The following is a 281,391-nucleotide window of genomic DNA, read 5'->3' as shown; positions in this document are numbered from 1 at the left end:
GGTGAACTCCAGTCACAGATGTTTCTCTGCTCCCTCAGAGCCCACGGCGTCCTTCAGATTCAGAAATCCAACCTCACAGTCTGTCCTTCTGCAGAGTCCAACTCCCCTAGTTGTTGGAGCAGGTTTGGGGGGAACACACACTCACACTGCTCCAATCTCTGACCCCAGACACCTGGTCTTTGATGACAACCACTCCGTCGTGGCAGTAGCAACAGAGGATACATGCAGCCACCGGAGCAAAGCAGAGCAGAGGTGCTTCAGGTCACACTGAATGTGTAAGTCGAGCAGCAGCAGATATCAAACCTGCAGTGTGGCTTCGGGTATCTCCTACTATCTCGACACAGAAAAACTGTATAGTACCAGCCTCCCCTCTCTGACCTTCCTCTATCATGACCCTGCTGGCTCCCAGAAGTAGGACGACGTTCCTGAGAGAGCATTTCACTTTCCAATGCATCTTACTGTCTCCTCTTGTGTGAATTTTGAGGATTTTCACATTTCTCTTGTGAGTCAAAAGCAGATGTGCCGCTGACCACTAGGTGGTGCTGCTGTTGCATATGAGAATGAGGGTTTGTGAAGGAGCTGAGGGACAGAGGAGTTTGGCTAATATTAGCAACTATGTTAAAGGGTCTGGGACAAATGTGAACATTTAGTGGAGCTGTGTTTTGTCTGGTAACTAACAGGAAAACGCTGCAATGTGATAAAAGAATATCTCACTGTCTTCAAACGTGTATTTCAGGAAGAAAAGCAAGATCCAATTTATTCTTGTTAAGGAAATATGGATATTGTTGAGTGTTTAATATGGCTAATCTCATGCCATGTGCGTTTAAGAGATAAACATTCCTATTTGGACAAATGTTAAGCAGAGATAAACATTCTCCTGGCAAGGCTGTAACTTAGAGCAGCCACAAAACACTATTCTCTTGAAAGGCTTTAAATTAGTAGGCCATAAATAATATCTTCCCCTGCCGAGAGGTCGAAGGTTGGGGGTTTCCCAGGGGCTCTGAGCTGCATCTGGAGTTGATCACAGATTTCGAATCTTGGAAACATCTATGTTTAATTTCGGATACACCTTTTAAATATTGTTTGTGATAAGGCAAAGATTCAAATCTTTGGAGAAGCTGACTGCAGAGGAGCAAGATAGGTTTTGTGAAATTAACTTATAACTTTAACAACTAAAATGACTCTTGACTGTTGTCATTAAAACTTAGGGGAAGGTTGACGTTTTTCCAAGGTGGCTCTCTGATTGGTTGAACAACGGAACGCCTTCGTTGCATAAATTAAAATACGGAAACACCTCTTTGAATAAGATGACGTGTAAAAAGAAAGAGAGAGAGTTTTTTCCATCTTTTCTCCACGTGGGCGCCTTTGTCTGTCTGTGTGTTTCGTGTTTGTCTTTGTCTGTTGTTATTTTGTGATAAAATGCATATCTCTGTATCTCTGCAGCGTTGTTAACTGATTCATGTGTGGTTTTGTATGAATTAAACTCTGTGATCTGTGACGTCAACACGCCTTGTTTAGTTTCGTTTTACAGCTGGCCGCTGCTCGCCGAGAAGAACCCGGCTGTGTTAAGGAAGAGACGAGCCAAACGTTTTGTTCAAAGTTTTAATAAATAATTCTTCCTTAATATTCTCTAAAACAATATGATCCTCAAACATAAAGGATAAAAAGGTCAAACAACAGCATCATACCTCTAACATGCAGACAAGAAACCCAGTTTTTGGTTTAGTATTTCTGCAAAACTGAGTTGAAGTAGGGTGACCAGACGTCCTCTTTTTCCCGGACATGTCCTACTTTTCAGACCTAAAAAGATGTCCGGGGGGAATTTAAAAATCGTCCGGGATTTTGGTCAACTGCCTCAAAACACATTACATAGCTTACAGTTCATTGTAGGGCACTGCGCACGGCGCTGTGTGTCACGTAATCCCTGAGCCGCGTCAGTGCGGGCAGCCCTGTTCTTAATCAGAAGATGGCTGTCAGTACGCCAACAACGTGCGAAAGCGCAAATGTATGTAGTTTTCCCGCTTTTAGACTTTCTGTTCAGCACCCCCCGCTCCAAGGCGCTCTGGTTTCCTCAATTCCCCCCCCCCCTGCAGGTTGTCCGGGTTTTCCCACAGTAAAATATGGTCACCCTAGTTGAAGACCATCTTGATTGAATTCCAACATCTACAGAAATTACAAAAAAATCATTAAACCTAACAAGCTAACAGATAACTTACACTTAATTCACTTAGACTGAGAAAATTAAACATAGCTTGCTCAGCTTACCTAGTGGTTTTAAAACCTGTGACTTCAATGCTTTTAAACCCTGGTTCTCTAACTTCTTACACTATATAATACACTTCACACAAGCTTTTGATGGATTTTTTTTCTCAAACTATTGAAATCTTAGTTTACACACACTTCTACTGATTTTGCAGAGGTTTCAGATGTAACCATATGTGTAGACACAGAGTTACTGCTGCAGAACAAAAAGGACTATGATATTTCTAAATGTTAGCTAATGAATTAAACACACAACATGCTTCACTGCACAGGTCACATGATTGCTAACCAGCTCACCATGTGTTCCTCTCCATGATTCATACAATGATTCAGTCTCTTTTTTCCAATATTCTCAATTGTATCATGTTGTCCCCTGCAGACATCCAGGAAAGAAGAGCAGCCAGAGATCTTATTATTTTACTAATCAAAACATCTGCAGTAGTAAAACAATTCCAGCAACAACCCCCCCCCCCCCCCCCCCAAAAAACATAATATAGTAGTAGCTGGAGTTTTACTTTGAACATTCACAAGTTAAACAAAAATGCAAATAAATAATTGATTTATTGTGTCACTCTGTCAAATTTAAATTCTGAAAAAAATTACATTATTTCGCAATTTCACTTAATTTGATTTTACTTGCTAGTGAGTTTTTCATTCATGCAGCTGGCTGTACAAGTTCAGATTTCTTGTTGCGGAAATTCTGAAATTGATTTGTAAAGACGCTCAAATCCCATCTTCAAGTTAATTTATTCTAAAAGGGAAAGTTGGAAATTGTCCACCAACCTTGACATCAGTATCCATATTGCTACTTGCACAACCAATGCAGTGGAGGTTGCTGATGTTACTGATAAGCTCTTTTGCCGCCTTGTTATGGAGTCAAATTCAGGCCCAAACTCTCCTCTCCTGGTCAAAATTATGAACTGTGAAATTGTGGCTAGCCTTAATTTAATCTTTACAATACTTTTAAACAAAACCAAATATCAAACTCCTGCCATTTGCTGTTTATAGTTTTCTCCACCAGAGGGCAACAAAGCGTCTCGCGTGACGTAATTGTCATGAGCCGGAAGAGGGGAATTTAAAAAAAAATAATTAAACTTTATTTTAAATTAAACTTTAAGCTCAAACAACTAAGGTAATTACAACAGGTTTTATTATTATTATTATTATTATTATTATTATTATTATTATTAATGAACAAACAGTATACAAAGACTTGTTGAGGTACAAAGAACATTGCAACATAAGTAGTAAAGGAAACAGAATATGGGGCTAAGACTAAAGACAAAGACATAAACATTAAGGGAAATTAATAGAAATAGAGCAAGATTTAAAACAAAAGAAAAGTAGAGATACTGACAGTTACCTTTTTTTTTTTTGCATAAATGGATTTCAAATGTTTCATTGAGGTGTATTACAGTTTAAATTGGTTAAGAAAAAAATCAAAACAAGGAGTAGAACCTCTCCATTCACAGCAGTATATATGATATTTAACAAGCAAGAAAACAATATTTACCATGTCAGATATTTGACTATCAAGGTCACCAACATAGTATAATATGTGGGTGATGGTTGTCTCTGGGGTGTCTTTAATTTTAAGGGACAACCAATTTTTATTGTCTCTCCATAGTTTAAAAGAAAAAGGACATTAAAAAAAGAGATGATTAAGGGATTCCTCTGGACATTCACAAAAGGCACAACATGTTGAATCAAATTTAAATCTTTTGTGCAAAAATTCAACCACTGGGTAAATATTGTGAGAGATTTTGAAGTGAGTCTCTTTAACTTTAGGTGAAACCAGCCATTTCACATACTTGGAAAACGCCTTTTCAATTATAGACAAATTTGTTGTTACCAAGATATTATTGTTGTAATCATTAAATAATTTAGATGTGAAGGCAGTCACAAGCATACCATTATTGCACTTTCTATCAGTCACATTATATTCTTTTCTTTTTAATAAGAAAAGAAAACAACCTCTTATGTTCTTTATTTTAAATCCTAAACAATAGAAATAAAACACAGCTTTAAAAAAGTAAAATAAAATTCTAAAGTAGATATTTTGTCTAAAATATTGTCTTATTTTTTCAAAAACATATGTTGAAACATACATGAATGACCATGGTGGTGGTGCCCAGGATGCTCAGCAGGCAGCCCAGCTTCCCATGCAGGTTTAACCGCTCAGTCATTAAATATGATGACAGCACGGCACTGCAGCACAACAACAACAACAAAAAAAGAACACCTGTGATGGAAAGTTTAAACCCAGGATTGCACATGCTTGGAAACAAACCAACAAGATTCCTCACTGCATGTTACTTCAGGTCATTTACTCAAGAATGTACTGAAAAACAAGAGAGGGCTGTTTCAAGACAGCGTTTTATCAAAAACGATGTTTTGATAAAACGTTTCGGTGTGGAGTGCACGTGATGAGGCGTCTGTACCTGACGAGCACGCTGAGGGCTCCCAGGGGCGTTTGCAGGGGCAAAAGCATATGCTACAAAGTTGGCTGCTTCCCCAGCGCCACTGAAATTAAAAAAACCAAAAAACAAAACATTAGCATACAGTTAGAACATGTCACAATAGAGCCAGACATGGGGAAACAATGCAATACTGTCTGCAATAAAACAGTACAAACACACTGACCCATGTCACTGAAGCAAATCAGCTGAAAGGTCGTCCGTCCGTCCGTCCGTCCGTCCATCCATCTATCTATCTATCTATCTATCTATCTATCTATCTATCTATCTATCTATCTATATATATATATATATATATATACTGTATATATAGTTACAGATTTGGAAATGCGATAAAAAACATTACAATAACACAAAGCTCATACGGAGCCTTGTGCCAGAAGCCCATTAAAAGGCTGTTTACATCGTTTTAAACTGTGTGATTGTGAGCGTGAGTGGGAATAAAGATAGCAATAGGTATTTAGTTCCATATAACACAGTAGGAGTGTAACAGGTAAACCTTTTATGGATGCAAACTCGACTAAAAACCCACCTGTTTAGGATTGTATTTGAAATGGAACCTGACTTAATGTCGTGTTTTGAGTGTTGATTCTATGTTGCATTGTGTTTCTGTGTTTGATATGATGTAAAGCACTTTGAAATGCCTTGTTGCTGAAATGTGCTATACAAATAAAATTTGATTGATTTATTGATTGATTAAAATAAGGTGTAGAAATACTCTTCCAAATAAAAGCCTTAATATTTCATTCCATCATTGTTGCAAAAGTTCCATAAAACTAGAGTGACCAAACCTGTAATTAAGAAGATTATGTTTGGACCCTAAGTTCTTCAGAAACCTAAAAACAAACAAAATAATAAAGTGATTTTTCACATCTACCACCAAGCAGGGAAGATGCTCTCCAAAGGAGCAGCTCTGGCAACCTGAAGGAGGAAAGAAGGAGGTGGGAGGTTGAGAGAGCCCAACAACAACACAGATTCCTCAGACTTCACGTTCATCCCTTACAGCAGGAACCTACCGGCGACACAGGACACGTTACACAGCGGGAAACCAGAACCTGACGGGTTGAAGAAATCCATTTAGGGCGCAGCGCCTTTAAGAACATATAGTCCCTCTGCTGCCTTATCCCAAACAAAGACATGAGAGGCTGAGCTTATCCAACCGGTTGTCTGAGTGTTGCGCTGCCCTGGACACAAAGCCTTGTGACCAGAACCAGAACCAGGGCTGGAACCAGAACCAGACCCAGAACCAGGGCTGGAACCAGACCCAGAACCAGGGCTGGAACCATGGCTGGGACCAGACCCAGAACCATGGCTGGGTCCATGTCTGGAACCAGAACCAGACCCAGGGCTGGAACCAGACCCAGAACCAGGGCTGGTCCATGTCTGGAACCAGACCCAGAACCAAGGCTGGAACCAGACCCAGAACCAAGGCTGGAACCAGACCCAGAACCAGGGCTGGGTCCATGTCTGGAACCAGACCCAGAACCAGGGCTGGGACCAACCAGTACCAAGCCCCATTGACCAACCTCAGGGTACAGAGGTACCTGATCTCGGCCGTGGGGCTCCAGGTGACGGCTCCCAGGGTTGGGCCCTGTACCAGGGAATCCCCTGGAAACGCCCAGCCCGGTGCCAGACGCCTGGCTCCCTTGCAACTGGCCAAGCCCCAGTGACCTTCGTTCTGGGTACACAGTTCCCAGATCGCGGATCTCGTCCAGGGACCACCGACTTACCTTCTGCCACCTAACCCTTACCCTAAACCTGCCAGGTTTAGTGCACCCTAAGCCCACATGGAGCTTGGCTGGACCCCCTGGTTCTGGAGAACCAACATCCATACCACTGGTTCCACTGATAGCTAGGAAACAAGAACTGTCAAACTCTGGTGGGTGGCCAACCACCAGGCCTTAACACCTGGGTCAGATATAGTGCAGGATAATGCACTTCAGCTGGTGGCTCCATTAAGGTCCATTAAGCATAAGTTTGCCATAGATGTGCTGCCCCCACAACCATCAGACCTAACCCTATGCCTTTTGCAAAGTCTGTTGCAATATGTTTTAAGACCTTTATCGCCTTTTGTTTCTTTGTCTGCGGTTCCTTAATCTTCTTAAATTTCATTGTATTCTTTTGTAAATCTCCCAGTTTGCTGGATACTCGATTAAATCTTTCCAATGTCTCCCTTGATCTTCCAAGTCTTGGTGCTATACTGTTGACTCTAAAATTGGCATCTCTAATTTGAATCTCAAATATTTCAAGTTGTCTAACTAAATTGTCATCGGACAATGTGATCGGTTTTCTCAAAATGAATAATATTTCATCCATCATTTCAATTACGTAATCCAACTGTCTCTCTGACTCCGTCGGCGACTCAGTGTTTTGATCCATTTTTGTAGTACTCCGTACGTTTTTAACAGTAGTCTGAATTGCTGAACTCTTCTTCACTGACTGAACATGTCTTGTGGTCAACTAAAATTCCAGATTGCAGTTTTGTGATGTAATACAGAAAAGCGTGATGTCACAAATTGATGTCACGGCGTCAGGAGAACAAATGGCAAACTCATCAATTTGAATGAAAACAATTTGTGTGTGCTTTTTTTTTTTTTACTTTATTTCAAACAAATAACATGAGCATACATACAGATGTTAACTCAAAGTCAAATATTAAAATATAATAAAAACAAATAAATAATAATTACAGATATTGAGGGTGTTGATGTTAAAGTCTAGAAAGACAAAAGTTAAATCAACATATAAACATTGGTAAAATAAAATGATGTGTACTTTTTCAGTTAGGTTTTCATAACAAAATGTCTAAAATATATTCAAATACATATGAAGATTGTATATTATAGCAAAAAGAACAATAAAGTCCAACAGATGGTCACCATGTTTTTTCTTGGTACCACGTTTCCATCAGCAAAGGTTATTTTAGGGGGAGATTTTAATGTGGTCTTTTCCACTCAACTGGATAGACATCCTCTAGATTTACAAATGAACAGAACCATCTGTTGGACTTCTATAACCGGCTAAATTTATTAGATATTTGGAGACATCGTCATCCTACTGACATACAATTCACCTGGAGTAACAAAAGCTTTTCAACTCAATCTAGAATTGACTTCTCATAGTGTTTCTTTTTCTTTTTTTGCCTTTATTGTTCTTTTTGCTATAATATACAATCTTCATATGTATTTGAATATATTTTAGACATTTTGTTATGAAAACCTAACTGAAAAAGTACACATCATTTTATTTTACCAATGTTTATATGTTGATTTAACTTTTGTCTTTCTAGACTTTAACATCAACACCCTCAATATCTGTAATTATTATTTATTTGTTTTTATTATATTTTAATATTTGACTTTGAGTTAACATCTGTATGTATGCTCATGTTATTTGTTTGAAATAAAGTAAAAAAAAAAAAAGCACACACAAATTGTTTTCATTCAAATTGATGAGTTTGCCATTTGTTCTGCTGACGCCGTGACATCAATTTGTGACATCACGCTTTTCTGTATTACATCACAAAACTGCAATCTGGAATTTTAGTTGACCACAAGACATGTTCAGTCAGTGAAGAAGAGTTCAGCAATTCAGACTACTGTTAAAAACGTACGGAGTACTACAAAGATGGATCAAAACACTGAGTCATTTCCAGAGCTGGTGAGTTGCTCACATGAAAGTATGGATAAATTAAGATTAGTTTCTCAAGAAATTGATCCAAAACTAAAACAGGGCAGGAAACCCCATGGCAATTTAATTAAAAAAATTGGAGTACTTAAGAAACAACTTGATTCTGCCAATGTAAGTATAAAATCAAGACTTAGTGTAGTAATGGACACAGTGCAAGAACTGGAACAGCTGGACAACAAGATGGAAGATTTAAAAACGGATTTGATGGTACTTAAGGAAGAGGCAGAAATGGAGGAACCACAGACTGAGAAACCAAAGGAAAGAAATTTCTTAAAATATATTGCAACATACTTTGCAACAGACTTTGCAAAAGGCGTAGGGTTAGGTCTGATGGTTGTGGGGGCAGCACATCTATGGCAAACTTATGCTTAATGGACCTTAATGGAGCCACCAGGTGAAGTGCATTATCCTGCACTATATCTGACCCAGAGAAAAGGCATTTTAAACCCTGCCTTAACACCAACCAGGTGAGTTTGACTGTTCTTGTTTCCTAGCTATTAGTGGAACCAGTGGTATGGATGTTGGTTCTCCAGAACCAGGGGGTCCAGCCAAGCTCCATGTGGGCTTTGAGTACACTAAACCTGGCAGGTTTAGGGTAAGGGTTAGGTGGCAGAAGGTAAGTCGGTGGTCCCTGGACGAGATCCGTGATCTGGGAACTGTGTACCCAAAACGAAGGTCACTGGGGCTTGGCCAGCTGCAAGGGAGCCAGGCGTCTGGCACCGGGCTGGGCGTTTCCAGGGGATTCCCTGGTACGGGGCCCAACCATGGGAGCCGTCACCTGGAGCCCCACGGCCGAGATCAGGTACCTCTGTACCCTGAGGTTGGTCAATGGGGCTCGGTACTGGTTGGTCCCAGCCCTGGTTCTGGGTCTGGTTCCAGCCCTGGGTCTGGTTCTGGTTCCAGACATAGACCCAGCCCTGGTTCTAAGTCTGGTTCCAGCCATGGGCCCAGACCTGGTTCTGGGTCTGGTTCCAGACACGGACCCAGCCTTGGTTCTGGGTCTGGTTCCAGAGATGGACCAGCCCTGGTTCTGGGTCTGGTCCCAGTCCTGGTACCAGCTCTGGTTCTGGGTCTGGTTCCAGCCATGGTTCTGGGTCTGGTTCCAGAGATGGACCCAGCCCTGGTTCTGGGTCTGGTTCCAGCCATGGTTCTGGGTCTGGTTCCAGAGATGGACCCAGTCCTGGTTCCAGCCCTGGTTCTGGTTCTGGTTCTGGTTCCAGCCCTGGTTCTGGTTCTGGTCACAAGGCTTTGTGTCCAGGGCAGCGCAACACTCAGACAACCGGTTGGATAAGCTCAGCCTCTCATGTCTTTGTTTGGGATAAGGCAGCAGAGGGACTATATGTTCTTAAAGGCGCTGCGCCCTAAATGGATTTCTTCAACCCGTCAGGTTCTGGTTTCCCGCTGTGTAACGTGTCCTGTGTCGCCGGTAGGTTCCTGCTGTAAGGGATGAACGTGAAGTCTGAGGAATCTGTGTTGTTGTTGGGCTCTCTCAACCTCCCACCTCCTTCTTTCCTCCTTCAGGTTGCCAGAGCTGCTCCTTTGGAGAGCATCTTCCCTGCTTGGTGGTAGATGTGAAAAATCACTTTATTATTTTGTTTGTTTTTAGGTTTCTGAAGAACTTAGGGTCCAAACATAATCTTCTTAATTACAGGTTTGGTCACTCTAGTTTTATGGAACTTTTGCAACAATGATGGAATGAAATATTAAGGCTTTTATTTGGAAGAGTATTTCTCTGTCTTATTTTAAGAGAATTTGGACGATCTAATGCAGACATCCGCAGCATGGAGCTCTGGAGCCACAAGTGTCTCTTTAGTCTTTCCAAGGTTCAATAATAACAATAATTGTGACTAAAAATGTTAAAGAACGAAATGATTTTAAAAAAATGAATATGTAATAAATCCAGGTTTGAGAGGTTGATGTATATGTATGGAAATAATTGCTTTGTATTTTTACAATAGAATAACATTGAAATTGTTTTTTTTTTCAGATATTCCCCAAATATCAAAATCCCATGAAAGAAAAATGGATCAATCCTCATGTTTTTCAAAGTTTTTATGTATTTTAAAACCCAAATATAAATAAAACTGGGGTTCTTTATTATTATTATTATTTAAATAGTTCATGTAAGATTTGCGTCTCTGAAGTTTTATTCAGATGGAGTGAGGGCTGAAATGGCTCTATGGATGGTAAAGGTTGCCAACTCCTGATATGACTTGTAAGACCCTGTCCCCTTTTTTAATTATGGTATCTGTAAGCTTTATTTTGAAAGGCCAGATTGGTCCAGTGTGAATCACTAATTTAGCCGCAGCAGCAAATTGAAAGCCATTCTAGTAATAATCTAATATGTGATCAAAGTCTCCTATTTTGGGAACCTTACACAAATCACACAAAGTGCAAAGGGTCAAGCAAAATGGCCGCTGTTTAAATAGGTGGATTTGGAAAAAAAAAACTTCTCAAAGAGGAACAATAAAATAATTATTTTGTCTGTTTTTCAGGGCAGGGCAGCCATGCATATCTTAAAGAATGGTTGTGGTTTACTATCAAGTAAGTGGTGAGCTTTGTGTTTTTGTAATGTTATTGATCTATATATACAGTATATATATATATATATACATATACATATATATATATATATATATATATAGTATATACAGTATATATTACAGTATATATTATATATATATATATATATATATATATATATATATATATATAGTTACAGATTTGGAAATGCAATCAAAAACATTACAATAACACAAAGCTCATCACTTACTTGATAGTAAACCAGCCCACCACAACTAAATATATAGATATACTGTATATATCTATGTCAATATATATAGACATAGATATACGGGACGGATGCTCTGTGAGGCTTCTGCAGAGTCCAACTCCCCTAGTTGTTGGAGCAGGTTTGGGGGGAACACACACTCACACTGCTCCAATCTCTGACCCCAGACACCTGGTCTTTGATGACAACCACTCCGTCGTGGCAGTAGCAACAGAGGATACATGCAGCCACCGGAGCAAAGCAGAGCAGAGGTGCTTCAGGTCACACTGAATGTGTAAGTCGAGCAGCAGCAGATATCAAACCTGCAGTGTGGCTTCGGGTATCTCCTACTATCTCGACACAGAAAAACTGTATAGTACCAGCCTCCCCTCTCTGACCTTCCTCTATCATGACCCTGCTGGCTCCCAGAAGTAGGACGACGTTCCTGAGAGAGCATTTCACTTTCCAATGCATCTTACTGTCTCCTCTTGTGTGAATTTTGAGGATTTTCACATTTCTCTTGTGAGTCAAAAGCAGATGTGCCGCTGACCACTAGGTGGTGCTGCTGTTGCATATGAGAATGAGGGTTTGTGAAGGAGCTGAGGGACAGAGGAGTTTGGCTAATATTAGCAACTATGTTAAAGGGTCTGGGACAAATGTGAACATTTAGTGGAGCTGTGTTTTGTCTGGTAACTAACAGGAAAACGCTGCAATGTGATAAAAGAATATCTCACTGTCTTCAAACGTGTATTTCAGGAAGAAAAGCAAGATCCAATTTATTCTCTAAAACAATATGATCCTCAAACACAAAGGATAAAAAGGTCAAACAACAGCATCATACCTCTAACATGCAGACAAGAAACCCAGTTTTTGGTTTAGTATTTCTGCAAAACTGAGTTGAAGACCATCTTGATTGAATTCCAACATCTACAAAAATTACAAAAAAATCATTAAACCTAACAAGCTAACAATTAACTTACACTTAATTCACTTATTAGACTGAGAAAATTAAACATAGCTTGCTCAGCTTACCTAGTGGTTTTAAAACCTGTGACTTCAAGGATTTTAAACCCTCAATTGTATCATGTTGTCCCTTGCAGACATCCAGGAAAGAAGAGCAGCCAGAGATCTTATTATTTTGCTAATCAAAACATCTGCAGTAGTAAAACAATTCCAGCAACAAATTAAATAAAATAAAAACATAATATAGTAGTTGTTGTAGTTTTACTTTGAACATTCACAAGTTAAACAAAAATGCAAATAAATAATTGATTAATTATGTAAATCTGTCAAATTTAAATTCTGAAAAAAATTACATTATTTCGCAATTTCACTTAATTTGATTTTACTTGCTAGTGAGTTTTTCATTCATGCAGCTGGCTGTACAAGTTCAGATTTCTTGTTGCGGAAATTCTGAAATTGATTTGTAAAGACGCTCAAATCCCATCTTCAAGTTAATTTATTCTAAAAGGGAAAGTTGGAAATTGTCCACCAACCTTGACATCAGTATCCATATTGCTACTTGCACAACCAATGCAGTGGAGGTTGCTGATGTTACTGATAAGCTCTTTTGCCGCCTTGTTATGGAGTCAAATTCAGGCCCAAACTCTCCTCTCCTGGTCAAAATTATGAACTGTGAAATTGTGGCTAGCCTTAATTTAATCTTAATACAAATATAATACATAATTATATATAATATAATAATTTATACTTAATATAATATAAATATAATACACAAAACCAAATATCAAAATCTTGTCATTTGCTGTTCTCCACCAGAGGGCGACAAAGCGTCTCGAGTGACGTAATTTTCATGAGCCGGAAGAGGGGAAATTGTAGTCGGTCAGAAACCCTGACATGACAAATCAAATCGCACGGTGATTCAACATCTCATTCGCTTACAAAGCAAGCAGGTGAGTGTTTTAGTCGGATTAATACCGCGCTGTTCGTGGTGCGGTGTTGGAACTATATTCTCCTCCGCTCCGTTCCGCCAAAACGTGCTGTTTTCATTGAACAGTGAAGGAGCCCTGCCCCGTGGCGTTCACTGACATCTGGGCGCATTTACAACACAGGTCCAGTCTGCTCTGCACGTCTACAAATCTAACCAATCATACTGAAACTTTATAGCATGCCTGCTCGTTACTTCCTTGTTAGCTCGTCATACTCTCTGTTCTTCTTCTTTTGCTCATTGCTCAGGCCTTATCCTGTTTCTCTCTTCATATGTAAACAGATTTCTGGACGAGTTTCTTCCTACGTATCAGCAGCAGCAGCCATGGTAGGAAACGTTTTCGCTCTTTGTTTATTTCAAACTCTATAAATGCACACATTTGAGTGCATCAACTAATTTGAGATCTTTAGTTTTTTACTGTATCAGAAGATCTGACTAGATATTTTGAGTCTGTTATCATTCTGTCCTCTTGGCTAAATGCCATCCATCTATTTCTGCTGTCATGTAACCGAGAAGTTGGTAAATGCGTTGTAATCCTGCGTACAAGTTGCATTGAAACAGATTTGAATGTCATGTTATGAAAATGTGAATAACAAGTGGTTGAATTGAGCCTCTCACAATAAACAATAAATAAATGAATCACACGATAAATTAAAAGAAACTGAATATTTTTCATCTTCTTGATTGATCGTTTGTCTCTTTTCTTTCTCCTTTTACCAAAAACTGAATGATTAAAGTCATCACTTTGGCGCTTTGGTCTCAACTATCCCTGTTTTTGAGAGATAATTTTGTTTACAGAGACTTCATAATTAATTTTATTTGTTGTTTCTGTTGTTTTCTTTCTTTATTTTGGACATTTAAAATGTCTTTCAGGTCCAGTGCTTAAATGTTATTATAACTTAAAGATTATTGATCCTTGAGAATGTGTTCTTTCATTATTATGCCATTATTACTATTATATTACTTGAAAATGGTCTCAAAACAACAATATTATCGCAGTAGGTTCTGGGACAATTTATCGTCCAGCAAAATTTGTTATCGTGACAGGCCCAGTCTGAATTATTGCAAATAAAGTGAAATAAATTCAGCTACCCAATGCAATTTTACCATCAACAATGTGGAATGGTTGGTCCTCAAACTTAAACATCCTGGAAAAACAGGATATTCTTAGATTAAGGTCAATTTATTCATAAAGCAGAATTTGCAACAAATTCCGTCCTAAAGCACTTTAACAGATAAACCTTATGTGATTATAGAGAACCAGAATAGCTGGAGTTAAGCAACGCCATCAGCCGGTTCTCGTTCTAGATGATCTGCTTACATCCAGATGTAGATATATTTCAACCGTATGGATGTTATAAATTAATAGGGTCACTTTTGCACTTAAACCACTGAGAAAAGTCATTGAAAGTAATGTATATGAAGAGTTCAGCGATGATTTACCCACTTTGGTGGTTTATGTTTTGTTATTGCAGGAATCTAAGCATTTAATGAGCTGAGCACAGGTGTACTTTGAGGTGCTTCTGAACAGGTTCTAGCTACGAAAGCAGCCCGGTCTTGTAAGGTAAATTTCATCGACTGTGTCTCGTCCTGCTTCAGCACGGCCGTGTGAAGGTCAAAACCACAGCCCAGCAGGAGGAGGAGAAAAAGAAAGAGCGGGAGAAGAAGCTGAAGGTCTACGTGGCTGCTCGGGACGCCTGCTTTTCCAAGGTGATGTCAGCAACACTGTTTTAAAACTCTTTTTTTTTTTTTTAATTATGCGTTTTTGCAACTTCATAACTCCGTAATAACTTAATTTGAAAAATTGGTGCTGTACTAACTGGAGAGAGATGGAGGTTTTCTCACTTTAGCCATCTCCGTTGAGGCAACGTTTGGCTAAAACAGAACTTATTGGATGTGGGATCTTACCCTGGTTTGCAAACGTATTTAAGGTTCTTGAAATTTTTCTGCAGTGCACCTTTTGTAAGTGACAGGGGGATGCACAGTCTGATTTTTTTTTTCATAATCAAAAATCTGAAAAGTGTGCAACCAGTTGCTCTCTGAAGTCTTCTAGGTTTTAATCAACCAGTGGTTGTATTCATTTCTGTGCAGCTAAAGCTTTTATGTGAAGGCCACAAATGTTTGTCAGAGAACATTAGTCAACAAACTGCACTAGCAGCGAGCAATATGGGTTTTTATCGCAATATTCCAACATTACTTCTCTTTTAGGTAACTGTACAGGATCTAGTGCCACAAGACACAAATATCCTTCTTGAAAATCGTTCCCACATTTTTCAACGCCTGGATTGAATCTGTGGATGATTAACGGCCTTCTGCAGTTCTTGATGGCTGCAGAAGAGATCGTGAGCCTCTCTCGAATAGAGGCACATCTAAGCATATCAGTAAGCACATCATAATAAAAAAATGAAAAACAAGTGATTTAAAATTATTCAAAGCCCACCGGCAGCAGTCAGCCTTACACTTCCGTGTGCGCCACATGCTCTCCCGGACCAAACAATCGGTCCCGCCCTATTTTTAAAAACTCAAATCCCACAACAAAGTCGCAGGATATCATACTTAGGCCTAGAGTGGTGGGCAGGATAAAAAAAATATATATATACAAAAGGAGACATGGCCTCAATTATTAAAAAGATCTAGTTTGCCCTAAAATAACCAAGATCACTATAGGCACAAAACAATGCAGTTATTTTTCAATAAACACATTTGAGATCAGAGTAATATTGCCAAACTTACCATAAAAGTGCTCAGAGTAGAATTGCTGTTTGGTTTCTCCCAACCAAACAGCCACTTTGCTGTTTGGTTGGGAGAAACCACTAGTGTAAAAAGGGGGAGGCGGACCATTCCACTCCTTGTAGTGACTTGTAGATGTTTTTGTGTCAAAATATTATGCACAGTCAGTAAAACTAGCCTACTAAGCTAACCTGCATGTTTTCAATTCAGCAAAACCCTGTCAATCGGCCATCAATTAAAATCATGTGTGATGAATTAGGAAATTATCTAAAACTTGCAGGGCCGTGTGCTTGGAGGACCAGTGTTGGGATAAACACTGGATTATACATTACATCAATATACATCAATAGAGTTCGACCAGAAAACAACATTGATTCAGTGACATATTTTCAACATTAATTAATTGGCTAGAATTGGACGATTGTTTGAAGGTTTATCCACCATCAGTCATCAACCTTCGCCATAAATTCAACTTTTGGGATCATAATTCAACGTTGAATTACCATTGTGTGCTATCTGGGAAGTTTGTAGTTCTGTAGAAAGCAGTCGCTTTGGATAAACTATGTAAGTGCAGTGTCGAAATAAGCAGCAGAATCCTGGTGCTGTGTGTGTTTTTGTTTGGAAATTGTTTTTTTTATTTTCGTTTTGGCATAAATTTATTTACAATGTAATAAATCCATGTTTGTACTCTTGTTTCTCCTCCTTCCCCGTCTCCACTGTGTCAGAGGAAGGATGGCGTTTTGGACGATGAAGCCCTGCAGCTGACTCAGCAGCTCCTCTCTGCGAACCCTGACTTTGCAACCCTCTGGAACTACCGACGAGAGATCCTGACGCACCTGGAAACCGTCAAGTTAGCAATTTTGTTTCTTTCTTTTTTTTTCTTCCTGTTGTTGTTGTTGTGTCTGAAGGGGTAAACAAGCCAGCAGGAGAGACGCTGGAGCTAGAATGATGACTCTGTTTCTCTGTGTCCGCCTCAGAGACGAGGATGAAGCGCAGAAGATTTACGAGGCTGAGTTGTCATTTCTGGAATCTTGCCTGAAAGTGAATCCAAAGTCCTACGGCAGCTGGCACCACAGAGGGTGGGTCTCGGCCCGTCTGCCTCGACCCGACTGGGCCAGAGAGCTGAGCCTGTGTGATCGCTGCTTAAGCCTCGACGACCGCAACTGTGAGTCACGAGTGAAAGTTGATTGTTTTTCTGATTTTCACATTATTTTTTTTTTCTTTTTCAAATGGAAAATTGTAAAATTAGGGCAGTATTTAGGGCTGAAGCAATTAATTGGATTAAAACGATTAATCGGATTAAAACAATTATTCAGATTAAAGCGATTAATCAGAAAATGATTAATCGGTTTTAAATGATTAAAACTCAGATTAATCATTATAAACCGATTATTGAAATAATCGTCAACTAATTTAGCAATCGATTAATTGTTAACTGGACTATGCAAACAAAAAAAAAGAAGACATTTTCTGAAAGAACCTCACCCTCATAGCAGCAGTTAAGCCAAAAATATATATACATGTTACATTCAAGTAAAAAAAAATAAATATTTTTTTCCTGTTAAACACCTTTTAAAATAAGTTTATTGATCTGATAATCCAAAAATAATCACCAGATCATCTCTACATAGTAGAAAGGCCTGAGCTTTTCACATGTTGTTGATAGAAGTGTCTTTGTAGCTGCAGATGCATCATTTGCTGTAAATGATCAAGCGTACCCTTAAAGGAAAGCTGTGTTGTTGCACTTTATTCAATAAAATGTTTATTTTCTTATTGTGAAAATAAATTGAGTTATTTGTTTATTTGCATCTTTGTATATATTTCAAATACTGCGTAAAAAAAAATCTTCAGTGAAAAATCTGCCAATTTTTTTTATCCGATTAATCGTCAGATAGATTAATCGATAACTAAAATAATCATTAGTTGCAGACCTAAACGTAGCTCTCGTCTACATTACATCGGCGCTGCACCGTTCCTGTTTCCCTGACTTCATTTTCTCCCATCTCTCCCAGTCCACTGCTGGGATTACCGCCGGATGGTGGTGAAAATGTCCGGCGTGCCGGTGAAGCAGGAGCTGGAGTTCACCGACCGCCTCATAGGCTCCAACTTCTCCAACTACTCCAGCTGGCACTACCGCAGCACCCTGCTGCCGCTGCTCCACCCGGGCTCCCCGGAGCCGCCGCCCTCGCGCTGCGGCGGTGACCCTCCTACCTCCTGCTCGCCGCCCTCCCCTCAGGCCCACTTCCACCGAGTGTGTGAAGAGCAGCTGCTCAAAGGTAAGACCGCAGCCGGCGATGCAGCGTGGCGGCAGACAGGGGGCAGCCTCGTCCTGATTGAAACGGCTCTTTACGTTTCAGAGTATGAGCTGGTTCAGAACGCTTTCTTCACCGACCCAAACGACCAGAGTGCTTGGTTCTATTACCGCTGGCTGCTAGGCAGAGGTATGAGTCTGTACCTTTAGATCTTTTTTTTTTTTTTTTTAAATAAAGGTGTTGGTGTTCCTCACTGTTAGTGCTGCTGGTGAGGCGAAGATTTAACTGATGTAACAAATATGAAACTTTTTTTTTTTTTAAGTTTAGAGACTTTCTTTTACAAAATAAAAAAGAGGTTTCTGTATTTTCTGCATGTGCAAAATACACATTTCAGTTTATTTTGTCAGGATTTTACGCTCTAAACCAAGAGAAATTTAGAGCATAATTATGACGTGGAAAGAAAAGAATGCATGGTTAAAAAAATTGTTTCATCAATAACAGTAAAATAGTTTTATACGTGCATAAAGTCCTTTGGAAGCTGTTTCCTTCTTACAGTTTTCTTCTGTTTTTCAAAACATTATTGTTGGTCCTTCAATAGTAGAAGAACACTTCAAAGTCATATACACAAAAATATAAGTACACATCACTATGTAGAAGACAGTTTTTTATTGTCTTGACCTAAAAATCGATGCATTTCTTAGAAAACGTTTTTTTGTCCTGCCGATTTTGAACCAGCCCTGTTCTTCTTGTTTTATTTCTGCCTTTTAACATGATCAAAGGCTGAAAAACGGCTAAATATTTAACCGCGCAGCTTTTGAAACTTTGCTTGTCTCGTTTGGCTCAGGGCAGAATTCAGTCCTGATGAAAACTTTAAGACATGACGAGTCTTCACGTTTTGTGACGGTGGATCATAACCAGGTTGCAAGTAGAATTTTGAAATAAATAAAAAATAAAAGTTCCTCCAAAGGCCACGTCTCCTTCCCACTGAGAGGTTTGCACTAAAAAGCAGACTAATGTTTTCTTCAGTCATTTGTTGATTTCAATTTTTTGTTGGCTGATGAGTTTTACCAACTAATTAACGGCTTATTTGAGTTTGAATGCAGTTTTCAATAATTTGCCCACTCTGCATGGTTCTCTTGCCTTTGTTTCTTTGTTTTGTATTTTGGAGCTCATCTTAAAGGGGTAATTTTATGTAAAATCAACTTTTTTGAGATTTACATGATGTTATGATGTTAATCCCTCATCAAAAACACACCTGGAGTGTTGCTTTGATTCTTTCATGCATGTTTGATAAAGCCGTTAGTCTCCCGTGGCAACCGTTCAGCTGTGCACAACGCGTGGGTAGAGCTAGCTCCTCCTTCGGCTGCAGTTTCCAAGCCTCTGGACTTCAGCCTCACAGAGCATCCCTCCTCCTCTGCTACTCCCCCACTCAGCTCCTTCAGACTAGCCAGCAGCAATTAGCAAACATCTGCCAGAACTGCAATAGCAATAACAAAACTAAATGCAATCAAAAACAACCATTATTCATCATGAATGATGTATGTGAGAATGTGGCTGTTCTTATTTATTAGTTGTTTTTTTGTTTGTTTGTTTTTTCCAGATATTTGTTATTTCTTACATTGTGTGTGACTTGTGAGACAGTTATTTTTTGTTTTTAAGCATATGCACTGACTGATGGCACTTTTTAAATTTTGTTGTTCTTGTGACAATGACAATAAAGATTTATCTCTCTGACATCTGCAGAGCTCATAATACGAGCTACTTCTCGGCGAAACGCTGGTAAAAACGTTGCTAAAGGGTTAATATAGGAGCCATGTTGTGACGACTTCCTGAAGGCGGAGTTTCAAACAGAGCAGGAGTTTCTTAAAGAGACAGAGGCCCAATTTCAAAGTCAAATTTATTTTTAAGTCATATTTGATATATGTATAGTACTTTTATAACAACTGAAGTTAACATAGTTACTTGATTGTGCTACAAAATGGAAAAACACATAATGCTGCCCCTTTAATATGGCGGCCGGATTTAGGAATACTCGGAACTGTTTTTGTGATCTTCAGATTTTGATCAGGAGTGGATGGACTTTTGACTCCGACTTGCATGCCAGTGTACATTCCAGTTCGTCTGAACACGCAAGCAACGCTCGTTGCCATTTAGCGAGTTTGACTCATGTGTTTATTTATTATCATTTCTTTTGTATTCCCCCCAGCGGAGCGTGAGGAGGTGATAAGCTGTGCGTACGTCAGTCGGGAGCAGGAGAGAGTCGCCGTCGCCTTCTCCAGGCCTGTCAATGTCGGTAGATTTCTCCTTCACAGTTTCTGTGTTTTTTTTCAGTCGTTGTCTGCATTTGTTCTGCACGTCTCTGCTCTCACACAAGTCTTGCTTATTTCGTCACAATCCTTAGTTTGAAGATTTAGATTTTTTTTTTTTTTTCAGAATCTGGGGATGATATGTCCTCGTTAAAAAAATACCTCACATTTGTTTGGAATCGGCTGTCTTGAGGTTTTTGAGAGCCTGCTGTGAGATTTTATGAGTAGCAGCTACGTTTTAGGTGCCTGTTTTATAACGATAAATACAGTCTGAAGTGAAATAAGACCAAATATCTCTCGGTTTTAGGTGGGTTAGAATTACCAAAATGATGTCTGTGCCTCAATAAGGAGAAATTACTCCAGTTATGCCAGAGATTTATTTATTAATGTCTTCAAAATCAGAAGTCTAAACACTTTTCCTCAGTGTTTGGTAGGGTTGCCTTTGAACTGGGTCAAACCTTTTGGAATTGGTTCCTCCTGATAGAACCGGTAGAACAGAGTCATGTTCGTAGCTCACTTTGTTCACAAGAGAACTCTGTGATGATCACACTTTGTGTTGTTCTTTGTCCACTTTATAAAAACTTTGGCTGCATTCTTAAGGTAATTGTTCCTTTAAAAACCCGTTTGAGCTCGAGCTTTTACTTCCTGGCTCATTTCTTTAGATGTTGCTTCATTAATTCCAGTATGTTGGTTCCTCATGATGCCATCTATTGTTTAAAGTGTGCCAGTTTCTCCTGAAGCAAAACCGCCCCGCAACATGATGCTGCCACCACCATGTGTGACAGTTGGGAGGCTGTTTCCCCCTTTTTTTTCTCCAAACGTAACAATGATCGTTATGGGGAAACGGTTCCACTTTAGTTTCATCAGGCCACGTGACTCGTCTACAGAAATGAAAATCTTTTCTTTGCATTTGAAAACTGCAGTCTGGCTTTTTAATGTTTCTTTTGAAGTAAAGGCTTCTTCTTTGCCAAGTGGCCTTTCAGCTCATGTCTGTACCGGAAATGTTTCACAGTGAATAATGACACTGCCTTACCTTTTTCAGCATCTTTGCAAAGTTTTTATCTTTTATTCCGGGTCTGATTTACACATTTTGGACCCAAACACGTTCATCTCTGGGACACAGAGCCCGTTTCCTTCCTTCCTGAGCGGTTTGATGGTCGGACATTCCCATCATGTCTGTACCTGCATATAATTGTTTGAACAGATGAACGCAGCATCTTCAAGCTTCGGTAAATTGTTCCCGAGGATCAACCGGACTTGTGTCTCTCTCTCTATCTCTCTTCCTGATTGGCTGATTTCTTTTGACCTTCTCGTCGTGTCAAACAATACAGCGGTGTGTTCCAGGTTGTGGCTGTAACACACACCCGCACAGACATGCTAAAATGAACTTGAACGTGACCGAAGACCTGTCATTAGTCTCCAAAGCTGTGACATCATCACCATCATCCAGGCTTCGTCTCATTATTTAAAGAGACGGTAAACGTTCCGTGTGTAAACTTCTGAGACAAGAAAGAAATGATTATGTGAGGATTATTTTTCTTTTTTTAAATCTGGTGAATGTGAGCCTCAGGTTTCAGCTGTATGTTTACTACGCCTTCATTTTGCCCCCGGTGTTTATTGGCCTTCTCCTCCCCACGCAGGCGCAGTCCGGCGGTCTGCTGCTGGTCCTCGACGGTCAACCTCAGAGAGCGGAGTGGCGGAGCGTCCACCCACACTTCAAACACAGTCCAGTCTGGGTATCCTTTAACTTACAAACACTTCACTTTAGACGCTGCTTTAAAGTAAAATAAATATAATAAACAAACACTTTTCACATTCCTCTTCATCTATGGCACAATATTCAGTTGCTGCACGTCTGTCGAGAAGAAGGGAAATGTTTAACATTTGTTGGCTGTCTTAACTCTAAACTACAAACACTCACTGCTTGTTTTATCCATTTACAATTCTTTACTGGAACGAAGCAGAAAATGGTTTTATGGTGACTTATTTAAATCAGGAAGTTAAAAAAAAAAAAAATCAAAATGACTTTTGTTCTTTGGCCGACCTGCACCTGCCGCCGAAATGAGACTTTTAAATCTTGAAAAAAAAATGGAGCTGAGAACAAACCTCACTGGACATTTAAAAAAAAAAAAAATTCTCAATTTATTCATGGGAAACTGTGCCGGCTCCGAGGTTAAATATGCAGCCCGGCCTCTCCGGATCCCCTTTTCAATACTCTCAATAGTGATTTTTTTTTTTTTACAATTTTCCTCAGGCTACAATAAGACTCTCCCATTTCCACTCATTCATCGCAGGGATCATTTCTGTTGCGTCGCAGTGCTCCATCTCTGTCCGCTTCAGCAGATTCCAAATCCTGAAGCTGAATTCGGTTGATCACAGGTCGGCACGTCCCGTCTCATCTCATCGATCGTCGCTGGAACTCGTACGCCTGTGAAGTTTGCATAGCTTGAAGGGGGTTTTAGAAGCACCTTAAGGAGCTGCGTGAGAATGAATACTAATGCGCGAATTGGATTTAATGTCTTATTGAATATGGTAACCGGGCCATTATTTGTGTGTAAAGAATCCCCCTGAGCCGTGCATTTCATTGGCACCGATGGGGGGGAAAACATCCGAAATAACATTTTCAACAAATTTATATTTTGTTGCTTTTTCACACTGGAGGGGAAAAAAAAGTAGAAAAGTCCAAACCTTAATTTTGAATAGTTATGGGGGGGTCACAGCGGGAACAAAGTTTATAACAAAATCTCCTGTAGAACAATTATTCATAACAATCTTTTTAAAGCAAATGTATAACTAAGGTGTGTTTTTTTTCTTTCTTTTAAATGTTTTCAGGAACTCCTAATTCGTAATCTAACTTTTTGTTTTATTGGGGTGTAAATTCGCTGTAACTCTTGAGCCCATTTTCTTCAGACTTTTGGCCAAAAGTCTGGGTGAAGACTCAGATTCATCTCGCCGCCACACGCAGAGAGGAGAACGGTGAAGGAGGCAATAAAAAACAAAAATAAAATCGCTAAAGCTCACTGTTGGAGACCAGCAGCGAAAAGCCATATCTTTGTGGGGTTGCCACGTCTCCATGACAACCTTGAAGACGCCAGGATTGCCAATCGATTGTTTAAGGGTGATGCAACAAAAAAAAAAAAAAAAAGGACTTTTCTGTCCAGCTCCTCTTATCTTCACAACTGGACTTTGTGTGTTTTGCTCATAAAAGAACAAAGATGGAGCTTTCACTACAGCAACATGCTACGGGGGCATAAAACTGAAGAGGAACACGTGAAAAGATCTGTGATGCTGCGGGCCTTTTTGTTTTCCAAAAGCCGTGTTGGAGTTCATGGCTTCGTGAACGATCTGAACTAACAGGATCCTTAAAATAAACAAAATAAACAATGGTAGGATTTGCCAGGAAACTGAAAAAGTAGCAGATTATTGATCTAAATTATCACAGAAATCTAGAAGCTCCTAACTCCTGTAGAAAAAAGGTGGAATGAGATGAAGAGGAGAAAGCAGAGCCTTCTCTCTCTCTATGACCCGAACAATGTGAAATGTTACGGAAAACTAAACATTGTTCCATTGGCAAAACGTGGTTATACGAGGTTTTGACAGCGGGGGGCGCCACTAAATGTTGCACCAGGGAATCGGATGGAATAGCTTCTTAGAATTCAGTTAAATTAAAAAATGTGTTATTGTTCCCAAAGGGAATTTTAAATGTAGCTCATATTAATTCAAGGTTCTTCAAGAGTTTCTGTAGAGGCTGGTGGCCGTGGGCAGGACGGGTCTCCTGCAGCAGTGTGTGTTACAGCGAGTTGGAAGAAGCCTCTGGGTTTCCATTACAAATGTGCGTGAAACTTTGCTGATATTTGTCAGAAAAAACTCAATTTTGTAATTGCGGTGTTTCCATTACATAAGAAAGTGCAATTAAAATAACTTGTGAAGAAGTCACGCAGTAAATCATTGGAAAACATGCAAGCGCCATCCTCCTCCTACCACTTCCTGTCGTCGCCTTCGTCTTTTGCACCAGTACCAGTAGTAACATCCTGTTGTTGATCACAAATGGAAAAAAGCGTTTCTGTGGCAGTTTTGCAAAACATCATAGTTTCGATTCAGCTGAAAAATCCCATCATTCTAGTGCAAAAATGTTTTTTTTTTAAAATAAAAAAACATAAAAAGCTAATTTATTGTTGTAATTCCAGCTCCAGTCTCATAAAGAGTTGTCCATAGTTTTCTTGATTTTTTTTTTTTTTTTTGTGAAATCCTTCTTTGCAGCATCAACTCCAGAGGATCCACAGTCGATCCCAGAACAGGACCAGCCTTCTTTATTGGGTTGTTTAGTGTCTTTAATGCTCAAAATCCAATTATTTTCCCCACAGTTTTCCAGTCATCACAAACATCATACTACTGCCACAACAAATGGATTACTTTGAGGCTTTTAGCAAGTCAAGAGTACCACTAGCTACAGCCAGCTGCAGTTTGTTTCTTTCACCGGGCCCTGCTCCTCTCCTGTTCACCTCTGAAAACGCGCCATCATTTGATTATGCTCTCTCACATCTTGATTCTAGACAGTTCAGAAATGACACATTTTCATCCAAATCAAATCTTTTATTTTTTTCTTTGTGTTCCCTTTGTGAGTTGAATAATTCATGCTTTGACCTTACGTGACCTTAGCCCCTGCTCAGATCTGCGACCTCCCTCCAGGAACGATAAGCGACGTCGCCAACGAACACAACCTGACCGTCCACTGGACTGAAAAACACACCCACCGGGACTGCGCCCTCTACACAGGTGACGCATAACCTACAGTCTGGACTTTTTCCACATTGTACGTTTATGTACATTTCCCGTCAAGCTTTTTTTTTTTTACCTCCAAAGGCCGGAGCGAGAGCTGGTGTCGGGACACCGCTACAGACCTCGAGCTGTTCAGGTACGGCTTTTGCATATTTGCAGCAAGTTTCAGACGCGTTTTTTTGCAAGATGGAAGAACAGATGGCGGTGTCTTGCTCTGTAGGAGTGAACTCTCGGTGGAGAAGACTTCGGTGTTGCAGTCGGAGCTGCAGTCCGTCAACCAGCTACAAGAACTGGAGCCTCTGAATAAATGTAGGTGGAGACGGTAAATTTATACCGCAGAGAGCCGCAACCAACTTGAAAATCAAGTTTATTTTGGGCTTTTGGTGATGCTTTTAAAGTTTTTTCTCCCTGGGTTTAGCTGCGATGCAACGTGCAACTTTAATTATTTTTTAAATGAATTAGCTGCATGATTTTAAATTTTTCTGAGATTTTCTGTTAGCAGTGATGCTTTTCTTCAAGGTGTCAAAAGGTACAAAAAGTAGTGATATATACGTATATGTATATATATATATATATATATATATATATATATATATATATATATATACAGTAGTGCTTATAACTTTATTAACATATGGGCAAACACCTTTCAGTTTATCCCCACAGAAAACCAACCAGTTCAAAACAACAAATTGTTTGTCGTCTTTTCAACATGCTAAAAGAGATTCATGTACATTTTAGAGATGGTATTTGAGCCAGTGTGTATATTTTTAAGTAGGTGTGTTTTTCATTTCAAACTTGTCTAACCTGAAAAAAAAAAAGAACATTTCCAGTGCATCACTTAAAGTCCTACAGACTGCAGCGTTCCTCCCAGTAACAAACTCTGACTGAGCTGTTAAAAGTTTTCTGCTGCTGGCTTAGCGACCATCCTAGTAACCAGCTGACTAACCTTTCTGTCTCTGAAGGGTGCTTGCTGACCATTATCCTCCTGATGAGGGCACTAGACCCTCTTGGGTATGAGAAGGAGACCCTCGCTCACTTTCAGACCCTCAAAGTGAGTACCACACACACACACGCACACCGTATGCTCACTAAGACTGACTGAGCGTGCTCCCCCGTCTCTCCTCCAGGAAGTGGACTCCATGCGCTCCGCATATTACAGCGACCTGTGCAGCAAGTTCATGATTGAAAACACCATCCTGAAAATGGAGTACGCCGAAGTGCGAGTCTTCAGTATCTCTGACAGGGTCGGTCCTGAATTCCTGATGAGCAACATAAGGGAAAAAAAAAAAAGGAAAAAAACAAACACTTTCTGCCGAAAAGAGACGCTGAAAAGCAATTTGTGTGTCTTCCAGAACCTGACCACATTATGCCACCTGGACCAGCTGTTATTAGTGACTCACATCAATCTGTCGTCCAATCAGCTGCGGCGGCTGCCTCCTCAGTTTGCGATGTTGCAGTGCTTGGAGGTGAGAACGCCGCCAATTCCACTCTTAATTGCCTCCTCCTGCAGTGTCACTGTTTTGTTTTGTTTTTTTCCCCGGTGAGGGAGGGGACGGTAGGGGGAATCGCAATGTCGGCTTGCCCGTTTACTGCAATTAAACCACTTGGTCTCAACTTGCAGGTTGTGGAGGCCGATAACAACTCTATAGAGAACCTGGAGGGAGTTTATCACCTTCCCAAACTGGAGGAAGTCTCCTTGAAGAACAACAGTATCCTTAAACCTGTGGATTAACATTCGGCGCCGCGCTCGCCGGAGACACGATCCGGCCGCCCATCTTTGTCTGCAGCCGAGCCGCGGGGATCGGATTTGTCCGCGCGTACGCCTCGTCTTCCTCCCATCCGAGCGGTTGTGGTGGCTCGAGAGGCGGGCGTGAATCAGCTCTGAGTGGCCTCAGCGCTACAAAGAAAAAAAAAAAGTAAAATCTGGTCGGAGAGCGCGAGCTGCTGATGCGGGGTGACGCAGACGGAGAAGGAGTTCTGCTCGCAGCGGCCGGTGTTGACGGTGTTTGCCTAAAATAAAATAAAAACGCACTCGTGATTATTCTCCTCAGCTCGGCGCATGCATAATTTATGTCACGTGAAACTCCAAGTAATTAAATGCTGCGGGGTGTGTGTGTGTGTGTGTGTGTGTGTGAGGTGTGGTGAAAGGGGGGCAGACTGCTTCACATTAGGAAGAGAAGAGACACTTAGCGACACGTTACAGCCACAAGGCCCATCCTCTCTCCGCGCTTCGCTTCCTTTTACACACAAGAGAGGAATTAATGAGGTTTGCAGGTCATGACACCCAAGCCGTTTAAAAAATTTTTTTTTAATTATTATTATTCTTTGCAGTGACAGCTCAGCTGTAGAGGGGAAAAGTTTATCCAACACCACAGCGTTGCATTTGACATGCAGATCTTGCTTTAACACCATTGTTGTCGCATCTCTTCTCACTCACCATTCCTCACCAGCACAGGGCGAGCGGCGCTCCCTTTTAATTTTTTTTTCTGTGTGTGTTTTTTTTATTTTTCATTAACCCAAAACTCACAGAGATCTCCACGCTGGCAGACCTTCAGCCTCTGGCCTCCTGCCCCAAGCTGAGGCGCCTCGATCTCCGCGGCAACCCCGTCACTCAGACGGCCAACGTGGAGTCGGAGTTGGCCGAGCTGCTGCCCTCCGTCGCTGACCTCCTGCTCTGATCGCCGCGTCCCGTCGTTCACTCGTCTCTCCGTCTTCAGCTGTGTTTCGGTAGCAGGCAACCCGTGTCTCGTCTCTCTCTCTCCCGTCTCTGATTATTTTGTTTTGAAGTGTGTCGTGCCTCTTGTTTGTAGACGGACTGCCAGTCACAGCCAACCCTGAAGCTCTGACAGCCTGATGGTTCAGAGCGTACATCACCCACCTGTCCACCACTTGAACACAAAGTCTGCATTTACATGTGTGGGGGCGTGTGTGTGTGTGTGTGTGTAGAGGGGTGAATGCACAATAAAACACGTCGCATTTCTTTGTTTGTGTGGATGGATGTCCGGTCCCCCTAATGCATGCAGAAACCTGGAAGAAGGAAACAAAAAAGGTGTAAAGTGGATATGGATTGGCGTGCAGCAATGCTGGTTTATTGCTTCTCTGAGCTTTGTGCTCAAACAGGTTGATTGCAGCATCTTGTAGTAATCATTATTTTTAAAAAGGTTATCTTAAGACATTAAATGACAATATACTGTTGCACAGTAGATTCAATAAAAACAGCACACATTGTGTCACTGCCTTCCAGCAAGCCTTTGTTTGTGTCCTTTTATATTTGAATTATTTCTTCTTTTTTTTTCTGGCCCAAAGATTAACAATATTTCTCAGAGACAGAATGTCTTGGGTAAATATTTACACTCCTTGACCTTTTTTATGGTATTTCACACTAAAAACAAAAATGTGATTGTGTTTTGCTGGGATTTTGCATGATTGACGAAGACAAGTAGGCGTGTAGTTGTGAAGTGGAGGACATTAGAGGTGTGTGATGCCTCGTATTTTGGTATCTGTCCGATACTAAGTAAATACCGGGCTGGTATGATTGATACCAATACTTTTTATTTACGTTTGCTGTATCAACAAACCTCCTGTGACTCAGGTGTTTTTGAACTTTTTCCTTAGTTCAGACTTAGGACAACATTTGGATAAGGTCTATTTGTTGATACTTTAATAACACATTTGCATTTCCTGAATAAATAAAGTGCCAAAACGTTACCATTTGAGAGGAAATTGAGTTAAGATACAATGCAAAAAGAAAACAATATTTCAAGACGTAATCTGAAACTTTAGCCCAGCTGACGGATCAAACGATGCTCGGGGAGATGCTTCAAGTTCTGCTGTTTGTTCAGTAATGTTCCCTAAAAACCCTGAGTTTTTAAAGGAACAGTCAAAAAAAATAAAAATGTCAACCCTATACGCTCCTTCCACACTGCCGAAGTGTTTCCAGTTTACTCCTAAGATGATTTTGGAATAATTTCAAGCAGACGGTGTAATATTGGTAAAAGGAACTTCAATGCATTCGCCATCAGATAAAACAGGCGCGCCTCAAGAGGGGTGTTTAGCGGTGTGTCATATAAGCCACCAATAACGCCAGAAATCTGTCATTGTTCCTTTATTTACCTTTTCACTGGCAGGGATTCAACATTGCGACACATCAAATCTCTTCTCTTTTTTTTTTTTTTTTTACGGTCATGTCATAGCATTTTTTGGCAGTGGAGCTTTAGAGGAAAAACTCCTGTTTGGGAGCGTCCCATTCAAAACAACACGGCACACCTGTTGACTCAACGTAAAAGTACATCGTTTTCTGACTGCAGACGGTGGAACAGGTTGAAAAATATTGCATCAACTTCAGGTTAAACGAGGATCATTCGTTTTTTATGTTGCTACTCATCTTTCGGATACTTTGATATGATTTCTAGGGATTGGGTTGGGTCTGTTCTCCTGTGATACGGTTTTCCGCGAAAACGGGAATGTCTTCTTATGAGATCAAATCATCCCACAAATCACAGACTAACCCTATTTCTAAGGATTTGGGACGCAAACAAACTGCAGCGAGAGCCGCAGAAACCTCGGAGCCGTTACCAATGGCTGACCTAACGTGATTGCTCCAAGGCGGCTTCAACGGGTCGTCCAGTAAGTCACAAAAAAGATACAAAAAGGCTTTAGTAAAATATTCTGTGGACTGACGAGACAAAGTTGGGACTAATTGGTAAAAACCTGTTGTTAAACTTAACAGCAGATTTCTTCCAGATAATCACGCTGCCAGTCAAGCATGGCGGTGGTGTGATCTTTGCTTCTTCAGCACCACGACGACTTGCATGAATTCTGCTGCCAACTATAAAGTTTTGTTGGAGAACGTCTGGCCATCATTTTCAGGCTGTGCAGAAAGACGGTGATACAAAGCACAACAGCAACAAAAACAAAAAAAACACATTTTAAAGACTCATCACCAGTGAACTGCTTGATGGGAGTCGTCACCAAGGCTTAGGTAAAACCAGAAATAATCCATAAGGGTGGCAATTTTTGTTCAGGCTTTTGTGATTGATGCCTCAGAACCTCTACAGAGATGAGAAATCCTAGGCAATTGGCCAAAAGCTATTTATCATCCATAGCTTTTTGATATTTACTTTTCTGCTTCTTTTTTAATTTCCAACTTGTTTAGCACCACTCAATTGTCTTTTAATTTGTTGTAGAGTGATAAAAAAAAAAACTCCTGGAAATCTTTCAAGTGTCTCCTGAGGCTAAGCAGCGACATTGGGCGAAACTCCAAACATTGAATGTTTGTAATAAACCAAACCCTACAGAGCCTTTGATGGTGTGCTTGTTTTAATCTAGATCATGTAGGGCTGTGGTGATATGTATTCAGTAGAAATGTGAATAACCTCAACTCTTCACTACAGCACCAGGTTTACAATCCAGATTGATAAATTCAGACATAAACTCAGACTGACCTCTTATCTCCAGAGTTTCTTCTGAACATCTTGACTTGCCTTTCTTCCAGAGTTAGCTAGGTAAGCATGTTGTGTTTTCCCTAGAGAAATAGATAAACTCATAGGTTTTAATATGACCAATACATTTCTCTTTATTTAACTCACAGTTTTAAATTACAGACATATTAGCAGCAGTTTGCATACGATGACTTTTAGGTCAAGGCTAACTCCGCTAAGCTAGCATGCTGTCATTGAAGCTCCGAGCTAATAAATTGTTGTTTCTTCAAACAGAAACAACAATAAATCTTTTAGTAATATGTAAGTGTGAGGTTTTTTTTCAACAAAAAAATAACACACTGAAAGCATGCTGTGTCTCTGTGTTATTAGAAAGACAATACAGATTTCTAATTATGGCTTCTCAATTAGTTTGTTTTCAAATGATGTGACAGAATTAGTCTCTTAATTGCATTGTGAGTGTTAAAAATTAATCTGCTAAGCCGTGAAGAAAAATGTACTCAGTCAGTCACTGAGACATCATCCGGGTATTTCTTATCAAACTGAGAGGAAGACCGCTCCCTTCAGAATTTGTCGGAAATTCTTGCGAACCCAGTTGGTTGTGTGTGACTAATGCGTGGGCTTTCTGCCACAGGTCTGAGTTTGGGTGTCACAGTAGGAGGGCGGTGATGAGAACAATTACCTTCGCAATGATTTCATTCCATTCAGCAGCTTCATCACTGTCAACTTTAATGTTACCTTAGCCCAGCAAAGGCCTGTGTATTAAATCCTTTTTTTTTTTTTTTAAATAAAAGAACATGCTATTTCCCTCGTGAATGTATTAATAAATGAAAAATTACATCACGTACAATTACAGACGTTTGATTATAATCGTTTACAGAATCTGCCGTAGCTACGGGTCGGCGCACAGAAGCGAGGAGATTGCTTTGTGTTTTCATTGACTCAGTAGGAGAAATGACAGCTGCTAGCAGACGTCTTCAGACACTTAACAAAAAAATGTAACTACTTTGGGTTTTTATTGGAGTCATTACACGAGGTGCGGCTTAAGGTCACTTTGAAAACAGGAAATGGGTCAACGTGTTTTATTTATTTACACCTTCCGATGACAGGTGAATAAATATATGTCAGCTTGATGCGTAAGTCCAGGACAGATATCGGACCATTCAGCCTGGCAGGATTGGTGGAGTTAATTTAGTTAGTTAGTTAGTTAATGTGGTCACTTTCACTTGTCTAAACATATTTGTGATTGTGACCTGAAACCTAAACCTTTGACTCATTTCTCTTGAGTAAATTTTTCTCGTCACACTTCACGGAGCAGGGTCTTCCTTCCTGATCGTCACATTCTCAGTCCTATCTTCACGGTGGACAAGTGAAGAAACTGTTCCTACGGATCACAGTTTACAGAAAGCCTGAGTTTTGTTAGTTCTCAGGTTGCTTTTGAGCATCTTGACTAATGTTCTGACAGCATTTCCAGGGGAAATGTGTTCAAAACTTCAATATTCTGCTAATGTTGGAAAAAAACAAATTCACAATTGTGGCGTTTCAATTAAGAAACACAATTACAATCACACACGAGTAAGTTTGCTCACTCGATAAGTCACTAATAAAACATCCTCCTCCAACTACTTCCTGTCGTCTTTTTTGTGGTTTTCATCAGTGGGAGCATTTGGTTGTTGATCATATGGCATTTTTTGATGGGACAAAAGCGTTTTCCATTGCAGTTTCACAAAATAAACTGCAATGCACATGGCCAATTTTTTTTTTAAGTGGCGGGTTTTCCATTTAGCAAATTTATTCTTGAAATGTCAAAATGTGCAATTATATGGTCAATGGAAATGCAGCTATAGTTCAGGCTTGGACAGGGTTGTGTGTTCGCATAGAACAATGATCCCAAACACACATCCAGACTGTCTTTGCTGACCTCAGTCTTATAGAAAACGTTTGGACTGTGTGAGAAACCCAATGAATCTATTTGACAGCTGGCAAACATGTGACTGAGGTGGTATCATCTGATAAAGTATTCAGACCAAGTATTAGTTTAGTGCTGTGTTTAGACCTGTCCAGGGTGTTCACCTGCTAGACTGGCCTTTGATTAGGACAACATGAAGGAACCACATTCCTTGGTTTAAACCAGAAGAAGAAAAACTCGTTCAGAAAGAGCGTGACTGTGGCTGCAATGATAATACACAGTCATGACAGAGAACAGACATTTAACGTGGATACATTCAAAGTGAAAATATACACACATATATATATATATGTTTTTCAATATAGATATTGAAAAGCATAACTTTATGGTGATAATTCAACATAAGTCGCAGAAAAACCTCAAACACTACGCTCCATTCTTTAAAACAAGACGTTTAAAGGAAACTTGACCTCTTCACAAATCTGCACAAGTGAACCAATGTTTTCTGCAAGTTAACACAGAATCGCGCTGATGTTCTTCTTTTACTGAAGATACCGACTGGCCTCCAGCTCTGTCATCAAAGAAAACCCGGAAACAAACAGGTTTCCTAAAAACAACAGCACTGTGTTTCTGTTCATGTGAACTGTGTAAGTGGCTCCTTGCAGCCGGTCCTGAGTGAAGGAGGGTGTGTATATATGGGTGTGTCCTCGCAGTGCAGCCAAGTATTTAAAGGAGTGAAAGGTTGGCTCGCTGCAAACAGCTTGTTTCTCCCTCCAGTCTGCATTGTTGCGTTTCTGCTCCGAATGAACTGAGTGAGTTTCTCCGTCTTTGTTCAGCCTCGCTGCTGAACTTTTAACACGCATTGTATTTGATCAGATATGTAATCTAGAGTTGGCTCAGACTTACTTACAGGCACTTATGTGCTGGAAAGTGAATTTCATGGCCAACATGACTTTATTATTGCCTTTTCTTTTTAATGTAATGATGTATTGCTATAACTATGCATTACTTTGTTTGTACGCTGGTGTTTGCGCTTTTACGTCGCCGTTTGTGTTTGATTTGATGTGATTTTCTGGAATGAATTCCCATCCTTTATTCACGTTTGTGCAAAGCGGCCACAGAGGGTATTTAAAGTGAACTTTGCTTCACAGAGAAAGAAGTCTCAGCAGGCCCTGTCTAAATGCTCTTTATTCAGCAGGGGTCAATACGTGGTTGGCATCAATGCTCCTCAAGGCAAACGGGTCACGAGTGCACAATGTCTGTGGGCAAATAACCTGACTTTTGTTAACAGCAGCACATCTGCTGATGGTGGTGAGAGAACAAAAAAAAAAAAAATCTTTTTTTTAATTTTTTATCTCAGGATCAGTTCAAGATCACTTCATTTACTTCATTTATTTACAGTTTGAAGTTTTTTTGAAAGAAAAGGAACAGAAGGACAGAAAAAATGAAATGCGATCTAACCCTTCACTTAAAAAGTCAATTTACTAAAACATAAGCAACTAGACGTCAATTAGCCAAACATGGAGACGTCTATAAACAATTTAGTGACTTGTTAAGAGTCCCACTAACATCAGGAAGCTGCTGTTATGTGTTTTATTGTGAGGGTGATGGGATCAGGGGGACACGCGGGGCTCAGATGGGTTTATGAACATCTTGCTGCTTGTTCATAAAATCAAAAAAGTTATTTTTGGATTGTCAGCCTCTCAGTTTTGGTGGACAGCCTAAGCGTTCAAGCTGCCAAGTTTGAGGCTATATTGGTCTTCCTATTCTAACGAAGAGGTGTGAAAAGTTTGACAGGAGTATTGATGCTTTATAAACTAACTCCTGCTTTAAGCTTCTGCACCGCTTCCTCTCTGACCTGTGTGCTGTGTTGGTCTCAAGCAAACCTCCGATGCCTTCACAGAAACATTATTTGGAAAAAAAAAGAAGAAATGAAAAAAGCAAATATAAAAACATTCTTTTGACTTTTATGTTCTGTTTTGTGTGGGTCTGTCAAATAAAATCTCTCAATGGGTTAAAGCTTGTGATGTGACCAAATGCGAATGCTTACAAAAAAAGAGTGGGTGAATGATTTTGCAAGGCAACGCTACATTTATTTACACAGTGGTGTCTGCGTAGCCTGGTAAAATCAAATAGTTTTTTCTACGCTGTCTTTCGGACAGATGGTCTGGACCTTTGCTATTCAGATACGTGAAATCTGCTTAAAGTTTTAAATTTTACCTGATCGAGGCTGCCAACGCTGACTGAACGACTTAATCCTCTTCTCCCGCTGCCATCGCTGAAACTACCAGCAGGATACAAACCTAAAACAGAGCAAAAGCTCAACGTTGTCCTCCTGTTCCTGTTGAAATTCAGCTTGAGAAATCGATTTCAATGGGAGAAATCAGATGGAGCACTGAACGGAGATGAGAATCCAGCTGAAAAGGAAGGCAGTGTTTGAATTCCTTTTTTTATCTTCTAATAGGATCCTTCAGAAACAATGTCAACACGAAACGTGGCGTTCATGGAGATCAGCGTTTTTCCCTGCACCTTCCCCTGCAGCTGGGTCATTTATGTTATTTTGGACTTTCCATCAATCTGTCTTTTTAGAAAGTTTAGTGAATGCAGCTTGATTAGACTGAGAGCAGGTGACTCATTCGCTGCAGAAAGGTACATTTTCTTTTCTTTCTTTCTTTATTATCCTTATTATTATTTTAGCTTTAAAAACGGTGCCGCTGTCCTTGTGCTGCAAGGTCCGGTCACTGGCTGCCTTTGACTAGATTTCAAAGCATATCATCACCTCTTACATCGAGCATTCAGCCAGCTGCTCCAGTACGCCGTCAAACCATCAGCGGACAGACCGGGGTGGGGTTATTCTGAGCTGCCGTCAAGCTGGCCTTCATATGGTCTTGATTAAGGTTTTTTTCCCTTTAGCTTACGGTCCAGCTTGTATTTTCTGTCCAACACTAGCTGTCCTTATGCAAATCTAATGCCTCTTCATGATTGTGATTTTTTACACACAGATCCACAACCTCCACTCCGACAGATGCACGAATGATTCGTATGACAATTCCTGCAAAAACAATTTAAAAAATCTGTTCTCTATAAAGGAAGGAGGAGTGAGTGAGAATATGCTCAGGCAACTCATACGCACAATCTTTAATCGATTTAAGCTTGGTGTGGTTCAGTAGAAGCAGGGAGGGGGGAAAAGTTGGAAAGTGTAACTTTTCTTGATTACGTATCTGTTAAATAATTTCTGGATGCTACAAATATCTGTACCAGTAGGGTGTAGGAATAGAAGCTCGGGGGGCTTTTGGAGCACCTTGAAAGGGAGTTTATTAAGGGAACAAGTGTTTGGAGATTATTTTGTTTTTCTGGCACCAGATGATAGTTGTCTCTTGCGTCACTCTGAGCACAGAAAGCCCTCCTCAGACCGATGTATCACGCTCTGTCGATACATCTGTCTGTCTCTGTTGATCGTCTCCACGCGAGGCATTAGGACCTAATAGACAGGCTGCGTGCTGCAGATAAGGCAGAGGATGCTGTTATTTGTTGCTCACCCCGATGTCTCCTCTTTGCCTTGCAATACAAGTTAAGCAAATTTTAAAATCCACACGGCGACACAAACAACTGATTGCATCCGGTGCAGTTTTCATTCATGCCTCAGTCGTCAATAGGCACAAAAGGTAAGGATGGATAGGCAATCAGGAATGTCTCGCTAATGCCAGGTTGAACACCATTTTTCCTTCACAGCCGCTTTTGAGAACATGGATTCAACAAGGTTTAACTAGGTTTTTGGGCCATAATACCAAATGGAATCATCTATTGCGCCGTATCCCAAATGTCCGCTATCGGTTTGACTGTGGAGGACATTGGAGTTGAGTAACATCGTTTCCATGTCCAAGAACCAATCTGAGATCATTTAAACTGGAAGCAGCCATCAGAGGACGGGTCCATCCAACCTCCACACTGAACAGGATGAATCTACGTTTTCATGTTGGTCACACCAGACTCTGAGCAGCAGCATCTTAGTGTTGAAGCTGAACTAAGTGCTTTTCTGATCTGTTTTTGTCAATTCTAATGAGTCTTTAAGAAGCGTAACCCGTTTCAAGCTCTTGAATAACAACGGTACCACCGGTTCCTCTGCTGCTGCAGCCCGTCTGCTCACAGTTTTACTTTACTGCGCTCAGAGTATCTATGACAACCTCACAGCTGTCATCATGTGTTCATAGCTCTATATCAGAGGAGTAGAGATGATTTTCCACTGGATGACATCATCAGTCATCTTACAAGGACTGCTGATCAACCTCTTTTGCTTTTGCCACTGCGCTTTAAATTTCTGTCTGGCTGTAATTTTAGAAAAACACTGACGTCGGGAATGTGATGGAGTTTCAAAGCAGCCTTTTGCATCGAAAGTCTCAACTTTGCATTAAAGTGTCCTTATTTACAAAGTAACACAAAGTTGGCACTTTTAATTGACTTTTAAGTCAAATTTTGCATTAAAAGTGTCATTATTTACCAAATGACACTTCATAACAACAGTAATAAACATTCATAAAGACTCCTTCATGTTCATGACAGGTGTTATGTCATGTCTATGACAGTGACATGTCAGTCTTATGCACGCCCGTCAAATAAAGAATTACCAAAAAAACAAAAATGCACCTTGTTGCCACGGTTCTGTATCGTTACAACTGTTAGAAAGTAAAAAGTGAGCAGAAACTCTTCCAGCTGCATAACATCCCAAACCGGAGGGATTGATAATATTGTCTGTAAGTCCAAAGACAGTTGTGCAAAAGAGATCAGTAGATATATTTAGACCAGCCCTGTCTGGTACCAGCAGCCACGCCAAGTTCAAAGTGTCTTCAATCTTGTTACTTCCACATTGTGATGCTCAATGCGAACGTCAGTAAGTCGTCCTCAGCACGCCTGGACGCACCGAGTTGCAGCCATGTGGCCGTCTGGTTCGCTGTTTACGTTAACAACCAGTTGAACAGATGTACCTGATAACAGAGCGACTGGAACATACTGTATATATGGGATGAATAGTGATGAGCAGTGTTGGCGAACAAACAAAACCAAGAGGGAATGAATATTCTGAAAGGAACGGTAGCATAAAGTTTAACAAGGGAACTTTCAAAGTGTCTAGTGTTTTATTTAAAAATGTTCACGCTTCAGAAACTAAGTTAAAATGATCCCCTGAATGAAGTGATTCAACACTTGTATTTCAGTGTGTATTAATGTGAAGTTGTTTTGGGATTTTCTTTTTTCTACATTTTACAGCCACTGGGTTCCTGTGACATGTTATCTTAGAGTAAAACATATTCTGTATTACAGCTCTTAAGTGGTGCAGTAGTTTTACCAACACGGCAGGCCGCAGGGTTATTTTGACATGCAATTTGCATTTAAAGCAGAACAAGGTCGAAGTTGTTTTGTTTTTTAATTATGTTTTCTTTCAGTGTAAGACAGGTGAAAGGTGTGAGATTAGGTGAAATGAACCCACCTTGTTGTCAATGAAACAGAGCTGAATGGATTTGAGGAGCCGTGGATGTTTAAAGCTCGAGACTCATGAACACAAAACTCCAGGTTATCTCAGGGAGTGTTGTGTCCACAAATGTTTCTACTTCACTTAAAGACCAAAGGTACCAAAGCAGATACATTTAAATTCCTCTCATTCATTGTGGAGCATCTTAATTTCACATTCAGTAAAAATGTGCCTCTTCTTTCCTATTGTCAGTGAAGGTGCACAACATCATTGTCATACGGACCGTGTATGTTCCAGTAAAATGGTGTTTAAATAGAAAAGCCCCACCAATTCACTGTTAAAAATGCCACTGGATTTCAGGCTTATTTAATGCTGGTATGAAGATGTTCATGATAACACATTGAGCTCGAGGCTTAATCTGACCAAAATCTGGAAATGTGAGCTTGGTTTGTGAAGTTAGAGGCGTGAAGCTGTGCAGGATCTGCCTGCTTAACTAATGAAGAAGCGACAAACCAATTCGCCTCGCACATGTCAGTGAAGGGTATCTTATAAAACTATCAATCTATTGTTTTCCACTTGACATCGTATTCCCATCAAACAATTCAGCCTAACTGTTCCAACCACTTCAGCTGTGTAAAAACCAGTGCAGAACTCAACGTGAGCCCAAAGCACAAACAGAATCTTGTTTAACCCTTTACTGAATATGCCATGATGTAGATTTTTTTTTTTTTTACCAATACATTTGGCATGGCAAGCAGCTGCTCAGTGATACAGACACAGGCTTGTGTGCCGCATTCCCCTGGGAGCCATAGAAACGGTGCCCTACTTAGTTGGCCTGTAAACACAGCAGATGACAGACTCTCATCTCCAGTCACACACACCGTATCGGGCAAACAGTCCAGCATTCACCGGTCAGATTATTCGAGGTACAGTTGAGGAGTTTTGTTTTTGTTTTAGATATAAGGTGCCCAGTGAGCAGACTAATCGCAGCCTGTGGATACAGCTTCATTCCACGCTGAATTTCTCATCAAACTCACACGCCTGGCACCGAGGCGAGTGCTGCGCAGAGGATCCACCCCGCCGACTTCATTTAACTCTAAAGGCCAGGCGATGTTTAGTCAAACAATTTTCAGCATGGACAGCTCTCCGTACGGCAAACACGGTCAACTGATAAGTAAAAATGTTCTAACAAATGCTGCACAGATGGAGGAAAGAAATCATAGGAATAAGTCAGCTGTTATCTTTAAAAGCTGTGCCTCAGATCACAGAGGCGGAAAAACAAAAAGAGCTCTCATTTTATACTTGACTGTTTTGGTATGCTTTCAGAGTCCAACGGGAAGAGATAAACATTCAATAGGGGATTAATCTTTGCCCCGACGACTGAACGTCTTCTCTCAAAAAGCCGCCTTTCTTGTAGAACAAGCTCTCAGGACGAGCGCACGGCTAAAATAAATCCTTCGTCAGGTCGAGAGAAGCCGTAATTGATCATTTTGATAAAAGGAAAAGGGAGATTCCTTACGGTTAATAACGTGTCATCCATAAACCTCCACATCAGTGCCGCGGGAATCAGGCAGAGAAGCTATCAGAGAAATACTAATCACACTTGAAGATAAATGGTTTAGAGCCAGAAAATGAGCCAGATCACAGAATCAAAGAGCCGTCAGACAGGTGCGGCGTGAGATCCGACCATCAAACAGTGTCTGGATCCAGAACCGGTAAACAGCAGCTTTAAGAAATCCCTCGTGAAAAAAAAAACAAACAAAAACAAGACATGTTTCATCAGGATTATAAAGCTAAAAAAAATATCTGGCAAATTGTAGAGCAAAAATAGAGTAAATACTACCAACAGTATTAGTAAAACCTAGCTGATGGGAAAATCCTGGAGTAGGTCCAAGATACGTTTCTAGCAAATTTCTTGAGTTTTGTATGAATACATGAATATAATTTATGTAATAAACATATTTTGTCACATTATGTGATTACAATTATATTGATATTTAACAAAAAAACAGGTCATTCGATTCAGAAATGTTAAAATATGTCAACAATTAGGTGCATATTTAAATACATATAAACATTGTACAGTTATCTCTGCATGTAATTAACTATTTATCTCTGTGTTTTGTGCACTAAAACAACTTAAACTAATTGCACATCTGCATTAAAAACAATACCCTGACACCTGATGGGCTAACTTGGCCCGACAAGCCAACAAAAGAACAATTATACTGACTAAATAGACTAAGTGTTAACTGTATTTAGTTTTCAAACTGTGGCTGTTTTTTAAAATCCCCATTAAAAAATAAAACAATCTAGCAAACCGACAAAAATGACGACAGAGACTCCAGCACCAAAGAATTAGAAAATGTAAACCCAGTTTTTGTTCAGCCACCAGTCACAGATCATCACACCTGGTCTGTGTTTCCAACATCACTCAGGTAGAAACAACCCCATCTAGGTTAATTGGACATTTCAACTTAAAACTTTTATCTGAATTAGGCTTTAGGAAGCCGATCTGTTGGATAACAGTGCTGTGAATCGTATTTAAATCCATTTTCCCGTCTGGATCAATTCACTCTCCACACATGCGCTCACACGACCGATGCAGAGTATCGGTGCCCCGCTTTCTCCAATGTTATCTGAACATTTCATAGAACCTTTTGCAGATCAATAAATAATCACTGCACTCTTCCATTCAACTAATCCCACGGCTTTTGGGATTTTTAAGTCAGGCCACTGAGACTGTCTTTGAAGGAGGGCTGATGTTTTGATCAGTGAACCCAGACAAGCTTCTATATCCATCTTTTTCTGTCACAGTTTTAGCTGTTTTAAAGGCTATTATGTATTTTCCAGGCACAGAGTTCCATTTTATAGCACAATCAAGCATCTATGTTACTTTCAGTTGTTATAAAAATGCTGTATTAAACGTTACCTAAAGGAAATTTGAAGTCCTAATTCGACGCCCTGAAATTGGGCATCTGTCTCTTTAAGAAGCTCCTGCTCTTTCAGACACCCCGCCTTTAACACCGACGTGTTGCGTTGCTTAGAACCGTTCTTAGGAACATTGGACTGACAAAAAGTTCATATAATGAGCCCAGCAGATGCGCAGCTCGGCCAGGTGTTTGCTGACTCCTGCTGCCGCTAGTCTGGAGGAGCTGAGTGGAGGAGGCACATAGGGAGGCCTGCTCTGTGGAGTGGAAATCAGCTTGGAGACCGCAGCTCCAAGGAGGAGCTTTGGGTAAATGGGCGGAGCTTTGTGGGAGCAAGCGTTTAGTCATGCCTGAATGGAGATTCAAGGGTTCCTGAAACATTTGTGAAAATGTAAGCGTATTTTTGTTCAGGGAATAACATTAGAACACCCCTTTAAACCTTTGATTATTGCACTTACTATATTGTTGTTTTTGTTAGGAGTTATATTTCATTGCAGCAATTTCCTGACTTATTTCAATATGTTCTCTTGTCTTGGCTAAATTAGCCTCTACTTAAAAAAAATAGATATGCACCTTATTTCTAGTCTTGTGACAGATAGAGTGAAACCTGTGAGCAACTACCAATCCTACATGTTTACATGCAAACAGCGTCTGACCAACACATGCAAGTGGCCTCAGTTTTTGCATCTTAAAAACTGTTTCCAACCCGAAACTAGCCACTCCGGTGCCGCTGCTGGAAGTCGATGACGTCCTGCAGTACAAGCAGGAATAAGGTGGATAGTGTGAGACGAGTGTGACTGCAGTGAAACGAAAAAAAATCATTTAGAGCTTTTTACACACCTTCACCAGGGGTGTCAACATATCTGCAGGGCATTGTGAGTAAACCAAGCAGTGCACTAAATCAAATTCAATAGAGCTACTGTTCACGGCAGCTAAAACCAGCTTTAGGATGTTGGGGACAAGATTCTCCTTTTAAACATTTTGCTGCCTCTTCACTGACTTGGCTGTGTCAAAACCAAACAGGAACTAAGAGCTTTAACTGGCGACTGGGTACCAGATGAGCAAATTGGAGTCTATTTTACATTTTCAGCGTATAGGATTACTTTTAATTTATGACTCCTGAAGGAGAAACAACACTTTAATCAACAGTGTCAGTCCTGTTCGCTCTCGTCTGCTTCATAAGCCGCCTGACGTTGTCGGGTTGGAAGATCGCTGTTTTGTCAGGTTCGTTCTCGGCTCTTCTGTCAGCAGAACGCCACAATCCTGAGCTGGGAGGGAGGACTTCCTCCTCCTCCCAGCTGCACGCCCGCTGATCCTCCCGCCTGCCACGGATTTGTTGGTATGTGAATAAGCCGTGGACTCACCGTCACTTCGTCTCAACCTGGTTGGTTGTCACATTCCCCGAGATGAACGTTCTCCCCGCGTGCGGGAAACGCTTTCGGTCGGTTCGAGGCTCGGTCAAGACACGGGAAGACAAAATGCTTTGGTGCTCATGTAAAGGCAGCTTGTGTTTAACTTCCCCTCTGTACGGGTCAGTCCCCAGAAAGAAGCCAAGTCTTTAAGAAAAGAAAAAAAAAGCAAAGTAATTGACATGTAAAAAGCAAGAAATGCTTCTTGTGACGTAATGTCTGCAGTGAATCTGCTGCACCTGCCACAACCACACCGTCTCTAGAAAACCAAACAGCTGCTTGTTGTACGAGTTGTACGCGATTTCCGTTTTGTCTTTCTCCTTTCTGGGACACAGCAGGCGCTGCGTAATGAATGACAACTATCTGTGACATGCTGATTGACGGCGCCGTGCGGTTCGCACAGTTCCCCTTTCTTCCAACATGTCCGACTGAAGTCACGTTGAATAAAGTGAAATATGCGTTCCAACGAGGCTTGCGGATTAAAATCACCTTCATACAAGAACCTTGAAGCAGATAAGTGAAATACTTCTCTGTGTTGAAATCTTTGGTGCCACTTTCCAACAGGGCTTTATAGACGGCTAATAAATAGTTTATGAATATGTCATCTATAAACGTTTTTGTAAATCATTAATAACAGTTTATTATGCATTAAGTAAGGGTGAGAAGGAGAATATATGGTAAAATTTTAAAAGCTGTGCTCCTTGATGTTTGAGAAAATCCATTGGAGGTTTTCACGCAGAGGAAAAGTCTCGACCCCAATAGGCGCGTGATCTGATCCTCGTTTTGATTCTTTTTGGACCCAGTGGTCGCCATGGCGATCTGTGTACAGATGGTGGTGCCTTCATCTCAACAATGACCCAAAGTTTCACGAAACCGTTTTGACATTACGCAACAGCGAGAGGAGCTTTGGTGCCATTTAGTCAGACTGAACGTTCTTCTTCTCCGTCTCTCCGCTGCAAACCCGCCTCGACTTTAAATGGCAAACAGCGCAGCTGGAAATAGTCAAAATCTCTGCGCATGTGAAAAAAAATGCGGTGTTAATATTTCAGTGTTAACCTAATTTAATCTAAATAGAGTATTTATAACTATATGGAGTGTAAATCGGCTCTGACATCGGAGTTAAAAGTCAGAGTAAAACGCTACATTCACGCAGTGAAACTTTTGACTGTCAAGTGTCAATAAGGCGCCAGTAAAGATTTTTGGCAAGAGGAGGAAGAAAGAAGCACCAGTTTTCTGAAGTTCGTGAGGCTGTTTCTATTTTGGATTCTGAACGGAGTTGTGCTACAGAAAAGGTAAGTAACTTTTAACAACCCGGTGTTGGTAACTTATTTTAATATTAATTGTGATGAAGAATTATGTTATATCTTCTGTTGTTATCTGTTAAATATGTTCGCAACTATTATGCGTGAGTACTAGCGTAGCAAATGGTTTTGGCACCATAGTTTAGTTTGTTAGTGGTGAAAAAAAAACCTTCATGTCTCCTCATTTTTATATCCGTTTTATTCCGTTATTATTCAGGGCAGCGGGAGAAAGTTGTATTGTGTAGGACGAGGGCCGAGGGTTAGCCCTATGCTAGACAAGATGTCCACCTCACAATATTTGCTGGTTTTTTCTGAAGGCTGTCAAGGTAAGAATACGTAACTGTTATAAATTGTGATAGTATTAAACACTGTGTCTTATGCCATAGGCCCAGATTCCGTGGGTACTTCGGGGTCGTAGCATCCACCGAGTCACGTTAGCATGGTTAGCACCATGGATGTAGCGGCTAACAGGCGCCATATTGCTTATGTTCAAGTGTATCGGGAATATAAACTCAGTTTTCAAATGGCATTACCTTTGAAGCACATTTATTAACTATTAAAATATGTCTGTCGTGGTTGTTTATTTTCGTTCTTTTTTTTTTAACAGACCATGCTACTGCGTGTTTTGTTTGGTGGGAAACAGAAATACCTGAAACCTTCCATTACCATCATTCAATGGTCAATGATGAAAAGAAAGCAGCAAATGTCTTCTCTGTCTTTCCACGGTTTCTGGACACATCAGGACTGGTAAGACAGCTTCATCTCTTACACTACTAAAACATTCAGTGGCAACAGTCATAGGAGTTTGTCCTGTAACCTGTGTATTACCAGTTTGAACCCCAACTCTTTCTAAATTGTTATGTCCTTGGGAAAGACACTTCATCTGTCTTGCCTGCTGGTGGTGTTCAGAAGGCCTGGTGGCACAAGCACAGGGCAGCATTGCTTATATCAGTCTTTGTGCAACTGTGGCTACAATGTAGCTCACCACCATCAGCGTGTGAATGACTAAATGTGGTGTAAATCACTTTGGGGTCCTCTGGACTTGTACAAGTACAGGCCATTTACTGTCTTATCACTGTGTGAAATGCTTTTATTTGTGCATTTCAGATAGAACAAGATTTCAGACTCCTGCTTGGCAAAGGCACTGGCAACAAATCTTTGGAGAAGTGGCCCACCAGTCTCAAATCCAAGGTTATAAAGGAAAGCCATGGCCTGTTACCCACCACTGAGCTCTTGGATTTATTGCGGAATGCAGAGTTGGCTGCTGAAGCTGAGAATGGTATGTTGGTCCTCTAGGTAATTGTGACAAATTCATATGTTAGTGGGATGATGGTAATTGAAGCTGTTGGTCTGTAGGTTGGGATAGTGACATGTCTGCTATTTTGCTTCAGCTGCATCTGCTACCACCATCTGCACAAGGACGAAAGAGGCCGGGTAAGATGTCTGCATCTCAAGCAGTGGATCACCTCATCAGACTTCTAAAGGTACTGCTAAACAGTTGTTTAAAGATGAAAAAAGCATAATTCAGTCTCTTTATTTTTACATTTGACAATTTTATTCTGTCTGATCTTCATTCAGAAATTTGTCACTAAATACTTTTGTCATGTTTTGTTTTTTTTAATGTACAGTACAGACCAAAGGTTTGGACACACCTTTTAATTCAATGGGTTTCCTTTATTTTCATGACTATTGACATTGTAGATTCACACTGAAGGCATCAAAACTATGAATAACACATGTGGAAATATGCACTAAACAAAAAAGTGTAAAACAACTGAAAATAGCCCTTATATTCTAGTTTCTTCAAAGTATCAACCTTTTGCTGTGATTACTGCTTTGCACACACTCTGCATTTTCTTGATGAGCTTCAAGAGGTCGTCACCTGAAATGGTTTTCACTTCATAGGTCAACCTGCCCTGTCAGGTTAATAAGTGGGATTTTTTGCCTTATAAATAGCCATGAAAATAAAGAAAACCCATTGAATTAGAAGGTGTGTCCAAACTTTTGGTCTGTACTGTAGGTTGGAATCAGGGTACAGCAGCATCTTGACAAAATCATGCAACATACCCAGCCCTACCTTCTTGCCCAGGGATCCATCCAAAGCAGTATTCACGCATTCTTCATTGTGATTGACAACTATGCTATTCCATGTAAGGCAACATGTTCAGTTGGAGCTCTTTTTTGAGCTCTTCAAGGCCCATTGTGTGTTTTGGTACGTCATACAGTGCTCCCTTGACCAAGTTCTTCACTTTTCTCCAAACAACTGTTGTGTTATATTTTTTCACACAACTGAAAACGTCTCAGTTGATGTGATGCAGGACATTTTTGAAGGTATTGGCCAGTACGAGTTGAAGGTTTTGTTTGAGTATTTTAAATTACATTGGAGGAACTGAATTTGAGAATACAAACTTTTGACTATGGATTCATGGAGAAGAATAACAGGCCAGTGGCTGTGAATTTATGTGCAGTATCGAATGATCTGGGACTAAATGCAGTTCAATCATGGTGCTTTCTGAAGAATGTTCCTCTCATGTTTGGAGATCTGGAAACATTTGATAATCCACACTGGGGCCTCCTTCTTTTACTACTACAAATTGTAAATATTGTTCTTTCTCCAATGTTAACCAAAGGTCTGTGTGTATATTTAAAACATTTGATTGTGGATCATCACAAACTGTTTAAAAAGTTGTATCCACAGAAAAAACTTTTACCAAAGCACCATTTTCTCATCCATTATCCTAGGTGCATTCAGAAAATTGGCCCTGTACTTCATAGTTGGTGCATACGCTATGAAGGTAAACACAATTTTTTTAAGAAACATTAAAAGTAAAAACATTACCAAAACACTCGCTAAAAAACATAAAAATTATATGGCACATGTTTGGGAAGCTTCATCAACTTTTAATCGATTGGACATTGGACCAGGGAAAATTGTATCTTTAAACATGGTAAAAGGAAGTTCTGACATTTCTGAGGCAGTGCAAGTGTCTCTTGCGGTTCAAGTTATGAAAGTGAACTGGGCAAAACACAGTGGGTTTATTTACCATCCTCATCTGGCTATTTGTGGCAAAGTTGAATCTGAAATGCCTGTCTTTTACCAGGAATAGTCTGTGTTTATAGTTAAAGACAAATTGTTGCTGCTTACATTGCCTTTATGTACAGTATCTTTTCATGAACATTTTCATGCTTATGAAGTTACTAAAATGCTGCATGGTTTTGTTGTGTTTAATGTCAACCATCTATGTTATCCGAAGCCCTTTGACATACAAATGTCATATGGAGTAAATGACACTGCTCTGTTTGTTGTCCCATATTGCTATCTTTGGTGAACAATGTTTTGGAGATGGTTAAACTGACACTGTTACAGTAATTATGTCACTGGATCATAAAGTTGAATAAATGTTGTCACTGTGAACTTAAAACTTTGTGATTATTGTGATTGGTAGATTTTATAAAAGCCATATATTGCTAAAATTTAGCATTATATGGTGTATGTGTAAAAGAAAACTGGAGAAAGGAAAAAAACACAATAACATGTACATTTTTAAGTAAATTTAGTGTAAAATTAACTCCATAAAAATAGCATTATTACTCTGAAGAGTGTAAACAAACAATAGTGTTATATAATTTGACTCATTGACTTGTTGATTTTGACACTAAAATGAGTAAAATTAACTCTGAAAATTGGACACTAGCTATAGAGTACATTTTACACTATTTTCGAGTGGGACCAAATATTATCTGAAACAGAGTTAAATTCAACTCTACAGGTGTTAAAATGACACTTCGTTTTTTACTGCACACTCTTCCACCTCCAGCTACGTTTGGATGCCACAGATGCTTTCGCAGCCCGACGTGTTGAACAAGTTTGTGACGCTTCAACTTCATGCGCCGGCTGCGATTTTATCGCTTTTCCTCTACAGACGGGACAAAAGTCATGTATTTATTTAATCACATATTTGTCAAAGAATGTTTTACTTCCCCTCTGAAGAGGAAGATATTAAAGAACAAATGACTGAGTAAAAAATATGAAATAATATAATTATTATTGGCAAACTCATGTAAAAACAGGGCAACGCCCCCCCTGGACCACAGCTGCTCATTCAGCTCCACTGCCTTCTTTCTGTTGCAGTGAAATTGGTTCATGAGTGTCTCACTGAAGCTTACCCACGATGCATACGCAACATTCTCAGTAAAATAAATTGTGTTTTTATGCATCATATCTAAATATCTCTGAAGATAATGACAATTATTAACACTTCTACGTGTTTATTCTTTTCAATTTATTCTCTAAAGTTATTTATTCAGACCCTGTTGGTAATCACACAAACTTGCATAGGAACTTAAAAATTGTGGATTTGCGTGAGCATGGAAACCATTTCATTCGCATCTCCAAATAGCACACTTTGGAAAAACAAATGATTGAAGATGTTTTAAAGGTTTGACCCCCACAATTCATAAGGTTTGCAAGGTGGAATCATTGAGAAGTAAATTACATGCAAAGTTTTAGTACAGCCCCGGATTTACACGCTGGTGTAATAAATTAGCCTTTATAGTATATAGTATAGCCTTCAGAATCGAGCCCAATTAATTCAATGTTATTTTGCATTTCTTTTTGATATCCAAGCATTTAGAGGCATTTATCTACACCAAACCAAATACTTAAAATGTTCAGCTCCTTGATATTTTAAATAGTTAAAGATTTTTATCCAATCGACTGTGCAGTGATTACATTTGTATTCTGTGGAATAGGATTTTATTTAGTTCAATTTAACACTACACTGGCTTTCAGTCTCATGAAATTGCAGTAGGTAAGTTTTATAAATATATGTACGCTACATATATTTATTTCTTAAAACTTTCTCTGTGTCCTGACAGTATAATATGAGACAGATGATCTCTGAAAATAAAATCAAACTCCTTTTTCTCCTCGCCGTGGTCCTACTGCCATCTGCAGAAAAACGCCGCTCGGTCGGAAACAATCGGTCAGAACCGGGAAGATGGTCTCACCAATGTCACAAGCCGCATTTCCATTACAAATGTGTGCAAGACTGTTTTCGATATTACCGTAATGTCAGAAAAACACAATTTCGCAACTGCGGTGTCTCCACTAAATAAGAAATGAAAATAAAATCACTCTTGAAAGCGTCTGTGTGGGTAAAAAGTCATTAAAAATGATGGCGGCGACGGATTTAAACACACATATTTATATTTCAGACGTGGCGCTAGCGCTCGTCGTCAGCCACTGGAGGAAAAGTTGCCGTCTTATTCCGACATAGAAGTAACTAGCTTCGAGCCTTTCTGCCTCATTTACGGGCAGGTCTACATGATTTCTGCATGCGCTAACAGAAATGCTGAGCATGGTAAAAAAGCAAAGGTAGGGCACTATAACAAAACCCTTTCTCTCACTACATGCTAAACTGGTGCTCCATCTGCACTGATGAAGATTAACTCGCCTTAGCGTGCTAATTTCCCAAAGTGGGCCCAACAAGAGGGCAGACTGATCTGTTTTCTGCTTTACACGGCTCATATATATATATATATATATATATATATATATATATATATATATAATTATTTTTACCACTTAAATTAGAGCTAAGACTCTTCATAAACTTTAGTCCCAGAAAATGTAGGTGAGAATTTGGACAAGTGTGTCTCAGTGGGTAGAACAATCATCCTGCAGAGGGAAAAAAGCTGTTTGTTTTTACACTCTGCACCCCGAATCACACACAACATTCAGGACAGGCACAGATCAGAACCGAGGCTCCAGAGATGCGGCAGGAGTCGATCTCCCACAATTCTCCACTTTCGGACTTCAGCATTTTTAGACACGCCAACGTGTGGCAAGGTAAACGAAAACGAAACAAAAGGAAACCGTGTGACAGCAGCTCAGGAAAGAGGCGAAAGTGGACCACATCGTTCGTCCACACAGAGGACGAAAACAAGCTCTGGACAAACAGAGGACAAGAAGTCGATAGGAGAATCTGAGGCTTTCTGTGAAAAAGCGATTGGAGAGACGGTCAGGGCTTGTTTTCAGAGCCTACGACGTCCCCTTCCCCACTTTCAAATAAACTGATGCTTCACATGGATAAAAAAAAAAAAAAAGACTGGCCAAGGCACACAAAGCATAACCAGGCAGAATTTAAATAAGAAGTGGCTATTTTGTTTATTCATGTTTCACTTTTAGTTTATGTATAGCTACAGGTGACAGAGATTAAACAAACAAAAAAAAAACACAATTGCATCTAATCACAATTTCTTCCGTTCAGAGAAAACATTTTGCGTGGGAGTCTTCTGTAATGAAGCTGTCAGTCCACATCAGAGGATAATGTGTCGATTCAAAGAACTAAAAATGAAGCGAAGGAAAGCCAATTTCCTCTCTGCAGAAATTAATTGGGCAACAAATTAGAATAGTTAGCTGCTGTAGTTTAATTAGATGTGATGATTTTTTATTTTATTTTATTTGAGCATCAGCTGTGGCTGGAACCACAAGGAGAATTATGCTGTGCAGTATCCATTCAGAAAAATCTAACTGTTCAGAGTTTTTCTTCTTCTTCTTCTTCTCAGGATGCCACCAGTGATTCACTCAGTCAGAGACAGCTCTGCCGTCGGTCGGTTCCCAACTGTCACTTTGCCGTTTGTGGAGGACGTGGAGGCGGACAAAGAGGAACCGGCAGAGAATGACGTTAACGAGGAGAGCGCCTGCCGACGGTGGCTGCGCAAGGCGTGTCCGTGCTGTTATAAACGGCCAGGCGGCGACGACGACGACGCCGCGGAGACCGTGGTCACCGGGGTGGATGATCCAGATAAAGAGGAGGGGGCAAATGGAGAGAAGCCAACCGCTGAGGAAGGCAATCTAAATGGTAATGCGAGAACGCACGTCTCAAGTTAAAATAAAAAAACATTATATATATATTCATATATATATATATATATATACAGCTACAAGTTTAACTTTCAAAGTTTTTTTTTGTTGTGCTTTTCACAGAACTTCTTCTGAACGTCCGATCGATAGATCTGATGAAAAGCAAAACGGGAGAGAACCTGGTGGAGCATCACACCAACCTCTACCAGAGCGACAAGTTCGTCATCCGCAGAGGGCAGAGCTTCCAGATGTGGATAACCTTATCTCGACCTTTTGACCCCCACACAGACAAGCTTCATCTGGAGCTGAAAACAGGTGAGTGAAGTAAATCCAAACCCTAAATTCAAAACCACGTCACAGATCCCGAAGGGAACGTGGAATTTTGCAGCGACTCGTCTAAAGTATACTGCTCAAAAAAATAAAGGGAACACTTAAACAACACAATATAATTCCAAGTACATCAAACTTCTGTGAAATCAAACTGTCCACTTAGGAAGCAACACTGATTGACAATCAATTTCACCTGCTGTTGTGCAAATGGAACTTTGTACAGAACAAAGTATTCAATGAGAATATTTCTTTCATTCAGATCTAGGATGTGTTATTTGAGTGTTCCCTTTATTTTTTTGAGCAGTGTATTTACGTCACTCTGGGCTTTTTCTAAAAGATTTTTTTTCTTTGCACTATTGGCCCTTATTAAACAATAAAGTGACAAGAAAGAGGGCAGGGAGGAGGGGAAAGACGTGCAGCAAATGGCTTGAGACCGGGAGTCAAACCAAGGACAACCGTGTCCGACTCTCTGCACCTGGTGCCTGCGCTCCACCAACTGAGCCACTTGGACTTTTTTTTATTTGTTTACGACATTGTAGCAGCAAATCTGTAGCAGACTGAATTTTATGTGCTAATGTTCAACCCTTCTTTACTCTGACTCTCCGAAGTGAAATCTAATACAACCAATTGCTTCACCTATTTAGTAAGTAATGCATGATTGCATGATGGAAGAAAAAAGAAAATATGGTTTTGAATTTTCCACCAATAAAAATCTGAGAAGTGTGTCGGTCATATCCTGAGACAGAACTTTCCAAAGCTCTATTTTCGTGTCTCCAAAAACTATAGAATGAAATTATTTCTGGGTTTTTTTTTGACAAAATAATTTGGTGCAACTGGAAGTTGCACCGTTTTGCTAGTCTATGTTCAACCGTATATATGTGTTTTTATTTATTTTTTTTATTATTATGTAGATTTTTACTGTCTAGATAGACTCCGTTCTCCAGTTTGGTAACTTCTGTGAAGGATTTGATTGGACAAGATGGGTTCTCTAAAAGGAGTTGCTTAAAAAAAAACAAAAAAAACAATGCACCACACACTTTTCATATATCAATTTGTAAGGAAAACATCTAAACCCATACATCCTAATATCCTCCACTTCCACTTATTTGTTAGTCTTTCTGCTTGTCAATCACATGAAAGACATTTGAAGAGAAATAACTCAAGGTTCATAAATACTCTCCATATGTGATCATACCAGCAAAACGATTTCGCAAAAGGAAAACTGTCTACAAAATGGCATCCCGGTTAGAAACACCCCCCGCTCGCTAATTAGCCACGTTCTCCACCCTTAAACTTGACTCCTCAAAAGCCATATGTGAAACTTGGCTGGAGCCGCACAGCAACACACAACTGCTGAGGTTTCTGCTGACAGCAGGCAGGGGAAGGTCAGATCAGAAAGAAGCTCAAGTATCATTTGCAAAAAAAAAAAAAAAGAAAAAAAGTCAGTCTTTTAAAGCGGAGATATTTACATAAATGGAAGAATCTCATGACTGCTTAATAACCTGGGTGGCGTTAAAGCAGGCCGCAGCACGTAAAAGTGTTTTCACTGTTCGAATAAAGAGGATTCTGTGAAACTTTTCATGTGGACGGGTCCTCCGGGTTGGATGCTACTTCTCAACGCGACGACTGCTGGAACAAGCTGAGCCTGCATCAGGTTTTATCAGAGGACAAAGTAAAGTATGGATCAAAAGCGATTTCTATATTAGTAAAATTAAATGTTGACAAGATTAGGTGATTGTGTAAGAAATGCCATCTCTCCAACGTGAATCGGAAAAATGTTCTTGTCATCCCAATAAAAAGCATGAAAGATGTTTGCCTGATCGCTCTCTCAGCGGCAGGAAGTGAATTAATTTGCAGGGGAAGCGCAAATGAACTTGGGCGCTTTGTGTTTTATCCGAGACAAAGAGAAACATGAAACATTAACAGAATTTTTTTTTTTTTTTTTTACAAAGACAGGCTAATAATTGGATGGATGTATCTGTCTTTACATTCCAGCCACGTTTCAGACTTAAGTGCCTAACGTTAATTAGTATCACAGGTACCGTCGAGCTTTCCACCAGTCATTCAGGACATTTAAAAGGAACAAGCGTCCTGCTGGGTCATCTGGCATCGTGGCGCGCGTCGCACTGAACACGAACCAGAGCAAAGGCAGACGAGAGCTGCTTAAGGAGCTCAGAAGGGAGATTACGGATCGTTATCTCAAACAGATAAATGCGGAACGGTTGGTTACAAAGGGTTCATTTCAACCCCGGGTTAATTAAACAAACCCCATCCTTTGGAGGAGAAGAAGGAAACAATCCAAATCCTTTAACGCCGAGCGCCACGTTTAAGGGACGCCGGTAATGATCCGATCATCGGCCTCATTTTGAGCCGTGTAGGTTGCAGGGATGAAAAAACACAAACGCCTTCAGAGGGCCGGCTACCGTTCACCCAAACGGATGTCGACAAGTCCAAAAGCTTCTGGGAAAATCCGAGACGAGATCTTAATCTGACAGCACGACGTCGAAAAGCGTGTAATACCGCCGCAGCCTGACCTGCGTGATCAGGCAGATTTAGATACTTCAGAGATTTATGGCAGGATATGGCTCCCATATAAAGTAAAATAAACGTTTTGTTTCTGACGAGGTCATAAATAAACCATCAAAGGAAAAGTTTGATTTGTGTTAAATATGGAATAAGGAACAACTTTAAAAAATGGCGGCAAATAAGTATTATTTTATTTGCAGTTATATTTATCGATAACGACTAATTGGTAAATCTGCATATTTGTCATTAATCCATTTCTTTACACAATTTTAGGAATGCATTAAAAGAGGTAAATAAACAAATAATTCCACTCCTTTTAAGGAAAAAACTAAACTATTGCCTAAAACACCAGAGCAGCATCCTTTAGCTTGGTCGTTTACAGCAGAGCATGAATCTGCAGCTAAAAACAAAACATCAACATGTGAAAAGTTCAGCACTTTCTGCTCGACTTAGCATCAATACAGTCCAATACAATCCAAAAAATGTTGACTATTTTTTGGATTAATGTATTTATGATTGGATACCAGAAAATAGATTTTTTTTTTTTACTGTAATTTGAACCAGATGAAGCTCAGACTGCCACCTGACGAGTTCTGGTTGTAACATATTTATAGACAAAGGGATTTTTTTTTTTTTAAATCTTAAATGCAAAATTTATATATTTTGTACAGTTTTGGCTCAATTACAAATCAGTCATGTTGTTTTTGGCCTTTTTTGAGCCTCTGTATACTCCTGTTAACGATTAGTCTATTCCTATATCAGCAGACGATCATGTCAATAATCGATCCACGACAATTAATCGTCCCAAACCACAAAGTTTTAATCAACTTGCTTGCAGTTGTGACGTTACCAACAAACATGGCTGCGTAACACACGCCGCATCACGACTTACAAGGCTTTTCCCAGACCGGCGCGAGAATTAAACGCTTGTCGCCGCGATTCCTGCGGCACATCGAACGTTTTCAGCACAAAGGGAGACAGACCTACACTCTGCCACATACAGTAGATGTACATAAAAGGGGAAGAGGCAGAGGAAGGAAGGGGGACTTTTGGTTACCATTGGTAACGGCTCTGTTGCTATGCTCCTGCGTTTTAAAGATACAGTTGTTCGGTGTGCTGCAGACCCAAGAGTCCCCCTTTTCCCAGCATGTGTGCTGGAAATGCTCCCAGTAGCAGGTGTTGCGGACTGAGCTGCTCGTGTTTTTTTTTTTTTTTTTACCCCCTCTCTGCCTTATGTTGACAGCTGGAGGAGGCAGACAGATATAGAGCCCTCAATTACAGCCAGGACGCTGGACGGGAGTAATTACACCATGTCTTCTACCGTAAGGAAGGATCGGTCCAAAGACTGCAACATTCTCTGCTTTGTTTAGTTTTTCATTTAAAAAAAAAGAAGAAATGTATTGAAATGATTCAGTTAAATTTTTATTTTGCCCTTTTATACATAAATGATGACAATGTCACTCAGAAAGTGTCTTCTGTCCTGGTCAGGCAGAAAGAAGAAAAAAAAAAAAGTACCTTTATGTTTAGATTTGTAAACATCATTTTGGCAAACTAATGTAAAGACTAATAATAACTAAATAAATAACGCAGCCACAAATTTTCCTGTTTGCCACTTTTGCTTTGCATACAAAAATAAAAACAAAAAGTCCTTGTTGGTGAGTTCCCAGTCTCGCCCGTCCCTCATTCAGCTCTGCGTTGCTCATTCCTCGGATGCCTCCTGCTTCCCCCGTTGAATTCTTTATTTATAGGAAATGACATTTTTGTTTGTGGATTTACACTGGAGGAAAAAATATCAATGAATCCGCGGATAAACAAACCTCTGGTAAAAACTGCTGATAAAGCTATTTTTTGTGCATTACTTTGAAAAACGAATCCCCCCCCCCAAAAGCACCTCACACAATTAGCTGATCTGTACAGACAGTCAGATTCAATTTAGTGAAGTTGTTTCTTCCTGCATGTTGTCTATCTAGTCTTCTGCCTTTCACTTCTTTTTCCCGTCTTCCTCTCTCTCTCTCATCTTCCCCTCCCTCAGATTCCATCTATTTTTGTTCCAATCCGGTGAACTCACCTACGACCAATTTTATGGCGCTTATGCTTTTTTTTTTTTACCTGTATAATGCGTTTTAAAAATTAAGCTCCTACGTATTTGGGAAGCCGGGTTTAACCAGTTGACTCATGTGAGTGTGTGTGGTCATCACTTGCTTTGAAAAGGCTAAAATAAAACATTATCCTAATTTCTGCGTCTGGAGCCGACATGCCTGTTCTGCTAATCTCTGTGGATTGAGTTTTAACAAACAAGCGACGCTGGTTTTGTTCTCACTCCGGACCGGCGTTCGGGTATTCGTGGAAAACTTCTTTCTTGGTGTGTAAGCATAACTATGAGACAAAGAAAACATGAGTAAATACAAAGAGATGTTTTTAAATGATGGATTATCAAGAAGAAGAAGTGAAATAAGCTAAATAAAGTTGTCCAAACCCAACAGAGTGTCATAAGGTACTGCAGAGTTCTGGTAACGAGCCATTCGTCCCTTCTGGTGTGCATGACTGTAAGTAATTACAAAGTTTATCATAGTAAACTAAAAGTCTCGCTTGTCAAGTTTTAAAGTATCTGAAAATATTAAAAAAGTATTTGAGAGTGACAACTTTTAACCAGGAGTCAGACATACTTTACTCATCAAGCCCACATTTCTGTTTTTAGAAATTGGTTTGATGTAATATTCTAATTTAAAATGTAACGTTTTTATTAGCTGTATGCAGAAAATCATCATAATTAACAGGAACAAAAGCCTTCAAACATTCATCAGCGTGTAATCAATCTACATAATGTGATAAACTTCCTGACTTTCCCATAACATTTTAATTCATTGAATGGGTTTGTGTTTATTACTGCAGAATTTAGTGGACAGATCACGCAACGCATTTTCCCCTCCGACATGATTACGCAATTATTTTAGCCCTTAGTTCTTATTTACCATCACCAATGTTTCTTTAAACAATGGGTTGCTATTTTTATTAAAGCATCATACTGTATGATGATGCTTCATATGAAGTGTGCATATGACACACTTCATCTCGTGAAGTGTGTCATATGCAAGCAAACATCATCAACAAACATACATGTGAGATAACAGAAAAAAGCTAAACACTAAGGTTTAAAAAATATATATACTAAGTCTATCTGAAAATGGTTCCTACAGTACAACTTTAGAAAACTATTGGATATACTGTAGATATATATAGATATATATACAGTATATATATATATATATATATATATATATATATATGGGTGTGCGTGTGCGGTAGATTTTTTAAAGTGTGCGTTGGAAATATATTTTTAAAAAGCTATTCCTTCAACCAGATTTTTGTTTAACCAGAACTCTGCTTCCTGCTGTAACCCGCTGCTCTGGACCGGATTCACTCCAAGCACTTTCTGCTCTGAAAAACAAGCCGCCCTGCAGGAAAGCAGACCACAGGCCGAGTCGAAAACAAACAGTGATTTGTAAAAACCCAGGTGAAAGCCACTGACAGCTCAATGTTCTGCCTGGTTCTGTGCTGCTTTCAGAGGCCCGAAAGCGCCCCACTAACAGCTCAGAGTGGCTCTAAATTTCACTTAATATCTGACGTGGTTTAAGCGAGAGACAGAGAGAGAGAGAGAGAGAGAGAGAGTGCTGCGATTGCACCCTTACAGAGTCTTAAACAAATTGCCATGGACAAAATGGGCCAGCCAGCCCTGGGGAAGAAAAACGCAGCTCTGAATCTTTCGATGGTGGCGTCAGTGGATTATGAGACGGGAAGTGAAGATATGAGGTATAGCTGTATGCAAAGCTGGCATTTGGGCTTTAGAGATGTGTGTGTGTGTGTGTGTGTGTGTGTGTGTGTGTGTGTGTGTGTGTGTGTGTGTGTGTGTGTGTGTGTGTGTGTGTGTGTGTGTGTGTGTGAAGAAAGCTTACTGGCTGTAGTTTATTTACAGTTTGGCTAGGTAAATGGGATAAGTAATCGTCTGCAGCCTTCAGCTGCCATCGGGGAAGCACTGCTGAATGTCAGGAGGAATGGTCCGATTCCACATCTCCCGTCAACACTTTGAGGATTTAACATGCAGCACCCGGTTTACAGAGAAGCCACTGTGGTATTTTAACCTTCTGTTTTTAAATTTGAACAATTAAAACCTGTACAAATATATATAAACACATTGGAGAAAAAAACATTGTGACAAAAAAACATAGTGACAAAAATTTCCAGCAACATATTTTGTAAAACAAAACCAAAGGCGATCGAAGAGGCTTCTCAACTACAAATTCAACACATACATAACAACACATAAATGCACATCTACATATACATATAGCTATGTAAACGTACATCAATGTACCAACAGATCTGCTGCATCATCTACAGATCAGAGCTTAACGTTGCAGTAACTTTTATGAAAATATTTCTTTACATTTTTGTCGAAACTCTCACTATGTTGTGACAGTATAATGTGAGACAGATAAGTTGTTAAAAATGTGAACACCTCTGCCTTCTCTCAGTGCCAGCTAGAAACAACCAATCAGGGCCAAGAGGAGGGTCTTAGCGCTGTCAATCAACACCCACCCTGCCTCCCTCTCATTCATTTTTACACACATTTGTATACTTGTTATATTTTTTCTTTAAATGGGCAATATTCTTACTTTCCATTCATTTCGTCATCTAAACCATTCCACAAAGTCACTCCACAAACTGATGTGCACAGACTTTAAATCCCATTTTCCTCTCACCTTTGAAGAATTTTGATTTTTTTTTTTTACATGCACATTTTTTCTGGCCTTAAACAACACCTTGTACAATTAAAACCGTCTTGACATTTTTATTTTTTTGCAAATAAAATCGAATCAACCCATGATAACATAAAAATAAATAAATAAAGATAACACGTGTTCGTCAATCACTTATCATAACACATTATTATTGTGAAGCAGAAGAAAATAGCTTTCTTTCTACTTTTTTTTTTTGTGTGTGTGTTTTTTTTTTTTTTTTTTTTACCAAGAAAAATGTTAATTCAAATACAGATAGGGAAATATTTTGTGCGGTTCAGATGTCATGCAAAAGTTTAAGGGGTGTGCAATTTTTTTTTTCTTTACTGGGGCCCTGAATGCATTTGGATTTCAGAGCCCTGTTCAGATGCTGCAGGGAAACTCTGACCTTTTCCCCCCGTGCGTACTCAGACCACGCTGACTGAGCTGTCGCATCGACCTGCTTGCTTCTCTACAGTATCCGCCGTCCCGTTTTAAAGATTTTCCCACCAGAAAGCCCATCTGTGCACAGCCAGCTGCCGCTTCGATGCGAGTCGGCAGCTCGATGTGTTTTCAGACACAGTGGATGCTCCCTTTGTTTTTTTTTTATTCGTGTTACTGCGAGCAATTTCCCGATTTCTTAAGTCCGACGTCTCACGACCGGAGCCGAGGAGACGCAGCGTTTCCTGACCGGACCGGCAAACCGGCTCGGTTTTGGCATTTGAGAACAGCAAATTAAGACAAGACCACACTGCTTGGAGGGGAAACAGGAGGGAAATCACAGAAAGCTGCAGCTTTTTCACACCCTGCAGCAGCAACCTGTGAGGGGGTTTGTTAGGGAAAAGGTAGAAACGCTACGTTTCTATCAGCTGTCAATGCAGCGTTACAGAATTTAATGTCAGAGAAGGAGAAGAGGAATAAGCTTTAACAGATCAATAATATCCAATGACACTAACGTGGAGAAAACTAATGTCTTCTGTGCAGACACTTTAGCAGAGCAGTTCTGAGGTAAAACTTTCTTATTAGGTGTGTGTGTGGGTGTGTGTGTGTATCTATTCCAGATTGTGCATTCAGTTTCCTGCCTGTTTGGTTTCTGTTTATTCAAACCCAGCAGGTATTCAGGTGTGGCTGCAAAAGCAAAAGCAGCCTTCCTGAGCCAAACGAAAGCTCAAATTCTGTTCCAACATGTCACTCGGCCCCTCATGCCTGTTCACATACGTGTGCATGCGTTTTCCGCTCAGGTCCCCTCCCTGCGTTGTCGAACGGAACCCATGTCATCGTCCCTGTGGTGGAGGACCTGGAGGACGGTCGCTGGGAGGCCGCGGTCGTCAAGCGGGACGACAGGAGGTTAAAGCTGTCTGTGAATTCGCCTCCCACGGCTGTCATAGGCAGGTACCAGCTCACCGTGGAAACAAGCTGCGCCAACGGCCAGGCCACCTCCAGACACGACCCTGCCGATGACATCTACATGCTGTTCAACCCCTGGTGTGAAGGTAATCTAAGACAGACAGGCTCGGTGGATGAAGCGACCCCAAGCCTCCATGTTCAGTCCATGCACCACTGATTTCTGTAGACTCTTTGTAATAAACCAACAATATCAGCTTTCAGAACATTTTACAAACATATTTTGAAAACTCTTTTGTAATCATTCTCCTTAACTGTGACCGTTGTAAATGAAATCTAGTGGATCTGACTGCTTTAGGGAGTTGCCTAGAAGTCGTGGTGTCAGCATGGCAGCATCATGCTTACTTTAGTTCAGCATAAACAAGGACATCAATGGATTAAAACATTTAATCTGACTAATCACACTCCAGGGCTGTGGATTAATCACAATTAATCGCTGTGCAGTAACCTTTTAAGCTTTTTGCTTAAAATGTAAACATGCACATTTTCAAAAAATGGTCAAGAAAACATTCCATAGTCAAGACTTTCATATTAAAGAAGTTTTTAAAAGAAGTCATTTTGTTTTAAACGTCAATTTTTAAATGTCGGCCATAAACTGTGCTTTCTTTCAGGATAATTCATAATTGCAATGCGAGGCTACATGCTACCTGGGTTTTATGCAAATTTCCACCACTGTGTTTTTTTAAAGTGAAATTTGCTGCTCGGCTCACCAGTTTGACTCTCATCCGTTCACTCGTGTTTTTGACCGCAGCACAAGGCCGTGACTGTGACCTAGGCAACCCTCAGCAGGAGATAGGCTTTTAGCTCAAGATATGTAATGCGATTAATCTGCGAAATGTCACATTAATGCGTTAAATGCGTTGTTGAAAAAGCAGCTGTTCTTTGACTTATCCGGTAGTTAGTCACTGTTCAGCATTATGCCAAAAACTACTGTAGAGAAAAAATCAGGACTGTGGCTTAACATGAACACAATATGAAACATGGTGGTGGCAGCATCAGGCAGCCGGGAGGCTTTTCTTCCTACGAAAATAGTCAACTTCAACGTAGATGAAAACAGAAAAAATTGAGTTAAATGCATGCTGACATTTGAGAGAACATTTTAGCTCACCTTCCAGCTGGACGAAAAACCTTTAACATTTAGCCAGAGGTAAAATCAAATGGATAAGATTAATACACATCTGTGTGTTTTGAGTGGCCCAGTCAAAGTCTAGACCTAAATCCACTTGAGAACCATGAATCCTCTTCCTTCCCCTTTACAAGTTCAAAGTACTTATTGTTGGTCTACTACATAAAATCCCAATAAAACTCATTTGTTGGTCAGAAATTTACAACATTTCTCAGTAAATAAAAAAACGTAGGCAAGAATAACATCCGTTTTGTGCCTGGCGTCTCAAAAGCTTTTCGTGTCGTCTCAGTCACAGCTCCACATCCTGAACAAACATGTAGGAGGCGATGTTGTTTTATTTTTTTAATGTATGTATGATTAGGACATCTGCTCGGCAATAATGCAAACAAAAGCTCCCAGCCGAACTGGAGCGTAAAATGCGGCGCAATTCAGATTGAACACGAAAAACCTTTTAATCTGCCCGGACGCAAGGCAACGTGGTTGAAAGGCGTTATTGCCATATTTCCTACTTCCTGGCCAAAGAAAACCTAAAATGGCTTCTTGGTCATTTTTGTTTAATGTCGTCTCTTTTTGAACGACTGTCCTCACTTGCTCCTCCCAGGCGACTCTGTTTTCCTGGACTCCGAGGAGAAGCGGCAGGAGTTCGTCCTCAATGATGTTGGTCGGATCTACTACGGCACACAGCTTCAGATCGGAGACAGGACGTGGGACTACGGCCAGGTGAGGAAGAGGATGCAGCGTCCGTGTTTAAGATAAGATAAGATAAATCTTTATTGTCATTGTCACAAGGACAACGAAATTTAAAAGGTGCCATCAGTCAGTGCATATTCTTAAAAACAAAAAATAACTGTCTCACAATTCACACACAACGTAAGAATTAACAAATAACTGGTAAAAAAAACAAACAAAAAAAAAACAACAACTAATAAATAAGAACAGCCACATTCTCACATTCTCAGGATCCATCAACACTAACGTCTACTTTGTGCTTCTCCCAGTTTAACAATGGGATCCTCGCCGCTTGCCTCTTCGTGTTGGATCGGAGTCAAACCCCAAACTCCGGTTGGGGCGACCCAGTCAATGTGACGCGGATCATCTCAGCCATGGTGAGGAAGGAGCTAATCACCTGCACCCTCCTTTATCTTCCAACCAAACCAACAACTATTACTGTTTTATGCAAAAATAAATCTGCCGCTTTAAAGTGGAAGATTCTTTCTAAATATGCATTTACTGCTTTGGTTCATTGTGTCAAGACCCAAACTGAAGAATTGGGTGAAGAATTACAAAATCTTCCCTTTACTGCACAGAGACGAGGCCGTTCAACATCAGAACGTCTTCCGACATGAATCAAAAACCATATAGAAACAGTGTATATGTGAGGGGTGTTGTGTTTTGAGCCAGTTTTTGTTCTTTGCAGGGCAGAGATTTAACATGCGGTAGAAAATAACAGTGAGATCTACTCCCCCGGGTTTCTAGAAGCATTTCTGAGCCTGAGGAGTGATTTCCACTTCAGAATCCTGTCTCCTTTTAAAGCGACGTTGCCCGAGGGCTAGAAGATCCAAGCCTGGAATAGTTTTTTTTTTTTTTCTTCTTGCAGCCTTGTCTCCCGTGTACAGACGTTTCTCCCGATGATCTGAATACTTTAATGTTAAATGTGCTATTTTACACTTCTCTGCAATTTAGCTTTTGACTATAGGACGATAAAAGTCTCTCTTCAGCCCCTCCACAAGGGACTGTGGAGGGACTGACTGCTCAGTTTCTGTGCATTTTCTTAATTTGCTATGCTTCAGATTTACGTTTCAGGGTTTAAAATAGCGTTGTTGTTCCAGTTTGAACTAAGTTTTACACCAAGTCCACGTTTCAACTTCTTTAAAACACATTTTCATGTGAAAACTCTTACTTTTATGACATACATATTAATTTTCAGAATGCTTACTTCGATCAACAAGCTCAGCCTGTTAGTGTGCAACATCATATTCATGTAAAAAGTGTAGACAGGTGCCAAATGTCCTCCTGTTAGCTTGTGAACAAGTTTGCACATCAAAGCGCCGCTTCCAGCAGTTCATAATGATTAAGCAGGCGACGGCAAACAATCATGTAATTCTGGTAAATAAGCTTTTACCCTTCATATGCATCATAGTTATTTTAATAATGAATTACAACATTGCCTTTTGGGTGTTTCTGAATCTCAAATAATTTATTTATTTTTTTTTTTTGACGGTAAACAATGTTGCTACTGTTCTTCATGCTAACAATCAAAACATTTTTTTTCTTCATTCACTCTGACAGCAAAACATGACATTAGTTACAGTAATTGTGTCGCTGCGCTGCTTTGTTTAGATATCAACACTTACATTGTATGCAGTTGAGTTTTCTTCATTTTGTTCTTCTTTAACATTTCTGGAAAATGTCACCATAGTCTCCCTACGTCCACTTTTTGCGCCAACTCTGCGTTTGTGCTGGTCAGCAGACTTAAATTGCAGACAACATCTGAGCCGTTATTTTAGTTGCTAACCTAATGTTTCGTTCAGACTGCAGAGTAGTCTGAACGAAACATTAGAAGTGAACAAGTGCATTTAGTTGCAGCTTTATCAATCTGCCTCTTTGTTGGGGTAGAAAAATCACCTAAAAACAACAAAAGACTCCATTTAATCTTTTGGCTTTGAGTACCTGAAACTGGGATTTTAGATAATATTACATTTAAAGCAAATTACATATCACAGTCATGTTTACAGATATTATCAATAATGGATCCCCACAAAGACTTCCTGTGTGTACGTAAAAGTGAAACAGCAGTCAGCCAGTTCTCACCTTTATTTTTTTTCCATGAAATAATATCAAAAGTTTACTGCTGAAAAAAAAACCCTTGTTTTTCTTTCACTCCCAAAATGGAGCGCTTTCAAAGACAACAATAGGGAGCTGCACTCACTTCAGGTTTCTCCTGTAAAGAAAAGCGGCACCGTTTAGATAAAGTTCTCAAAGGAGCATTCATGATCGTTTGTGCGCAACCCGCAGCGCATCATAATAAATTGTAATTATGTCTTGATTTCTAGATAAACTCTCCCGACGACCTCGGTGTTTTGGAAGGAAACTGGTCAGGAGACTATTCACGGGGAACTTCCCCCACCGTGTGGAGTGGAAGTGTGGAAATCCTGCAGCAATACTATGAAAGCAGGGGAACGCCCGTTAGGTACGGCCAGTGCTGGGTCTTTGCTGGCGTCTTCACTACAGGTCAGCTGATGCGTCTTTGGTTTGACGTACCAACAAGACCGTCTTGAATACATGCTAACCACTGGTGATGCGCTGTTCCAGTGTTACGTTGTCTAGGCATTCCTGCTCGAACGGTGACCAACTTTAGCTCGGCGCACGATACCGACGTTTCCTTGACGACTGACATCTATCTGGACGAGGAAATGGAGCCGATAGAATACCTTAATGCAGACTCTATCTGGTGCGTCACGGTACCAGAGTTCATGACATACACGGGTTCCGCAAAACAACAACAAAAACCTCTAAGTTTTAACCATTTCTTTGTTTTTCTTTTTCGGTAGGAACTTCCACGTGTGGACCGACTGCTGGATGTCTCGTCCAGACTTGCCTTCTGGCAACGGAGGCTGGCAAACCGTCGACGCCACGCCGCAGGAAACCAGTCAGGGCATGTTTCGCTGCGGCCCGGCTTCCCTCAGCGCGATCCGCAATGGTCAGGTCTACCTCAAACACGACTGCGCCTTTGTGTTTGCCGAGGTTTGTCGGATTCTCAGTCAGCAGAGGAGTTTTGTCTCGTAATATTTTAGGAATGACTGAAAGACGTTTATCAAAAACTGACCTGGTCCCACGCCTCTTCCAGGTGAATAGTGATAAAATATACTGGCAGAAGAACAAAGATGGCACCTTCAGTCAATTCTGCAGTGAGAAGAACACTGTGGGTCTCTCCATCAGCACCAAGGCCGTGGGCTCAGACGAACGGGAGGATATCACACACCTTTACAAACACCCAGAAGGCAAAACCAAAAAATTATGACACAATCTTATGCAATAACTCAAGCAACTTCCGAATGCGTCATGGCATATAATCAGTTTATTTTGAATTTGCTCAAAATGGTGGTGTTTTATTTTTTCATCAGGCTCAGAGGAGGAACGTATTGCCGTGGAAACTGCCTGTAGCTACGGCTCCAAAGCGGCCGCCTACTCGTCTCCAACGGCGGAAGACGTCTCTTTGGAAGTGATCATGGAGGGCGACGGTCCCAGAATGGGGGAGGATGCAGAGCTGACCATCAGGCTGAGGAACGTCAGCTCGGAGCCGCGCACCGTTACGTTGCACAGCCAGTTAGCCGTCATGTACTACACCGGAGTCCACAAAGACACGGTGAAAAAGGACAAAGTAGACGAGGAAATTCTGCCCAACGAGGGTGAGCAGCTGGGGCCTCCTCACAAACGGCCTTACAAAAGTATTCTTTGAACTTTTCCATATTTTTGCTCATTGCAACCAAAAATTTTAATTTATTTAATTTCATTTGTTTATATATATACATATATAATATCCCAACACAAGTAGAAATGGAAGAAAGGCCAAAATATGTTATGTCGTAAAATAAGAATCTGAAAAGTGTAATCAGCATTTGTATTCGGCATCCTGATATCCTCTAAAGAGAATTCAAAGTAAAAAATTGTCTTCATAAATCTACCATTGCAATTTAATCAAAGTACACAACCGAGTGTAAAAAACATAATTTTTCATTTAAAAAAAATATTCTACAGCTCTAAGACAAACGTGGACTTGAAGCAAAAGCGTTTCTGCATAGTATGAGTCAAAGAGGCTGAATATGCACTCCACACTTTCCCGATTATTTTTTGTAAAATATATGTAAAAAAAACAAGAACTCTAGTTAGTGTTGGTTTACAATGAGACGTGATGCAAAAAAAAGTTTAAGATGTTTGAATATCTCTGCAAGGTAGCGAAAAGTTTAAACCGCTGTCTGTCGTCTCGCTTGCTCTGCACAAACAGGTTTGATATAATAAATCGTTGAAACTTCCTCGTCCAACAACAACGTATGCCACCATCTTGAGACGCCTAAGCCTGCCAACCTAAACATTCTCTAATATCTGCCCTATTTTTTATTTTTATTTTTTTGCTTACAGTGAACGATTTGACTTGGGAATTGAAGTACGACATGTACAAGAACCAGCTGATAGATCATTCTGCCCTGATGCTAACGCTTTCCGCCAGGGTCAGAGAAACACAGCAAGTCCTGGCGACCCAGTTCAGCTTCCGACTCAGGACGCCAGACCTCGTTATAAAGGTAAAAAACAGCAACAACAAAAACACAGAAAGCCAGGAAATCGTAACAAAGCAGTGGGAGATCGAGTCCCAGCTCTGATTTTGTCGCCTTTCCTGTTTTACCGTCACACAGCCGGTTGGGAGGGCTGTGGTGGGGCAGAAGATGAAAGTGGAGATTTCTTTCACAAACCCTCTACCGCTGGTGCTGAAAGCAGTGATATTTCACCTGGAAGGAACAGGCCTCCTACCTGGGAAAAAGATTCACTATGGGTGAGTCAGGAGAAACATAAACTTAATATCGGTCCTGAGGTTTATTTTTCTCTTTTTTTTAATGACCTGGCGTCTCTTCCCCCTTTTGTGACTGCTACTGTCATTTCCTGTTCTCCCTGCAGAGATATCGGCGGACATGCCTCCGTCTCCTTCGTGGAGGACTTCGTCCCCACCCTTCCCGGACCGAGGAAATTACTGGCTTCTCTGGACTGCAGGCAGCTCACACAGGTCCACGGCGTGAGCGACATCGCCGTGGAGGACAAAAGCAGCGTGGCTTCGTAGGGACCCGCCACGTTTTGACAGTCAATTATCCGGCGTACCGTGGGCTGATTCTTATCGCGGACCCGTGAACTCCTTTCTCCGTCTTATTTATATACGAAGCCAGTATTCAGATCTCGCAATGTATCCCACTTCGGCGCTGATTAAATTTGCACAAGAATTGCAAACCGGTGGCAAATTTAAGGATTTCTGGCGGAAATCTGATACGTGTCCACAAAGAGCGGACGCTTTTAATATCAGACGAAGCCCACCGTGTAACTTGCACCACTCCTTATATGGGCGACGCAACAGTGTGCAGAACCATAATAAATGCAGATCAAGTGAGCAGCGGAGGTTGGACCGGTTAAGTAACTTTAATGAAGGAAATGTGCTTTAGCTAAAACAGGATTTGTATTTATGTCTTGCTTTATGATTCATTTATGCAATCTATTTATTTAGTTCATTTACCATTCCTTAAAAACAACATCTACAGCACTCCCTGTTTCAGATTTGTTTGTATCAATAAAAGAGCAACAGCTTACAGACTTGCTTTTGGAGCTTTAACTATAGATTTCCGTGTCTTCGAAGGCAACTATGAGCAAAAACATTCTGTATCTTCATCCACGAAGGGACTTGGGTCACAAGATGTCCTACATGCAAAGACTTGTTTATCTCAAAGACTAGAATGCCCGCCCCCCATGGAGTTGTCAGTGTTACCCCCTTTTACTGAAATAACTTCAGTGAGAAGCTACTTGTAGCCATCTGTCGGCCTCTGACAGCCGTCTGAAGAAAGCTCGCCCCACTCTGGGGGGATTTACAGCCTGTTTCAAGTCACCCGTTAGCATCTCAGTGGCACCAGGACCTGAAGCTCATTTCTTTGATTGCATTTGCTTAGAGAACCAGATCCAGGCAGTTGTTCTGAACGTTTTCCACCTGTAGAGAATCTTCCATACATCTGATATACACATTTGGGCCTCAGCATGGTGTCGACTCTCTTCAACAGTCAGGAGCATCAGATTAAATGTCTCAGGTTGAAAGGCAGCAATCACGTCACTTCCTGGACGTCTGCACTCCATTTGTTGTTGTTTTTCTGAATAGTTTCTACTGTATTAAAATGATTTAACACAGTAAATGTGTAAAGGATCACAAATATTGTGTTAAATAATATTAATACAAAAACTAATGAACATTTAGCACAGGAAATTCCTGCCCTCCTTACATGGACACCTTATTGCTGGGTTTCAGATGACGTAGCACCGACGTCACCCAATGCAGATGGAAGGCAAGATGTAAATCCAGCTTAAAAAAAAAGAAGTAAATCCAGCTTCAAAATGCCTAAGGTCTGTGTCCTGTACTGTTGTTCCAACCATTATAAAAGAGAGAAAGTTAAACGTTATTTTGGGGCATTAGCTACTCGTCGTGCTCCATTTTGCTCTGTTCTTGAAAATCCACTTCCGGACCCCCATCTGAATTTCGCGCCACATTCAGCAATTGTGTTGGTTTTTGACACAACTGTTGATATCAACGAATGTTTTAAGACTGTACAGTACAAGTGATTATTTCTGTAAAAAAAAACCACATTGTAAACATTCAAAATCAAAAGGGTTTAAAGAAAAAAAAAAGCACTCATTATGTCACGTCTCTATAAATACTAACTGGAATGCTCAAAATGTGAGGGGAGGCTAGTTTTATGTAGGTTAAAAACGATTTCACCTCGCAGCTGATGCAATATCCCAACCTTCAATAAAACCCTTTGCTCCTACATAAAGCACGTGACACTTTCTCTTCCTGTGTGATTTCTTTATGACAGCCCACGGCTTCCGCCTTCGCCTCATTGACAGAAAGAGGCCAAGTCTTCAGCAAAAGCTTCGTGTTGCCTTGTCTTTCAAATGTCGACTCAGACGCTCTGGCACAACCGCGAAGCGATGGATCGTTATTTCAAAGCATTGGATGTTGGTTTAAGACTTCCTGATCTGTAAAACCTGATACCCCCTTGTCGGTGGCGGCTGATGGTGATATTTGGGCTATTTTAGCTATCTATTGATCGATCGATATAGATAGGTATAGATGTTTGAGGATGTTGCAAACAAGATGCTCATCTATTCTCATATTAAAGCACAAGTTAAGCTCCTTGTCACGTCGATTTAATGACATGAAAAGTTGTCTCCTGCGAGAGACAACATGTTTTAATAGACTTACACCCTGATGGGACTTTTTTAATGTCAAAAATTCATTACTGATGAACGGAGGTACGTCTGACAAAGTTACTCTTGTGGCCAATAGCGTGAGCGGCGACGCCTGTAAAAACAAGCCGTTGACAGAAATGCCAGAAATGCCAAACTCCAGTAAGTGAGCAGTGCGTGACACCGGTGACCTCTGCTGCAGCGTTCATGGTCTTCGGTAAAAAAAAAAAAAAACGCCGCTCGACACAACAGGCCACGCAAGCCTCAACATCATCATGAGTTTCTCAGGGAATAGTGTCAAGGTTCAGACTGTGGCGCTCCATCTCCATTGGAATTTTGCAGTGCTTTGCAAAAGGATTAACTTTTTTTTTTTTTTTTTTTACATTATATCACCCTACAGTCACAAGATATAAGGGATTTTATTTATCAGATTGACCATCTAAACGTGTGTGTAGTTAGTGCACAGTGACGTTAACAAAATCCACGGTTTTTATCATTTAAGATTTTAAAAGAAAAGTGCATTTCTATTTAGCCCTATTTTCTATATATAACAAATTGCCTTCACATGTCATCTAATTGATACAGTTTAATCTGCGTCTAATTTAATCTGAGTACAAAAACAGCTGTTTCTTAAAGGTTGCAGAAGATTTTTGGAGGTGTTTAATTTGACTGAGAAAAAAAAAAAAAAATTTGGAAAAATTCATAATATTTAGATACGTAAAGCCGACGGAGACCCCAAAACTTCCAGCTGTCATTTCCGCAAACTGCGGTTTTTACAAAGCGTAGCCCCGCAGCCACTGAGTACAAATCCACGACGTATTTCAGAATTTCATTCGTGAGATTAAAAAGAAAATGGTGATGGTTTATAACATTAAATACATACATTGAAATTTGCGGTTCTGACATGACAAAAAAAAAAGCGAAAGTGGGATTGTGTCTGGAATTTAAATTCATTCTCCTCCTATTGGCACAGAGGATGCTCCTCTAGAACCATGATCTGCTTGTCAGACAGCCTCTATTCAGGTCTCGACAAAGGTGACTGCTTCTCTACTCTAACCATAGTTGCAGGAATGGTACACAAAGTCAGAGGTTCAGTCAAATTGATGTTGTCCTGCATTCCTTTCCTTATATTAGAAGAACTTGTGCAGCAGCAGCAGCACCGGAGCCGAGCAGAGTGAAGGTAGGATTGGTCCATCAGTTGAAAACAACACGTTTTGTGACTCTTTTTGAGACGATTCTTTCCAAAATGGCAAATTAAACAGTCAAGAGGAGGGATGAGTTGAACCAGACAGCAAGATACTTAAATATGTATACAATTGAGCAACCGGAGGAAATCCACATACACAAATAAAGCTCTTTTAGCAATCTGAGTATGGTGTTGTCTGTGGTAATAACTCCTTTTAGTGTCAACCGTGGGCTTTGTAATCCTGCGGGATATTTGTATGCACTGTGGGCATAATACACCCAGATGGAAACAGAAACGTCTGCCAAAAGTCATTTCGCACTGGTCCTCACTTGTATGCATAAAAAGGCTTGTATTTTTTATTTTTTTTTCCCCCCCCCCATCATCGAAGTCTGCTACTACAACTCAACATGTGGGTGTGTTTGTTGCTCTACCTGCTAAAAGTGATGGGCAGAAAAAAATAACAGGTTCAAGCCTCTGTTAAGCTTCCATCTGCCTCTGACATTTTTTTATGTTTCTTTTCTTTTCTTTTTTTTGCCCTGCCTCCTCTCCTTCACAGAGGGAGGAGGTCGTTGCAAAAACTCTGGCAGCAAATGGGTAAATATTTTCGTGACGTGAAGACATATTTACCCCAAATCGGAATCCGGTTGAAATTTTCTTTAAAAAAAAAAACCTGTTCATGCTCTGAAACTCTGCGCTGTGGCTGAAATAAGGCGTCTCTGCACAGATTCTTCCACAGAGATGTAAAAAGACTCGTCGTCAGTTCTCACAAATCCGTAATTGCGGCTGTTTGAAGGGTGACAGAAGCAGCTATTAGGTTTAGAGGGAAATTACCTCGACACACAGGGCAGGGTTGGTTAGAGCAGCTTGTTTCCCCTAAGAACTGAGATCATTTTAAAGCCGCTTACTATGTTTTCTTACGTTATGTCTTTCTGGTGTAAAAATGTGTGTGATGATGTTCGTTATGTTTTTACGTCTCCCTCCTTCAGAACTGCTCTCATCTCTCTTGACACCATGTTTTGCATGCTGGGAGAAATGAGGCTGATGGCAGGTGTGGTCCGTTTTAAAAGACAAAACAGAAAACTGGGAAGGATAGATGTCGGCTTGGAAGAGAAGCACAACGAAACGACCTCCATGACGACGTCCTTGAGTTTTTAGCGGTGCAGAAAGTCGGCTGCTGCAAGAACAGAAGCCGATGTACAATTTGTGTACTGCTCAAGCAGCGCTGCGTTGGCTCGCGTTGCGTCACACGCCTGCTTCTTTGCGATATAAAATGAAGGACACGCTACAAAGTCCAATTCCTAGTGGGAAGCATGGCGTCACCTTCCAGCCAGGATGTTCCTTCAACTTGTCCCAACACAAAGAAAGTACAACAGAAATGAGGAAAGCATTTGTCTCATTTACCTTTCATCTCCTCTCTCCTTGCGGTTTCTTATGGGTGAATTTTACAGCTAAATAACAGAGCAGATCAATTTTGCAAGAATGATAGTCTTGCCATGGAGGGTCACTCCATGTTTTCTTTTCATTTCTAGCAGAACATTTCGGGACCACCAACTGTCTGTGACACTGTCATGAAGCGGTGTGTTGAGGTGGTGAGGCAGACGCAGATGGAACCAGGTTAGATGAATATGATGATTTAATGATAAAGCACAGTCAAACAACGAGTAGCAGGCACATGGAAACACTGAGGACGACTAGACTGGACATTGACGACCAAGAAGCTACCATTGACGAGGACCCGACGAGGAACAAGGAACACAGGTGGAGTTAAATACATGGGAGGGTAATCACAGAGACGAGACACACCTGGGAACAATCAAGGGGAGGACAGGACAACGAAGAGACTTAAGGACACAGAAAACTCTAAATAAACACAGATCCTGACAGTACCCCCCCCTCAAGGGCGGCTACCAGACGCCCACAAAACAAAAACACAATAAGGGTGGGCGGAGGGGCGCTGGACGGGGGGGCAGAGTCCAGAAAAAACAAAAAACAACCCACCATCGTGGGCGGAAACACAGGAAGGGCCAAGAGTCCAAAATAACAAAAAACAACCCACCATTGTGGGCAGAAACACGGGAAGGGCCAAGAGTCCAAAAAGAAACAAAAAACTACCCACAGGGTGGGCGGAGGCAAAGGAGGCGGGAACCACGGAGGTGGTCCGGCGGTCGTCCGCGGCGCTGGAGGCGGGAACCACAGAGGCGGGAACCACGGAGGCGGTCCGGCGGCCGTCCGCGGCGCTGGAGGTGGGAACCCCGGAGGCGGGAACCACGGAGGCGGTCCGGCGGCCGCCTGTGGCGCTGGAGGTGGCGACGAGGAGTTCCGGGGGCTGCCCACAGATGGCGACGACGAGCCCCCCGAGGTAGGGTCTCTGGTGGAGCACAGGGGTCTCGGTCGGAGCACAAGGGGTCTGAGTCTCGGGTGGAACACTGGGGGTCTCGGTCTCGGGTGGAACGCAGGGGGTCTCGGTAGGAACGCAGGGAGTCTCGGTCGGAACACTGGGGGTCTCGGGAGTCGGGGTCTCGGAGGGAACGTAGAGGGTCTCGGTCGGAACACTGGGGGTCTCGGGAGTCGGGGTCTCGGAGGGAACGTAGAGGGTCTCGGGAGTCGGGGTCTCAGGAGGAACGCAGGGAGTCTCTGGAGGAACACAGGGAGTCGGGGTCTCAGGAGTCGGGGTCTCAGGAGGAACACAGAGGGTCAGGGTCTCAGGAGGAACGCAGAGGGTCTCGGGAGTCGGGGTCTCGGAAGGAACGTAGAGGGTCTCGGTTGGAACACAGGGGGTCTCGGTCGGAACACTGGGGGTCTCGGGAGTCGGGGTCTCGGAGGGAACGTAGAGGGTCTCGGGAGTCGGGGTCTCGGCTGGAACGCCGGCTGATTCGGCCTCCGGTGCGCCGGCTGGAACGCCGGCTGATTCGGCCTCGAGTGCGCCGGCTGGAGGTGAGCCGGAGCGGAACCTCGGGGCCGGCTGCGGGGGCGAGCCGCAGCGAAGCCTTGGAAGCGGCTGCGGGGGCGAGCCGCAGCGAAGCCTTGGAAGCGGCTGCGGCTCCGGAAAGCGATGAGGGGCTGGGTGCACCGGCGGCTCACGTCGCTGTCTCCGAGCTGGCAGCGGAGGTGGCGGCTCCGGAAAGCGACGAGGGGCCGGGTCTGCCGGCGGCTCACGTCGCCGTCTCCGGGCTGAATGCGGAGGTGACGGATCCGGAAGGCGACGAGGGGCCGGGTTCACCGGCGGCTCACGTCGCTGTCTCCGGGCAGACAGCGGAGGTGGTGTTTCCGGAAAGCGACGAGGGGCCGGCTCCACCGGCGGCTCACGTCGCTGACTACCCGGACGTAGGAACCGACGGGGGCCGAATCCGGGGGGCGCCAACACCAGTCTTGTCCCCCGGAAAAGCTCCCGCTGCAGCTCGGCGAGAGCTTCAGCCAGCGCCCTGTCCTCCCTGCCGGACCTCCGCCTCGGGCCGCTCTGCCCTGTTGGAGGGAACCTCCTTAATGCAGCTGGGTCCATCATGAAGCGAGCCTCACCGTTCAGTCTGGTCGGGTCCTTCTGTCAGGAAGTGCGGGTGTGAGGTGGTGAGGCAGAGGCAGCGGACCCAGGTAAGATGAAAATGATGATTTTAATGGTAAATAAGTCCAGCAACAAGTAGCAGGCACAAGGAAACACTGAGGACGACTAGACTGGACATTGACGACCAAGAAGCTACCATTGACGAGGACCCGACGAGGAACAAGGAACACAGGTGGAGTTAAATACATGGGAGGGTAATCACAGAGACGAGACACACCTGGGAACAATCAAGGGGAGGACAGGACAACGAAGAGACTTAAGGACACAGAAAACTCTAAATAAACACAGATCCTGACAGACACTGAGCTTGTGGGCCTAACCTGAAGAAAGGCTTTGATGCTGTTTGATCTGAGGCAAGACACATTCGTACAGAAAAAAATAGCAATCTTCACAACAAAAAAAAAGAAACGTTGTTTTCATTGATTGGAGGAAAAGAGTGTCAAAAAATTTGAATGTGTATTTACTGTGGGAGGCATGACTGTTAGCCCATTATTGGCATGATTTATTGTCCGATCTGAATTTTGACATTGGGGAATAGAAAGGAATAGTCATTATCTGATTTGTTATTACCCATTTATATAGAATATAAGATGAATGTACAGGCTTGGAAAGGTGGTGACTTTAAAGTGCTCAGATGTACAGTCTGCAGGAGGTTGCAGTCTCCTCTACTGGTTTATATTGACAACAGAAAGTTTGCCACGTGTCTCTGTAGGTTATGCAATAAGTAACACATTGCTTACCATGTAAAAAAAGAAATGTAACATGTTCTAACAACAGAACATTTTTACCATAGATGCTTGCATATTGTACATAGTCCTGGTGTAGATGTCTGACTGATGTAAGAGTTGGCTGACAATCAGGAAATGAAATGTCAGTACTCAAAGACTTCTCCCAAATAACATCAAAAATGTTAGACAAATTAAAGTGATAGTAGATCAGATTCAGCCATTCCGCATGTTCAAGTGAGCGAATCTTCATTAGTGCAGACAGAGAATCTGCATAGCATGGAATGAGGTCACGCAATGCTAGGCTTGGGTCAGACCTGCAACATTTAAATCTCAGGGCTGATAAAAAATACAGTTGCCACTGAATTATTTTCAGGGAAGAAAATTTGTGAAACTATGTCAAATTCAAAGGAAGGCAATGGTGTATTTTTATTTTTAAATTTTTCTTAAGGTTCAACTTCTTCCTCCTCCATTGAAACAACAGGTAAATAATACAATTACACAATGAGGGTATTACGATATACTGGACACACAGCACCTCATGCCTTGGGAAAAGGTTTAGGGTCACTGAAAAAACCCAATAAAGAATCCTGACTTTTGATCTCAGAAGATTAAAGTAAAAACTAAAAGATTCCTGAAGAAATTTAACCGGGGCCTGCCAAAGTGTGCCTGTCGGTTTGGACCCAGCGTTCTGATGCTAGAAATTAGCATCAATGCTAAGCTTAGCTCAAAAATTACAAAGTAGCATGTGGGACATCACTAGCCCCCTTGTCTTACATTCACTTCCTCCATTCAGTATACTAAACATAGCTAATATATAAGAAATGGCTGAAATGCTTATTTTAGGGAAAAGGCTATTGCCTATGGCGGTGCACTAACCTGAGAGGAATATTGAGGCTTTTATTTTGAAATTTTCAGTAAGCTTCATTTTAAATGTCAAACTAATCCAATGTGTTACAGTGGTTGGGTTAAATCAATAATATAAGGCCCCAATTTGAGGAAAAAAAAGTCAAAATTCTGAGAAGAAAGTCCGAATTCGTTGTTTGTTTTTCAGTGGTCTAATTAGCCCTAATCCTCTTCCGTACAGGCTTTACTTGAAGTGCAGCTTAGATAAAACCACAACAGTTCCTCTAACATCAGTCAGATTCCTGAATGTTTCACTCATTCTCATTTGAATCCTTTGTCTGGTCGTAGGTAATCTCACTGAATTCACGTTATTCTTTTTCAGGCATGAAAGGTCACAGAGCTACATTGTTATAAAGGACATATATTTGTGTCACAGTTTTCTGAATGAACATCCTCTAGAAGTTTTAAAAGCCCGTTGTGTTATCGTCTACATAAAATGGAGGCAACAGCCCGGACGATGTGCATACACACTTATTAATCTTGACAGCAGCGGTGTTGTACGAACGAGATGGAGAGAGTTGAAGGCCTGGCTGTCAAGATGTATATCATCAGTAAGTAAAAAACAAACCTCTCTTTAAATCGCACTTAAACAGTGTCTGAAATCAAACTGGATTTATTAATGTAGGTCAGGAATATGCTGGCGCTGACAGCCAGACGGTCTGTGGGCAACGCAACCTTACAAGCGCTTCAAAGAGAAAAGCAATCTGCATATCATCAGGCTAAAAGCATGGCTGCCGTCTGGAGGCTGCCGAGATTTAAAAGTGAGATGTTTTAGAACATACATGAACGTAGAACAACTGCGTAAGAGCTATTAAGAACCAACAGTGCTGTGCCACCCGCTGATCGGATGAATAAACATTGCAGGATTACTCAGAAAATAATCTGTCTGAATGAGTCTTAATTAATGTGGCGGCGGCTGAATGCGTCCGTATTGTTTGCCGTGTAATCGAGCTATAATTTGGACGTTGCAGAAATGAGAAACCATTTTAGTGAGTTCAGATGTAAATCAAATTTGGTTTAAAAAAAAAAAGAAGGAGTGTGCTGTGGTGGCACAGGGGTTAAGCTCAACCCAGATATGGAGGCCTTAGTCCTTGATGCGGCTGTTGCAGGTTCGATTCCCGGCCTGGCGACCTTTGCCGCATGTCTTTCCCTTCTCTCATTACCCACTGTCCTGTCAATTAACTATCAAATAAAGGCCACTAGAGCCAACAAAACCTAAAAAAAAAAAAGAAGAAAAGTTAACTCCCAGTGAAATGTGCTTTAAGATAACACATGGGGGCGCTATCAACGCCACAGTCTGTGAGCTTTGACTCTGGCCTTTTCTCTAATCGTCCTGAAGTGTCAGTGAAGTCTGAGGAGGAGCTCTTGAGTCGGGCCTTTCATCCTGAGCTCTCCGGCCTGACATACAAACAGCCGTCCCACGTGTCTGTGCTGATGGGCCCTGCGCTGATTATTTGTGAGTGGCTTCTCCTGCGGTGATGTGCGATCCAGTTTGGCGTTTAACATAATGAAGCACGATTTTTAGAACTTTGCTACTGACATTTAATGCAGCCTACATTTTGGCCTGCTGACAAGAGTCGTCTCATTTTGTTGCTCTCGTAATTAGGCTTCATGTTGCGTTTCACATCAAATCCCCGGCTTTCTTCAAAAGCAGCAAGGCGCACGTGAAATAAAAATACTTAAAAATTAACACAACTTTTAAAAGCTGTTTTTTTTTTACTGTCTTTGGGGCTTTGTGTTCATAATTGTGTCTTGGTTTGTAGTTGATGAGCATTATACCTACATCCATGCCAAACTAATAAAAAAAAAGTAAAAAAAAAATAATCAAAGTTTGCATTAGGGCAGATGGGAATGCAAAGTTTGCAAAAGAGTGAAACGATAAACTTGGACATCAGTGCATAACGCAATGATCAAGACAAGAATGGTGATAGCAAAGTCCACAGGTTGAATGTGAGCACAAGAGAGTTGGACAAATGTGATACGGGAAGCTATAAATTGGAGACCTTTCTATCTGGCACTGGATTCAGGAATTTTAAAGCTCGCTCTGATAAAACTGACTTGCCTTTAAATCATAATTCATTCTGTGATGCACACAACCATCAACAATCCACGTAAAGTTTCTGGTTAATGAAGGTGAATGGAAGCAGCTGAAAATCTCTTTAGTCCAAGATTTACTTGTGTTTGGTGTTGGAACGGGATTTAGAGGAAATGTTTTTCCATCTGTTCTCTTATGTGTTATTTTTGCCCCAGAGAGTCATTTTGATCTAATAGGAAGTCAATAAGTGGATATGATGATATCTAATCTGCTTTTTGATTGGCCTCTGATACAAGTAGTTGATGGAGCTAATTATCATGGGTTTCTGTATGGGGGAAATATTTGGAGAGCGTGCCTGGAGTCCGGTGTGTAGAGCAGTTGTCTCGCAAACACAAAGTAAAAAAAAATTTGATTCCAGCTGATTTAGGTGAAATCTGTCCACTTTACGTTCACAAATCTTATCTATTTTTCTTCCACTCATCTTCTGAAACATTAAATGTAGTCACTGTGATCTTTTCTGTGCTGCCATTAAGAAGCTACTCTTGAAAATCTCATTGTTTTCTGTTTATAGAAAAAAGGTCGTAACCCTCTGCTATTTATCCACCCATAGTGGGGCCTTTTAGAGACGTGTGGCTTTAGGGGCTCCTTTAGTGTCAGAAAAGTGCTTTAAAGTTGGTTGTCCGCTTCGTAAAACAACGGAAAGGCGGATGTTGAGTTTTAAATTCTCGAGCTCATGATGATATTTCTACAATTTTACATGTTTTTAGATGATAAATAATTCGCATAACGAATTCCTCGATGTGTTTCGGGTGCAGAGGTTCACGAAGACGACTCCGGTTCCGTCGTTGCGTCACAAGGCAAATAAACCACCTTTTTTTTTTTTTTCTTCCAAGTGTTGCTGGATCTTAATTGCTCCTGCACTCCTTTCAGGCAGTAATCTTCCAGGACAAGTTGTCAAAAGTAAGAGCTAATAAGGGTAAGAATAATGTCACAACACTGACGGTGAGTCAAGCTGGGATAAATTGATTCTGCCACTCCCCTCGTAGGGAAACGTTCCCTGATTCTGTGTTTGCTCAGCAGGGTGTCACGACTGTTTTAAGTCGACTTTGTGCGTTACAAATCGTCGCCTGCGATAACAGGAGCGCTCGTCCGCTGTGAAAATGATCTGAGCCTTTTCCTCCCAAGGTTTTTGTTTTTGTAATATCTCACTGTGTCCAGATGAGCATACGCTGGAAGAATCCCTCACGACACACAGGCATGATTTGGACCTTTGCTTGGTCTTGGCTGCAGCCTGTTGATGTATTAATCTGTTTGTGTGCTGAAAGCTTGCGTGTTGATCTGATGGGAGAGGTTGTCGACTGCAGACTGCAGCCAGATATGAAGAGAGAGATGATTGCACTTTGATCAAGGTTTTTACTTATATAATTTTACACAACAAAGCAAATCTTTATGTCTGACGTTTCTCTGCTGTAATAAACCAATTACATTTTGACATACTTGTTTGTTTTTCTGGAACAGAGTCACTTTTGCACATCTACTTTATCATGATTTGGGTTTTCATATTGGCACTGACAGTCCTGACCTTTTTTATTATTATTATTATCTGTGTTGCTTACCAAACCAGTTGTAGATAAAAGATTGTCTTGGAGCTTTTGCAGAACCAGTGGGGTGCTGTTAATGAGCTGCCGGCTGGTTCTCTCTCTCTGTGGCTACACATGCAGCCTCCCCGGAAAGGTCAGCTTGTTTGTATTTTTGTGATTTAAACCGAGCCATGCTATTTCAGAGTTAGTCGTTCAACTTTTCCTGCACAGACAGATGGTGTATTTGGTTCTTGGTGCTTATTGGAAATGGCTAAAATGTTTGGACGTGTTACACGGCGACATCAACTCGTGGAAGAACATTTAAGCCAAAGGGGGAAAAAACGGCTGCAGTTTTGGAATAAAATCTCAGTAATGTATAAGTTTATCCTTGTTTAACTTCTCTCAAAGTCACTACCAATGCTCTACATGTGGATTTATGCCGGGTTTTCCACAGCTTTTATTCCTGTAACCTGCTTACTACCTGATTCACAAAGCAAATAGCAAAAATCTCACTGTGGTGTACAACCACGCAGCTGTGCTTCTCTCATTTTGCATTTGGCTAAGATCCAGAATCAGAGCATCTAAACAGGAAGTTCAGAATCTAAACAGGAAGTTCAGAATTTAACCCTTTATGTCCTAAATTTAAAATCTCCGCCTGGATATTATTGCTTATTTTAATTGTACGCAGTTCTTTAAATGTCCTGTGAGTAAATATATTTGCCCATTTATTTATAACAACTGGAACTTTCAATATCTAGCAAGTTATTTTCGCAATTTACAGCCTATTAAAAGAGTGGCCTCTCAGATTAATTTCACTTCCTGCTACTGCGGGATAATAACCCGATATTGGCTGGAAAGAGCAGCCTTTCAGAAACCGCTGGAATCTTTCAGACGGCGCAAAGTGTGGCGGAATTACGGTACAGCAAATTTGGCTGGATCGCCGACGCTAAGAAAGTCAAACGGGATTGAGCCGTCAACCTGGCAGCTGCAGATTTTTACCGTTCAGAATCTAAACAGGAACATTTGCCACAAATGGTAGAGAAAGAGATACATGTAGATCATCTTCCCTTTCACTTTTACGCAGATGATCTTCAGATCTACCTGTCTCAAACACCTGCTAATAGTAACATTGAACACTTCCTTTCTGTATCTGTATGGTGGAACAGTACAGATGCAACCAATTTGTCTTGTATCTGATTAAACAAAAGACTTGGCACATCTTGTTTGGTGAGGATGCCACCATCGACATCAGTTCTCAAATCAAGCTGTTGTTACATTTGTCTTTCAGGTAAGGTTAAACCTTTTTTACGATACACACACTTTCACCAGCTGTAGAACTGATTACTGCATCGCTCTCTATGTTGGTGGTAGTTTTATCCTCCCTCCACTGGCTGCCAAGACTGAGAACTGAACTGAAGTTCTGCTAATCTTGTCTGGATAAATAATTTTCGACATGTTCCAAATAATCACGGGGCGTATTAAATGGGGGGCTTAAACCGCTCTACTGCTGTCCATCCCCTGCACTTCTCAGATGATTTCAGTCCATCTTTGGTTCTTTGAAAGAAGAGTCTTTGCTTTCCTTCCTATTTTAAGTCGATGTCCAAAAGTTTGTCTCATTAGGAATGCGGATGGAGCCACAAAACAACCTTTCGGTTCTGCAATAGATCTCTCAGGAGTACACAGTTGTAACTCGTGAATTCATCTGGGAGCCAGATACGCTGCCACCGGGCCTCACTGGGAAGGTTTTACATCGCAGGAAGCTGTTCGTTCAGGTGCAATGTTCTTAGCAGCAATTCTCTGCCATGTGAGGCTATTCTGATGCAAATCAGTGATGGCAGAACACTATTATTCTTCTGAAAGCAATCGCTGCTGACATAAGACACCGATTTGAGGCGAAACCTCCGTTCATCTAGCATCCATAGCCTGCTAATTAGATTTATAGCTTTTATGGTCTGCCAATTAGGCTAACAGTCTGATTTCAATTGAACTCTGTCAGGCATTTACAGATGCTGATGATATAAATATCCCGAGGTGAAGATTGCGTACAACTCAGTGTCGGGGCGAAAAGACGGTGGATCTATTTTTTCAAAGAAAAAGAAACATAAAAAAATTAAGCAAGCATAAATGTTTTCGCAATTAGTTGGTAAACATCTAATCACGCCGCATATTAATGTGACGACGACTGAAAATGTCAAAACTGAAGATTAAGCCACAATATTTCTGTCTGTGCCAAAACGTTTTGGTCATGACTTTGGTAATCACTTCCCTTCAGTTTCTCTGAAGCGCCGGCGGAGGATTCAGCCGTCAGCCTGGCAGCTGCGGATTCTTCCAGATTGCTACGTTCAATGAAATTGCTGTCGAATCTAGTTAAATTAAAAAGCCACAACTGTGAACAATGTAACGGTAGCAATTACCAAAGCCGTCATTAGTTATTCCAGCAGGTTGTTCACTCCTCCACGTCCTCGACTCGGATCAAGCAGCCGCCTCGTTTTACAGAGGGAGGCCCGCCTGCTGGCACAAACAAACCTGAAGTAGAAGAAAAGCTACGAGTTTGAAAAATACATTCAAGTGGTCCAGGAGGAACGTTTTCTTTGAGCTAGCCTTCTTTCTTTTTATAGGCTTTTTCTTTTTTTTTTTTTACAAACATTTTATTTATGCTACTCTTTTTTTCAGCTCAGAATGATAAAGATCTCTGGGTATATAACTTACAGTGTTCTGCAAGGGGATGCCTCTGGCTAATGCATGCTGCTTTTAAAGCTTTATTTGGCCGCTTGGCAGACTGAAAAGGGGGCAGAAAAAGAAATGGGTGATATGCACTAATGGCCCAGGCAGAGAGTCAAATCCAGGTGAGCTGCATTGAGAAATATCACTCTGTGTTCATCGGAGGGACTGCCGTACCCACAATGCACCCTGAAATCTGAAACAGAACAGCAAATGTAAATGTTAATGGAAGAAAATCAAGTCCAAATGTAGAAACTTTACCACTTCGTCTAGTCACGTATATTGGCATAAGACATTTCAGCAACGAGGCAGTCCAATGTGCTCTATACCATAAAAAACATTATACAGCAATAAACATCACATTTTGTCAAATGTCATCAGCAAAATCATCAACCAAATTTACAGATCAATGTTTCAGTTGCTAGAAATCAAAAGCAACTCCAAACAGATGGGATTTTATTCTTAGCTTAAAGGAACTCAGTGTTTCGGCGGTTTTGGGGTTTTCTGGAAGTTTCCCTGGAGGGTTGCCATGTGGGCTGGGCGTCATGTCAGTGCCCAGCTTATATCCTGAAAACCCTGCAATTAAAACCTTCTCACAAAAAGGTTTTTAGAAGTAAAACTAACAAAAAAGGTCACAAAACAAAACAGACGTCTGATTTGCAGATTGTGGTTCTGTCGATTTTTACAGACAATAAACATCCATCCTGTGCTGTATTGATATCATGTTTTCACAGCCGAACAGCATCATTCGTGTTTCAACAAGTTCAACAATCGATACAGAGATGCTAGCTCTCCTCTCCACAGCTCTATGAATGCTCGCTTTCTATTCACCTTTCCTTTTCTCCCCCTCAGGATTACCTGTATCATGAGCTCCACTCTCTACCTCGAGACGGATGTTTTTAATCGACAAAAAAAAGCTCCACATCTTTCAGCCGATTGCCTCGTCTCGGGGAAACATCCTCTTCGAACGCAATGTGCTTGCTCCATCAGTTCACGACAAGAAACAAAAGGTGACTCGACGGGAGGGTTTGTATTCAAGATGCCGCACACCTTCCCGACCCCCAGGCGGTTTTCCTGCAGAGGTTCTCCTGCAAGCACACAGGGATTTGTTTGATCAGCTCAGCGAACACAGTTGGAGCAGAGAGCAGCCAAGAGCCACTTGTTGTGGTGCCTTACTGAATTCTTATCAGACAGGAGGCCCACAGTTGACGTCGTCTTCGGTGTGTTCAGACTTGTGGGGAAGCGCAGGAGGAGCTGGAATGTCGAACAAGATGGCGGGCAGCCTGAGTGGGGAAGGAGTGGAGTAAGTAGAGGAACGACTTGCTTGAGAAAGTAAGGTCAGGAGGAGAGTCGGTGATGTCCTTTAAATTCGTTCTTAAGTTATATGCTGATTGAAGACTGAGCGGCCAGCTGCTCCTCTGTCTGTCTGTCTGTCTGTGCGGCACTTTTATCCACTTGCCCTACTTTCCACGAGTAGAAAAGTCGTTCCAGATATCGACTAGACTTTTAAAAGCCTCAAAGCGGCAGAGAGGACGCCTTTTTAGTTCCAACTCGTTTCCGAAAGAAGCGGAGGAACTTTATAGAGGAATTGCAAATATGGGTCAGCTTAACCTGTCTTTGCTGCATAGCTAAGAATAATGAGAGAATCACGAATCACTTTGAAAATAAGAACTTAGAGGGGAGTATTATGTATAAAGTGCCTTTTTACAGCTTCATATTCCAGAATCAAATGCTTTGATTCCTTCCTCCAAGTTTGACAAATCATAATTAACCTGTTGGGAACTGTTATGATGACTTGCTAAAGGTGGAGTGTTGGAAAGAGTAGGAGCTTCTTAAAGAGACAGAGGCCAATTTCATGGAGTGTAATTGGGAAATCATATTTCTTTCAAGTCATGTTTGATATATACAGCAACTTAAGGCAGCATAGTTACATGATTGTGTTATAAAATGGCCCCATGTGCCTGGAAAATTCATAATGCCGTCACTTTAAATGTTAAAACTGACGAAAAAGTTAAATTGCCACCATAAAACAGCATTCATACTGAAAACAGAGCTATTTTCTTGCAGAACTCCTTCCCATTCTTCATTATTATCTGGTTGTGTGAGATCGAGCCAAAGATCAGCTGCAGGAGTGAAACCCCCCACTGTTCTGGGGTCTGGTAGAAAAACCCCCTGAAAGGCAGAGATCCAGAAACATCTCAGCTTGTTCCTTTCAACAGTGAGACTGAAGCATCCACACGCACACACACACATACCCCCACCCCCGCCACACAAGCACACACACCAAACTCTGGGTTAGATGAGATCTAGCAATCAGACAGGAAACAGTCAGGAGAGAGTATAGGGGAAGACATGGAGCAAAAGGTCCCAAGGTTAGGAATCAGACTGCGGATGGTTGCAGCGGGAACCAGCAGCCTCTGCACACAGGGTAGCAGCGCCATGTGAGGCCCCCTGTTGAAGTTATGACAAAAACAAAAGAAAAAGTCACTGTTTTATTTAAAGTTGTTTTTAAAAGGAAATGAAGCTTCTCTGAGAAGATAATAAAACACGTCAAATTGAGAATTTAGTATGAAAAGACCGAATTATTTGTTTCTATTTCCATAGCGTGTTGCACATCCCAATATCCAATTTAAAAACTGTTTGCATGGCAGCCATCAAACCCGTCCAGTAACTGCAGAGCAGAAAGTTTTGCCATGTTTTCTCCCATTTTTACAGGTTTTTTTTTGGTCATATTTCCATCCCTCTGAGGCTGGAAGGACTCCTTACCATCACCCTAATCTTTTGCTCCTTTCACAGATTGACATGTTGAAGTTGGAAATTTCACTTCTAATACCACTTTTGCTCTGATGAAACATGTTGGCGGAAATAAAAGATAACTTTAAACCTAGATCTTCCAGTCAGCACTAGTGTGCCGTTTTTTTGGTTTATTTATGAGTCTGAAATGCATTTTGTTTATCTCTTGTTCCCACTTTTGGACGGATCAAACGTGATTGTGCACCGAGCAACAATTTGTCAAAACAGAGTTTGGGATTTAAGAAACCCTCATGCTTTCTGTTTATATTAGATAAGCATAAATATCAGAGTCTATATGGACTTGTCAGACCTGAACTCAAACTGTAGAGATGAGAGAAACTGGATTTATTCAAACCTCACTCTCTTTGTGAAAACAAAAACTGTGGACTTTTATTTGTCTTTTCTCTATCAGGTACTGAATTTTTCTGTTAAATTTTTTTAAAAAACTCACACAGTAGTAGGGTGCCCTTCAAAACACTTCTAAGGAGACATTAAAACGTTTCACGGCCCAGATGAGTTGGGAATCCGTCATTGTTACTTGTAAGACGGTCTGTATCTTTCCATTTTCAGTAAGGACCCTCAGCCTGACCCCGGCAGTGTTTGTGGAAAGATTGTGTTTATTAGTGGCAGACGCTCGTCACACAGCAGTCAATAAGACCAAAGCCCAGTTTCTCAGCTCGTAATGATTCAGAAGCCTTCAGACAGGAAGCCTCAGTTGGCTGTAGGATGTATCATACAACACGTTCGCGATGTGAATATGCTGACTCCCTCCTCCTTCAGTCCTTCCAGTTTTTACAGGGCTTTGGCTCCCAAATTTGATTGATTGGTTCACTCACTGCTCGCTACACTGTAGCCTTCCTGAATACCCCCCTCCACCCGCTCACCCTGATCGATTTGCACATGAACTAACATCCACCTCTTCTTCAGCTGAAGGAAAGTTATCGGTTTATTCTCGCCACAAAGGCTCGGCGGGACCGAGACGAGCTGTGGGAAGGCGAGCTGTCAGAGGAATCAATCGCTCTAACAGCAGCAACTGAGGCCATCATTGTTGATATCAGATAGAAATCAATTTTATTTTTTCCAGATTTTGAATTTTTTTTTCAAATGGACCATTTAAAACCAGTGCAACACGACTGTCGCTGTTTGAAATCGGCTAACTTTGGTTGACAGCAGCAGTCGTGTTTTGGGTATTGTGCGACGCTTGCTGCTTTGAGAAACGTTAAAGCCAGAACAGTTGCTTCACAACATCAGCACACAGACACACTGAAACTGCACATTTGGTAGAAAAGAGTCAGAATAGATGATGAGGATACATATAGAAAAGCAGACGCAATATAGAATAGAAGTCATTTTTTAAACTGTTTACGTTGTTTGACAGCAGTCTATTATTTATCCTTCTGGCTTCATGGCGATTTATGAGCTGAACATTCACACTGTCTGCCTGGGTCACTAGTGAACGTAAAGCTGGGTGAGCGATCAAGAATAGCAGGCGGCTAATTGGTCACACATATTACAAAAGAAAATTACAGGTTGTCAACCCACTGTGACATACTGCAGGAATAAAAAAAAAAAAAACCCTGAAAATTGATCACATGGAGATTGTTTTGAGGTTTGAATGAAGAAATATACATAAGGGGGAAAATTTGATCTCACACAATATTCTTGTATTCATATCCCAGTGGTTCTGAGACGCTTCAAAGCGTCACGTCTGAGCATTGGCTTCACCGGCTCTCGTTTCAAATTACCTGAAATTGTCTGGTGGCTGAGAAAAATCTATTCCAGCAAAGTGAAAAATTCTCGTTGCTGCAACCCGGAGGAAAACGGTGCGGGTGGGAAAGGTTGATTTCATTGGACACGAGCGGTAATAAAACACTAAATGTTAGAATCTGATGACTTGAGGTGGAATGTATTACAGTGTAGGGCCTTTTATTGCCCTACACTTCTTTGTTTTACTATGTCCTTCATTGCTCTGATTGTATTCTGCTTCAGGTTCTATTAGAGTCCCTAAGGTGATCTTTTCTGGTCACATTCTTCGGCTTTTCAATGCCACTCACCATTCACTGAAAGCATGAAGTTCAATAGCACATCTAATAAAGTGACTTTTAACTCTGTGTGAAACCATCCATCCATCTGTTGGTCTGGTCTGGCTAGTAGCTATACATTTAGTTCAGGACTAAAAAAAAAAAAACTAGTCATTTAGATCAACATTACCAATCATAAAAACAAACAACAAAAGATTAAAACAACAGAAGATGTAGGTATAACTCCAACGCTGGCGTTCTTTGAACTACAAGACACTGCACACGTATGGGATAAACACAGGCAACTTCTTTCTAAAATACAAGAGTTTAACTTTAAAAAACAATCATACTTTATTCAATAAACTCACTCAGCCATAAAAGGTCATCATGGATGAAGCGGACTGTTCACAGAGTTCTTTATCCACGCATATCGACACAAAATTGAGTGGAAGGAAGAAAGAAGTGTGGTAGGACAAGGTTCACCAGCAACAAGGAGAATCTGCAGCCTTGACAGGATTGTCAATCCCAGAAGAACACAGATGAATACTAAGTGTCGCATTTGTGAACCGGAGACACAATGCGCGATGGTCCAGAGTCGTGTTTTCAGGCTCTGACGTTTGACATCTGTGTCCACGAGAGTCGCTAACTGAAAGACACGTTCTGTCTGAGCGTCTACACAAAGAATAAAGAGTCAGGATTTATGGGACTATTTTCTAACAAAGTGGCTAAGCTTCAGCGCACTGATAAACTGATTGTAGGTCGCCATCTTTGTTGTAGCCAGCTGAGCGTAACGCTGACCAACCAGTAGATAGAAGTTGGTATACTTCTATCTAGACGCCACCCCTCCTCATTTGCAAAATAGCCGGAAATGCATATGGTGAAGTAAAAAGAGTAGATAAGAAAATGGAAAAACAACAATGCAATTATAAGGAAAAGGAAAAACAAAATACATACACTTCTTGATGACAACGCATGTAGAACGAAAACAAAAAGTATACATTTTTGGATGAAAGCGCATGAATAAGAAAAAGGAAAAACAAAATATACATATTTCTGCTTTTATTTCTAATTATGTCAGTTTTGAACCTCCATAGAAAACACAAACGAACAATCCAGAGTCCTGACATAGTGTAGAGTTACTCCCTCATTCACAAAAGGCATTACTGTTGTTGGACAAGCATTGATTTGGTTTAGAGGTTTCAATTTAATTAACATAAGTTCTTTATTCTAGTCTTTTTGACCTTGTAATTGTTTTTTTTTCCAACTTTTTCCTCACTATTTCAAACCGCTTTTCTCTTTCCGAAACCTGAAAACAAGAAGTTTATGATTTCTCTCATCGACACCGTATTTTTCTTAGAAAACAAATGCCATGACGCAAGACGTTGCAAATATTTGAAAGTAATGACTTATTCCCTTAGAATCAGCCATGTGCATCGGCTCCCGTTAAAAAAAGAAAAGAAAAAAAATACAACCATCATTTTGAGCAACGCAGATGTTGTTCTGGATACCCAACACAGAAAAAGGAGCGACACCTTTAAAATAAAAAGTGCCAAGTAAACACAACCTTTCACCGTATTGCGTCGTTTGACGTATGTAATGTGCTTAAGCGACATGCTGTTAGCATCCTTTTCTGACAGACTGATAGGTGAATAAAGTGCACGAACACTAAAAGCACATCCATCTGACTGTGTAATCTAAATGTCATGGCGTGCTTTTTAGCTATTGCTGTCTCTTTTGGAGAGCTGAGCTGTGGAAATTCTTGAGAAATGCATCTCTGATGGTGGGCGGAGGGCGCAGGAGGTTTTGTCAAAGTGGTGTGGAGAGGCACCGTCGAACACAGCTGCAGCTTCCTCCGTAGATACACGACGCACAGATGTGCTTTTGTGATACTCATTGTTTCGTGATGATGGTATACTTTGGTAGGAAGTTGCTGATTTGTGGTAATGAGCTGGTATATTTATTGGAAAAAAAAAAAAAAACAACAACCTGGAAATGCAACAAAACGTTTACTTTGCCTTTCAAAAGTATTCACATCCCGTTTTTCCACAATTCATCAAATTTTAGCCAGAATCTTTAATGGATTTCCTATTAATTTTACAGCATAAACGTACTTGCACAATTTTAAAAGGGAAGGAAAATTATCTGTATCGATGCTCATAAATGAAACCCAATGAGAACAACTGCCTAATTGGTGGAGTCCATCTGTGTGTAATTGAATAAATGCAGCTGTCCTGTGAAGGGTTTCGAGGTTTCTTAGAGAACGTTAATGAACAGATTTTCTACCGGGCCAATCAGCAAGCAGAAGGAGAAGTTGTGAAGGATGATGTGGATTTTCTGCAGAAAGTTTGGAACCGAAAAAAAAAATTTAATCTGAAAAGTGGCTAAAACATATTTTTTACAGTTTCAAATCTTCCTTCTCAGTTTTTTTTGTTTCAAATCCTTTCTTTTTTCCAATTTATTTTTTATTTCTCTTGAACAAAGTTTATGGGCCCAGTTTAGCTGCATATTAATCCTGCACTCCACAAATCTGGTCTTCATAAACAAGAAGCCATTTTTTAAAAGAAAGTAAAAAGAAGTACTATCTCAGTTTGCCATAAGCAATGTAGCAGCAGACATAACGATGAAGTCGCTTTTCTTAGTGAAACATAATAGTGCAATATCATTTTTTGAGAATGGCAGCATCTTAACGTGGATTTGTGTTAGAAACTGCTAAAGACTGGACAACAACCCTAAACACATAGGAAAATCCAGAATGGCGCGGTTCAGATCAAAGTATTCTGAAGTGTTGGAATGGTCCAGTCAAAGTCCAGAGATTAATCCAACTGAAAATCTATGACAGAGCTGGAAAACCAACGGTCACAGATGCTCTCCATCCAATCTGACTGGATTTGAGCGAACGCAAAGAAAAACAAAAGAAAAGAAAATACACAAATTTCAGTTTCTACATCTACAAAACATAAAGACACAACCCACTGTAGAGCTTGAACTCTAATTGCAGCAAAGCAGACTGCTACTAAAACATATTTTCTCAAAGGGACTGGATCCAGTGCTTTTAGCATGAAAAAAGTCCGGAAGTTCAAAAGGTTTTAATATTTATGAAATGCAGCTTTTCAGACAGAACAGTTGTATTCATTTTCGGTTTTTTAATTCACCAAAACAGATGGTGGTGTTGTTTCGATGCATGTGTGCAAAAAAGAAGCTGCATTTCAAGTCAACTGTTGTTCTTAAAATAATTTCAAAACTTTTCTTTTTTTTACACCGGGCATAAGACAATCCACCCAGTCTATTGTGACTTAGCAACTTTTGCCCTGTAATTATTTAGGAGGAGATAATGATCCGGATTTCTCTCTTATCTAAAATTCTGTTTTGCTCCGCTGCATGCACCAGCTCGGTATGAATAAAACTGAACCGAAGTGAATATATTAAGGCAAGGTAGATAAAAAATAAATCAAGCCCCAGGTTTGGGTTTTTTTATAATATTTGACTGCAGCAAAGCCAAGAGGAAGGTGAGAGAGGGTCACTCGAAGCCCATCATCTGACTCGCAGCTCGATCGCTGGCAATAGACCTTCCAGAGCGCCAAACAGAAACACCAGGCTTAAGAGCTGCAGGAGCACAAAATGTCACTGTGAGCCATTAGTGACTGAGGATAATCATGCTGCATTCCATAATTAATTTGACAAAAAGAAGAAAAAAAAAGCAAAGAAAAGATAATAGACGAGCAGCAGTAATGGCAGGGCAGTCGGTTCAGGGATGAACTGTGATGTAATCTGCTGCAGACGGAGAGCAAAATGTGAGACAGCCCGAGGAAATTTGTTCATGCGTCTCGTATTTAAAGAATAAACATTGATTTTGACCTTGGCGGCTTATCGCTGGTATTCGGAGATTTCATTCAAAAGTCCTGATAGGGACGGCAGAGTGGGAGGGGGGGCTGAGTTGGTAGAGCAGGGGGCACCGTGTGTTGAGGCTGCAGTCCTCAATGAGGTTGTCCTGGTTGGTCCTCTTCCCCGTCTTTACTGTCAATAAGGGCCACCAGGACAGGAACTGTTGAAAATAATCCAGTACAGCTGGGGGGTCTCATCTAGTTCCCACAGGTCTATCCATCAAGACTCTGGGTTTTGTGTTCTTCTGTGTTTTGCCAGTTCCCCTTTTTGTTTATCAGCTGTTTTTAGTTCACTTTTTGTTTTAATCTTCTTGATTATTTGTTGTTGCTGGATTTTTGTCAGATCTTTTTCATTCTTGTGTTTCTAGTTGTCTTTTCTATTTTTTTTTTACTCCTGGTTTATTTATTCTTTTATGTCTGAATCTACATCTGTTCTTGTGATTCTAGTAATGTTTATCGTTTCTAGTTATTTTCTGTTCTAGTTCATCATGTTTCTTTCTTCAGGTTCTTAGTATTATTTCTGTATTCTCTCCTGTGTCACTTTCTCTTCCCTCCTCATCAGCCTGGCTCCAGCTCCAACTACTCACACATGAAATTAGTTAGCTCATTAGCCCAGGTTCATTGTTTCCATGCTCTCCCAGTATTTAAGCTCCTCTTTCTCACACCTTGTCAGTTTGTCTTCTTACTCTTGCCACTTCTCCTCGTTACGTTCCTCGTCTCTACCCACTTTCCTTATGATCTCCCCGTGTCTCCAGTTTGACTTTGTTTTGGGGATTTCCCTCTTCCCCTGGACTTTCACATTTTGTAAGTTTTTGTTCTTCATTTTTAGCATAAAATTTTCAACACCACCTGGCGTCCTAACCCTGCTGCATGTGGATCCACCATCCAACCACACAGCGTGACACTATCTGCATTTCTTTCCTGCCTTGACAACTGGCTGAGAATGGAGTTGAGCTCAAAAGTGGTTAAAAAAAAATTCTAATTTATATTTTGTATTTCTAAACTTTCTCTTTCTGACTTCTTTTTCTTTTTTTGACTATTTGTGCTGCAGTTTGATCTGTAATTCAAATTCATGTAGAAAAAAGAAAACATTCATTGTTTTGTTTCCACCGACTATGTAATTGTGCAAATTGGAACTATGAAAATAAATTTGCTGAATAGCGAAACATCAATTTTGGGGGAAAAAAACCCTCAAGTCTTTTGTTAACTTTTTGCGCTAGCATGAGGTGGTTTTCCGGCTGTCTCAAGATTAGTGTATTTTGGAAAACTGCTATGGAAACACGTTTTTTGCATCAAGCAAGTCACATGATCAACTACTGGATGTTACTACTTTAGGAAACGACAAAGAAAACAGGAAGTGGAGGGAGGATGATGACGCGGCATGCTTTTTAATGACATACAGCGTAGACAAACTTCTTTACGTGTGATTTTATTTGCGTTTCCTATTTTATGGAAATTGCAAAATTTTGTTTTTTCAACATTAGCGGAACATTGAAAAATGAATTGCCTCAACCAGCTTCTGAGGCATTGTGACGGAAGCTGGTTGGAGGTTGGAAAAGAGTTCACAGATGAATTTGCTCAATTTTAAAAGAACACACACACAAAGAAAATCAGCCTCTATACAGTATGTGAACCTGGCATGACTGACCTGCAACCCCAAAAGACTTGGAGCTGATTGCAGCAAAAGGTGGTTTTAAATCAATGACTCAGCAGGTGCAAATACGATTGCAAGCCGCCCTTCGGCCCGCGTTTCGGTGTGTCGCATGAAATCCCAGTAAAATACGTTGCGGTGTGTCGGTGCATCACTGCAAATATATTGATTTAAAAAAGAGTAATGGACGTGAATACTTTTGAAACATAGAGGTTCTAATGAGAACTGACTGGGTAAACTGTGGGACGTCGACACAAGTCAGACCTTTTTCCCAGTGTAATCTGGCAGATTTTGACAACACAGGAACTTAACTGGTTCTGGTTCTGGTTCGGTACGAGAACCGGATGAAACCACGTCATGAACAAGAAACTGTGGCTTTAAAATCTTACCAGCTCTGGAAAAAAAAAAAAATTCACTGAAGAACCACGTGACGTCTCTAACTGTTGATTCGTGTGGCGTTGCAAAGGGGGGGTTTCAGAAAGTATCGCCTTTCCACTGGGAGGAAGCCGGAGCACCCAGAGAAACAAGTAGGATCAATTGAAGTTATATAAGACTGAATCAAAGTTATTTTTTAGGAAAGCGCATTGAGACGACATTTGTTGTGAAGTGACTTAACTGAATTGAATTGAATAGAGAATAGAGAACCCATGTAAGCTCCATGGAGACTCACCGTGACCAGTCCTACCAGTTGGGTTAAGTTGCAACCCAACTTCACAACCAGAGCCCAGGGGTTCATAAGGTCAGAGGGCATTTTCTAGCATATTGTGCTTTACTTTGCTTTTGATCCTGGCAGGTTGCATGTGCATCATTTTGTGCCACTCCAGTGTTCTCTATTTTCATTTCTGTTCTTTCAACAGATCTCTTCTGTGGGATGGAAGGGTTTTGTTTTGTTTTATGTACAAATAAATAATAAACCAACATTGATTAGGGAGCCAATTTTCATATAATGCAACCACAAAGGCTACTGACAACTAAATATAGGAACATAAAAGTTTGATTTATCCTGAAAACATCAGAGCAGGAAATAAAATCAATTAGTCCACAAAAAAGTCGACTCTTATTTATTTATTTTTTTGCCATTAACTGGCTCTGACTCGATCTGAAAGCAACATTGATACAAGTAATAAAAACACATAGCTGAAACTATGCAAAAATGATAACTTTATTTGCAACAGCGGATTGGTTGAAGGTTTAGAAAATGGTTTAATAACGGGTTGTTGATGTGGAAATAAGTCAAATATGATTGGCCTCTTACGGTGAGGGTACGCTGGAGTTTCTATTTTTTTCCCCTCCAACTAAATTAACTCGAGCACAGCGTGAGAGTTAATTTAGGGTCTTCGTCAGGATGATCAGGTTGGGTCTTTTTTTTTCTACAACGAGTCGGAGCTCTCGCTTTTATCTCCACCCACACCGCATTAATAGTTATCCCGAATGAGTCCCGGAGAGGTTCACAGCGTTCATCAGCAGCCGCAGCTTTAAATGGAAAACTCTCTTCCTTACAGACCTATTATTCAATCAGTCTCCTGTCCATTCACGGAATATGTACTCCCAGTCTAGGTCTCCAGAATAGGAGCTCGTATTGTCCACAGAGGAACAGTGGTTGGGACATAATGCTTCAAAAATGAAACATGTCCTCTCCCTTAGTATTCTCCAAATGACTTGCTTGTACATGCAGCTCATCGTCTTGGAAACACGTGCGGTTCTGTCAGCTACAGTTTGGGCTCCCTGAGTGAACATCCCTCTCATGCAATCATGTTCTCAAAAAATGTAAAAATGAAAGAGAAAAAGCAGCCAGAGGTCTCTGTGTTCACTTTGCAGCCTTCAAGGCTGTTAATGTTCTGGGTCTGCTGCTGGATCTTTTGTTTTATTAACAAATCTAAATCACAGAACTATCAAAAGTACCAGGCGCAAGGATCCCGAACTGTTTTCTAATTTTCCTGTTTTGTTTTTTGAAAGCCTGTGAATATTGGGTCCCACTGCTCGCGGGAACAATGTCAACACTTTTTGCTGAGCAATTTGTTTTCTATTTGCAAGTCCACCTGCGTCTCTGCGCGGGCCGCCGGCGCCTCGTCCTCCGCTGACCTTTGACGGAAATGTCCTAACCGACTTTGTCACTGGTGTTTCTGTCTGGCTCGGCTCGGGCTCCAGGCTCCTCTCCTGGTCGATTTCCTCCCCGCCACGTTGATAAATTTTCCAAAGAAAACGCCAACGGCCCCGTCTCCAGTGTCCACCGGCTTTTTTGGGAGGCTTTGAGTCGAGAAAGCATTTTTCACTTTTCAGCTGAGGATTTTTTTTTTTTCACGAGCCCAGAATGTGAATCCAGGCACTGCGAGCCTCTGCATTCAAATTACTGTTATTAAATGGGGTCAGCGGGAGAACAGCACCGCCACTATCTACTTATCCTCGAGAGCTGTTGTCACAGAGGACAGCTAGAACTGTTTTTTAAAAACCTCTGCATCCTGGTGTGTATAAAGGAAAAAAACTAAACAGAATTCAACAAAACAGCATTTTGGGCTTTTTTAATCATTAATTAATTTAAAGATGAGAGTTTGAAGATGGAATCTATTCCATAGGTAAACACAGGCAGCGATTTTCAACTTGACAAATAACACTCAGTTATAGTACACACTTGCAATCTAAACAGTTTACCCATACTGCATTTCTCGCTGTATATACAGGAGCTGTGAAGAGTTTTTCTGCCTTACAGATTTCATCGGTGTCTTGCTCTCTTCAGGCAAATGTCAGTTTCAGAAAACAAAGATCCCCACTAACTTCTTGAATTGTCTAACCTGATTGCTGTGGAGGAATCTTTGCTCAAGGAAATGGACAAAGATTTGTAACATTTGTAATGGAAACACAACTGCGTTTGTGTTGATTTAGACATTTTTAAATCAACACGACATGAATAAAAAGGATCCCATTCAACATGCAAACGTCATGGTGGGACGGCCTGTAATGGAGTAAGTCATTCCTAAAGTAAACTAATTAAATCTTTTTTTCTCTAAAATCTTGATGGATAATGTCCTGCCATCAGATCATCACTTTATTCTCAAACCAGGACAACGACTCACTTCTGAATGGCTGGGAGAAAAAAAAACAAAAATAAAAACTAAGTCAAATGTGGCATGACCTTGAAAAGCCATTCATGATCACAAACCCACCAGCGTGGCTGAATCAGGATAATAATGGAAGAGAGAGAGGGTCAAAATCTCGTCGCTGCTTGAACGCATTCGTTTCCTCAAAAGGTGGCACAGTCAGGGTTTTCACATAGGGCCAGACAGTTTCGGATATCTGTGATTCCCTTACTTCATAAAATTACCATTTGAACACTACCTTTACTGTTTACCAAGTTTTTGATAGTAAAATTTGTTTGATGATATAAAACATTCAGATGTGGCATAAAGCAGAGAGAAGGGATCCGGAAGGAGGAGAAATACCAACCCACACCACTCGCACTACAGCTGACGTTCAAAACATTATGTTGAACTTATGTTGGACAGGAAAAAAACATCAGGCAGCAACAAAATCTTTCTTTGCCCCCGCCCCCAACGCCGTGTGCTGTACCTGTCCCAGGGCTCAACAATCCCTCAAGTTTTTTTCCTCGCCAGGGAAATATCCCACTTACTTCCCACAGGGACGATGACACCTGATCCCCCCCCCCAGTGATTTCAAGTCTTCGTTAGCTATCTCGATTCTGCCACTCTGTGCTGGAAATCTGTAATAAAGGTCAAAGCCCCAAGAGTTCTGCCGCGTCGGAGATCTCTCGGTAGTGATATCAGATGAAGGTTTCACAGCATGCTTCAGAACAAAAAAATAAAACTTCTCTGAGTTGGGGCTTCTGAGGATGTGCTTTCTCTGGAACATTTTTGTTGTTGCTTTTTATGAAATTTCTTTTTGAGGCGAAGGCCTGCCTGCTGGATAGGTTTTTGTTTTCTATTGTTGCAGGAACAGGACGGTCTGTAAACCTGTGAGCAGAGGGATTAGGGGATGTGTTTTCTCTTGCTCAGAATGAAATGAAAGGACGGCTGAAAATGTGCTTTTAATTACCGAGCCGCCAGTTGAATTAGTTCGACATTGTGAGAAACAATGAGTGAAGCAGGCGAGCTGTTCATTATAAAAAGTATGTTAGCAAGACACACACTCATTTCATGCATCCATTTACTACAAGTCGGAAAAATATTGTTTACAACAGAACCTGATTTTTCCTTTAAATGTGAAATAATAAAGTACTCCTCTTGTAAAATAATCAAACTTTATTTATATAGCATTTTACAAGAGTGGCCGCTGAACCATGTTTTTCATTAGAGCAGCGATAAAAATAGAGAATAGAATGAAAAGTAAGCAAGCAAAGTGGCAACATTGGTAGAAACATAAAAGTGTCGCAGTGCTACAATGTGCTAAAGGCAGTTAGCTTAGCTGTAAACAAAACTATGGACCGGCCAGAGCAAATGAACGAACACGCCGGCTGTTTGGAGAGAATCCTACAAATCTGATAAATCATGAACTGAAGTGAAGTGTCAGTCAATAAAGATGCTTTAAAGGCAAAAACAAAAAAAAAATCATCCAGTTTTACCAGTTTTATGTGGATTTTTGTGTCTTACACAGACGCATGTGCAGGTTGGCGTGATCGTGTCTTTCCTACCTCCTTTGATTGCCGACAGGTGTGTCCTCCAACTGGAGCTCATCAAGGCCAATCAGGAAGAGCTTGAGGTTTGCTGACTCTCACCTCCGCCGTTTCTCCTCCACACAAACTTCCACTATTGTTCCCGTCAATAACTCACTTGTCCTTCCCCACTCCGACCTGGAAATAGGGCTGAGAGACAATCACCAACTCCTGACAATCTTCACTAATGTGCTTTTTTTTTTTCCCCATCTAATTCCAAAATCAATCTGAATCATCTCAGATCTCAGACGCCTTTTACCTCTCCCTCCTAATGCTGTCCTGCGCTGCAGCCGTCAACCTGTAAGAATCATCTCACTGTACACATTTACCAGTTAACCTGTCAAGCTGTCTCTTGGTGTCCATGATTGTTGCCTGTGCTGGAGTCTCACTGGGTCGCAATCATGACAGCCTGAAGATTTGAGTCTCCATGTTTGATCTAATGTGGTTTCACTTTCTTCAAAAGGGAGGGGAAGCATTATGTAGAGTTTTACATATCATGTTCTGATGTTGTTCCCTCGTCAAAAGCCTGAAGAGTCGGTTTGATGCTTTCACGCACGTCTAAGGAATCCTTGAGTCTCCATTCAGCTGCAGAAAACGCTTGCTCCCACTGAGCGCCACCCATTTCCACGGAGCTCCTCCTTGGAGCGTCCGCCTCACAGAGCTCCCCTCTCCCACCGCTCCCACATTCAGCTCCTCCAGACTAGCGGCAGCCGCAATTAGCAAACACCTGGAGGAACTGCGTGTCTGCTGAGCTACTCGCATAAACTACTTGTCAGTCCAACGCTCCTACAAATGGTTGTTGACAGCTTAATGAGAAGAACTGTTGTGATGGCGTGATAAAGGTGGAGCCTCGGAAAGTGTAGGAGCTTCTTAAAGAGACAGAAGCCAAATTCAAAGAGTCAAATTTCCCTTAAATTATTTTTGATATACACACAATTTATAACAACGTAAGGTAACATAGTTACTTGATTGTGCTATTAAATGACACTATGAGCCTGGATAATAACACCCCTTTAATCTGCGGACCCAAACAAACTAACTAAAGACAGATATGAAGTAAGGTTTAGATACGCTGTAAAGCAGGGGTGCCCAAAGTCGGTCCTCGAGGCCGGCATCCTGCATGTTTTAGTTCTCTCCCTGCTGGTAGTAACAACCTTCTCATCATGTCAATGTTCTTCTTGGGCCTCTAATAAGCCATCATTTGATCCAGGTGCTTTAACCAGGGAGAGAACTAAAACATGCAGGATGTCGGCCCTCGAGGACCGACTTTGGGCACCCCTGCTGTAAAGTCTTTACATTTTTCTTTCTCGGCATGTTTCGGCAGCAGTGAAGATGCAACACAAATATTTGCCTTTCACCGATTTGTCTTTGAGTAAGATAAGGCGAGCAAATCTGCGTCTTATCTAATCTTTCTATTTTTTTTTATTTATTTTCGTCTACATGAACAAATTATATTCACCCTCTTTTTGTTTGTCCTTTTCAAGTAACCGAGCTCTCTCTGTTGTTTTGTAGAGAAAGTAACCAAGGCAGCATGAATATTCATGCTTCGTGACAACCCATGCTGAGTTTTCTGGCGTTTTAAGTGCCCTCCTGACATCGTTATATCCGATTTTGTAATCTGTCTCAATATTTCAAGAGCATTTCAAAATACTTCCTTCACCACATGCTGGGCTCCAAATCTAGCCAGTATCAGTGCAAATGTTTTTTTTTTTTCCAGCCTATCTCTACAGATGCAACTCCTAAATCCAAATTCAGATCAGTATTTTTTTGGTGCTACAAACACGGAGAAACTTGGATGCCTTTCTGGCCACTCACATAATATTTAGTGGCTCTCCCATAAACAGTCGAGACTCGTTAAGGTATGGACAGAAAACATGCGGGGCGTCCTGGAGTGTCTGGCACTGCAACATGAACGTTATTTCCTCTGGTCTCTGGGAGTTTTAGGTCAGGGATTTTTTTTTTTGTTGTTTTGGGAACTGGGCCTTCATCACACGAGTGGCATCTGACCCCATCGAGATCCTATCTGTGGGGTTTAGGTGCCGAATGTTCCTTCAGCCACTTCTCACCAATTTGTGTGATTTTTCACTGCTGTCCTGCTGGGTGGTTGTGAGTCGCCGCTGTCACGTCGCCGCTGTCACGTCGCCGTGTGGGGATGTGCTTGCCCCTCAAATATTTTTAGGAAATAAATGTGAAAGCGAAAAATGTGTTGCTTTTTTTAAATGCCATGGAAAACATTGAGCTCTATGAAGATCAGCAGCATGACGTTTTGACTGGTTTGGTGTGTGACAGATGTGGATGTGTGTATCTCTGCCAAATGTGGGTAGAAATTTCTTTCTTAAAGTGACAGGCTGTCAAAGAAATGCATTTCAAAAATAGGAAATCAGAATGAGAAAATAAAATGGACGTCATATTGCATGAGAGACGACTTTATTCGCTGGAACTCGTTTGATTTGTTTATCTTCTTGTAAGAGAACCAAATTTACTTCTGAACTTGAGCATCATACCTAAACGAAATTAAAATTAAAATTCAGCTTTAAAGATCCAGCGTAGCTTTTGAACAAAAATATAAAACATGTGGCTTCAAATCTTTCCTGTAAACTGGTTATTTTAACATTTCGGCTTAACTGAGTTGGTATGGATATGAAGAATGTCAACCCTGACGTTGTTGCATAATAAATAAAAAGTCCAGAGAAGAGAAGCAACTCAATCGGGAGGTCCGATAAAGGCTGAAGACAGACAGTACGTTTTAAATACGAGTTATCTAAAATATGAAGCCTTTTGAACAAATGGTGGTGCATCAAATTTGAGCCAGATGGTCTTTAGTGAATTGGATATTCAGGGTCAAAATTCTCCATTCACTCCTCTATAATATGAATGTTTCACATTAATTTTGCTCTCTCAAGGATGCATAAAGCATTTTCATTTCCAGAATGAAATGATTCCCCACCAAACAACTTCAATGATATTTATAAACAGGAACAGACATGGCACATGGTGAAGACTAAAATCTCTACGCTGTCATAAACTGAGAAAGACTGTATAAATGCAGGTTTAATTATTTAACTTAAGCACAAAAGGTGAGGGAATTTTAATTTGGTTGATTATTTCTCTATTGAAACAACACAGATTTGGGAATAGAGCTTGAAAATCGGAAATGGTGTTACAGATTTGTAAGAGAATGCCTTTTTATGTTGAGCAGCAGAGTCGATTGTGTCCAAATCCTCTCTTCCGAAGCCAAACAGCTGCTGGTGGAGGCAGCGGTGCGACGGTGTGGGTGAAAAACAAGGTTTGTTATCACTGGAGGAAATCGCAGTGCAAAACCGCATCGAGATGAGACTCAGGAACTATTGGCAGACATCGTCTTACCAACGGAGCAAACGCTGTCTTCTAAAATAGGGTTAGTAACAGAATAATCTGTTTGGCATAAGCAGACAGGATTGGATTGTTCTTTCACTCAGCCCACAAATGCATTTTCATTGAAGCGTGGCACCATCCAAATAATAATAAAAAAAATACTTTCTAACAGGATAGCATTTGTTCCCAATAGGTATTACCACAGCAAAGAACAATCAATAAATTGCATATTTTCTTAAATTTCTTGCCAAATTTAGCATGGAAATAATCTGGATTAGTAGTTCATTTCAACAAGTTGTTTTTTCAATAGAGTACGTGATATTAAAAAGGCCCATTCAAAAGCTAAATGTCAGCCCACTTTAACTGTTGTAAAACCCGATTGTTTGTTTGGGATTATTGGTATGTTGGAAGACCTAAATGTGATCAGGTTTTAACAAATATTGTACAAAATGTCACTGTCAGATAAAATAAATGGTAAAAAAAATAAAATAATAAAATAAATTATCCAGAAAATGTGGAGCACCACAAAAGCTCAAGTTTGTCATAATCTGCAAACAGAGGAAAGGCAGCAGAAGTGAAACAACCTTTATGTTGCCATGGAGTGAGAGAATATGCTGACCAGAAAATAAACCCCTGCTCCAAAGAGAGTTGATAGAACTGAGCTTCTAGAGAAAAGTTTTATGACCAGACAAAGACTGAGAATGAGCTACTAGGCCTCCAGGGAGAGGGGGAAAGTGAATGTCTGCAAAACTCAATGCGATTCTTTCAAATTGAAGAATACGGTACCGTCATGCACAATGCCGGCCTCATGCTGTGGGACTATTTTGCCCACAGTGGTTACAGAAAGTGGCTGGACTAAGGAGAAAGACAAAAACATTTTTCATCTTTATCTTTAAATCCTGTTTGACATCAATAGAATAGAATAGAATTACTTTATTCATCCCAGCAGGGAAATTATTTCGCAGTTATCAAGACGAGACCGTAGAAACGTTGACTCAGTCTGGTTGTTTCAGTAGGACAATGATCCCAAACCTACGTCAAAATGAGTTTAGGAATGGCTAAAACAGGAAACATCAAGCCCTGACCTCAGCTTTGTTAGAAATCTGAAGGAAATAAAAGCCAGGCATGGCAAAACTTGTAAAAACTCTATTAATACCGCTGGAAACGGCACTCAAATATCCAGCTAGAGCCATAAACAGTTTGTTGATGGAAACCAAAAGGCATGTGGATGCTAAGGGATATTTGATCAAATAGTACCAAGAGTGAATGTGAATACCCTTGGACATGCTGGATAAAAAAAATAAATATATATTTTTCATTCAAGATGTCTGTGATGGGGAATGACAGACATTTCTAAAAACACAAAACGATAGAAAATCCAATTTTATTGCGTAATTTAAAAATGTGATGTGAAAATTTTAGTTGACAGCTGCCGGGCAGCTTTACGGATGTTTCTGTTGGTAATTTGACCATTTATCTTTGGTGATGAGCTCCAAGTCTCTGAGGTTGAAAGACCTCCTTGCCATCACCCTAATCTGTAGCGTCGTCTACAGATTCTCTAGTTGATTCGAGTTGGGACTCTGCCCATACATTGACATGAAGGAGTGCCCTAATGGCCTGCAGGATGCTTCAAAACGTTGGTACTGCTTCAAAGGAAACATGTTGGCATTTTTATAAAGATTACCTAGACCCTCAATCTGGCTGGAGTCAAAACAAACACAGACTCATCTGTGTGGATTAAATACCACTTGTTCTCAAGAAATGTTTGAAGTTGTGTCTTCATTCCAACCTTAAAGCAAAAACTGTTCATATCAATCACTAAAAGCTCAAAACGAAGATGATATTTACAACCATGATGATTGTCTGTTAACTTCTGACCAGATTTAGAGAAAAACCAACAGATCGCACACAAAGGATTCCTTATTACTCAGCAAAACAGACAAAACTTCAAGATGAGTCACCGTCTATTGGGTCCAGAGAGCCACACGCTCTATATCAGAGCAAAACATCCCGCAGTCCCCAGACACGAGTCTCCACGATATTAGCAGTATCTGACATTTAGGTCTCACTCTATGCGACGAGGCAAAGGTTTGTCTTGAACAGGTCTGAGTGAACAAAGGGTTTAATCTTGTTTTTCCATTTCATTGTGACATTGTTGACATCAACAACAGCTTCATTTAAATATAAACGTAGTGTAGGCAATGTAAGACGAGCGATAGAAAAGACAGCCAGCAGTCGGTTCCTCTTGTGCTTTGATGTTTGAGGACTTGAGCATTAGTAATTCTATTGCTGCACGATGAAAAGCTTGAATTGGCTTTTTGAAGGCATATGCTAGAGATTTCTCGTCTATGGATTCGAGAAGGTAAAGGAAAAAGGACGGCGTGTGCAGCCAGAGTTGTAAATCATTAAAAAACCCTTATGTCCTTATTTCTTATTAGCCTGACACAAATGACAGGTTTTCCGTCTTAAAAGAAAAAAAAAGACGACGTCTAAGCCTTTCTGGTTGCTTCTATTCAGACAGACACCAATTTATCATTTTTATGTGCTGTACAGGAGGCCTAATGTAATAACCTGGACTAAATGATGGTAATCACCGACTACCTGGCTACATAAATCATCACCTCACAGCTTTTTAGCACATTACGTTCCCGAAGCCCAAACCACATTAATCCATCTCGATCTGGTTACACTGAAGGTTTACATACATTTTGAAACCAACGTTTTGCAGCGCTTAAATAAAAGATGTGACACTGGCTCTTGAGGGCACTCTCATCAAGAGAAATTATACCTACTGATGCAGATTCAGTGGGACCCCACTCCACTACTCCGGCGTTATAAACATGTTCCAGACTGTTCTGCATCGTCGTATTGCTGTCAAATGTGTCTTGGCAATTCTCGCTTAAAGGGATAGCTTGGGTGCCTTGAAATGCAGCGAGGTTGTTGTTCACAGCAGTTTCTTTCCCTATTGAACAAAGATTTATCATAAAAAATTTGAGGCAGTTCGGGAAGGAAAGACAAAAATAATAGCAATAAAGCAGTCGCGCTTTACTAACTAATAACCTTCCTTTGCGATGAAGAATCCAGTTCTCGACAAAGTTGTTGCAATTTGACATTTTTCTATCACAGGAAAGGAAACTGTTACAAGTAACAACACAGCTCAGTTGGTTCTGGATGAGTTAAAAGAGCTCAAACTAAAATCAACTCTTGTCCGTGGGATACAACACGGTACTAGCCGATATCAACCTTAGGTTCGGTGCTGTTTTCCTAGCTATAGGCAATGTCGTTGTTACTCCGGACACTTACATAAAGTTGAGACTGTTGTGATATACAGTAGTTGCACAAAACAGCCAGACAGATAATCCAAAACGTTACTTTCCCCTCGGCAGAGAAAAAAGCAAACGGACAGGGAAACAGCCAGCAGTTTATGCTAATGTAGCTTTAGTGTAATTACATAGAACATGTTCAGCTAATTAAACAGCAACCAACGGTCTCCTGAAAAAATATACACGTGCAATATCAACTAATCTCGTGCTGTATCCTGTAGAAATGTTATTTTTGGTTTGAGTTGTTTTAAATTGGTAACTACAGCTGAAATAGCAAGCGGGTCAGATTAGCTGTTAGCCGTTCATTACTTTTAGGATTTCTTCACAATATGACAAGAGGTGTGCATTTAGCGCATCGTTTGTCTTTCACCATGATAAATTATTTATAAGCATTTTGATTTGTCGTCATGACAAATTCCAATTAATGATGCTTAAGTAAAAAACCCAAGCTGTCTCTATTGTCAGATTGTTAATTTCACTATTTTCTATACTGTTTGTCTGATGAGAGAGTGTCAACAAATGTCAATAAATGTGAAAAAATTAAGCAGTTGTGTGAAGTTTAGTGACTGGTATCCTAAAGAAGCGCATTAAAAATGGTTTTTCAAAAGCAGCGTTTGCATTGTGGAAATACAATTGATGTGTCTTGCAGTCACAGCTACGCAGTGCCCTGTAATACCTTGCATCATTATCGCAATAGTATCACAAAATATCGTGATAAAAGTTTAAGTCCATGTCACCCACCAACAGATACGACACCTGCCTATTTAAGGGTAAGAACCAAACTATCCCTTTAAATGCAAACACGCCTTCTTGGTTTGAAACCTTTTTTTTGTGGAAGAACATTGTATGAGTGTTTACAGCATATGACCATCAAACACTAACTGCATTCTTCAAATATGGCTGTGCAGCTGAGTTCATCTAGCAAGACTGAACCTCGATTTGAGGCTGCACCGACTGCCTCTTAGGACACAGTATCTTTGAGAAAGCTCTTCGGAAGCTGCTGTGGCACAAAGGGTACAGGAACGGATTGATGGCCGAGTTCAGCCACAGGAGCCAGAACGTGATCTCATACCAGTAGTGCGCCACACATTCGCCGCCACAGGCAGCGCGGATGATCATGAGCAGAGTGTACGGAGCCCAGCATATCCCAAAAATACAGACGATGATAGCCAGCGACTTGGCGATCTTTTTGTCTCGGGAAAGGCGGGATCCGGGAGCTCTCCGGCCCGGCGCCATGCAGGAAGCCGTGTGCTGAAACAGCCTGGAGTTTTTCCGGTGAGGAGAGAACTTCTCCCTCTGCACAAAAATCTGACTGGTGTCAGGGCAGCCGCTGGAGGAGGGCGACAGAATGTCATCGTCCTCTATGACCGCCGAGATAGCAGCAGGCTCGCTGGAGGTCACCTTCCGGGTCTTGACGAAAAACACGGACCAGGCCCCCGCGCCGTCTCTGTGCTTCTTGCACTTCCTCTGCGGCTTCACCTCGTCCTCGGCACCGCCGTTCCCGCTCTTGTTCCTCCGGTGGATGTTAAGGTAGATGCTGAGGTTGAAGAAGGCCACCGACACGAACGGTGTGAAGAACTCGAAGGTCGAAGCGCTGAGCAGGAAGTACCAAGTGAAATAAAACTCTGCGTAGCACTCGTGGGCCGGGACTACGCTCTGGCCCACGATGGCCTCCCAGAAGATGATCGCGGGGCCGTAAAGGAGGAACGCCAGCAGCCAGACCGCCACCATCTTCAGCACCGCCTGGCGGGTGATGTTCCTCTGCGCTCTGTATTTAACCTGCAAGGAGAGGAGAGGCACAGTGTGTGATTTACCAGTGATGCCCTCACAACACAAACTCTGCTCCATAATACATGTGTTTCTGTGACTAACAATCAGGCACAGCTGCTTCGGCGGCAACAGCGACAAAACAACAAAAAACTCTGTTTTTTTCTTCAGGATGAAGCCCTTAATGTTGCTCCGGTAGCGCAAAGGAGAGATGCTGTAAATAAAACCCACTCATGACGCACTTACTCCACGGTGTGTCACTGAAGCCAAACAGAGCAGGGGAATGTTGGGCTGAGAGCCACATTCATTGATGCAACATGGCTGTGAAAGAGACATCTGGTTTCCCCTCGCTCTTCCTCTCTCATTTAGCTTCACCTCCTCACCATCATTCAGAAGGGTTCCTCTATTCACTATTCTTCAAGTCTTTTTGTTCTCCTGTTCTTTCTTTATTATTTGTTTCAAATCAGACTGCTTCAGTACATTGCAACAGCTGGGGATGTTGCTGCTGCTGTTGACGTGGCTAAAGACCAAGTTGAGGAGAAAAGAAAAACTGATAACGACATGGCGCCTCTTCGAGATTGGCCCCTAATTGGAGCTGGCCTGGATCTTGAGCTGTTCACTACAAAAGCAGAGACACTTCAGCGGTAAATGAAGAGAGACAACGCTCCACGCAGATTCGAAGTGAACACTGAAGAGATGAGATTTCATCACGGCCTTTTGAGAGCCGCCAGTCAACACGAGATCGAAACGGCTAACTCGAGACGCTGCGTTGCGAAATTAAATGATTTGTCTGCGAGCACAGTGGATAGTTTGGTCGAACGGAAAAGAAAAGATTGTGAGAGAGTAAATTTATTATAGTAGCTCCAAATACATGGGAAAAAAAATCAAAAAGACCGCTCTGTTCATTGATAGCAATTCAACTGACCTTACCAAGACTCAGGGGGTTTTTTTAGAGGAAATTGCTAAGAATTGCTAAGCAGGAAGAACAAGCCCTCAATGTGGGTTTTAATGGTTTTATTCCCAGATGAATCGTGTTTCCACCATCCATGAAACTGACTTCCACAAGCCCTCCCTGCTGCTTCCTCTCCAACCTGATTCTACACCCACTGTACGATCACCGAAATACTTCCTGACTCCTTCATTACATAACTGTGACATCACCTCAGTAACCAAACTCTGCCTGTGATCCACCAGCAGCGAACCAGCGGCTCTGAAATCACAGCGACGTCTCAGAAACGTGAGCCGTGTCGTTTCATAGTCAGCAGGTTTCAATACATCGACAGCTGCCTGAGTTTAACCCCAGAGTCGAGGCTCCAGGAAAGGGAATTTAGCTTTCTGTGGTTTTTGTTTTTCACTTTGCCTCTTTGATCAGTTACTAGAGCTTTAAAAAATTATTTACCACTTAAAGGGGCTGATTTAAGAGATTTATACATATATATATATATATATATATATATATATATATATATATATATATATATATATATAGGCTGTCTGTTAAATTATTGAGGAGCATTTAATAATCCCACCCTGGATGAATAACTCTCTTGGTGTCTTATAATGTGAATTGTCTTTAAACAACTCTAATATATATATACATATATATAGAAATCAGAGTGGTTTAAGCAAACTTGATTTAGATGAGCCCTTAAGCCCCTATCATCTTTGCATTGGCTGATTATTTAAAGGGAAATTGATGATAGTTTACACATGCAGCAGAGGCTGGAGGCGGTGTGTCACTAATGACCTTCCTGGTTAAACTCGTACTGAGAGCAGAAGGTTCCTGGTTTTATTAGATTAAAAAATGAACAGCAGAGCAAAAAGCTACAAATATTAAGTCTTTTAAACCAGCAGATCTTTGTGGAATCTTACATGCTTTAGTTTCTATTCAGGAGTTATTCTGACCGGAAACAACATTTTCCATTTGCAGGATGTGTTTCCCACAGGAAGATCATTAATGGCCCACATTATCCTATTATAATTTATAACTTTGGGCTTCGCTGAGCTGCAGTCGATACAAATGTGATGATGGTTTAATTGCCAAAATCCATGTGGTCATGCTTGTTTTCTATTCAAAAAGACATTGAATCTAGTAACTGGAATCATGGGAAATATTGCAGTTTTGAAACTACAGTACAACCATCTTCACTGCAGGCAGAAATGACTTTGTTGCTAAAACTCAACTGGAAGCCAAATGATTTGCTGGAGTAATCATTGATCGGAATAATCAAAAGACAGATACATTTTTTAATTACAGAGTCAACGTGTGAAGAAACATGTGGAGACATGAACTCATATAGGAAATAAAAAATATAAAAAACGTTGAAGGAAACTGGGGAAATCAGTGACATCTTGCACCAAAATCTCCCTTTGGGAGGGAAATGACACCTTCTTTGAACTGAATGTGACTCTGAGGTGCGTGAGTGTGTCGTAATGAGCATCTTCACGGCTGTACTTACTGCCCTGGTGACTGACAGGAAGCGGTCATAACTAATGAGGACAATGTTGAAGACAGAGGCGGAGCAGAGCAGGTAGTCCATGACCAGCCAGACTTTGCAGAGCCCCTTCCCCAGCATCCACCTGCCAGTCAGGTTGTAGGGGATGTACACTGGGATGCAGAAAGCACCTGGAAAACACACACACACACACACACACACATACAAAAGATATACCGCATGATGATTCAACGCCTCCAAATCATTAACATTCCCACCTCTGCACAGTCTGGATGCCAGCCGTTTTTACATGTGGCAGTTTAAAAAGATTAGGTGTAGATTTCGGACAGTTTCTCCCCAGCAAATTTGTTAATGACCCTCAGCTGAAGTAGTGACCTACAGAAAGGAACGTGAGCGACCAACTACTGTAATAAAAAAAAAAATACAATTATGCTCCTCGGTGCGTAAAAATGCCCGTGAACAATGACAAAGGACACATTTAGAAGAGAAAACATTCCAATTTATGTGTAAGAATACGTGTCGGATCGTGCGTAATAAGCACTCGCGAGGAGAAAATATGAGCACATTAGAAAATAGAGACAGGCTCCCAAGAGTGCCAACTTACCCACGAGAAAATCGGAGATGGCGAGGTTCAGAAAGAAGTAGTTGCTCTGATTCCTCAGGGTTTTATCCACGATAAAAGCCATGATGACCAGCGCGTTCCCGGCCACCACCACGATCACCAGAGTCACCATGAGGACCGAGAAGATCACCACCAGGTAGCCCGGCAGCACGATCCCAGCCTCGGACACCGCGGGCGTCAGGTTGGCGCTGGAGTTGGACTCCAGGATGTGCGCGCCCATAGTTAGAGCCGCGCTGCTCTCATTGTGGGGTTGATGCTTCGCGGAGCGCGCCGAGGCGCAGCAGAGGTCCGGCAGCGCGTCCGAGAGTTCCGCTCCACTTTAATGTGGAGATGACTGGAGACCGGAGACTGGATGAATTCCCCAAATGTCCCATTTTTCCCCCCTCTGTGGAATACAAAACTCCCCCTTTCCCTGGAAGATTTTCTTCTTTTTCCTTTTCCAGTTGCGTTATGATTATAACGCCTTGGTGTTCTCTCTCCCTCGTCGACTCCCAGTTATCAACGGGATGTGCTGCTGGATGTGCGGGTACCACGGCGCGCACAGCTGATTTTGTCACGAGTGTCAAGTCCATCGTCTAGTGAAAGCAGTATCCGCTCATAGCGTCTGAATAAAGCTCCCACTGTACTACCAGTGTTAAACAGACGTCCAAAGATACCATAATCAAGTGGAAAGCTTTTTAATTTCCCTCACACAGGACTATTGTTTTATTTTATTGATTAAAAAAAAGAAAAAAAAAGACCGAGATACTTTCATTTGGATAGAAATGGTGTGAGAAATGTTGCGCTTTTATTTTGAAGGCGAAGCAATTTCCGGTGTTTTTCACCTTACCTTAATGAACAGCTCTCCAAGCAATTAAAGTACACTTGTTCTTTCAGGTTTCCCTGAACCACATCAAATAAACATTCAAGCATTTTGATACAATTGGTAATTCATAGACAAATAAACTGTATGGTTTTTAAAGATAACCAATTTTAAACTTTTTAACTGCAGAATCCTTTATTAAAATCTTAACTCACTGTAGATAAGTCAGCCTTTAATATCTCTGTATTTAGTTACTGAACTGAAAAATCCTTAACAAAACTATTTAGTAGCTCAAATTTATATCACTCTTTTTAGAAATCAAAGGGAGTTCAGCTCGGGGTGAAGGTTTATTCTCCCAGAGGTAAAACAACATGAAGCATAAAGCCAGAGATGCAGTCGAATGGATCAGATCAAGGCACATGCATGTGTCAGAATGGCCTAGCTAAAGTCCAGGTCTTAATCTCAGAATCTATGGAAAGTCTTGAACGTCAGTGTCTTCTGGTTCTTTTAATCAGCCCCGACTGGTTCCTGCTAACGTTAGTCGAGACGTACCAGTGCGGTTCTGCACAGCACTGGCGTCAAAAGCACGCCGCACTTTTCAGATTCTGATTACAACGTTTCACCAAACAAACGCGACATCGTCACGGTTGTGCGCAGCTTTGTTTTTATTGTCGCATAAAACCAGCTCAAGGGTCACGGACACTTACGCGAAACAGGAAGTACATCTGTAGACGTGGATCACAAAATACAAAACCTGGATATGTAATCTATGTGATGAAACGAAACACCCACAGGAGGTTCGCAAACTTTATGGAGCTGCAGCAACCGTCAACTTTGGATTGAATTCTCTCTAAAAAGGCGCGAAACATTTATTTAGCTAAAGGCATTCGAAGAAAAATAATTATTAAAAGGCCGTCCACACGCAACCAGAGGAATGTTTTATGTGCTCTCAAACGCCACAGGTGGATCCAGGCATCCCACGTTATCTGAACTCTGTGTTACATTGTGCAGAAAGCAATCTGTGAATGAAGAAAATCACAAATTTACCAATTACTCACAAGGAGGCAAAGACGACAAAAAGAGAAGAAAAAAACCAACCACCTCCCCTCAGAATGTCAGACAGCAGAAGCATTGTGGCTCAGCGATGACAAAGTGGCTGTGTCTGACGCAAAGTGCTCGACAGGCAGGTGGCAACTGTCACAGCACATGACAAAGTGAAATGAAAGGGAGCGAGAAGATCCTCCAGAGGAAAACACTCCAAATGGTCAAACGTTGACAGAAAGTTTGTTTTTCGTAAACTGTGTTAGACTTATTTATTTATCTTTCTTCTGTGGTTACTGGAGCTCAGTAATATATGTTTTAGAAATAATAATAATAATAATAAAAAAAATCCCCTATTTACAAAGTGACATCGAGTTCGTGTGAAGCATTAATATTCACATGTTGGACTTTTGTAGTTAGCCTTGGTACATCATGTTGATATCAGCTTCTGGGCCAAATTCTGACGGATGGAGATTGTTGAGTCAACGCTTTGATGAAATCACGATGATTGGATTGTTAATCTGACAGCTTTCTTTTCAAAGGGGCAGTATCGTGTTTTCCATGCACAATCAAGTAACTATGTTACCTTCAGATGTTACAAAAATGCTACATGTTATCAAATATGACTTACAATAAATTTTACTTTATAATTTAATGCCTCTCTATAAAAACTCCTGCTCTTTCTCAAACTCCGCCTTCAGGAAGTCACCACAGCATGGCTCCTATATAAACCTTCTACCAATGTTTTTACCAGCGTTGCACTGAGAAGCAGCTCATGTAATGAGCTCAGCAGCTCCATCAGGCGCTTCCTAATTGCTGCTGCCGCTAGTCTGAAGGAGTTGAGTAAAGGAACTCGCAGGGGAAGAGCTGCTCTGTGAGGCGAAAGCACAGAAGCTCGGAAAGTCGAAGGCGGGGCTAGGCCCACCCAGGCGTTTTGCACAGCTGGAAGGTTGCCATGGGAGATTTAAGGATTTCTCTAATATCCAAGTATGTTTTTGATGAGGGAATAACATTATAATGCGATGCAAACATCAAAACAGTCAATTTTCCTTAATGCTGCCCCACCGGTTCTCAGTAGAATCAGGTTGTGGGGAGTTCACCAGGAATGTTAGTGTTGTAATCCTTACTGGCTCGCTTTGTGTCCCATCATGTTCATCTCTAAACGACTCCTCAATCAACAGACAAAGTTGCTGAGGATTTACAATTACAAGGTTTTTACAGCGTTTTTAGGCAGCAACCCAAAGCAAACCCACACGAATGGTCTCTGAATTCTTCTCCGTTGCCATAACAGTGGAATCAGCGTAGCATCCGGTCTGGTTTTGTTTTGTTTTTTTCTGGACTAATCCCTGTTCTTCCTGCCAAATGGCAGTCTATCCATTTATGCTTTTCTTGGAAATTTGTGGCTTGTTTGCCACTCCTTCACATCAGGTGGAGGTCCGAAAGGTTTCAAGTCTAAGCAAACTTTGTTCTGGTGTCTGGACCTGCAATCAAACGTCTATCAGGTGGAAATCTTTGAACTTTCTAGTGTTTCTTTCTTTCTTTCTTTTTCTTGATTGCATCATCCTCACCTGTCAAACCCAATTAGAGTAAAGAAGTGATGACCGCAGGCGTTTTCTCTTCTGATTCAAACGGAAGAACAGAGTGAAATCCGCTGCCCTGTCATCTGTAACGCTCTGACCTAATCATAAGATCATTGAACTAATGCGGCATGTTCATTTTCATACTGATTGAGTACAAACCTCTACGTCCTGAGCCACCATGGCCCAGGCTGTATATATTTATATGCCACCAAAATCACGACACGTCGTCTCAAGACACTCTACAAGAAAAAGTCAACTCAGCCCAGTCATGAAGACAATCCTATCCTAGTGAAGCAATGCAGAAAAACTGTAACGGGAAGAAAGGAGGGTCAGTACATCACATGACCTTCTTCCATCGCTCCAGATGGATTAAAAATGTCTATTCTTTATACCCTTCATATTCCACATCCACATTCATGTGGAAATACTCTCACTTTCTCTATTAAAACACAGCCACTGTTGTTTAACTTCGATTTTACTTCACGACATGTTTCAAGTCGTCGCCGGCCAAGACCAATCGCGATTTTGCTCTGATCGAGTTTCCTCCCTTGCAGATGGTGATATTCTCCTCTTTCTTTGTAGTTTTTAATGAGTCGGTCAGTTCTTAGCTCAGTTTTAGTACTTTCTCCTTAGACGTTTCCCCTGCCTGATGGGAGCCGATGATTTGACCCTTCGTTAAAAACCAAATCATTAAAACCATTCATTTTGCTTAGTTGAATCCAGGTGGTGACTTTGTTGTTTTTTGGGTTTTTTTGTGGACCAGGCAGTGCATTTATTGGTTTTTACAACACTTTTGTAAACATTGGGTGCTTTGAGCTTCCATACTTGTGATTTTTTTAACTGGAAACATGCTTGTATTGTACATATCTACAGTACATACACATTAGAGCACAAAAAAAAAAAAATCTCCAATCTGTCTTCCAAGATGTCACAGTTCTTCCAATAAGCATCACCTCAATCAGCAGCAGGAAGTGTACGGGTGAAATGTGTAACCCTCAGACAGTTAATTATTCTCCCCAATCTTCAATATGAATATGAGATCACTACAAGTTCCCCCCCCAAAAAAGAAAAAAATGATTATGGGTTGAGATGATTGGGTTCAGCGTGATGACAGCTTGTCAGAGATATAGAAATCTCCGCTAAGTGAATTAGTTGTGATTACTCCTAATCGCTGAAATGTGCAGAAATCCAGCATGTCTCGTGTGTGTCTGTGTGTTATCATTTAAATGAAATGTCAGTCTGCAACGCGTGCCTCTTTTATCTCCCCGGGTTTCAGAACTTATATCATACAACGGCGAATGTTTCCGTGGCGACAGCTGACGGAGAGCCTATCCGCCAAACTCCTGAGGTGACTTAGGGAGAAGTCGCCTTAACATGCAAGGCGGTGACCTGGAGTGTCACCAACATGGAGACCTGAGGAGGCTGAGGAGAAACCCCCAGAGGAGTCGGAGCGAAGTAAACGCTCCGAGAGGACGGGGAGCTGGGAAAAGTTGAATATTTAACAGGCTTCATGCGGATGTCAGATGCGGATGGGGAAATTGGGCATATGAATAATGTGAGTGTGGGTGTGTGTGTGTGTGTGAGAGTGAGAGAGGGATAGGGCATCTGTGGGGGTGATGCTTCATTTTGTTGAGCACTGATGTGTATCGGCACATTTCTGTGAAACTCTGGACAAACTGCGCGTGAAATTTTAGTTCGGCTTCCGATTTAGATGGAAGACGAACTCTGAAGTTGAACTTTTGGAGAAAAAGTCTTTCTTCTTTTTTTTTTCCTCTCAACAAAAACCCCGCAGTCTGTTGACGTCACGGTTTCTTTTTAATTAAATAAGCCCAGCTGTAAACACCTCATCGAAGACTTCTTATGGGTCAACAAACACATATTTCAGACTCAGAGGATTCAGCAACGTAGAGAAGTGGGATTTGTTTTTGTTACATGTTGAAACCAGAAACTTCAGGGTTCTCTTTTTTTTTGTAGGGGTATTGAAAAAACCAAAATGAAGTAGTGCATAACTGCCATGTGTGGGGTTGAAAATCTGAAAAGTGTGGAGTGAGTTTGTATTAATCATCTTTTACCCCGAAGCCCTTAAATAATGTGTAAAATTACCGAATTTAGCCTCAGCAAAAATCAGAACCATATAAAGAACCAACATAAGCTTGTTCTTGATAGAATATGTTTCCTTTGAGGCTTCCAAAAAATATCAGTGTAAATACATACAGTACAGTAAGGCAGAACTTAAGAAGAGTCTCCTCTGGTGAAAATATAAAAGAACCTTTTATTGCCCGATATGCACTGGCCTGACTTGGTACAGGACAAAGCAAAATCAAGAAGGTGGCAGAAAATACCCTACATCCCTCTTAACAACCGGTGAAACACGGTGTTGGCAGTATCATGCTGTTTGGATGCTTTTCTGCTGAAAGCAGACGAGAGGCGCTAAGGGGACCATGCACCACATTGTGTCGGACTGAAATATAAATCTCCAGTCAAAATCACTGAAGTTTGTGGTTTTAATGGGAACAACTCGGACGTATTTAAAGTGTAACTTTTCCCCGCCGTGAAAGCACAACCGTGGCAAGTTATGACAAATTCCACAAAAGTGGGTGGAGCCAATAGAAACGGCCAGATCTGGAGAAGGAGGAGGAAGTAAGTGGACAAAGAAACAAGAAGATGGAACCCTAAATTGCAAATTTAGACACTTCTTCAGCAAAAATAAAAGTTAATCTGGAGGTTGGTTATGCTTTAAATATTTTTCGCTAGGCACTTTTAGTAAATTATTTAGAAAGAAGAAATGACAATTAAAGAGATAAGTAACCGAATTCAACTTCCTGACGAAGTCACCTAAACGGGAGGCTTCTCGTTTATTTAAGAAGCAAACCGAATCTGTTTCCTCTGAATTTCACTTCGTCTTCTTGCTTTTCGGCCTCTTGGTCTTTGCTCCCGACTTGCAGGCCTCATCCTGTGAAACAAAGAGGACGGAATTAGAGAACGAGCCGAGTAATGATTATTTTTGCCTTGGTGCTCCATTTAACTGTGCCAGAGCTTTTTCCTCTCGCAAAATATTTGAGTGCCGCTTTGTGGCTCGTGACAGTCTCTCTAGCCCAAACTCCCGCTGCGTGTGCAAATGTGCAAATTACAATGAGGTGATTGACGTGCACCACACTGCTCTAATGTATTCTAATAATTGCATCAAACTAAACATTGCATTCCTAAGTACTCTTATCAAACATCCCCCGCCTTGCCCGCGACGCCTCCCGGGTTGTAGGCCGCCACGGCTCCGTCGCATACGGCAGGGAGACGAATGTTTCCCAAAAAATGTCCAATTCCTGAACAGTCATGCATACAAAGGTGATTTGGCGATTTAACGCAGGTTTTCCTCTGAGTTTTGGCTAACCGTTTATAAAGTGACTCATATCCTGCAACATAACTGGCAGAAATCTTTTGCTCTTCAGGTGTAAAAATGGCCGTCCGGCTTGTTTTCTCTAAGGATTTTTTTTTTTTTTTTTTACTTCCTAGTTCCCAGTTCAAGTGCCAGGAGATTTCATCCAATTTCGGCATCAACTTTGGCAGAGCTCTTCGACAAGAGGGGGAGTAAGAAAAGATGCTGTTAATAAGATTTCAATCAGTAGCATCGCCTTGGAAATGAAAACGGCTGCAGCGTCAGGGTTAATTATGTGTTCTGTTTCTTTTCTTGAATAAATTCATTGCCAAGATTCTTGGCTAGCCAATTTCTTAAATAATTTTTATCAGTCTCACCCTGTTCCTAATTGGATCTCTGCGACAACGCTGGCCCACAGTGAAAAATCCCCTCACTCTGGGGACGTCGGGCTCGCCACTGGGTCAAAAACAAACAAAAAGAAAACAACACATGTTTGTATTCTGACAGGAGCATTAGCTGCCTTGTGTTTCGCTATTTCACGTCTCCTCTTTGTGTGGGCAAGCCGTTTGAATCGCAAGCGTATCAAAAATGTCCGCAGACTAAAAATAACACGAATTATCCCCAGAGAAGTGGCTTTGCCGTCGCAATCCGCGCAGCCATTAGGAAGGGGGGCCGCGGCTCTCCACACCGACCGAAAACACTGGAATGAAACTCGTTCGAGACAATCACATTTCCCTCATGATAATTTGCGACCTCTTAAATAATCGAGGGAACATTTCCCCCCTTTTTGCCACCATCGAATTGTGATGTGTCGTTAATTAATGACCAGGCGCGCGAAAAGGAGCAAAATACATCCAAACGGACCTCAAGCTGGATACCACGATGTTCCGCCTTTGTCATTATAGTGAGATTCATCATCTCGGCAATACAAATATCACATTTTCCCCCATTTTTGTCAACGTACAGCCACATGAAGCAGCTCAGAATGTAGTGGAATTAAAACACTTCATCGTTTATAAAAAATGTTTTGCAAATAAAACCTTGAAAGGTGTTTTGTGCTTGGTATCCCTCGCAACAATTGTTTCCAGAATATACGTAATCAGCTATTATTTAACTGTGTGTAATTTAGTCTCTGCATAAATCCAGCTGCTTTACAAAGGCCTCAGAGGTTTGTTACAGAACAAACGGCCTTATAAAGCCGAGGAACATATTTTTGATTACTAGTTAGTCGGCCATTTTATGAATGAAAACATTCACCAGAAAAGATCTACTCAGCGAAGCGTCAGGCGGGGAAGTTGTAACTAGTGCTGTAGCTATTATTAATCTGTTGTAGCTCGCATTGTGTTCTGAAATGTTAACAGCGAAAAGGGAGAAAAAAGAGAAAAAAGTCTCCGTCTCATTGGGCCCTCATTAACTCTGCCATTGTTACACAGCTGAAGCTGTCTTTTGTCGAGATATGCACCAGGATAGTTGAGCTGCCCCTCTGACATCCTCAAAAAGCTTCAGACTTTTGATGAGCCGGTAGGAGTTTCACTTAGGAAGAACAATTAGTATAAATCTCCTGTGAGTTTAAATCTCCCTGCAGAGCCAGCCAGCGTGAATCGGTTGTCACAAAGTCTGGGTCCGAAGTCCGACGGGGACGAAACGTTTGGCTGAAACCAAGCACTCGTTTGTAAAAGGAGCTAATGAGGTTCTCGAGAAAGAGGATTTCAGAGCAGCTGTGTGGAACTTGCTATGGTCCGACTCGCAGCTGCCGCTCAACCCTGTAATGTTGAGGTAAAATGGCGTAAGAAGCAGAGAGAAAACTCAACACTGCTTTTGAACAAATTGACATGATTTGATAGCATCTGACTAGTTGCCCTCTACTGTTCACACCAGCCCAGTTTGGTGCTGTTCGTTTGGGGAGCTGTGAACGCGCAATCAAACTCTGATGCGGAACAAAAAAAGCAAACTCTGGTCCACTTCAGTTCAACTGAAGTGGACTTAAAATCTAGAATCCTAAAATTTGAAGATCTGGTGGAATTAAAAATTGCTCAAGTTATGTTTAAGACACCAAATAAACTGTTACCTGAGCTCATACAGAGCATGTTTTTAGAGAAGGAGGAGGATATAATATGGGTGAGAGTTAGCACTAATGTGTAATGTAAATCGAGTCTAATACATATGAGTGTGGGTATGGATGTATGATTGTATAGATCTAGACATATATAAATTAATTAAACTATGTTTATTGTTATTATGATTATGATTATTTGATTTAATAACGAGGGTCCATCTGAAAATATTATATTAGTTTATGGGGTTGGAGTTCATAAGTTTCTCACTTCTTCCTACTCTTTTTTCAGTATGTTAGGATTCTTGTGGTACAAAAAATGTGTATTTTGAAATTCCTTGTTCATTTGTGTGTTATTTTATACTTCTATCATTCAAAATTCAAAATAAAAAAATAAATAAGTAAACTCTGGTGCGGTTCGAATGCAGAGAACGCTCCAACAGCAGGAAGTGAACTAAAGCGCAGGGCATTGTGGGTAAATACAACCAAAACAAACATGTGAGTCTCAGACCAGAGGGAGAAATGGCTTTTGGTCTTTAACCAAAGACAAAAGAGAAATCCTACAACCACTAAAATGTGTTCACATTGCAATTCTTTTGAAAATGTGTAATAATTAGTGTATGTATTTTATTCAAAAGGGGAAGAGTAACCTAGTAACTATTAGCCACTTCCTGACTTATGAAGATCACCAAACTTCTTCCCTTTGTTGAAGGGCTTTTTCTCATTTGTTTAAGGCCATTCTATATGCTGTGGAAATGGAAAGTGTAAAAAATATATTTACCTATTTATGAAAATAAGAATCCCTTATAAAGCTATATAAAGTACAAATTACTCAATAAGTTCTTAGATGTGGCAATAAATTATATATATATATATATATATATATATATATGAAGATATATTTATGAAGATTTAAATCAAATATTCAATGTGTCATGATGGGTAACACTTTATTTGAAGCGGTGTGTATAACACTGACGTGACACTGTCAAAGCATGACCTAACACCTGTTATGAACATGAAAGAGTATTTATGAATGTTTATGACTGATGTCATGAAGTGTTATTCGGTAAATAATGACACTTTCATTTCAAAGCTGTACAAAAACTTGCATTAAAAGCCCATTAAAATGGCCAACTTTGAATTTTTCGGTAAATAACGACACTTTCAATGCAACGCTGCACTAAAATGTTCTTTTAAAGTTCACTAAAAGTGTCAACTTTGCATTAAAAGTGTCATTATTTACCAAATAACACTTCACAACAACAATCGTCAACATTCATGAAGACTCCTGCATGTTCATTACGGTTGTTGTAGTTAAATTAAATCCAACAAAATTAGCAATAAAGACGCTGACAAAAATCCCCCTCCAGTGTCTCACCGCGGAGGCGACATATCCCTCGTCCATCAGGATGTTTCTGGCGCAGTTGTTGATGTGCTTGAAGCGGTCGGGCCCTAACAGGATGCCTCCGTACCACCGAGACACGACCACCATGACATCCCGCACGTCCAGAATCTGCAGCGAGACAAACACAAGAGGCGAAGTGACTGCAAATTCCAGATAAACCGTCATGTCACCTCTCCCTGGCAGCTGAATATTTCACACCAGATGTGTTATGGTGGATAGATTGGAATGAAATGTTTCAGTCGCAGCTGCCAATCTAAAGCTGGGGGTCTGACAGTCAGGACTGACGGGATTGAAAATGTTAAATATTGTCATGATTCTGAGTTCTGCTTAAGGTCCGAGGAGAACTGTTCACCGAGTCAGAACCAAAAATGTTACCAACCTCACCGGGGGGCATCAAAATGGTTGGGAGTCAGAACTCAAGTTGGTGTCTGGCTTATGTAATTATTAATAATTTTAGCCAATAATTATCAACTAAATTATTAATACAACGGTTGGAAAAACTGAGGAAAGTACCCGTCTCCTCGAGTAATGAAGAGACAGGAAGTCTCTGTAGACGCATCAGGAGACTTCTCAAATCTCTATGGGAACGCAGAAACGCAAACCGCTTTTCTAGACGTTCTCCAGTGAACACTTTGACGGTTTTGAAATAAATCTTCTTCCTGTCCAGCAGGTTAAAAGGAAATTGCTCAGAGCAGGAGCAATTTCTGCTCAGAGCAGAAATTCGCCTTTCGTCGTTGGACTTTATAACTGTGGGATTCGGGTCTTGCTCTGGTAGTGGAGAGCAGTTCTTTTCTCATCAGCTCTGAGCTTAATTGTGGCACAAGGAACGTCTGGCGATGCAGTTCGGATAATCCTTGAGCAAAAATTAAATACAACAATAGCTGGTTTGAAACGAAAAGCTCACAGTTTTCATTGTATTCTTCCTATTGCTCTTGTAGTTGATCTGATCCACCGTTATCTTCAGCAACCAATTGACTCAGAACATCTTGTTTTTTAATCAGTACCACGTTTTATACCACTGTAAGACGATGCCGCCATCAGGAAACACTGCGGACAAAATGGTTCGCAACCATTTCTCTTCTCAGGGACAAAAAGGTAAATTTTCCACAAAAAAAAAAGAAGAAAAATGGGGGGAACATTTCTCTCTGAGGTGCAACGCTAACAAAAAGTACAATCTGCGACTCGAGGGGGATCCATTCACATCTGGCTGGAAGCACGCCCGCCTGAATCAGATCCGTCTTTATTCATCGCCGAACACGTCCACATTCACTTGGCACGAATCTAAAGGAGGAAACGGGCGGCGGCGCTCGAAAGGGAGCGATGAGGTTGGAGAAAACAAGCCCGAAAGAAGAGAGCTCTTCCAGTAAATGCCTCAGCACCTCGAGAGTGCCACAAGTAGAACATTACCCAGCGTGTCGTGAAAGACGGGCTGGAAGACCTGATACTATCAGGCTGTTACAGCAGAAAGGTCAGACGCTGATATGGATGAGATAAGTCCCTGTTATTTCCTGGTTTTATTTGTGCTAGTGTTAGGGGGAAAAAAGCTGTGGAGTGTAAAGAAATGATACAAAAAAAAGAAAAAAGAAGAGCAGATATGTCAGGCACTGATTTGGAAGTGGCTGTTTTATAATGAATTAATTCCCCTAGCGGTAGCTTTTCTACCTTTTATTCACCAAGGAACCAGAAACGACCATATTTGGGCAAAAGAGCCAATCTTTGTAATGTTGCAACAATAACTGCGCATTGAGCGCAAAAGTGATCAGGATATTAATCACTGAGACTCTAAAGACAAATGAGGAGAATGAAATGAATTTGCATTTTAATGACAGAAAAGATGCTGGTTGAACGCACGTCTATTTTGTTGATAGTTAAAGTATGCTTCTGAATATTTACATTTCTCTCTTAAAGGGGCGGTATTATATATTTTCCATTTTAGCGCAATCAGTGGTTATAAAGAACACTATATATCAAATGAGACTTGGTCAGAAATTTGACTTTGCAATTTGACGCCTTGAAATTGGGCTTCTGTCTCTTTAAGAAGCTCCTGCTCTATCAGACACTTTGTCTCTCGTATGTTATCACATCGATGTTCGCCCAATAAGCCGTTCCCAACGATTCTCAGATGTGTTGGACTGGGAAGTGGTTCAGAAAATGAGCTCAGCCGACGCGTAGCTCCACCATGAAGGCGTTTGCTAATTGCTGCCGCTAGTCTGGAGGAACTGAGTGGAGGAGTCTCTCATTTAAGCCATTAGAGACTGAGCTTCTACACTTTGTATAGTTATGTATTCATTTAGACCGGAAGACCTGAGAGGTCTTCCGGTTCTGGTCTGCTCTGCATCCCCAGAACCAGAACCAAACGAGGAGAAGCAGCTTTCAGCATCTATGCACCACAAATTTGGAACAAACTTCCAGAAAACTGTAAAACAGCTGAAACACTGACTTCTTTTAAATCTCAACTGAAAACCCACCTGTTTAGAATTGTATTTGAAATGTAATCAATTGCAAATTTATGGATGTAACTTGACTTAATGATTGATTCTATCTTGCATTGTGATTCTGTGTTTGTAATGATGTAAAGCACTTTGAAATGCCTTGCTGCTGAAATGTGCTATACAAATAAAATTTGATTGATTGATTGATTAATTTTTAGCTGATTTATATGCATGTCTCTTTTTGGGTGTATCACTTTGGAAATATCACAACAGAATAATAAAACTTCCCATACCCCGATATGACTTCAGGTTTTGTTTCTCAACCCAATATGTGTCAGTGGCCACCACCAGGCCACCGCTTTAAAACTTTATGAAGACAGATTTTGCGATTCTGAAAAAGCAAAACATGAAGTCTAACATGAAGCGTACACCATGAACTCCCTCCCAAACATCCGCATTTCCTCTCTGGCCTAATTCCTTCATTTTGCTTGGCCTCCTCTCCCTGCCGACCTCTAATCTCTGCTCTTTAGCAGCGAAAACGCTCCACCGTGTTTATCGCCTAACCGCTAACTCTACCTGTCGTTTATTGAGTTTTTGGCAGGAGACGGAGTACAGCTGGTTTTCAGAGCTCATGTATGATAATGAGGCACATGAGAGAGCAGCGAACGTGAGCTGAAACGCCGCACAAACAAAAAAACGGCCGCGCTGCTGCTCCTCCGCCAACCTGCAGACGTTGATCATTCATTTCCTGCGTTTTCCAGGATTACATACGAGCTGCGGAGGAAAACAATGAGAACGGATCGTGCAAACAAGAGTGACATCACGTTCAGTTCATCCTTTCATGACAGTTCTCCGAGCTCACTTCAGAGTGCTGGATCTGCTCTAAAACATGTCTCGGCGTTTGGGAGGCGAACAGCTTGACTCATCTGAATTCAGTGCAGCAAATCGCAGACTTTGCAATGAGACACCGACCCATTCATTCACAGGGATTTCTATCTGCAGCAGGATGCAGCCCCCCCCCTCTACCTCCACCCAGACGGCAGCCGTCACCTCCCGAATGAGTCTGAACTCTGACGAGAGTCACGGGCCTCATCTGGAAGAGCTCTGACACCACGCAGCACCTGCTGGTAATGAGAATGACAGAACCCATTCCGAGTCACGGCTGAGCCTCCATTACGGCGAAAACTTCTTTCTTTTTTTTTTTGTTTTGTCACAAACCTCACACTGGCTTTCATTCAGCTTTACAGGGAAACAAAAAGTGTGAGGACAATTGGACGTTTTTAGTGCGATGTGGGAGTGCGTGTTTGTGTGCGTGTGTGAATCACGGTACCATCTGACAGCACAGCCAAGGGACAAACGCCGGTTTGATATCAGAAATAAAGAGATTAATAACGGAGACCAAACTGGAGCGAACAAAGTTCCTAGCCAGAGAAACTTTGCGTAATGCCTCTGCGTTGGTGTTTGAATTTGCATTCATTCAATTTCTCTGGAAGGATTAGCACAAAAGCTGACCTGAGGGCAAAATCACTTGTAATTTGCAACAAACAAAAAAAAAGTCTGCGACTATCCCTTGCTAATAGGAAAGACGTTTAATGTTACATTTATGAGATATTATAAAAACATGAGTGTTTGACTTTATTGGGCTTCACTTGACTTCTGAATGTAGAAGCAGGGCTGATATTCTCACACATCTCCTGAATCCACCTCGTCAAACATGCTCCTGTCGCTCTTTGTATATTAAAACCTCCTTTGGACATAAGCAAAAACGAATGTAAACGTAAATGAAACAGCGTGACTAAATCCCCCAACGTGGAAATCAATAAAACCGGACAGTCTTAAGCAACATGCGGGATTTATCAAATTTCAAAACTTGAACTTGTACCCACTTTTCCTTCTCCTCTCAAAGTTTTCAGCCCTATTTCACAAACCCTGGGATGGAAGGGGCAACGACACCAGACAAGGTGAGAAAAGCCACGCCTGGTGAAACTTGTCAAAAATAATAAGATATTATGACAACACATACTTTGGGGTGAACTTCAAGGTGTAGATGGGGAGAAAAGAATATGTCAGTGAGGCTGAGTTTTTCAGAAGTGAGGACAAGGAGGGATTCTTTGCTCTGTCAACGCTGCACAGGCAGGGAGAAGTTCAATAGATCCAGGGCAATATTTGATCATATCTTTAAAAAAAGAGCTTAGTACTTATAGTAGAAACTATAAACAACCGATTGTATAAATATATGATCAACTCTAGGAGTGTTCAGTTTTTTCCCCCTTCTTCTCCCTCTCCCCCTCATAAGGCCAAGACATTTTCCACTTGGAGTGCAACTGGAAGTAGTGCTGCTAAATAATGAAAAACTAAATCTAATTCTGTCATTGGGGCCTGCCATGCAAAGCAATGGCAGGAACCTATTACTATTCTCCCAACAAAGTGTCTCTTTAATATTCTTTATTTTTCTTCCGTAACCGTTAATGCGGCTCATACCGCTGGGTGCACACCTACAAATGAGGTATCAAAACGTGCAGAAAATTCACGCCATTGTTGCTATTACTTTTGGTGGGATTTGGGCTTAACGTGGCGACATAATTCGCAAAAAACTACGAAAAAAACCCCATTATAAGTCAATGGGAAAAATCCTAGAAATACCCTATTTTTGAGGATTTTCTGTGTCGTCACAAATTCACCTAGAAATGCCATTCAAATTTCATTTTGTAGATACGTCTGTGATCTCTTCGAAAGTGAAGACGGCTCGTCGATACCAGTTACGGTTTGTCCACAATTTGCCTCTAAGCGACCCAAAGTTTCTCATTTTTCCTCAAATTAGAGTGACAGCCGACATCTGTTCAGATCTGGGCACAACATTTCTTTCTCTTATCGCTGTAAATGCTCTGAGTGAGGTACAGATATGAATCTCGGGACTATCGCAGAAGACACATTGCCCTCTCATACGCTCCAAACGCTTTTCGAATATGTATTACGGTTCCCGAACAGGAAGGATTTGTTTCCAATGCTGTTTTTCAGTAAAACGTGTTTGCTCAAACACACAATTGTGTGTTTGAGAGCTCAGAGCTCAGAGCTCACACCCTGCTGAGACCATTATTTACCATAGCAACGGAACTCAAGAGGCTATTGGCTGCTGGTTAGGACCACAAATACGCATCATTGTAGTTCTATCTATCCTCAGTTGAAACAGATCAGGACTGAGAACTGGCCTTTAGAACTAATTGCTGCTATGGGCTGTATGTAACTGATTTATATTTTTAAATCAGATAATTGCTCTGTTGAGCATTATATAACTATTTTAACCCAATGACTATTACACATGGGATTAGTTTGGCCCTTTGAAATGAAGTTTAACAAAAATTCCAAAATTAAAGCCTTGAATATTTTTACATCAACTACTTGCGTTTTCAGCATTATATAACTATTTTAACCCAATGACTATTACACATGGGATTAGTTTGGCCCTTTGAAATTAAGTTTAACAAAAATTCCAAAATAAAACCCTTGAATATTTTTACATCAACTACTTGTGTTTTGAGCATTATATAACTGATTTCACCCAATGACTGTTATTCATGGGATTAGTTTGGCCCTTTGAAATGAAGCTTAACATTTCAAAATAAAAGCCTTGAATGTTTTTACATCAACTACTTGCGTTTTCAGCATTATATAACTATTTTAACCCAATGACTGTTACACATGGGATTAGGTTGGCCCTTTGAAATGAAGCTTAACATTTCAAAATAAAAGCCTTGAATATTTTTACATCAACTTCTTGCGTTTTCAGCATTATATAACTATTTTAACCCAATGACTATTACGCATGGTATTAGTTTGGCCCTTTGAAATGAAGCATACTGAAAATTTCAAAATAAAAGCCTTGAATATTTTTAAATCAGATAATTACTCTGTTGAGCATTATATAACTGATTTAACCCAACGACTATTATGCAGGGGATTAGTTTGGCCCTTTGAAATGAAGCTTAACATTTCAAAATAAAAGCCTTGAATATTTTTACATCAACTTCTTGCGTTTTCAGCATTATATAACTGATTTAACCCAATGACTATTACACATGGGATTAGTTTGGCCCTTTGAAATGAAGCTTAACATTTCAAAATAAAAGCCTTGAATATTTTTACATCAACTACTTGTGTTTTGCGCATTATATAACTATTTTAACCCAATGACTATTACGCAGGGGATTAGTTTGGCCCTTTGAAATTAAGTTTAACAAACATCTCAAATTAAAAGCCTTTAATATTTTTACATCAACTACTTGTGTTTTCAGCATTATATAACTGATTTAACTCAATGACTGTTATACATGGGATTAGTTCGTAACTTTAAAATGAAGCATACTGAAAATTTCAAAATAAAAGCCTTGAATATTTTTAAATCAGATAATTGCTCTGTTGAGCATTATATAACTGATTTAACCCAACGACTGTTATACATGGGATTAGTTTGGCCCTTTGAAATGAAGTTTAACAAACATTTCAAATTAAAAGCCTTTAATATTTTTACATCAACTTCTTGCGTTTTCAGCATTATATAACTGATTTAACCCAATGACTATTAAACATGGGATTAGTTTGGCCCTTTGAAATGAAGCTTAACATTTCAAAATAAAAGCCTTGAATATTTTTACATCAGCTACTTGTGTTTTCAGCATTATATAACTATTTTAACCCAAGGACTATTACGCATGGGATTAGTTTGGCCCTTTGAAATGAAGTTTAACAAAACTTCCAAAATAAAAGCCTTGACAACATTTTAAATCATACTGAATGGTGCACGTCCGCCTCACTTAACGTTCTTGCGGTTCTCCGCGTGCCACTGATTACGTTGCGGCGTTCTTTAGCGTCGATGCCAATTTGTAGCGTGACGACGCCGGGCCCAAACCGACGGGCGCGCCTTGGCAGGCCCCGGCTAAATTTCTTCCGAAATTTTCTAGTTACAATTATTATTCACACTGTACCTTTCCAGCTGTAGCAGTAATAAATGGGCCTACCGTACTTTTGTTAGAATTAATTTATGTTGGAAGTAGATGTCCTTTCACTAGGATAGATAAGATTCTCGTACTAGAGTACAATAAGAAGGAAAAAAAGTCCAGTCGCTGTGTTAAAATCCATACCCATCCTTAACTGTTTAAGATCTCATTTATGCTTCATTCATCAATGTTTCTTGAGAGGCCCATAACCCAAGATAAATTAAACAACCAGAAGAGTTCAGCTTTATGTTGCAGCGCTCTCTGGAGAGCTGCTTACCGATAACAAACCCTGAGTAAAAGTCGCAGCAGACGCCAAATTATGCAGGCTGTGAAAATTACCAGGCCAGCTCAGAACAGACACCAATTAAACATGCAAAAGCCACAAGAAGCTGAAAGCGGCCGGCAGATTTAACAATGGGAATGTGATATCAATACCGAGCGACGAGAAAAAAACGTAAAAAGAAAAAAAGAGTAAATACAAAAGCTTTGTGTGTCCTGCACTGGAAATAATTTCGTCGACTCTTTTGGAGGCCTCGCAGCACACAACGGCGGCCGCCTGGCGAGTGGCTGAACGACAGGCGCAGACCGGACAAAAGTGATAACCTGCAGCAAGTGAAGCAATCTCCCCCCCGCGGCGGTCTCGCCGTCATCCTCGCAGTCCTGCAGGAAGCTGTGCTTGTCCTCGCAGTAAATCCTGCAACAGAGAGCAAGAGAGAGAGAGAGAGACAGAAAGATACCAACGGCTTAGCATTAGGTTGGCGGACGCTCAGGTCAGAGGGTGACGCCGTGACAACCGACGGCAACCTCTTCACAGGAGAAACTTAGTTTAGCAGTCTAAATGTCAACATCTCTTTTTCCCAGTGAGTAATGGCCACCCAGGCAGTCCGACGCTGACCTCATTAGGCCGTGTTACCAACAAAAAAAATAAAAAAAGAGAGAGAGCGCACGGACACATGCGTCAGGAGACACAAACGCACACAGTGTGCAGCCACAGTTTGGCAGGATGTGTGAAGGGGGACCTCTCATTTGCTCCAGAACTGTTTGACGTTTTAATGCAGTAGCGGTCCCTTCTGAGGAGTAGATTATCTTCTTTTCCTCTTCTCCACTAATAACTGTAACACTAACTCCAGGATGAAGGGCAAATTTAAATATTAAGCTCACCACAAATGTTCTGCACAGAGTACACTTCGGTTCAGGAGTTAATTTGGATCTCCTCGCGCGAAGACGAGGCTCTGTGGATTCAGCGTTGCCATGGGGAGGGATGTCTGCATGCAAAAAGCTGCAGCAGCACAAAAAACCCTAAACTTAAATAAATTATGATTGATAACATCAGACAGACTGTACACAAACTATAACGAGCCCTGACGTGAGCTGACAGGTCTGTGCAGAAGTTACTTTTATGAAGGATGAACACGAACAGAACAGTGAAAATGGTTTTCGCCCCTTCATAGATTTGGTTTCTTTTTGCTTTTTTGTGACGATATGTCTTTTTTAACATAAAAACTTTACACGAAAGCAATTTTCATATTTATAAAAACTGCAATATGAAAGTTTTTTTTTTTAATTATGCGTTTTTTTTATATATTTGTTAAAACTATCACCATGTCATGACGGCATAATATGACAGTTAATGTGTGAAAAAATGTAAAGGTGGAAAGGAGAGGCTCTTCTCCTTTCCACCTATGATCCTGCTGTCATCTGAACAAATAGACAGCTCTGTCAGAAACAACCAATCCGTTTTAGCGCTGTCAATAAGCCTCATGTATGTGTCGCTCACATCCTCCCCCGACAGCTAGCCATGAATTCTCAGACTAGTTAGTATAGCTACAGATGATGAAGATGATGACAGCTCTCCTGTAGCGGTAAGTTGTTTCTGTACTATTGAGCGCATTTAGCAGCACATACACGAGGATGACCGATAGCACTAAAACCCTCCTCTTGGCTCTGATTGGCTGATTTTGACAGGGAGCGGTGCTTTTCTTCAAGCCAAAGTGACTCAGGAAGGAGGTGGAGGACCTGAATTTTTTCACATATTATTTGTCTCAAGTTATAGCGCCATGACAGTTTTAACAAATATGTAAAAAAAAAAAATAATAATAATAATTAATTTTAAAAAACACATTTTTGTAAAAGTTACAAAGTTACAGTTACTGCAGCTTTAAAGAAGGTCCCAATATTATGAGCTCACTGGCAATTGAAGGGTTTAGGGGCATCAATGGCTTTTAAGTTTTAAGTCCAGACTATTTGCTTTTTTTTTTCTCCCAAACCTTTAAGAGGTAGACTTGCTTTTTATCCTGCAGCATAAACCAAGTAATAACAAACTAATAACAAGACATTTTCCTTCGCGATTTTCTGCTGCAGATCAGAACTCTTAACTCTGTCGACAAAGGCAAGTCTTCTAGGAACAAAAGAAACTAAAGAGTTGCAGTCTAAATACTTTCGAGGCCTCCTCGATGAATTGTCTAAGTACAAACCTCACTGAGGTTTGCCAGCTTCCAAAAGTCTTGAGACTTTTTCTTTCTTTTTTTTTGCAATCTACTCTGTTTCTTGAGATGGGGGAATGATGTTTTGCCTTTTAGCTTGCTTCATGTTGTCAGATTCAATTTAAGTGACCTATCGATTGTGCAGGTGCAGCAAAAAGGCCCGGCTGCTGCTGGTGAGATTGAGCCGAAGAACGCTGCGGTCACACTGGAATTTCAACACGGCCTGCAAACAATCATTTGAGATTAAAAAAAAAAAAAAAAGGTGTGAAATATACAGTATTTCCGCAGAGGGTCAGATCGGCTTAGAACGCTTCGTCGTTTACTAATTGAGGTGCATTTTGTGTCGACTCAGCTTACATTCGTCTTTGTCTGATATTAAAAATTGCTTGACGATGTGAACGACTTGCATGTGGAAAAAGCAAACAGGAGTAATCTGTGGGCAAACAAGCAGTAATATTTTACTGCACTGTTTTGTTAAACAGGATATCAGGAGAGTGAATCATAAAGCTGCTTGGATGCTGCAGCCTTCCATCTATGTTGGTGCTTCTAAAAGTGGGTTTCATGTGGGTCCACTGCGAAGAGATCAGCGTGTTTCTCGTGACGAGGCCAATTTTGTGCATATTTGGATAAAAGCGCAACATTTTACAGAAAGCTGTGGTGTCCGGATGTGAATTTTAGCTTCATTGAACTGAATGATTTTTTCTTTGTTTGTTTGTTTCTTCCATATTTGATGACCAAACAACCCCCAGCTTTCCATGTAGCTTTAAGACCCAACTGTAATGGAGAGGTTCAACTACTGTAGTCACAATAAACAATAAATAAATAAATCACAAGATAAATGAAAAGAAACTCAATAATTTTTATTTGCTTGATTCATCAGTTTTCTCTTTTCTCTCACTTTTTCACCAAAAACTGAATGATAAAAGTCGTCAGTCTGGCGTTTTGGTCTCAACTATCCCTTTTGTTGAAAGATAATTTTGTTTACACAGAGTTTATAATTCATTTTATTTGTTGTTTCTGTTGTTTTCTTTATTTATTTTGGATATTTAAAATGTCTTCCAGTTCCAGTGTTCAAATGTGCATTGTAATTTAATGTTTATTGATCCTTAAGAATGTGTTCTTGCATTTTTATGCCATTATTACTATTATGTTACTTGAAAAAGGTCTCAAAACAGCAATATTACAATTTATCGCAATAAGTTCTGGGACAATTTATTGTCTCGCAAAATTTTTTCGGAATAACGTACCTTCACATATCTGCATAGCTCAAACCATAGATGGATCAAAAGTATGTTTAAAAACTCTTACTTTCTTCAACTAATTATTCACTGGGTTTTAAAATGTTGTCAGATTTTCAGCATTATTTCGTTTATTAGTCATATAATCATATTTTTGGTTTAACTGACCATTTTAGGAGGAAAGTTCAGCGTTCTAAACACATGAGAGCAACTAAGTGAATAAATAGTTCAAGGCTGAAGTCTTCAATCATCATGTCTTATCAGCCACCTTAAGCATTCAGAATGCTGAGGTCAGTGACTCCACATCAGTGCAGACAGAGCATCTGCATAGCGCAGCATGAGCTAAATCATGGTTTTTACTTGATAATGTGGGCTTGCTTGCATAAAGCTACTTTGTAGGCCAATTTGTGTGTTTTGCATGATGCCGATTAAAACGTACTGGCAGTAAATGTTGTATCATAAAGGTAAATATTACGTTTGCACCTACCCTAGCACTTTTCTGCCTTACATTTGTATGGCCATAAATCAATAAACTTTAGGGACGTTTGGTATTGGTATGAAACGGACCAACTGGAAGGTTTCAATGCTTTACTGAGTCTAGCTCAGACACTGTGTTTTACGATGCAGCTTTCTTCGTTCACTCATAAAATTGCATTTTCCACGTAGACACTACCAACCTGTAGGCATAAATATTATGAGTGGCACTGGCAATCTTCTTGTTTTCATAAAGTTTCTCCAGGACCATCTTCACCTGAAACACATGAAGGAAGAAAAACAAAACACAGTCATAAGTGACGGCTGCTGGCATTCGGCTTCGTCCTCTGTTAGCTCATTGTTGAGTTTATAAAGCGCTGTGCTAAAGCCAGGAGTGTTGGAGGAGTTCTACCTGCAACACTTTGCGTTATGAATAACCCATAAGTTCAGTCTGCTGCTGCTGACTGATGCAGATTAGTCAGCTATTTGCCAGGCGCTGAACTTTTGGGTAAAAGCTAGTAAAACAAAACCTGTTGCCCATTTTTAATACCGTCTATATACACAGCATCACATGTTCTGCATGAATCTACAAAAAAAGGCAAAAAAAATAACACAACGTTGAGCAAGCATTTCCTGAAATTACATCACTACAGTCATGTGAGTTCTCAAGAACTACAATGATCAGCTATAAATACAGTAAATAAAAAAGACAAGTTGTGAACTGAAATGTTTCATTATTCTTCTTTCTTTTGCTAATCTGGGTGATTTATTTACTTCTATGTTTTTATTCCAGACTCTTTCCTGTAGCTGCAGTGTCAACCGGCACTTCAACATGCGCCTCCTTTTGTACATTTCAACCTGAAATAAAATGAAGCGGAACATCTCTTTAAGCCCGGTCAACTAGAACGTTTTAAAAATCAGTGAAATTACTTGCAAAAAGGCTGAGTTATCCGTGGAAAGAAAAACATGAAAACTCAAAGACAGAACAAGAGGGCCAAGGATTGTCACCATGTCATGCATATTTTCAGTACAGAACAAAACGGACGCTGGGAGGAAAGTTTGCAGAAAATCTGGACTGCTTGGACAGAAGGGAACAGATGGGGAGAATAATCTTGACACACCTCTGTGTAGAGCGGCTTCACTCGTATTTTAGCTGAAGGGCAGAGACTAGAATTGAGCTTCTACAAAGGGGTCGTGTGTCACCGCCTCCAAAAATATACAACAGCTAAGAGACCAGAAAGACAACCAAAATGACATTTTTGAAAAGACTATTCCTTTTTTTTTTCTCTTAAAGAAAGAGCCATTTCCATTTGGACATGAAGGGGGAGGGGGGGAAGTCCATTTGCACAATATCCGTGGACATGGTGTCAGAGTTTGAGATACTTTCAGCAGCTTTTGCCTGAAAAAAAACAAAAATATACTGCAGCTCCAAGTGTGGTGCTGACAGATGCTACAATGTTTGGAAATACAAAATACTGCAAAATCTACTAATGTTTGAAACATGTCATGCAAATGAGAACCGGTTGAGCAAATTTTACTCGCAATATAATTTAGGGTTTGTAGTTTCCCAAGTGACAAAGAAGTCCCAAGTCAAGTCCAAGTCCTAAACTTTTTATTTTGAGTAAAAAGGCTAAGAACTAATGAATAATTCTTAGCTCTGATACAATCAAGTAGGTTCTCCTTATAAACTTCAGAAAGTTGGTGCTTTCTACAGTGCATAAGTAAAAACAAATTAGAAAAAAGCAAGGAGACGTTTCCTCGCAGATTGTAAACTGAGTAAATAATTAGTTTAGTTTATTTAACAGGGATAATGTTAAATAAACTGCAAAACACATTAACAAAGGATGCTTTGCACCAGATTTAGTTTAAGATGGTTTCCATTTACAGTCCCTGAGCAGGAGAGAAAATAATAGTCTAGAATCATAAAACATAATATTGAAAAGCCATAATATTGCTCAATACACAATCACTGTGCAAAAATAAAACACAAACAGCATTAAATGCCAAACGTTTGTTCTGTGATCACTAATGGCAAGAATGCAGATTTTATTTTTCATTGATGAAGAGAAAACAGTAACATAGTAACATAGAATAGAATAGAATATCCATGTTAATCAACTGCAAGAGTGCAAACCTGCTTTCACATAATATCGGATCATTAAAAAGAACAAATGGAAATATTCATTCAACTGTATAAAAACTTTGTGATCAAGTGGATGTTTTTTTGGACAGAGTCATGCTGCTTTTATCTGCTTTTATCTCAAAGCACTGCCATATTTTTGGCATTTTTGTCTTTTTGGATTTACAAAACAAACACAAACTTAGTTGCAAGGATAAAATTAACCAACCCTATAACCTCCCATTGATCAGTTTGTGAGAGTTTGAACGTCAAAAAGAAGTTAAGATTATTTCGCTTTTCTACTGTAGTTTCCAGCACATAAGTTTCACATACACACATTTATCAATATTAAACATGACTTGCAGGGAGCTCTCCATCTTAGAGCATTTTGTGTTGGATGGATCACGCAACACAGTGCCCAAACATTTGTGGCAGCTCTGGCATCCCGTACGTCGTGTTGGATACAGCTTTACTGCCCCCAGGCTTGCAATCGACGATCAGTCCCGAGGTACGTTCTTCTGTCTGCATTTAAAATATTACTGAAAGAGCCTAAATGCTGCTGAGGCCCAGGATGACGCCATGCACTCCTCCCTGACGGCGCCGGGTGACAAAATAAATCATAAACCGTCGGTGTGAAAGTCCCAACTCATGTCCTAAGACTTCTGTTGTTAACTAACGTCACGATCACCGATCAGAGACTTTAAGCCAGAGCTGCACCAACAGCTCAGCTATTCTGCAGAGCTCATAAGCACCAAATCTAACAGAGAAATTTAGAGCAATCTTGGGGCATCTGTTCACCAGGACGCTAAGACAAACAACAGCATTTGTGTAGCTAAGCCGTCTCCCTGTACAAAAAAACTCTGAGTAAATGAGAGGAGAGGGATCAAACATTGATTTGGTGAGACGTTTGTGCAATCTGTGCAAAACAAAACTGGATCTTATGTCACCAGCTGCGGTGACGCGCAGCTGCTGTCCCTCTGGTGAAGCTTTGAACGGAAGTCAAAATCTGTCTATTTAATTGAGACTAGTAAGCCGGCCCCAAGAAAAATCAGAAAAAGAAAAAGCATGTAAGTAGAGATTTTAATGTAATATTAAATCTTCAGAAAAGTAATTCATAATGCAAAGTTTTGCCAGTTACATGAATACACATGTATTAAATACACAGACATGCAATAATTAAGTAACAAACTGGTTTTCTGACAGGTAAGAAATGGGAGAAGGAAGGCGCAAAATCAGGGTACAAATTAGCTACAGGGTGAATTGAGGCAGAGCTGCCAGTAGCATGCAGCATTTTTTTTACAGTACGTGGCTTTTTACAGAATTAATAACATAATAATATTTTTAAATGCATAACGTTTTGGCTATGTTTTGTTCTTTTTGCCACCAAGTCAGATTTCACTCAAAAGTGTGTTTAAAACAAATGAAGGCTCCTAAAATCCTTGTGTGTGTACAAACTTTGTTTCAGCAGAACCGTTGGCTGGAAGAAAAAACTGAACCTCATTGGCTCCATTTACTGTTTACAGCATATAAACACCTTACTGCTTTAATTAAGGAAGGTGACAATATATATATATATATATATATATATATATATATATACAGTATGTTGGGTTTTTTTTTCCTTTCAAAATTACTTTAGCAGTAGTAGCAGTTAGCGCTTCAAGAACATTACGGGCCTCCATCATCTCGGTTTGTGGCGTCCCGGCAGGACAGCTGCATCTGCTAATATTTTTGACCAATTAGCACTTTGCAGCAGGTGGGAGCTTTTAAGACGAGCCAAAGAGTACGATTAATATGCAGGAAGTGGAAAACAGATCTTTTTTACTTCAGTCAGCGGCATAAATCAGAAGATTTAGACAAACCCAATCTACAGAAAGTTCATAAGTTCCCTCTAGGCGTCATATACCGTTCTGACTAGCTTTTATCCACTTTAACTAAACAACAGTTGTTGTTTTTTTGTCTAAATTACGACATTTTTTTCTTGATTGTCATAAACGTTACTGTGCATGTGTTGTACCTGTCCTGGCGTGACCACAGGTGCCAAATGGGGCTGGAAGGTGCTGCGTCGGTCCGTGATGAGGCTTCCATGTTTAATCGGCGGTATCTCTTCATCTGTAAGTGGGCAGCATCGCACGTGATTATAAAATCTTTTTATTGGAAATGGAGCAGGTGCCGATTTAAGTGAGCTATACCGTTTGCCTGATCCGGGAAGAAGTGGGTTTTCCCTGCGTTTTCCCCGAGAACGCGCAAATCAGGTACGTCTTCATCGTCTTCCACGTCCTCCTCGGCAGTTACGTTCACTTTTTCTTCTTGAATGACTGAATGTATTAAACATATTAAACGTGACGTATTAATATGAGCATGGGGGTGGGGGTGAGAAATCACATTATAATTATTACAGTGATTGTTAATGCTAAGGCAATGAAAATAAATAAATGTGTGGTTAAAGTCAGCTGACAATCTATTCCAGGATTATTTATGCAAAAACATAGTGCGATCCAAAAGTATTCACACCGCTAAAACAAATTAGTTTGTCACGATCCGGCTGGACACTTTAAAGTGTTTTGTTTGCGTTTGATGTGACATACCGACACAAGGTAGACCTCAACTGAGGTGGAGAGAGATCCATTGTTCAGTTTCACGCAATTATAATTTGAAAATATTTGGCATGTTTTTAAAATTTTATTTTACCTGCAACACTCCGATAAAAACGTACAAAACACTGCACTCAGGCGCTGTCAATCACGCTCGTCTAAGCGCTGCAGCTGTGCCAATGGCGGAGAAACACTACAGGGAAAGTGTCATCGTTGGCCATGCTAACTAGCATTAGCATCCACACTAGGCTCTGGTGTGGCAAAGAAACTGCAGCATAGCAGAGGGAAAAGGGGAGGGTCTGACCAGAGTGTACACGGGCTTGATTGACGGCGCTAAAAAAAAACCCACTCCTACTGATTCCGATTGGTTGTTTCTGACCAAGTGGTGCATTTCCCCAGATGGCCGTAGTCTGGTTGTTTTCACAGATCATTTCTCTCGTGTTATACCGTGAACTTGCATACAGGCCACACTTTTCAGATCTATATTTATAACATACCGCCGTACTTTGTGTAGCTTTATGCTGCAAGGATGAAGCAGTACTTCTGCCGGCGGCCTTGTGCAGTTCGGACCTAACCGCACAACCACAAAGACTTCAGCAACGCTGAAAGCATGAACAGCGTGATTTCTCCAACGCTGCTGACAGCTAATATCACACTGATTATCCTCATTGTCTCCGTTGGGTTTTCACAACGAAACGTCGAGATGTTGGAAAATAAGTCAATTTATGAGATATGTGTTTGTTATTCTCAACATACCCCATGAAAACATGAAAAGTGAATTAGCCCGACCTCCTGCTGCTCTTCCCCCCCCCCAAACTTATTTGAAGCTTTAGGCCGCAGATGTGCTTCTCATTTCTGAAGGTGTAAATGGCACACTGCGATCAAGTAATGCTACTTAAAAAAAGCAACTACCTGGCACTGATTTAAAGTGTGGATTAACACACATTTGCAGCGCAGTGCGAACGTGTGACTCGCCAACATGCTATTGACACGTTTTTGGAAGACAGGAGGGGAGATGCAAACGAAACATTATCATAAAAAACATGTAGCTTTCAGGAGGAGAAAAACCTCCCAAAACAGAGGTCAGAAAAACAAGGCTGCACGCGGCCTGGCATGCATAATAGGATGCATTAGAGCACGACTATTAGAACTCAAGGATAAAGAACACGCAGACATGAGCATTAATGTCATTCATCGGCCCCTCTTGAAGTAAACGCTGCTAAAACTTACACGGCCGCCAGGAAAACAAGAAAAGACAAATGTGCACTGCAGATCTTCCCATGTTTACTCTCATAATGAAAAGCTCAGTATTTCTTACAGTGTAATCAACACACACACACACACCAGACAGGGACAGCTCAACAGAAACACACTCAGCCAAAATCCATTAAAGGTAAGTGGGTTTCATGTACAATTGAACAAATATTTGTTCTCCAATGTTTTTTTTTTTCTTCCTTCATTGTTTTTGCTTCAGTGTGGTCTGATTCATCCAAAACTTCATCATCAAAGCCTTTATATCCCTCCTCACTTTTCATGTGCCCTGTCATCCCTTCTGCTTTTTTTCATTTCCTTTATTTTTCTGTCAAGTGTGCAGCTTCGGCCTTATCGCCTCTCTCTCTCCCACCATGTGGCTGTCATTTGAATGAATAAGCCGACGGTCCCACTCCTGGGCTGAGGGGCTGCGACCAGTTACACTTATTACCACATGAATCACCGAAAAGATGACTTGTGACACGCCACAACGGGGAGGCGGGTTCATGTTTTCTTTTTTTTGTCTGGCTTGTTGCTAAAAAGGTATAATGTTCGGTAGGAGCACGGTGTCAGATAAGTGAGACAGAGGGAGGAGAGACTGACACCCAGAAATGCACCTCGTTTAGAACTGAGGAGCCTTTTAGCGTTTTACGCCAGGGGAACGGCTCCACCGAAGCAACAGGGTGCATTATGAAGATACGGATCTTAATTCAGTGAAGTCACTCAAAGCGTGGAGCCTTTTTTTTTTTTTTTTTTACGAGGGCTTTGTGTTCACCTTATCGCACTTTTAGATCCTCACCGGAAAGATACGGCGGTAAGGAAGGGAGCCGAACGAAGGAGGGAGGAGAATCTAGATGAGGCTTCACCTGCTGGTCGGAGATTTTGGCTGGATCGAAAGTGATTATTTAACGTGTAATAAGTTTCAAATGTGCGTTTTATGTGGCTAAACGGTGAAACCAGGAGATTAAAATGACATAAAGATTTCTCATCGTGTGACATGAACTCAGATTGAACTTTTAGGTCAGTTGGACCATTGAAATTACGCATTTCTTTGTAAAATGGTGAGAATATTTTTTAGGTTTTCTTCAAATTGAAAGGTTTGCACAAACTAAGATGGCTGTGATTCTAATCAGGTTTGGGAGAGCTCAACTGATGATGTCATCGCTTTGTAAGGTTCTGATAGGTGAATTTCTGACATTTTAGTTAAATGGAGGCGCATCTCAAACACTGCAAAGGAAGGAGTTTTTGTTAAGTTTCTAATGAGAATTTCTTCGTACACTTGAAATAACACAAAACTAATTTAGAAGTAACTTTTTAGCAAGATATAGGAGTCTGTCTTAAGTCAGTAATTATTGAATACTTATATTAAGTCTTTGTTTAAATGGCAGATGTTTCATGCATGATGTAACATTTTTCCCATCTTAAAAGTTTTTTAAAAACCTGCCAACGGAACTGGTACGTTTTTTGTTTTGTTTTATCACTATTTGGGTATTATTGACTTAAAACACACTATTGTATATTGCTAAGAAGTTACTTGTAAGTTAGTGATGTCTTTACTTCAGCTGTACCGAGATATTTGCACTGGACATTAGTCAAAAATATGTGGTAAGATTTTGTGCAGCATGACAGAAATCCAATCAAAACAAATTAGCCGAGACATTATGAGGAGAAATGTGGACTTCGTCCAGTAAGTGGTTGCACTTCCTGTCATTTGTAGAACAAAAACACAGCGAAAAGCAAACTTTATTCGTCAACTCTACCATTATGAACTACCAATCGTTGTGCACAATACGACATAAACTCCCATCAAAACACACTAAAGTCTGTGGTTATTATGTAGGTATATGACCTGAGAGAAGTTGCCCCCCCACCTTCTTCAAATCAGACAAAATTGGTGTCAAGCGTTTGTGCAGCAAAAATTTTTTTTATCTGTGCCGCTTTGGCTTTGAAGATATTAATGAAAGGTCAAAGGTCAAAAGATCAACCAACCGCGCCACTTTTACAGGGGGTAGGAAGGATGGCAGCAACAATTTTTTTTTGCTGCACAAATGCAGCACAAAAAACATTTGACAGCAATTTAATTTGATTTCATAAAAGTGGGGGGAGGCTGGTGGACCTTTTGACCTTTAACCTTTCATTAATATCGTCAAAGCCAAAGCAGCACAAACAAACAACAACAAAAATTGCAGCACAAACGGAGTCGAGTTGATCGATACCCATTTCATCTGATTTGAAGAAGGTTGCGGGGCCTGGTTGACCTTTCGTGACCTCTAGGAACATTTCTTTATATTTTTAAAATGATAGCGGCACAAATATTTTTACTGCACAAACCTGCACGTTTGACAGCAATTTTGTCTGATTTGATGAAGGTGGGGCGGTGGGGGGGAGCAACTTCACTCAGGTGACAAAATGTGAAAAAGTTTTATATATACTGAATCTGTTCACTAGTTGCAATTTTCCGGCATCCTTCCGTTCAAGAACCCTCCATGTTTTCCAACTGTCGGCTCAGCAAACAGTCAGCTGGCTGCTACTAACGGATGAAGCCACCAGGTGAGCGCTCAGAGTAGCATGAAGCTACGCAGGTGGACATCAAGCCACTCGGGGTCGTTCTAAAGCGCTCACCGACCTGCGGGGCTCACAGCACGGAACTCATTTCTCACACTCCTCACCTGGTCCAAAGCTGTGGGATCTCTCCATTAGGAAGTCCCTGATTCTTTCCACCCACAGGTAGAGGATGCTCTCCCCCGCATGCTCCCTGTTGAAAATTAAATAGTCGCATGTGAGGGCGGAAGCTCGAAATCACACACAGAGACGGGCGCCCTGCGAGAAAGGATAATGAAAGCTTTTGTTGTGACTAATATCGCCGCGCAGCATCTCCTTGTGAAGTCAGAAATTACGAGAAAAGCACTCACACGTAGATGTCTTCCAGGCTGTTTGCCAATTTGGCCCTCTCGGAGCCTCGCAACCACGCGGCACTAGAAAAGCCGAGAACAAACACAGGGTTATTGAGTGGGACGCAGAGTGGGCTTTTGAGTGGGACGTTGTTCTTTCAAATCAGCAGCATCTCCTTCATATTAAATGAAAAAAAAAAGACAAATAGACTTACTTGATCTGATAGATGGGTGGGGCTGCGCTCGGATAATCGGGTGGAAGGATTATCTGATCACAGTGAGACGAAAATAATAGTTTTAGAACAAGCTGAAATGCTTGAGATTTATATGCAGGGATTTTTTCTTTTTCCTCCCATTTTCCACCTGCAAGCATGCCGTCAGTTTCTGCTCCTCGGCGTCGCTGGATATTTTGATGCAGAATATCCTGGACGCTTCGTCTATCACACACCACTCGTCTCCGTAGATAGAAGACAAAGCTTCGACCTCTTCGATCTGAATGAAAAAAAATCCAATTAGAAAGCAAAATAAACTTTTTAAAAACCCAACTAGTCTAAGAGTCTTCAAAGTTTAATCCCTGGTTAATCCACACTGTGATTACAGAATTTCAACAAGTGGAGGGCTTTAAAATTCTCACAGTACAGCTGATGGCGCTGTAGAGATCTGTATAGATCTGTGGGTTATATATATATATATACTGTATATATATATATATATATATATATATATATATATATATATATATATATATATATATATATATATATATATATATATATATACAGTATATACACTGCTCAAAAAAATAAAGGGAACACTTAAACAGGTGTTTCACACTTAAAGTGTTCCCTTTATTTTTTTGAGCAGTATATATACAGTACAGACCAAAAATTTGGACACACCTTCTAATTCAATGGGTTTTCTTTATTTTCATGACTATTTATAAGGCAAGAAATCCCACTTATTAACCTGACAGGGCAGGTTGACCTATGAAGTGAAAACCATTTCAGGTGACGACCTCTTGAAGCTCATCAAGAAAATGCAGAGTGTGTGCAAAGCAGTAATCACAGCAAAAGGTTGATACTTTGAAGAAACTAGAATATAAGGGCTATTTTCAGTTGTTTTACACTTTTTTGTTTAGTGCATATTTCCACATGTGTTATTCATAGTGTTGATGCCTTCAGTGTGAATCTACAATGTCAATAGTCATGAAAATAAAGAAATTCATTGAATTAAAAGGTGTGTCCAAACTTTTGGTCTGTACTGTGTATATATATATATATGGTTTTGCAATAATTAGGGCAAAACCAAGAATCAGAATAAGTCCTTAAAGAAACAGACGCTAAAACAAACTGTTTCTAGCAAAAGAGCTAAAAAGGAGTGATGCCCAACCAATTCCTCACAATGCAGAGCTGGACAGAATCACAAGAGAAGCAGGTAACTTTCAGACTGAGCCATTTTATTCCTATCTACTTTAAATTTATATTTGTAAAACAAAAACATTTAAGGCCGAAACATTTTATCAGATTAATCGTGATTAATTGATTGTTGAACTATTCAACTAATGTAGGAATCGATTACTCGTTAACTCGAGGACACAGATTCAAAAAAACGGCTATTTGCTAAAAGAGCAACATCCTCAGAGCAATACTTAAGCCAAAACTGTACAAAAATAAAAAACAGATTTTTCACTTTAGATGAAAAAAAAAAACATTAATCAAGTGGCAGAGATCAGTTTTAGCTTCACTTGATTCAAATTCTGTAAAAAAAAAAAACAACAGAAGCAATGCTTAAGAACCTTGTCCTATTCAATTATTAATCAAATAGTAGAAAAAATAAAAGGATTGCCTCTACACTGTATTGATCTTAAGTCAAACAGAGAGAGCTGAGCTTTTCACATGTTGATATTAAAAGTATTTTTTGCTGCAGATGCATCCTAAAAGTGTTCACTAAATAAATGCTATGCTGTTGCATTTTAGGCAATAAAATGTTTATCTTTTTATTTAAAAAGGGATTGAATTATGTATTTACATCTTGTAATGCATTTCCAAAACTACAAGAAAGGCTTTTAAAAAATCAACAGGATGTGCCAATTATCTTATCTGATTAATTGATTCATTGTCAGAATAATCAACAGGTTAATCGATAATTAAGATAATTGCTTTCATTACAAACACACAGTGCACACATCCCTAAACCGTTACATACCAGTTAATAGGAATCACTAAGAGTTCCCCAGTAACTCAGAGTTATTAGGGAACTAAGACTCACTCCTCAGTGAGGGAGTGGTGGAAGCTCACGGCTAGTCAGACATTTGTTGCATCAATCCACGTCATCAGCTGACTGGGCAGATCAGCAGATTGTGAGTCCGCTGGAATAACATTCAGACAACCACAGGACCAGGAGAGCACAGTGAGGTGTACCATCTGTACAACTGACCAAAAAAAAAAAAATTTAAAAATGGAAAGCTTCACCCCGTTCCTGGTGGAGTTACACCAAACCGAGGATTGCAGCTTATCAGGGGGATTCATACGGTGATGTGAAAAAGTGTTTGTCCCCTTCCTGATTTCCTTTTTTTCCCTTTTGCATCTTTGTCCCACCCTGGTGTTTCAGAACATCAAATCAACTTAATACAACACAAAATGCAGGTTTTAAATGGTGGAGTTCATTATTAAGGGAGAAAAATAAACCTGAAACCTGCGTAGGCCTGTGTGGAAAAAGTGACTGATCGGCTGCAGAACCCAGGTTGGTTTCAGTTGGAGGTCAGAAGCGTGATCAGTCTAGTAAATCATTTCTACAAGAACGCCAATTGAATAAATTCAATTTGCAATAGTATGTATACTTATAAACATACAGGTATACATACTTGCATGAAAATGAGTATGTACAATTATAAGCATACAAAGGATGAATCTTATGAAAAGCCTGGTAAAGTGGAAGAAAAACAAGCAAAATACAACAGCTGATCGGTCACCTTGTGTGATGTCACCAGAGGTATCTGGAAGCTTTTTTTTTTTTTTTTTGAGAAGGTATGCTTTTATTTTGTTGATTAAATTGTCATATTTACAAAAAACAAATAGCAACCTGTACGTCAAGTTGATCGTGATATTTTGTACTGTATAAGTGATGAACTTTCAGTAAATGAGTTTAATAGATTTTACAGATAATCTGGTTTGGGGCTTTAAATGTTCCTGGCATGATTTCAAGAAAACGTTGCACTGAGTCGCTCTGCCTCTTTTATCAATATGATTATCACTTCCACCCTCTTTTATCAATATGATTATCACTTCCACGCTCCATGCAGCCAATCTACAACAGTTATTGTAAAACTCTGTTTTCTTCACTCTGTCCTGCAGGATTTAATCTTACTTGAGCCTGCAGATCTTCCTCATTCTCTGGATTTATAATATCCGCCATGAAACCATCGTAATAAACCTCGCCCGCTGGGGAAACGCAAGGCACATGACAACACGAAGAATCCCCACTCTGAATGAGATTAGAAGAACTGCTTCCAGGGTAAAGTGGCTCCACAGGCTGCTGGCATTCTCACTTCCGGTCTCTACTATCACCTTGTGGGTATAAAGAAAACAATAAAATGAGGCACAATATACTAAAAGTTTCTCTTCTATTATGTCGCCCAAAAAAAATATTCCCATTTCTCACCGTAAATTATGTTTTGTTACGGCCTTCCCTTTTATTTTGAAAGGCCCGGTCGGCTGACTTCCGATCAGCTGATCAGCGGATCAGCTGATCTCAGTGTCAACAGTCAGCAGTGACAGAGGTTTGTGTGTACAGGAAGCGTCACAGTGATACATATTTTGTCGGCGTGCTCCGTCGGGGCTGTCAGAGGACCATAAATGAGAAGTTGGTGTCTGACAGCGGGATGTGCTGGAGGCTCTTCGCCGGGTTGTGTGCGCTGAAGTAGGGCGGCAGGAAGCTCACCGGAGGGGCTTTAAACATCACATGCAGCTCCACGGTGGGCCCCTGTTAGAGAAAGCAGCTGGATTTTAACTCACGGGACGTGGAAACTGTAAGTCTGACTTTTTCTGTGCTCTTAGTTGGATCACAAATGCGTGTTTGAATCACATTGACGCTAAAACTATCGCTGCTTGTGGTAAGCTGTAGTGCATTTAAATAAATTTTTATGTCCTTTAAATTCCTCTTGAAAGTAAATTGTTTGAAGTTTTAGCACCTAAGTGTCCTGTTTTTTTTTCCTTCTTCTTCTTCTTTTGTTTATTATTGAATAAACACAGTAGGTACTGCAATGGGTTGTTTTTTTTTTTTACTGCTTTAAGACTGGGCACTTCTTGAAGATTCGCAATAATTTAACTTGAGCTTTTCTGGTTTCATTCCAGATTCTATTGTCTTACAGCACAACATTATGATAAATGTCATCTTGAGGCATTTTACAAGTGTAATTTACATCCAGTTTACAAACGCATAATTAAATCAATCCAATAATGTATAGCCAGATTCAAATTCAGCAACGTACTTATAATCCTAAGTTGTAAAGCAATGTAATCAAATTCAATTTAAAATGTAAATAGGTGAAACTTTCTTAATATGCCGAACGCCACTGTCTTTGCAGCAATCCATCCTCCACTCCAGCAAGCATGACACGACAGCAGCCAGGAACAACTCAGTCTTAACCAGGAAAACAATAATGATAAAAAAATAAACTCCATCTGAGCCTGGAACTGAGAGAGCAGAGCAGAAAACACAATGCAGATTTTTGTTGAAAATAAAGTCTACAGAACACAAGGTGTGTTGAAGACACTGGAACAAATTTCTGTTGCGTTGTCTTTTTAATGAGATGGAAGAGAGAGTGGCCGAGTGATTTTTGGTGTTAAGTTTTTACTATATGTGTTAACACGCTGACACCGTGTTATTGTTTTTACTCAGGTTGTCATGTTGTGAGAATGTCACACCGGTCCATGTCCGCTTCAAATATTTCCAGCATGAATATCCATCACCATTTAAAATTTCTTATTCATTTTGGCAATAAAGGTTTCAATACCAAGATACTTGTTTATTCACAGTCCCATATTTCAGAGCCGGTGGTCCTTAAAGAGAAACAGTAAACACACTTTCAACATTTTCAGCTGGCATAGTTTTTGAAGTGCCACTGAGTAAGAGTGAGGAGGAACATTAACCTTAAATCCTACAAAAACCTCGAGAAAATGTGTTTTCTTTCTTACTGTACCCAGGTGCATTTAGGTGCCTTTTGAATTATTCATAAGTTTACCATTTTGAGGCAAAATGAAGCCTTCTTCTTCTGAGAACACAGACTAACACTAAGAATATAAAGTATGGTAACATATTGGTAATCAAGTAGATTGTTTTTTAATCGATTTACTAAAAGAACATTTTATTAATTAGCAGAATAAAGGCTGGGGGGACAATTTAATTATTGCTATTTATTAAATAGTATAAATAAAAATGCATTTTTTTATACAGCACACCTTTTCTTTTGTAAATCCATTAATAGCAGGGGATTTTACAGGGTTTTTACTTACATTGATACACTTTAAAGATAGAGAGTCAGACAATCATCTAGTCACCTGCTTTTCAAGCCCAGCTAAACCTGTTTCTGAGCCGCACGTCGGTTGCCTGCAGAAGTCAAGCTGCAGCATCTTAATAGTCTTTTGTTGACTACGTGATTTATTGATCCCTCCGCAGAGCCACATGACATACCGTGACATCGCCTTGTGAGCACTTTCCATTTTTCTTTAGTCTTTCAACAGCAATCATTTGATGCCAGCTATAGGGGTGTCATGTGCACATGTTTCTTTAATAAAGTCTGGATATGGAGGAAAGGAAAGATCTGCCTCTTTCCTGTAAGGCTTGGCTAGAGAGACAGCCTCCTTTTGAAAAAAAAAAAAAAAATCCACGTTCACTTCTCCTTGCTTTCTTCATTTCCGAGAAAACAAAAGCCCTTGTGACTTGTTTGTCACATGACCCCGCACCGACTGACTGGCTAAGTAATGTAAACAATAAGGGAGGCTGTGCAGCAATTTAAAATGCCCAGTCTGATGGTTGTAAAGCATACATTTCACTTTATTTCTGTGAAAGTGTGTTGCAAATTGTGCCTCATAAAGTCACTTGATGATCTGCGGGGATATTTGTATGGAGAGAAAATAGTGTCAGGATACCTGTACTATTTTCTATCTATTTATTTCCTTTTCTGCTAGAGAGGCAAAAATCAATCGACCAGATATGAGCAAGTCAAATACTGCTAAACTCTTTCATACTCATTGAATCTATCGCAACTACGAATCCCCACTACTTCAGTCAATCAATGCGTCAACCAGCGATTGCTTCTTTAAAGCACTTTCATACACTTTTTAGTGTAAGTAGAAGCAATTTGAACAAATGGCAACATCTTTCTAGAACATTCAGCACATTTCTTTTCTGCTTTTATGCTTTAGAAAAACCACTAGAATAAGTTACAAATCTCAGGTATCAGAAACTGAACGTTCGTATTGGGCAGGAAATGTGAGGATTGGTGCACCTTTAGTTTTGTTTCATTTTGTTTAAGGGGCTTCCGCGCCCTTCAAACACACACAGGCTGTTGGAAGGCATCCATGTTTACCTGCATATTTGAACACAAAACATGACCACTTTATTCCCTTTGCCAGGCACGGTAGTTGTGGTTTGGCTTTGTTTTTGACATTACTCAACCCGTATCCATTGAGAATTACCAATGTGCTTCAAAGTCTAGCATTTTTTTTATAGCACCTCTAGCAGCTAAAGCCTTTCCAAAATTGGGTCATGTAACATGACTTTGATCCTCAAGCGCAACAGCTGAACAAGGTAGGTGGCAACGTGTAGCGGTCTTAGATTAAAGCCAGGCTGGCTGAAATGCTGGGGCAGCATGTTTAAAGAGCAGAACAGAAACAAACCCCAGCAAATTTTAGCAAACTACGGCTACTTTTTTGATAAAGAGTGATTAAGATCCACCTCAAAAAGACGTGACAGACTGATACGTTTGTGCAGATACTGTCAAATCATGGCGTCGGACAGTTTCCGCTTCTCTTTTATTGTTGTTAAACAGCTTTACATGCTCCATTACGGTCAGAGTCAGAGAGTCTTTTAAAATCTCCCACTCAGTCCTATTTATCATGTAGTTACAGCTAATTCCCATCCTTTCTGTTTTTCCCTGCAGGGTTCCATGGAGGATCTGGAGCCAGAGGAGCAGTTCCTGCAGTGCGCCCGGAACGGCGATCTGCCTGGGGTTCAGGAACTCCTCAGGTCCAACGCAGCGGCGGAGAGGCGGATTAACGTCAACTGTAAAGGTGTGTGACTAACACATGGGTGTAGTTTCAGTTACAGTGTGCTGTTGAACTCAATTCAAGTATGTCCTGTTTTTCATTTCAGGTCAAAGCAAGTCTAACTTGGGATGGACGCCTCTTCACTTGGCTTGTTACTTTGGTCACAGAGATGTAGTGGAGGAGCTCCTCAAGGTGGCATTTCTCTCTTTTTTTTTATTTTAAAGATGAAATGTTAAACGACTGCGCAGATAACACGTATTTTCGCTCACATCCTGCAGGCGGGAGCAAATGTCAACCTGCCCAACAACATCGGAGACACAGCCCTGCACAAAGCTGCGTTCACAGGGAGAAAGGTGCGTTGTAAAAATATTCCACCTCTATAGATTTTTTTTTTTTTTCAAATTAAAATCTCTCTGCACCACTTTGTTAAATGTAAGATTTATTTTTTTTTTCCGCATGCGTTCGTTCGTTCATTCATTTCCCGTCAAACCAATCAAATCAATCCATCGCATAATGATCAGGAGGTTGTCATGCTGCTGCTGCACTATGATGCATGTGCTGCTGTCATCAACGGCTCGGCTCAAATTCCCAAAGACGTCACTCAAAACGCAGAGATCAGAAGCATGCTGGAAGGTGAGAGATGCATCTTGTCAGTTACCATGGAGACTTGCTTTCAGTCTTTTTTTTTTCCTTTTTTTTTCACGCCGGCTTGGACGATAAGTCCATTCACACAATCTGTGCCGCTTATATCCTACATTTTCTCCCGTCGCGTGGCGGATGCCAGCTGCCGAAAGAACAGAAGAGAGGAAACTGGAGGAGAAACTTCTGGAGGCTGCGAGGGAAGGAGACCTATCGACTCTCAGTCAGCTGGTTGGTAAAAGTTGCTCCTCACATCCATCCGGACGCACACAGAGCTGAGGCCCGAGTCCTGCATGTTTTCGTACGACTTTAAGGCGACATTAAAGATGCTGCACTGTTAGAGGTGCGGATGAACACAGAAAGCGTCTGATTAGTCATCTGAGAATAGCAGGAAATCAATCAACACAATTTAGTATTTTATTTTGAAGGAAAAGAAAATGTTCTCTAATCTGAAAAAAACAAACATCTTTTGTTCTTATTATAATCTGGGGCACGTGTCAAACTCAAGGTCCACGGGCCTAATCCGGCCCGCCAGAAGTTTGTACATGGCACCGCTAGACTCTAGAAATAGAAACTTTGAGATAAGGGTGTGCTTAAATATTATTTTATCAATACTAGTGGTTTTATCTGGAAAGTACCAAATTACACCAAGTGTGTTTAATATTATTTAATTTGAAGAGGTTCTCAGAGGTGGCTATTTATTCTCATTTTAATCGTTTTCTTTTTATTTTTATCATTGGTTTCTGCCACAACTGGCCATTCAGACATTCCTGATCTTGCTGTGGCTCAAAATGAAAATGAGTTTGACAGCCCTGACTTAGGATGTAAAGTTATTTTACTTTATGTCTGATGGAATGCTAAAACATCTTCACGTCTTTTAACATGTATGTTTAGGTGCTGTATGTTTGATTAAGTAGTTGGAAATGTCAGCTTTTGACACTCCAAGTACTTGTGTTTAATTATTGCAGCCTGTGATGTCGTTATGTATTATAGCGTGTATAGTTATTTAATAAAATTATTAAATTAGCTCTCACTACATCCAGACTGAAACACCACCCTACACAGGAATTGGCTCCCCTTGTAAAAACGTGTTAAAATAAGTCAAACTTTCATAGTGGCATAATCTCGATTTGAAACTTTTAGGAGAAACCCAACCTTCAGTTTGAGTACATCAAAGCCGTGGGGGAAGAAAACGAGATAAGAGAGATGTATTTTTACACTAAACCAAAATTATGCGATTGTGCCAACAGGACATGACTTCGTTTTCTCATATTCAATTTTACAAGCTCTGCATACAGAAAGAGGGATCTTTAATCATTCCTCTTTGCATAATCTCTCTATGCCATCCAGAGTCCTGAGCTCTCCTCTCTTCAGCTCACCCTATGGGTCCTTTAGAGGATTTAGATCTGTGAACTTCGATTTCCTTGGGAGAAAAAAGAAGAGACAGATTTTGCGTCTGGTGGGCTTTTTCTGTATTGATTTGTCCTTTTGAATTGGGTCATTATCTTGCTGAAAGGCTCAAAATGACCCATTTTCTGTTTTCTGGTGGAGACACACAGATTTATATCTAAAACATCCTGGAATTTCAAAGAATTTGAGACGCTATGCGCTACAAGAAGGTCGCCAGGGCTTTTGAAACAGAAACAGACCCACAGCATCACAGGTCTTCTGCCAGAGCTTTTTATTTCCTCAAATTCTTCTTCTTGGAGAGTTTGTTGCTGAAAAGTGCAATTTTAATATTTTGTGGATAAAGATCTCAGTTAAAGTCCTAGTAGAGCTTAGCAAACTCCACGTTTGAATCTGTGTTCGTTGGATCTCCTACTAAACAGCTTCCTTTCATGTAGGTATTTATTGTCTGATACCTGCTGTGGAAACTGAACCAGACTCAGGAGCCACTTTTTGCCACCAAACATTGGAAATCTTTTTCCTTTCTCCACGGCCAACTTTGGTTCCTCATGAGACTCTTCATCAGTGGCGGTGCTTCGGTTGACCATAAAATCATGCAAATTGTTATTGCAAAAAAAATGTTGCTTAATGGGAAGCCCGGCAATTTTGTACAAACTCTCGTTTGTTTTGATAAAAAATTTTTGCTCTAGAATTAAGTGGTTTTTCGGCCGTGTCGAAATTACAGCATTTCGCAAAACTGCAATGGAAACACTTTTTTTTTTCGCATCGCTCGAGTCATGTGATCAGCAACCGGATGTTCCTACAGGCAGAAAAGACGACGCAAAGAACAGGAAGCAGTGGGAGGAGGATGCTGTGGCACGTTTTTTAATGGCTTACTGCGCGAACAAATTCATTCAGATGTGATTTTTATGGTGTGTCTTATTTAGTGGAAAAGCCGCTATTGCAAAATTTTGTTTTTCCAATATTAGCAGAACATTGACAAAGTTTTGCGCACGTTTATAATGTGCTTACGATCCTGACTGCAGAAATGAGCACTTGCTTGTCGCTTATGAAGATCAACCCACATCTACCTCACCTACATATTTAATATCCCTTTGTGATTAGTAAAGTATTTTTGAATTTGAACAGTATGTTCTCCTGTCTTTCCCTCATTGAAGAGTCACTAAATGAAATGCCTCTATGTCACACCGTATGCATATGCCAGTGAGATGGAAAATTATCTCGTTATTTGTTAGCATTTTTAAAAAATGTACTCAAATTTAAGGGTGAATCTGCCTGAATTATTTTGTTAATATATTTTCAGGTTTTTACACATCTGGATAGGAGTGCCACGGATTACGCAGCCGGTCGATTTGAAACATCTCACACATTTCCATGTATCACTTTTCACAATGCAGACAAGTTGACAACAACTTTTAAACACAATAGTTCACGCACACACACACACGCACACAGAAACACCTTTTAAGGCGAAAGCTTCTTAAAAGCATAAATCTGCCTTTGGAGTTTGTGCCAAAGAGTCTGCAGACTGAAAAGCAGCAGAAAGACGCATGGCAGTTCTGAGTCGGTGTGTGACAAATGACAGAGTTTGTTCCTGTCCTGCGTGTTTTGCTGCAGCTCAGCAGGAAGAAGCCTCCAGATATCAACTGCACAGATCTGCTGGGCAACACTCCTCTGCACTGTGCCGCCTATCGAGGCCAGAGGCTGTGCGCCCTGAAGCTGCTGAGGAGCGGCGCCGACGCCAGTGCGCAGAACAAAAACGGTGAAGTGCAAAAGCCAGAGAGCTGGCAGCAATGAAAGACTGCTGATTTTTCTTTTGTTTTTCACTTAGAAGAAGGACATGAAAAGGATCAAAACCAGCAATAAACCAAAGCTTTTATGTGCCTTTTATGAAATGTTACTCCTTTGAAATGACTTGGAAATAAAAGAAAAGCTAGTCTTTATTTTTTTTTCTTTGTCGAGCTTTGATGCTGCTGTCTTTTTTTGAACTTTTGAAAAATATTTCCTGAGGTGCTTGGTTTCACCAGCCTCTCTCTCTATTTTTACACCCAGAGAAAAGTAGCATCCATGCTGGCACGCAGTTAGCAAGTCTTCATTTTCCGTCCCGAAATTTGGTCTGTTTTCATCTCCCCAAAAATAATCGTCAGGGAAACAACAAACATAACAGCTGAGGGTGTACGAGTGTCGGATAATATCTTGATGTTTATGACTGCTGGCAGCGCCATTTAACCGCTGCTCAGGCTGACGGTATTTTTTTTCCTCCCCTCTCTCTACTCGTGTCCTGTTTTGATAAAACTCTTCAATTCCCTAACTCGCAGGGCAGACGGTGTTTGACCTGGCCAGCGATGCGGCAATGAAGCAGTGTCTTGAAGGCAGCGTTCATCGAGTGAGTGCTCATGCGGACAGTCGGCTTCCTAACGTCTCAGTTGATTTGCTCTGAGATTTGTTTCCTGCTCTTTTTATGTTTCCCATCCGCAGGGTTTGACCCGTCATGTCAAAAAGTACGAAGGACTCCTCTGGAAGGTAAAGTCTGGAAATTACGTTTTTGGTTGTTTTTTTGTTTTTTTTCTTCTAGTGAGTTAGAGAGGCCGCTCATTTTACAGGTTACTTACTGTCTGTAGGCATGTTGCTAATGTGCAAACACTGCATTATGTTTCCTGATTTGTTCTTTTTTAAGGCTGCAGTTCCAACTGATAACATGCAGCATTAGAGGTGACTCATTATGCTTCCTTGAACAGGCGAGGATAGGAACTTGTTCATTACATTTTTCGCACAAAATCATTGATTCTCATTGATTGGTTTTATTCTGCTCAGTTCTGCCTATTTTGAGCTCCCTTCAGAATGAGCTGTTTTAGGGCCTCTTGTCACCTTAGATCACAATAAGCTGTCAATGCTTACACTTGCACGTGAAAAAGGCTGCAAACAGATGCGCAATTATACCTTATACATCTTTGAAAAGCAGAAGTAGAGCGTCCTGCACAACCACGGATGGTAAGTCAACAACAAAACTTACCACTGCAGCCATTTTGCACCAGTAAAACCAGCTGATCAAACATCCTGGAGCTACTGCATCTCAGCGATTGGGATGTGTTTGAAATGGCTAGTTTTCCGGACATCAAAAAACGTAAAATTACTGTCAGAGATGGCTGGATGTTTTGGGTTTTTTTATAAGCGCGTAGATTGTTTTTAGAAGCAGTTAAGACTTTTGCACAATACCATGCAAAATGTTCATTTGAAAACAAAGAAAAGTAAAATATCTTTGTTTTTCCTGTGAGCCTGTGCTTGACTCCCTGCTTGCTGAATGAGAGCTCTTACACAAGAAACAATTGCAGAAACATCTGAACATGTTTGGAAGCATAACAGAAGATAACAGTATAATATATTTTACATGTTATTTTATTAACTAATTGTTGCACCTTAGTACAGTGGCTAGCATGGTGACCTCACAGCCAGAAGATTCAAATCCTGGCCAGATCCTTTTTTTTTCTTTTTAAATGTCAATGTTCAGGGTTTGGTCTATAAAAACACATGTTTTTTTAATTGGGCACTCTAAATCCCTCAGTGTGTGCATGCATAGTCATCAGCCCTGTGTGTTTCTGAGATGGACCCGGTCTAGAGTCTTGCCCACTGACCTTTTCTACAATATGCTGCTCGAAACAAAAACAGTCTAGCTTCTCCTGCTGTAAATATGAACCGTTCCTGACTGCTGTCTGTATATAGTTCCTGGTTAATTAACCTGCCACTCCAGTGCTAATGTCAGTATTTATTGTAGAGCTCTAACAGCAGCAATTTGAAACAAGAAGAAAAAAAAAAAAAAAACCACTCATCTCTAAATTTTAATCCAGTGAACAACAGGACCCGTAAATTACAGCAACTCATATTGATAAAGTATGAAAATGCAATATTCAGACCGAGTCCATTCGGGCTTTTTTTTTCTTCTATTTTTATTTTTATCCACTGCTGCTTTATTGTATTTGGGCCTGTTCGCACACCTGCAGAATTCTGATCAGCTCGTTCAATAATCCGAGCAACTCGGTGTTGCCAGGTAAACTGGAGATGTTTGCGAGACTAGGACAGTTTCAAACAAGAAGCCGCTTTGATTCACAGCCCAGCTATTTTCAGCCCATTTAGGATGCGCCTTATCATTAGTCGAGCTAAAGCAAGACCGGCCGACAGAACCTGACGGGTTGAGCCGCGATGCACTCCGTCGGTTTCAGACATCGCTGTCTCTCCGGGCCCGACTTGACTCCAGGGTTAAAGTTCTAAAGATGGATAGGAAAAGGTTATTTTGCAGGTGTTGCTGACAGGTGAGCTACCCGCCTCGCCTCCGCTGTGGTTGTGTGCGGCTGAGAAGGATCTCTGAGTCACATGTGCGGCGCATGATGAAAGCTGCGGCAGTAATATGGTCAGAATGAGGACAAATTGCCCTGCGCTGCTCCTGGCGGCTCCAAGCAGACAATCAAATTGCTTAAAGGACTTTTTGAGCTGCCGACTTCTGCTTTGAAAGCCACCTTTTTCTTTTTATCTCTGTTTCCAGTGTCGGGTTCAGACGTTTACACACAAACTCATTGTGGATATAAATGTCAGAATAATTTTGGAAATTATTTGATGAATTAAGTTCTCACATTTGAATTTGTTGTTTACGCTCTTAAATCAGGGTCCAGATTATTCATACTGGTTCAGATATATGCGTTCATCCTCACTTTATTGGCCATTGAAGAGGTTGGCGCACAGTCATTGTAAGTGTTGGATGACCCCGTCCGTACGTGACTAGGTAACCAAAGAGTGAGTGAGTTAGTTGATGCCACCGACATTTCTTAGCTAGCCATAAGAGGTGAAGCAGCGCAAGTCTTTCCTCTGCCTACATCTCCCAGAATGCTGTGTGGTTCTGGGTTCCAGTTCAGTGAAATTATCAAAATTCTATTGAACATATTTTTTATTGACACTGATCACATGTCTATTGCGATAGATATTGTTATCGTTTTATCTCTCATCCAACTGCACTAACCAGCTTCCTCTCATCTTAGGGTGACATTCTGATAAAACTTTGTACCATTTGGATTTTCCAGAAGGCCAGTAATCCCACAAATACATCTAAACTGGTTTTGGATTGGACATTACGTTTCTAAGCCCTGATAAAAAAAATAAAAATCTTAGGGCTATGCAAAGGAAAAGCAGCCATTTTTGATTTGAAGAATGGTCAGATCATCATTTTCATTGGCAATAAAAAAACAAATGGAATCTCTGCAACTTGGAATGAGATATTTGCCAAAATATTCATAGAGGTGCATGTACAGCTCTGGAAAAAAGAGTCCCCTTAAAATGATCCGTTTCTCTGATGTAACTTTTTATAGGTATATGTTTGAGTAAAATTAACATTGTTCTTTTATTCTGTGAACGACTGACAATATGTCTCTGAAATTCCAAGCAAAAATTTAGTATTTATTTCCAGAAAATGAGAAATAGTCGAAATAACAAAAAAAGATGCAGTGCTCTCAGACCTCAAATAATGCAAAGAAAACAATTTGATATTCATGTAGAAGCAGCAATACTAATGTTTTAACTCAGGAACAGTTCAGAAGTCAATATTTGGTGGAGTAACCAGGAGGTTTTCAATGGGGTTCAGTGAAGTCGTCTCTTCATTTTTTCCAGAGCGAAGTATATGTTTCGGTTTTTTATGTGTAATTATGACACAATAAGAAATAGAGAAAAGTCCCAATAAATTCAAACTTGTAGCTCTTGAAATTCACCAATGTTTTTGGTCGTCCCTGGTAAAAAGAAGTATTTAAATGCATCAATAAAAGGCCAGAATTAATAGAACAATGATTCCAAATATCCAAACCATGTATCCACTGTGGTAAGCTATGTCCAAGGTTACATTACCACCAGATGCCTTCACCATAGTTTTCTGCAAAAACAAACCAAGAAAAGATAAAATGAAGGATCAGACTGACATCTTTTGATATCCGATAAACAAACCCAGTGGAGCCGCAGCTGTCAGGTGACCCTACATTCAGCCTCCCTGCACACACACACAGGTACTCGTAGCATCCAGAAATAAAAATAATTATAGCACTTTAAGAGATCAACAGGAAATGTATTCTGCTAACAAGATAAAAGCCAAAAATGAGCAGGCGACATCCGACCCATGTTGCTTCGCTGGATGACATGCCTTCATTACTGTCAACACAGGCCTGTTGTTTTCTTTCAGTCATTCCCATGTATGCATACCAGATGTCAGCTAAAAATAAGCCCAGTTTTAATTACCTCTTAGATGTTCATGCGAGGGGCTTTTTAGCATTCAGAAACCAACAGACTTCTGTTACCGTGGTATTGGAAACCCTCTGAAATGACTTTATCCTCATTATACCTTCTGAGTTAATTAGTCAGGAGAGCTAAGTGTTTCCTAAGTGCTTCAATATGTTTTTTTTTTTTTTTTTTTAAATAACTACTGAAAATACTAAATGCTTGTTCTGTTCTCATTTTTCAACCCACAGAGCTCCCGGTTTTTTGGCTGGCGCTCCTACTGGGTCGTTGTGCTGGACGGGGTTATATCCTGGTACCCAAAACAGTAAGTTCGGCTCTAACCTCGGCTGTGAAAAGAAAATGGAAAAAACAAAACTTTCTTCAGATAAATGTGTGAAAATCCTACCTGTCTGGCTTCTCCAATAAAATAGAAGAGAAAACCGTATTTTTTTTCATTCGGGATTTCTGAGACTTCACTTCTCCCTCTGTCGAACGTAGGTCCGATGCGGCCGCAAATGTCAGAAGGCAGGGCTGCAAGTCACTCACAAACGCTCACTGCTTGGTAAGCCGGCTTTAAAGTATTTGGCTTTCATTTTTGACCTTTTGTTCAATCTGCATTTGCGCGGCTTTCGGTTAAAGCAAATATTTATGCTCCTGCCCTCTCCAGATACGAGCCAAAGATAACTGCTTTTTTACCCTCAAGTGCTTCGATGACAGCGTGCATCACTTCAAGGTTTGCCCGAAAAGTGAACCAGAGGCGACTAGAAAAGTAAGTTTATATCGCCTCCGCTTTCTGTGGTCGGGAATAGAAAAACATAATTAATCACAGACAGAAAGAAAGGTAAATTATGCGACGTTTCTAAAGGTCCCTGTGAAGGGAGGAAAGTGACAGAGAATCACTTCCAGGAATCGCATGGATTCTTCGAAGTGAACCAGTCGTTGGCCCTTGAAAGCTTTTGTAGCCTTGATGTTGGAAAAATGATCATATACTTTAAAAATAAATTCTTCTTAACACTAATCAAGAATCACGTTTTTTCTGCTGCACAAGGTCATCAGTATTAACGGAGCTCTACAAACCTTCATAGTCTCATTCTGTCGGTCTACATATAATGGTTAGATCAATTGATAGATTTATGGAGTTATGCAGGAATCATGTTTCTGTCTTCCAGCCAGAGGATGAATCCGACCTGCCTTGAATTTGTTGCGTTATGTTCTAGCATATTAGCTCAATTTAGCTGCTGATGTTTGTTTTCTTTCTAGTTACAAAAAGTTACTTTCAGGAGGAGGAATCTGAATTATTTAGATTCATTTCACAAAATCAACCTAATTCTTCATACAATTTGCAAGTGTAAGAAGAGGAGAGTTTGCCGTCAACCATCTGCCGCCATTACAGCTGGGGCTTGTTCCAGTGGCTTGTCTCATCGTCTCCTAGCCTTCTTTCCAGCAATTATTTAACTTTTCTTTTGCATTTTGTTGCCGTTTAGCTACAAACTTCCATGTATTTTATTGAGATTTCATGTGATGCACCAACACAAATCAAATCAAATCAAATATGTTTTTGTAGTGCAGTTAAGAACCGCTGTTGGCCAAAATGCTGCACACAAAAACAAAACGACAAATAACAGTAATTCCAGCACAAAAGAAATTACAAACATAATATAAGAAAGAAAGAAAAACATAAAAATGCCCAACAAATGAACCTCTCACCCTGCATTAAAAGCCAGTGAGTACAAATCTGTTTTTTAAAAAAAACAGCCTGCCTTAATATGAAGGGGCGCAGAGTACTAGATTGTTGTGAAGTGAAAGAAATGTTGTTCATATTAACAAAAGTAAAACTATATCAGAGCAGCTCGGGCTTTTACTGCTCTGAATATTTAGCTTCTGCTAGTTGATCTGTAAAACTAAAATAATGTCACTGACCCCTGACCCTCTGAGTCTTCACATCAGAATGAAATGAGCTGCTAAGGTGCAGAAAGAAGAGAATATAAATATTTTTATATATTTTTTTACCATGACGGATGTGAAACAAAAACAGAAATTTGGCAATGAGCACAGAAATGCTCTTTCTGCCATGTTTGAGCTTATGTAACATCCCTTCTCAGTTCTGATTGTTATCTCTGGCTGTCAGAAGATAACAACTTCCTGTGCGTTGTCGCAGCGACCAAAACTTTATCCTTTTATGCGTGTCTGAAACTCTGCAACCCAACTCGTCCAACTTTGACAATAAATAAATAAACCTGTTAGAGGTGATAAATTGCTACAATTAATTTAGCATCAACACGGCAAAGAGGTGAAGGTTTTTCTGCTTGCATGATTTATTTTTCCCCAGATGAATAAAATGTGCCTGTTTTTGATCTTTTTATACATTTTTAATCTTTCAGAACGAGGTGAGACGCCACCGCCAGCTATTCGTTATTGTGCAAGCTGTACTTCCCTGCGAATTGATTTTTAACTCCTGAATATTTTTCATGATTTATTCCATTATAACCACAAACCTTCGTGTTATTTATTGGGCCAAGAAGGGAAGGCAACATACAAATGTACGGCCAGTAAACGTCTGAGTCCTTCCTGGATTTGCTGTCAGGTGACCTCAAAAGACAACTATTTGCCCTAGATCTTTTTTATTTTTATCAGGTTGGAGGAGGTCTGTGGTTAAGTGCAAATACATGACACACAGTTAGTTTTTTTTTATTTTTAAAACAAATTGAATGCCTCTTTAATCAGGTTCTACTATGTGTGATTGGATCCCAGTGGAATGCTTTAAAGTTTGAGGCTGGAAAGTGAGAAAAAGGACAACGTTTAAGGAGTGCTAGTAACTCTTTCACAATGGTTTTCATCCGCAGCATTTTTTTATCCCCCTCATTCAAATGAATGCAAACAACAACTATGATTATAAATGTCTAAAGTTTACATCGATGAATAAAAAGGCGAGAAAAATGTTGGAGCCACTCAGTTTATTAGTTGTGTTGCATAAATCTACATTTTTATATAAGTAAGTGTACGTTTGTGTATTAAAAGATCTACGTTTACCTTCATCACATCTCTGGACTAACGTTTCATGTGCAGATAAGACTAAAATGATTTATTGCTTAATGCCATTTCCTGTCATTACAACCACCTGATGGTAGTTTATACCACCATGAGTGAAAAGCTAAGGGGGGGAAAAAAGGAAGAAAGAAGAATGAGAAAATGTGTTTCATCTGACTTGACAAATTAATATGGTGGAGTGACCCAATTACAGTTTACATTTCCTGTAGCAAAACAATTTGAAGTAATATCATTTCAATTATATTATTATTAATTATTATGAATATTTATTTTCAGCTTAAATGTAGATGTAAAAAAAATATTTTTTCTTTGAAATTAATATATTAATGCCTTAAGTCAGTTTATGATTTGAGGCATTAATATCTGCCTTCAGTCAGATAATCATACCTTAATATCTGACTATGACTATTGCCTTAAGTCAATTTATGGACCAAAGAAAAGGAAAACAACATTTTTCAGTAAGTCTGATTTGAAATTAGACTAAAGGTGAAAAATACAACAAGATGATTAAATCCTGACTAAAACTAAATTATAATCAAAGGACGGACTAAAAATCAATTAATATTTGCTACTAAAAGTAACTTTGACATACCTTTAGGTTTACGTAGCGCTATAACAACCCATTTCCCTTCCTTCCATTTTCTCCAACTTTCATGTAAAAATGTCTCTAATTTTAGTTTAAGCCTTTGCATTTCCACTTTTCATAGCTAAATCGGCTGCTTGTCACAACGGTTGAAAGAAGACAAAAAAATCTCTGTTTTTATTTTCCCTCCAGGCATGGCTGGATGCGCTGGAGGAGCACTCCGCCTACAGCACACACTACTGCTCCCAGGAGCAGGGCAGCGAGGAGGAGGAGGAGGAAGAGCAAGGCATGTCGCTAGGGGAACTGACGGACTCGCTACAGGTGGTTGTAAACAAAGACGTACATAACGAGCGTGTTGGCACAGCGGTCCGGAGCGTTTTCTGTGAACGAGGCGCGCCGCGCCGCCTCATCCCGACACGCGCCGCCTCCCTCGCTCATCTGCATCTTTCTCACGTCTCTCTGACTCACCAGGCGGCGGAGGTCAGCCAGAAGAAGCTGGAACAGGAGGTGGCGGCGTTCCTGTCCATGCTGAAAAATGACGGGCTGTCAGAACGTAAAAATCTATTATTTCACCATCACTCCTGTTTCGTTTAGTTTTTTTTTCCTCCCAACCCCTTTGCTGTGTTATCAGCACATAGGTGACAAATTAAAGAAAAAACCAATGCAGTGAGAGTCACTTACAGTCACTTTGCTTATCTCTGAAGCTCTTCTATTGCAATTATGTTTTCATTTATCTTTAGTAGTGATACATTTTTTATGCTTTATTGGCCCAGAGCCATAAGAAATGGGTTAAAAGAGTTGACTTCAAAAGCAGAAGGATATAATTTGCATCCTCTCCGGTAAACCGTTCATTGATGGGGTCAATCGATGGTGATGCATCTTTACTTGCATCACGAAACTGCGTGCATCTCCGTCAAAAGCAACGCCGTGTTTCTCTGTTCATTTCTTCTGCTTTGTTCCTCAATTTAGCACCCATCCACGTGTAAGAAGAAAGAAAGTTCAACAGCTTTCAATAGTTTAAGAGCAGAAATGAAAGGCTCATGATTAAAACTGAAAGCATCATCAAACAGATTATATGGCGCGATTAAAAAAACGTCTGAATTGCTGCTAATTAAGAAGATGACGTCTGTTTTGGTTGTTAGGGATTTCAGCCATTTGCTTGCTTTTTGAAGTTCTTTTGAAAGTTTCCAAAAGAGGCTTTAAGGCATTTTTATTTATTTATTTTTAAAAATTTTTTTTAATTATCTGGTTTTCTGTTTGATCCTGGCAGGATTTCCTTCGGCCGCACTGCAAAAGATGCAGGAGATCTGCGACTTGTCCAGCAAGACGGCCTCCAGTCTCAGTGCCTGCCTCAGCCTCTTCTCCAGACAGGAGGGGGTGAGTAGACAACTAAATCTCCTCCCGCTAAACTCTTTGAGGGTTTTCAGAAAATTGTTTAGCAAAAATCAGTAGTGGATTTCCTAAGGTACTGTGAAAAAAAGTAGCTGCCCTCTTTTCTTTTTTTTTTTTACGTTCCTTTTGTTTTGCCACATTTAATGCAAAATTCATACCACAAATTTTAATATCGGGCATAAATAACGAGAGTGACAACAAAAAGACCGTCTTCGTTCTCATTTTTTTTAATCAAAGTGGAGCTTATTTAGGATTTTTGGGGCCCGAGCCTAAACCGTGCAGGCTGAGGCCGGTCGAGTGTTGCTTTGTTTTTTGTGCGAATCTTCTCTATAAACCCTCTGAATGCTGCAATCAGCAGGATTCTTCTAGTTCCTGACCCTCGGTTCTCGGTTCTGCTTTGGTATTTTCCTTCCGATTAAAATTTCAAAATCAAGATGTGCTTTGTGAGAACTTCCTGTGGAATTAGCTAGTCGGGAGTGATGTGATTATAAACGGAGGGACAAGTTTTTCCTCTAAGGATTCTGCAGGCTTTGATATATCATATCCTACTTGCATGTGGTTCGCAACTGCTGCCACTGCAGCATTGCTTGTTTTTTGAACAATAAGAATATTTGTAGTTGTATAAAATTAGATTTAAAGCATAGCGATGATGATGATTTACATAAGTCAGTTTTGTGGTAGCCTTTTTGTGCTGCGTGCAATAAGTGTGTTTTCATAGCTTCTGCACATCCTGCTGCATTTTATGCTAAGCTAAAGGCTTTTTGTTGTGAGCCTTCAGAGCACTGACACGTGTATTTTTGAGGCAGTTTACAGATTAAACCACAGTAGCAGCAAAACTCAGCTGTGGTCAGCATACTATCACAGTCTGCATGTACATTTCACTCCGATATATTCCAAGTGAAATGATATAAAAGTGATATTTTTATGTGAACCACCGTGATTGAACGGAAGAATTACCACGCAGCGTTGGATTTGTTTAGAGATTTTCATGAAGACATAAATTTACCCCTGATATTCTGTCTGCAAGCCTGACGCCTGAATATGGACACTCCGGATTATAATGCTGGGTTTATTGTGTCTTGCAAAAAGTCTTCAAACTCCATCGCATCACAGCCACAAAGAGATTTTTAGCCAAAACAGAAATAGTTAATACATGTAAAATGGGAGGAAAATAAATAACGCATGGCTTTATAATTGTCTAAGCAATAAACATCTGGAAGGTGTGACATTAAATGTACATTTCTTGTGTCTAAGCAGATACGCAGTATTTCAAAAGATCTTGTTTTATAAGCAATAATTAATTTGGTGTTGGACGTTTATTTTCTGGTAACGAACTGCCACAAAGTATAAATCAGATATTTACTTTTGGGTTGACAGTCAGTTTTATAATATATTTACCATTAATGACACACACACAAAAAAACATTTTCACTTTTCTGCCAAGTTCTCCAACTGCACAATTCTTGCTAAGTAGTATAAAATAAGTATTATTTCAAAAGAGCAGAAGAAATCTTATGTTTTTGAACATTAACAATATTAGTTGTTGTTAGCTGTTGGTAAGAGATGAGCGGGTTTCCTGGTAACCAAGTGCCACGAAGCAAACATCTGATTTTTACTTTTGCAAAATTTACTAACTGCATATTTCTTGTATTTAAGCAGATAAGCATGATTTCAAAAGAGCTTCTGTTTCATAAATAATAATATTATTTGTTGTTAATTTGGTGTTAAGAGATGAGCGTTTTTTTTCTGGTGACAAACTGCCTCAAAGTATAAATCAGATTTTTACTTTTGTGTTGAAATTCAACACCAATGACAAAAAAAAAAAAAAACCATTTTCACTTTTCTGAAAAATTCACCAACTGCACAATTCTTTTTAAAAAGAGCTCTTGTTTTATACACAATAATTAATTTGGTGTTAAGAGATGAGCGCGTTTTCTGGTAACCAAGTGCCACGAAGTAAATATCTGATTTTTACCTTTACAAAAGTGCCTTAACATTAGCACAAACATTGCTAATGTGGCTATGGCCCACATTAGCAGTAGCCTTTTGCCTAAAATAAGCTTTTTAGCTTCTTTTTTTTTTATTTATTAGCCATGTTTAGCACACTGAATGGAGGAAGTCAATGTAGTTAGCATTTTGGCTAATTTTAGCTTATACACTAATTTTAACATACTGAATGGAGTAGATCAATGTTACTCAACATGCTTGTGACCAGGGGCACTGCCAGGAATCTTGGGCCCCATGACAAAACATTTAATTGGGCCCCCCCTTCCCAGCTGCTGTTATAATTTTTCGAGTCTATCTGACCCATCAAAAGCATCACAATTTTAAAGGCTTGCAGCGGCCTTGCTTTCTTTGGTCCAATACTGATAACTAGCACAATATTTACTGCTCATGAATTTTACATGCAACAGTTCACATACAGTGTGCAAGTAGGTTGCTTACATTTTCTCTACTGGTTTTAGATTACTGAATATTTTTTGTTTTCATCATCAAGCCTGGTGATGAAGAGACTGCGCTGGCAAGACTAGATTCAGTTGCCATTTGTGCAGAGAGATTATTGGCTAAGGACTGAAATAGGTTTGTTGGGGCTGAGGCAAAATGAATAGACAGAATAATTAAAAGAAACAAAGACTGTCTACTCTCTCTTTATTATAACTTAAGGGTTCATTAGTTCTGTAATGGTGGCTGTAACGTTTTAATTAGTAGATTTATGACTTTCTTTTTGTAGTTGCTGACAGTTTCTTATCCTGAACCCGATTTAAATCTGAACGTGATGCTAGAATGAGAATTAGTCACCGCTGGCACAGCTCTGCTTATTAAAACCGGTGCGTTGTGTAGTCGTGCCGCCGGTTTCGATGGACTGCTGAGTAAAGGCACTCATGAACTGCTGGGTATGTAAATCCAGGCGAGTTCGCCTTTACATGATAATGCACAGATTCAGTTCCGTTTTGCATAATTCTTTTTTTTTTTTTTTTAAAGGGAAAACGGACAAAGGCACGAACAAAGTGACAGAATACAAAAGCCTAAATTATGAGCAACACTAGAAGTGAGGAAGGAAAAAATAAATAAATAACCATCAGTGGTTGTGTGAGTGAAGGGTTTTACTCTTTCTCATTCAACAGAGGCAGAATTCCCGAGAGATCTTTAGTGTAGACGGCGCTGCTGCCAGAAAGCGGTTAACTCTTCCTGCTTCAGAAACCGGGCGGCCGCAGAGTTCAATGTTTACACCGACACTAGGCCTTGATCACTCAGCTGTGCCGTCTTTTGAGCTGCGGCCTCCAGCTGCAGAGCGCTCAATGACGGGCTGATACAATCCTAGAGCTCGCCTTTCAATAGACCTGCACTGAATGGCACAGTTTGCACATGACATGTTAGAAGTGTGAATGGCCCGGCAAGACTCGCACACGATGGAAAAGCTGAATCACTTCCAGCTCCCACAGTCCTGCAAAAGTAGCGCCACTGGAGAGGTTGACTGCCAGAATTTCCCTGAAGTTCGGGTCATTATACTGTATACCGCATTGCAGCTTGTTTTCTTTTGTTGTATGTAGTCAGATATTTTTTTTGTCTCTGTGCCTGCGGAGTCAGTGATCTCCAACTGGATTAATAAAATGCCAGCCCATCACTGGCGGCAGTAGAAATGGATTTCCGTAAAGGTGCAGCTGAAATTTAATGCCTTCTTTTTGTCAACACGTATCACATCGTATATGTCTAATAATATAATAATAACGGCCCTAAATAAAAGCCACAGGTCACTTAATTTGCAACGCTTATGTCATTTAAGCATTTTGCACTTTTTTGTACTTCCATTTGGGTCTCTACTGCCTCTAAAACCACCCAGGTGTTTAAAAAAAACACACCCAGCTGTTTTCTGGCAGTAAGTTTTTGTTTTCTGGTATCTGGAAAATGAGCCGTTTCAAAAACCTCCCAATTGTTAAATCACAATCAACGGACACTGCATTGTTACCTAGCAACCACAGCAAAGCCCAGCCTGTCACCCAGTAACCCAAACTGAGCTGCAGCACGTTTGATCAGCTGTTTTTACCGCTGCATGCACTGTACAATGGCTGCTGGAAAAGACAAGTGTATCGTTGTTGACTGACCATCCAAAAACCAACCGCTGCATTCCTGTTGATTGTGCAGGAGGTTCTACTTTTGCTTTTCCAAGATGTACGGTTGTATAATTGTTAAAATGTTAATGTTAAAATGGTCCAGTCAAAGTCCAAACCCAAATCCAATTGCGAGCCTGACGACACCTAAAATTGCTGTTCTCATTCACTCTCCATGCGATTTGAAGTTTGATCTATTCTCCAAAGACTGGACAAACCCTCCAATGCAACAGACCTGCACCTTTAATTGCAACGCAAAAATGATTCCACACAATCATATTTTTCAAGGTTTTATGTGTTTGAAAATTATGCACCGTTTTCCCTCCACTTCTCTCACTTCATCGCTACTCTCCGTCGGCCTGTCGCAAACAATCCCATGGAAATACGCTGAAGTTTTGTAGTTGTGCGTTGACAGAATTGTGGAACAAAATCAGGGGATACGAATACTTCTGCACTTTGTGTTAAGGTAGAGTTTTAACTAATGGTTTATTCAGCATCCAGCAGCTGTCATTTGATCGGTCTCGCCTGCACAGGAATCATGTTCTCCAGCTGGCCATTTGAGACGGCGACATCAAGGCAGCCGTCCTCTGTTACAGAGAAGCTCTGTCTTTCTGTGGCTCTGATAAAAGAGAGGATGATCAATCCGTTGACATGCTGATTATTGCGAGACCAACTGCCATCACAGCCTGTCTGGAGGCCTTGAGTGTTTGCCTTCTGTTTTCCTTGAGAATTGACTTTTGGTCGCCATGAGAGAAGCAGACTGTCAATCAGTAGTTGCTAAAAGTGCAAAACAGAATCCCCCTCCACCCTTTTCTTTTTTTAATTTTTGTCTTTCAGTCGGTGATTAATCTGTCCTTCTTTTGTCTGCGTGTGTGTGTGTGTGTTTTGGCTATGGGTGTGTGTGTGTGCGTGGCGAGCTCAGGTGCGCAGTGTGAAACTGGAGCAGGAGGTGGAGAAGAACAAAATCCTCTCCGAGGCGCTGCAGACTCTCGCCACGGAGCATCACGAACTTGAGCAATCCGTCGTCAAGGGATCGTCACCGCGCAGCGCCCTCAGCGAGGATGAGTTCCACGACGCCGTGTCTGGTGAGTTGACAAGTTATCGAGCGCTCTCGGGACTCGGAGGGGGATTCTGTGACAGGCCGGCGTTCCCATTCACGCTCGCTGCACTCTCGTTCACCTGCAGGACACCGGGATACTTTTTGTTGTTGTTGTTGTTATTGTTGTTGCTGCTGCCGGTGAATTCCTTCGGTATGTGTGAGACTCAAGTTTGCCGGGTTTTTATTCCTTTTATGTCTGACTGATGTTTGATGACTTTTGGTCAATTTGTAGTCGTCATTAAAGCATTTTAAGCATTTTATCTTATTGTGTGTAGTTATGATACCTACTGTAGATAGTCGTGTCAGCTGAGTGATCAGTAGTGGACATTTTCATTTATTACAGGAATCTTTGGTATATTCTAACAATGTTGAAGCTTTGGCGAAAATTAAGTTAATCTTGCCTTCTTGATTTAGGCTTTTCCATGATTAGGCCTAATATTACAACAACAAAAATTGCTTGATTGTTATTATTCAATAAACTATTCCTGCTGTGCACGTATGAAAAAGCAGGATGAAATTAAAATAGTCCCCTGTTTATGATGCTGGTTTTTGGTTTGCACCATTTCTGATGTTTTCGTCATAATCACTCCGGCCTGTTTCTGACCTTCAGGTTTTGATTTTTGAATTTTGATTTTGATTTTAAAGCAAAGCACAAAGTACAGCTCAGGCGTAGGTACTTTTAACTTTAGGTCAAACAAACACAGAGTCCTGTAAATTAAACAGGTTTATCACTGGACAAAACTCTGGACATTTCGTGAAGTGTTTACCAGCATGATTTTCTTTTCTTTTTTTTCTTTTTTTTTTTTTTAAACACATGAGAATAACAACAGCAGTATGTTATATTAACATTAACAGTAATGTTTTCTTAGCTACCTTTTATGTAACTGGACACAATAGAAAACTTATTTTGGTGGAACTGACGGATCTCTTTTTCTTTTTTTGAAGTACTTTTGCCTAGACGAACATCTTTGGGGACGTGATATAGTTTATATAATCAACAACTGAATAACTAATGAAAGACGTGAGGAATTACTTGTTGTTATCTGTAAATTTGCCATAAATACGCTCTTTTAAAAAACGAGCATAGTGTTGCAGTCATTGCCTGCAACATGAAAACAGTTTCTAAAAGTTTTTCCATTTATAAGCCTCTCTGTTTGCACTTACTAGTCAATCAGATTTAAAGAAGCACCCCCCCCCCCCCCCCCCTCCACATCTATTAATTAAAGAAGCTTTATACTCTTCAGCAGCCCGTGTTATCAGCCTTTGTACCCCCCCAGCTCTCCTCTGAGCACTCATCACCATGTCTCCTCGTCTCCATCAGAGTCAGGCTCTGAGCTCTCCCTGAGCGGCTTTGAGACGGTGGCCAGCAATTCCTTTGAAGAGGACGAGGAGGAGGACGAAGGCTCTGTCATGCTAAGCAGCCCGTGCAGCAGCCCCGCCACCAGCATGTTGCAGGAGGATCACCATGGAGACAGGGACGAGACTCAGTCCAACGGGATAACAAAGCACAGGTCAGAAGTGCAATATGCCCCCACGGTTTACCAAATTGGCCACACTCCCCCTGCGCCTTTCATCTCTGGCTTAAAGATGAACAAACTCAGCAAAGGGGACATTTTTCTCTTTTAAGTCTCTTATTGTTGCAGATACTCTTACCTGCTCTGAGAGGTTGGCTGGTTCTTTCCCCCCTGGTCTTTTTTTTTCTCCTCTCCTCTTCTTTATCCTCCCTCGGGTCTTTCCACTTCGTAGTGTGAATAATTTAGAGCGAGATTCTGTCTGGTAAAGCCACGGGAAAGGGTTGTATTGAGCGGGCCTAGCTCCGTGTCACTTTGTTAAATATTGATAAGGTCAATCCGGTAGGAGTGTGATCCCGTGTTTGCTGATCCCTCGGTGTCTCACACGATTTGGGCGTCCTTTAAATCGCCGCCATTTCACCTGCGAACCGAAGAAACCCGAACGATTCCAACGCGTCTCATTGATCATTTGTGTGTCTCGTCTGGAGTTTCCTTCTTAACTGCGCACTTTTATAGCACCTACTTTCCTCTACTTTGAATTCATCTTCTTGAATTGACGCCTGCAACTGTTATTCGTCTCGATACCTCGGATGCCAGCTTCTGTACCGCTACTTGCTCAACGCAAATAAATCACACATGAATTATGGAGGACATGTAATTATGCGTGCACATTTTTTCAGGGCCAGCTTACCTGCGCCGATGTTCTCGAGAAATGACTTCAGCATCTGGAGCATTCTGAGGAACTGCATTGGAATGGTGAGCACGACGTTCAGGTGTTGTTTCGATTGACGCCAGGCAGACAGGTGGCAGCTACACTGCTGCTCGGGTGCAAATTTCAAGTTTTTTATTTTATTTTTATTTTAATCCAACAGGATTAAGCTTATCATTACTGTGACTCTGTTACTTACCTTGCATAGAAGAGAAGAAAATAGAGTAGAATACTTTCTGTCAGACTGAAGTGCTTTTCTCCACAGTAAGACATAAAATCACAAAGAGGCTGTAAAATACAGAAATATATAGCTTCCAGTAAAATGAGAATCTATTTACACTAAAAGAAAAACGGCATCCACATATTTTGACAACTACCTTTTGCACAACTTCTGCAAGATAAATAAATAAATGAGAGAGAGGTCATACGACAGTTATTTAGTGCAACAACTCCCTTTTGGTAAAACCTGTATTTAAACTTGTTAAGTCGTCTGAAACAGATCATGTGATATATCAAGTCCTAAGTTTTCTATTAAGTAGCTATGTAATGTGTACAGTATTGTGATAAAGAATGTTGCGTTTTCTGTGTGCTACGACATCACTCAGCTTCTTTCAATGTGGGGCTTTTTTTCCGACATGTTTAATGATCACCTGACCATCTTGGGATGGAGCTCATTTTTTTGTGAGGTCTTTTATGTCCTTGGGGGCTCCCAAGTGGTTGCACAATTACAATCTTATTTAAAAAGTAGGCCAGGCTGACCTGCCGTTGGATCCGCTAGAAGAAACTCTGGGGGCCGTAGAGAGAACCAGGAAGTACAAATCAGGTCTAACTCGTGTGTAAATGTAACAATAGAGGATAAAATGCATCTCTTACATGTCATTACATATTTTTTTGCAAAAGGTAGCACATTATTTCTGCTGCTACAGCAACATGTCTTCATGACCAATTGAAACAAGCGAATATGACTTCCAGCTAGCAAAGAGCCAAATATTGCTTTCTGCAGAGTTGTGGAAAGGAAAGAAAAAGAAGAAGAAAAGAAAGGGAACAGAAAAAGTTGGAGCCTAAGCATCACACACAAAGACAGAAAAGTTATTCTCTCTCCCAGGACTGTAGGACCTAAATGGCATCAGTCTGTACAAGTGCTTGCACCTTGTTCTTGATGCGAATTCTGGCTGAAAAACGTTTTTCTCATGTGATGTCTGAGGAATATGTAGTGGGAGAGACCTGTGAATATTGCCTGGGAGATCTGGGCTTTAGTTCTTGTGAAATATAAAATGGCCTTGTCAGCAAGAAATTTTTTTATTTTTTTATTTTTTAGCCTCAAGTAAAGTAACTTATCTCTCTCTTCTTGCTGTGTGTGTGCACTCGGATCTTTAAAGTTGCCTCTTGTACAATGTTCATGATGTAACAACATCAAACGCATGCTAACAACTCTGATGCAGCCTCAACACTTTGAAAATAAATTATGATGCTAAATGTCAGCGCTGGGTTCATTAATTAAATCTTATTCCTAAGGTAACATTAAATGTGGATAAAAACCTGCTTAGCTCCAGCTTCTTGGCGTTTTTATATGCTAACCATGCTAGAATTGTCCTTAAGCTTAGCCTATTAGTTAGCATTAGTTAAAACTTTTTTTAAAATTTTACAAGGTGAAAACAAACTGCTATCTCATAGATTGTGTTGTAATAAATTACAAATATAGAAAGTGGGGAAAAAACTAGTAAACACTCAATTTTTTTAGTTTGTGTTTGAAGTTTTTTACACATCTAGAAAACACACTAGACATTGTTCAAAAACATTTCAGCCTTCATCCAGACAATGTCCCTGTTTGTAAATGTAACCAGGAACTATGACACTTAACACACCAAGAAGAAAGTCACATGATCTCGTGCAGCTGCATGAGTACTCTGAGTTGTTGTTTTCACCAGGGGAGGTCGGCTCCAGCTGCTTGTGGTGGCAGTTTAGCTCTAAAGCTACAAGGAGACGTCTTGTAGATAAAAGATATTGCCAGAAAAATGTACTGGAGACAAAGAGCATCTGACAAATCATGTATATTAACAAGAAATAAAAGTGGTCTTAGTATGTATCCCTGAAGGACTCCGCATCTTGTAGCCATTTTCCACTAGTATCCACCTGAAAATTTGGCTATGATCTTCTGGAGAATATTTTTTAAAAGCGTTGGAAGGGCAAAGGTAGGACGCTCCTATGGTATATTTACAATCTACAGATTTACAAAATGGGATTTAATGGGATTTCCTGGAGCTGTTTTAAGATCATCAGACAGTTGTGTCTTAGAAAATCTAAAAATCATCAAAGTACCAAATCTTCTATTTAAACGTAACCACCACTATTTATTTTACCACACTGACCAGCAAGAAAAACTTTAAATTATGAAAGAAATCATTAATATCTTAATAGTTGCAGTGAGGAGGTTAACAGACACACAGAAAATTAGAAATAGTTCCATCTGCAGAGTCTAAACTTTGTAATAGCGATTGTAAAAAAAGAAAAAAGAAAATGATTTAAAGCACAATAGCAATATCAGTCGGTTCTGAGTGTTCTCCAGTTTCATCATAAAACTTCGGTGGAAAGGTATCTCCTCCTCTTTTCCTGAAGCTGCTTAATAACCTTCCAATAAGTTTTCATGTCATCTTTAAAGATATTGGTAAAGTGCTGCATTTTGCCAGTGTAATGAGATAATTATATCTGGGGAAATGGAATCATGAAAGATTTCTCTTGCAGAGTTATGAAAAATCAGGATTAAAGAAGAATTTTTAAAACTGTTACTAGAATTTATTCTAATTGAGGTAAAATATGATTTGTTTATCATAATTAGATAAGTGCCCATAAAGTGTGGGATTCTACCTTGTTGACATGGCAACAGATTCCTGTTGATTAGCATTTTTAATTGTGCTTATAGCTGTAATTCCAGATTAAATACAATTATCTAAGTTGAGGCAAGGGATATAAAAAAAAATCCCATAATTCCTGCTAATCTCTAGCTTCAAGGTTGGGATTTCTGAAGCCTTGTCTTTGATTCCTGCAATGTGACATTGTTGTTGAACTTTCTTTATCCATAACAGCATGCATATTACTGCCATGTTTTGCTCAGATACGTCTCAAGTCTTTAGAAAAAGAAAAAAATTCATTCCCAGCGGATCGGCATGTGAAGGAACTCTGAGGTCCTCTTTGTGATGAAACCTTGTCTCTCCGCCCCGTCTCTTTCAGGAGCTTTCCAAGATCACAATGCCGGTCATTTTCAACGAGCCGCTCAGCTTCTTGCAGCGTCTAACGGAGTACATGGAGCACACGTACCTCATCCATCAGGCCAATTCGTCTTCCGAATCTATCGAGAGGATGAAGGTGGAGCAATTTTCTTTAACACCCTCGAGTTGGAGTGAGCAAGCTGCTTTCCGCTCCGTCATTATGTTCCCTTTAGACGAGCCAAAGTTTTATTACGTCATAGGTTAATGTGTTTGATCCGGAGTGTTTTGTGCGTTTGTCCGCCGCAGTGCGTGGCGGCGTTCGCCGTGTCCGCTGTGGCCTCCCAGTGGGAGCGGACAGGTAAACCCTTCAACCCCCTGCTGGGAGAAACCTATGAGCTGGTCAGGTGGGTGGAGCAGCAGGAGAGCGTTCAGACTTTAAAAGGTTTTTCAAAGACGTTTTTGTTTCCATGCTCCAAAAGCTAATGCCATAATCACAGTTCTGCTATTTATGGGATTTGAATGATGCGTTTGAACCGTTTTTGAATTGAATTCACTTCATTTAAAAATGTTTAAACAATTTATGTACATCTTTTTTTAATCCACAGAAGTTCAAACTTATGCATTTTGAATATTTGGAAGTCCCCTTGAAGAAAAACCAGATGGTTTTATTAGCCATCAACGAGCTTCTGTCATATATCCAGCTACATGTTCAACTACTCCAGAAACGATAGCTAATTTACGTTTATTGATTTCAAAACCCGGTGACCCAGCTTTTACATATATTCAGGGGCCAATCCTTTTCATTCACTGATACTGGTGCATCATACAAAATGAATTAATGAGGATGAGGAAGACTACATCCCAAATCTAGTGACTGAAATATTTGCCCATCCTTCTATTTTTTATTTGTAAAAAATTATTTGAATCTTGTATAATTCTCATTCTACTTCACAGTTGCGTACCACTTTGTGTTGGTCTTTCACTTTCAATTCTAATGCAACATGTTTATGTTTATGGCTGTAATGTGACAAAATATGGAAAAGTTCACAAGAATTAATACTTTTGCAAGCCACAGCAAGTTTTCCAGAAGAGCAATGATCCCAAACACATCAAATCTGGTTCATAAAACTAATAAAGTGTCTGGAATGAAAGATCTGGTAACTGTGCCTCAAAAAGGTGGTCTGCGTGAGGAAAGCAACACGTTTAACTCTTCTATTGTTTTAAAAAAAGTGGTCTTAAATCAAAGTTTTTCCATCTTTTATCCAGAATCGTAATAAGATGCAGATGGATAAATTTGAGCCTGTATGTATAATTTTGAACTTGCATGGATTTTAAAAAAAGAGAAAAAGGAAATGAAAGACATTTATATCGATGATGAATGCATTCAAATGCCTTGCCTATCATCTCGCTTCTCAGTACTTGTGTGGTTTTGAGCGAAACGCGACGTGCAGCTCGACCTTTGTGACCTTTTCGTACCGTACGTTCCCCAGAGACGACCTGGGCTTCAGGCTCATATCGGAGCAGGTGAGCCACCACCCTCCCGTCAGCGCCTTCCACGCCGAAGGTCTGAAGCAGGACTTTGTGTTTCATGGATCCATCTACCCCAAGCTGAAGTTCTGGGGCAAGAGTGTGGAGGCCGAGCCAAAAGGCATCATCACGCTGGAGCTGCCCAAGTAAGAACAAAACGAAACCTGTGCAGCCATGTTTGTTTTTTTAAGTTTGAGACTTTTTTTTTTTCTTTCAGGCACAGTGAAGCCTACACATGGACAAACCCCACCTGTTGTGTTCACAACATCATCGTAGGCCAGCTGTGGATTGAGCAGTATGGGAATGTGGAGGTGATCAACCACAGGTCAGATTCAGATCCATTGTGAAAATGTGTTAAATGTTATAAAATGCTCCCCGTGTTTTATTATACCCTGATCAGCCATAATATAACTACAAAATCCCGTAGCATCATCTTATTTCTGGAAACGCGTTCCTCTTGGCATTTCCTTGGAGTTTGCTTTGACTCTTGCTTCCCAACGGAGAATTTTCGCTTGCAAGTGGAGGACTTTATTTTGAAAAGCAGCTGCAGGAATACAGGCGTGTTCAGTGAAACCCCTTGGAAAAGCGTCTGAGTTTATCCTGCTTCCAAACTCCAATAAATGTCCATCTGATGTGGCCTGACACGAGGAGACGAGCCCCCTGCTGGCTCCTCCTCCTGGTTGGAGTTTGTTTTTGGGAACAAAAGAGACACCCACTCAATATTAGTCATTATGGCTGATTGGTGGATATGTATTCGCAGCGCCACGGCTAAATGGAAAACAGCTTCTTTCTCTTAAGAACTAAATTGTTTCTTATTGTGCTACATCACTTTGAAATTTAAATGCCAAACAACAAAACGAGGAGGTGTGCTGCATACATCACCACACACACACACAGGGTTTCCAACAATAACGACGAGGCACAGTGAGTCTTTTTCAAAGGAAGTTGCACAAGGACTTTGTCTTTTCAGGGTTAAATCCCTTATTGGTTTTTGAAGTTTAAAATAGTTTCCAGATTCTGCTGGGAGTTTTGCATGAAACAACTTGTGAAGTGGTTGATTTTTTTTTTTTTTTTTTTTTTTTTTTACAGCACTAGTTCACAACTAATGTTATGAAAAGGCAATTCACAATACAAGCGGTTCCAAATCATACTGCAATTACACAGAATCCAATTTGAATCAATTTGCTTTATTCCAGTGCAATCCAATTATTTATTAATTAAAAAGATTTAAAAGAACCCCATTCACCTCAGATTATAGAGGATACAGTCAAAATCAGCTGATCATGTGACGTGCTTTCTGCAGGAACGAAAAAATGTTGAGTGGGAAGCTATCAAAGAGAGAGAGAGCTCAGAAAGAAAACCCACCAGAACAGAAGAGCTTTATATTTAAGACAAATACAAAGAGAGTTCATGTACTGTAGAAAGGGTCGGCAACATTTCTGTCATTCGGTTAACTCGATTTGACTTTGATAAAAAATGTCTTGTGTGATTCAGCAGTGAGTGAAAATAATTGCGAAGCATTGCTGTTGTAATTGTTGATGACTATGACACTTTATTCCTTTGTTTTCTCCCTAGGACTGGTGAAAAGTGCTGTCTCAATTTCAAACCATGTGGACTTTTTGGGAAGGAGCTGCACAAAGTTGAAGGTTACATTCTTGATAAAAGGTACAGTGAGCACAGCAATCAGAGGAAGTTTTAAATGGGCTTCCTTAAAGCTGTGGTCTGTCATTTTTCTAAAAATATGTATATTTTTTCCACGTATTTGTTAAAACTGTCACCATGTTGTGACAGTTTAACATGAGACAGATAGTCTGTAAAAATGTGTTGCTCCTTTGTCTCCTCCCTACTGTCCCATTGCCATATGAAGAAATGCACCGCTTCCGGTCAGAAACAACCAATCAGAGCCAGGAGGAGGGTCTTGCTGCTGTCAATCAATCTTCTGCATGAGCCGCGGCAGTGCTAATGGTGGAGAAACAAAGTAATGTTACAGGAACACTACTGATCCACTCTCATTGGTATAGAAGCTAACTAGCATGGCAGGGTGATTGACAGCACTAAGGCCCTCCTCCTGGCTCTGATTGGTTGTTTCCAATCAAGTGATTTATTTCTGCAGGCGGCAGTAGAGACACTGGAAGTAGGCAGAGGAGCTTGATTTTATTATGAATTTTTTTCACAGGTTATCTGTCTCATGTTCTTCTGTTACAACATTGTGACAGTTTCAACAAATATGTAAAAAAAAAACATATTTGTTTATCAAAATTACTTACTGCAGCTTTAAACATTATTTTAGTTTAAAATTACTCTTTTATTCCTTAAAAAAAATCAATGTGGAAATCACAACATACTCTGAACGCTTGGTTTTAATTCCAGCTTACTCTTGATAGTTTGGAAAATCTTTGTTTCTCTCTCTATTATAAGAACTGTATTGATTTTTTTTCCATTGCTACCTGATAGTTTACATTCCTCCATTTGGCAAAATATTGCAGCGCAGATCAGATTTATTCGGACGCGTAGAGTAGCCGTCAGCTCTGCTTTCCCATCAGGCACCAAATATAACTTAGAGCTCAAATGAGGTCTAATGTAATGAGTCTCAAATTCAAACATGCGACACAGATTGTACTCTTACCCATTCGCCACCGTTTTATAAAATCCCTAGTAGTTTTGTTTGTTTGTTTAGCTTATTGAACAGGCACCATATAAAGAAGCATTAATCCCAAAGGTAATACGCTTTTCAGAGCTGATGTTCAAAAAGAAAACTGCTGTTTACACACTGATCGGTGCTCAGAATACCCACAGCTGGAGCGCTTTGACCTGTAACGATTTTAGTCATTTTGACAAAAAAAAAACACTTAACAGATGTGGCAGAAAAGCAACACAAAAGTCCAAACTTTTAGCTGAAATTTCCTGGAAACTCTCGACTGTATTGGATTTTTGGAGCTTCGTCTCCCTGGAGGTTTTTCATCCTTTGCCGCTCGACACCGACTGAAGTCATCGGCGGTGCGCTTGTGCCTGAGGACGTGTGCATATCTGCATGTGTATCTGTGTGGTTCACAGCAAAAAGAAGCTGTGCGCGCTGTACGGGAAGTGGACCGAGTGCCTCTACGTCGTCGACCCGGCCGCCTTTGAAGCTCACAAGAAAAACGACAAAAAAGGAGCCGAGGAGAAGAAAGCCGGCAAAGCGGTATGAATTACTCAGCGGGGGTCGGCAACAACATGAAGTTAATTGCAAAGTTAAAAACAACAAAAAAAAGTGAAGCTGTTGCTTCTTTCCTTTCGGGGGGGGGGAAAGGAAAATGAGCCATTGTTCCGAGTTTCGACTGAGATGAAAACGGTCGATGTGGGCAACTCTGCTCATAGCTTCGTGCGTAACTCGTCTGCAGATCTAAACCGCTAAGTGAGCGAGGCGTTTCAGCACACAGTCGAGAAAAGCCGTCTGAACTCTTTTCATTGGTCGTCACTTCAAACACTCAAATATATACTGCTGAAATATACGCTGCTTTGATGGTAGAACCTTAGAGAGATGTAGGCGACTGACTTGAACTCCTAAACCTTTCATATTTCGTTACATCACAACCAAAAACTTCAATGTATTGAAGTTTGTTTGTTTTTTTAAATAAGATAGACCAGCACAACGTGTCGCTTAATTGCGAAGTTGAAGAAAAGTGATGAACAGCTTTAAACATATTTAAAGTTTTGTTTTTTTTTTATCTGATTTTGTTTTCACCCGTGCAGCCCGATACCCCAAAATAAAATCCGGTGCAACTTGGGGTGCATTCACACCAGCCTTGTGTAGTCGGCTTTTTACCGAACTCTAGTTTGTTTGTCGAGAAAGTAGCAATGTAACAAATGTAGCAATTTTTCATCCCAATCTACAGAGGAGGATCAGGGCCGCTGAAAAAAAACAAAAACTTTTTTCCCAGAAGATTAAAGACGGCAATTGTAAACATGCAGCTAGACCTACATTGGAATAGCTTAGATCAACGCATATTTATCTCTTAAAAAGATTTGTGTTTACACTGCTTTGGTGTTGTTCTCTCACTTGAAATCACACTTAAGTGCATTGCAGTTCACCCCCCATGTCACACTGAGAGCTGCTGTGTGTTTCTGTTCTACCAGGGTAACAGTGGGGATCAGCAGGGCGTACCCTCGCCTGCTTCAGACACTGTGGAGGTGATTCCTGGCAGCCAGCTGCTGTGGAGGATTGCCCCCAGACCGGCAAACTCTACCCAGGTCTCACCGACTCCTACATTACCTACCATATATCACTCTTCAAAAAAGTATGATGCTTAAACATGAAATTATGATTTTTTAATTTAAAAAAAAAAAAACAGATGTACAGCTTCACGTCCTTCGCGATGCAGCTGAACGAGCTGCACAAGGACATGGAGGGGGTCATCCCGCAGACCGACTGCCGGCTCAGACCGGACATAAGGGCCATGGAGAACGGCGACATCGGTAACGCCTTTTTGTTTGTTTTTTTTAAACGAAAATAAACTTTTAGCCCAATCCTCTTCGCCGTAACCTAAGAACTCGACTTCCCCGTCTCAAACAGACCTGGCGAGCGAGGAAAAGAAGAGGCTGGAGGAGAAGCAGAGAGCCGCCCGTAAAAACCGCGCTAAATCTGACGAGGAGTCCAAGCCCAGGTCGGGGTTATTCTCGTTTTATTTATTTTGTCATTAAATCTCTCACCAGGCTGTTTATCCACAAAGGAACCAGATGATTTTAAATGCACATCTAAATCATCTGATCTTTCCTTTTTCTTCCCCCCCAACCAGAAACATCTTTGTGTTGTGTTCCTCTGAATTGCTCCAGGTTAACTCTGTTTTGGTTTTTTTTTATCTCCGTTTTTCACATTTGGTCGGCTGCGTCTTGGCTTTGATGCCAAGGAGTCCTCCCCTCGGCCCGAGGTTAGAGCGGCTCGCCGTTTGACTGACGCGCTCTGACGTCTTCTGTGTGCTCACGTGACCCTCTGTGTTTTCCAAAAAAACAACAACATCCTAATCTCTGAGTGAATGTTATCTGAACGACAGAGAGACTCGCAGTGTGAAGATATTTAATCCCCTCCTCTTCTTCCCTTCGCTAAAGCTTCACTCACCGCCACTAGAAGCAGTTACTCAAACACTACAGGCATCCTCCCTCCATATCCCTTATTAAAAAAAACAAAACAAACAAAACTAGAGTTGATGTTAGCTGAAAGCAAACAGCCTGATCTCCTCACATCTAAATAATGAACAATGAAATTCGAAGATAAAGCATGCCCGCTCTTCGTTCCTCTCCTCTCTATGATTCGCTCGAGTGTGGCTTGGCGCGGCGCTTCCTAAACGCCTTCTCTCTCGTCTCAGGTGGTTTCAGCAGGGGCCGAACCCCCACACCCGCTCCCAGGACTGGCTGTTCTCCGGCGGATACTGGGACAGGAGCTACAGCCAGCTGCCGGATATATATTAATCTCATTTTGTGCTCGGAAGAAAGAAAAATAAAAAAGAAAGAAATCGCACTTATTCGTTAAATATCAGTAATAACCGTTTAATTCTCTTTCATTTCTTTTTTTATTAATAACTACACTAATTAAAGGCACTTTGGGAAGTTTGCACCTGAGCATTGTGGCCTTACTCTAAGTTATTATGGGAGGGACAAAAAGTCACTAATTAAATGTAGTTTGATGATGCTTTGAGACACATTATTTGTATTTACACTGAAATGCTTTTTTTTTTTCTTGACTTTTAGCACAGTGGACTGGGAGTCTATAGGTTTTGTTTGTTTTTTTTAGCATTTATTTTCTTTTAAATGTTCATAGTTGTAAATCTGTGTATATACTCTCCACATCTCCAGCCATCATTAGACCTCAGCGTTATATTCTCCATCTCTCTGGACCTTTGTCTGTTTTGCCTTGTACAGTTACAGGATTCTTTTAAACCCATCTTACATTTGACGCTGTGTATTCCCTCTCTCATTAACTCCCACTTTACGCATAAGCATAGCCGAATTTTTAAAGAACAATCATCCTGTCTTTGTGCTCTGTTTTTATTGAAGCGCGCGTAAAAATTGAGCGCTGTAAAGAGCTGAAGTTGGATCTGATTTCTGCTGTAAATTTGAACGTTGTACAAAGTGAGCGATTTTTGCTGGAAATCATTTGTACAAAATGGAGGAAAACTATGATTTGAGTCCTCATAAGAATTTAATTTCACCATTTCAAGTATTTGTTTTTTCCTCCCTGCTTTCATATTGAGCTTTGAAATTGTAAATTTCTTATCTAAATAAAACATTTCAGTCCATTCCTGTGTGTTGTCACTGTTGCTGTTAATAACTTGACATCAAGCAACGCTGAGGCAACAATGTCTCAAAAGTAGGAAACAGCGCCACCTTCAGGTGGGGGAAAACAGCCACATAAACCTGGGAGGTTTTTGACCATTTCTTTCGGAGAATTTGCAATAAACTCACAAATTCGCATTAGCGCAGGGATCTGTTGAGTTTCCGTGAATTTCTGCAGTGAAACCGACTACAAATATATATAAAAAATATAAAATCAAACTGTTCTCAACTAGCCAGACACACTCAATGAAGGAGTGGTTTTGCAGGTGAGGACCACAGACCACTTAGTTTCTATGCTTTCTGTCTGATGTTTTGGTCACTTTTGAATATTGGTGGCGCTTTCACACTCGTGGTAGCATGAGACGGACCCTACAACCCACACAAGTGGCTCAGCTAGTGCAGCTCATCCAGGATGGCACATCAATGTCAATTCAACATATGTGTGAATTGTGAGACAGTTATTTTTTGTTTTTAAGCATATGCACTGACTGATGGCACTTTTTAAATGTCGTTGTTCTTGTGACAATGACAATAAAGATTTATCTTATCTTATCAGCTGTGGCAAGAAGGTTTGCTGTGTCTGTCAGCGTAGTGTCCAGAGGCTGGAGGCGCTACCAGGAGACCTGGAGGAGGCCGTAGCAGGGCAACAACCCAGCAGCAGGACCGCTACCTCCGCCTTTGTGCAAGGAGGACCAGGAGGAGCACTGCCAGAGTCTGCTCGCCAAAACTGGCATGACTGCCATTAAGTATCGAGATGAGATCCTCAGACCCCTTGTGAGCGGTTGGCCCTGGGTTCCTCCTAATGCAGGACAATGCTAGACCTCATGTGGCTGGAGTGAGTCAGGAGTTCCTGCAAGATGAAGCCGTTGAAGCTATGGACTGGCCCGCCCGTTCCCCACACCTGAACCCGACTGAGCATCTGGGACATCATGTGTGGTCGCACCAGACTGACGACTTTTATCATTCAGTTTTTGGTTTTAAAGAAAAGAGAAAAGCGCTAAATCAAGAAATTTTTTTAATTTATTTACTGCTTATTGTGACAGGCCTAGATTGAGCTATCCATAGAGACACTGATTTTAAAGTTACGCCTACTTACGGCTAAATCTGGTGTTATTGTCATTATGGACCCAAAATTTGTTGTGAGCCTCCTGCTCTCATGTTGAGATCAGACGGAGGCGAACTGGCCGCGGTCTGTAAAGTGAAGCACTCCATCTGATGGCCAAATGTAGAGCAGCAGGCTGAAACGAGACGAGCCGATCTGGTTTCTGTCAACTGGCTGCGAACCCGAGCTCTACAGGCAAGTTTGTAGATTTTATGCATTCATAGCACAAAACCGAACCACTCGTATGGCTGGTTTAAAAAAAAAATTAACTGTTTATTTAAGTTTTACCAACAGAAGGCAAGACACACTTCACCATGATCTTCACCATGTCGTATTAAAGCTCTAAAATTAGTTTTGAATACATTAGCAGGGGACTGAATTTAATAAACATTCATTTTTCTAACAGGCTGTGCTTGGGTAGCTCATGCAGCCTTTTCAGCGCGTTTTTCTCGGTGCAGTTTTGGCTCTTCATTGTTTGTTCTGCATAAGTGTCATGTTAAAGTCAGTCTTTGCATAAAGCTTTAGGAGCTTAACAGTGTGTGATAGTTTTGATCATGAGTGGTGGCAGGATGGACGGACGGGAGTGTTGGAGCGTCGTCTGCAGGGGAGCCGAGCCAAAAAAAAAACAAGGCTCTCACTTTACTAGTTCGTCTAGTGCAGAATAGGACTTTAGCCCTTTACTGTACATGTTTTTTTATTTTCCTCGGTGCGTGAACACATGAGTTTTCCTTTGAGAGAACTTCACAAAGAACCTAAATTGAGTAAAATAATAAAGTGAAAATGGGTGACCGTACACGCTGACGTTTATGGACTATAGTACTGAAACGTAAATGTTGGTCAATTTTATGGTTTCTTGTACCGAAGGACACTCACTGGCAGGAAACGATGCTGGTTATAGGGGTTTATTGTATCATTTATTGTTTATCGTGATAAATTTGTTCTGATAAGAATTTTGTTTATTGTTGTAAACCACCTGTGTTGTCCAGATTGTTAGTTTTACTATTTTCTCCACTGTTTGTTGGAGAAAGAAAGTATTTATTGAGACGGCGAGAGTAACAATAAATACGGTGAGAGTATTAATACCAATAAATTTAAAAATATGACTGAATGCAGTTATTGTGTGCAGCTTAGTGACACCTGTCACACTTCTTTGTGTGACTGGTGTCCTAAAGAAGTATATTAATAACTAATGTTTTTCAAAAGCTGGATTTGTGTTTGTGGGGTAATGTTTTCTGCGTCATGCAGTCACTGTAATCCTTATCACAAAAGTACCACAAAATGTTGTGACTTTAAGTCCATATCACCCCCTCATAGTTGGTAAGACTCGTTGGGACTTGGTTCTGCTGACTTTCAGACAGCTGTGTGTGTAGACGCCATCAGCCTGCTGGGCATCTGTTCATGCTCACAACCCCAACCACCTCAGATTCAGTCTCAAGTCCAAGAGGCTTCCCGTTGATTTTCAGGAGTCGCAAGCAGCCCACAAACGGGGACGACACCGGGACGCCGTGTCGATGTGTTGTGCCTGGCACAAGAGGAGAAAAATACCTTTAGTAAAGGTCATTTAGCTAAAGCTCATTTTGTTTTCGAGAGACGCACCTCCGATGTAGAGCGTTGCGTACGGGCCGGACGTGGAAGAGTGCGTTTTCTGCTTGAACTCGGAGTCCACCACTAGTTTGATGACAGACCGCTGTTTGGACACTGAGAGAAAACGACTGAGGAATGAACAACATCTGGCCAGTTTGTGTGTGGATTTTAACGCAACACAACGGTAGGCCTACCTGTAACCGCATGAAACTTTCCGTCACAGAGGCTTTCACGAGGCGCCACCGTCACACTGACGGGACCTGTAGCGTCATTCAGCCCGACACCCACCTGGTTCGACATTACGTGTTCATCATCTTGTAACAGTGTTTCTTTATGAGCAATTACATATGCAAATTAGCCAACGAGAGCAAGGAATTATTACCCCGTTTTCCATTAAGTACACATTAAGGCTGCTTGTGCTGTCGCTTCGAAAATGGAAGAGGAGACCTGTACGGTGCTGAGGGCGCATCTCAAAGGACAGCACAAACTGAGAACCATCGGTGAAGAAGTTATCTAGAGAGAGAAAAAAAAGATGTGTGTGAGAATAAGTTGCTATGGAAGCAAAGCAGCAGAACGGGACCAGTAAAATACGAGGACAGACCTACGAGGACGTGACCGCCGCCAAAGAAGGTCCCCGTTTCTGTGAGGCCGCCCAGGCAGGGCAGGATTTCACGGCTGGAATCAGGCGCGGGAGCAGCAACGTTATTCATTTTGAAATCCCGTAAACAGCCGATGACGCTGTCTGCGGGAATGTCGTGTCCCTGAGGAGCCAAAGAGAAAAGGCCGAGGTCATCTTTTTATACGCTCTCGGAAACATTTGACCTTTCATATAAACATGTTTGATGGGGTTTTTTTTTTTAGTTTTGTTGCAGTGGTCAGCAGGAAAATACAAATCAATAGAGAATGGTAGCTTTGCTCAAGTTTGATATGAACTTTAGTTGTCTTCTTTTTCGGATGCCCTCCCAGGTACACAGGGTTGCGCAGCCGTAAAGACGATCCCTCGTTGCCGGGCAGCTGTCCGTCGGGGACGCGCACTCCGTCGACCAGCAGGTGAAAAGTGCTGTTCTCCACGCTGAACTCAACCTGCGCACACACAAACGGTCTGAATAAGGTCACATCTTTGCATGGACTTTGACTAGGACAGTCCAAAATACACCAAAAACCCTTCATTTTGGTGTACCACTCACATTTGGAAGCACACAAAGACAATACCCATCAGAATTTTCAGGTGAAAAGGAGAATCACCACCATCATGTTTTAGTATGTTGTTTATATTTCTCTTTTAAAGACTGTAGTAGTTTTACAGAATATGTAACATCAAACTTGTGTCTCGTCGGTGAGCAGAATGTCTCCCCAGAGGTTCAGGGGATCATCAAGACCGATTTTGAAACGCTGCGTTGTGGTACTTTAGAAATTGCTCTGTGTGTGTTTTCCTTGATAAACTGTTGTTTCGCCTTTGGAGTAATTTAATAGTAGGGGGCCAAGTCCAGGGAAGGTCCACTGTTCTTTCAGTTTATAGATAATGTCTGCAGTCTCAAAGCCTACAGAAAGGCTTCCTAACTTTCCTTGATCCCCATCTGTTCCTAAAATGTCTTTAGATCACTTCATGATATGTTGTTTTTTTCTATTTAAGTGATTTTAGTCATTTTGCTTGAAGTAACAGTGTTAGTTAATTACAGTTAGCTCATGTTCAGACAGATAGATAGAGAAGACAGCAAACCAGTGACACATTAAGAAGCACTCTACGGTAAAAAGGGCAGAGGTGGACTACACTTGGCACGTTGGACTTTCTTGAGTGATCCTGCACTCAAACGAGTCGTCACCTGGATTCATGAATTAGGTTTGCTTTGATTGCTCCTTAATGCCCTTTGACACCGACTCGTTTCCTCTCTGGAACAGAAGGACTCGGTCGTTCACCTCACCGTTCACACGAGTTTAACCGCAGCTGCATTAAAGCCATTTTGAAGAAGGTGTCTCCATCTTGGCCTGCTCTCTTGCTCTCTTACCCTTTGCTTTTTCATGGAGGTGAAGAGTTCTTTTTTTTTTTTTAAAGGTTTTAATGCTGACTTTTACACTAAATTTGTCATCTCAGCTCCCTTTGTCATGTTGATGTCGCATCGATTACACTGTAATTAATTAGTCATGCCAGTACACTTTCCATCTCTTTTGCAGTCAGGCTTTAGCCTCTCATCATTACCATGTGCCAGCCCCCGTCGTTGCTCTTCTTCTTGTGCTGGATGACTCTGTTTTGTCCGAGCGACAGCCTGATCTTTCCGTTAGCCATGTAGAGAGCCAGGCGGGGGACGACCCCTCTTCCTGCTACATGAAGGATCAGCCCTTTGGATGAATTAGTTTTTATGTGAAGAGAGAAGTGAGGCCTGAGATACACAGAGACGATGCGTTAGTGGGATCCCTTCGTGTCTGTGTAGATGGATGAATCGGGGTATAGACGGTTGGCTGTTATACATACAAAACGATGCGTTGCATTATACCTGTAGTTAAGTTCTTCTTCAGGGAATGTGTAGCTGAGCCAGCTAGCTTCAGAAAACTGGTGTTCATACTGAGCTTGTTGACGTCTGCAGTGGGCGCCAGCCAAACTCTGAAACTAACACAGAAGACAAGCAGAAGATGTAATAAAATGGCTAAAATTAAAGTATCAAGAGATGCAGAGAAAAGAAGTCGACGTGTATCTCAATTAGCTCTAAAATCCAAACATGTGATACAGGAACTCCGACTTGTATCATTTATGTAAAGGGGACATGATGTAAAATGGCCCACTTGTTAGTTTTATATCACATCATAATGTTATTCCCTCATTAAAAACATAACTAAAGTGTTCCCGTGATTTGCTCATCGACGTTTGAGAAATTCCCGAATCTCCCGTGACAACCATTCAGGGGTGCCTAAACGCTTGCTCCCACAAAGCTCCGCCTTGGAGCTGCAGTCTCCGCCTGAGCTTCCTCACTATGTAGCAGCCCTCCCCCGCAACTCAACCACTCAGCTCCTCCAGACTAGCGGCAGCAGCAACTAGCAAACAGCTGCACATCTACTGAGCTCATTATACAAACTACTTCTCAACCCAACTCTCCTAAACCAGTAAACAGAATCATGAAGTAGCATTGATTGAAATTACATGGTGAAGGCGGAGTCTCGGAAAGAGCTTATTAAAGAGACAGAACCCCAATTTCAAGGGGTCACATCACAAAGTCAAATTTATTTTATGTCATGCTTGATATGTTAAGCAGCTTTATAGCGAATTATGGTAACATACTTGATTGTGCTATAAAATGACACAATTTGCCTGGAAAATACATAATACCACTCTATTAAAGGTGCATTATATAAGTTTAATTTAAAAATATTTTTTTACATATTTATTGAAACAGTCTCTATCTTATGACAGTATAGTATGAGGTTGCTAGTCTGTGAAAAACAAATCAAGCTCCTTTTCCTTCTCCAAGTTCTCCCATGTGCTAATACTAGAAACAACCAATCAGAGCCAGGAGGAGGGTCTTAGTGCTGTCAATCATGCCTGTGTGCACACAGTTTCACCACCCTCGCGTGTGTAATCAGGGTAACCTTAGGGGAAAAAAAGTGCAACCTCCCTAACAGGCTTATGTCTGGGGCAGATGATTTTTTTAAATCTCTAGTTTGGCTTTATTTACTGAAGTTGAAACAATGGAGGGGTGGAGGAACGGGCATTTTAAAAAGCTCTGTTTATTCTTTAAGATTTCTGCAACCAAAACACACCTTTAAACTGCACCAACCAGGGAAAACGTCTTCTGCGTGCGACAGCGAACTGAGATCAGCGGGGATAAATTTAGAGTCATCCCTGCAAAATATTACACAACCTTTAAATACCATTGTGAGTCTTTTGCATAAAGCATGTCGAATAAATCACTTTATTTATGACATTTTCCAACCTTCTTGTATAAAGGTTAGCAACGCAGCCTTTAAATTTCTCTTCTTGCCGTGTGATAGGAGGTGCTTGTTTCTGAATCACATTCACATTATCAATGGTGAGACCCAGCCTAAGAAAAAATAAAATAAATAAAGTGTAAAAGTAACATTTCATTTGCACTAAGACTATGATAATAGGAGGATGACATCGCCTACCCTGTTGGCCTCCCCTCTGCAGAAAGGTAATGCCAGGCTCCATCATTGTACCTTTTCCCAGATGTTAAGGTGTAATTATACCCCCTGAATATTATAAAGCCATCAGCGAGGGAGAGCTGGAGGTCACGACCAGAGGTGAAGCTCTGCGGAGAGAATATTACAAACATCCTGATTTTTTTAATCCTTTTTGTCGTGGTTGAAAAGATGAGCGGGGTGTTTACCTGTGAGCCGCAATTAAGCAGAACAGCATGCCTGGATGTGCTGCTGAAGCCCAGAGACACTCTGGACTGTCCGCTGCAGACAAACAAGGAATCGGCAGGAAGAGCCGAATACACTGTGGCCGCACGAACGCCCTGCACAAGCCAGACACAAGCTGAGGCTAGAGTCTGGGGCGACAGGTTCCCCGTCTCCCCACAAACAAATTAGGTGATGTGGAAAGGGAAATAAAAAAGACCAAACCAATTTTAAGCTTTAAAAATTGAGGCTAGGATGAATGGCAGGGTTGTTGATGAATCTGTCAAATCACAAATTTCATGTCTCTACGATGAAGTAAAGTCATAGCGAAGAGTCTTTTGAAAGTTGATAGGTGGCGCTGTTGAGCCGTTTTTTGTGCAATTTTTGCGACAACCTTAAAAATTTCCCACAGGCTGTATGCATCCACCAAATTTGGTGAGTTTTTGAATATAATAAAGCCCCCAAAAAGCCCCCTGTTTAGGAGGGCAGAATCGTAGTAATGAAAACAATAGGCCTTCGCAGCGCGTTGCTGCTCGGGCCTAAAAAAATATTTACGATAAAGCTTTCAGTTGATCATCATTAGCTGAAACTTATCGAGACGACAGTAAATGTCAATTATGCACAATAAATGCCCAACCCTATTTGAACTGAGTTGAATTGTGTCTACGTGGCACACTATCAAGCTAACCTTTAAAACAATAATAATTTCTCAGATTAATGAGGGGCTTTTTTGCTTGATTTAAACCAAGACGTGTAGAAAAAAATCTGAACATTCCCATCATGTTATCATATGTCTGCCTTGCATTGATGTATGAAAATACGATATGTGATATAAATACTGCTCCAGTATCAGATTGTACAAATCTGAAATTTTGGCAATCTGATCTCCAGTTCAGCCACAACGCCTCAGATCTTATCATGATAATGTCGCTGGTGTTGTTACGTTGAACTTTTATAACTGAGACAAAAATACATGTTACATGTAACTGTTTCATGTAAAATAGGTTTTTAGAAATGCTAACACATACGGCAAGATAAACACAGTGACAGCAACTTAAGTTCCAGGTTTTGGCTGTGCTAAAGCACCCAGGAGGAAACTGTCGATCTTAAAAATGTATTTCAGAAAACCTGTGTTGCTCTTGGAATTACTGCACAATGAAATGCTGTTGACCACACCGATCGCTGTTTAAGCACGTTTGGTTTACCAGTAAGGAAACCGGGCATCCACAACCGACACCAACTGTCTTGTTGTACTCGACAAACTCTGCGTCTGCCGTCACGTGATCCACACATCCTCTCAGTGGGGCTGCTGTGATGTTGTGTCTGATGATAAGAGGAGCAAAACCAGCTGAGGAAGCCAGACTAACGAGACGATGCTGTGATATCTGCTGCCTTACCTCCGTCTGAGCCAGGCTGGCAAGCCTCCCATGTACCACCACGTGTAGTTAGTCTGAAAATGATCTGTGTGGATCTGCTCTGATCCGTAGCGCACGACAAATCTGTCGGCAATCATGACCGCAAACGTCTGCTCCTGAGATCAACGAGGAATACAAAATGAGGCACAGCGTGCGATGTTGCGTTTCGGATCCACAATCCAAATCTAAGAAAATCTTACAAACAGAGAAACTTGAGCTGAACTCTGGTTTCTGAGCTGCCGGCCGCCTTGTTGACCTTCAAGCACCAGGAAGCCTCTTTCTACACAGACACAGAAAAAGGACTCCTGGAAATAAAACAAAAAAAACATCAGATGTGTAACTTGCAGAAGTATTCATTTCCCTTGGACTTTTTCCACATTTTTCATCTTTAAACCACAAACCTTAAAGTATTTTATAAAGATTTCATGTAATAGACAAACACAAAGTGACACATTAACATGAGGTGGAAGAAAGATGATCCGTCTATCCATCCATCCAGTGGCGACCCCAGAGGAAGGGTCAGAGGGGCAATGGGCCCACCATAGAAAATGCTGGCCACCCCATTGGCCTCCCAGAGAATATCCATACAAAGGCATACGGAGTCATCTTCAATCAAGACATAAATGTAACCCCCCCCTCCAAAAAAACATATACAGTATGTGTATATACTGTATGTAGCTATTTCTTTAGCTATGCCACCCCAAAATTTTCCATCTATCCATAATCTCCAGCAGTCATTGGGCAAAATTGTCACCAGTCCATCACAAGGCAATACAGACACACACCAGACAAACAACCATTCTGCATTTTTCAGATTTTAACAACATAATCAAGAGTCCTTGTATCCATTCACACCTCCACCAGTTCAAGCAACCATTAAACCCTACATGTGTATTTTTGGACGGTGGGTGGAAGCTGCAGACCCTTTGCAGTCATTAGGGGGACTGCTCAATCAGACAGAGTTAAGTTTGTGGTATAAATACGACAATCTGTGCAAAATTAGTATGAAAACTTTTGCAAGGTACTATAGAGCTCTAACTAATCGATATTTGTCTTCAGTTTATGTTAGTAACAAACACATACTTCATTTCCGATGCAGAACAAAAGGGCGTTTGTCTCTCGGCTGCTCGTGTTGAATCTGAACAGCCGTCGTTTCTTCTTCTGCGGCTCCTTTAAGAAGGCCATGCGGTAACCTGTCCCGTCATAATAATCACATAACTCTGTCTGAGGGATTCTGAACAGATAAAAATAATATCTTAATCATTTTCTTTGTTTTTATTCTCCTTTTCTTCAGACAGCCACGGCTATTTATAAACCAGTCTTACTTTGCAGTGCTCTGCTTTGTCTGCATGTTGACAGCACGCCTGTAGTTGAAGAGGTTGACAGGAATGTCGTTGATGTAGGAAAGTTTCATCGCTCCTCTGAGCTTAGGGTACCGCAGCTCCTCTGGAGGCTGAAGAAGAGGGAGAATTTAGAAAAGAGGCAGAAAAATGCCTTGAAACACCATAAACAGGCCTCAAATGATGGGGCTGAAGACTTGTCTGGCCTCTCCAACTCAAAATCGCTGTGCTCACAGGAATTTCTTTCCATTAACCTTTTAGCCCGAGGCATCTGAAACTACACTGCGCTCATTCCTGTCACGAGAAAACAACTGTCAGCCTATAATTGTTCTATTTCAGCCCAAAGCAATGACCGTCATAGTATGTCAGATAAATGCTCCCTGCCGGGGAGAAGGAATATAGCGATGGCAGAAGAGAGGAAATAATGGAAGACATAATGCAGAGAGTTAATCTTTAGTAATCTTAGTAAGCATACTTTAGGAGAAAGAGCTCTATATCAATTCAAATGCATTAGACTTTTTTTTCCTTGATGTAAATACCTTTAGGCTTTGGAAATTTTCCTTCCCAAATTAAAATCCTAAATAAAAAATTAGCAACTGATTAGGGCCCCCTGCTGGCCTGGAGACCTCAAGAGACCTTACATTCACACAGAACAAGCTACTTAGTGCACATCCTGTAAGACGCTTATGACCTACAGTATGTTAACTCACTCATAATTTCAAGCAGTTTTTGCAAATTCCTGTAAATGGATTGTTTATGGAGCACAAAAATCTTCAACATGACACTGTTGTCATTTGGGCCGTAGTGTCAGATGCACAGGGTGGAACTAATACAGGGGGGAAGCATTAAAAAAATATAACTTATCTATCAGATACAAACATGTTTTCACTTTCCCCTCTAAAGGTTTGTTTCATTTTAGTTTCGTTACTAATACGTAGACACCGATCAGCATCAGATCTGATATTTTATGATCCTTTAAAGAGCCTAAAGTTATTATACTCTGCATCTTAACGTGAATCAGTACGTATGAAGGGCACGTTTTGTCTCATAGGAAGTCATTTCCTGTGAATACTGTTGTGAAAAGTAAAAATATTGAAAAACAGAATACGAAAATACAAAAAACTTCTTACGTCGAACTCCTCGGGATAGCCTCCCACGTAGAAAACGGCACGCTGTGAGTCAAGGCTCATCATGCTGCTCGTCGTGTTGGGTAGATTCTGTTTGGGAGGGAGGCTGACGGGTTTCTGTGATGTGACGTTTTTTGTGATGCCAACTGTAGCATCTTGGTAAACTCTGGAAAATAAAACCAGCATGGCGGTTTCACCACCAATCGATCCACATTCGCTTTAAGTGTATAAGAAGCTTCTGTCTTGTGCATTTACCTTTGGAAGACGATCCTGTCAAAATAAGAGGAGTTTATTTTGCCTGTTGATATTTGACTGGTTTCTATCTCATGAACAACTCCGCTCAACTTATAAAGACAAATCAACGTTGTGTTTCTGATGACCATCGCAAAGTAGTCTCCAAAGGTCTGGGCATCAACAGAAGCATAAATCAGTATGCATGTATAGATAACGTCTGCAGAACTTATTTGTTAGAGAAATCTTTTGTGCTGGAAGAGTAAGAACTCACATCTCTGTTACCCAGATAGAGAACAAAGTGGCTGTTTTCATCTCTGTGTTTGTGCTGCCGCCGCCTTCGCCGCCTTTCTGCGATCGGCTCTCCGTGGTGGAGATTGAGCAGCAGATCAACGGCTGTAAATGCTTTTATGTCCTCCAGGTTTCTCGGAGGGTGGAGCTCAATGTGGCTCTTTCCATTAAAGGTGGTGGCAAGAGACAGCTGCGAAAAGATCCAAACAATGTTCCAAGTCTTGACTGAAAGCATTTCACACAGGGCCGTGCAACTACGATTCTCGAGTATAATCATCAAAATCAGGACTGGGTTCGGGAAACTAACCCTGCTTTAAGTATTTGTGAGGGGAAAAAAAAGGTTAACGTTGAAATTAAAAGGAAAAAAAAATATTTTTTTGGCAACAGTTAACAAAACTTACATATTTTAAGCTTTAGTGTATCTATTAACTTTGGTATCTTTTCACTGGTTAATCTATTCCCCCTCATTTAGTCTAAATCCAGATTAGGTGATCCAGATTAAAACTTCTTCTGTCCTAAAACTACAGTTTAAAAAATACAAACATTGTGGTGGTTCTTGGAAAGGCAATTTCATGAACCTTTAAAATGTCATCACATTAGCTGTAGATGGTGTGGCGGGTAAGGAGGCAATCACCAGTGATCTTGTGTGAAATACTCAGAAGTAAACATCAGAAACATAAGACAGGCTTAGGGATACTGCTGGTTTCTGATTGGAAATGCTTTAAATGTTTTGCTTTCATTCACAGAGGAAGAATATTAACGATCCACCGCCTCCAGTCTCCATATCATGTGTAAATAATTATGTGCTACTGAGTAAAAAAAAGAATGTGCAGTTTAAAAGTTCAAAAAACAGAATTTGCACAAACTGCGACGGCATATTTGAGAAGTTGGTTCAGCCTCTGGAACCCACTAATCTGTATTTAAGATAAAATATTGATATCATGAGAGTTATCCTCTGCTGTTAAAAGCATTACCTCTTAATAACCTTTTAAAATATTTCCACTTTAAAACTCCTGGATCATCTCCTTAAAGTCTTGGTTTAGACCGGTGTTTGTAATGATAAGGGACATTTGAAACCAATTAGAGATTGTTAGCACACCTAGCAAACCATGAGATTTCCCTTTGTTTTATTACAAGAGATATATCTGTTAGTTCTTTTAAATCTTATGTACATTAAATGATTACTTTCAAACTCTTTCAAATGTGCAAACATGTACAGTAGGTGCTTTTGCAATCTGCACTCGGTTTAATCACCAGAGCGCTTGGGGGGCCCCCTGCTGGCCTGGAGGCCATTGGCAGTGGCTGAATTTTCTGATTCCTTGTGCCAACATTGCTACTACAGGTTCTACTATGCATTTGATTTAAGGAGAAACTGACATTTGTCATTGTTAATTTTTGAGAAAGGCTATTACTGCAGTTGTCGTTGCTTTTTAGACATAGTGAATGAATTATGTTATAACTTTCCCAACTGGATGCCCCTTCTTTGAGTCCATGATAGTTGAATTTTCATGATGCGAAGATCTGAGTAAAAATTGGACAACAAAATGAAAAAATAAAATGTAATCAGGCTGTAATAAGCCAGTAAATAAAAATATGTAATTTGTTTTATCTTTCCAGACAACACTTCTGTATGAAATCTAAAATGAAATATAAGAGCGTAAAGTCTTCAGAGAAGCTTTTGAACATTTTTGATTCTAAGTAAGTCCCAATATAAACGTTTACCAAGAGTAACAACATTTCTATCACAAACATCTATTCTTTTCAGGAGCTTAAATAAAAGCCCTCCGATAAGAAAGAGAAAACAACAACACTTACCCTATTAACAAAGCTTCTTGTCTCATCTATGATGTCCTTGATCCTCTGTATGCTCTCTGTTACGTTGGCAGACGGAGACGTGTTTGCACCCAGAGCCTTAATTTGTTCAAGCTTGTCTTCCAAACCAGGCAGTGCTCCGTTCAACCTTTTCACTAACACCCACCCCCCAAAAAACAACATTTAAATCAAATTGTTGGACTACAAACATATTTATTCCAGCTATTAATCAAACATCTAAATTGTTTTCCTGTCATGCGTACCAGCCCGGTTTGCATCAGTCAGAAAGTTTCCACTAAAGCTAGCTGAGGGGATTCGTCTCACTTCGAGGCTGATGTTACCGAGGCGCTCCTTTACTTTGCTGACTTTAGCGTTTACAGCAGAGGTTGTTATTTTCACAAACTCTAGAAGGCCATTGGTATCATCTGAAAGGAAGAAAAAGAGGCGGTGCTGTAATCCTACATAATCCATAAAATATATGTACTCTTACGTTTTGTAGGCTCCACAGACCTCTTTCAATCTGTTTGATGCTGCCACCAACGTCTAAGACGCTCGCTTTCAACACTTCTGCCTTTTTCTCCTGCTTTTTCACGCTGTCCTTCTGAGCGTTCAGCGCACGTGAAACCGCTGTGCAGAAGAAACGGAAGAGATTGGAGTTTCTGCACATTCAAACAGAGACCATAAACTCCACATGCGGCGGATGAGGCTTTTTTTTTCCAGAGACTTTTGAGGCGCCGCCGAGTGTCGTCGGCTTCTGCGTGTAAATCAGCTGAAACGTCCTCCTTCTCCTCAGCGCTGATGAGCAGACCTCCCTCCTTCACGTCCTAATTTATCATTTCAAGATGGCATTAATGCTGCTGATGAACGTTCAGACACTCATCAAGGGTTACTGATGGTGCTTCGGTTACCCTTAAAGCCTGATTTGCCGCCTGCGAGAGCCGGGCGACGCTGTCGTGAGCTCCAAAAATCCTGAGCAGCTCTCTGCTCTTGGCCACATTTTGAAGCACTCTGCAAGAATATTAAAGATATAATGTTGTTCAGTGTATTCTAAAAGTATCCATAGCCCCCCTTTCCACACATCTTACCACCTTACAGCCATAAATTCAATGTATTTTAATGGGTTTTTATGTAATAAACCAACAGAAAGTAGCGCATATTTGGGAAGTAGGGATGCACTGATACCGATATCAATATTTATATTGCTTTTATGGCCAATAACCAATATTGTGTACATATTATACAGCTCTGGGTAAAAAAATAGACCACTGCACTGAATCCCATTGAAAACCTCCTGGTTATTCCACCAAATATTGATTTCTGAACTCTTCCTGAGTTAAAACATTAGTGTTGTTGCTTCTAAATGAATATTAACCTGTTTTCTTTGCATTATTTGAAGTCTGAAAGCGCAGCATTTTTTTAGTTATTTTTGACCATTTCTCATTTTCTGCAAATAAATACTAAATTTATGCTTGGAATTTCAGAGACATGTTGTCAGTAGTTCATAGAATAAAATAATAATGTTCATTTTACTCAAACATATACCTATAAAGAGTAAAGTCAGAGAATGATCATTTTAAGTGGGCTCTTTTTTTTTCTTCCAGAGCTGCATATGCAAACATTTAAATGGCAACAAGATGGAAATAAATATTGACTGTTAACATCGGTCCAGTTTTTTCATCGGACCGATACCGATATGTTAGAAATGACTAATATCAGCCGATACCAATGTCAGTGCTGCTATATTGTGCCTCCCTACAGGAAAGTGAAAATAGAACTTTACAAAACTCATTGCAACTAAAAGTCAAAAAACTGAGGTTTGAATCGTTAGGGAAACGGTTTCCCACTATTCCACTTTGTGTTAAATACATTGTGTTAAAAACTCTCGGGTGTCTTGACATTTAATTTGTGTCTTCCAATCCCACATGTTGCTCACATACTGCTGTAACTGAGATGCTGCAGCTCTCAGCTCCTCTGCGTGCTCCTCAGCCCGGGTCACGGCGTCCGTCTGGGTCACACACTTCCGGGTCGCATTTAGCTTTCCAAAAAGCTCCAGTTTACCTCCGTCTACCTGAGCAGCAAGACTCTCCTCTTCCTGCGACGTGCACAACATGAGCTAAGTTTCACCGAAATCTGAAAATATGCGTTTTCAGTTGTGCCCCGTGAAAGGGAGTGTGCTTACATTTTTAATTTTCTGAGACATTAAAAGGGCGTCTTTAGTTTTCTTCATCGTATCGTAAATCCGTTCCATCGCAGGAGGCGCCGTGGTTCGTTCTCTCCGCAGCTCAGCCAGAGCAGCCTGTAAAATAAGAGTGCAGAAAATTGCAACTCTCCAGACAGTAAATCTATAAGACTGCGTGTCAGGGGTATGCAACCCCTACCTGTCGATTACCTGCAGATTTTCTAGACCGGAGGCGCCTTTAAGGTTAAGCCTCTGTGTTTTCTCAACCGTCTCCTGAACAGATAACAGCTGCTCTGCCACTGCTGTCACAGAAACGTTTGAGGCCATCAGTACGTCTGCAGTCCGCTTCAGAACATCCTGGACGGTTTGTGAGAGGTCGCTCGTGTCGGCTCTGATGCTCTCCAGCACTGACAAGACGACAGAAAATATTACATCGACTTACTCTTACTTACTTTCAATGTAGCAACATATAACAGGTGGCTACAAACAAGCAGAGTTAGCAAAATATCCAATAAAACACCCTAATATTTAGAGTCAAAGTGAAGTCCGTCTGGCAAAGAGTCTTTCTGCTGCTGTCGGTATCACTTTAACCTGGCGACATGAGTGTGAGATTATGCAATATGAAGGTGTGTGTATGAAGCATAAACCTTGTATCCGTAATCACCATTATTTTTTAAGTGAGACAGGAAACAGTTCTTAAGTTACTCTGTTGTTTTGACTTAGTCAAAAAAGATTTTTTTATTCGGTTGGAAAACAAAATTTTGCTACAAAATCATTTAGGAGGTAATCATCAGTTTTAAATGATTTATCTGGAAGCATTTTAGGTTAATGTGAAAAAGTAAAAGCTGTTAAATGCAAAGAAGATACAAAGGATTAGTAAGCACGGTGAAAATAGCAGCTGCAAACGGCGCCAGGTGCTTCACAGCTACGACTGTTTGTTTAATTAATCTGGGTTGCACTCAATTTTCTTTAAAATATTTCAACTGATCAAACCTAAACTGGACAAATTTATCAACAGAGATTCTTTAAAACACTTTTTTAATCATTTACGATTTAACACAAACGGGACGACCCTCGATATTATTTTGGCTTTGGGATCAACAAACAGAGGAGCCATGTTGTACGCACTAGTCAAATGTGGACTGAATTATTCTACAATGTTTGTTATGCTATGCGTCGTCTCATCTTATGGGCTGGATGTGTTGTTTCACCCTTACCGACTGGACAGAGTTGGTAAATAACTAACTTTAGCTCTGACTTTTCTTCTGAATGCAGAAACCTCTTGAATATTTTTTTGCCAATTATTATTTACCACACACTTGCGTTACTGTTCAGCACAAGCCTTAGTTTGATTATAAGATTTTGCTTCAACATTGGGAATGCTAATGGCTCCTGGGTAGATTGAATAATCTTGTTTGCATCCAGCCTGCACAGCAATAATCTGACGCAGCGCACGGAGACCAGCGAAGACACAAACCGAGCTCCTGTCTTCCTGTCCCAGCCTCAAAAAGCAACCAATAAGCAGATAACGATCTCTCACACATGCGGGCCCCCTCCTGCTCGCCGTCTGCTCCAGCCCCCTGAATGGTGCACCGTCTGTCTTTAATTTCCGCCACGATTTGCTCAGCGTCCTCCATCATCTGACTTTTCTGACCGTCAGAAAGAGAACTTGAGACGTCAGGTTTCGGTGAAGTTTGCTGCTCTGCCAAACCTGCCAAAGTAAATATTGGGACAATGTTCACCTTGACTAAACTTGATTTTTTTTTTTTCTTAATCAAACACTACAAGGAGTTTTAACCATTTGCTGCTTGGATGAGAGCCACTGCCTTGAAGAGAAGGTCTTGCACCTGGATTATGGTTCTGTTGACGTTCTTTAAGGCCTTCTCAAGATCCAAGATTATGTCAGGCATCTGCAACATTTTAGAAAAACAGTTTGAACAATATTGATCCCCCCCGCCCCCCCCTATTTCACACTAATGTAAAATGTTCAAAGGTTCTGAAAAATCGCCTATGACATATGCAACAAGTGACCAGAGGCCAACAGTGTTTTTAATGACACCTTGCTGAAACACCTACTTTATTTAACATTAGAATCACGGATCAGGAAAGTGGGGATCAAATATTGCTGGCAAAGAAGATTTAGGGGAAAAAAAAGAAAATTGTTAAAATGTATTGATGACCTGGACCAAGTTTAGATGTTCAAAAATAAACTACTGGGTGTTGCTAGCAAATATTACAGAAGTGTTTCACTCTCTTGGAAATAAGCATTAGACGTTATGAAAGTATGCAACAAGTGACGGAGGTGTCACATGTTACCTTTGTTCTCCAAAAAACGCAAACTTTCACCAAATAATTTTGGTCTAGTCTCTCATACAAATATCGTAGTACACTTTAACTTCTTTTCAACAAGATGCAGCAGCTTGTTTTAAGTCAATAACTCTTTAATATTGATTTTAAAAAATTTGCCGTTCCATTGGTAGATAAATTCACTTGTAATAAGACATTTTCCCATCTTACAAGTGAAATAATGTGCCAGTGATACTAGTATTTTTCCCAGATTAAACTCCTATGTCTTTCTGAAATGTTACTTGTAAGTTAGTTTATCTCACTTCAAGCGTGCCATATTTTCACTAGAAACTAGGCCAAAATTACTTGGTAAGATTTTGTGTGTTTTGCAGGGTACAAATACAAATATATGTAAGTATTCCACTCTCCAGTACACATTAAACATATCTTTGCCAGCACAAGAGCATTAGCAAAACCCCCAACAATACCTGGTTGTATACTTTATGTCCTCCACTACGATAGACCTCGGGTGGGTTAATGTCAAATAAAATCCACTACATTTGGAACATGTTCATGTTCTGACTGCCAAATTTCTCCACTGGTACCTCGTTATTTTGGCAAGTCAGGTCATTTCCGACCAGAACGATGTCTGCCTCGAGCTGCTCCACGTTTGGTTCCAGCCACCTCACAGCACCGCTGCATCCATCGACCCGAAGCTGGTAATGATGGAGATGAATGCGCCCAGTTTTCATGGAGAACATTGCAGCGCGATGGGGGGGAAAAATGGCCGAGGTATAAACTCCTGTAGAAAATGTTTTCAAAGGGAGAACCGAATGAGCCCGTACCTTCGTTTGCGAGGTGTCAGCCTCCAGCAGGCTCAGCCGGCGGAGGCCGTCGGTAATGTTCGGCACCAGCTGATGGAGCAGAGCCAGTCCGCCGTCCTCTTTCTGCAAGTCCACCAGCAGAGCGCGAGCACAGGCGTCACATTCTGTCACAAAACGAGGGCTTTAATGTCGACTCGTCATGTCCAAACTGTCAAATGAACTTTCAGCGATAACTTACTGTGCCAGGGATCACCACCGCTGCTGTCAGCCCCCGTGGCGCACTCTGTCAGAGGGATGAGACGTTACAGTGGCTTGTACCACATCAGGGCAACTTAATCTGACACTAAAAGCACCACTGAGCCTGAAAGAACTGTTGAATAAAGTCCTTGGTGGCGCCGCAAACCCCTGACGATGTAATCTCCATTGATAAGAGTTAGAAATGGTTTATATGTAAAGTATTACAACAGCCCCTTGTCCTCTCTTTATTCATTTTATTAATTGATTTTTATTTAAATTCTCCTGGTGTTTCAGCAGCGGTCATAAGGCCATGTTGTTAACACAGAGACATGCCTGAACCTGTCAGGACTCGGACCCTTGAACACCAGTGAGTTAAGGTCTGTCCATGTCAGTTCATTCCTTTTTCACCCTCTCCTCTATGTTTAAGCTCCTGGATTTTCATTATTTGCTACTCACTCCTTCTGCTGCCTCGTTCTGTTTACGTCAGTAGTCCGTCAGCCGCTTGTGTTCCTGTAAGTTGCTTATTTCTTTAATTTTTTTAACTAAATTGCTTGATTTCAACATACGTCTGTGTCCTTTCCAGCTGCAATCATGACTCAAAACAGGGTTCAGAAGGAGGGGGCACCGTCCAAATAACCAGTTAGCTTGTAGGGTAGCATCCACTGGTTGCTATGGAGACTCGATGACGACAATATTTAACTTTTTGCTGTAGTTTTCCCAACAGTGAGCCTCTGAGATTTCTTTTTACCTCCCTGTCTTTCTGGTGATCAGATAAATATGGCTCCTCATCCAGCCTTGTGGCCACAGCTGAAAGAGACGGGGCCTCTATATGTTGTGTCACATTTAGAGAAAAAGAAATGAATGATGAACTGTGAATCGGACACTCTGAAGAACTTCAAAATGTTGAATTTTAGATTTCAAGAATACCTCAGTTGTATTTCTGCGACAGGAATTGCCAATAATCGTAGCAATTTTGCAAAAACAATTGTCTCTTAAAAGTGTTTTCCACTCCCAACGAATGAAAAGTGCTCAAATTAAAATATTGACTTTTTATAGTGAAACAAAAAAAAAAATAAAAAAAATAAAAAAGTATTAAAGGGATGTTTACACAATTTTTCTAGGGGTGACGATGTGTAAAAGGTGCTGGCTCTGGTTACATCTTTAAATTTTATGTTGTTACATCAAATCTGATTTTTATAGCCAAAGTTTTCCCCACTCACCTCCAGTCAGAGAGTCACAGACGCTCAAGCTGCTGTCTGTGCAGCTGCAGGGTTTGCAGATGTCTCCATTCACCATGGGACTACCGTAGTAGCCAGATGCACACCTTCAATGTGAAGATGTTTGTAGATAGTGTAAGATAATAAAGTTCAGATGATTATTGTTTATATGTAAATACTGAGTTTGAGTGCCTCACCTCTCGCAGCGAGCTCCACTGAAGCCTCTTTTACACAAACATTCAACAACTCCTGGGCTGATGTCGAGGCAGGCTACTGCAAAACTGCAGGGGGGAAAAAAAAACATATTCAAAACATACGTACATGTTAAAAAAAATATGTAAAACTAGAACCTGTAACAGATCATTAGAAACTGTTGCCATTGGTACTGAGACATAGATTCTTTCCAATGCAACTACTCTTGTATTCACACTCTTAAAAAGCTTTTGATTCATTTTCAGGGTCTGTCGGCATCACACGGTTTGACCTGACAACATTTTCCAGCGATTCCTTGGGAAAGTTGTCTGTCAGATTCTGAGGGGATTTCTTGTTCACGGCCCTCTTCAGGCGACCCCACAGATTTTCTGTTAGACTGACATCTGAACCCCGGTCAGGGAATCATAAAACGTTCATTTTCCTTTCATGATATCTTTGTTTTGTTGATTTTTGAGAAATGTCTGGACAGAAAATCACCTTCAGCTTTCACAGCAGACACCTGACTTGTACCTCTATCTTAAGTAAAGTAACCACAGAGAATGATGCTGCCACCACCCTGCTTCAGTGTGGTGGAGATCAGAGCTTTTTGTCAAAAATACCTGTGGAAAATGAACCAAAAATGTATATACAATTTCATTGAATATCTCAAAAGCTTTTGGAAAATTAACTTCAGTGTCCCTGCACCTTCCCTTTTGTATTCTCATTACATTAGAGATCAGTTCATTTTTCATACTGTCATTGTTCTCCCATATGTCCTCTAGCTACCAAAGGATTTATATTAACACAAAGGAATGTTTAGAAAAATTCTCCTAACTCTTGAATTCCACGATGAGATTATTGTTGATCCTTTGAGCTCTCGGCAAACCGTGACTTTACTTAAAAAAAAAAAAAATGCATCTGAGAAAATGGAGGAAAAATCCTACTATAACATCTGAACTTTATTTCATTTTGATCTGATTAACTATGAACGCTGAATCAAAAGTTGCCTTGTTAAGGGTGTCACTATAGCGTGTTGTTGTCGTAGTTTTCTGTCTTACACATTTGTTTGAGTTGAATAACTCAGTAACGTCAACGGTGGAAATTGTGCTTTGCGATTGTCTCATTTATCAATTTCACAAACTTTAAATGTTAACAGGTGTGTCGGCGTGTGTGTGTGTGTGTGTGTGTGTGTGTGTGTGTGTGTGTGTTCACTTTGTAGAGCCACTGTAACTGTAACGTAGGTTATTAGATGCTGACTTGTTGTGTGTGGAGGGACAGGGATTCTGACGTTACACCGTTCCATAAAATGTGAATAGACGGGTAATATATGGTTTGTTCTTGCATTGTTTTGTCTTCCTTTGAGACATATCTGCCTTATGTCCTGCCAGAGACAGTCTCTCAATTAAAAATAAATCACTTTAAATCTAAATATGCCATGGGTGGGGATATTTTTTTTTTGTGGCGTAACTGTATGCACTGAAGTATTGAAGCTACAGGATTGTGTTCATTCACTGCCTGGCACAAAATATAGTTACAGTCTCTAAAAATGCAACGCAAATCACGTCTTTTCATGTCAGATTACGAAACTAAAATCCCAATGACCTCGGCCAGCATCACACTTCCAGACAAAACCTCCAAATTTTCCGATTTACCTCGGGGACAGCCCCTGCTGTCTGGTCGCTGACGGAGGGATCACAGAACTTTTTCGTGCCACTTTTATTCCCAAGCCTCTGAGTGTCTCTGTCGTGCCAGCCTTTTGAATTGCTCTGAGCAGAAAGGCAAATTGGAGCAAAAGAGAAAAACAACCACACTGCAAGCCAAAGCACATGCGCTTTCTGCTTCATTATGCGTCTTTCAGCTTCGCCTCGTTAGGCGAGCTGTGGAGAAATCCTTCCTCTTAAGAGCAATGTGTCTCCGTGCTGCAGGCTGCACGCTGCAGGAGGTGAACCTTGGAGCTATGCGGGGTGAAAATAAGTTTAGGTTCAAAGTTCACCGAGGTGTGGTCACACTTGCAGGCACGAATTTGTTCAAGAAAGCAGCGGATGATGAAGAAATTGTGTGGAGTGTGATGAAAGCAGGAGAGACGCTGAGATGAGAGCCGATTCTTTGGCAGATGGTCGGCAGGTGGGAAAATATTCAATATGAATTAGTTTAAAAAATAACCTGGAAGCGTTTTAAAAATAAAAAGCTACAGGTGTGAAGTTAAAACATTAAGCAATTTTAGCCTTTTATTTTATGTGCCAGTCTTGAACTGAGTTTTAGTCATTAAACTTGGTCATAATAAAATGGCGCTATCCCTCAAATTAGCCATGCTCGCGGAACAAAAATGAGTCAAATTTGTAAACATTGGCTAAGATATCTCTGTAAAATATCTTCTTCAACATGCAAAGACATTTATAAAAATGTATTATTTTTATTAAAGCAAATTTAAACCAAGCTGGAAAAGAAAACGTAGACAGTGAGCTAACATGCTAATTTGAGTAAAGGTAGCTGTTTCTTGTTGGAGAAAATGTTTTTACATGCTAAATATTTTGTACTTGCTCTGTTATCACAACACAAATGCCAGAAGGCAATTTTTCACACTATTTTGGGTTGGCTGGTTAGTTTAATTGTTTTTATCAAAGCAAATGTAATTCAAGCTGGGGGAAAAAAGAACTGTTGCTAGCGAACTAACATGCTAATTAAATTGCCCACTAATATGTTGTTTGCATGCTAAATTTTTAGTACTTGCTCTGCCAGAATACTTTTTTTTTTTTTTTGGATTGGCTAGTTGTTCTTCTTTAACCCAAAGCAATGTTTTTATTTGTACATTTTTAGCCCCAGGTAAACTGCATGAAAGTTATTTGAGGAACAAAATTTGAATCACAGGTAGACAAAACTTCAGGTTTTCATCTTGACAGCTTTTTATCTTTTAGTCTCCATTCTCATCTTGTTCATTAAACAAACGGTCACCATTTCTATGTCTGAGCATTTTTTTTTCTTATTTTTCAATTAATCTTAACTCCACCGCATTTTGATTAGTGGTTAGTTTGAATGTTCGTAAATGTTTCCAGGGCTTTATAGAAGTTAAAATTGACAACTATGTTCAATATCTATTACATCTCTGAAAAAGTTTGATGCTTTTTCAGGGATTCTTCAGATGTTAACTCTCATATTCAAACAGCTTGTGGATGAGGGAGAAGAGGATACTTTGTTGTTTAGGTTTAGAGAAACTACAGAGGGAAAACAAGCATCTGCTGGATTCATAGCTCACCTCAAAATGTGCCAAAAATCAGTTTGTCCACCAAGGTTGTCGCTGCATTCGTCAGACCCGATAATTAATGATGGTTGGATATTTTCCCGTTGAAAACAAGAGACAGATGTTAGGGGCTGATGTTTCCCCCATGTGCATAAAACGACTTTAATGAACGTTCTCAAGTCTGTCCAAGGTTAAATATCCAAATTTTATTTAAATTTTCAGTTTGAATTTTTTTTTAACAAGTTGTACAAACAGAAATGTCTGAATAGTTGAGAATCTACACTCTTCTACATCCCTGAGAGAGGTAATGTATTCCCTATGAGAGCCTGATGTCCGACAGGTTCACAAGCTATGCATCTTAAGAATACAAAGAAAATGAAAAGTGTTGCTTATAGTTTAGAACGATCTGTTTCTAGGGTTCTTGTAATCATAAAATTGGGTACAAAGCATAGCTTGCGATGCCACAAGTGTTGCCGCCGTTCCGGGCCATCCGCATGTATCCGCCCTCACCCCAGCTGGTTCCCCAACTAGGAAAAAAAAAAAGAAGAAAAATCAGTAATACATCAAGGCGTACCATTTTTGTTTTAAAGTGACACCAACGTTTCCCCCAGAAAACTTGCTAAGCCCGGTGGTTGGGCACTAGGGCAGTCATTCATCCTGTCTTATTTTTGAGTTAATTTTTAAAGTTGACAGGAAATTTGAAAATATCACTTGATAATAATGTGTTATTGAAAGATTGGAAGATTAATACCTGGACACCAACTATAAAGTCTTAAAAAATGCAAACATTTTAAAAAGGCTTAAATAAATAAGCGATGCTAAGCCTGGTGGGGGCACAAGTAAAGCCTGGTGACCCGCCAGGCTTATGATACACGAGGGGAAACCCTGGACACATTTTGATTTACATAGAAAGTGTCATAAATACCTGTTTTTGACGATCCAGTAGTCATGTCCTTCCTCAGAGCCGTAGCCGACCAGCAGAACTGCGTGGCTCAGGTGGTTGGGGTTACAGCTGGGCTCGTTGTAAATTCCTGTAGAGAAATTCAAAGGTAGGACTTTATGTAAAAACTTCCTGCCTTCTCTGCTTTGCACTTAGAGTTTTGAATCATCATGAATGATTAGATTTACATCTTACAAAACACGTCATTCGTAGTAACTAGTAAAGGGATTGCAATTGCAAAGTTATTTCATCCCTAACGTAGAGTTTTATCAAATAAGAATATCATCCAAACTTCAGTATTTCAGAAATTCTATTCCAAAAGTCAAATCCATACAGAACAATATATAGATTCATTACACACAGTAATATATTGCATGCATTTATCTCGGATCATTTTTATGAAGGCTTTCAGCTAAAATGAAACCAAACTTTTGTTCACACTTTTTCCTTCCACTTAACTTTCCATTAATATGCTGAAATACAGGACTTAGCTTTTTCTTAACAATGGCCTTTTTTATTCTTCCTCCTTATAACAGGTGTAACTGACTGCCATAATGTTTCTGCATCCCGGCGTATTTTGCTCTTGGTCTTATGTTATGTTTTAATAGCTTGATAAACTGAATTTTAAATTTTCATAATCATAATTAACAGAAACAAACACAATATATTGCCCCGCGTGCTATCAATCTATACATGCTTTGGTTATTGCAACTGAATTACTGAAATAAAATTACTTTTGATGGTGTTCTAATTTATTTATAAATGTGTCTGTTCATTGTTCTCTCACAATTTCTAGCCAGGAATGTGACACTAGATTTTAGCAACCAAAACAAACCTGAACTTTTGCTATTTCTTGAAAACACTGCTCTCTAAATGCGCAAAGATTTTTATAAATAAACACAGCTTTACATGCAAACAAAAAAAAAACAAAACTGGTAAAACAAACATTTACGTGTTGATTTTGGACTGAAATCTCTTAATTTCTAAATCAAGCTCAAATTGCTTGCAATCAGTTGCTTGTTTAAAAATCACACAAATAAGAAGCAGCACAAAAAAGCAATTTTGCTGTTTGAAATAAATCTTGCTCTTAACTGACAGAGGAGGAAAAATCTGTATTATATTCTGCTGCTGCTGGTGTGAGACAGGTGCAATGCCCATCGGGGCTTATAGAAGTTGGTCTATCTGGCAACTTCTGTAGCTGGAAACTGATGCAAGAAGGATAGTTATGCTGCTTAAAATTCCAGGACAAGACACGCGTTTGATCAAATCAAGTAACAAATTTCATAACGACTAATTCATATGTGAACAAAGCGGATAATAACCTGAGCTGTAGAAGAGGAAGCTTGCATGATCAGCATCCACAGCTACTGTAATTGGCCCGACGGTTGCCACGGCGTCGGCCAGCGCCTGCTCGTCTCCTTTGGGAATGAACCTGTAGTCTCTGATATGAGCCACTGCAAGCCTGCTGTCGTAGAAACAGGGCTGTGAGTCCTGTGGAGAGAAACGAATGGCCCTGGATGACGAACCCTTCTCCGTTTGAGCCTACAGATCTTCAGACTGGGCCTCACCACGGAGGTGTACGGATAGGTGTCTGTCGTCTGCAGACCGTTGCTGATCACGTAGTCGTAGGCGTTGGCCATCCAGGCGCCACTGCAGCCGTAGGTGCCGAAAGATTTGGAGCAGTCCACCAGGTTCTGCTCGCTCAAAGACACCAGCTGACCCGATTTCTTGTACAGTTGTCCTTCTATCGCCCCTGTTGTGCTGAAAGCCCAGCACGAGCCGCAATAGCCCTGAGAAGACAAACCACAGATTGTGACTCTCGTCGTAAAAAACGTCAGACTATCAGATGTTTCCTCACCTGATAGTCCGGTAGACTCGGTTTAACTGGGGACCAAAATTTCAACATTTGTTACATTTTCAGCTGGTGCGGTTCACTTTCACACTGCACTGTGTCAAACAATGCAAACTATTTGAAAAACCTGTTCACCTCCTCGCCTGTGGGGGCGCTGCATCAAGAACTACTGAAGGAAACAACACAAAAACCTTTTCAAAGTGTAAATATAAATGGAGTAGTATCAGATTTTAGCGGTCGTAGGATTTCTCTTTTGTCTTTAGTAAAAGACCACCAGCCATTTCTCCTGCTAGCACTTACCCAGAATGCCTTGCGCTTTAGCTCACATCCTGCTCTTGGAGCGGTCCACATCCACATATGCATTTGAACCGCGCCAGAGTTCAATTGAACCAAGATCTAGGTTTTTAGGTGAACCAGAATTCGCTTTTTTGGTTCACATCAGAGTTCGATTGCGCATTCACACCTCCCCAAATGAACTGGACTTTATAGACAAGGGTGTGAATGCACCCTTAGTCTGGATAGGACATGCTGAGCTGACTGCACAGGTGTGGTCTTACCTGGTCTTTCACCTCAGTGACATAGCCCATGCTCCTGTAGTCAACAACCGCAGCTTCTAGTTTCTTAGCGTTGTAGCGCAGTCTTTGAGCTGAATCCTCCTTTCCTCTCGGCACAAACTGGGCGTTGATCTTGGCTCCCTGCAGATTTTGGTATTCCTGCCTTGTCTACAAGTTGGAAAAAAAAGACACAATTCAGGTTCTGTCAAGTTATTTTCAGCAGTTAGCTCAGCTACCTGTAGCTAACAGATGTCATATTGCAGTGAGTTTGTCGACAAGTGAAGAAATTAAGTTTGGTTTCTCAGCTAAGCAAAGTTTGTGTACATGATGTTGCTTGATGCAGTTGTTTGGCTGAGAAAGCAGCAATAGACTTAACAGTGGGTGGTCTATTGCTGAACTGAAGATGTTTAAGGTCAGCTTAAAAAAGCATTTTATCTCCGTTAGATAAACTAAAGCAAGGTCAGTCTTGTGCGAGGAGACAGACTACAAACTTCTACATAGGGTTTTATTTTGTAGTTATTTCTTGGTGTTTCTGTCAAAAACAAACGTGAGAGTAAAGCAGCACTTCTTACAAGGTCTCCATATTTATTCATGGCCATAGCAAAGGACATCCTCCCCAGGAGAAAGCCTTGGTTGTGCTCTTCAATCTTGCGCTTGTTGTCCTCCCAGATGGCCCTCCGCTGCATGTCCTCCTGAATAACAAATCAAAGAATAAAAAAAAAAACTCGTACTCTTGATTGTGTCGATGTGTTTTAGCCGTCTGTTCGCTCTCACTGATTCGTCGTAGCTTATGCCATTGCTGCTTTTCCAGATCTCCCACTCGGTCAGGACCACCTCGTCCGATTCCGACAGCACCGTCTGCGGGCTGCACAGCAGGACGGAGAGCAGGGCCGCCCTCAGCAGAAGGCTCACCAGCCCAGCTGGAAGGAAAGACAACAACGAGTCACAACCTCTCGTTGAATTGGGACTTTACGCATCGTATTGTAAAGAAGGTGGCAGGAGTTCACCGACCCAAACACCAGGATCAAAACACTATGAACTATTCTGTCTCTTCTGCTGAGCCCTCATTTTCAGAATCACATTATTCTCCCTCTTCAGTTTTAAAAGCACACAGCATGGGTGGGGGACATGGACTTAAAATTTAATCACGATATTTTGTGGTAATATGATAAAAATAAAGGTGCCTATAACTATTTGCTGCTTTTTTAGGTACTGTATCGCTGTGACACAGCAAGCATAGCCCAACAAACACAAATAATGCTCTTGAAAAACATTCCCCTTTGTAGTACGCTCCTTTAGCAGACAACTCACAAAAAGAAATGTGATTTGCGTCACTAAACTGTGAATTTAACTATATGTTCAAATTAATTCATATTTATTGATACTGCCATTGAACAAACAGTGCAGAAAATAGTAAAACTAACAATCCCGACAACACGGAGTTTTGGAGAGTTTTAATACATCATTAATTGGAATTTATCACAACAACTATAAATCACAAGTCTAATAAGAAGAAATTTATCACGATAAATGATAAACAATACAATAAATGCCCACCCCTATCACACCGGCGCTACATTCAAGGAAAATCATATTAATCACACCGATAGGAGCTCAGTTGGTTTCACGAATAAAATAAAACAAAGAATCCTGGGCTGCCTACCTGCACACAGGTGAGTCTGTTTTGTTCCCATGTTCCAACAGCAACTCCAACAGCGTAGCGACTCCAGCTTCCAGCCTGCTATATAAAGCTTTCTGGTAAACTATATGTTCCTGCTCAATCCTTAAATTAACGCCTTTGCCAGCACTCTGCAGTGGCATTAGTCAACAAAAATATGTTGTCCTCCAAACCCTCTGCAGTTATCACCTAGAAACAGCTAAAGCTGCAGTATTGTTAATCCCTCAAATACATGTTTGTAGCCGAGCACAACTCCCTGCACCCGGCACAGGCGAAAAAGGGACAATGCGTCTAATCTGATTAAAGTTTGCACTGAAATGACATCAGCTGCAAACGGTTGCATTTGAATAAACACAGAGTTGATTCTGGTGCATTATGTGAGCAGCGTTTCACTGAGATCACAGTCTGGGCTTTACTTTTTGTAGACTTTTTATTTATGAAGCTCTTTAACATTGTCACATGGAGCTGGGAAGAGTCACAAGGTCAATTTTAGGGGGAAACACCAAGGTTTCAACTGAAGAATTTTAATTCATTTTCAGTTTCAAAGCATTTTTTTTTTAAAGATTCATTTTCAATTAGATTTTTGAAGAATTTTAATGTGAAATGCTGAGCAAACAATATAAAAACAACTCGGCTCTCTTCCGAGGCATACAGCGTTCCCACTCGCTGGACTTTTCCCACAATTTATAGCCACAGTAGGTTTCAATGTATTTTGGAGGGGATTTTATGTGACAGTGGAGCCTGACTCTGAAGTGGAAAGAAAATAACACATAGTGGCACACATTTGTATTCTGCCAGGCAGGGAGTGATTTAATCAGAGATGCAGCCCAAAATAACTCAGCTCAGGTAGAAGAAAATGTCAGGAAATAATAATAATAACTGATAGACTTGCAAGTCCCTAATGGAATTGAAGTGAACATGTGGAATAAGGTGTTCTGACCCGATAAGAACAAAATTGGCCCAACATTTGGTCCTACATGCAAACCACACTGCATGTCAATATGAATACACTATCCCCGTCATTAAACTTTCTGCTGTAGGACTTTCTTTTCTTTAACATGGACACAGAAACTTAAGTTTTGCAAAAGGACAACCCAAAACATGTAGCCAGAGCCACAACGGAATGGGTCAGGTCATATTCATGCTCAATAAAGGCCTAGTCAAGGTCCAGACTTAAATCCGACAGACTTAAATCCGACAGACTTAAATCCGACAGACTATCTGTGGCAGTTTCACTCAATACTATGCAAAGTAGAACGGGCATAAATCTCAGTTTCTAGATCTGCAAAGCTGGTATAGACGTAACCTTAGAAACGTATTGTTACAACTGAAGGTGCTTCTACAAAGTATTGGCAGACTCCAACAACACTCGTAAGATTTTTATTCATAAAGCAATTTTTTTTTAAACTCTATGTCAGATCACTATTACAGATGATTTTGTATTTGTCCTGTAAAATTACAGTAAAGTACAGTAAAGGTTGTCCTTTTAATGTGAAAAGGGTTGTGTGAGCCATTGTACCCATTTTTAAACTAATACTTTTTATTTGAGGAACTTTTGATTTATGACTTGACTTGTGCAATTCTGGAGGAAAATAACAAAAACAAAGCACAAAATTATTCTACCGTTTAAACGTTCAAATACGTCTACCTTGAGTTTGATCGTAATAGTTGGGAGAAGAAGTGGATACTTGATTCCCCCCCTCCGGTATTCTGCAGCGCCCTCTGGTGGCGGTGCTTCCTCCTTGCGGGGTCCACTGCAGAGGCTGAGCTCATACAGCTGACTCGCTCCCGCTGTTATTATGATGTCCGCGACGGGGGCAACACCCAAACGCGGTGCGGCAAAACAGGCAAATTACGCGCAGCATCGCGCCTAATGAGTGAGTGCGCATCAACGGAGCGCCATGAGTCACGACTGAGGTCTGCAGGATGTCTTTCAAGGTAAAACGCAGCTGTCTCCATCCATCTTTGCCCGGGCAGCCTGCCTGAAACGGCCCGCATCATCACGGGACACACGGCAGCAGCTGCTGCTGGTCAAAAGCAGACTGCTGTATAGTCAGGATTTGTTTAATGACGTGATGTGTTTAAGTGTAAAGGGAATAGAGGTTACATTAGACTGACTCAAACAGTGTAGCACATTTCTGGGGCACAATAGCTGCATTAAATGGCTCACGAGTCTTTGACGAATACATCTTGGGTGTTTATGAACAATCCTGACTGTTCAGAATAACAACAGCAAACAACATTTTTAAGTTAGTCCTCGTTTTATTAATTATACTTTTGTTGGTTTCCTACGAGGCCGACGTTCTTAAACTAATCTCTTTAAGTGGTGGCAATCAATGGTTAGTAACTGAGCCGAACCGTGATGCATCACCCAGGGTCTGTCCGATGTTTAGAGTTGTTCCCGTTTGTAAAGATATAGTACATCTCCTGTCATGTTTGCTGGTCCTCTTTTAGTTTTTTAACCCCCCCAAAAAGTTCTCCATTTGCCCTTGTTTTTTTAAACACACTCTGTACAAATTTGTGTTACGGTCAAGGACAAAGACTGGACAGAAAATAACCAAAAAGCTGTCCATTTGTAACCGTTGAAGGACATTCGTGAACCTGACTAGCACTACTTCATAGTAAACCTAGTAAAAGTAAAAACTGTCCAAGAAATTACTCAAAGAATATCTGGTTAAAAGGCCAGTCAAGTGCTGAATAATGATCAGAATAGTTAAAAATGACGTAATCAGACAGGCAAAAATGCAAAGTTATGTCCAGTTTGTAATGAGTAAAATGAAAGAAATTAATACAAATAAAAGATTGAGCAGGTAGAAAATAACAGACAAACAAAACTTTAGACCAAACAAGAAGCTGTGCTTTAGCGTAAGCTGCAGGTGTGTGTGCGTCTCATGAATCTTTTGATTTTCTTCTTCTAGTGAAGTTACTCACTTCCGGTAGAGTGAGCAGAAGTTCTTCTCAAGAGTAGCAATACTTAAAAAAAATATTACTCAAGGAAAAGTAAAAAGGACAGGCTAGTAAAACTACTTCTATGGGGTTCTATTTGTGCCAAAAATATGCTCATTTGCACAAATGGAACTCCATAAAAAAAGTCCACCCCCCCCCAAGAAAGTAAAAGTAACTGAATTTTAGGTTGAAGAGTTAGACTTACCCAAAAAATAAACGTTTTGGGTTGCCTAGAGACCACTGATCTGTCTTACTGGGTTACTGACCTCTCAGCTGCACACAGACACAGCAACCTGTGCAGCATCTACTCTTAGTGGTGACACCTGGTCACACACCACGGTGGCCACTCTCTGCTGTCAGAGTGTGTAATGCTTATAATGGTGGTTTCAGTGGGAGCGGTTGTTGTGTGCATTTACCCCCCTGCAGAAGGAAACACCCCTGGCTAACGCCGGGTTCTGGGCGGCCAGGAAGGGAAACCTGGCTCTGCTTCAGCTGCTGCTCAACAGCGGGCGAGTGGACGCCGACTGCAGAGACAGTGTACGGACGCTGCATGCCGCTCAGCCGCACGCTGTAACCGTAACCCGCCTGTGGCAGAGATACAGAGAGCGTCGAGCGTTACCTCTGTGGAGCATGTGTTTGTGTTTGTATGTGTATACTTTTTTTTTTTTTCAGTTTGCATAATGTGAATTTATCCGCATCTCACTATTGCAGTTCTCTTATCACCAAGATTTTTTTGTGGGGATTGTCTTCTTTATTTTGAATGCATGTTTCTTTTTTTTTATTATGGCTTTTGTCTTTGTTTGTCTTCTCTTGTACATTCCCACTTATATAACACCTTTAAACACCAAGGGTTAAAAAATATTTTGCATACAAGACAAGCAGACAGTAAAAAACAAAAATGTGAAAAACAAATAATAAACAATTTGACAAAAAAAAATCTTATAGGTACTCCCAATACCTAAATATACAGAATTAAAAGACATATACACATCTTTTTTTTTTTCACTGTCTGACTTTTCTTGTGTTAGGTTAATTAAAAATATCAAGCTGCTTAATGCCACAAAATTAGAAGAACAAATATTTCAAAGATTTATTTATTAATGTCTTCAAAATCAAAAGTTTACATGCAGAATGATCTCTTCCTCTTTAAGCAATGAGGAAAAGCCCATTTGATGATCTCACGACTTGAAATCTTCTGATTGGTTAATCGACATATTTGAGTTAATTGGAGGCACACCTGTGACCACGCCCAGAACACACCTGTATCTTATTTGGGGAAACAAGAAAAATTTGGTCGAATTTAACTTCAGACAATAAGAAGAAATGCGTAAACCAAAAATAAAAGCCAAAGCAGGAAATCCTGGGAACCTCACATGTGACAGGCGCTGAAGAAGGAGCAAAATCTGTTCACTGCAGCCATTTTTAATACCAGTGCCAGATTATGAATAAATGCAACATTCTAATGGGTTGACTAATTGTATGTTTGTTTGTTTTTTTGGGGGGGGGGGTTGTTATTGCAGTATGGAACGACAGCGCTGATGGTGGCGTCATACAACGGCCATTATGAGTGCGTCAAAGAGCTCATTATGCAAGGAGCAGACATTAATTACCAGAGAGAGGTAGATCTGCTCCAGGACACATTACTCACAATATTTGTTGACGATAGAGGAATTTTCCTCAATAACTATTATCATCAGGAAACTATCGCTGCTGTTTTCGAAATTCTCCATTCACCTATTCGGCGCACAATCAAAGAAAACGACATCTAGAGTAACAGTGATTTTTGTTCCTTAAGGTTTTTGTTGTTTAGTCTTCAGATCTAACTCTAACTGTAACACATGTGTAGAATGAGCAGGTTCTTTTGAGAGCTATTTTGATGTGCTTCATGAGAAATATTAACTAATATCATTTGTGAAGCAAAAGGAAAAATGTCTTGTAGCGATCAACTTTCACTAATAAAACTAGAGTTGACTAATTGGATACCAGTCCTCCATGTAAACAGCTGTGTCTATTTTTATCCTCAGACAGGTTCGACGGCCTTGTTCTTCGCCTCGCAGCAGGGACACCATGACGTCGTGAAGCTGCTGTTTGAGTTCGGCGCCTCCACCGAACTACGGACAAAGGTTCGACGTAACCATGTGGGGGGAAAAAGCCAGGCGACGGTTCAGCCAGTTACCAAGAATACATCCAGGTGGTTTTTGCGTTCTCCATTCTGAGATTACGCGTAACTTTCATGTTGTCTTTTCATGTTTCGCTACCAGGACGGTGGCACAGCCCTCACCGTTGCCTCGCAATACGGACACTCGACAGTGGTGGACGTCCTGTTGAAGAACGGAGCCAACGTTCACGAGAGGCTAAACGTGAGATCTGCATCTACAGGCCTGGTCTCTCCTCAGACTGTCACACCTGATCTGTTCTGTACTGTGTCTCCCTTTGTGTCAGAAACTTGATGGTTAGTTGATCTCAGTGCAACAGGAATCCCGTCTCTCTGGTTTTCCCCAAACTGCTGAGTCAGTCATGAATCACCTTGAGCAGGATTAGCATGTACCAAAAACAGCAACAACCTTACTGTGCGAAAATATATTTAATGAGCTAATCATGGGTGCATTTACAATGAGTTTTGCCTCTGCTAATTCTTTTTTTTTTTTTTTTTTTTAGGATGGAGCTACACCTTTATTCCTAGCTGCCCAGGGGGGTCATGTGACTGTGATTCGTCAGCTGCTGGCTTCTGGCGCCAAGGTGAACCAAGCCAGGGAGGTAATGCCCCCCCACCCCCGCAGGCACAAATCCCTTCACATGCCTGCACTTGTCACCTGCTTTACCCTATAAATCTGTTTAGTTCTGTCTGTCATGCCACTGTTTGTCGCTCAGCGTTCACGTTTTGCGATAATGCTAATCTGAGCGCTTCATCTTCCACTGTGACCAGTTTCACCAAGGTAAACAGCAGTTTTCTAATCACGTCTGCCGAACATATCGGCACACGATGTAGCTGAAACGCAGGCGAACGAAAGCCTGACGTCTGCCGGTAGCTAGGAGATTATGACTCCTTCAACTCTGTGGTTCTGGAAACGGAGTTTGTTTTTCTCCGCGACCTCCTAACCATCCATCTCTCTCCCAGGACGGCACGGCACCCTTGTGGATGGCAGCTCAGATGGGACACAGTGAGGCGGTGAAGGTCCTTCTGTTACGCGGAGCAGATCGGGATGCTGACAGATTAGTACATTAATCCTCGTATGAAAGTCACTTCAGATTGGATTGGAGAGTTGGATAAAGTTATCTTACCTTGAGAAAGTCTCCTTGACTGTGTTGAGAAAAGTCATGAGGTCAACGAAGCGGTATTTTATGTTATACGATCTTATTTTTTCATGATTGATGTCTCGCAAAATATTTTTTCCAAACAATATGCTCAAGTAGTGCATAATGCTGTCACTGAAAGCACACAGTCTTCTCTTTGTTTCAGACTTTGTTTGCATTAACTGATTACCTAATTAGAAGAAGTAAAAAAAGAAAAGATAAAAAAAAAAGCATAGACCCGATTTGGAAGATCTGTCCACAAACAATTCCAAGGCATCAGTATTATTTTATACGTTTTATATGCTAAAGGAAATACAAAATGAGTAAGTGAAGGTCCTTTAATTTGTATTTATATAACTGAAACACATTTGAGTTGTTACCACCACAACACCTCAAATTTGCTTATCTCAATCAACCAAAACAAATTACAAAAAAGCTGTTATTTGTGGTTTCAGATAGACGATTTGATAAATCTAAAAACTGTGTTTAAACTGGATTAAATATGATTCATATTTCTGACAAACAATGAAATAGCATAGAGTTTAGTGCTGAATGGGCGCTAACTTAAATTCTTACAAACAAGTGAAATAAATAGCATTTCTGCTGACATTTCACAAATAATCTCACACAAAATTCAAAGTTGCAGTATTTTGGTGTCAAGTTTTATTTAATTTTTTTTGTAGTTGAAAGCAGCTGAAGCTGATTTGTACATTTGGTCTCTCGACTTTCAAGGATGGATCGACGGCGTTATTCAAAGCAGCGCTGAAAGGACACAACGGCGTCGTCGAGGAGCTGCTGAAATTTTCTCCTATGCTCGGCCTTCTCAAGGTTAGGAATCTTATAGCTCTAGCTGAAGGATAATCTTCAAGTTTCCTGCAATTTACAACTAAATGAAAGATAATAGAGCAGGTTCCCTCCTTGTCTTGTCTCCAGAATGGCTCCACTGCCCTTCACGCTGCCGTCGTGGGTGGGAATATTCGGACTGTACTCCTGCTGCTTGCAGCCAACGCCGATACCGCTTTACCCAACGAGGTAACTCTCCTAACTTTGACGAGAAACCGAGCTAAAAGACACGCCTGGATCATCCTGTGCGTTCTGTTTCGCAGCATAACGAACTCCCCGCTGATCTCACAAAGAGCGATCGCATCCTGAGGGTTTTGCGCCAGAAAGTTGTGAACAGAGACAGTTGATGAAAGCCCGGACTCGCCTCCTCTCACACGACGACGCGTCGTGAGGGGGAAGAACGACGTCAACAGAGTCAAAACTGCTCAACTGCGACATGTACTGTACACGGTGCTTGGTTAATGATACTGGCTGAGACAAAGCTGTGAAAAGCTGAACAAACTTGAACTGAATGTAAGATAACAGACATCTATTGGCCTTCTCTATGCTGTTTTTTCCTTGGCACACGTTTATTTGTTTACCTCTAATGAGAGGAATTATGGATATTTTGCACACTATTTATTTTCCTTTTCAATAAATGTTATAAATGCACTATCGGTCGCTGCCGTTTGGTTCTAAGATGGCAGGCCTTGTAACAGGACACAACAATAAACAATAATATGGCGTAATACATTGTGTAACCAGAATGTTTCATTTGTTATGAGGGAATTTTCAATTTAGTTTATTTATATATCATCATATATAATCTAGTTTTTAATCCAGTTATCTACTGATCATCCTGTGAATCTGTCACTTTACAACAATGCTAGAAGAACTGGGTGCTAGGCGTACTTTACATAGAAAAGAAGGGGGAGGGAAGATACAGTTTAATGCTAGCAATAAAAAAGACTGTTCAGGAAAAGTGTGTGGCAAAACACAGAAGTGCTATAGCAGGAGTTCTTTCTGTGAGAAAGGAAACTAAGGATGTGCTGTGGGATAAATGAATCTATCCATGCACAGTTAAAGGTGGAAAGGACTCTGAAGTATATGTAGTATCTAAGTCGAGAACAAAAATAGTGTCAGTTCTGAGTTCAAAACTTTTAATACCAAAGGAGGGAAGAAGTGCAAAAATATTTACAGAAAACTGTGGGAAACTGGAGTCTGTCCTTGCAGTTGCAAAGCAACATCTTTGGCAAATAAACTTCAGAGTGGAGACATAACATAACCTTAAGTTCAATGCTGTCATAAGACTTTAGCATGTAATAACATTTTCAGTCACACTCTTGAAAATAAGACAAAGAAACACAGGACCAAGAGTGTTTTCTATGTGAAAAATGGAAAAAAGACATAGCAATAATGGCTCTGTCAAAGGTTTCATCCAGAAAAAAGAAATACGAAGTCATTAATATTAAATTATTTAAGCTAATTATTTTTTTATTTATTGGTATCATTTCGTTTATATATATATATATACATACAGACAGTACAGACCAAAAGTTTGGACACACCTTCTAATTCAATGGGTTTTCTTTATTTTCATGACTATTTATAAGGCAAGAAATCCCACTTATTAACCTGACAGGGCAGGTTGACCTATGAAGTGAAAACCATTTCAGGTGACGACCTCTTGAAGCTCATCAAGAAAATGCAGAGTGTGTGCAAAGCAGTAATCACAGCAAAAGGTTGCTACTTTGAAGAAACTAGAATATAAGGGCTATTTTCAGTAGTTTTACACTTTTTTGTTTAGTGCATATTTCCACATTTTATTCATAGTTTTGATGCCTTCAGTGTGAATCTACAATGTCAATAGTCATGAAAATAAAGGAAACTCATTGAATTAAGAGGTGTGTCCAAACTTTTGGTCTGTACTGTATATATTTTATTATGTTGTCATTGTGATTTTTTTTTTTTAATCTGTGAAATTAGCTAAAAAAAATTAAAAAAAAGGATATCTACTCACTTAATTACTAGCACACATAGTAACTAGTATTAACAGGTTCATCACTCACTCCTCTGTCCAGGGGGGAAGAAACAAATCTAAGCACAGAAGGAGATGTGACTGCATGTCTATTGGAAACAAGTCCAGATGATTAACAACTTTACAAAAGTCTAAATGTTCACCTGGACCTTTTGGCTTTCTTTCAATATATTTATGAATGATGACATCGGCGTTTTACTCCAGCAGCGACTGGGTTATATACAGGAAACCAAACGGGGACGTTGGAAAAAGAAACGTCAAGGATGACAGTTTGGTCACGTGAGCACCGCGGAAGCAGCAGTCGAAGTTCAAATGCGGAAGAGAGACAAACCTTTGGGATGTTTAGCGACTGAAAGTGGTCTGAATGTAACTTTTAAGTAACCGGACACAACAGGAGAAAAGAGCCACAAGTTTTTAATATTTAATCTCAACGCACCCGGACAGGTTGCGGCGACAGAAGCGGCTAATGGCGGGCGGAAATTTACAGGTAAGTGACAGACTTTTAAAACATTGACGTGACTCACCTGGAAACCGGTACGACGCCTTGTTTAGCTCAGCTTTAATAAACAAACTAATAAACACGCTTTTATTTCATTTTAAGCGGAGCTGTTTTGTCACAAAATGTTCGTAAGGGCGCACTTTTTACTCATTAGTATACTTCAGTAATGTTTTTAATTATTCAGAATGTGATGTCTTGGGAAGTTGGAACATTTTAAAGGGAAAATGTACTAGTCCTGTATTGCTAATGTCACTGTGATGTCAATTTGTGGTTATGAACATTGCTGACTTTTATTCTGCTTAATAAATAAAAAAAAAACATAACATGCTGTGATATACTATTTCTCTGAAAGGTTCTAACGGAACAAATCAAAGGTAAATCCAATGATTACTTAATTTTGTAAGCCCCTTATTAAATAGAGCATAATATTAGCATGATAACTCATGAACTGTATATAAATAGATTTTTTTTTTTATTTAAAAACTCTCCTTTTGAGATCAGCACTGGCATCATAGCTGAAAGGAAAGGACAGGAGCGTGTTTACCACCGAGTGACGTCACTTCTTTATTAGCAACCCTGATTATGTTGGCATGTATTGAACGTTTCCAAACGTCTTTATCAATTTCCTGTCTTATTGTTTGCCTTTAGAAAGCTATCGACCTGGCCAGCAAGGCGGCACAGGAGGACAAAGCCAAGAACTACGAGGAGGCCCTCAGATGTTATGAGCATGCCATACAGTACTTCCTACATGTTATCAAATGTAAGGATTCGCCGTCCTTCCCCTCACTCAACTACACAGAACTAGATTTTTTACTTTTTGTCATTGTGATTCTCTGTGTTGTCGCTGCAGACGAGGCGCAGGGCGACCGAGCGAAGCAGAGTATCCGGGCGAAGTGTGCCGACTACCTGGACCGAGCCGAGCAGCTGAAGGTTTACCTGAAGCAGAAGGAGAAGAGTCCTCCGGCCAAACCCGTCAAAGAGTCCGGGGACAAAGGGTTAGAGCGGTCAACAAATCAGAAATAAACTGATATTCAGCTGTGTCTGTTGCTGATGTGAATATTTTAACACTTCTTGTTGTTTGTTTTTACTAAGAAAGAAAGTAAACTACTTAAAAACTACTGCAATTGTCTGATTAATTAAGTATTTGTTTGTGTCCTGATGATTTATTGTTTCCTTAACAATCAAAATTATATCAATAGCTTTGTAAGCTGGAATTGAATCTCGTTATTCCCTGATTTTTGCCATATTTTAGGAGTGAAAGCGATGAAGGGGAAGATCAGGAGAAAAAGAAATTCAAAAATCAGCTCTCAGGTGAATGAAATTACTGTTTGATTGAATTCTGAGAAATGCTTTAACTGAGTGTAGTGACTGAAATCATCTCCTTTTCCAGGTGCCATTGTAATGGAAAAACCAAATGTGAAGTGGAACGATGTTGCGGGACTGGAAGGAGCCAAGGAAGCCTTGAAAGAAGCTGTCATCCTCCCAATCAAATTCCCTCATCTGTTCACAGGTATTGGCACAAACAAATAAACAGAAAAAAGAGCTGCAAACGTATGGCCTGTTTCTAGCTCCATGCTGCGTGTGTTTTCGTAGGCAAGCGGACTCCATGGCGGGGAATCCTCCTGTTTGGTCCTCCGGGAACAGGGAAGTCCTACCTGGCCAAGGCGGTAGCGACAGAAGCCAACAACTCCACCTTCTTCTCCGTCTCCTCCTCTGACCTGGTGTCCAAGTGGCTGGGGGAAAGCGAAAAGTGAGGTTCTGGTTTTCAGGATGACGGGGACGACAAATTGAATGTGTAGAGGGGAGGGGGGACAAAAGAAAACTGTCCCACTGTTGTCATTTCCTGCTTCTAGACTGGTGAAGAACCTGTTCGCTCTAGCGCGGGAACACAAACCGTCGATCATTTTCATCGACGAGATCGACTCCCTCTGCGGCTCGAGGAGCGAAAACGAGAGCGAGGCCGCTCGCAGAATCAAGACGGAGTTCCTCGTTCAGATGCAAGGTGACCAAGAGGACGCTTGAGTGCAGTTAGTCAGAGCTAACTAAAGAAGTGTTTTGTTTTTCTGTTAGTAATTCTTATTTCCTTCGTCTTTAATTGCTTATTTTTTCATCGTTGCCGCATTTTTCTCCCGCCAGGCGTTGGAAATGACAACGATGGAATCCTGGTGCTCGGAGCCACAAATATTCCTTGGACGCTAGACTCGGCCATCAGGAGAAGGTTAGCTTAGCGCGAATCCTCCCTGTCACCTCTGAGGGTTTATTGGAGCTGGCTGTCGTCCACATCGTCCAGACGCCGAAGGTCTCGTAATGGTTTACTGAAGCTTTTGTTCTGGTGCCAGGTTTGAGAAGCGGATCTACATTCCTCTGCCAGAGGAGCACGCCCGCTCCTTCATGTTCAAGCTGCACCTGGGCTCCACCCCCAACGGGCTGACGGACGACAACTTCGTCACTCTGGGCAAGAAGACAGACGGCTACTCCGGGGCAGACATCAGCATAATTGTCAGGGACGCCCTCATGCAGCCCGTCAGGAGGGTTCAGTCAGCGACTCACTTCAAAAAGGTAAAAAAAAAAAAAAAAACATCTTCCAGTTTTTTTTTTATCAGCTGGAAAAACTTCCTTTGGAATCAGTTTTTTCCTGAAATTAGAAATGTGCCCGAGTTTGAAAGAGTTTTTCATATCAATAAACGAGGTGAAAAATAAGTCGAGAAAATATTTAAAGTTAGCTTCAGGCACAGAAAACGATTGAATGTCAGCATAATAAACTGTTTTCAAAGCAATTTCCAAGTAAATATTCCAGATCGTAGCAGGGAGTTAAAGTTGTGTCAAATATTTTGATGTGTTTGGGTTTGATTACTCCAGTCAGCTGCCTCTTTTAATAGACCTCATAAACCCACTTTAGTCTAAAAATAACCTAAAGTTACACACAGTTGATTTCTATCTGGGGAACATAGTCTGAAGGTTGTCCCAAATTATTAACTAGTTCACTAATCTCTAATATAAAGTTCTGGCTCTTTTTATTGGCAGATGTGTAAAAGGCCTTTGAAAGTTCATCTTTATTTGCGTTGGCATAATCTCACACTGAGCGATTTAGAAAATCTTTCATTTGAGTACATTCGTTCAGTTTTGGGGATGACTATGTTGTGAAAAAATAAAATTGTCTGTGCTCAGTGAACCATTTTTGTGTTATTTTGGTCTGTTGTCTTGCTGAAAACATTTACATTTGGTAGTAATTAGAACTTTAAAAGTTCTTGGAGGCTTTGAAAGAGCAACAGAACCTCAGCATCACAGATCCTCCACCGTACTTAACAGTGGGGATGAGGCGCTTTCCTAAATACTGCTAGTTTCCTGCGTGTCAAACGTACCTGGAGTTGTTGTTGGTGAAAAGCTCAACGTGTTGCGAAGATTACAGGAGTCTAAAGATTTGACCAACTAATAAAAACAGCAAAGGAAGTGTGTTTTGGTTAAATTTATTTAAGAGATTGGCACTTTCACCAATAATTGTGCTGGTTTAAAACATCTTTTAAACCATGTTGCTTTTTTGTCGTCACTAAATAAATACAATCATAGAAATAGTTTACATTTTTTTCTAAAGTATTCAGTATTACGTAATGCTACTTCAATATAATAACGCGCTAAATTAATACACATCTTTACCAGTGGTGTACTTTGCGTCAATACATACAAGCACTATGTCGGGAAATAAAAAAAATAAGGAACTACATTTTCCCAGGTTAGCTTAGCATGAATTTGTTGTAATTTGCAGACAGTCTCCACACCCAGCTGTGCTTCCCTTCTGTTTCCGTATAGAGCTGTAACCCTAAGAGAGGCAGGTTTTCTTTTTTATCTTCTGTCCATCCAAACTTTGATAACACTTTTGTCCGATCCCACATTTTAAGGTTCGCGGATCTCCGTTTAGCAACCCCGACGTTGTGGTTGACGACCTGCTGACGCCGTGCTCACCTGGAGATCCCGACGCCGTAGAGATGACGTGGATGGAGGTTCCTGGGGAAAAGCTGTTGGAGCCTGTGGTGTCCATGGTAAGAAACCAAATCAGTGCTTTTAATTTACAATATAGATGATCAGATTGATCTGGACCTGCCATGACCTGCTCGGTGGTCTCTGTGCAGGCCGACATGCTCCGGTCTCTGAGCAACACCAAGCCCACAGTCAACGAGCAAGACCTGGACAAGCTGAAGAAGTTTACGGAAGATTTTGGTCAAGAAGGCTAATCTGCTAAAGATGGGAGTTTGGTAATTTTTTCCTTAATCAATTATACTTAGTGTGCCAATCTTTTGGTCTGTTAAATCTTAGAAATGGACAATTCGCTAGGTTCCTAGAATGTTGACCGTTTCATCTGTTGTTCCACTGAAGCTAGTGTTTACGAATATACCGACACGTCTTTGCACCTTTTCAACACTACAAACATCACCACGTATAAGGTGGATTTATTTTGTACCAAATAAACTTTGCTTTAAAGTTTACTTTTATGACTAGAGGACGGTTTAAATTTACAGATGTTGCCTCCTTTATGAACACAAAATCACTTGTTTTCTTTTCTTTCATTTGATTCTTCTCAGGCTTTTGGTCTTTTGGGTTTTGTTGCTTCTAAAATGAACTACGGTCTATTCAAAGAAGCTTTTTCAGCAGTTTCCGTGTTATGTTTGTATGTGTACATCCGATTTCTTCATTATGATGTTATTGTAGATACAGTTGGTCATGTTTTGATCAGTGTGTTTAGGCGGTGACTTTTGGGGGTCAAAATGTTTGGAGTTTATCGACGTATTGTTAAAATCTGAGGTCATTTTATGCATCTTCTTGTGTTCTGTGAACAAGACTCAGGGCTAAATAAACGCAATGCAAAAGTAATGTGAATATATTTATTTGTTAAAATAACATCTTGATTTAATCAGTACATCCGAGTCCGATTAAGTCACATCTTTAAACATGCTTAAGAATTGCTAAACAAAGTAACTTTACTGTTAAGCTATTAGAGAAAATGAGTTCTCTTTAACATTTCTTAGGCTCAATAAAATGTTACGGAAGAGGCTGTTTGTGGAGATGAAATCACATACCTTTAGGTTCTTTAAACAGAAATAAACTTTAACTGAATGTTTGTGCACCAAACATGAACACATTAATATGAACAAATCAAAACAGGAGGTAAGTTTCAGCAGCTGCCAATGAGTCAACAACAACAAAACAAGAAAATTAGACAACAAAAAAAGAAAAATAGACCAAACGATAAATTGAAATAGAGGACTGCAGAAATTTTGTGTCCCTTTAAACTTCAGGATAATGCTACTGCGCCTTCGTAGTTGGTGTCCTTTTTCAACAAACAAAACAATGCAAACCAACATTTCTCCAGATGACTTTAAAGATGCTACAGGGAAAGTATGTATTGATTTAGTGCATCCAGTGCTTAAATCCCAGTCTGACTCAAACACACAAAGCCAGGGGCACACTGCGGATCTGTGACTAAAGTAAATGGAAAGTAAACAAAGGTTACAGTACGAAAAAAAGGTTCATTCATTTTGCAAATGTGAAAGGCCAACTGTGTGTGAATCTGAAGGAAACTGAGGAAAGCGACTTGCATGTGATAAATGATCTAATAAATAACAGGCCGGAGAGAATAATCGTTATGGTTTTGGTTAAAGATATTTCAACGCACACATCACGAAAGGAGCAAAAACACTGCCTGGGAGTATTGGAAAGTGCTAAAAAGTATTTACTAGGTCATCCACTCTGTCACAGTCATGTCTCATTGATGTAGTCCGACAGAGGACACGCTTCATTTGAAATCATGTGACTGCACTGACAAGAGCGCACACTGTAAGCTGTAAATAAACGCTTTAGCGAAGCGGGACCAATTAGAAAACGGAGAAGAGCGAGCTGATTGCCAGACCGGTGGCTGCTCCGGCGAGCATGCCCAGAGCCACGTCCCCCGCGTCGCCGCGCGGCCGCTCCTGGATAATCACGTGGTTCACTTCGGGGGCCACATATCCACCTGAGCAACATGACAAATTTATGAATTAATCCTCCACGTCACAGCCAAAAACCTAATACTGCTGCAGTCATGCTGAGCGGGGTGGAGTTTATTTACCTTGATATTGATATGGATAAGCAACAGCGTAGTGTCGCCCTTCGCCAGAGTATATAATCTGTGTGGGATGAGCAGGCGGAGCGGTGTAGTCTCCGTATGGGCCTGGAGCATAAACCTGGGAAAAATCCCACATGAGGCTTACAGATACAGATGAACACTTCCACAACGTCTGCACTAGATGGCGACAAAACGTAGCTTTGAGCAAATTAGCTGCTCTTAAAGGGTCTCTTATGAGTTATTGAGGACACATATTGCTGATTTACAGCAAAATCAAATAACTACGTTAACTTCAGTTGTCATAAAAATAACATAACGCTCAAACAAGTCGATTTTACATAATACCGCCCCTTTAAATAGTGACTTTTAAGTTTACGCTGGGGTTTGTTCATTTTCATTGTAAAGGAGTCTGAATAAATTAAGCTAAACAAAAAAATAAAACAATATAAAATGCAGCGTCAGAATATGGATAACGCTTTCTATTTTCCAGTCGTGTTAACGTCGGATACTCCTTGTACCTGTGGCTGGGCGTACTCTGAGTAAGGGGGAGGAGCAGATGCCACCACTTCCTGCGCAAAGCCAATCTGAGGAGCAGCTACCACCTGTGAAACATCAAACAACCAAAAAAATTAGACTTAATTAGTTTACCAGCAATATTGAGCTACTTGCTAAGACAAATGCAACAAATGCGCACTCATTGAAGGTTTTGGAACCGAGAAACTGGTGAGAGGTTATGAGAAATCAGTGAGCTTAATTGGCAGAATTCCCTTTCTGTTTTCATTTATTATTAGATTAGTTGAAAACAGCATTAAAATAATAGCATTATAATTTCTCGTAATAATTTTTGTCACAATTTAGAACTTTGTGTTCATCACAAAAGTAAAGAATAAAATACAATGAACTTTATGATTGTGCTGTGACAAAACAGAACGCAGTTCAAGACGTGTAATAGTTCAATAAGGCGGTGTAGAGAAGGAAAATATGAGAACTGTCTCACATTGCACAAAAAAAGGGAAAACTACAAACGTAAATATGAGACCTTGCCCACAAAAAGAGTTCCTTTAAATGTACGAAACATTCACCGTGTTTATCCTGGCATCCTGCAGTGCCATGGTCCATGCTCTGCAACCAGGAAGAGAAACCACATTAATGTCATTTTACCCAAATTCTACACACCTAAACATAAAATTAAACCCAAATGTATTAACCTTCCTGACAAATTTAAATATGAAATTATTTTCAATCAAGAGGTTTGTTCCTGATAGGAAATGATAGGCATCTCTTAAAAAATATTCATACTGGCATGTTGAAAATCATTGCCATGACCCTAATCTTCAGCTTTCTTCAAAGATTTTCTGTCAGAATATCTTTGGAGAAAGTCACTCAAAATGATTAATTATACTTACAGTCAGAATAAAAGTTTACTTTAGACCTAAATATGCCTGGGATATGGATAATTTGGGGCTGAGTGTGAATTAATAACTGACGTAATGACTGGAGAGTATATCTGTCGGCTTACAAGGCATCATCTGCACTGTCCGCACACAAGCTGATGACCCGCCCGTCTCTGCACACGATCTGGAACAATGCGTCACGCGCTTTCCCATCCGGTGGGTTCAGCTCTGGAAGGAAGTACAAAAACACAAAGGTGGCACATTTAAAACAATATCAAAACTGTCAGTAACAACACCTCTCATCCATTTTGATGATCCAAAACAAAACAATGTGACAATACCCTGACAAGCAGCAGAGCCGCGGATGTTAATGCAGTGGACTCTCATGTGGATGTCATCCTCCATGTCACGCCGCTGCTGGTCATTGTAGAACACCAGGCGTCCGTCGGCCCACAGGTCAAACCAGTTTCTTTTCCACCGCCGTAGGATGGTGCCTTCAAAATAAACATCACAATTGTTTTTATTATTATTATTTATCAGGTCGTGTTTCTACAGACATATATATATATTTTTTATGTGCTACTTAACTGCTGATTTGCAAATAGAAAGCTTTAAAGTTTGCTCACTTTGTCTGTGGAGCCAGCCACTTTTTACCACAGCCATCTCAGAGGAAACTCCTAGAGAGAAAAAAAAAAGTAAATATTATTACAGTGTCTTGCTCACAACTCCAGAGGCTGGTAACAGGGTGGGGCATGTCTAAGAAGAACCTCGTGAGTGGTAAAACAATTACCAAGTTCACAACGATGTCTATTGAAATCTACAGCATTAAAAGAAAACAAATACCTATGTTTTTTGATGGATAAAGGCAATGATTTAGCACTTATTTTTGCATATAGCTTATAAACTAATATATTTAAGCTAACCATGGTTGAGGCTATTGGTGTAAAGATATTGTTGACTTTGTATTACATCAAGAATTTATTCCAAGTTAAGTTGAACAGCAACCTTTTATTTTTTACTTTGACTCTCAGGGTTCCTCAGCTTTACACATTAAAGGAATAGAAAGCAAGAAATTGGTAACATGATATTGGTAAGAAGAATATGAGGTTAAAAAACGGACACAGGACTAAGTGTAAGAAATAGATGAAATATTCTTCGCTAGTTGCTTCCTGTAAATAGCTAGAAAGGAGCAGACATGTTAGCGCGAGTTTAAACTGTTTATAGGAAAGTAAAAACTCCGACTATACGCTCTTATATGACGTTAAAATGTGTTTTTTAGTCTAAATACTTACTTAAGTCCTTAAATGTTTTGGACGAGATAACCTTTCTTGAGGATACCGAGAATGCGGAAGTGATATGCACAATAACACGATGTGTTGCTCGGAGCAAGAAATGTCTGACCGCTCAGCAAAGTGGACACATCGCAAATATCCGTTATGTCTTCGGTCTGCGGTTCGCGTTAAATCCCGCCCAGAGAGCATCTTCGCGAATCAACAGTCTCTGTGGAGAGGGCGGTGTTTGTTTTCAATGACGTCATCCATCAGCTGACCACGGTGGAAAATGCCAGCAAAAGAAGTGAAGGTGCGTTTGGTTATTAGTAACCTCCTGTTCCAGGTGCACACAAGTCTAGTGCGAGCAGTGAAAATTAAATATATTTTTTTTAGATGTCTCAAGATCATTGTTTAACCAACCAAAAAAACCAATATGTTTTCAGGAATAAGAACAAAGATTCACAAGTCATGGTAGAAACACTTTGTCAATTTTTTTCTTTACATTATTATCTCTAAATCTGAAGGTTTTTCCAAAATGTTTTTTGCTTTTTTTCCCTTGGGCCATCTCTGTCATAAAAAAGCAAAAAATAAATGTTGATATATGATTTTCAGGCAGGTTTAAATTACTGTTAAAATTTTAACAGTTATTCTTCATTCTTTTTGAGCCTGACTTTACAAATTGATATTTATCCCTGCATCCAAGGTTGATGCAGGGATAAATTATAAAAAAAAATAACTATTTTAAAAGTCATAAATTGTAACTCCATAACGTGTTTTACTGCACACAGTTCTTTTTTTTCTAATAACCTGTGGAAAAATAAAATATTTTTTAAAATTTTAATGACAGACCATTGTTTTTATTTATTTATTGAAATAAAATGCATTAAGACATTGTCTTAGCGGCCTAAAGCTGAGTAGTACTCAACTTTATGTATTTTATATATTTATTTAGATTTGTATCATACGAATAAGTTTTGCGAACAAAAAAAAATAGTACGGTAAAGAAAACTCGCATATATTTGTTTGGTTTACAACCGAACTCTGAAACTCGCATCGCCACGCCACCCACTGACGGCAAACCCTGCAGTCCAAAACAAACGCTCCCTGTGACTAACTGTTAGCGTGCTAACGAGAGTACGCAGAAGCAAAATAGATATCCCAAAATGGCAACGGCAATTTACTTGGAGCATTATCTTGACAGTGAGTATCGGGAAACGACATGTACCGTGATTAACATTGTCACGTTAAAGTTTGTTTGAGGTTTAGTTTTGTTTATTTATTTATTTATTTATTTCTCTATCGAAGGACACGCTCGAGCGGCTAGAGGTAGATTGTAGCACAGGCACGTTAGCAAATAGCTCGCTTGCTAACAGTAGCGTTGCTCCGATGGAAATAAAGCAGAATAAATTGTCACTTTATAGTTCTCAGTCTGCTGATGTAAAGAAACGAAATTAAATTGGCCGTATTAAATGGTACACAACGTAACTACTTTATAACACGAATTATTTTTGCGTTTGTAAAATAAACAGCAGCACGTATTTAAAGATTGAAATTGGAAAATAATTTCTAATTTTATTTTTTTTCGTCAACATATATTTTTGTCGTCTTATTCGGGTTTTTACTGTTAAATATTGCACCGTGTATGTGCAACCTGTTGGAGACCGCGTTTCCCGTAACTGTTTAGGCGCCGGGGGGGGCGGGGTGTTTGAAGCAGCGCCCAAACTGAGGCAGTCCGGAGCTGCACACAGTTCCTTCAGCGCCCCGAAACCAACGGAGTCGCTGTGTAAAGATCTAACATCGTGGTAATGCAAACTACTACGCCATAACTGCATGTTGGTTCATGACGTATGTGTAGTGGACAAAAAGGTTTTCCCTCAGTAAATTCATCAAATCATATTTACCATGTTTGAAAAGGCAAGAAAATAGCAGCTAACATAGCACTCAAAAATCCTTTTCTGAACTATTCTTCTTTTCCCCCTGACGAATCTGTACATTTTTCAGCTTACAGATACGTCTTTGTGGTGTGCGATCCATAGTTTTAAATGTGCTCACACTCTAAATGTCAAAGGTGCTGAAATATTAAGAAATTCTGCAATTTGCATTATTGGAGTCATACTCAAACTGACATGCAAAACATAAATATATTAGGCAGTAAACTCTAGTAAATGAATAAATTGACTCATTTTTGTCGCTGAGGATTTTTAACACCTATTTGAATTGTTTATTAATCTAAAGATGATAAGAAAATAGACTGTATGTTGGCCTGAAATTATTATAAAGTTCTAAAAGAATATTGTTCATATTTCCTGACCAAAATTTCACTTGTTTTGATCATTTTAATTGTTGATTTCAATTAAAGTAGCCCACTAATTTCAGCCTTTCAAGCCAAAACTGGTACTTTTGCCTGTCAATTAATATCGGTTTATTTATTTATATATTTTTTTTAATATCAAAATACATGTTAATATTATTCACTAATTCTCTGTCTAGGTATAGAAAATCTACCATGTGAGTTACAGAGGAACTTCACCTTGATGCGGGACCTGGACAACAGAACCGAGGGTCATTATTTTACCATTTTATTTTTTGGTGCCATTTTAAATTGGTTGCTTTTGAATTTGCATAACGAGCTTTTAGAACGGTGGTGGCATCGGTGGAGTTTCTCTGTCTCTCCAAACAATCCCCTGTCGTTTTCGCAGAAAAGAAAGGCGAGATCGACAAGCTGGCGGAGGAGTACATAGCGAATGTGAAGAACCTCGCCTCGGCGCAGAGAGTGGAACACCTGCAGAAGATCCAGAACGCCTACAGCAAGTGCAAAGAGTTCAGTGATGACAAAGTCCAGCTTGCCATGCAGACGTATGAAATGGTCAGTCTGAACACACATTTCCAGAATTCACCTAACTTCTTCCTTTTGATATTTATTTATCAGTTGTTCTGGTAGATGTTTAAATATTTTTTTTATCGTTTGCTTTTATTTGTATGGAATTAAACATTCAGACCATTTCTTTCCCGCAGGTGGATAAACATATCCGCAGACTGGATGCAGACCTGGCTCGGTTTGAGAACGAGCTGAAGGAGAAACTAGAACAGAGCGGCTATGAAAGTGCAGATGGAAGAGCGCTGAAAAGTAAGTCGGGTAACCAGAAGACTTTTCCTGTGAGTCTGCATGACGAGTTTTGTTATTATGAGCAATTTTAAATCCCCCCCCCCGTTCTTCTTCTTCTTCCCCCCAGAGAGCGAGATGCGGAGCCAGAGAGAGAAGCGTGGGTCTAGGGGTCGAGGAAGGAAGGGCTCCGACGAAGATTCTCCCAGAAAGAAGAAGAAGGCCAGGTAACTCGGCCTGTCGGCTCAGGATTTGCCACATCTCAGAGGGTTTCTGTTTGTGTTTATGAGTCGTGGTGCATGAGTTGCGTTGATCCTTTCAGTCCGGTCCTGAGCGACGCCCTCCTGCCGATGCAACCGTCAGACGTTTTGGACATGCCGGTGGACCCCAATGAGCCGACGTACTGCCTGTGCCACCAGGTTTCCTATGGAGAGATGATCGGATGTGATAATCCTGATGTAGGTTTTCGACCTTTTTTTTAAAATTATTATTATTTGGGCGTGCCGTGGTGGCGTAGTGGTTAGTGCGACCCATATTTGGAGGCCTTGAGTCCTCGACGCGGCCGTCGCGGGTTCGACTCCCGGACCCGACGACATTTGCCGCATGTCTCCCCCCCCTCTCCTTCCCCGTTTTCTGTCAGCCTACTATCATATAAGGGACACTAGAGCCCACAAAAGACCCCTTGGAGGGGTAAAAAAAATAAATATATATATTATTATTTATCCTCATCTCCGTTCTAAATTCATCTGAAGCCATCTGCAGGCTGACATGATTTTCCTGTCGTTTCAGTGTCCCATTGAGTGGTTCCACTTTGCCTGTGTTGACCTCGCCACGAAACCAAAAGGAAAATGGTGAGACCTGAACTCCCTAGAAGATATCAGGCATTGGTCCAGTAACTCTCTGAACATTTGTCCTTCCTCTTTCCCCTTCATCTGACAGGTTCTGTCCGAGGTGCACTCAAGACAGGAAGAAAAAATGAAATTTTCCTTTCAGAAACGGCAACCTACTTTTGTGTTATTGGTGTCACTAAGTAGTCTAGTTTGTATTTTGTTTCAGCAATACTCCGTTTTAAAAAGACGGTTTGTACAACTTTCCTTGAAAACCTTATCCAGATTTGGTGTAAAGCTACTTTTGTGACATATTTCCTCACCAGCTTCCCCCATGTTCCCTTCCCTCTTTAAAATTTAGCACATCCGTCTTTGTCTTGTAGCTTTAAATCAAATTGTCATACAATACATTTACTGTGTTGTCCGGGTCTTGTCAGAAAGTTTCTCCTTTTCGAGTAAAAAAGATGTAAATACAATCTTGACTAACGAAGTCGCAAGTCCAAGATTGTTGCTTTAGCATACTTGAAATGTCAGTTTTATAAACAACTATTTTTTTTAAGAAACAAATTAACGAGCCTGCTGAGAATTACATTTAAAACACCTGTATATCCTTACGGAAACAACGGTGGTTAAAAGAAAAAAAAAAAGGAAGTCAGATTTAGTTTGTCGTTACTACCTCTTTAGGGTTTTACACTAGAACCGCATAAATGACTGCAAGTGACCGAGTGATACAACAATCACCTTAAACCAAACTGGCAAAGAAGAAATGTAAACTCAAAATTTCAACACAAGCCTATGACATTTTTGAATGTATTGTGGTACTAATGGTCAGTCGTTGTCTTCTGTCACCTGAATGAGGTATTCAAGCACTTTGAATGAAATCGTTGCCCCTGAAGACGTTTGATACTGCAGGCGTTTTAAGACGTAGTTTCTCATAGCCAACTTTGCTATTGAATGTCTGCTGTTTTCCTGGCTTGTACAACTGTAGGGAAAACGCCGGTTCTCCACATGGAACCGTACATGGACAAATATATAATGTATTTTTTTGTATTGAAAAGATATTTTGTAGACAAATTATTCCAAAGAGATATGTGTGTTGCGTTTAAATCCCGGTGACTCAAGATGTAATTTATTAGAACTTTAGCAGCTTCTTTCATATTTGACTGTGAATATCCTTCATTTGTGTGCAAACCACAATAAATAAAACCAAAGTATGTATTTTGTAAAAGTCTTGTATTTTATAACAAATAAATTTCAATTATTAATCCTACGTTGTTTTGTTGTAGCTTGACATGTATGTTTTCTAAAACACGGGGCTGTTTAGTTTGATATTATCAACCGTATCTGAGCTTATGCTGAAATGTCTGCCAGAGGGTTTGTTGTTTATCTCCACTAATTGCAGCGGACATAACTGGAAGTGGGACCCAAATTAAATTCCACTCGAGCCCTCCTCCTCTTGGGCCAGCCCTGTGTCCAGGAGAAAGATGGCTTTATTTCTACTAGGTGTCTACAGATGAAGACTTTTGATGAGTTTCAAAAGTCCTCATCTGATTCTTCATCCCAGCTGCACTTCTCTTCCTTGGATTTGTCAAACTCCACCTCCAGGTCGTACACAAAGTCCGGGTCATCTTTCCGCTTGCGGTTCCTCTCGAACAGTGTGTCCATCTGTCCCTTTTTGCGGGCCAGTTCTTCGTCATCCAGTTTGTTCAGATCCTCGTCGGGGTCCATCTGGAACGAAGCGAGGCTGTTCTCCAGACTCAGGCCCTGCATGTGATCGCGCAGGACGATGTGGAGTTTCTCCAGCTGGTTTAGGGGCACTTGATCCAGATAGCCCCTGTGCCTTGGGTGGTTTTTCAATCCTTCTGCAGCCATGCTGCAGTCTGGAAGTCAGAGATCATATCAAGATTTTAATTCAGTGGATGTAAATGCACAGCAACAGCAGTCAAACCTCTCCAGGTTTTTTAAAAAAATTTATATTTTAAAACTGGTAGAGACACAGTCCAAAACACAGCTGCGACGGCAGTGAAAAACACTTAAAAGTTTTTTTTTTTTTTTAAACATTTGTGAAAAGGTTCCTGGGGTATGAATACTTTTGCATTGCGCTATTATCATAAGGATTGGATAACTGTTTCATTTGCTAATGATTACATTTATTTTTGGACCCAGGAACCTTTTTATTTATTTATTTAAATTCATAACGTAAAGCGATTGCAACATGACTCATTTTGATCTTTTTATTCAATCAGGAAATTGTCAAAGTAAGTGTATTCATTACTCTGCTCCTGAAACTGTAATTCCGATACTAACTATATAATTGCTGAAAAATATTGTCTTACCAGAAGATTTGGAGAAATTTCGTATGGGTATGATTCTTTTGCGTATCTTATTGGTGTCGGTGTGGATATAAACCAGAACTATAGAAGGAGGGTTGAACTGCACTCCGCACCGCTTTGCTTGAAATCCCATCGCCTTCCGTTTTCGATAAAGATGGTTAAATATGTCCTTTTCTGAGGTTTAGAGTTTGAAAGTAAATGATTTAATCCATAATAGCTATAATATTGTTCACTAAATTGAAAACGAAGAGAAATGCATATAGAATTAATTGCAGGACCTTTCATGGGAAGCGTTACCAAGGAGCCTTACGTTAGGCAAAGATTTTAGTGAAGCCTGTCCAAAAATATTTTTTAAAAAGGTTATACGAGCCACTGTCCCGTAGTTGTAAAATTGAATTAATTAACTTTAATTAAACCTGATTATTTCATTTTAAAGTATATTATAACAGCTTGGCAGCGACGTTAAACACTCGAGGGACTTGATTTATAGTCAGGCAGGATGCTGGCTTCCATAAAACTACAAAATGGTCCTACGATGTTGTCTTCCGTAAACATTTGAATTAGGAAATGTGGAAAAAGCCTCGCACATTTTCAAAGTATTTGTGTTTTCAAATACTTTGAAAATACATGTAAAAATTTACTTTAGCGATTATGATGTACTTTGAATTGTTTTTTGTGTTGGCTTGCTTATCTAAATGCTATTGTTTGAACAAAGCGGGTAAGTAATATAGTTAGACGTCTTCTTTCTTGGCAAGAAAACTGATCTAATGATTAATGTCTTGGAAACAAAAGAGATTAAGATTTTCCCTAAATGTAAAAACATGTCCTCACGTGAAGCACGTCTCCGAAAATACAATTGACCAAAATATCTTTGACCAAGACATTATACTATGGACAGTTTAAGCCAAGAGTTCCTATATTTAAAAAAAAAACTACTAAATTGCAGTAAAATACTATCTACTAACTCTTTATAAAATGTTTATCTGTATAATACTCCCATTTTCGCAGACGAGCAGGAGCACTGCGATCAGCTCAAACAGTGGCTAGAATCATCCTCTGTGTCCCTGGAGCTTAGCAAGAAGGGCTTCCACAGGTATCTGGTTATACACCTGTCATAACATTGTGACCACTGGCAGGTGAAGCGAATATGTCTTCATCATGACACATTACGTTGTAGATAATAGCAGGCGGACAGTTTGTCCTCAAAGTAGATGTGACAGAACCAGATAAAATTGGCGATCATAATGATTTAAGTGCATTTGACAAGGCAAAATTGAGATGCCTTTTCAAGAAAATGCTCGAGATTGTGAAGATAATGTTGGTTCTCATAGAAAGTAGGGGTGCACTGATGGCAGTTTACTGGCTGATCGCCAATTTCAATCTTTAAAAAGTCTGACCTGCTGATTTAGATTGTGTCCAGTACCAGATAAGTTCGGGGTATGAGATCGACTTTACATGTATGTGTCGACCGATCACCAATCTCCCAAAATTAAGGAGATTGGTGCCAATAAATCAGTGCATCCCTAATAGAAGGGTATCCAAACTGCAGTTTGCTGGATATTTAGCTGCAAAGCTGTCAGGAATGGATAGCAAATTCCTTTATGATAAAAAAAAAACACTATTCCTATACTGTACTACAGAAACATTTTGAGAGCTCTACAAAACATTTGCTGTGTTACCCTAACTTTTAAATTCCCAACATCTCAATCCAATTGGGGATGACAAATGAGACAGATGACAGATTTGAAGCTCCACCTTTAAAATCTGCCACTAACATCTTGGCGGTAAAAGCACAACATAACTTCAAGTGCGTAGTTGTTGTCTTGACTCATCGGGGCAGGGCTATTTGGGCAAGAAAAGATTAAATTGATAAGAATGGTTGACTCCAAAATTCGCTGCAGACTGTGCACATAAAAAATGGTGGGTGAGAGTAGGATACTTAAAAATAGTCGTTCACCACACACAAAACAAGCAATGAAGAACCCTCTCAAATGGACTGCTACAACTCTTCTAGTGTAGCAACCAGTATAGAAACTCTTGTGCAACAATCAGCTGTGAATGTAATACTAACACCTTTTCCACACAACTAATACCTTCATCCCATCATATAGTAATCTAATCTCTTAAAAAAAAAACAAATGTCATTTGAGTACTATTTTATCTTTTTGAGCATAATAGTCTTTGAAATTCTTTATTGATATTATTTATGTTTCACTGTACTTTACTGCTAAGGTTTTGAAAAAGTTGTAATGATTTTATATCTGCTGCTGTGATAAACCAGTCTGGGATAAATACAGTTTGTCTATTTAGCAGGTGGCCATAATGTCATTTCTAATTCATATACATGTTATAAAGAGACAAAAAAGGCTTCAGGAACTAATTTCTCTTGTGTTTTAGGGAGGTGACAACCACTGTTGAGCTCAGACCAAGCGCACTCAGTGGCGCCAGCGTTTTGCTGCTTTACAGATGGCCGAATGGCGTCTTTGTAGATCCATATCAACTGGCATCCCTAAGTGATCAAAGCAACTTTGAGGTAACACCATGACAACCATGGCACAGTATATTGGTTTTAAAAAGTCCATATTTGCATTTTTTTTCTTAATTATCTTTGTCTTCATTTCTTTAAGATATTGCTAGATTCAGCCATTGACCTCGAAGTGCCTGCTCACAAGACGTCTGGATTTCTTACCTATGTGTTTCCCTCCCATACTGGATCAGCTCCCAGTTTCCTACAATTAACAATTCCAGTACACGGGCGCTATCACGAGCCCTCTTTTGCTGGGGAAGCATTCGCATCTGTTCACATTGAACCTCCTGACCTGCTGCTGCGCACAGAAAAATGTAAACATTTAATGTTTCTTTTCCTTTCTCAAATTGTACAGATGCACCAATCAGATGTTTTTTGTTTGGCTATCTTTTCCTCGAGTTTTCCCACCGATTCCAGTTTTGACAGATTAGGGGATTTTTCTTTTCCCCCATCCAAAAATTATAATGCAGAGAAATGTGCTGCACTTTTTTTGATAGATGTATAAGTTTTGAATCTGACAGAGAAGACATCGTTTACAAAACAATCCTCATTTATGCATCACAGTATAAATCCTTCACTGTATTCGATTTTTATACAGTTTAAAAAGAGCATCATAGTTTAATGGTGCAATTATAGATTGAAAAGTGTGGACATTTTTAGTGTTTTTAATAATTTATTTAGTAAAAAAAAAAAATCACGAGTCAGTATTTGACCTACCAGTAAGAGCTAATCAAGGAAATGTTGTTGGATTTCAATCTTTGGGTGATTGCTTGGTGCATCTCTAATAAACATACAATTTATTATCTGATCTAAATCGACAATGTTTGTGTTGAAGATGTCTTGATTATGCCCTTGTATTCCCTCTATAGAAGAAACTCAAAAAGAGGATTTGTTTTCCATATTGAACAGACAGTGCAACTTTTAATCAAACAGATTTTGTAATTTCCTCCATTCCAGGCTCAGATCTTCGCAGATTTGATTCTCATTCTGTAGTGGACGCTCCATGCACTGTCAGCAATTCCAGCACATGCTCATGGGTGAAACAACCTCTGCAGCAGGTGCTTTTTTTTCTCTAAATCTTTACAAATCATTTTAACAAAATAAAAAAGAGAAAAAAGAAAGAAACAACCCTACTATTCAAATCTCCCTCTTTCTCATTCAAAATATGTCTTGCTTCCTTTAGGAGTCCAGCACCGTCAGTGTCATGTTACCGGTTGGTGACGGGTCAGCGACGATGCTCGTCTGCGGTGGGACTCTTCTTGCCACTATGGTCTGCTGTGTGGCGTTGTCTAAATACATGTTGAAACATCGACTTGTTTAAGCTGCAACAGTCAACAGGACTTGTTCTAAACAGGGTTATAATGTGGAGCAGTCATGTCTGGGGCCAGGATCATCCTAGCTGCTTGCTGTAAATGCAAAACAGATCTGTATCTGTTGTGAAAGAATCCCAGGTATCCACATCTCAAACTCTCCCAGAGGAGCGTAATGCGACTCAATGATTTTACAGATTTTTTTAAATTCATTTTTTTGATATGAAATTGAAATTTTGCTCAGACATTATCAAAAGATAACTTGTTGTTGTTGTTGTTTAAGCAGTTGGGAAACAGAAATAAAGAATGTCTAGAGCTACAAAGGATGTTTTAGATAAATAAAATATGTCAATCTTATATTTGCTTGTACATGTCAGAATAATTGCTAACGTTGATGAAATAAACGTGAAACATTAAGGTGTGGAATAGTATAATTTCAACTCAAACCCCTTAAAAGAGATCTCCAGTTGTGATGAAATATATTTAATTATGTAAAACTTCAGTTTCAGCTTCAGTTATTTTTTAAAGTATTTTTTTTTTCCTAAGTGTTTTTTTGTTGTTGTTTTTTGGGGGAATTCAATGTTTGAAGTGCTGAGTATCTTTGTGTTGAACGGATGATCTAATGCCTGGAGACCCCCTCTGATGGCTAACTTTCCCCCTCACTCCATTCATTGGAAGCGTTGCCTCACTGCAGGGGCCAGGGCTGGGTCGGTAGTTCCGCTTCCCCCCTGCGCCATAGTGGAGTTATCCCAGGGCCGAAAAGACTGATGAAAAGTTGGAACTGTAAATAGTTGGACTCAGATTTTTTTTTTTACTGAGGTGTTTGCGCACACGGTGTAGCAGCCAGAACCCAAATGTTTCGTCGGGAGGATTTTTAGTGGATTTTGTCCTCGTTTTCCCAAACCGTCGGGGATTTTCCGGGAGTCAAGTTGAAGCGGTGTGGAAACTCCGGTGAGCTCCGCCGCTTCTGCGTCGTCTCCGTTAGCCCGCTAGTTGGGAATATTTGCAGGAGCCACTTTGGCCTTTCCCATATCTTGTGTTGGGTTGTTAAAACTCCAAATTAATGACGGAAAGTTTTGAGCTGCACTTTGGTTAATCATTTAGCTTTTAACCACGTTAGGTTTAAAAGAGCTGCTGTAGCATGTCATGCTAAGCACAACTCTTAGCTAGCACACTTGTTGGTCAAGCGGTGAATGCTAACGTTAGCCTGCTAACGCCCCTGTTGGTGCTCAATTAAATAGCATTTAGAGACAATTAAAATGGTGGAAACACGCATATTACTGGAGAGTCTGCCAAGGGGGAGACGAAATATCAAATAAGGAGCTGCTAGGTGTCAGGTTTACAGAGCAGGACATAAAGAAGGAGTAGCTTACAATGTTTTCATACTAATCAGGACGTCTATTTTGCATTAGACGCATTAACTTTGCATTAATTTGTAGTTTCTCCCAATGAAACTGTAGAAACTATGTTGCTCTTTTCAACATACAGTCATTGTTTAAATTTCAGGTTAAAATTAGAGAACGTTTGACTATATAAAGAGGAGGCCACACTGATTGCACATGCCTTTAAGTTTATACTTGGTTACTCATGTAACATTGGGCTTTATTAAAACCTCAAGAGACGGAGCAACACGACAGATAGATGGTATCGCACACCCGTAGTCCAAATCATCTAAAAGAACAATGAATAATAAAAAAGGAATAAGGAAAGGAAGGCAATGCAGCAGACAAAAGACAAATCAAACTCTTAAAAGTATGACAATCATTAGTATTCAGCCGCATTTGTTCAAATACAGATCCACTGGAACAATTAACTTCACAAGTGGAGTTCACTGTGAGTAATTTAATGGTAGTGGCAGCATCAAGCTGTGGGAAAGTTGGGGTCATTTTTGTTTTTTGTCAGCAGGAACAGTGAATTGAAAATCTGTGGCAAGTCTTGGCATCTCAGAGATTTCCCAAAATCGCTCTATGAAATCTGTCACAACTTGAGAGATATTTTGCAAAGAAGAATGAGCTAAACCTTCAGGCTGCAGATGTCCAAAACAGATAGAAATCGTAATTTGAGCTGTATTTGCAACAAAAGGTAGTTATGTTGATACTGACAGGGCTGTATATAAATGGATACCACACTTGTAAAACTCTTATTTTGTAGAAGGTTTTTGAAATGCATGCATCTTCTTCTTTTCCTCTACACAATTATGCACTACTTTGTTAAATTTGTGGTTTCAGCTTGGCAGGAGCTATGGATGCTTAAGTTTATACTTTCATGGCTTAAGTGACAACATAAATTGGAATGTTTTCCAAGAAAAAGTGACTCTGGTGCAGTTTTTAGACATCCTCTGCTGTATTTAGAACTTTTAATAGTCATTTTCTGTTCTAACAATAATTAAACTTCTTCCCAGGTGCCTCTCGGTGCTTCGTCTCCTATTCATGTGAACACTAACGCCCCTTCTGATGTGAGTCTTGCCTCCCTTGCTCGCTCATCTCAATCCTGAACCACTTCTTGTTTGGCTGCCTGCTCTGCCCCGTGCGGCACGCGTCCACCTCTCTACAATGTGCGATAATGGAGACCCCGAGGACAAACCCCCCGCCCCTCCGGTGCGGTCAGGAAGCACCATTTTCGGTACCGGTGCCGGCAAAGACTCGTTCTCGGCCAACCACAAACCGCTGCCGTCTGTGCCCGAAGAAAGGAAACAGCGGAAAGGCATCATGTCCATCCTGTCGGGGGCCGAAAAAGGTGAAGTCCAGGGTTTGAAACTTGATGAGAAGCTTAATCCAAAGATGCGGTCGTGGTAAAAGGTGTGGTTTCAATTCATTAAAGATTTGGTTTCTTTTCATTTTACGTAGGTAGGAAAAAAGATAGAGACAAAGAGCGACCGGAGATCTCGCCGCCCTCTGATTTCGAGCACACCATACACGTCGGGTTTGACGCCGTTACGGGGGAGTTCACGGTGAGTTTTCACTGTTTGGTCAGTCTTGTTGAAACTCACTGTCTGCATCGTGTATGAACTTCTGTTATGTTTTGTTTGACTCATGAGTAGGGCATGCCAGAGCAATGGGCTCGACTGCTGCAGACCTCAAACATCACCAAGTCGGAGCAGAAGAAAAACCCACAGGCTGTTCTTGACGCCCTTAAGTTTTACGACTCTACGGGCAACGGCCGCCAGAAGTACCTCAGCTTCTCGTCCTCTGGTGAGAAATTAAATATTCATTTATTTTGGTCACTTTTAACCTTTCCATGCACAAGTCAAAGAAAGACGAAACACACAATGCGTCAGATCCAACAACAATACAGTCCAGTTGAGTCCTGCTCAGAATAAAAATGAAACTCAGCTGATCATAAAATACCAATTGGGGGGGGGAAAGCAGCACTGAGCTTGGAGTACTTTCTGTGGCGATGAAAAAAAACCCTCTAATTTTTGTGGTTTTCTTTACACAGAAAAAGAGGCCTTCCCTGCAGGACCTCAGTCTGTAAGTAATTCAAACTTGTTTTTAACGTTCGTCTCCAGCTTTAGTGCTGCTCTCTGTGTTTTGAAGCTGAATAAACGTTGCTTTTATTTCGAATAAGCCTGTGAAAAATAGCTCCGAACCCTCATCTCCGAACATCAAAGACATTGACGACGACGACGACGATGAAACTCCGCCCCCTATCGTGGCTCCAAGACCAGAACACACAAAGAGTGTAAGTCACCACCCGTGAGTCTGTGGAAAGAAAATCGGCCACCTTTGGTGTTTTATTCTTGATCTCGTTTAACTTTTCAGCTACAAAAGTTTATTTCATTATGTATTTGGTCAACCTTCCAGATGTACACCCGCTCTGTAATTGACCCCATTCCTGCTCCAAGTACGTGTCCAGATGGGGATGCTGCCTCTAAGTCTGCAGACAGACCGAAAAGGAAGACCAAGATGACGGACGAGGAGATCATGGACAAACTGAGTGAGTTATTACCAAACTACACACTTCTCCTACCTACAGGTCTCTTCATCTTTCTCATGATGTTTGTGATGTGGCTCACAGGAACCATAGTAAGCATCGGAGATCCCAAGAAGAAGTACACAAGATATGAAAAAATTGGCCAGGGGTAAGTTCCGAGGTGTCGCGCAAAATCTTTCATCCCACGTTTCTACCATGCGATGAAGGAATTTGTCTGCCCTACAAGTTTGACGAGTTTTTACGTCTTTTGCTGTATTGGCGTAATTGTAGCTGTAGATTCTAATGAGGTTAACATTAGCTGCTACGTTTGTAAATAGTGATGCTTTCGAGTTTTACTTGAAAGTCAAAATTTCAAAGTTGAAGAAAACTCAAACAGAACACCAAATAAATAAATAAGGGTACCTATACTTCCCTACGTTCATTATCCAATATGGCTTCTGTCAAGGTTGCTCAAATTAACTATGTGTACGTATAATGATTTGTACCTCATTAAGCTAGTTACACAGATAGCATATTGCTACCGCTGTTTGTGAATATATTCCGTTGGTGTTTGAATCAATAACTTGGTAGTGGTCATTGACACGGCATTAAGCAAGTCCATCTAGTTTTCCGAGTTCCAACATGAACGCCCTCAACCTTGTTTAGAACCTGTTGTTAATGCTCAGGCTAGTTAGCATAGCCTCCGATGAGGGTGGATAAACAGATTTCCTGTGACAGTAAGTTGTTTTTCAGCCATTAGCACATAGAGCAGTGCATACACAAGCATGTTTGACAACACCAAGACCCTCCTCCTGGTTTTGATTTGTTGTTTCTGACTGGGAGCTGTGCATTTCTGCAGATGGCAGTAGGACCACCAGGAGGGTGCAGAGAAGCTTGATTTTTTTTTTTCACATATTACCTATTTTATGTTGTAATGTCACAATATGATGACAGTTTTATTAAACATGTAAAAAAAAAAAACATTTATAAAAGGTTATATATACAGAAGCTTTAATGGCCATACAAAGTTTGATGTTAAAAATAACGACTTAGTTTTTTCTCAAACTGCTCATAAAACAATGGGCTGTACATTATAAAAAGTATGCAAGATCTTCATTGCTTTGTCTTTGAAATAATTTACAAAATTGTACATTATATTTACATTACAAATTATAAAAATACAGGATAATTCCCACAAATGTCGTACAAATGTAGACAATAATTATAATATAAACATAAAAAACTACTCCTAGCTCACTCAGCTCTTCTGCTCCCCGCCTGATTTCAGTTCCTTTTTGTTTTGTTTTAATTCATATATATTAAATTAGTTTCTCAGCCATGTCACTTTAATGCAGGCACATTTCGCTTGATAATATTGGCCACACTTATTATAGGTCAGAATTTCTCACATAGAGAAGTGGGTCTCTTCTTTCGGCAGCCATTTGCTTTCACAAGTGGTTCTAGTAGCTTTTGAATCATAGTGTGGGTTAACGTTTTCATACACAGCTTCTGCATTGTGGCTTTCATTTGTTAAACTAAATGTGTATATTTCTTATTTTGGAACCTGGTAATCTAAATTGAGCGTTTTACTTCAGTTTTTCATTGTTTTATTTGACTAAATTTCAAATATGAGTGGATTGTTGCCTAAAATGTGTCTAAAGCGGTCCATTTACACTTTTTGCAGGGCATCAGGAACAGTATTCACCGCCATTGATGTCGCAACAGGACAGGAGGTAATAGAATCTCAAAAAAACGAAATGTGTAATTTTTTTCTATTATTAACCAAACTGAAGGATGACTCAGTAAAAAGGTTTACTTGCAACGGTAATTTAAGGAAGCCAAATTAGTAAGAAAATCACCTTTTATGCTTCAGAAATCTTATTGGTAGTGAATCTATAGAGAAAATTTTTTTTCTTTGTGCACTTTCCAATGACAGGTGTTTGGTTTACATTGAACCCAATCTCACCATGAACCTCCACATTAAATCTGTGGTTGCTCATTTTGTCAGGTGGCCATCAAACAGATCAATCTACAGAAGCAACCCAAAAAGGAGCTAATCATCAACGAGATTTTGGTGATGAAGGAGCTGAAGAACCCCAATATTGTCAACTTCCTGGACAGGTGAAATTAAACTTTAACATACCTTGGGTGTTTAATAAAGTGCCACTTGGGGGGGGGGGGAGGAATCCTTTTAAACCCCAAATGTTGTTGTTTTCAGCTTCCTGATGGGGGAGGAGCTGTTTGTGGTGATGGAGTATCTGGCTGGCGGGTCGCTGACGGACGTCGTCACAGAAACCTGCATGGACGAGCCTCAGATAGCTGCCGTCTGCAGAGAGGTGCTCCTCACTCGTCCCGCTTCCGGCAAATTTAAAGAAAGTCCTACGCCACGCAGAAGGTTAACCCGTCTTAACAATCTTTTCCCACCCTCTTCTCGATTCCAGTGTTTACAAGCTTTGGATTTCCTACACGCTAACCAAGTCATTCATAGAGATATCAAAAGTGATAACGTGTTGCTGGGGATGGATGGTTCTGTAAAGCTGAGTAAGTACGACTTCCTTACAAGCAGCTTCGTTCTTTAGCCTGGAAGGGGAAAAAAAAGAAACAAACATGTCCTCCTTCTTTCGCCGGCAGCCGATTTTGGCTTCTGTGCCCAGATCACTCCTGAGCAGAGCAAGCGCAGCACTATGGTGGGCACGCCCTACTGGATGGCCCCCGAAGTGGTGACCCGAAAGGCTTATGGGCCAAAAGTAGACATTTGGTCACTTGGTATCATGGCCATTGAGATGGTTGAAGGCGAGCCCCCCTACCTGAACGAGAACCCACTACGAGTGAGTACAAAGAAATGCTGGTGACGTAGGGTGGAGTATTAAAAGTTGATTTGTGTTTTAACATGGTCTTTGATCAGCTGCAGCTTTTTGACTTGAATCAATCAACATTGTAGCACAAGAAACTTTGTTCTCTATATTCAGGGTAACTATTGCCTTCAAAATAAAACAACTTTTATCACATCTTATGTGATAAAAACATCACATAAGATGATTTGATTCATCTTACGTTTTTTCGGTACGACTGGAACTCTTGTGTAGTGGAAGAAAAGCGACCTGTGACTTAATCAAGAATTTTGAATTGGCTTTAGATTATTTAATTGGTTTGGAATTGGAAAATAAAACAGGTTTCGACATCATCACAAATCAGAAATCTAAAATGTGTGGCGTACATTTGTTGTCAACCACAACCTTCAATTCTTTGTGAGGACACCTTTCACTGCAGTTCGAGCTGCAAATGAAAAATGGCTGAAGCTCAGTCACATTGCATGGTTGGCATCTGTGAACAACAAATATTCTCAGTTAAATTTAATTGGACTTTGACTGGGCCATTTTAACACACGGATATGCTAACGTTTTTACCTTAAGAATCACCTTTATTGAGCAAGTTTGTGTGCATGAACAAGGAATTTGACTGTCTTTTGAAGGCAGTTGGGTTACACTGGATTTTATTGAAGGGCATCTGAATAATGCACACCACGCTTTTCAGATGTTTGATGGTAAAATAACTGCGAAACCATCTTCCCTGCACTTCACAACTACGTTTTCCATCACATGAAGTCTCAATAAAAACCTTAAACTGACATAACAGTAAGGCTTTTCTCTCATCTCAAACACTTTGCCAGGCATTATATCTGATTGCCACAAACGGCACACCCGAGCTCCAGAATCCAGAGAAGCTGTCTCCGGTTTTCAGAGACTTCCTGAACCGCTGTCTGGAAATGGATGTAGAGAAGAGAGGCGGAGGCAAAGAGCTCCTACAGGTAAAAACAGTCATTATTTCATGTGTTGTTTGTTTGTTTGTTTTTTTTTTTTTACAGTATTTTTTCTGATCTTGCTGTCAATTTGTGTCGTTGCCGCTCAGCATCCGTTCCTGAAGCTGGCGAAGCCGCTCTCCAGTCTCACGCCTCTCATCCTGGCAGCCAAGGACGCCATGAAGGGCACTCGTTAACGGACGAAGCCCAGCCGACCCCCTCCTGCCTTACTTATGCTGTGCACAGATAATGTGCCAACCGTTTAGATTTCGTGCCAGACAATAGGCTGAGAGTGACTTGCCAGCCTTGATGCACCAGCCTTGTAAGCCCTGACGAACCTCACTGTGAAGACCAAAAACCGGGAGCACAACCCCCCCCCCCCCCCCCCCCCCCTCCACCGCTGTCAGCACGAACTCTTACCGTCAAATGACAAGTCAAACTAAAGTGCTTAGTTACAGAGTCAGGCGTAGTTCATTTTTGTACATCAAAACTGGTGACATGTTAAAACTAGGCTTGTATTTAACTTGGAATGAAGAAGGCGCCTAGTTTAGTTTGTTGTTTTTTTTTGTTTTTTTTTAATCAACTGCCTTAAACAAATGCAAAATGTTGCCTAATGTATTGTTGATTGTGTCTGTCTTGTGTTTCCCATGATTTTTACTACCTTTATAATTGACATTTTCAGCCTGTCAGTATCGTAGTTATTTTGATACTTGAATTTCATGTTTGTCCCCCGCCGGTCCACTCCCGTCTCCTGGTCCAAATCGTCTCATTCAGTGGACGTTCTGTTTCCCAGTAGACCCATGTCGTGTGGAGATTTCTCGTCTCGGTTTTATAGGAAACGTTTCAGTGCATTATTCATCATGACCATGTGCTGTGATTGTGATGTTCTTTAGCTGACAGATCTACTGTACCAGTTCCTCCCCCCTGCATCTGTAGTGTCCTGATGCCAGAGGCACACCTTGCAGGCATTTAAATGTTAGACTGACAGGGTTTATACTTTATTCTCTGTTGCTATTAAAATGAGTATCGTATGTTGAACTCTGTCCTTTGTGTTCTTCCAGACTAAACAAGTGGACTTTTCTCACACAAGGGTTGTGTATTTTTTGTGTAGCTTGAGAACCAGTTACCAAATGCTAATTAGATTTTTTTTTTAAACTGCAGACAATAAACTATTTGTTTAGTCTTTGTCAACACACAAATAAATACAACTGGTTTTAATATGAATTGGTGGTGAGATTATTTGTGTGAAAACTAAGAGATTATTAATATTTAAATTATGTTTACAAGAATCTGATCAGATGATGGAATCAGCTCTGTAAATAGGTGGCGTGCACTAACCAAAAATTATAGATTTTATAAATCAAAAGCGTTATTTCCTTAATAAAGTGTTATTTCTGTGGTGGTAATAAGTAGCCATCCACAAAATACAAATTGTGATATTTTGCTAAATTGAGTAACTGATCCAAAAATGTAACGTCGTATCCGAATTCTTGTACCTGAAAGATTAAAAACAAGGTAATTTTACAAAATGTTTCAGGGGGCGCCACATATACTGGATGTGTGTGTTTGTGTAAAAAGTTCCCATCTCTGCCGAGCCCACACGGCAAGCTAGAGTTCGGCAACCTTCGGTTCGTGTTCAGCTAGGACACGCCTCTTATGTTATTCAGGAACTGTGGCGCTTTTATTCTGAAGGGCACAGTCGGAAATCCATCGTCGGAGTAAGAAGCTCCAAACTCGGATGCTGCGAAGTTGAGCGCCGGTAATGTCCGTTTGACACCCGAATTAGTAATGGCGGTCCATCTGAAAGACAGAGAAGCCTACGAAAGACTGAACTACCTGTACCAGGTGGGGGAAAGTTTTGACGAACCGCCGCTAGCAGTCACATGTTCGCTACTTTGCTCATTGGGTGTAAATGACGGCGTCTCTGGTTTTTTGTGTCTCCTCAGGCTGCGCACTGTGTCTTATCTCAAAACCCAAACAACGTGGAGTTGGCTCGGTTCTACTGCTTCACGCAGAAAACAATAGCAAGACGGCTGGTTCTCAGGCAGTAGGTACACACGTAGCTTTAGCAATATGGTTTTATTTTGAAGGAAAGGGTGAATGTCGTCACTTCCTTGTGATGTAGCAACTTTTTAAATGTTGAAATTTGTAATTTATTCTTTACTTTATCAATACTTTTGATAAAGTGTTTATGTTTAAATGGTTACTTACGTTTGAAAGAGCGTAAAATAATTTTTCAAATGACATCAAGATAATGTCTGTTGTTTAAATATTAAAGGGGTTTTTCTAGCATTTTAAAGTCGCACCAATTTTGTATCTATTAAAAAAACATGCAGTAATGTGTTAAATCAATTGACTTTTTGCATGTATAGATATATTCTGGCAAAAAAAAAACCTAATAGACCTTTGAGTTGATTAAAAACATGTTTGTTTTTAATTGTATCATTTTTAAGTTTGTGCACAGCAGCTCTAAATAATAGCATTGAGCAAATATTATATTGCCTCTCTTCATAAATGGGCATAATCTCCCGAGTGAGATTACATTATAAGTTGTATAACTTGATGCCTACCTAAAAGCCTAACTTTCTGAATGGCATTTGACAAAGAAAAGAAAGCACTGTGTGTGTAGAAACTTAATTGGACAGTCATACTTTTTAGAAAAACTGTAAATGGTATAGTTTTTCATTTGTGAGATTTACTCTAAACAAACAAAAAAAATCAAGTACCTAAAAACAATTGGACAGGCTATAAAAATAAAATAAAATAATCCTAGAAATGCCTGCAGGCATAAACTCCCCGGCAGGCAGGAGAGCAGCATCCAGAGAGAATTTTAAATTGTGACTTTATTTCATTTGAACTCATTTTCCTGCAGAGACCCATCAGTGAAGAGAACTGTGTGTAAGAAATGCTGCTCACTGCTCATCCCCGGTGTTACTGCCACAACCAGACAGCGGAGTAAGGCAGATAGTCATTTCAGTGACGTTGTTGACTTTTATTTTTAATCTTTGTTCAGTAGTTTTTAGTAATAAATTCCTGTTTTCTCACTTTGATTAGGAAAAAACAAAAAGAATCGCTTTACTGTAGTGAGGTGTCTCGGCTGCGGCCAGACCAAGAATCTACTGAATAATCCAGATCATTGTTTGTGGGCGGACCGACCCGAGGCGCAGCTGGAGCAGCGGAAACAATCTGGTGAATAGGCAAACTTTTTGTTTTCCTTCTTCTTAAAAAAAAGAAGAAGAAAAAAGAATTCACGCTTTTATTGGTAAAATTTTATTTTTAGAATTTTATTACTAAAATAATTTTTGGAACGTTTGCACCCTTTCTTGCAGATCCAGCCCCTTCAGCTAAAAATCAGCCCAAATGCCCAAAAGCTGATGGGTCCCAGTCTTCGAAAACGCATGATGCTCAGAGTTCTACCAGCACATAGGTTGTTTTGTTTTTTTTAAATAGAAAGCATACCTTGGATAAATACAGTGGCCAATATTTTTTTTTTCATTTAATTTATTTCACTGAATACATGCTGCAAATTGCGCATTTTTTCCACAAGTTTTTTTTTTGTCTGAATATAAACAAAGTTGAAGCTACATTTATTGTTTTTACATTTTTTCCAAATATTTCACATAATGCATCCTTTGCTGTTCAGTTAAAGTAAACCTCTTATTAGCATTGACCATTTCTTGTAATAGTCTTTTTTTTTCTATTACCATCTGTCACTTTTTCTTCTTTTCCGGTTTGTCTCCTTTCGGCACTCTGAAGCGTGTCTTCTGGAAATACAGAAGGTTCTTGGCAAAAAGCTTGGGAATGTGACCCATGTAAAGGAGAAGAGCCAACATCATCCCTGGGAAACAAGCAATTTTTAAAGAAACCGTTAACAGACTGCGACACACACACGAACGCACCGTTTGGTGTTGAGTAATGTGACATACCTGTGAGAGAGCTCAGCCAGTAGACCACTGCATACTCTTTGAAGGTAAATCCAGGACAGTGGAAGGTGAGTCCATAAGCCAGAGATGGGTTCATGAAAGCAGAGGTGTAGCTCCTGGCTGGGAAATAGAACGGATAAGTCAGGACATTAGCTGTTTAGCTGGTTTTGAATGTGAAAGACTTAAAACATTTGAATAAAACCAGACTTGATGCTTCGTAGTAGGGGTGTCCCGATGCAACTTTTTCCAGTTCCGATGCAATACCAATATTGCAAGTTTGAGCAATGGCTGGTACTGATAATTGATCAGCTACAACATCGGCATGAATCGTACATACTTTTATTACTTATTTTGTAGTGTAGAATGTTAGAAAAGACTTCATCAAGTGATATTACACATGAGAACAGTGGTCTACAACAATAGGTATCAGAACAACTGAACTAACCCATTTGTTATTAAGCAATGGGTCTTCGTTTGAGATACAAGCGCTGCTGGATAAAAATAACGGAGCAGAATGCTTTTATCGGAGATGCAAGTTGATTTATTCCAATGCTCAGATCCCAATCCGATATTAATATCGGATCGGGACACTCCTACTTCCCATCCCTTCCAATAAGCATAAAGAAGTTTGAACAGACTCACCGACATGAGAGAAGAAAGTGAGTAGAACTGCGATCAGGGGTACCCGGATCAGAGCCGATCTGCGTCTCAGATTTAACTGGATGAGATGAAAGACGAGCGCGCAGGCACACTCTGTAAAAAAGCCTTGAACCACGGAGACCAGCAGGGACGTGCTGCATTCTCTCGACATGAGGTTTTTGATCATGTGCATGTCGGTCAACTCCAGGCTCCAGTAGTACCTGGCTGCCAGCAGGCCCAGGTGAGCCCCGGCGAACTGGGCCATGACAGCGAGCGCCGTGGGCAGAGCGCCGGCCTCCAGCTGCAGGAACTTCTGCACGACCAGGCTGGGATTCCCCGACGTTCCGGCGCAGAGCACGCCGTGAGTTAGCAGCAACACAAACAGCATGGTCACGGTCACATCCTGGCCCAGACCCCCGGCCCACTGGCCCACCTCCACGATGGTCTGTATCTCCATCCAGCACGCCACCAGCATGAAGGAGGCGGCGAACTCAGACACAAAGCTAAACCGAGGCCATTTTCTGAATAGCATTTGGACCAAGACCGTGAAAATCACCACCGACAGAAAGTACCCAAGTGATGCGTTAAGTCCAGACATGGCTGACCTCGGGTGTCGTCCTCCGTCTCTTGGAAAAGAAGAATGAATGAAGGGTTGATCCAGCAGCCGGGCTTCTTTTTGACAACGTGGCGCACGCACAGACCCATTTCTTATCAGAGACACGTCAGGTTTTTTATCCCAAAACCACCTGCCAAAATACACACAGGCCTTTATGTCAGGTCAGGCAGCTGGCTGTCTTTCAGTGACTGTTTGATGTTGGTTTCCATTCAGTGTTAGCCTAATGATTCCTGCACCAACGGCACTGTTGGTAATAGGAAATGTACTGCCGTATGGACCGTCAGATAAGAGTTTTAAAACAGGTGAGGTACAGTGTATCCAGAAAGGATTCGCAGTTATCCACGTTTTTTGTTACAGCCTTTATTTTTTATGTTATTTTTTTTTATAAGTTAATACATTTTTTAAGAAATGTGTTAACTTGTTTCGCTTTTTTTTGTTCCTCAAAATTCGACATACATGGGAGAAGCACCATAAACCTGGAACAAACGTTCAGTAAACCACAAAGACGCTGGAACACTGAGTTTCTTTAAATCCAGGCTTAAAACCCACCTGTTTACTCTGCTTCTGATTAGTAGTAAGTGGAACATTGATCAATTTATTTGATGCATATTTTCTTGAAGATGGCTTTTGGCAAGACGTAACACTTATTGCTTGTTTCATAATTGGTTACTGTATGTTCTAATGTGTAAAGCACTTTGAACTGCCTTGTTTCTGAAACCTATTGTGCAAATAAACTTGACTTGTAATACTGAAAAAGGTTTCACAGGTTTATTAAAAGTAGAAAACCAAATGTTAGGTCTAAATGACCTAAACACAGACACAAAGAAGAGACAAGAGTCAGAATTTAATTTTACCTGCAGGGGGAGCACAGTTGAAACCCAGTTACAGATTTCTGCCTCTGCTCTGAAGCTTCAGCTGAGCCTTGCCCTGCTTTTATTAGAATTAGGAACTCCCTAGTTACATGACAGGGTGCAGCCCTGAAGGGAGGGGGAGCAGAAAACAGCTGCACACTCACATGAACACAACTCATTCATACAATCTTCAAAAGCACATTTCATAAGATAAGACTATAGGTTTGCAGTTCCTCTAGGCAATCAACGCCGGAATGTCTCGTTCATGGTATCCTCCTTTTTCACTCCTCAGCAGGCCGCTTCCAGAGTTTCAGCAAACACTTCAAAACACTTAAAGACACTCAAAGCACATTGTTAAAATGTAAATGCAAAGGTAAATGAAATGGATGATATTATAAAATAAAGGTAAAACAAATAAATGATAATTAACTATAAAATCCTTCCACACCAAAAAAAAAACACATTTATTTCAAATAAATTAACTATCCCTCTCGTACACATCCCCAAACCATCTCAACTTCCGTTTTCATTTTTCTTAGTGTTCGCAGCTCTGCCTCCTGTTTTTTTTTTTTGTTGCAAGTGCCATTGTTTCTAATCTCAGGTCATACCAGATCTCTGCCCAACTGTAAAACTTTCCATTCATTAATCATTTTCAGTCACAGCATACTAATAGGATAGGATAACAACTAATAGCACATGTAGTTTATCCATCCACAATGTCTTTGGCTAACTTGAGAAAAACACCAGTAGAAGAATCCCACAGCAGTGTCTGACCATACTGATAGCATCCATGGCTGTTGTTGTGTATAGTATTTCTGTACAGTATGTAGGTACCAGTTAAATGATAAATATCCAATTTATCTTTCAGCCAGTTCAATAAATCCACATCTCAACAGTGGGTCTTGTTCACAAATGTACAACTATTTAAAGGGAAATAGGTTTTCCAGGTCTATTACCAAGAAGCATTGTTACAACAAAGAACTAATCACCCAAACACAAATTTCTTGATCAACACACAAATTGTTCATTGTACCACTGCATATATTCACTGGTGAAAACATTTCCCTGTGCTCTAACTAACTATAATAAACCATGTTATTGAAAAAAACGTGAACGTTCACGGCTGAATGTCCACATTTCAGCTCAGAACTGCGGATGTGTGGAAACGGCTCCCGTTTCACCCTGCAACTCCTGGATATCAACACCACAAGGACACAATTCAATGTAACCCTAAAATAACTTCACGGCTGCGCGTGCGAGAGTTACAGAGTTACAGACTCGCGGCGGAAGTTGTAAAACGTCACTCAGGTCAGCTAACGTTCTGGCGTGGTACGCGCGCGCGCGCGGCGCGCATCTGCGAGGCAGCGAGCGAGCCGCTGAAGCGATGATGGCAGCAGGGGGAGCGCAGAGGCTCACAGAGAGCTGAGTGAGAAGTCGCCGGTGATGGCGGATAAACCCTCCACGCTGTTCGTGAAGCTGTTTGCCGCCGGGTTTTACGGTTTCAGCTCGTTCCTCATCGTCGTGGTGAACAAAAGCGTCCTCACTAACTACAGGTAACTGTTTCTCCAGCGCCAGCGCGGCTATGTATGGGGGCGGGGGGAGGCTGCCGAGCTAGCTGTAGTGTAGCGGCTGGGAAGTTGCGGTGGCTGGGGCAGCGCAGGCAGCCAGCCGAGCCCGTTAGCTCCGCTGTCCGCTAGCCAGGTGCTTCACTGCCGCAGAGAGACTTTACTTCTTTTTCCTGGTCGTATTTCTAAGTCGTTTCTTGCTTTTTCTTGTTTTGTAAACGTTGGCTCATGTTGAGGTTCTGTTTCATCTGTCCCTCCAGGTTTCCCTCGTCAATATGTGTGGGAATAGGACAAGTAAGTTGGGGTTTCTCATGGCTCTTTGTGAGCGGGTCAGTGGTGACTAAACCAGGCAGATAGAGCTGAACTTATTTCCTCTGGCGTGTCTTTGGTGCAGATGTTGGCCACAGTGGTTGTGCTGTGGGTGGGCAAGGCTGCGAGGGTGATCACCTTCCCAGATTTGGATGAGAGCATACCTCACAAGGTAAGACTCACATATACTCAAGTTCATAAAAGATGCACAATTTGATGATCTTTTTTTTTCTTTTCCTTTGTCTTGTTTTCATGCGATTGTAAACTTGATGTTAAATCCTTGCCTTTCCAGACATTTCCTCTACCTCTCCTGTATGTGGGAAATCAAATCACTGGTCTTTTTGGTACCAAAAGGCTCAAGTAAGTACTCATCTATGCACTGATCTCACAGAATAACGTGACTCGGTGGCTCAACCTCTTCCACTTTGTGTCCTCTGCCACCAGTTTGCCGATGTTTACAGTCCTCAGGAGATTCTCCATCCTTTTCACGATGCTGGCTGAGGGATTTCTGCTGAAGTAAGACTAGCCATGACAAGATAACCCACTTTCTTTCTCCTTCAGACATTGAATGTGACACAAAACGTAATGCCGGTTATTATTTTGCGCCTCAAAGCGGTCGGATTGAGTTTCATTGTGTTTGACCCCCGTGGCAGGAAGAAGTTCTCCAGGCCCGTCCAGCTGACAGTGTTTACAATGATCCTTGGGGCGTTCATAGCCGCAAGGTGAGCTGTCTACTGTTTCCAGGTGTCCTGGCTTTTACCCGCACCGGGATTACCTTCTCTATAAAGCGCGCCGTTATCTTGATATATGCTCACAAAAGAGTTGTTGTGACCTTTAGGAGCACCGCCGCTCATCTACAGTAAAAGAAGCCAAGCTGAAATACGACATGGCAAAAGAAAAAAAGACTGTTTGATTCATATGCCTTTTTTTTGCCTGTTTTATGTTTAAAGTGCCGACTTGTCCTTTGACCTGCAAGGCTACGTCTTCATCCTGATGAATGACGTCCTGACCGCAGCCAATGGAGCCTACGTGAAGCAAAAATTAGATGCAAAGGTATGTGGTGGGACCATCTTGATGAATGGTGGCCATTGTTGGGATGGATTCCTGATGCGATTGAGTTCCTGTTAACTCTAGAGAATCAAATCCCTCCTTTAGAGATTTATGGGTCACGGTTGTTTCTTAAGTCAAGTTATTTTACTCCTAACAAAGTAAATTCTTCAACTTTGAAATGTGTTTTTTTTCCCTCTCAGAAACTACCTTCAAACTGCACTCGTATCCCTTTTCTTGCATGTCATGGGGGAAAAAGTTGGATCAATAATGCTTTGTCAAAGCAGGAGCGAGTTTTAGCTTGTTTTATTTCAACGTTTTACGTCACAAGAGCAGATTGCTCAACTCTCACATTACAGCAGGATCCAGATTTAGCCCGCGATGTCTAAAGTGTACCATCTGCTTGTGCAGAGGAGGACTGTCGTCCTGGTAAAACGAGGGAGTTAAAGATGGGAGACGGAGCTGGACGAATGCGTAGAAGCGGTTCAGCATCTTGGCAACGCAAGACGTCAGTACTCTGTCTGAAAATGTAGTGAATAACTCCCCCTTTCTCCTGTTTTTGTGTCACAGGAGTTAGGGAAATATGGATTATTATACTATAATGCATTATTTATGATCGTGCCCACTCTGCTATTGGCTGAAGTGACAGGAGATATGCAAAAGGTGAGTGAGTTGACTCTTCTTTTTGTTTTTTTTTTTTTGGTCCTTTTAATTAAAATAAAACATTGGATTTATCCTTGGTGATTTCATGTTCTCTTTTAGACAAACGTATCACTTCCATTGTGTCCATCAGTTCAATTTCTTAAACTGAATGCCATAAACATGAGCTGTTCCTTGTGTGTGTTATTTTTTTATTTTTATTTTTTTGGTAAGTCTTGGCAGGGGCCTTGTGGTCTGCCCAGCTGGGCCTCAGCAGCCCGAGAAGCACAAAGACGCCATTATTCACCTAGCCGAGTTGTTCTAGCCGTTCCAGCAGCAAGTCTGGACCGAATCACTACAGTAGAGATACAGTTAACGGCGTTTCTAAAGCCTATGGGATATCAGCGCTGGCTCTTAAAGAGGGGAACGGTGCCAGGAAATTTAAAAACCTTTTCAGCGCTTCCACTGAACGGCGTTCTGTTTCCATCTGCTGAAACCTGACGTTGCCACACCCAAAATTAGTGACTCAGTGATTCCTAATTGCAAGGCACCTTCCCCCTATTTATGAATTTCTACTTTTTATTTCATGCTGATTCCGGCGCTTTGTTTCCGACTGCAGGCAGCAGAGTTTGACGGCTGGTCTGATGCATTTTTCCTCTCCCAGTTCGTCCTCTCTTGTGTCATGGGGTAAGATCTTTGAACACATTCATGTTCATGTAGCCGCATCTGGAATCGCACTGAATGAATGTGGTTTTTATCGGTGATGAAATCTGGATGCCGCTCATGCTTGACATTAAATCACTACTAACTTCTTGGAACAAACATCAACTTCTAAATGTTTCTCCTTCCCAACCCCCGTTTCTAGGTTTATTCTCATGTATTCCACTGTACTATGCACACAGTACAACTCTGCGTTAACCACCACCATCGTGGGGTGCATTAAGGTGAGCCGCGCTGTTTCGCTAAAGCTGCAGCCGAATGCAACCGGACACCAAACGCATTGCTTTATTGATGTTGCAGAATGTCCTGGTGACCTACATTGGGATGGTGTTTAGCGGAGACTACATTTTCTCTTGGACGAACTTCATAGGTTTGAATATAAGGTATGAAAAGGCACTTTGTCATTGAATGTGCTCGGTTGTTGTGTTTTTAAGTTGTTTTCAGCGACAAAAAGATGAGTACGCCTGTTACTCCTAATTAATATTGTCATAAAATACCAGGTGTATATGTTTTGGTGAACATAAAGAAAGGCCTGTGATCACTTCGAAACTTTTGAAGACATGTTGCGTGCTAACTCGTTTAGCTGTGTGTGTCGTTTGCAGTATTGCGGGCAGCTTGGTGTACTCGTACATCACCCTCACCGAGGAGCAGTCCAACAAACCGAGTGACAGCACCAAGAATGAGATCAAGGGGAAGGTTGTCGTGTGACAGACACTGGATTTGACGCCGGTTAGCGAGAAAACTCTATTTTTAGTACGACTTTTATTTATGGGGCGCTCTAGCAGCAGATTGATGGAAACGCCGGGAGTGGTTCTCCATTTCCGCTGCGCGTCTTTAATGGAAAAGGAGCCGCACCGTCACGCTGCTGCTATGGCTACCAAATCCCCCAGAGGGATTTTGTTGCAGAACTTTTTAGATAATGTTTTCACATGTCTTATAATAATACTGTACATGGGAATGTTAAGAACAAGGGAACAATAATATTTATATTCAGATGTTTTTAGTTTGTTTTTTTTAAAGATGGAAACTGTTTATTTCAGGGTTTGAACATTTCAGAGTTCAATCTTGGGATTATGTATTGTCATCAGCTGTTGTAAGCATGAGCGTGCTGACGCATCACTGGGATAAGAGTCATGGTCATTTAAAAGGAACCGTTCTTTTTAAAGCCTTTTCTGTTTTTTGCTGTTTACACTTTGGTACCCTCTGAGAACGACAAAATGCACTGTCCCCGTCTTTAGCCTTTAATGTTTTGCAGTTTCCTGGCAGATGCTGTTGTAAATCTGTTACAGACGGTACGGCAGTGATGTGGAGAGACGATACGAAAAGATTATTTGGATCTTCCTCCTTCAGTATTACAGAGTTTTCTGTCGTTCGGGTTATTTTCTTGGATTCTTAATCCCTGTAACCGGTTGTGTCGATTGAAGAATTTGGCAAGCAAAGCCTCGCGGGGTTTTAGTTTGCGTTGTACTTTTTTTAAAACTTTTTTTTTTTTTACATGATTGTCTCGCACTTGTAACAGAGGTAGCTCTCACAAAGCAGAACAAACTAAATGTCACCTGCTGTTATATTTGACTGGTGAAACTTGGAGATTATCGTCTGATCCAGGAATTCAAGTTTCTGGCATTTTAAAGTATTACAAGGGGATTTGTTTTATATTTATTCTGTTTTGTTATTCCTTTTCTCTCTGTAAGATGAGTAATTATTGATGCTGATAAAAGTTATTTGTAGCTGGGAAAAATGTATTTTTACATTGAAAAATTACCATTAGCATTTTTGTTTTTTTTATTTTTCTCTTTCAATAAATTTTTTTTATATAAGGCTTATTGTTAATGGATATAAATTGTTTTGAAATGGTTTTTACTGTTTCTCATTAAGCACAAATTAGGATACATTTGCATTAAATGAGTTCAGTTTGTTTAGCGGTTGTTTTTAGTGCCGAGTCACGCAGCAGTTGGACTAGCGGCTAACTCACCAGTCACACTCGGGTTTGGGTTTCCTCCATTATGAATCAGCCTCAGTAAACTTCAACCACACTGTGGGTCACTTCGACTTCATTCAAAGTTCATAATGAACAAATAAGTGTGAGCTCTGTTTATTTTGTTTTGTTCTATTACTGCACATTGTAGCTTAAGGGGTTGGAGGGATTATAAAAATTATTTGGTTAGATATGAACCCACAAACAGCAGCAAAATGTGCTTATTGTCAAACACTGTTTACGCAGTGTAAAATAAGCTGATTCTACTTGTTCTTACCCCTGATAAATATGAAACATGGCAGATTATGAAGCAAACTTAAAAAATATTTTAATGAACAAAAGTAATGTTTAGACAACGTGTTTAAAAATCCCACAGATGTGAACAGAAGACAAAACACCGTAACCCTACAACCTTCATCTCGCCTATACAGCAGATATAAATATTGACACATCATACATTTCTTCATACATTTACATGTTTACGCAAGAAAATACAATTTAAAACTGCTACCAGATAACGTTGCATTGCTTTTGCCATTACTGTGCGTATTAAAAATTTTTAAAAAACACCTTCACCAGTCCAGGCCAAACTTCAGAGTCTAATCAGCTCCAAATATCTCAGGACAGAGTTTCTGGTTATGGTACTTTCCCTCAGTTCAGATACAGTACATGTGCATCCAAGAGCAGCACAAACCAGAGCAGATAAAAAAACAAAAACTCAGAGCGACAGATGAGAATTTACCAATATATTATTTTTGAAAATACTTGAAGAGGAACTGAAAAAAAAACAAACAGTTGAGTACATATCTTCTTTTCACGATATAAAGCAAAAATAAAACAGTACAAACGTGTTATGTTGGAAAACATAACAGATCACACCCACTGTGACAACATTTGAGTTTCTGTTGATGTCCATTTCTCCCTTTACCAGATAATTTAACATAAATATAGTGACGTACAAATGATCTGTTAAATAAACCAAACTAAAATCCTTCACCTCTATGTACAAAAGATGATTCTTTAGAAAAATATTATGCATTTAAAAACTTTAGGTGGCATTATGTGAAGGGAAGTAGATGACCGTAATGCACCACACCAACCAGGAACGATAGCGCCTAGCAAGACGACATTATAAAGTAACATTTAGCAAATCGTTGACAGTTATTTATGAGCGCATCTGTAGTGATTGGCTCTTTGTGTTTTCTTCATAAAACACATCTTTATCGGGATGCATGCTGCTGTAAGCAACCTGCCCGTTTTATTACTAATTAACACAGGCACAGGGAAAACAAAAGCTTGATACTACATAATGTTACCACAGATAATTCATCAAAATAAACCTGAACTGAGATTCTAATCATGTAAAAAAAAAAAAAAAAACTTCTAAATAACTTCTGCATCAGTGCAATCACAAAATTCTTCAGTTAGGAATGTTGCTCAGCTGAACTGATGCCATTCGCAGCAGCCAAAAGACATAGAAGGTCCAGTCAACCAATCAGATGACAGGACCAACCCGCTGCCTTAAAGCTCACTGAGTGAACTGCCTCCATGACAAACTGAACTTTTGTAACGGTGCAAGTCTACCCTGGAGCTTGCTGTACGGCTGTCTAAGTGTTCATACCCGTCGTTTTCATACCACATACCAGCCAGGAGAGCTAAAGATAGCACACCCTTCCACTCTGAAATGTGAAAGGTGGGAAGGAAAGCCAGACAAACCAGCGAAACTGCAAAACTGCAGAAACTCCGCCCTAAACAGGGAGAGCAGGAGTGAGCTGTGCAGAAGCACTTCCTTCAGTGAAGGTTCTGGTGTGTGGGTATTTAAAAAGAAACGGTGCAATCCACATTAAGCCAACTATTCCTACATGACCTCATTTTTTTTTAAATAGCAAAAACATTCAATTGACATCAGTTAAAAGTAGGATACCTTATTATATCTGTAAAGGTAAATAAAAAGAAATTTGAAGACAACTTCGGCTGTCAGCCAATCTAAGTGGAAGATGAGGCACTGCAGCCACTGATTCATCTCTAAAAATCCTCAGGCGAGACAAGATGGACGACTGCCACCAACCGATGCCCGTTCCTTTCATTACTTCTGAAAATTCAAGGAAAACGAGGATCGCCCGACGTTTCGCCTCAGATTAAACAAAGCTTTAGGATTTAAATATGTCCACCGCTGCCAAATATCAAAGATTTCTTTCGTTTTTTCGGTAGCGTCGCAGTAAGAGATTGGAGTACAGCTGAAGGGTGTCGGCTTTACAGATGTGAGAGGTTCTCAGCCATGTAAGAGAGGCTGTAAAAGTTGCAGCCAATGCAGCAGAGATTACAGAGAGACGACAGCAGCCGGTACACCCACAGGCGCCTGCAGAGGTGCTTGTATTTCACATCTGACTCGCACAGCTTGGCGTAAGCCTCGCGGTTAGACGAAAGTCCAATATCCTGACCCAGGCCGCACGCCTGCTCGATAAGATGCATGTCGGCCATTATCTCTGATGTCATTTGGCCAAACCACTGAGCGTTGACCGCCGCGACAGTCACCGACACAAAGAAGATGAAGATCTGGAGACGAAACATCGGGTTTATGAGGAAAAGAAAGGACATCAAGGAAGACAAGAAATCCATTGCAGTTTGTGGTTGTAACATGACAAAGGAGTAGAATGACTATTTTTGTAAAGTATTACATAAACTCATATAGGAAAAACCCCCAACATACCTGAAACGATTCCCTGTCATCCAGTATGTCTCTGGGATGATACACAGCGTAGATGGAGAGGTTAAAGAAGGCACACGCTGAACCCAGGTGGAGGTAGAACGGAACAAGACGACTCTGAATAAACCCGTACGTGTGTCTGTTCAGGTTGTTGTCCATTACAAAGCCTAAAGAAATCACAGTTTTTCTCTTAATAGTTAATACTTAAACTAGAACATCATTAATAAGATCATTCTCAACATTAACGGTTTATGATTTGTGGCATTGAAGGTGATTGTCAAGTGTTAATTTGTTCACCATCATGACTGATAGTATTTCTAGAGTACTTTTAAGAAGCTGCTGTTTTGTAGCCTACAAGAGGTTCCTTCATTGTTTTCAAACTTCACAACTTAACTTTAACATCTTTCTCTTTCGTCTGTTATTTTCTACTTTCTTTACAACAAATCAATTAGGATGACAGCTCTATTTAAATGTTCAGAATGTGGCATGTCAAGATAATGAAAAAGCCCATTTATTTCAGAGTTAATTACAAGGCATTATCCTTACAGATGTTATCAGAAATGTCCTACATAAGCTCATATTACAAGAACAGAGCTTCTTTCTTCCTCTGGTTCTTGTGGAGCTGGATCAGATTCTCTTACTTTTATCACACATTCAGTGTTTTGTTGTTATTAAGGTGTACAGTTGGCATAACAGGCTCTTTATACCAACTGTACCAAAAATTAATTATTTTCTGAAAGAAAATATAATTATATTTAATTTTTTTTAGTTATTTTGTGATTTGACACTTCATAAACAAACATTAGCTGAATCTGATTTACTGTCCAAACTACGCTGTAAATGCTGCGGGGTTCTGGTCCCATCGAAAACTGACAAAACCATTAACATCCTGCATGTCCTGCCTGAACACCAACATCAGATCTACACAAATCGCCATACAATGAATAAGTTTAATTATCCATATATGCGCTGCTCACGACAAGTTATGATAAAGTCTGCTTGAATAAAAAGAACTTTAGATCTTTTGCTGTTAACATTTGTCTCCTGGTGACTTAAATATCCTGTTTGTGTGTGGCACCTACTTGAAATAAAAGTGACCCAAATTTGCATCCCCCAGTAGGTGGAGAGAAGCAGCAGCTGCAGCAGCTTCACGGTGTAGGTCGGCTCCTGGTCAGTCGCCATGATGTTCTCCACAACTTCTCACCTCTCTGGTCTGTTTTCAGAAAAACGAAACAAAAACAAAAAAAACCGCTCCAGGTTATACAGGTAATTCCTCAACTCCAACCTTACTCCTTTTGTCATGAGGGTACTTGACCTTTACAAAGACCTTTTGAATAATGTCCCTCTAATGGTAGGACAATAGCTTCCAAGTGAGAAAAAAAAAGACTGTAGATTCAATATGTCACTAGGAATAAATAGAAGGTGTAGTCTGTCTAGCTTTCCTGTGTTTGAGAGACATTTCTGTCAATTTTGACATTAATCCATTTGAAACTTCCGCCCTGTTGTCAAGGTAACAGGCTAGCAGGGTTTGACCTCACCTAACGTGTTAAACTCTACAAGCTAGGCAAGAAGACTTTTTTTTTTACACGTCGAAATATGCTTGTTCAAAACAAATAGTTTTGAACACGCTACAAAGAATAAATATAGAAAGAAAGCAGTAAATACTTTGACAGTAAAGTAGTAAAATGTCTTCAAATTCTACCTCTTCATCGTCGAGGAAAATTAGTGAAGAAGCTAAATGTCGAGCAGAGTAATAAACTCCACTAACCAGCAGCTAACAGCTAGTTAGTTGAATAACCCACGACTTAAGTTTAACTTAAAACAATTCACGATAAGCGAGGTCGTAATGAACTCAACTGAGAACGCGTGAATTAATAGTTACGTTGCAACATTAAAGTACAGCTCGGTTTACCTGTGTTGTAAAAGGTTTCAGGAGAAATGTCTCCGGTCAGAAACAGAACTCTCTTTACTAGCTGACAGCCTCGTTTGCTCCTTCGGCTCACTGCCGTCACACCGGTTCAGGGAGCGGAGCCTCTTATTCGTCTCTAGGGTTTGTAGCAGTTTTTAATCCAATCATGTTGCATTACCGCCCCCTGTCGTGTCATCCGGTTACTGTCTTTTTTTTTTTTCTTTCTATTAGTCGAAATTATAGCTTCTCAAATGGACTTGTTCTTAGTCTGTCATTTTTTTTTTTTTTATAAAACACACTAATTCAAATTTACAAAAAAGAAAAAGAGGAAATATGATTATGATGTCACCAGAGGAGGAGAATAAACTTTATTATAAAATATATTTTTATTTGTGATTTTGACAATCAATTACCAGGAGCTGTTAGGAGTTTAAAACATATAAAGGAAATATTGCCAAACATTAAATTTTAAGATAAAAATAAGATTTAATAACAATAATAATCTTTATTATCATTATAGAAACCATGTAATGAAATTGATTTAATTATGTATCCAAATAGGCTCTGCAAAGAAAGGATTTTAATGACAAAAATTCATCAAAAATAGTCATGCCTTTTTTTCATGTTGTACAAGAAGTTTGTCACTGTACCAAAATAAGAACTAAAGTGTAAAAGATAGTAGTTCAACAATGAAAGGTGTATTCTCATGTGCAGGAAGTTTGTTTTGGTTGAACCATTCTAAGAAGAGTAGCTGGTTTCAGTGGTGCACAGCACCGCGGTGTACCGCTGGCGTGGGATATCAGACCGGAGAGCAGAACAGAACTCGGGCTCAGTGCCGGGCAGATTTACAGATTTTATCGTAAACTTCAGGGAAAGCTTCCTTACAGCCCAGCTCGGCTCTTAGTTTGTGGTACAGCTGTCCATCGAACATCTCCCAAAACTCCTCTCGATCCATGTACACATCCGCATACAGCATCTGGAACCTGGAGAGGAGCATTTGAAATGCAACAACAGAATGTCACAAGGTGTTGCATGTAACTATCGATTATTTTAGATTATTTAGACGATTAATCGCATGAGGAAAATTGGCACACTAAAGATTTTTCATGTAATTACTTTAGGATTTTTTAGACAATATTATAAATTGATCAATTTTTGCATCCAATTATCCATTCAATAATTGGATAGAAAACGGTGCATAACAGGAGAACCCTAAGCTAAAACAGCCACTTGAGGAGTTCTGAATAAGAAAGTTTTTTTTTCTTTTTATCTTCAATGCAAATGTACAATTTCTTTTTTTATGTTTATGTATGTTGTCCTTTCAGCAAATGGTATTAACGTTTAATCCAGTTAACAATTAATTGATTACTAAATTAGTTGACGATTACTTCAATAATCACGATTAATCCGATTAATCGTTTCAGCCCTGGTCGCGTGCGTTTCAAGTTTTGGTTTTCAGACAGGAGGCTTACCCATGCACTTCTCTGACAAACTTCTCCAGCTGACGCGTCGACGCCTTGGCTTCGAAATGTTTGACCTTCGGCTCGCCGTACGCACCGATGTCCACGTACAGCTCCTCCTCCTGCTGGGCCTTGGGGTGGACCATCCCTCTGCCGGGCGGCAGCAGGAACGGGCACAGCCACAGCGGGTAAACCTGGGGAGGAAGAAAAAGAACAAGAAAAGAAAAAAAGAAAAAGCACAAGTCACTCTCATGATTCAAGCGAGACGCAGTTCATCATGAACAGAGTGCAATGTGACACGCCGATCAATAATTTGAGTCTCACATTGATTTCCTGGTGAAAGTGAGTGATGGCCGCCTGGAGATGCTTCATGGGTACCAGCATGTCCTGGACCACGTGGTGCTGCTCGTACAGCCGTCTAATGGTTTCTCCCTGGGTGAGTTTCAGCAGAGAGATCTTAGGAGGAACCATCCATCCAAAAAGCCAGCGGAACACGGGGTTGTTGCCAAATGGGATGATGTCCTGTAAAAGAGGCACAGGCAACAATAGCTTTGAGCTGTGTTATTGGATATTTTTTGTCTAAAAGTTTAGCTGCCAAAGGTTTATTTTGGGTTTAAGGTGCTACAATCAGAAGCTGGAAGGTAACAATCATTAGCTTCTAACGATGTGTTTTTTTTTCAATGGGTGAAATAAATGCAAGACAATTGACTTCAGTCGTTATTGTGCATTACCTTCCAATCCACACAGGGTCATAATTATACAAACCACCTCGAAACTACACATACAACCTCACGAAAATGTTATCCTTCTGCAAGCTGCACCTTGACCTCAATATTTCTTGTAATCGTCTACAAGCTTCTGGGATAATTCTGGTCGGATATTCGATCACCCTTCTTGGCAGAAATGGCGGTAGTTCATTTCGATGGGTTGGGTTTTCAGAAGGGATCTGGCTTTTAAGCACAGCCCATAAATTTCAGCGTGGTTCAGCTGGAAAACTTTTAGATGTTACAACGACTCCAAACTCGCTACAAAGCTGGTTTTGAAATTGGTTTTAAAATAATAAAAAAACAAGTTCATATTAACTTTTGAGTCAAATCAGAGCTGGGAAGCTCATTTGTCAGTGTCAGCATCTCAGATAAGAGAAGCAGTCAGCGTCCACTTGAAGATTTCCTCTAAAGGTAAAGCTAATTCTTGGTTTTACATGAGTGTAAAACCACACACTCATGTTCATATGTTTCGTTATACCTGAACCACTCCCTTGTAAAGCAGACTACTGGAGATTTATTTGATTCATTCATACACATGCCCACAAGATCAAACTCTTAAAGTGGTGAGTCTATGGGTTTTTCTGTCCTACGCAATCTTCTTCAGTTTTCCTAAATTTCCACCAGATGGCAGCGCAAAAACAACAACAACAACTTCTGTCTGAGGCTATCAAATTCAACACCTGGATGATTTCCATCACAGACTGTCCTATTTCTGTCTGCATTTCAAGTGAAATGTAAAAAGAGACAAGCGCCTTAAAAAAAAGTAAATAAATAAAAATAAAAAGGTAGCAGACTAATGCTCAGGACTCTACCTTAGGCATCTGTCAAACCAGAACTATGCATAATTTATCAGGCCATTTACTGTTACTGAAAACACCACTGTCAGGCTATTCTCACTAATGGCTAATGGGGTGTGTGCACGGTGTGTGTTTGTGACTGTGTGACTGGTGGAGCATTAGAGCTTTAGGAAACTAGGGGGAAGTGAGCAGGGGAGGAGTTGTTAAAATAGTCTACGCTCCTGGAAACAGGGATTCTGTGTGACTGGGTGGACCTGTACATCAGTTTATGGTTAATAAGAGTCTCATTATTGTCTTTGTGAGGCCCTAAACGACTGGATTCTATAAGCTGGACGGATGACCCTCCAAAATAGGCTGACAAAATTATCCACTAATAATAACTGTTTAAATTACAAAGAGACAAAGAGATTTGAAGGCCTTAAGGGATAGATTCAGGATATTAGGTTATGTTAAAAGTAAACAAGTAGTATATGAGTTGGGCTGGAACAATTGATCAGATTAATCGATTATTGAGATAATTGTGAATTAATTTAGTAATCGATTAATCCTTGGTTGTGACATACAGACATAAAAAAAGGCCATTTAGTGAAACAACAACATGCCCACAGCAGTAAATAGTGAAAACTGTACAAAAGATATATGCATTTTACATTTAAGATTAAATTAAAAAATCCTTTGTCTGTAAATACGCTGTACCCAGAACTCCTCAAGTGGCAAAGCTTTTAGCTTCACCCAGTTAAAGGCCTGTAGGGGGAAAAAAATCTCCCATTTAGAAACTTTTTCTAAAGAAAAAATAAATAAACAAATCAACAGATTAGTACTACTCTACAATGATGCCAAGTCAAGCAGGAAGGTCAGCTTTTTACATGTTAATGATGTCAGAAGTGTTTTTTGCTGCAGGTTCATCCTTTGCTACAAATGATCAAGTGTACCCTAAAGAAATGTTGTTATTGCATTTTAGGCAATAAAATGTTTGCTTTCTTTTTTTTTTTTTTAAAGGCACTGAATTGTTCATTGGTGTATTTTAATGCATTTAATGCACTTCAATTGTATGAAAAGGCCTAAATGGAAATTCTGCAGAATGTGCTAATATTTTATCCGATTAATGAATTAATCATCAGAATAATCAATTGATGAAATATTAATTGATTACTAAAATAATTGTTGGTTGCAGCTCTGTATTATTAAACAGTAGCTGGCTCTCTTGGTGTCTTCATTCGGTGCAGATCCCAGAGGGTGAAGCTCACGGCTGGTTCAAGAGGAGCCAAGACCAAATTGTGTTCCTATCATCTCAAAACAGCTTCACTCTCAAATACATCACAGAGGTTAATGCCACAGCTTTTTTATGAACCTATAAACTGACGTCACATTTGCACTGACCGGTTGTCTACACCAAAACTGATATTTACATGGGAAAAGTAGGTTGGAGGCGGTGCGTCACCACTAACCTTCCTACGTGAAACGTTCAGACAGCTGGGTATGTAAAGTAGAAAATAACCATCTTAAGTACAAGTGTTGTAAAAAGCAAAAATATGGGTGTGCTGACACAGGCACAACTCAGAGGTACAGGCACAACTCACAGACACAAAGTCTCTCTGTTATCGGTAATATATGCCTCTCCCCTCACTTTAAACTTTACTACCACGCCTTCATCTACTATTTAAGGGGAACAATAAAGACTCATGTCCTAAGTATAAAAACTAAAAGGATAAAGTCATTGATTTTGAGGCCTCCAGGTGAGTTTTTTCAGCAGCAGTCGAGACTTTTTCCAGTAAGATGCTTCTCGGTGCATTTTGCTGCTTCTGTTTCCTCAGGTAAGTACACCTGGAATAACAGCACTCATAGTTTTCTATATGTGAGTTCATTTTTTTTGCCAGCAGACAGGATTTCAAAAAGGCAGACATTGATTTATTAAGGAGGTATACCAACCATATAGTGGTTTAGAAAACCACTAATGGAGTGGTAATGGACTCCTTCAAATGCTTAGATTCATTTTGCTTTCTGGTGATGAAAACATTTTTAATATTTGAAATGGGGTTGCTTTGGAAATTTGCTACATTTGCAGTGAAGGTCAGGTTGCAAGTACTGAGAAATTACAAAATCAATAGGCTAATTGGTGAACGACATCATAATAATCTAAATAAAACTTCATTTCAAACAAAACTATGAGCTTAGCTCAGGATGTTTGGGCGGTGAATTATTAATAGTAAATAGTCAATTCAGTGACACCAGGACAGACAGGGATTTCTCACTTTTTCACCTCGACTCAAAAATCCTGAAATTTCCCTTTAAGAAACAGAGAAGCAGTTTGAACTCTGTCCCTGTGGGAAAAGTGCCATGTGGTCCACTTTTTATTTTATTTTCCAACAAAACAGCTTTAGCCTTACGACATGAAAATAGTAAATGAGCAGCTTTACAGTCAATATTATTTTCTTTGATTACAAGCTGATAGTGGGAGGATGTGTTGGATTTAAACCAGAGGATCAGGCAGCAGAGAACGATGTTCTCACCGGTGGCTGACTCACCCGGATTTTCAGATCCTGTTGAAAATCACTGGGATGTGACGAAAACGTTGAACAGCGATTAAGAACAAGATTCTGGCAGAAAAGTTAGACGATTCCGTGTGAAAATTTCGGCTGTGAGGTCTTCAGTAGGGCGGCAACTAACGGTTATTTTACTAATTGATTATTCTATCTGTTACTCTGATGATTAATCAAATCATTGGAATAAAAAGTGACACACAGTAAAGATTTTTCACTGATCAGCTTAAGCCTGTTTTATGTAATCTTAGAAATACATAAAAAGATCAAATAAACAAATAACTCAATTCAAATTAAATTTTTTTGGCCTAAAATGCAATAATATAGCATTCCTTTAGTTAAATTGAACCGGGTGGAGCTAAACCTATGCCACTTGAGGAGCTTTGCAAATGTACTATATATACTATATATAGTATATAAAAGCAACAATTACTGTTGCTTACATGGTGTTCTTCAGCAAGTGACCTTATTTAGAGTCTGAATAATCTAGTTAACAATTGATCGATTACTAAATTACTTGACGATTATTTAGTTGTCACGATTAATCTGATTAATTGTGTGAGCCCTCGTCTTATCCATTATCGATTTGAGGCGATGAAGCTAAAGGTGGGGCTACGATGTTAACGTTAGCAGCCCAATGCTAAAAAGTGACAGGCGATGTGCATGTGTGTGTACCTGAAGCTCCCAGAAGATGCTGCGCGTGTGTCGGTGATAGTACTGCCTCAGTGGGACGAACTCCACTCCGCTGTGGCCTCCTCTCAGGTAGCTCTCCACGTGCTTAAAGAACCAGGGTTTGAAGTGCAGGCCAATTCTGTTGATCTGTTGTCCAGGAGGAAGATCCGACATCAGACGCGGTCAAAGACGGGACGGCGGACCTGCCGACGCCAGCGCCTCACCTTGTCCGGCTCCGCGTGGTCGGTCATGGTTCCCGTCATGACGACGGCCGAGTCCAGGCTGTACTGGATGCCCTCGACGAACGTGTTCCGCTTGTCGGCCGACGCCTCGGCGAAGCGTCGGCAGATGTTCTCCAGGCCTCTGACGGGCTCGTAGCGCAGCTTCACCCAGGACCTCGCCGGGACTATTTTAATCTCCGCTGCGACCATGAATCCCAGAGTGCCACAGGACCAGGGCACGGCGTGGAACAGGTCAGAGTTCTCCTCCTGTGCGGGGAAAAGCAAAAACCCACGTTGTCTCGGGAAAGAATGCGCACTCCTTTTACCACTTCACATGTTGTCACATTACAACCACGCTGTTTATTTGTGCACATCAGCAGCATAGCTGTTTATGTGTGTTTAAATGGCCTAGTCAAAGAACAGACTCAAATCTAATCAAGAATCTGTGGCAAGATTTGATGTTTGCAAACCTTCTCCCTCCAGTCTGACTCAGCCTGAGACATGTTGCCAAGAGAAACGGGCTTCCATTGAATACAAACACATGCCGCACTTTTCAGATTTTTTTTAATTAGAAAAAATATTATTGTACATCAAACTTGTGCGTCATTTGGTGTGATGTGAAGGTCCATCATGTAAAATCTCATCGGGATAAATTGGTCACACCCCAACAAAATGTTGCGAAGGATACACAGATCTGCTTTGCTTATTAGTTTTATCTTTTAAATGTCTAACGTTAAACCACATCGGTGTTATTTTTAGGGCTGAAACGATTAATAGGATCAATCACGATGAAATGATTATTGAAATAATCGTCAACATGCAGTAATTAAGTATACAGATTTTTAAAAAAGACCATTTCCTGGAAGAAAAACATTCATAAGATCAAAGCATCACAAAAATACACACATTTTTAATTTAAGATAAAGAAGAAAAAAACATCTCTGTCTGTAAATGTGTTTTATTCTCGAGTGGCATACTTTTAGCTTCACCTGGTTCAAATTCTGTAAATAAGCAGCTGCCATTAGGCACCTTTTCCTATCAAATTATTAATTGGTTCATCCAAAAAAAATAAATAAATAAATTAGCCCTACACTGTATTGACATTAAGTCAATAAGCACAAAGGGCTGAACCTTTCTTTGATGTTAGACGTGTTTTGAAGATACAAATAATCACACATTCACTAAAAGCAATGCTGCTTTATTAAATTTTAGGCAATAAAATTCAATAAACCGTACCTTATCCCTAACCCTAAGAAGACAAATATTTTCTTATTTATTTGCATCTTTAACGTAATTCTAATATTGTATTTAAAAAAGACTTTGGGAGAAAAATTGGGAGATTGTGTAAATTTTTTCAATCAGATTAATCATCAGAATAATCGATCGATTAACCAATCCATCCTGAAAGTAATTGTTAATTGCAGCCCTAGTTTTTATTATTATTATTGCTCTCAGACTGCCACCGGATGCTCTGTCAGCTTTCTAAAAAAAAAAGAAAAGAAAAAAAAAAAGTCTGATATAAGATATACATAAATAGCTATAATTTTGACCTCAAATTATGTTTTTTGTGACCAAAGCTCATAAATGTGTGATGCAATAACAAAAACATTATCTAAGCCAAATGTTTTCCCTCTGAACGCCTGGTCTGCTGTAGGATTTAGGGCCCTTGGACTCAAACCGGTGCAGCACTTACCTCTGTGCAGCGCACCAAGCTGCCGTCAGCAAGGACCAGCTCGTACGCGACACATATGTGTTGAAAAAGCCCATAAACGTGGGAGGAAGACTCGATGCCTGTGCCCATCACCAGCCCACCTGAGAAAGGAAAAAAAACAAAACAAAATGCTCTACGGTAATTGAATTTCTGCCCGGGTGAGAGCAACAGGGGGGCCAAACAGACGAGCAGATAACAGCATTCGCCTGCTGCGAGCGCGTTGGTCTGTGGACAGCGGGATAAATGAATGTAGCACGGCCTGATGGGAAAACATTAGATCGCTGATGCGTAGATTATGGCATCAGGAAATCCATTATGAAACTCTATCCAGGGGTGCTTCCACGCTGCTGCGGCCATTTCCTCCGGGTTTCATCTTCCGAGCTGCAACGCCAGAACTCCTCCCTCCCCCCTTCTAACGCAATTAGAGGAGCAGCCGTGGCTCTGAACAGGATGCACTGATTGATGGAGGGTTTGCAGATCTCCATCTCGCGCATAAGCTGTGGAAATCACAACGCGATGACGGATGGGTTTTCTACTTTCAGGAAAGCGGGGAGAGAGAAATGAAGCAACACTGAGATGATGAACCCTAAAAATAATCTGACGTGCGCTCGCCTCACCCACTGTGAGATCGTCCAGCTCCGGCAGCACCGGCAGCGTCCAGCCGATGGAGTTCAGGAGAGCGGTCACTTGACCCATGTTGGCCAGAGGCTCCACTCGCACCACCTGTACATGAGACACTCATGAATAAAAAACAAACTTTTTTAAGTTATTGTTTGTCAAAAAAAGTTTGTTTTTTTTTGACAAAATATGTCCTTTTCTTCTCACTGTTTGACATTAAATCAGATTAACATTTCTTTGTTTCAGGTCAAAAGCATCTAAAAGTACCTAATAGCACTATGCTATTTTGTTACTATAACTTCTATGCCTTTAAGGATTATTTTTAATAAGGTCATGATTTTGCTAATGTTAATTCAGAACATCAGAGAAAACTTTAGTAATCTGCCAATGTTTTCTACGGCAACACCTCAAACACAACATTGAATTCTGTGACATGAAGGGGAAGAAAAAAAAATCTACTGAAACAAGGTATGATATCTGGACGAATCAAATTGACCTTAACAATTTCTAAATGCTTAGAGGTATGTCTGCTCAAAGAATTACACCTAAGAATAAAGAAAATGTTCAGGAAAGACGAGTTGTGTAATGAGTGAAAATGTTGATTACAGGGAGCTCCAGGAGTTTAGTTAATCTGAGCGCATGGAGGGAAAAATAATAATCTCCTGCGACGTCCAGCTTCTTGTCTCCTGGTTTCTCCTACCTGCCTCTTTGTGTCCACCTCCAGAATGTCCATCATATTGATCATAATGTTCTTGTGGGTCTTCTTGTATTTTCCCACTCTGAGGGACACGGTGAGCCAGCCGGGTCGACCGGTACACATGTAGGTCCCACCGCCGTTCTTCCTCCACTCACGTACCTGTGTTTGACACAGAATAAGAGTACTTTAGCAGTACATTATATAGTGTACTATATAGGGAAATCTACTTATATACTGTTAATCTTAGGCATTAAATTTAAAGGATATAAATGTTCCAAGTCACGCAAAGCTGGGGAATGTGCAGTAATTGCAGCTGCTTAGTGCCCCCTGCTGGTATGGAGGCTTTAGAGCAATTTAATTTGCATTAATGGTGTATTTAGGACAAAGAAAAACCGTCATAAAGTTGGCGTAACCATATCAGCGCTAATTCAATAATAAAATTTGATTCACAATGTGATAGTTGATCAGCAATTTAAAGCAAGAATGGGTTAATATTTTACCAATCGTTGCTTGTAAACAAAACATAACATTTTGAAACTCCCAATGAATCTCCTTTAACCGAGTTGTATTTGCACTGGCAAGTCAAATATTGTACTTGGAAATAAAACAAGGATCCCCTCTAAAATCCGGATTCTGATTAGGAAAGAAGGAAATCACCAGTCAGACTCAAGCTTAGAATCCAATATGGCTGCAGCACACACAAAACATAATGAAAGCTGCAAGTATAAACACTTCTGATACGTCTCATTAAGTCTGTAACACACATAGCGTTCTATCATCACTATACATGTGCATGTTGCTTTGATTTGACGTCATAACATAACGAGAAGTGCATTCATTTATTTATTTTTGGCATGTATTGCTAATGGAGGTGGCACCAAAACAAACAGCAACTTTGACCAGTTTTCCAACTTGCAACTAGAAAGGAACATAAGTCCCACAGCCAAGCTAAGTCAAATCAAATCAAAGCTTAGCCGGAAGTGCCTGCCCCCCCAAATTACATTCTACTCAGGGCCCCATTGAGTCTTGATTCGCCCCTGGTTCAAACCCCCGTACAAGCTTTTTCTGATTCAAAACGCATATTATATACACGGTGATGGCTACTGCAGTTCAGATCAGGAGACTATAAATCCAGCAGTGTGTTGTGCCGGAATGTTGTGATGACGAGATGATGACGTAGCCCTCACTCACCTGTCGCTGGATGTCCCGCACGCGCTGGTCGTGCAGTTTAGGTGCCGAGCACATCTTAAAAATGAGCCACGCTCTCGCATAATAATACACATCGAATATAACCGAGAGGGGCAGTAAGAACAAGCACACGAATATCCAGCGCTGGTGGACGATCACGTAATCCAGACCTTTGACTCTGATCCAGAGCAGGAAGAAAACCAGCAGAGCTCCTAGATACAATAGCGGACTCATCGCGTCAGCTCGGGTCAGAAGCCGGTCTGATGGACGCTGCAGCCAAAATCCGAGTTTAAACTTTAAAAAAAAAAAGGAAAAAAACAATTCAGCTGGGGTTAAAGATTCCCGACTCCTGATCAGGTAGGTGTACTTCAAACTCCGCCTTTATTCAAGGCTGATTGGTCGATATTCCGAAAAGGGCGGGGCTTGATCTCTCAGTTTGTATCCCATTGGTTAACCGTGGGGCCGTAGGGCGTGGCAGAGAGAGAGCGTGTCTGCTGATTGGCCAATCATAAAGCAGACGGCCTCTCACACCACGCCATCTGCCCACATGCGAGCGGGGCGAATTTACAGGCAAAGTGCTACAGAGTCAAGGCTGTTTTCAAAAAAGTTTGACAATCTGCAGCATCACTAACTGAAGCAATGCATTGTTGCTTCAACTATATCCTTTTCCCACCATTTTCTCCTCATTTTTTAGTCGTATACAATTTGGGAATCGGTGAAGAAAAAGATTAAAGTCTTAAAATGTTCATTTTATTCACTTGGAGTTTTTGTGACTATAATGTGTCCAGCTGTGCAAAGCCAAGTCCAGAAGACCTGCCATAGTGACTGCGGTGAAAGGTGGTTCAACACAACACAGCACAGCACAGCCTCGTGTTGGTTTGCTTATCAAATAAATTCCTGGCAAAACGAAGCTGAAGTCGGTGGTAGTAGCATGACAAATGTAAAACTTATTGGAGTGTAAATGCTCTTGCAAGGCATTGTGGGACTTATTTTCTCTTTATTTAAGACAGGATGCACTTTGTAAATTTCTCAAACTAAATTAGGGTTCAGAGTCGTGACGCTTCATGACACACATTGCTGAAGAATACAGCCAGTTGTTCTCTACATTGCGTCCATTTGTGCTCAGAAAAATAGCTTCGACCTGCACTCTTTCACCCTCTGTCCCTCTTCCTGTCTCTCATCCCCTCTTGCAGACACACACGCAGGCTAAAGTGGTACCCTTCGGACACATTAGAGGGAGGGTGGGGCGCCATTAAAGATTTCTTAATGGGCTCTGCCGTCCTCTTGTCCATCTGGCTTGATGATAAACACACAGCTGCTCAACATTAGCCATCAGAGCTTTCAACATTTTCATTCTTCTTTTATACTTCCCCTCAAGTTTTGCAACAAACCAACAATTTGGAACAGAAGAGAGAGAATAAACACATGGACTAAAAATGATCGGCAGTGTTTCAGCACTAATGGAGATGGAAGTGATGGAGACCAAACAGTGAGATTTAGGAGGACTCGTCTCGTCGGGGTTTCTTGTAAATCGCTTGGATCTCTGGTCTTCGTCAGAGTGCACAGGGGGACCGCGCTCTGTGCTACTGTTTACATGTGAATGACACCGTCCAGCCGGCCCCAGCCCAGCAGAGAGCTCAGAGACAGGTTGCAGTCCTGGGGGGAGATGCCTTCCCTGCACCACGGAGCAATCTTCGTCGGAGCCTTCCTCATTGTGACCGGGGGCTCCACAGCCTTCCTGGCCTCCTACCAGAGCCGCCTGCAGGCTTTCTCGCTGTGCTGCGTGGTGCTGGGGGTGGTCATGCTCATCCTGGGACTCTTCTGGGCCATGAACAGCAAAAACGTAGCGACCTACAACCAGCGGGATTTCGACCCGGACTGTCCCCATTACCCTTACAACGACTACTCCAACTACTCCAGCCATGCACTCTTCTCTCCTCAGCTGACTCGGTTCCCAGAGTCCCAGTCCGTGTTTCTGCCCAGGTGGGTGAACGAAGAAGGGGGAAAAAAATGCTGTCATTGTAAATATGGGTTGTTGTTTTATGACTACTGATTTTATTATCTAACTTACTTACTATGCCTTTTGGTTGAATCCAACGAGTAAAAAAAAAAAAAAAAGCATCGCTGTTTAAACGTCTTGGCATGTTTGTTGCTGCCCTTTCAATAAGGGTTCAGATTTCAGTTTGCCAAGGTAATGAAATTTGCCGCCTGGCTGTTCACTCCCTAATACCACTTCGTTCACTCTACAAAACACAAACATCGTGCTGAGAAATGTTGCAAATGTTGGATCGTTTCAAGCATCCTATCTGTGTGTGTGTGTGTGTGTGTTCTTGTTGAGCCTGTGGCTGTGTTGCCTCTGAATATTGCTGTTTTTGGTATCTTAAAACATTACTTGATGCTTCCGAAAGAGTGAATAACTAATTAAAACATTCTTACCTATACTACTTCCACTCATCCAAGGGTTTATGTATTCGTGATCTATGACTTCCTGTTTCCCTGGGCTATAAATAGGACCAGATGCAGAGGCGCATTTCTCGTAGTCACTCTCTAAAATGGGACACATAAGTGAACATGCTGTTTTAAGCAAAGCAGATGCATGTTGATCTTCATAAGTCAGGGGGTGGTTATGTCACATCAGTTGGAGCTAAAACTGCGACTTTTAACTCGATTGGTTTGATTTGGTCGGGTAACTCTTCCGATTTTCGGTGGGAACCAAAGGATGAATACGTGGAAGAGTACCATGTTCCCACTGTCGAAAGTACACCGGAGGATCAGCGATCCAAAGACCCTGGGAACCTGGTTGGAGTGGATAGCATCACACACTCTTTTGAGACACAAGAAACGTTCATTTTATAAATCTAGTGGGTTTTGCCAGAAAACTAAAACTGGACCATAATAGGGGCATTTCACCAAACAGAAAAATCAATTGTTTTTAATGCCTAAGTCTTAGAGGACAGTTTTGGGGTGCACTGGAGAGAGGAGAACTTAAGAAACGTTATACGAGAAGACTCGTACAAGTCCTGTCTTGTTGGCAATGTCAACAAGTTTGACGTGTATATCAAAAAAGCATCTTTACTGTTTATGTTTGCTTTCACACGATTGTTCTCAAAACTACTTTTTCTGGCTGTAGGACGATGGAGAGCCAGAGGAATGCTACTCGTGGTGAAGATTTCGACTACCCACCCATGGACTGTGGCGGGTTAAGCCCAGCACCTCGCCCTCCACCGTGGCTGGAACCCCCGCCTCCGTATGAGGTCGCCATCAAGACCACCTGTAGCTCTACGCACCTGCGGCGTGCATATTCAGACACACACCTGGCAACAGAGCCCTTATTTGGACAGTCGAGAGAGATTAGCTTTGAGGTGTGACACGTCCTCTTCTAAAATGGGCACAAATTTGATGCTAGCTCCTACCTTCGTGATTCATTTGAAGCCTACTTCTCCCTAGTTCACTGCATGTTTTTTTTTCTACATTAAATACATCAAACATGATAAAGCTAGTTCGAGGTAATTTGGGCAAAATAAAGCAATGTAAGCCAACATTTCAACAATTTGCTAACAAATACTGAGCTAGCTTAAATATCATTCTTACATTCCAAACTGAGTGCTACATTGTTTTTCTAGGGATCATTCTAGGATGATTTGTATCATAAAACATGTATTGGAGATAATATTAATACAAAATAAGTACGAACTGAGAAGCAGCTACAGCATGTTAGCCTAGCTTAGCAAAACACAGCGATGAGGTGAGTTTTAATGATGGCTGGGTAACAAAAGGTAACCCATTTAATAGTGACATACCTACCGAATTTCTTTCTTTTTTAAAAATCTTTTTCACCAAATATCAATTCTGAAGCCAGAAGCTTTAATGAACCAAGACCGTTCACCTCTATTTGCATGAGGCTAAATCATTTAAAGGGGGCAAAGCCTCAATCATACATACCACTGAGTTTTGATGCAGCTTAAATGATTAAAGTAAGAAGTTACAGACCTTAACTTTTCTGACTGAAGCTATGCTACTGTTTCTTTAAGCTTAATCTATGGTTCTAAAACCACAACGTGTAGGGAAGAACGGAGATTGATTCACTTTTGGAGCTAGGTTTAAGGGGACATTTTGAGGTAATACTTTTTTATTTTTATCCCTCTCCCAGTCTAATAATGGATCTCAAAAGGCTACGCAAAAAGTTTCAAGATTTTGTAGTGTATAATGTAATGTCCGGTGTTTTCCCAGATACAATGTGATACATAGTCATCACAATTGAACTGAAAAAGTAACAGATTTCCTCGAAGTGGGTGGAAAAACGATAAAAGATGCAATATTCTGGCTGCATAAGTGTAACCAAGCCTTTTAAAGTAATTATTTGAAGCTTGTTTTGACTCAGTTTCAGCATTTAGTCTTTTGCATAAGTCTGTCAGCGTCCAACATTTTGACTTGCCAATATTTTCCCACTCTACCTTCTCATCCTGCTAACATTTTCAGAGTCTCTCAGATTGTCCACGGCCGCCTTGAGGCGACCCAACTCACTTCCTGTCAAGTTCACTTCTAGGTTTTGGCTTACCCATTCCAAATCTTTAATCTTCATCTCATAAAACATTCGTATGTGGATTTGGCTATATATATTTTTTGCGTAAAAGGGGGATATGCAGCCAAGCTGAAACTGACCACACTTATCACTTACACTTTAAATCAGTAACTATGCAGTTTGAGGACTTCCAGAAGCACATAGATCAAATGTTTAATAATGAATGTAAAGAAAACCAAAGATATTGATTAATGCCAATCAAAGAAACTTGCCTTTTTTAAAAAAAAATCTCTCTTTAAATCAAATTGAAACAATCTCAAGATGCAAAGAATTTAGCATCTGGCTCAGTTGCAGAGGGTTTGACGCATGTGACAGTAGATTGTTGTTTTTTTTTTCCTGATTTGCAGCTTTTCAACAGCAAATCAACAAGGTCGTTAACATTGTTGGTCACACTTTGACTGAAAAGAGTTGGCAGTGATGGAGACCTCGTCACAAAATACCAACATTCACAGGAATTCAGAGAAAGAAGTGTGACCAACGGTTGTTTTCTAGGTAAATACCATCCCTGAAGTTGTAGCAAACCTTTACGTGCCGAGCTTTGACAATCACTTTGGGCTTGATGGGGAAAACATCAGCAGCTGAAATGATGTTGACCTCCATCAATTGCCTTATAGCAGCAGAGGCAAGCAGAAGGTACAAAAACCTGGTTTAATTCAACAAATACTTGTGCACGCTTGCTTTCTGGGATTTCCCAGCTGACTGATTCTATTTTTTTAAATTATTTTTTAACCTGCAAAGTTGCACGTTTCTTTTTATTTTGTGTGTGAAAAAAAGAACAATCTTGAACAAATGCCTGCCTCGTTTTTTTTCCATTTGTGTGCTAAGCTTATTCTCCTCCTCATTGTGCTGGAAGCCTGGGAACACTGACTCATCTGACCATATGTGCTTCCATGTGCTCAACAGACCACTGCCCTTCTTTGGCGTAGCATCCTCTGCTTTTAAATATTACAACCGGTAATATTTGCTGTTGCACAATTGCGGTCGCATGTTTTTTTGTTTCCATTTTAAAGAATGACACCAGAGTGGTTGAATTTGAATCAGTTTTCCAGGTGCGACCTTCTTTCAGAGGCTTTTATCTCCAACGTTGCGACGTGGGAATTGACTTCCAGCTGCACTGAACTCGTTTCTCCGTTATCTTGGGGGCATTCAACTACAACTTGAACGGTTTCCACATGTATCCACTTTAACTTGTGCGTGTCATGTTTATTGTTTGCTTGTTTATATGAATGTGTGCTTCGTTTCTGCACAAAAGCTAAAAACATCAACTGGAAACCATTATCCTAGGTCATAAGACAAACGATTCAGACGGAGTTACAATTGTGAAAAAGAAAAAAAAGGTTTGTCGAAGCAGGCAAAAACCCCAAAACTGTAGGATGTTTTCTGGATGACTGACACTGAGTGCATAATACTGCCATCACCCTACGTTGCACTATTCATTGTGAAGGAAGAAGCTGCACTGCCCTCCTCTGATCTCTGACTGAACAAGCACAATAAATGCAGCCTGCAGGGTTCACAAAAGTAGAGACAAAATTGCTGCGTGTGCATGTTTAATGTGTCTGATTATTATTACTATTGAGAAAGTGAACATATATGTCAGATCATGTGAGTGTATTAATTTTTCTTAAATAAAACACATGGATGGAAGAGGCAGCCCTGATGTTTTTTTTTTTTGTTTGTTCTTTAGATGTAATGCACAGATAGTTCTCATGGCTTTTATTTTTATTTACAAGTTTAGAAAAGTTTACAACTACGACCAGTTAACTGTTTCATCAAAAAAAAAAAAAAAAAGCCTTGGTGGGGCCCGGGGTGGGCGGACCCTATTGGTGCGACCGTCTCTGCTCAGGCAACAAGTTTATTAAGGCGGAGGAATGAGAACCCAAATAAAGAGATATAGCGCTTGATTTGCGGCCTGCTTCAGGTCGGGCTGGCCGATCGGCTCCATCTCCAGCTGGAACTGCTCATCTTTAACTGCGGCTATAACTCTCCGTGCAGCAAACAGCCTGTCCAAACAGCGGCCAAGTGACAATGTTCAGACCGTGTGTGTGTGTGTGTGTGTGTGGTGTGTGTGTGTGTGGACGGCCTGCCCTCAATTCCTCGTCAGTGAAAAAAAAAGCCTTCCTCATTAAAAATAAAAGCACTTCCTCCATCGCAGCTGCCGCTTCTTCTTCCTCCTCTGCTGCTGCTGTGACCAGATGAAACTCACTCCGCGACATCATCAACTCTGATCGAAGAGGGGTTTTTTCGACGCTGCTGGCTCTGGAGAAACACCAAGCGGGCGATATGAGCGTTCAGCGGGGGAAGAGGCGGTAGAGCCGCCGGGGTATGAGAGAGAGAGAGAGAGAGGCGCGGCGGGGTTCGCTGGAAATTCGGACTGGCCTGGATAAATCGGCTCTCCACGGATGTTTTTTTTTTCCCCTTCTTCTTCCTCTTCTTCTTCAGGGATTTGGAGTCAGAGTTGATCACTTGTGAAGGAGTAATGGTCAAGCTTTCTCAGGGCGGTTTCCCTGCAGGTATCGATGCGTCTGGCACTTATTATTTACATGTTGCTCACATTCCATCTGCTTTCTGTTTGCTGGTTCTTGTTGTTGCCTCCCCTGTTATGCCTCTGTCTAACTCCCCCCCTCAACACACGCACGCACGCACGCACGCACCCACACAAAGCACAATCTCGGATCTTTATCCGTCTCCTCTCTTCTGCGGGAACAGGAAGAAACCAAGCCGCGGAGGGCAGGAGCCCCTGAGATGTCGATTCATCACGGCACGCTGCTCTGTCTGGGCATCCTGCTGATGACCTCCGGAGGAATCATGATCTTTAGCTCTGGGACAGCGTACCACGCAACTGTCCCACTGATGGTACTTGGGATTTTTCTGGGTATGGGGGGTCTGAGCGTGATGGTGGCAGGAGTTTGCATGGCTAAGAAGAATTTACAGGTGGGAGTGCCTGGACACTTCCTCCTGCACCCCCCCACTGGCACACGCTTCAGCCCACAGCAGGCCCTGGCCATACAAAGGTAAACACTCTTTGAAAGTGACAGCAGCGGGGGTGGGGTGGGGTGTGGCGGGGGGGTGCATTTGTTGGGTTTCGGGGTGAAGTGGTGGTTCCCAACTTGGGGGAGTTGAGGGATAAAACAAAAGGATAGCTCAGAAATAAGTAAAAAATAAATTCTTATTATTATTTTTAAATCCTACTTTATAAAAACCTCCATGCTGTTCTGATTTGAAGACTTTTGACAATTGGGCCCAGAGACAGACTTGTAAAAATGTGAAAGAATTGTGTGAATTCATTCACATGAGCACAGTATCCCAGCTCCCCAACATGCTCACCTTGCTTATTGTCAGCAGTTATGTGGCGCATGTTCTCCCTCTTAAGTTACAGTGTTAGCATGCGTTCATTGGCCGGTCAACGAAACAACCCGCTACACTGGTGGGGAAGGGAGTAATGGCAACCTTGCTGATTTAAAAAAAACAAAAAACATAAAGAAGCTTTTTCCGCCCCCCATCACTTGCGTGTTTTAGTATCAGACAAAAGTCACCCATTGACTACAAAATACAGTTTGTTTTTTTGTTTTGTTTGAAAGAACAAAAAGCAACGCAAACCAACATGGCTGTGAAAAACACATTTTGTGATGAGCCACTTGTAGAGTCAAGAAATCACTTAAGTAGAACTTGTACAAAGTACGCGTAAACAGTAAAAGCTCAAGATTTGATTGAAAAAGAACAAACAAACAAACACCAAAAAAAGAAAGTCTTTGACATCTGTCGGTCTGGAAAGGGTTACGAACCCATATCGATTGCTTTAGGATTTCAGTAAACAGCAGTGAGAGTCATTATCCCTCAATTAAAGAAAAAAAAAAAAAACAGTCTGGAAGGAAATGGGGCAATTTCAGGAAGAAGCCAGTGATTACTAAAAGGAACACTAATAGCTGCCTATTATTAGCCAAGAAAAACCCGATGATCCCCAAGGATTTTGAAAAATATTCCATAGACAAATGAGACAAAATTAACATTTTCGGAGGGTGTGCATCTCAGCATTTCATGAATATTACTCACTGTCAAACACGGAGGTGTCAGTATGATGATCTAGGCTTTCTCTGCTCCTTCTGGACCTGAGCCACTGGTTCAAAGTGATGAACCCATGAATCCTGTTCTCGAGTAGAACAGGATTCATGTCAACCAAACGTGGGTCATGCAGCAGAACGATGATCCTCTAAGAGGCTCCAAAAACTTCCACTCAAAAATAATGCATTTTGAGTGGCCTAGTCAAAGTGCGGGATTTAAATCTTGCATGATCTACAACTGAATGAAAACAATCTAATAGACTTATTGCCGGTTATCGCAAAGACTGACGTCGTTCGGTAGCAGATTTGCTCCCAAGTGTGGCAGAGGCAGTGCTTAAGAGGTAGTAACTTTTAAATAAATGTTAAGTTTTGTTCCCCCTCAACAAATAAGATCAACATTTAAATAACAAACATTTTGTATTTACTGATGTAAAAACCCCCAAAAAACATAAGTCTGGAACATGTAAGAATGACAAAAATCAAAACAGAAGAAGTTGGCACATACTGTTTGCACAGCACGGTAAGGCTCTGTGTCATCTGAATCAAAATGCAACATGTAGGGATGAACAAAATGGATAGAATTTGCCCAGAGATTATTTTACTTTTTGGAAGTTCGCTGGAAAAGTTGCCTTGAGACCAAAGCCGACCGGATGGCAGCAGCTGCGACGTCTCGCTCTTCTCTGAAATAACGAGCTGAGCGACAGACAGGAAACCACCGGCACAGAGAACAATAGACTCCGCAGACGAACAAACTGGGCTGCGTTTCAATATTCCTTTTACTTGTTTGAGTAAAATCAGGAAATTATTGCAGAGAAAAGTTCCAGCTTATTGGCTAAGACACGTATGTATGGCAAAGATTAGGAAAACTGATGGTGGGAAACAACAGACCGGCTACCTTTCTGGGACATGGAGTGGTAGTTCTTGGAGATAGTCATATCGTCTGCGTCCTAAATAATAATAAATAAATAATGTCAGAATAAAGGATGAACTGTTCAGGAGTCTGTTGAGTCCACTGGAGCTGAGTCGTCCAGCTGACATCCCGTGCTAGCAACTCTGTAGCGACACTGGAGCAACACTGTAGCATTCTGGCTAAAATGAACACAACTGGAAACCTTGTATTCTTTATTGGACGGCTTCACCTGATAGTCACACACACAATTTTTCTACTACTAAAACCCTTTTCTACGAATACCTTCACATATCTGACAGCATGACCAAACTATTCATGTTAAAACTCCAAAAAGTGTAGGCTAGCTGATTGGTTTAATTTGCATTTTCTTTGATGGCACCTTGTTCAGAATTAATATTGTATATATATATATATATATATATATACGTATATATATATATATATACGTATATATATATATATATATATATATATATATATATATATATATATATATATATAATAAACCGCTCTATTGTCTTTATCTTAGTGCAGAATAAACATCACAGTGTAGTTTTACTGCAGGCTGCAAAAACCTGCTGAAGTGAAGTCGTAGCGTAGAGCGATAAGGCCAAAGCAATAGCGAGTATTAAAAAAACATATTTATATCAGTCTAATATACCAAAACGTAATCTGAAGAATAACATTTTTTGTCAGAATTATATATATATAATTTTTTTTTTTAGCACTGCTGGCCTTTATTGACGGCCACCAGACAGGAAATGGGCAGAGACAGCGTCTGTGTGCTCCAGATCACAATGTTGGCACTCATATTGAAAATTGAATGACTGTATTGGATCCGGTCACAAATTGAATCCAAAAATGTTCTTACTAATCCCATTAATTAAAACATTTCAATGATAAATTACGCAAATAAGCAAAACTTACACTTTTTGAAAACTAAATGAAATCTGATGACCAGATGAAGGGTTTAGCTTAAATGTACACTACTCCAGGATTTTGTCTGCATTTGGCTCACCTGCCCACAGGAGGATCTTTGAGGTCCAACAGGTCCAGAGCGCTCAGAAGCAACCGGGTAAACGGATGACGCCTCACTGTTGGAGTCTTGTTGGGTCGCCTCTTAATAAGGGTCACAACCTGCGGTTCTGAATGTCGCCTTCCAAAAATAAAACAGAACGGCGAACAGAAGCAAAGCTGGACTTTGATCTCAGTGGATCCGACTCAGTCAGTCCATCGCTCTCTCTCTCTCTCTCTCTCTCTCTCTCTCCAGCTCTCGTTCTACCTCCATCTCAGCACCGAGAGCGGCCAGACATCAGCCTATCGTGATGTCATCAGACCTTCGGAAAATATAGATTCTATCGTTTCATAGAACATAGTTTGGTGACATCAGGTGTCTGGGTGTGGTGAGTGTGGATCCGTGTAAGCAGATGTTTGGAAAACGTCTGATTTCTTCCAAACACAAAACACCCGTAAGCCACTTGCCGTAAATACATAGACTAAATAGCTCTGTCTAAAATTTTTCCAGCCATGTGGGTTTTTTTTTTTGGTTGTTGGTAAATTCATCTTTTTTCTTTTTTTTTTTTACATTTTCAACAGCATTTTGTTTGGAGGCATTTCCTTTAATGCCTCCAAACAATGCATTGTTTGGAGGCTCTAAATGACTAAATGATTCCTCCATCAGTTGTGAGATGGGAGACGTTTAGCGCTGTTTTTATTTCTTGTGACTCATTTAGTACGTGATCTGTGTTGTCTTTAATTGCATAAGACGGCGGTGTCCCAACTATTCCCACTGTGTGCCAGACATCATCAAACTGGAAGCACTCACGAGCCACAAAAATCACAATATTTCAATAAAACAAGCAACATATCCTGTTTTGCTTTGGTCAAAAATCAAGAATCTATATAACATTATTGTAGATTTAAAGCACAAAAAG

At 40.5% G+C, this 281,391-nt stretch overlaps 20 protein-coding genes and 2 long non-coding RNA genes across 29 annotated transcripts; 12 read left to right on the top strand and 10 right to left on the bottom strand.

Moving 5' to 3' along the window:
• Window positions 1-12,967: 12,967 nt before the first annotated feature.
• rabggta (Rab geranylgeranyltransferase subunit alpha) lies at window positions 12,968-28,464 on the top strand. Of its 5 annotated transcripts, none has more exons than XM_028028369.1 (18): window positions 12,968-13,112; window positions 13,430-13,474; window positions 14,747-14,857; window positions 16,603-16,727; window positions 16,855-17,042; window positions 17,890-18,153; window positions 18,235-18,318; window positions 20,336-20,418; window positions 22,076-22,171; window positions 25,106-25,211; window positions 25,299-25,350; window positions 25,435-25,523; window positions 26,180-26,268; window positions 26,345-26,461; window positions 26,570-26,683; window positions 26,839-26,926; window positions 27,747-27,944; window positions 28,028-28,464. In XM_028028369.1, the coding sequence occupies exons 2-17, from the start codon at window positions 13,472-13,474 to the stop codon at window positions 27,893-27,895; spliced, it is 1,758 nt and encodes a 585-aa protein (XP_027884170.1). In that variant the 5' UTR covers window positions 12,968-13,112; window positions 13,430-13,471; the 3' UTR covers window positions 27,896-27,944; window positions 28,028-28,464. The 5 variants fall into 5 exon arrangements, with proteins under 5 accessions (XP_027884170.1, XP_027884169.1, XP_027884172.1 ...); XM_028028371.1 differs by adding an exon at window positions 13,217-13,271 and having other exon boundaries at window positions 12,998-13,112; window positions 27,747-28,464; XM_028028370.1 differs by adding an exon at window positions 13,217-13,296 and having other exon boundaries at window positions 12,998-13,112; window positions 13,418-13,474; window positions 27,747-28,464.
• Window positions 28,465-33,270: 4,806 nt separating this feature from the next.
• On the top strand, window positions 33,271-68,276 carry LOC114151194 (protein-glutamine gamma-glutamyltransferase K-like). Its single transcript, XM_028028243.1, has 14 exons — window positions 33,271-33,376; window positions 50,239-50,534; window positions 50,660-50,851; window positions 59,409-59,660; window positions 61,299-61,417; window positions 61,696-61,803; window positions 63,751-63,928; window positions 64,010-64,148; window positions 64,249-64,441; window positions 64,545-64,698; window positions 64,822-65,106; window positions 65,837-65,997; window positions 66,109-66,245; window positions 66,368-68,276. Exons 2-14 carry the CDS (start codon window positions 50,240-50,242, stop codon window positions 66,525-66,527), a joined length of 2,373 nt encoding a protein of 790 aa, XP_027884044.1. The 5' UTR covers window positions 33,271-33,376; window position 50,239; the 3' UTR covers window positions 66,528-68,276.
• Window positions 49,965-71,688, bottom strand: LOC114151195 (uncharacterized). The gene is made up of 4 exons (XR_003596897.1): window positions 71,529-71,688; window positions 68,319-68,320; window positions 53,692-53,702; window positions 49,965-49,976 (listed from the first exon to the last, which is right to left on the bottom strand). It is a non-coding gene; the product is annotated as an uncharacterized LOC114151195 (long non-coding RNA).
• Window positions 71,689-98,112: 26,424 nt separating this feature from the next.
• LOC114150520 (histamine H3 receptor) lies at window positions 98,113-109,706 on the bottom strand. Its single transcript, XM_028026953.1, has 3 exons — window positions 107,912-109,706; window positions 107,311-107,477; window positions 98,113-104,863 (listed from the first exon to the last, which is right to left on the bottom strand). The coding sequence occupies exons 1-3, from the start codon at window positions 108,147-108,149 to the stop codon at window positions 104,003-104,005; spliced, it is 1,266 nt and encodes a 421-aa protein (XP_027882754.1). The 5' UTR covers window positions 108,150-109,706; the 3' UTR covers window positions 98,113-104,002.
• A 3,442-nt stretch (window positions 109,707-113,148) lies between these two features.
• impact (impact RWD domain protein) lies at window positions 113,149-142,223 on the bottom strand. The gene is made up of 11 exons (XM_028026954.1): window positions 142,029-142,223; window positions 139,026-139,154; window positions 138,878-138,930; window positions 138,684-138,746; window positions 138,441-138,526; window positions 134,119-134,244; window positions 133,944-134,038; window positions 130,011-130,084; window positions 126,216-126,306; window positions 118,160-118,294; window positions 113,149-114,305 (listed from the first exon to the last, which is right to left on the bottom strand). The coding sequence occupies exons 1-11, from the start codon at window positions 142,074-142,076 to the stop codon at window positions 114,246-114,248; spliced, it is 960 nt and encodes a 319-aa protein (XP_027882755.1). The 5' UTR covers window positions 142,077-142,223; the 3' UTR covers window positions 113,149-114,245.
• Window positions 142,224-142,412: 189 nt separating this feature from the next.
• osbpl1a (oxysterol binding protein-like 1A) lies at window positions 142,413-177,678 on the top strand. Of its 2 annotated transcripts, XM_028026951.1 has the most exons (29): window positions 142,413-142,689; window positions 145,825-145,954; window positions 146,037-146,122; window positions 146,209-146,283; window positions 146,452-146,563; window positions 146,715-146,800; window positions 149,594-149,738; window positions 150,295-150,362; window positions 150,455-150,499; window positions 154,474-154,547; window positions 154,721-154,784; window positions 154,890-154,991; window positions 158,046-158,174; window positions 158,325-158,406; window positions 159,124-159,230; window positions 164,277-164,439; window positions 165,775-165,964; window positions 166,645-166,720; window positions 169,902-170,036; window positions 170,186-170,283; window positions 171,370-171,552; window positions 171,624-171,731; window positions 172,982-173,071; window positions 174,461-174,587; window positions 175,523-175,636; window positions 175,738-175,861; window positions 175,959-176,049; window positions 176,293-176,313; window positions 176,749-177,678. In XM_028026951.1, exons 2-29 carry the CDS (start codon window positions 145,831-145,833, stop codon window positions 176,849-176,851), a joined length of 2,922 nt encoding a protein of 973 aa, XP_027882752.1. In that variant the 5' UTR covers window positions 142,413-142,689; window positions 145,825-145,830; the 3' UTR covers window positions 176,852-177,678. The 2 variants fall into 2 exon arrangements, with proteins under 2 accessions (XP_027882752.1, XP_027882753.1); XM_028026952.1 differs by lacking the exon at window positions 176,293-176,313.
• A 1,388-nt stretch (window positions 177,679-179,066) lies between these two features.
• lama3 (laminin, alpha 3) lies at window positions 179,067-199,177 on the bottom strand. The gene is made up of 36 exons (XM_028028984.1): window positions 199,160-199,177; window positions 197,908-197,991; window positions 197,714-197,817; window positions 196,495-196,539; window positions 196,278-196,420; window positions 196,038-196,148; window positions 194,945-195,056; window positions 194,687-194,857; window positions 193,357-193,553; window positions 193,147-193,263; window positions 192,905-193,059; window positions 191,876-191,975; window positions 191,692-191,791; window positions 191,478-191,594; window positions 191,231-191,392; window positions 190,971-191,122; window positions 189,139-189,345; window positions 188,889-189,037; window positions 188,637-188,799; window positions 187,492-187,619; window positions 187,250-187,400; window positions 186,367-186,471; window positions 186,149-186,282; window positions 185,957-186,074; window positions 184,739-184,870; window positions 184,518-184,660; window positions 184,325-184,432; window positions 184,152-184,233; window positions 182,894-183,006; window positions 182,599-182,779; window positions 181,335-181,484; window positions 181,003-181,162; window positions 180,784-180,914; window positions 180,596-180,689; window positions 180,414-180,515; window positions 179,067-180,339 (listed from the first exon to the last, which is right to left on the bottom strand). The coding sequence occupies exons 3-36, from the start codon at window positions 197,787-197,789 to the stop codon at window positions 180,194-180,196; spliced, it is 4,455 nt and encodes a 1,484-aa protein (XP_027884785.1). The 5' UTR covers window positions 197,790-197,817; window positions 197,908-197,991; window positions 199,160-199,177; the 3' UTR covers window positions 179,067-180,193.
• A 2,149-nt stretch (window positions 199,178-201,326) lies between these two features.
• On the bottom strand, window positions 201,327-206,563 carry cts12 (cathepsin 12). Its single transcript, XM_028026884.1, has 8 exons — window positions 206,150-206,563; window positions 205,261-205,406; window positions 205,059-205,178; window positions 204,490-204,654; window positions 203,649-203,870; window positions 203,403-203,571; window positions 202,066-202,171; window positions 201,327-201,667 (listed from the first exon to the last, which is right to left on the bottom strand). The coding sequence occupies exons 1-8, from the start codon at window positions 206,178-206,180 to the stop codon at window positions 201,568-201,570; spliced, it is 1,059 nt and encodes a 352-aa protein (XP_027882685.1). The 5' UTR covers window positions 206,181-206,563; the 3' UTR covers window positions 201,327-201,567.
• On the top strand, window positions 202,056-205,679 carry LOC114150481 (uncharacterized). The gene is made up of 2 exons (XR_003596755.1): window positions 202,056-202,189; window positions 205,298-205,679. It is a non-coding gene; the product is annotated as an uncharacterized LOC114150481 (long non-coding RNA).
• Window positions 206,564-207,901: 1,338 nt separating the features above from the next.
• On the top strand, window positions 207,902-213,977 carry ankrd29 (ankyrin repeat domain 29). The gene is given in 11 exon segments (XM_028027546.1): window positions 207,902-208,083; window positions 208,086-208,102; window positions 209,537-209,647; window positions 210,631-210,729; window positions 211,135-211,233; window positions 211,372-211,470; window positions 211,769-211,867; window positions 212,229-212,327; window positions 213,137-213,232; window positions 213,338-213,436; window positions 213,511-213,977. Coding segments are annotated over 11 exon segments (948 nt in total). The 5' UTR covers window positions 207,902-208,037; the 3' UTR covers window positions 213,595-213,977.
• A 1,565-nt stretch (window positions 213,978-215,542) lies between these two features.
• On the top strand, window positions 215,543-220,629 carry LOC114150828 (vacuolar protein sorting-associated protein 4B-like). The gene is made up of 11 exons (XM_028027545.1): window positions 215,543-215,751; window positions 216,412-216,523; window positions 216,614-216,758; window positions 217,016-217,074; window positions 217,154-217,273; window positions 217,357-217,513; window positions 217,617-217,765; window positions 217,900-217,981; window positions 218,103-218,322; window positions 219,660-219,800; window positions 219,891-220,629. Exons 1-11 carry the CDS (start codon window positions 215,731-215,733, stop codon window positions 219,990-219,992), a joined length of 1,308 nt encoding a protein of 435 aa, XP_027883346.1. The 5' UTR covers window positions 215,543-215,730; the 3' UTR covers window positions 219,993-220,629.
• plekhb2 (pleckstrin homology domain containing, family B (evectins) member 2) lies at window positions 220,627-224,693 on the bottom strand. The gene is made up of 8 exons (XM_028027547.1): window positions 224,547-224,693; window positions 223,881-223,931; window positions 223,596-223,748; window positions 223,380-223,482; window positions 222,943-222,982; window positions 222,379-222,462; window positions 221,864-221,978; window positions 220,627-221,767 (listed from the first exon to the last, which is right to left on the bottom strand). Exons 2-8 carry the CDS (start codon window positions 223,915-223,917, stop codon window positions 221,631-221,633), a joined length of 669 nt encoding a protein of 222 aa, XP_027883348.1. The 5' UTR covers window positions 223,918-223,931; window positions 224,547-224,693; the 3' UTR covers window positions 220,627-221,630.
• Window positions 224,694-225,588: 895 nt separating this feature from the next.
• ing5a (inhibitor of growth family, member 5a) lies at window positions 225,589-229,669 on the top strand. The gene is made up of 8 exons (XM_028028454.1): window positions 225,589-225,725; window positions 227,016-227,087; window positions 227,225-227,391; window positions 227,541-227,652; window positions 227,759-227,855; window positions 227,951-228,086; window positions 228,418-228,479; window positions 228,568-229,669. The coding sequence occupies exons 1-8, from the start codon at window positions 225,689-225,691 to the stop codon at window positions 228,605-228,607; spliced, it is 723 nt and encodes a 240-aa protein (XP_027884255.1). The 5' UTR covers window positions 225,589-225,688; the 3' UTR covers window positions 228,608-229,669.
• Window positions 229,670-229,671: 2 nt separating this feature from the next.
• On the bottom strand, window positions 229,672-231,100 carry cep19 (centrosomal protein 19). Its single transcript, XM_028028455.1, has 2 exons — window positions 230,792-231,100; window positions 229,672-230,335 (listed from the first exon to the last, which is right to left on the bottom strand). Exons 1-2 carry the CDS (start codon window positions 230,919-230,921, stop codon window positions 229,989-229,991), a joined length of 477 nt encoding a protein of 158 aa, XP_027884256.1. The 5' UTR covers window positions 230,922-231,100; the 3' UTR covers window positions 229,672-229,988.
• Window positions 231,101-231,325: 225 nt separating this feature from the next.
• Window positions 231,326-235,042, top strand: pigx (phosphatidylinositol glycan anchor biosynthesis, class X). Its single transcript, XM_028026805.1, has 6 exons — window positions 231,326-231,506; window positions 231,797-231,881; window positions 233,186-233,321; window positions 233,416-233,629; window positions 234,273-234,373; window positions 234,499-235,042. Exons 1-6 carry the CDS (start codon window positions 231,440-231,442, stop codon window positions 234,634-234,636), a joined length of 741 nt encoding a protein of 246 aa, XP_027882606.1. The 5' UTR covers window positions 231,326-231,439; the 3' UTR covers window positions 234,637-235,042.
• Window positions 235,043-235,316: 274 nt separating this feature from the next.
• On the top strand, window positions 235,317-243,556 carry pak2b (p21 protein (Cdc42/Rac)-activated kinase 2b). Of its 2 annotated transcripts, XM_028026801.1 has the most exons (15): window positions 235,317-235,576; window positions 237,027-237,361; window positions 237,472-237,575; window positions 237,666-237,816; window positions 238,064-238,095; window positions 238,193-238,306; window positions 238,429-238,561; window positions 238,643-238,706; window positions 240,222-240,270; window positions 240,546-240,658; window positions 240,756-240,873; window positions 240,979-241,078; window positions 241,169-241,365; window positions 242,208-242,345; window positions 242,447-242,533. In XM_028026801.1, exons 2-15 carry the CDS (start codon window positions 237,178-237,180, stop codon window positions 242,531-242,533), a joined length of 1,584 nt encoding a protein of 527 aa, XP_027882602.1. In that variant the 5' UTR covers window positions 235,317-235,576; window positions 237,027-237,177. The 2 variants fall into 2 exon arrangements, with proteins under 2 accessions (XP_027882602.1, XP_027882601.1); XM_028026800.1 differs by lacking the exon at window positions 235,317-235,576 and having other exon boundaries at window positions 237,178-237,361; window positions 242,447-243,556.
• A 461-nt stretch (window positions 243,557-244,017) lies between these two features.
• rpp21 (ribonuclease P subunit p21) lies at window positions 244,018-246,006 on the top strand. Its single transcript, XM_028026807.1, has 5 exons — window positions 244,018-244,181; window positions 244,283-244,383; window positions 245,209-245,291; window positions 245,391-245,525; window positions 245,666-246,006. The coding sequence occupies exons 1-5, from the start codon at window positions 244,125-244,127 to the stop codon at window positions 245,761-245,763; spliced, it is 474 nt and encodes a 157-aa protein (XP_027882608.1). The 5' UTR covers window positions 244,018-244,124; the 3' UTR covers window positions 245,764-246,006.
• On the bottom strand, window positions 245,938-248,253 carry aqp12 (aquaporin 12). Of its 2 annotated transcripts, XM_028026803.1 has the most exons (3): window positions 246,902-248,251; window positions 246,263-246,379; window positions 245,973-246,174 (listed from the first exon to the last, which is right to left on the bottom strand). In XM_028026803.1, exons 1-3 carry the CDS (start codon window positions 247,494-247,496, stop codon window positions 246,047-246,049), a joined length of 840 nt encoding a protein of 279 aa, XP_027882604.1. In that variant the 5' UTR covers window positions 247,497-248,251; the 3' UTR covers window positions 245,973-246,046. The 2 variants fall into 2 exon arrangements, with proteins under 2 accessions (XP_027882603.1, XP_027882604.1); XM_028026802.1 differs by having other exon boundaries at window positions 245,938-246,379; window positions 246,902-248,253.
• A 496-nt stretch (window positions 248,254-248,749) lies between these two features.
• Window positions 248,750-255,408, top strand: LOC114150419 (UDP-N-acetylglucosamine/UDP-glucose/GDP-mannose transporter-like). Its single transcript, XM_028026804.1, has 12 exons — window positions 248,750-249,918; window positions 250,191-250,224; window positions 250,325-250,411; window positions 250,532-250,599; window positions 250,684-250,755; window positions 250,893-250,961; window positions 251,190-251,292; window positions 251,857-251,949; window positions 252,545-252,612; window positions 252,791-252,869; window positions 252,946-253,028; window positions 253,248-255,408. Exons 1-12 carry the CDS (start codon window positions 249,809-249,811, stop codon window positions 253,351-253,353), a joined length of 972 nt encoding a protein of 323 aa, XP_027882605.1. The 5' UTR covers window positions 248,750-249,808; the 3' UTR covers window positions 253,354-255,408.
• Window positions 254,932-259,362, bottom strand: LOC114150421 (transmembrane protein 205). The gene is made up of 4 exons (XM_028026806.1): window positions 259,240-259,362; window positions 258,410-258,540; window positions 257,331-257,494; window positions 254,932-257,176 (listed from the first exon to the last, which is right to left on the bottom strand). The coding sequence occupies exons 2-4, from the start codon at window positions 258,507-258,509 to the stop codon at window positions 256,874-256,876; spliced, it is 567 nt and encodes a 188-aa protein (XP_027882607.1). The 5' UTR covers window positions 258,510-258,540; window positions 259,240-259,362; the 3' UTR covers window positions 254,932-256,873.
• Window positions 259,363-259,794: 432 nt separating this feature from the next.
• Window positions 259,795-270,263, bottom strand: dhcr24 (24-dehydrocholesterol reductase). Its single transcript, XM_028028223.1, has 9 exons — window positions 269,911-270,263; window positions 268,723-268,878; window positions 268,022-268,127; window positions 267,387-267,505; window positions 265,697-265,960; window positions 265,476-265,619; window positions 261,021-261,218; window positions 260,709-260,890; window positions 259,795-260,219 (listed from the first exon to the last, which is right to left on the bottom strand). The coding sequence occupies exons 1-9, from the start codon at window positions 270,139-270,141 to the stop codon at window positions 260,066-260,068; spliced, it is 1,554 nt and encodes a 517-aa protein (XP_027884024.1). The 5' UTR covers window positions 270,142-270,263; the 3' UTR covers window positions 259,795-260,065.
• Window positions 270,264-271,057: 794 nt separating this feature from the next.
• LOC114151182 (uncharacterized) lies at window positions 271,058-276,139 on the top strand. The gene is made up of 2 exons (XM_028028224.1): window positions 271,058-271,890; window positions 273,038-276,139. Exons 1-2 carry the CDS (start codon window positions 271,508-271,510, stop codon window positions 273,273-273,275), a joined length of 621 nt encoding a protein of 206 aa, XP_027884025.1. The 5' UTR covers window positions 271,058-271,507; the 3' UTR covers window positions 273,276-276,139.
• Window positions 276,140-281,391: the final 5,252 nt, after the last annotated feature.

Source organism: Xiphophorus couchianus, chromosome 9 (genome assembly GCF_001444195.1).
Source record: "Xiphophorus couchianus chromosome 9, X_couchianus-1.0, whole genome shotgun sequence".
NCBI classification, from domain to species: domain Eukaryota; kingdom Metazoa; phylum Chordata; class Actinopteri; order Cyprinodontiformes; family Poeciliidae; genus Xiphophorus; species Xiphophorus couchianus.
This window is presented reverse-complemented; position numbering and strand designations above follow the sequence as displayed.

What these genes read in the sequence shown, in the direction of transcription:
- LOC114150419 (XM_028026804.1), top strand. Translation starts at nt 249,809, where the DNA reads ATGGCGGATAAACCCTCCACGCTGTTCGTGAAGCTGTTTGCCGCCGGG. An exon ending in AGCGTCCTCACTAACTACAG is followed by an intron (nt 249,919 to 250,190) that starts GTAACTGTTTCT and finishes CTGTCCCTCCAG; the next exon opens with GTTTCCCTCGTCAATATGTG. An exon ending in GTCCTCTCTTGTGTCATGGG is followed by an intron (nt 252,613 to 252,790) that starts GTAAGATCTTTG and finishes CCCCGTTTCTAG; the next exon opens with GTTTATTCTCATGTATTCCA.
- LOC114150828 (XM_028027545.1), top strand. Translation starts at nt 215,731, where the DNA reads ATGGCGGGCGGAAATTTACAG. An exon ending in TGGCGGGCGGAAATTTACAG is followed by an intron (nt 215,752 to 216,411) that starts GTAAGTGACAGA and finishes GTTTGCCTTTAG; the next exon opens with AAAGCTATCGACCTGGCCAG. An exon ending in TGGCTGGGGGAAAGCGAAAA is followed by an intron (nt 217,514 to 217,616) that starts GTGAGGTTCTGG and finishes TCCTGCTTCTAG; the next exon opens with ACTGGTGAAGAACCTGTTCG.
- plekhb2 (XM_028027547.1), bottom strand. Translation starts at nt 223,917, where the DNA reads ATGGCTGTGGTAAAAAGTGGCTGGCTCCACAGACAAA. An exon ending in GACAGTGCAGATGATGCCTT is followed by an intron (nt 222,983 to 223,379) that starts GTAAGCCGACAG and finishes TCCTGGTTGCAG; the next exon opens with AGCATGGACCATGGCACTGC. An exon ending in CAGAGTACGCCCAGCCACAG is followed by an intron (nt 221,979 to 222,378) that starts GTACAAGGAGTA and finishes GATTTTTCCCAG; the next exon opens with GTTTATGCTCCAGGCCCATA.
- pak2b (XM_028026800.1), top strand. Translation starts at nt 237,178, where the DNA reads ATGTGCGATAATGGAGACCCCGAGGACAAACCCCCCGCCCCTCCGGTG. An exon ending in GGAGATCATGGACAAACTGA is followed by an intron (nt 238,562 to 238,642) that starts GTGAGTTATTAC and finishes TGTGGCTCACAG; the next exon opens with GAACCATAGTAAGCATCGGA. An exon ending in ATGTCGCAACAGGACAGGAG is followed by an intron (nt 240,271 to 240,545) that starts GTAATAGAATCT and finishes TCATTTTGTCAG; the next exon opens with GTGGCCATCAAACAGATCAA.
- LOC114150520 (XM_028026953.1), bottom strand. Translation starts at nt 108,149, where the DNA reads ATGGGCGCGCACATCCTGGAGTCCAACTCCAGCGCCAACCTGACGCCC. An exon ending in CATCTCCGATTTTCTCGTGG is followed by an intron (nt 107,478 to 107,911) that starts GTAAGTTGGCAC and finishes TGTGTTTTCCAG; the next exon opens with GTGCTTTCTGCATCCCAGTG. An exon ending in TCCTGTCAGTCACCAGGGCA is followed by an intron (nt 104,864 to 107,310) that starts GTAAGTACAGCC and finishes CTCTCCTTGCAG; the next exon opens with GTTAAATACAGAGCGCAGAG.
- LOC114150421 (XM_028026806.1), bottom strand. Translation starts at nt 258,509, where the DNA reads ATGGCGACTGACCAGGAGCCGACCTACACCGTGAAGCTGCTGCAGCTG. An exon ending in TTGGGTCACTTTTATTTCAA is followed by an intron (nt 257,495 to 258,409) that starts GTAGGTGCCACA and finishes TGATTTCTTTAG; the next exon opens with GCTTTGTAATGGACAACAAC. An exon ending in ATGACAGGGAATCGTTTCAG is followed by an intron (nt 257,177 to 257,330) that starts GTATGTTGGGGG and finishes TTTCGTCTCCAG; the next exon opens with ATCTTCATCTTCTTTGTGTC.
- dhcr24 (XM_028028223.1), bottom strand. Translation starts at nt 270,141, where the DNA reads ATGAGTCCGCTATTGTATCTAGGAGCTCTGCTGGTTTTCTTCCTGCTC. An exon ending in TGCGGGACATCCAGCGACAG is followed by an intron (nt 268,879 to 269,910) that starts GTGAGTGAGGGC and finishes TGTCAAACACAG; the next exon opens with GTACGTGAGTGGAGGAAGAA. An exon ending in GCTTGGTGCGCTGCACAGAG is followed by an intron (nt 265,961 to 267,386) that starts GTAAGTGCTGCA and finishes TTCCCCGCACAG; the next exon opens with GAGGAGAACTCTGACCTGTT.
- LOC114151182 (XM_028028224.1), top strand. Translation starts at nt 271,508, where the DNA reads ATGACACCGTCCAGCCGGCCCCAGCCCAGCAGAGAGCTCAGAGACAGG. An exon ending in CAGTCCGTGTTTCTGCCCAG is followed by an intron (nt 271,891 to 273,037) that starts GTGGGTGAACGA and finishes TTCTGGCTGTAG; the next exon opens with GACGATGGAGAGCCAGAGGA.
- impact (XM_028026954.1), bottom strand. Translation starts at nt 142,076, where the DNA reads ATGGCGGATATTATAAATCCAGAGAATGAGGAAGATCTGCAGGCTCAA. An exon ending in ATCCCACAGCTTTGGACCAG is followed by an intron (nt 134,245 to 138,440) that starts GTGAGGAGTGTG and finishes TAATACATTCAG; the next exon opens with TCATTCAAGAAGAAAAAGTG. An exon ending in CTGTGGTCACGCCAGGACAG is followed by an intron (nt 130,085 to 133,943) that starts GTACAACACATG and finishes CATGTGTTTCAG; the next exon opens with GTGAAGATGGTCCTGGAGAA.
- lama3 (XM_028028984.1), bottom strand. Translation starts at nt 197,789, where the DNA reads ATGGTGAATGGAGACATCTGCAAACCCTGCAGCTGCACAGACAGCAGC. An exon ending in GCAGGAGGGGGCCCGCATGT is followed by an intron (nt 193,554 to 194,686) that starts GTGAGAGATCGT and finishes TCGTCTTGTCAG; the next exon opens with TGCTGGAGAGCATCAGAGCC. An exon ending in CCGGTCTAGAAAATCTGCAG is followed by an intron (nt 193,264 to 193,356) that starts GTAATCGACAGG and finishes CTTATTTTACAG; the next exon opens with GCTGCTCTGGCTGAGCTGCG.
- cep19 (XM_028028455.1), bottom strand. Translation starts at nt 230,921, where the DNA reads ATGGGATTTCAAGCAAAGCGGTGCGGAGTGCAGTTCAACCCTCCTTCT. An exon ending in AAATTTCTCCAAATCTTCTG is followed by an intron (nt 230,336 to 230,791) that starts GTAAGACAATAT and finishes TCTGACTTCCAG; the next exon opens with ACTGCAGCATGGCTGCAGAA.
- aqp12 (XM_028026802.1), bottom strand. Translation starts at nt 247,496, where the DNA reads ATGTCTGGACTTAACGCATCACTTGGGTACTTTCTGTCGGTGGTGATT. An exon ending in CACTTTCTTCTCTCATGTCG is followed by an intron (nt 246,380 to 246,901) that starts GTGAGTCTGTTC and finishes TCTATTTCCCAG; the next exon opens with CCAGGAGCTACACCTCTGCT.
- ing5a (XM_028028454.1), top strand. Translation starts at nt 225,689, where the DNA reads ATGGCAACGGCAATTTACTTGGAGCATTATCTTGACA. An exon ending in CTTGGAGCATTATCTTGACA is followed by an intron (nt 225,726 to 227,015) that starts GTGAGTATCGGG and finishes TTCTCTGTCTAG; the next exon opens with GTATAGAAAATCTACCATGT. An exon ending in ACGAAACCAAAAGGAAAATG is followed by an intron (nt 228,480 to 228,567) that starts GTGAGACCTGAA and finishes TTCATCTGACAG; the next exon opens with GTTCTGTCCGAGGTGCACTC.
- rpp21 (XM_028026807.1), top strand. Translation starts at nt 244,125, where the DNA reads ATGGCGGTCCATCTGAAAGACAGAGAAGCCTACGAAAGACTGAACTAC. An exon ending in TGCCACAACCAGACAGCGGA is followed by an intron (nt 245,292 to 245,390) that starts GTAAGGCAGATA and finishes CACTTTGATTAG; the next exon opens with GAAAAAACAAAAAGAATCGC. An exon ending in GGAGCAGCGGAAACAATCTG is followed by an intron (nt 245,526 to 245,665) that starts GTGAATAGGCAA and finishes CCTTTCTTGCAG; the next exon opens with ATCCAGCCCCTTCAGCTAAA.
- osbpl1a (XM_028026951.1), top strand. Translation starts at nt 145,831, where the DNA reads ATGGAGGATCTGGAGCCAGAGGAGCAGTTCCTGCAGTGCGCCCGGAAC. An exon ending in CAGTGCGCAGAACAAAAACG is followed by an intron (nt 149,739 to 150,294) that starts GTGAAGTGCAAA and finishes CCTAACTCGCAG; the next exon opens with GGCAGACGGTGTTTGACCTG. An exon ending in GGTTACATTCTTGATAAAAG is followed by an intron (nt 173,072 to 174,460) that starts GTACAGTGAGCA and finishes TGTGGTTCACAG; the next exon opens with CAAAAAGAAGCTGTGCGCGC.
- cts12 (XM_028026884.1), bottom strand. Translation starts at nt 206,180, where the DNA reads ATGGGAACAAAACAGACTCACCTGTGTGCAG. An exon ending in ACAGACTCACCTGTGTGCAG is followed by an intron (nt 205,407 to 206,149) that starts GTAGGCAGCCCA and finishes CTTTCCTTCCAG; the next exon opens with CTGGGCTGGTGAGCCTTCTG. An exon ending in CTTCCTCTTCTACAGCTCAG is followed by an intron (nt 202,172 to 203,402) that starts GTTATTATCCGC and finishes ATTTCTCTACAG; the next exon opens with GAATTTACAACGAGCCCAGC.
- pigx (XM_028026805.1), top strand. Translation starts at nt 231,440, where the DNA reads ATGATGTACTTTGAATTGTTTTTTGTGTTGGCTTGCTTATCTAAATGC. An exon ending in GCTGCTGCGCACAGAAAAAT is followed by an intron (nt 233,630 to 234,272) that starts GTAAACATTTAA and finishes CCTCCATTCCAG; the next exon opens with GCTCAGATCTTCGCAGATTT. An exon ending in TGAAACAACCTCTGCAGCAG is followed by an intron (nt 234,374 to 234,498) that starts GTGCTTTTTTTT and finishes TGCTTCCTTTAG; the next exon opens with GAGTCCAGCACCGTCAGTGT.
- LOC114151194 (XM_028028243.1), top strand. Translation starts at nt 50,240, where the DNA reads ATGCCACCAGTGATTCACTCAGTCAGAGACAGCTCTGCCGTCGGTCGG. An exon ending in CGCGGATCATCTCAGCCATG is followed by an intron (nt 61,804 to 63,750) that starts GTGAGGAAGGAG and finishes CTTGATTTCTAG; the next exon opens with ATAAACTCTCCCGACGACCT. An exon ending in CTTAATGCAGACTCTATCTG is followed by an intron (nt 64,149 to 64,248) that starts GTGCGTCACGGT and finishes CTTTTTCGGTAG; the next exon opens with GAACTTCCACGTGTGGACCG.
- rabggta (XM_028028369.1), top strand. An exon ending in GGGACGCCTGCTTTTCCAAG is followed by an intron (nt 14,858 to 16,602) that starts GTGATGTCAGCA and finishes CCACTGTGTCAG; the next exon opens with AGGAAGGATGGCGTTTTGGA. An exon ending in CCTTCTCCAGGCCTGTCAAT is followed by an intron (nt 20,419 to 22,075) that starts GTCGGTAGATTT and finishes CTCCCCACGCAG; the next exon opens with GCGCAGTCCGGCGGTCTGCT.